Source organism: Capricornis sumatraensis, chromosome 19 (genome assembly GCF_032405125.1).
Source record: "Capricornis sumatraensis isolate serow.1 chromosome 19, serow.2, whole genome shotgun sequence".
NCBI classification, from domain to species: Eukaryota; Metazoa; Chordata; class Mammalia; order Artiodactyla; family Bovidae; genus Capricornis; species Capricornis sumatraensis.
In genome coordinates, this window is record NC_091087.1 from 33601859 (window position 1) to 33884024 (window position 282166).

At 46.3% G+C, this 282166-nt stretch overlaps 1 protein-coding gene across 1 annotated transcript; it reads left to right on the top strand.

The window, feature by feature from the left end:
- The first annotated feature begins 39076 nt into the window (after positions 1-39076).
- Positions 39077-187204, top strand: ARNT2 (aryl hydrocarbon receptor nuclear translocator 2). The gene is made up of 18 exons (XM_068990871.1): positions 39077-39189; positions 46679-46726; positions 57227-57440; positions 62570-62783; positions 98655-98757; positions 101372-101437; positions 101961-102046; positions 137227-137303; positions 146781-146915; positions 150628-150702; positions 157264-157415; positions 166883-166955; positions 168178-168301; positions 173035-173134; positions 175740-175878; positions 176587-176752; positions 184639-184775; positions 187106-187204. The coding sequence occupies exons 1-18, from the start codon at positions 39077-39079 to the stop codon at positions 187202-187204; spliced, it is 2121 nt and encodes a 706-aa protein (XP_068846972.1).
- The last annotated feature ends 94962 nt before the right edge of the window (positions 187205-282166 follow it).

Below are 282166 nucleotides of genomic sequence, written 5' to 3' on the forward strand. Positions count from 1 at the left end.
CTTAACTTTGAGAATGAGGACTATGTGGTCTTTTATGTCTTATTTGGGCAGGGCCCAGGGTCCTCCTTGGGCTTCCCAGGTGGTGCTAGTGGTAAAGAATCTGCCTGCCATTGCAGGAGACATAAAAGACTCAGGTTTGATCCCTGGGTTGGGAAGATTCTCTAGAGAAGGGCAAGGCAACCCACTCCAGTATTCTTGCCTGGAGAATCCCATAGACAGAAGAGCCTGGAGGGCTACAGTCCATGGGGTCACAAAGAGTTGGACATGACAGAAGTGATTTAGCAAGCACAGCCTTCTCTGTCATCCTGTTTTTGTGGAATTTCTGCTATTTTTTAAAAAAATAACTTTTATTTGTTTATTTTTGGCTGGGCTGGGTCTTCCTTGCAGTACGTAGGCTTTCTCTAGTTGCAGTGAGCAGGGGCTACTCTCTAGCTGCAGTGCTTGAGCTTCTCATTGTGGTAGCTTCTCTTGTTGGGGAGCATGGGCTCTAGGGCATGCAAACCTCGGTGGCTAGGGCACGTAGGTTCAGTAGTTGTGGCTTCTCAGTTCTGGAGCACAGACACAATAGTTGAGGCGCTAGGGCTTAGTTGCCCCATGGTATGTGGGATCTTCCTGGATCAGGGGTGGAACCCTGGGTCCCCTACATTGGCAGATGATTCTTTACCACTGAGCCACCAGGTAAGCCCCGGGATTTCTGCTATTACGGAGTTTCTGTCTATAGGGGAGAAACTGTTCAGTGTGGGGCCCCTCTATCTCCTGCCTCATGACCAAGGATGGAACCCAGGGGCACCCTGCATTGGGAGGTCAGAGTCTTAGCTACTGGACCACCAGGGAAGTCCCACCAGCCTGGCCCACCTTGGTGCTGGTTGCATTCATGCCCTAGTTTTCCCTTGAAGAGTCTTTCTTTCCACCTCTCCATATTCTGCTCATTTTTTCAGAATAGTGTGTGTGTTCTTGATCACTTTGGCCTCTCTCTGCCCCCATTCATTCATTCACCAGTGACCACACTGAGCCCCAAGCAGCTGTGTGCTTCTGGAGTACAAACACCTTATTCTGCTGCCCTCATGGCCACCCAGACTAGAAGTCCAGGGAGGGCAGAGCCCCTGTGGCTCTCTTTCCATGGTCCACCCAATACATCGCCTTGTCCAGGCACACAGCAGACATTCAATTTCATGGAATCGATAAACAAATGAATATCATTAAGCGCCTATTAGTCAAATTAATAGTGACAAATACTCCCCTGGAAGACAATGCTGATTTGAAAATAACATCCCAAGCATTTCTTCTCTACTCGCCCCCTCCCTCTCCACCAAGTGCTTCTTTGTAAGGATTTAAGATAGTCTGATGTTTTTGCAAACGTGTTCACATTAAGAGGCCGTCTTGCCCTTTGTGGGTCTCACCTGGGAGGGGTTCATTCTCCAGTGGAGCCTTCTCAGTGGGTGCCATCTCCTTCCTATGAGCAACCGTGCTGTCTGGCGAAGAAACAGCCCCTCCCAGCTCCCTATGGCTAACTTCACCAGGATATGCAAATAAAAGCTCTCAGAGACTCCTAAATTCTCAGGTGGTTGTGTAAAAGCTCCTGCAACAACTTTGGGTGATAGCCAGTCACCGTGCAGAAAGAAAAGTCGAGCTGACAGCCTTTCTAAGGGCCGAATCCTGCACAATTTCCCGGGTCTGGTGCTCGCTGGGTGCCCTCGGCAGCTGTCCTTCCGTGCCCGTGGCCTTGGAGGTGCCGGGGACCTGAGGAGTCTCGGCCCTGGGAGCCGAGCGGCGCGGCGCCGGCATGCTAAGTGGGCAGCACTGGGGCGCCTTTGTTTCTCTCCATCTTCCCTCTGAATCTTAATGGGCGGCCCTCCACCCTCTCGGGCCCGGCCCCCTGGCCCAGGGACAGCGCCCCTTCGAGCTGTGTCCGGGACCCCCGGAATGGGGGTGGGCAGGGGGAGACTCGGACCCGGAGAGCGGGGAGGGGGCGCGCCTCCAGCCCGAGCCTGGGCACCTGCGCGGCCCCGAGGGGGCGGCCCCCGACTCGGGGGTCCGGCCGCCCGCCGCCCCAAGTCTCGCGGTGCTGCGGCCCTGCCCGGGGAGCGGCGGCCGAGCGCCCCCCGCGTGTGACAAAGGCTGAGGCCGGAGAAGGAGGCCGGGGAGGGGGCGGAGGCGACAGAGGCGGGGGCGCGGGCGGCCGGGCGGCGGGAGAGCGCGGAGCAGCGCCCGCCCGCGCCGTCCTTTGTGTGGAGGCGGAGGGGCGGCGGACGGGAGGCGGCGGTGGCGCCTGGGCCTGCGCCGGCCGCGCTTGCCCCGGGGGGCGCCCGGCTCCGCGCCGCCCCCGCTCCGCGCCCCCGCCCGGCGCGCGCCCAGCCTCCCGAGCAAGATGGCAACCCCGGCGGCCGTCAACCCTCCGGGTGAGTAGCGGCTGCGGGCCCCGCCGCAACCCGCGGGCCCTGCCGGGGGACGGAGCGGGCCGGAGGGGCTGGGCGCGCCGAGCGCCCCCGGGGACGCGGAGCAAGGGAGCTCGACACCCCCATCCCCGGGTGGGGTGAGGGGGGGCGCTGTCATTCTGCGCGGCAGCCTCAGCCTCAGCACCAGCTCCAGGATCTCCATCCCAGTCTCTGCCCATCCCGGTCTCGGGGACGCGTCCCCTCCGATCCGCGGGCGGCGCACGCCGGCCTCGCATCCCTGGGAACCAGCAGCGCCTGTCCGGGATCCCCTGAAGTTCCGAAAATACCCACCTTAGCCTTCCCTATCCAGCGCCTTTTTCTCTTCCGGCCCCGGCCCATGTAGCATCAGGCGTCAGCCGGTCCGGACGGGTAGGAGGGTACAGCGCTGACGAAGGGAAAAGTTCGGAACCAGGATTCAACAGGGTGGAACTCCGGGATGGTCCCCTCAAGCTCTGGTCCTTTGATCCCCTGGCGACTAGCTACTGTGTGTCCCCATATTTAATGGACACAAATGCACACAGCCTGTAGAAACAGCGTGGAGAAGCCCAGGCCAATTCAACGTCCTCTGCTTTATAAGGCTGACCAGCTCCCAGGGTGCGGTCTATGATAACTCTGCTTACTGGGCAGATTTCAAAAAAATGAGACGAGGTCCTGATCAAGTGGGAATAACGACATGGCTTGGAATAGTAGCAGAGAAATTCTATTGTGTTAGGAGAAATGCTCTACCTTGTGAATAGGACGGCTGGAAAGGTGTGCGAGAATGGAAAGGCGGACAGCTGGGCTTACTGCTACAAAGTTTTGGGTGCTGTGCAGTGACTGCTATGGCGGTGGCGTGGTGTTCGGCCGCTGTGGAGGTTGCCGGGGAGTCAGACAGAGGCCAGCCCTCGGGGAATTCCTGGTAGCCGGAGGTCGTAGGGTGGAGGCGGGGGGGGGGGGGGGCGGCGAACACACGCAGTGTCTAGCAAAGAAAAAAAAAGGTTAGAAAGGAAGGATCCCTTCCATCTGAAGTGGTAAGGAAAAGCTTTTGGAGACTGGGCACTTTAGAACTGGACTTCGAAGAGTTGGAACACAGACCCAGGTGCGAAAGCCACTTGCAGGTAGAAGGCATGGTGTGAGTCACGGCAGACTTACTCTGAGCATGCGCAGATGCAGTGAGTGTTGGGGCTCTAAGCCCGAGAATTTCACACCGAGCGGTTTGGCAGTGACCAGACTTTAGAGTAAGAGGAGAAGGGGACAACAGAGGATGAGATGGTTGGATGACATTACCGACTCAATGGACATCAGTCTGAGCAAACTCCAGGAGATAGTGAAGGACAGGAAAGCCGGGCCTGGTGCAATTCATGGGGTCACAAAGAGTTGGACAGGACTGAACAACAACAACAAGGCTTTAGAGTGGATGGACTGAGGAGTACGGACTCCCTCATTCCACATTAAGAGTATTCTCTATGGTATTGCACAAGGAAGTTACATGATCACAGTGCTTCTGGAAGATTAATTTGTTAGCTCAGGTTTGAGGTAACATAGGAATGAGGGAGCAAGACTGGAAACAGAGAGGCCGGGTTGAGATGAGGCAGGTGCTGGGGAGGAGAGACTTAGTGGTCCTGGCTTTGGACACAGAGAGGAAGGACAGTATTGTTGGGCAGGTGGAGGAGCTCAGACTTGGCACCTCTTAGATTAGGGGTAAGCCTAAAGGAGACACAGACACAGAGGTGAGGAGCCTGAGTAGCTCCAAGGACGGAGGTTCCGTTTGCAGAAATAGGGAGTCTAGGAAGAACAGATGAGTCTCCTGTCCAGATGCTGAGTCTGAAAACAGCTTTGCCAGTTTGCTTGTGATTGAAGCCTGCAAGTTCAACCTGTTCAGCTACTTAAAGATCAATGTTAAGTGGATGGATTTAAATGTTATATTAGGAAAAGCAAAGGATGTTAAATGAGGATATTTTAGTCCAATATAGGTTTATAATGGAAATAGGAATAAAATCAGAGGCAATGTACATTAATATATGTAGGCTATGGGGTTTCCCCACTCAACCCACTCAAGTATTCTTGCCTGGAGAATCCTGTGGACAGAGGAGCCTGGTGGGCCATGGTCCGTGGGATCCCAAAGTGTCGGACATGACTGAGCGGCTGAGCATGCACGCATATACACACGCACATACACACACACACATGCATGCATACATATGTACACAGCATAACATTGCTGTTTAATACATTTTGTGTATCACATTGTTCCGTGAGCCAAATGCAATAAGTACAGGGCAACTGCCAGCCTTGGCCGTGCTGAGCACATGACTGCCTGTGCCTTAGACTTTGGAACACTTGAACTGTGCAAGTGCAGGGAGTTGTTTTTATTATTTCTAAACAATAGATGGGGAAACAATGGAAACAGTGTCAGACTTTATTTTGGGGGGCTCCAAAATCACTGCAGATGGTGACTGCGGCCATGAAATTAAAAGACGCTTACTCCTTGGAAGAAAAGTTATGACCAACCTAGATAGCATATTGAAAAGCAGAGACATTACTTTGCCAACAAAGGTCTGTCTAGTCAAGGCTATGGTTTTTCCTGTGGTCGTGTATGGATGTGAGAGTTGGACTGTGAAGAAAGCTGAGCGCCGAAGAATTGATGCTTTTGAACTGTGGTGTTGGAGAACACTCTTGAGAGTCCCTTGGACTGCAAGGAGATCCAACCAGTCCATCCTGAAGGAGATCAGCCCTGGGATTTCTTTGGAAGGAATGATGCCAAAGCTGAAACTCCAGTACTTTGGCCACCTCATGCGAAGAGTTGACTCCTTGGAAAAGACTCTGATGCTGGGAGGGATTGGGGGCAGGAGGAGAAGGGGACGACCGAGGATGAGATGGCTGGATGGCATCACTGACTCAATGGCTGTGAATCTGAGTGAACTCTGGGAGTTGGTGATGGACAGAGAGGCCTGGCGTGCTGCAATTCATGGGGTCGCAAAGAGTCGGACACGACTGAGCGACTGAACTGAACTGAACTGAGCTGAACTTGCTTGCTAGAGACAGTGGGTGTCTGTCTTTTCTCTGTTGGCAGTGATACCAGAGATACTGAGCATGATGAGATCTTCCCAAGGGAAAATTTCTTTAGGTGGCTAACTTTTCTCTTACTCACCCATCTTTTCTTTAAAAAAAGAAATTATTTGTTTGGCTGCGCCAGGTCTCAGTTGGGCACTGAGGATCTTAAGTCTTTGTTGCAGCATGCGGGATCTTTAGTGGTGGCATGTGGGATCTAGTTCCCTAACCAGGGATCGAACCCTGGCCCCCTGCATGGGGAGCACAGAGTCTTAGCCACTGGACCACCAGGAAAGTCCCTCACCTGCCTTTTCTCTGAATGACCCTCCGCGATAACCCTCAGGTCTGTGGAACAAGTTGTTTTTGCAACCCTGTGAATCTTGAACTTCTCTGGGGAAAGGGTGTATTTCCTAAGGGAGACAACTAAAGGTTAGAGCCCAGAGACAGGTTTCAGATTTCTCTGGCAATTTACAACCGAGAGAGGCAAGGTGCCTGAGCTGGGTACCCAGAGTGCACCTCTCCTAGGCACCAGTCACATGATGCTGCTTTGAATGCCCCCTCCTCCTTCCAGCTCACCTCTCTCTCCAGATGTTGTTGTTTTGCCAAGAATAAGAGCTTAGTAAACACAGACAAGTGGACTGGGAGGCACCCGGTTTTTTTTCTGATGCTTATCTCTGTTCAGGGTACCAAGGTGACAGGCCATCACTTCCCCACCCCACCCACTTGCTCCTTTTTTTCCAGTTGAGCCCTGCAGACCAGCAGACCCATTTGCAGTCACGCTTGTCTGTGCTGTATGGTAGGGGCACTCTGGGGACCAGGTAATATGAAGTTGGAATCTTCCTAGTTTTGTGTATTCAGGAGATCTGAGCCAGGTTCACCCTCTAACCATCTGCCCCTTCTAGGTGCCCTGTTTGGGTTTTGGATTCTACCAATTACTCAGAGAGGAGGAGTGGTCTTTGGAGCAGGATGGGTTTGGCCTCCCGCTCTTCTCATGGTATCTGCCACCGTAGTCCATGGGTTTAGCTCCCATCTCCTGGGGCCCCTGACCCCTCCCTGCTGCTGCTGCTTAGTTACTTGTTTGTCTCTGACTGTTTTTGACCCCATGGACTGTAGCCCACCAGGCTCCTCTGTCCATGGGATTCTCCAGGCAAGAATAATGGAGTGGGTTGCCATGCCCTCATCCAGGGGATCTTCCCAACCCAGGAATCAAGCTGTGTCTCCTGCTTTGGCAGGCAAGTGAGCCACTGGGGACCCCTCCCTACTTCTAGGGCATTTGCAGTCCCTGTCTTGGTTGCTGATACTATGGCAGTGGCTGATTTTTAAAAAATGTATTATTATTATTTTATGTTTGCTGCACTAGGTCTTCATTGCCGGGTGGGGTCTTTCTCTAGTTGTGGCACCTGGGCTTAGTTGCTGCATGGCATGTGGGATCTTAGTTCCCCACCCAGAGATAAAACTCACATTCCCTGCACTGAAATTCTTAGATTCTTAACCACTGGACCTCCAGGGAAGTCCCATGTCTAGTGTCTTTACACACTGCATTTCATGGTATCTAGAAGACTGTTGATGGCAAGATCAGTTCAGTTCAATTCAGTCACTCAGTCATGTCTGACTCTTCATGACCCCATGGACTGCAGCACACCAGGCCTCCATGTCCATCACCAACTCCCAGAGCTTACTCAAACTCATGTCCATTGAGCCTGTGATGCAATCCAACCATCTCATCCTCTGACATCCCCCTTTCTTCCTGCCTTCAGTCCTTTTCAGCATCAGGGTCTTTTCAAATGAGTCAGTTCTTCACATCAGGTGGCCAAAGTATTGGAGTTTCGGCTTCAACATCAGTCTTTCCAATGAACACCCAGGACTGATCTACTTTAGGATGGACTGGTTGGATCTCCTTGCAGTCCAAGGGACTCTCAAGAGTCTTCTCCAATACCACAGTTCAAAGGCATCAATTCTTCTGTGCTAAATTTTCTTTGTAGTCCAACTCTCACATCCATAGATGACCACTGGAAAAACCATAGCTTTGACTAGACGGATCTTTTGTTGGCAGAGTAATGTTTCTGCTTTTTAATATGCTGCCTAGGTTGGTCATAACTTTTCTTCCAAGGAGTAAGTGTCTTTTAATTTCGTGGCTGCAATCACCATCTGCAGTGATTTTGGAGCCCCCAAAGATAAAGTCAGCCACTGTTTCCATTGTTTCCCCATCTATTTGCCATGAAGTGATGGGACCAGATACCATGATCTTAGTGTTCTGAATATTGAGCTTTAAGCCAACTTTTTCACTCTCCTCTTTCACTTTCATCAAGAGGCTCTTTAGTTTTTCTTCACTTTCTGTCATAAGTGTGGTGTCATCTGCATATCTGAGGTTATTGATATTTCTCCCAGCAATCTTGATTTCAGCTTGTGTTTCATCCAGCCCAGCGTTTCTCATGATATACTCTGCATATAAGTTACATAAGCAGGGTGACAGTATACAGCCCTCATGTACTCCTTTCCCAATTCGGAACCAATCTGTTGTTCCATGTCCAGTTCTAACTGTTGCTTCTTGACCTGCATACAGATTTCTCAGGAGGCAGGTGAGGTGGTCTGGTATTCCCATCTCTTTAAGAACTTTCCACAGTTCGTTGTGATCCACATAGTCAGAGGCTTTGGCATAGTCAATAAAGTAGAAGTAAATGTTTTTTTGGAACTCTCACTTTTTCAATGATTCAACGGATGTTAGCAATTTGATCTCTCATTCCTGTGCCTTTTCTAAATCTACCTTGAACATCTGGAATTTCACGGTTCATGTACTGTTGAAGCCTGGCTTCGAGAATTTTGAGCACTACTTTGCTAGCGTGTGAGATGAGTGCAATTGTGTGGTAGTTTGAGCTTTCTTTGGCATTGCATTTCTTTGGGATGATGGCAAGATACATCATTATTTTATGAGCTTCCAAGAAAGAAAACTAGCTAATTCAGCTCTGACATACTATCAATTGTTAAATGCTCCTCCATTTCAGTGATGTTTTAGACAATTGCATTTAGAACCAGTGAAATACCATGCCTTAATAAAAAGTCAGTTTTGCTTCCTGACCACTTGTAGGCAAAACAAACGGTCTTTTTTTTTTTCAATAAAAAATCTATATAAACTGTACCCTTTCAGCATCTGTCAGGGAGCCTAGTGATGAACCAATACCCTTTTAGCTTCTGTGAAAAAACAGGAGTGATATCTGAAAAAGAGATATATTTATTTCTCTGTCATGATTTATTGAGCAACTAGTATGTGTCAGTTGCTAGGTGCTGTGCTAGCTTGAAGTTGGGAAGAGCTGGGCTGGTTTGAGGATCCAGAAAAGCCCAGGGTGGCCAGAGGACAGTGGGTGAGTAGGGGTGACGGCGATGTGGGAGGTTGGAGAAGGGGGTAGAAGCCACTCATGGGAGGCATGGATCGGGATAAGGGGTTGAGATTAGATGCTAAGAGCAGTAGAGAGCTTGGAGCGTCTTGAGCAGGAGAGGTGCGTGGTACCACCTGCAGTGACTGCTGTATGGAGAGCGGACTGGATGGAGGCAAGAGGAGAGGCCAGCATCCTGTTAGAGCTTGTTGACATGGACAAGGGCGGCAGTGAGCATGGAGGGAGGTGGATGGAGTTGAGATCTATCTGGAGGCCAGACTGCTATGCTGAGCAGCTGCAGAGACACCAGTTATATCCTTGGCCACATTGCCTGCAGCAGCCCTTCTTTTGGGTTAGCACCATATATGGTGTGGGGTTGGGAGAAAGAACAGTTGAGGTTGACTCCTAACACTTGGGTGGTAGGAGATGATGGGGATATAGTGAGGTGCACGTGGCCGTGGGGTGTCCATGAGGCTCCTGCACTTAGCACTGGGGTGGAGGTGCCTTGGAGACACTGTGGGGGAGCTGCTGGGAAGGCCATGGATTTGAGCAACCAGGACTGGAGATGTAAGTGAAAAGTGGTGTTTGCCAGCCTCTCAGCAGCTTCTCTAAGCCCTTTCCTTGAGGGATGTGAGCTCCCCGAGAGTGGAACACCTGGGCCACATCCCCTGAGCCCCCTAGTGTCACCTCCATAACTGCCTCATCCTCGGGCTGTGCTGAGATCTGTGGGGAAGTCAGTTCTGTATCTTTTCCAGAGCTACGACTCCAGTGCGAGTGTCAGCTGAGTGCTGGGCTGCCCTTAGGAAAGGAGCGTGCAGTAGGCTTGCCCGGGGTGGCATCCACTGCGTGGGGAGCCGAGGACGTCCTCAGACAGAAGCAGGAAGAGCCGCTGCACACACAGAACTGGTTCAGCGAAGAAAAGCAGGGTCTCCCACTTCTTGTCAAGCCCTTTCCCACTTGAGGGCTTTAGCCTGTGCTGCTGTGTTCTCTTCTGAGGATGAAGAACTGCTCACCTGTCCTTCCTGCTGTCTCCTGCCCACTCCCCACACCTAACCGTTTTCCCCCATGCCACTCCTTTTGTTTCCTTCTGGTCTCAGCTTGAATTCTTACTCCATTGGAAGAGGTTCTCTGGATCCCTTTATCAGTGGCTCAGTGATAAAGAATCCGCCTGCCAATGCAGGAGACCGGGGTTCAATCCCTGGGTTGGCAAGATTCCTTGGAGAAGGAAATGGAAAGAAATCCCACTCCAGTATTCTCGCCTAGGAGATCCCTTGGACAGAGGAGCCTGGTGCGCTCCAGTCCATGGGGTCACAAAGAGTCAAACATGACTTAGCGACTAAACAACCACCACCACCACCGCCGCAGAAGGAGAACAGGTCAGACTGGTAGCAGCCTGGGGACCAACTGGTGGTCTCGGAAGACCCCTATCCCCACCAGATTCCCTGTGGAAATCCCACAAGGTGCTCCCCTTCCCAGCCTTCTGCTCTGGGTATGAAACTGCTGCTGTGTCTTGTGTGACCACCAGCAGTCACGGATAAGGCCCCCTGGGCTGGTTCTCATTCACCTGCCTCCCCCACCCTGCCAACCCAGGGGTCAACACGGGTCTCAGGAAGGCGGCACTGAGGACTACTGGCTCTGCAGTGGGAAGCGAGGCCCTTTGCAGATAAGCAGAGCCTGCATGGTTTTCCAGACTGTGACAGTTGGGCCATTTTCCGGACAAATTCATAGAAAAGCAAAAATGTTCACCAGTAAGGAGTTCTTGATTTTGGACATCGTGTGGGGCATTTTTTACTCCTCTGGTTATGTTGTGAGGGCAGCTGAGCAGAGCTTGGAGGGGGTCTTCTCCCTGCACCCTTCTGAGGAATTGGCTTCTTTCTTCCCCATAATCACTTTTTCCCTGAATACAACAAGAAAGATAATGCGTGGATTATAAGAAATTTGGAAAATACACGAAAGTGTTAAGATAGTTCTCCTACCCACTATTAATATTTTTGCATATGTTGTTACAGACTTTAAAAAACATTAGAAATTAATACAAAATAGAATTTTAGTGTATATTACATATTGTACATTGTAAATTAATTCTATGTTGGAATAAAATACACAGTTTGCCATTTCCTTCTCCAGGGGATCTTCCCGACCCAGGGATGGAACCCATGTCTCCTGCAGTGGCAGGTGGATTCTTTACTGCTGAGCCACCAGGGAAGCATTTTATTCCTAGTTATTACCAGATGCTATTCTCTTTCTTATTTGAAGAGACTCTGACTAAGCCAAGTGGCAGAGCATCTAAGAACCCAGACATGGGGGCCCAGAGATGTGTCCATATAGTGCTTATGAGCTGCGGGGGGGCATTCCTGGTTGTCACAATACCAGGGTGGGTGGCAAGGTGGGGGGGAGGTGGCATCTTGGGAGTGGTGGCCAGGGATGCTGGCAAACATCCTCCAGAGCACAGGGCAGCTCCCACCACAAAGAATGATCCAGCCCTAAGGGTCACCAGTGGGCGGCTGGGAAACCCCGGTCCAGAGCACAGGGCAGCTCCCACCACGAAGAATGATCCAGCCCTAAGGGTCACCAGTGGGAGGCTGGGAAACCCTCGTCTACAGGGACAGGACTTCTCCTGGGTCTCTGGGCAGTGGCCACTGGGAAAGGAACCTGAGAGTTACAAAGAGGCTGGCCCCCAAGGCCGCCACTTCAGAATAAGAAACCACGGTGGCTTTAGAAACAAGACGGTGCTTTTCGGAAAATTATGATATCTGCAGTGAAAGTTAATTTAAATGTGAAATAACAGAACTGCAGGATTTTTTTATTATTATTTTTAGAACAGCATTGCTCTTTCTATCACATCAGCAAGTTCGAAATGAGGCCTCGTCTGGGTTCATTTGCTATAATTTGATATGCTTGATGGATTCCAAGCCCCCCAAAGAATGAAATGAATGAATGTGATCAAGGATCACAGCTGTGTTCTTTCTCTTTGAAAGCATTTCAGACCAGAAAACTTCTAATTCGGTTCAGCCAGCCTTCCCTGGGCACCCCTCTGCCCCCCTGTACCGGGTTCTGGGCGGGTAGAGAGATTCTGAGTGAAATAGGTTGGCTGCACTGTGTGTACAGCTGGTCTTCTCAACAGGCAGTATTGGGACAGTCTCATGGCAATGACTGGTGGACTCTTACGGACAGCCAAGAATGGACCCCCACCAGCTCCTCCTGAAGGGCAGAGAGAGAGAGAGTTACAGGAATGGCTTAGAACAAGGGCCCCCAACCTCTGGGATCTAATGCCTAATGATCTGAGGTGGAGCTGATGTAATAATCATAGAAATAAGTGAGTGAAGTGAAAGTCGCTCATCATGTCCTACTCTTTGCGACCCCGTGGACTGTAGCCCACCAGGCTCCTCTGTCCATGGGATTTCCCAGGCAAGAATACTGGAGTGGGTTTGCATTCCCTTCTCCAGGGCATCTTTCTGACCCAGGGATTGAACCCAGGTCTCCTGCATTGCAGACGAATTATTTATTATCTGAGCCACCAAATGTAAGGCACTTGAATCATCCCCAAACCATTCCCTCTACCCCTCTCCCTGTCTGTAGAAAAATTGTCTTCCATGAATCCAGTTCCCGGTGCCAAAAAGTTTGGGGACCACTGGCTTGAGGGTGCACAGCTCATTTTAGCACCAGAGTGTATGCCTTTTCCTAACGTCAGCCTCACAAACCACAGGTCTCTTATTTCCTGCTGCCCGCCCAGCATCTCCGTCCACGTGTCCCCCTCATTTTGCAAAGCCAGTACCCCCTCCCCAGGTCCCCTGCAGCAGTGAATGGCATCACTCTCCATTTACTGGTCCAAGCCTGACATTAATTATTTTAATTGCTTATCCACCTAATTAAGCAAATATTAATTGAATCCAACTGTGCATGCACAGCAGTGTGCAAAGCCAGGCGTGGTCCCCACGCCCACAGAGATCCCTGCGGGGAGAACTGGTTGTTTATTAAAGAGTCATTGAGCAGGAGGGTGTTATTAAAGTAAGTATTAGGGGAAAAAGGTGTCTTTGTATCCAGATGCAATAGGAAGCCATTGAAGTGTTGTGAGCAGGAGGCAAATTTTGAAAAGACCTCTCTGGCTGTTGAATCAGGCCTACAGGCTGAGGGCGTCCTTCCCCATGGTCCAGGGAGGGGACTGCAGAGGCCCTCTCTAGGTGGCAGTGGACATGGAGAGAAGCAGGTGAACCCCTGAGATGAAGCCAGCAGAACCAGATCAGAACCAGATGATGCATCAGATGGAGCTGATGACCGCGACAGTGGCCAGGTTCCTGATTCAGTCCCTGGAAAGTCAGGGTGCCATTTCCCAAGACAGAGGTTGTTGATGAAGTCCCAGTGTTTGCGGGTATTTTGGTGGAAGGGGCAGGGAGGTGATGGATTCAGTCCTGGACCTGTTGAGTCTAAGGCATCAAGAGTTCAAGGCATGTAGGTGGGGCTTTGCCAGAAACCCCAAGTTGCTTCATTTCGCTTAGAGCTGAGATTTTCTTTTCCACTGTAGGAGCCTCGATATTAGGGGCTTCCCACGAGGTTCAGTGGTAAGGAATCTGCCTGCTAAAGCAGGAGACATGGGTCAGGAAGATCCCTTGGAGAAGGAAATGACAACCCACTCCAGTATTCTTGCCTGGGAAATCCCATGGACAGAGTAGCCTGGTGGGCTATAGTCCATGGGGTAGCAGAAGAGTCGGAAACAACTTAGCAATTAAACTACAACAACATCTCTAATATTATTGAATGAATGGATGGATGGATGGTTTGGTCACCCAGTCTCCCACATTTAAAACCAGTGCAAAGCAGCGGGACCGTGACAAGGTTCGTTTTTTTGTTTTTAGTAACTTTTATGCTGCAATAATTACAGGCTTACAGTAAAGTCTTGAGAAGACGACAGAACTCCTGTATTCCCATCATCTAGATTCCTTAAGTGTTAACATTCACGTTTATTTCATCAGTTTCTTTAGGTTTTTTTCCTCTATTTTCTGAACAATTTAATACCTGGTAGAAAAAAAGGAAAATGAAAGTGTTAATCGCTCAGTCGAGTCTGACTCTCTTGTCACCCCGTGGACTGTAGCCCACCAGGCTTGTCTGTCCATGGAATTCTCCAGGCAAGAATACTAAAGGGGGTTGCCATTTCCTTCTCCAGGGGATCTTTCCAACCCAGGGATCGAACCTGGGCCTCATTTTAATTCTAAACACTTGAATGTGTGTAAACTGAAAATAAGTACATCCTTCTACAGAACTGCGATTTATGAGCAAGATCAGGAAGTTGGCATTCATATAACAGTATATTCTAAGCTGCAGACCTTATTCATATTTTACCAGTTGTTCTTCATAGCCCAAACCATTTTCTTGGCTCTAGGTTTAATCTAGGATGACAACTTATGATGCCTCTTTAGTCTCCTTTATTTAACTGCTCCTTTAATAACTGCTCTGGTTCCCCACCCCCGCCCCCTCCACCCCCGCCACCCATAACATTTTTACCGAGTACAGGCCAGTCACTTGGTAAAATATCCCACAATCTGGTTTTGTTTGATGTTGCTGCATGATGACCTTGGGGTTGTGCTTTTAAACTTGTCTGTTATCAAGGACACAACAAAAGTGATGTTATATCACAAGGCTGTTTTTAGCAGGCATTACTTAAAAACCAAGTCTCTGGGTTGATAAGTCAAGGTCTTGTGCAGACAAGGCTAAGCAAAGGTGATCAGTGGTTCCAGATGCCCTTTCCTGTGTAGAGGCAGAGAGTGTGTTAGCTGCTCAGTCGTGTCTGACTCTTTGTGACCCCGTGGGGGGCCAGGCTCCTCTGTCCGTGGAATTCTCCAGGCAAGAATACTGGAGTGGGTAACCATTACCTTCTCCAGGGGGTCTTCCTGACCCAGGGACCAAATCTGGATCTCCTGCATTGCAGGCAGATTCTTTACCATCTGAGCCACCTGGGAAACTCTTCCCTGTGTGCTCGGCAAACTTCTGTGGGTTCTATACACCATATATAGGCAGCTTCAGGTGTTCCTTGTCAAGTACAAGTCCCAGGTTTTTTTCTATTTTTTAAAGACTGTAAGGGTAACATTTTCCTAATAAGTATCGACTTCATTTGACAAATAATTATAATCTAACTGTGTAAGGATTATCATATCTCTAATAAAGTCAATAGGGAGTTGAAGGGTTTAATTACCAACTTTCCTGACATACAAATTGGAAAGCTTTTCAGGTAAGTTGCTCATGTGGAATTCCTGAAACACGTTGCAATTAACAGATCTCCATTCAAACAGTAATTAGTGTATGATTTGACCTGTTCTTTGTGGCTGATGCGTATCTAGGGTTAGATAGGTATTTGTGTTTATTTTAGGAAGTGAATTTGCTGCCTTTTTTTTTTTTGGCTGCACTATGTATGGAATCCTCCACATCCTGCACTGAAAGTATGGAGTCTTAACCACTGGACCATGAAGGAAGTCTGCTGCTGCTTCTACGGTTCATTTAAAAACACATTTGCATTTACTGTAACTTCCTAAAGAAAGACCCAGTAAATCAGATTTGGGGGGTGAGTAATTTGCCTGCAGAAACTTGCTGAGTTTTTCCCAAGGTCCGAGAATTCCCCCTCCTCGCTCTCTCCTCTCTGCTCCCTTCCCTCTCCTGTCTGCTTCCTTCTTTCTTCCTCCCTCTGTCTCTTTCTCCTCCACCTCTTTCTTTCTTCCATTTGTCCTCCCTCCCTTGTCCTTCTCTCCGTCCCCACTCCCACTTCTCTTTCATCAAAGACCCCAAAGAACCAGACAGGGTGGAAATGTTCAGATCACCCCAGTAGTTCATGCTGGGTCCTCTTGCTGCAGGTATGTAAAAACCCAGACTCTGACTGTGTGAGTGGTGACGACGTAAACACCATCTGCTGGGAGATGGTACAGGTGAGGGCCTCCGTCTTCCCATCTGTAAAAGACGCTGAATTCTTGATCATGCACTGACTGTGCTGTGTGCTCAGAATTCAGAGATGAGGAGGACACTGCCCCCCGGGGTTGAGACAGGCCACGGCCGACCTGGTGTCCATGGCTTGTGGGCTGGCTGGTTACCCCCTCATTTCCACTGCTTCCTTACCTGTATAGTGGGGCTCCTCACTGGGTTTTGATGAGGATTAGATGGTTCTACTTAAGAACTTTGGGGATGAGGCTTGGCACATGGTAAACACTGGCTCAGAAGGGCCTTTGCTCCTTGTCGGGACATGGAACACAGCACAGGGTTCTGGAGTGAAGGACAGCGTTCCACCTGGGCGGGGAAAACTTGGGGAGCACATAACCAAATGTGCTTATGAAAGAGATGGGGCTCTTGTGCAGTAGGCAGTCTGGGTTGCTGGGGCTCTTCTATGCATGTGGGGGCCATTAGCTGTCCGTGCTCCAGTGTTTCTCCTCCCAGGCTCAGGGCTGAGAAAGCCCTGGGAAGAAGGCCATCAGCCGTGGCGGCAGTCCCCGCCGCCACCCTGCTGGACTCCAGCTTTCCCCTCCTGTTGTGCTGTGACTGTCCTTCCTGCCATCTCTCCCTGTTTGCTAGACTTCCTGCCTCGGTCCTGCCCCTGAGTGCAGACCAGTTCATAATGCCCTGTCACCCTCCTTTCTCCTCCCTCACTGGCATAGTAGGGTGGGGGGAGGGTCCCACTACCCTAAGACAAGTCTCCCTCCTGCCCCCTCCATCCTCTAGACAGACTGTGATGGGCTCCCCACCCAGGAGGGTCCCCCGTTGAATGCCCAGGGCTGCTGCAATTGCAAACATTATACCTGGATGCCTGGAAGTTGCCGCTGCAGGCAGTGGCTTGGCACTCTCTCCCACCCTGTCTCCTTACACCTCTTAAACCTGGCTTCACTGGGCCTCAGGCTGCATCCTAAGACGTTTCAATTTCACAAACACTTTGTGGACAGAATAGGCATTAAAACGTGTGTCTTTTTAAATTTATTCGTTCATCTTCGTGCATTCAACCGCTATTCATTAACTGTCTGCCTTTTATTAATCATGGTGCTTAAGTGCTGGGATTATCCTGGTTGGAAAGCACAGCACAGTCTGTGCCGTTGAGCATCCACAGTCTGCTCTGTTGAGCATCCGCAGTCTCCATCCATAGTCTGCTAGCAGCCGTTCCTTCCCTTGGTCATTCAGGCTGGGTATTCTGGTCCTTTCCCAGAGCATAGGCGCTGTTGTGCCTATTGACCACTAGGTGGCGCAGTCACACAGGTAGCTCAGTCACTGGAATTAGACCTGCTTGTTAATACCCAGTGCTGGCTAGAACTAGCCTCTAGCCCAGTTCTAGAGGCTCTGCCCATAGGCGGTAGTCAAGTCGGAGGGAGGTTGGCCTGGCATTTGTATTTCTTTATTTTTAAAGAAAATTTAAAATTTATTTATTTATTTATTTGGCTCTGCCAGGTCTTAGTTGCAGCGCTCAGGATCTTTAGTTGCGGTGTGCAAGTTTTCAGTTGCAGTATGTGGGATCTAGTTCCCTGACCAGGGATGGAACCTGGGCTCCTTGTTCCAGTGGCTAAGACATCTGTTAGTAAGATGCATGGAGTCTTAACCACTGGACCACTAGGGAAGTCCCAGAAAACAATGGCTTTTAAAAGAAGCATCTAGGTTCACTTTTTCTTTTAAAAGATTTTCTAATTGGGTAAAACAACAGAAGCCAAACTATACCATTATGTACTACTATTTACAACTTGGAAAAAGTGATTTAAAGGTTTGAAAATAGAAGGACCAGCCTTGGTGTGTCAGGCCAGTGCAGACAGAAAGAAAGCTGTGGTCACAATGTTAAAATCAGTCAAAATGAAATTATTGTCAAAACATCTAATGGTAAGAAGAAATTATTACCCTGTGATTTGTTGGTTTTGATCTTAATGCACCAAACAACATTTTATAATTGATATGAATTTCTTATCACTTGCAGTGAACACCCATCTTATTGCTTTATTTTTAGCCATCAAATTAAACCTGCCTTATCCCTTCCAGCTGGCTGTTGGAACATCCAGTTTCATGTTTCCTGGGGAATATGAGCCCCATCCTTGGTCATTTGTGACACCTTTGGCCCTTACAGCACTCAGGAGATTTGGAAACAGGCTGCCTATTGTTTAGTTCATGTGGGCCATCAGGAACTTACAGTGCCGAAAAATAAGCAAAATTAGGAAACTGGTGGATGAATTACTTATTTATTGTTAACGTGTAGTTTGACAGTCTTTGTTTCCTAATCCAGAAAACTGAGTCCCTTTATTGGGACCATTTATATGTACAGACTTATTTCTTCCACTTTTTTTCCTTTTTGTCCCACTTTTTCTTTTTCTTCCTCCCTCCTTTATTTTATTGGAGATGAGGGTCATATTTACCCTTCTGTTCTTTCTTGCTCTGCTAGTTTGGAGGTCATATATAGTATGTGTGTTAATTACCACTTTGGAAGCATGATTGCGCACACTCAGCAGACTTTAGTAATACTGAATGGCCTAGCATCACTTCAGATCACCCCATGAAGCGCATGCTAGTATTATTTACTTACAGTCAATACATATTTATATTTATTCTGTGTTCATCACTCTCTTTGCTCAGTAAAGCAAAGAGAGTCCTCCTTGTGCCTGAGACCTTCCATTTGGGGTTGCTTTGGTTTCCTTATCTGTAAAATGGAATAATAACAAAAACCTACCTTCAGGAGCAGGTGAGGTGAGCTGTTGAAATGAGACGATGGATGTGTTTAGCGGTGTGCTGGACGGTGTCTGTGCTCAGTATGTGTTAGCTCTGTCTATCATTGGAGTCATTCTGGCTCCGAGGACCATTTCCACAGGGATCTGAGAAATGATTCGTAATGGATCTGAGCAATGGCAGCCTTGAGCAGTAAGCGTGGAAGCACACAGCAACTCCTAACACTAGGAACACAAACCTGTCAAAGCAACGAGTCCCATGATCAGTTATGTCACATGTCCTTTTCAGTGTCTATTGAGATAAACTCAGGGTTTGTTTTTTTTTTTTTAAACTTATTTAAGCTATTAATAGATCTCCTAATGGTGAATTATCTGCATCTTCCTGGAATAAAAGGAACATGGTAACACTGCACGGTTCTTTTAATATTATTATTGTAAGATAATGCTGGATTTGATTTACTAAGATTTTATTTAGGGATTTTCCATCCATATTAACGAGTGAGGTGTTTTTGCAAATACAGAATTTGCAGTGTAGTCGGTGAAGTGTGCTTGTCAAATAATTCATATATACAGATTACAAATATTCATTGTGTCTGTGAGAGAAGAAGGAGAAAGAGGGGAGGGGAAAGGAGAGAAGAAGGAGGAGGGGAAAAAAGAAAGACGGGAAGATGAAGCAGGGGAGGAGGGGGGCAGGGGAAAGAGGAGAGTAGGAAGAAGAGGAAGGAGAGGAGACGCAGAGAAAAGGAAGTCACGATATATTTGTCAGGATTATTTCACTCTCAGAAGACATCCCAGAGACTTCCCCGGTGGTCCAGTGGTTAAGACTTCACCTTTTAGTTCAGGGGCTATGGGTTCCATCTCTGGTCAGGGACCTACGATCCCACATGCCTGGCAGCCAAAGAACCAAAACTATAAAACAGAAGCAATATTGTAACAGATTCAATAAAGACATCAGAAATGATCCACATCAAAAAAAAATCTAAAAAAAAAAAAGGCAGCCCAATTCAAACCAAACAGTAATTGTTCCTAAAGTTAAGATAGCCAGGTGGGCATTTGGCTTCAGGTAAAGACCCAGAGGTGCTAGCACTGTACCTTTCACGCTGCGTATCTTCACTAGGTCCTCTCACCCTCCCTCCTGGTACTGGTTTTAACCTCAGGCAGAATCCCCCTAGTGCTGGTGATGTTACATCTCATCAGCAAAGCTCCAGCAGAAGTCAGATGACTTTGCTGAGCCAGGACCTCTTGCCAGGGCACACAGTGCTCTGAACAGACCTGGGCATGTGCCCACCTTTGGGAAGGAGAGAGAAAGACTCTCTGTCCAAAGGGAGTCTTCATCACAGCTTTAGATGTTTTACCTGGCCTCACCTTGTCTTGACTTTAACATATCTGGCTCTGTGTTTACAGGTCTTTGCTGTTTTTCCTTTTTGGCTGTGCTCCATCTGTATTGCAGTGCGTGGGCTTCGCAGTTGTGGCACTTGGGCTCTCTAGTTGAGGTGTACGCATTTGGGTCCCACTTGAGCCACACAGACTATGAATGGAAGGGGGGACATACCTGAGATGTGGTTCTCAGCACTGTCACTGAAATGAAGAAGGGGACGTCGGGACAGGCAGTACCAGACATTCTGGATTATCCCTAATTGATCAGGTGCTTTTGTGTGTCCCAGATTTCAGTTACTTCATTTGGCTTGCACAAAACTCCCATGAAGTTTGTATAAAATACTCTCTAAAATATTTATTTATTTATTTTAGGCTGTGCTGGGTCTTCTTGCTATGTGCAGGCTTTCTCTAGCTGCGGTAAGCAGGGGCTACACTTCTTGGCGGTGTGCGGGCTTCTCATTGCAGTGGCTTCTCTTGTTGCGAAGCACGGGCTCTAGGGTGATTGGGCTTCAGTAATTGCCCCACGGCATGTGGGATCTTCCCGGACCAGGGATCGAACCCATATCCCCTCCATTGGCAGGCAGATTCTTACCCTCTGGACCAGCAGGGAAGCTCCCATGGAGTTTTATTTGATACCATCTTCCTCCCTGTATTTATGGAGGAGATGCTCAGAAGTGTTCCCACTTCGGCAGGACGATTGAGTGGGACAGTCAGTCCTGAACGAGGACTCCTCTCCCTCAGTGGGGCTGCATCTCCAGTCAGTATGGCCCGTGCCTCCTCTTCCAGAGTATCCTCTCGGGCAAGCCACCGCCTGTGTCCCTCGTGGCTTTACCACAGCATCATCTCGTCTGTAACAGTCAGGTGAAATCTACCTGCAGGCGGAAGACAAAATGCCGGTACCCTTACTGCTTCACTGTCACCCAGAACCTTTCCCGTTCAGTTGTCTGAGTCATAATTTTCCTTTGGTCGATTGATAAAGCAACTTTTACTTTTTTCCTCCCAAACAGCCCTAAAAAAACCAAACAGGCCAACAAAGAATGGATTTGTAGAAGCTCACAAACTCAGGCTTCCAGGCACTGAAACCCAGAATCTCTGCCTCAGAGATGTGAGTGTGCAGCTCTCTGCCTATGGTTGCTTCCAGGAACCTGACACGCACTTTGTCAAATTCCTTGTGAAAAGCAAATCTTATTTTGCAGCACAAAGTGCTCAAGTTGGAGAATCACATGAGACATATAGCAAATGAGTTGTTAAAGTAAAAATGTATCACAAAGGTATTTTCACAAAGTACCTGGGATTATTAATCCATATCTAGTTGCTCTTAACCAAAATTTGACACATTGGGTTTTTTTGCTTACTAGTATATTCTCTAGGGGACCCAGGGATTGAACCTGGATCTCCTGCATTGCAGGCAGATTCTTTACTGTCTGAGCCACCAGAGATGTCCATTCAAGGTCTGCTTAGAGTAGCCTTGCTTCTGTCAAGATGAACATAAATGAGATAATCAAGATGAAGATGAACAGGTACTCAGAACAGGGACTCGAGCCTTTAAATAGCTCAAGACAGACAAGAATGTCCTTCCTGGGAGCCTGAAATGCTGCGTAGTCGTTGGCTTTTTAAATGGATAGACTTCATGCTTCTGCGCATGTGGCTCTCTGAATGGCTGTTTTAAACTCTGAAGTTTAAATGGGCACGTTTCTTTTCCACTCTTTCCCGTGAAGATGGCTAAATCAGTAGCATCTCTACAGGCTGACCCCTGAGGGTCCTGATCCTTGTTATTTAGTTGCTCAGTCGTGTCTGACTCTTTGTGACCCCGTGGACTGTAGCCCGCCAGGCCCCTCTGTCCATGGAATTCTCCAGCCAAGAATACTGGAGTGGGTTGCCATTCTCTTCTCCAGGAAATCTTCCTGACCCAGGGATTGAACCAGGTCAAAGGTCTCCTGCATTGATTGTTCGTTACCATCTGAGCCACCAGGTAAGTCCATGATCTCTATTTCAGGTTCCCTAGTCCATCCATGAGGCTCAGTTGAATTAAGTACTTTAGAACTGGAGGTTTATCGTTTTATTGGTATATGTATAAAAGATAAAAGGTGAAAATGTGATTGATTGCCTCGCCCCTTCTGTGGCCGGGAAGGTAGATTCTTGAGGTCTGTGCTCCTTCTCAAGATAAATGTTGGTTTTTTACTGGTAGCTTCTAACAGCTTCTGGGTCATGCTGGTCTCTGTATTTCCTTTTTTTAAAAAAAAATTATTTTTCTTGTAGACCATTTTTTAAAAGGATTCCCAGGTGGCTCATTGGTAAAGAATATGCCTGCAATGTAGGCAGTACAGGAGACTCGGGTTCAATCCTTGGGTCTCAAAGATCCCCTGGAGAAATACATGGCAACTCACTCCAGTATTCTTGCGGGGAAAATCCCATGGACAGAGGAGCCTGGCAGGCTACAGTCCATGGGATCACAAAGAGTAGAGCCTGACTGAGTGACTGAGCAACTGAGCACATTTTTTTTTGAGTGTTTATTGAATTTGTTACGATATTGTTTCTGTTTTCTGTTTGGGGGGGTTTTGGCTTTGAGGCATGTGGGATCTCAGCTCTCGGATCAGGGGTCAAACCTGCACCTCCTGCATTGCAAGATGAAGTCTTAACCACTGGACTGCCAGGAAAGTCCTCTTGTCCCCATATTTTCTACTTTGAGCATAGCTGGACAAGTAGAGTTGGGTTTTAGGATATCATCTTAGAGAAGACGTAAAACAGCGATCATAGGAGCACCAGGCTGCCACCAGAATTTAGTTCCTCTCAATTTTCTTTCAATCAGAGCAAAACCCAACTTCTTAATGGTGCCTTTCTCCCAAGGCTACTACATAGAAGGGGCAGGGCCAAGGAAAGAAAAGATTTGGTGAACACAGGGTGTGGTCATCAGTCATTGGGTGATTTTCTCTCCATCTTCATGAAGAGGAACAAAGTTTTCACTTCTCCTAACCTGGTTAAATTATCTTCTTTATTTTTTAAAAGAATATTTGTTTGGCTGTGCTGGGTCTTAGTTGTGGTTTGTGAGATCTTTAGTTGTGGCATGTGGGATCTAGTTCCCCGACCAGGGATTGAACCTGGACCCCCTGCATTGTGAGTGTTAGCCCCTGGAGCACCAGGGAAATCCCTAAATTATCTTGTTTAGAACACATTTCACAAATGAAAGGCATGCTTTTTGACACAGTACTGTTGAACAGCTATCTTCGCTTGGGCTGTGATAATGAAATACTGCAGACTGGGTGGCTTCAACAGCAGAAATTCATTTTCTCACTATTTGGAGGCTGGGAAGCCCAAGGTCAAGACGACAGCCTGTTTGGTTCCTGACAACAGCTCACTTCCTGGCTTGCAGATGGCCACCTTCTTTCTGAGTCCTCACAGGGCTGGGAGCAGAGAGACAGGGAGAGGAAGCCAGCTCTCTCCTATCTCTACTTGAAAAGAAACTAATTCCACCATGAGGGCTTCATCCTTACGACCTTATGACCTCCCAAAGACCCCACCTCCAAGTACTGTTCCATTAGGGGATCTTCCCGACCCAGGGATCCAACCCACGTCTCCTGTGTCTCCTGCATTGGCAGGTGGATTCTTTACCTACTGAGTCATTGAGAAGCTTATTGTAGTGATCCGTGTTTGGGGTGATAAGATCCTAGACTCCGGTGGAAAAAGTGAGAAGAGGACACCTGACCTGCAAGGTGGGGCTCTGTGGCTGTGGTTGTTCTGCTGAGACCTGAGCGTGTGTGCTTTGTGTCCCTGTCCGCCTCTCTTCTGAGACATTTAAGAGTGACTTATTGGTTCACTGCTCAAATTGATTCTGCATTGAACCGCCCCACTCCATTCTCGTTTGTGGCAATGACTGATGGTACCTGATAGAAGACGGGTGCTCAGAAAACCCTAGTGGAAGGTAAACAGGGAGTTTTGAGCCTCAAGACTGAAAACAAGTGAGGTTCTGCTGATGGAAAGACTGGAAATCAGCTTACCAGATGGTCTGGGAAGGAAAAACGGAGTTCCATTTTAGATTATGGAAGTGTGAATTGAAAGTTGCTCAGTCGTGTCCTACTCTTTCCGATCCCATGGACTGTAGCCCGCCAGACTCCTCTGTCTATGGAATTCTCTAGGCAAGAATACTGGGTTGGGTTGCCATGCTCTTCTGCAGGGGAACTTCCTGACCCAGGGATCGGACCTGGGCTTCCTGCATTGCAGGCGGACTCTTTGTCATCTGAGGCACTGGGGAAGCCCTTGAAGCACGGAGGCTGAGGTTAGCTGTGATGCTGCTGTGGTGGTGGTGGTCTAGTTGCTAAGCTGTATCCAACTCTGTGAGATCCCGTGGACTGTAACCCGCCAGGCTCCTCTGTCCATAGGATTCCCCAGGCAAGAATACTGGAGTGGGTTGTCATTTCCTCGTCCAGGGGATTTTCCCGACCCAGGGTTTGAACCCTCATCTCCTGCATTGCAGGCAGATTCTTTACCACTGAGCCACCTCTATACATTATTGCCAAGTAGGTGAAGATCACATAGTCATACATCTTAGGAAGATAAAAGTCCTTTGTTTTAACCCTGTAGTCATGGCAGGGATCCCCAGGATAAAAGTGTGGCCCCATAGCACCCCGAGCCCTGCTTGGCACTCTCTTGGTGACTTGATCATTTATAAGGCATTTAGACAGTCCCATCCTGTCTCACGGAACGTTCTCTGCTGCTCTTCAATTCTACTACAATTCCCCCTTACTCGTGAACCTGTCTTCTGAGGGATTGCAGTCTGCATCTATTAATAGCTTGGGTCTTCGCTGTTGCTTGCGGGCGGGAGCTACTCTCTAGTTATGGTGCATTGGCTTCTCGTTGTGGTGGCTTCTCTTGAGCACAGACTCAAGAGCACGGGCTCAGTAGTTGTGGGGCTTAGTTGCCACTTGGCATGTAGGGTCTTCCCGCAGCAGGGATCTAACATGTATTCCTTGCATTGGCAAATGGATTCTTAACCACTGGACCACCAAGGAAGCCCCATATATCTTATATATTGGGAGATTTTTAACCTTAGCTCATCTAGAATGCCTGTGTACGTTTGAAACTGAATATTTGGAGAACAATAAGTTCGTGTGGCATGCCTTGTCTTGGGATTGCTGTTACTATAGTATCAATGTAGATATGATGATGACCCATGTGTTCGTAGGGTCATTGATCACCCACAAGTTCAACGATGCCAGAAATGATCCTGAAATAGGTATTTCACTGCTTCACTATTCAAAGGTTGAGCCATTCATTCAGAAGCCAGGGCCAGATGCTAGGGCAAATATTGCAAAGCTGAATTTCATCGGATCCCTGACATCTATGTCTGCCTCTAAGCTTTTGTATCCTGCCCTACCTACTAATGTACCCTGAGCATTTTCCTGTGGCATTATTCTTTAAAATTGTGATATTTAATGGCTGAGTGATTTTTATCTGTGTGGGTGTTTCATAATTTATTAGCTTTTAACTTTATGTCAGATGTTTTAGTTCATTTGGTTTCTGTTCGACTTCAAACTGTATTTGGACAGTCAGCATGCATCTGAGTCATTCATTTCCCCCTTATCCTTCATATCCTTGGCCACCATGTCAAGGCCTTGGCAATAATCAAGAAGTGGCCTCTTTTGCTTTATACAGGAAGGTGTCTTGCATATTTGAAGACAGTTTCATGTCTCCTTCTGCCTCAAGGACTCTTCTTCAACCTGGGTTTTAAGCGAGGCTCCCTCTAAGACCCTCTCAGTGCAACCTGTCCATTGATTGACCCCGAGCCTGCAACCCAGGTGACCTGCCCTGTATTCTGCCCGACCCATGAGACCCACTTTCCTCTGATGGTCTCCAGCTGTTGATTTGACTCAAGCATGAGATGATCCATGGTGGAGGCCCCCCTGGGGTTAAAGACATGGGCCTTTGTTTGTCGTCTCCCAGAGGGGGCAGATTTGAGTGCTGAGTTCACACTCAACTGTCTTCCTCTGGAGTTGTTACCTTACCAGTGACCTCCTGACCTTTCTTCTGCCGTTATTGGTTACCTGTCTTCTCCCTGGGGCTCTGGGTTTTGCCCTTTTTATAAAGTTCAAGGTGAGCTTGGACAGAGCAGCAATACAAGTGCTGACACCCTAGTAGACTCTGGTCAATGTCCGCATTCCAAAGGGCACAGCACGGCCCAGGCGGGCCAGGGAGCAGGGCTCTGCATAAACAAGCATCATTAGCTGAGATGGGAGGCCATCTCCCAAGGCTGCCTTGGGAATGGTTCCAGTTCCGTAACACCAAACCTGCCTGCCAGCGAGAAGTGACTCAGGCCTGCAGCCAGGGCTCTGTGTCCAGGTGGGAGGCATCAGCTGATGGAGGCAGGACTGGCCTCTTCTTCTTCTCCTGGGTCCGTTGGCCGTCTCTTACCCTGTGCAGCACCTCCTGCCCTGCTGCAGAGAGCACCTTCCCCACTCCCTCCCACCCCCCGCACTATTGCCTGTTTGTGGATGAAGGCTGCCTTACAGAGGATGTACAACAGGTTAAAGTCTAGAAAGGGCCTGGAGTTAGAGTTCCTTGCCTCTCAGTCTGATGGCTTTTCTGTACATTGTTTTTGTTTTGTTTTGTTTTGTGGCCACACCTTGAGGCCTGCAGAATCGTCCCGGACCAGGGATTGAACCCATGCCCCCTCCATTGGAAGTACAGTGTCTTTTAACCACTGAACTGCTAGGGAAGTAAGTCCCTTTTCTATGTTGCGCTGTGCTTAGTCACTCAGTCGTGTCTGACTCTTTGTGATCCCATGGACTGTAGCCTGCCAGGCTCTTCTGTCCATGGGGATTCTCCAGGCAAGAATACTGGAGTGGGTTGCCACACCCTCCTCTAGGGGAGCTCCCCATCTCAGGGATCAAACACAGGTCTCCCACATTGTAGGGAAGTTCTTTACTATCTGAGCCACCAGGGAAGCCCAAGAATACTGGAGTAGATAGCCTACAGTAGATAGCCCTGCAGATAGCCTTCTGCAGGGGATCTTCCCAATCCAGGAATTGAACCTGGGTCTCCTGCATTGCAGGTGGATTCTTTACCAGCTGAGACACCAGGGAAGCACCCCTTTTCTTTACATTGTGCTATAAAAATCCCACCCTCCAGAGGATCTTTGGGAGTTCTGTGCCTTGCCTTCCTTCCAGAAGTGGAAAGGACCCTTTCTCCCTTGCTTGCTAGGAGGACTCCTTTTTGATCTCTCACTGAAATATTTTGATAACAATCTAGAGATTTCAGTATAGACTGTGGTTGCACAAGAAATCCAAGTCACCAATTTTTCAGAACCTAAGCAGTTAACATTAGAAATTTTGCTGCAAATAAATTGATCAGTATGCAAGACAGTTGTCACGGCTGAATCATGGTCCACAGTTAAGGTAAACAGATCTGTGATGACATTTTCTGAGCAGAATACAAATGTAACTCATTTCCTCCCAGAGCTTTCTGACATTTCTTCTACACGGATAACAGATTCTCCCAAGAAGGTGTTGGTCACAAGGAAGAAAGATCTTTGTTTAATCCCTCTGTAAAGGTATGGCTGTGCTATTTGATATGCTTTCTTTGAAAAAAAAAAATTGTTCTAAGAGAGATGAATAGTGGGGAGAGCATTTTTCTTTGGTTAACTGCCCCTCACTCCCTCCCAATCATGGGGGGAGTTTTTGGGTTTTTGCTTATTTGAATGGTTATTAAAATATTACATTGTCGTATTGTAAAAGTTTGCATGTCATTAATCTTTTTTTTGCAGTGTGACAGTCAAGGGATATTTTTCCTTATTTAGATTCATATGAAATAGTAGTGAGGGGAGACGAAACAGAATGTTTTTCCATTTTCTCACGTTCTTTTCATCTGTAATGCTCTCAAGTTTCACATTTTCCCCCAGGTTTTCGCTGCCTATACTGTGTTTTAGAAATTCTGTACACCGCCTCTGCATTTGAAATGTGAAATAGTCCTTAGCTAGATGCTGCATCGTAAGCCAGCTCTGTGTTCTGTGTTATGATGAAGCTTTCAAAAGCCTCAGCTTGTGCTGATGTTGAAATGAGCTGAAAACCTGCAGCTCTGGGTAAGGGCGGGCAGAGAGTCATTCCACTCCTGTATGTAACAGGAATCAGAGTTTCCTGGGGTGGGGGGATGGATATTGGCGTTTGGGGTGAGGTTGCTCTGGATAGAGCTGTGCATGTCTGTCTGTGCATTCGTCGTCGGCTACGACCAGAGATCCTGAGCGAGGAGCTATGCCGGAGGGTTGCATTTGAGCTGGGGGTTTCATTCTAGATCCTGTTGGGAGTTGCATTTGGGAGAAAATACCTGAAAATATGTGAACAAGAGGGCATGCCCCTCAAAGCAGGGGCATGAGTGAGTCTGCTTAGAAATTATGGGGCAATAGAAGGAATCCATTTGGGAAAAGGTCATCTTTCACACCATGCTTCATTCCTTCCCAAAACATTTACAGTCCTTGGCCAGGATAGCGCAGGTGCAACCTCCTCCAGGAAGCCTTCTTGGATCTCCCTGGCCATTCCCACCACCCAGGGTCCAGTCTTTTGCACAACTCACAGCTCTCAGTGTGAAATTACCCGGCTATGTGTTGTCACACTCAGGACTGAACTTGTCAGTGGCAGGATGGGGTCTTTTCATCTCCAGCTCTCCCACCTGAAGCACAGTTCCTGGCTCAAAATCAGAGCTTTGCAAATGCTGTTTGTAGTGGGTACAGGCCCTGTTTTCTTACAGCAGCTTCTGCATAAAGAAGGGATGTCCTGATTAACCCCATTTCTTAGTTGAAGAATAGATGGGGAAACTGAGTCTCATGGCAATGAAGCCAGAACTGGAAGCAGATGCCTCTTGAGTGCGGAGGAAGGTGTAGACGCTCATGTCTCCAATTTTCTCCAGAGTCCCCACATATCAAGTGCATGGAGTGGTTGATGTAAATATGCGGCTGAACCAACCACATTTTTCTTCCTCCTCCAGAAATTTTTTGCCCTGTGCAGTCTCAGTGTAGGAGGATCAGGTGACCAAGGCTTTTTAGAATCTTCCTTTCTGGGCTCTGACGATGACACATCATGTATTCTGAGGCATTGACATCATCTCCTTCCTCCTGAACGCCCTCTTGGTGGCTCCATCATTCAAGCTCTGTCATCTTTCACCTGGACCATAGTGACCTTCATTCTTCACAGGAGAAGTGCAGGTACAAGAAGAATGAATCACCAGGGACCAGACCTAGAATGGGAGGGGCAGGGACTGGCCAAGGACAAGCTTCCTTGGAAAAGTGACGTTTGAGCCGAATCTGAATGAGTGTTCTGAGTTAGCTTGGTGAAGAGAGAACTTTCTGGCCACAGGACACAGCGCATGCAAAGGCCCTGAGGTGGGAGGGAATGTGGTGTGTTCATAAAACCGATGGGGCAGTGCGGCCAGAGCCCACGAGGCAGGCAGGAGAGGTGGACGGCAGTCTGACCACCCAGGGACTGGCTGGGAGCTCCACATTTGTGCTGAGAGCAGAGAGAAACTGCTGGGGGACAGAAAGAAGCAAAGGCTGGACCGGTCAGCTCCAGCTCCCCTGTGAATGATGCGGGGGAAGAACAGAAGCAGAAAGGCCAAGGGAGGAGGCCCTGCGACGGGCCAGCAGCAGAACCCAGGGACAGAGGGGCTGCGGGGACGTGACAGCACGCCTTGATGGCTGGGTTTGGGAATTGCCGTTGAAGAGACGGTATTGATGCCACTGCCTGCGTGAGCTCACCTAGAGAGAGAGCAGAGCAGAGGGGGCTGTGGAAGCGCCTGGAGGCCTAGAGGAGGGGCAACTGGCTGAGAGGAGGAGGGGCCTGCGAGGCTGCAGGGAGAGGATGCGGCCCCTGGCAACCAGGAGAGTCTGGTGATGGAGTGGGCAGCCGCGCCCCGCAGAGAAGGGCAGGGCTGGAGATGAGACCCCCATGATGATGGCAGCTCCCTAGCAGCGTGACAGAGACACAGGCCTGATGGAGGGGGATTGAAAGGAGCCTGGGGGGTGAGGAGATCCTGAGGGGCACGCGACGGGGAGCAGTGACTTTGCCCCGTGTGACAACTCTTACTCTGACGAGTTCTTCATCTGCTTTTAGGGTCGATTTGCATTTTGATATGTGGTGTTTTGGTCAGTAGGACGCATTCATGTTTCTGTGGCACTCAAGCCTCTCAGTTAAAAAGTTTATTTATATATTTGACTGCTCCGGGTCTTTGTTGCGGCGTGCAGGATCTTTAGTTTTTCTCCGTGTCCACGAGGAGGAAAGAAGTTTTCACTACTCCTAACCTGGTTACATTGTCTGTTTATTTGGCTGCACCGGGTTTTAGTTGCGGCACTTGGATCTTTAGTTGTGGCCTGGGCACTCTTAGTTGCAGCCCATGGGATCTAGTTCCTCAACAAGGGATGGAACCTGGGCCCCTGCACTGGGAGCCTGGAATCTTAGCCACTACCCTGGACGTTCAGCAGGGGAGTCCCAAGCCTCTGGTTTTTCTTTTTTCAAGGTGCTGACCATGACCTCCATACACTTCTCAGTGGAGTTCCTTTGCCGGTGCCCGCTTGGGACACCCAAAGAAAACGAGAGTGGAAAGGATGTAGATGGTTCACCCAGGATTTCTGGGCTCCCCTGCTGGGCTGTGTGAACCCTTTGAAGGCCGAGTAGAGCTGTGTAGGGCCGTGGGGTCCCAGGGCTGTGATAGGGGCAACGTGCACCTCTTCAGGTGAGGCTCTCATGGTTGAGAGCATGGCGTCGCCAGGAGGGAGTCATGTCCACATTGGTTCAGGGTGGAGGGTGTGTGGGTGAAGTCCTGCAGGGACCTTGGGAGAGTGGAAGTTGGGGGCAACCAGTGGATGTACTCTCGGGGCCTGTCTGCTGACCCTCCTCTGGGGTATGGGGCAGGCCAGCCAGGTTAAAGGCAGAACTCTGGGTAGGAAGCTGGTGTAAGGTCAGTGAAGGACAAGAATCCCAGCTCAGGCTCCCGGGGCTGTGGCAGGCCCTCTTGGCCTCCCTTTGCACAGGCATCACCCTGGAGACACTTTGTGTGGGGGCTGCAGAGGAGTCAGTCGTATGGCCAACTCCCTTCTGTGGCCACTGTCCCCTTTCCTGTACTCCTGTGAGACATAGCCATAAAAACCAGATTGCAGAAGTGATCTAATTCCTTACAGAAAGAAGTTATACTAAGTTTTGTTAGTGTCTATGTATATGTTACCTGGCTTCCCAAGTGGCACTAGTGATACGGAATCCGCCTGCCAGCAGAGGAGATGTGGGTTCGATCCCTGGTCTGGGAAGATCCCCTGGAGAAGAAGGAAGTGGCAGCCCACTCCAGTGTTCTTGCCTGGGAAATCCCATGGACAGAGGAGCCTGGTGGGCTACAGTCCATGAGGTCGCAAAGAGTCAGACACAACTGAGTAACTGAGCATGTGCACGTGTGTGTTACTCAGCAAACGCTTAGACGTCCTTTTGTGCTCCAGACATTATGCTAAGTGCTTTACAGATGTTAGCTTTTTTAATCGTCATAGCAGTGTCAGTGTCATGAGGAATTTACTGCTTATTATTATGGCCATTTTCTAGACAGAAGACTGAGGTATAGAGAAGCTAAGTTTTGCTCAAGGGATCTGGAAAAGTACAGACACGCACACACAATATCTGCTTTAAAAAGCATTCTTGTCTTGGGGGGAAGTAAAAGGAGAAGAGGGACCATACGTTCTGCCAGGTATCTGACATAAGGGATCTTCCTTAAGCGCCACAGTAACTGTGGATAATGTGGGCCTTTTCGTTGTTTATAGATGAGGAGTCTGTTGCTTAGGGGATGATGGCCGCAGGGCCATCTGCAGGGCCGCAGGGCACTCTTGCCTGTGGCCGCAGAGTGACCCCAAAGCATGGACACTTTCTGCACGTCACACCATGTCCACCTGGCTCTGTGATTTAGAGGCTGGATGTTACGATGCCTCCTGTTGCCCCCCCTCCCCTGCCTGGGAAAGGGTCTGCTGGCTGCCCAGCCTCTGCCTGGGCCCCTTGAGGAGGCGAGGGCCCTGCAGGGGTGGGACTGACCCATGAGAGATCACTATCCCCCTTCACAGCCCTGTAGCTGGGGCATGGCACTGACTTCTCTCTGCCCCAACTCCCTCGCGTAAAATGGGCTGATTTGTGCCTCTCTTGTAGGCTGGATGTAAAGCTCATGTGAAGAGATTAGAACAGAGGAAGCACCTAATGTAAATCTTTTAGGGAGATCTATACCTGTTAGCTATAGGTATACATTTAGCCCCTCCTTTTGGGATTTCCTTCCCATTTTGGTCACCATAGAGCGCTGAGAAGCTTCCTGCGCTGTACAGTAGGTTCTCATTAGCTATTGATTTCATACACAGTGAAAGTAAAAGGGAAGTCGCTCAGTCGTGTCCAGTTCTTTGCGACCCCACGGACTGTAGCCTACCAGGGTCCTCCGTCCATGGGATTTTCCAGGCAAGAGTACTGGAGTGGGTTGCCATTTCCTCCTCCAGGGGATCTCCCTGACCCAGGGATTGAAGCCAGCTCTCCTGCATTGCAGGCAGACGCTTTACTGTCTGAGCCACCAGGGAAGCCCTAGTAAGTGTATATATGTTGATGTTTATCGTCATCATTAAGCCAACTCATTCCATTGTTGGACTCTCTTTCTATTAAAAAGTCATCCTCTTCCTTTGACTCGTTTGTGCACTGCTTCCAGCTCTCCAGCTGTATATGCTTTCCAATGTGTCTTACAGTGAAACCCTTTAAAAATATTTATTTCTCTATTTGTGGTCATTAAATTAACACATCATTTGATTATTGTTAAATTAGCACAAGTTATTTGGGAAAAAAATCCTAGTATATTCAAAAATAAAAAGAGCTTTTAGGAGAAAATTAAACCCACCTATAATTCCCACAACAAAAATAGCCAAGTTTAACACATTGGTGTACTTGTATCTGCCTTCCAGTCTTTTTCTGTACATATAGCAGGTACACACACACACACACACACACACGCACACACACACTGCCCTCGCATCCTCTTGTGTATGCATGCTCAGTTGCTTCAGTCATGTCTGACTCTTGAGATCCCGTGGACTGTAGCCCACCAGGCTCCTCTGCCCATGGGATTCTCCAGGCAAGCATACAGGAGTGAGTTGCCAAGCCCGTGTGCAGGGGATCTTCCGGACCCAGAGATGGAGTCCTCATACTCCTGTGGTTCCTGCATTGCAGGCAGGTTCTTTACCGCTGAGCCACCAGGTCAGCCCTTTTGAGGCATGGGTAATTTGATGTCTCTTGATACATACTGCCAAGTCCTCCTACACAGAGGCTGTGTTCATGCACACCTCAGGGTATGACTGTGGCCAGGTCATCACCTGTTAGGTATCTGATGCTATTGCCTGTCTGCCCAGTGCTATAGTCAAGGTTCCACTTTACTTCCTTTTGAAATGAAATTCAGAAACCCTGCACATCAATAGTGTACTCACAGGACTGCTTTCCATCTAATTGAATAGCATTTTCTATTCCACTTAAAACCTTGCTCTGCCTTGGAGACCCTCACCTCTGACACCAGGTGAGTGAACTTTCTCTGCCCCCTTTTCCTGGATAGATGTCCTAGGAGCTTTGCTAACTTATATTCAAATCATATGGAGAAGTTGCCAGGTTTAGGGAGCAGGTAGTGGCTTATCCAAAGAAGGCTAACAGCGGAACAGTTGGTAGATATGGATGTAGGTTATAGATGAGAGAGATGTATTTTTTATATTTTTATTTGAATGTATTAAGAGTGGTTTTAAAAGATGTTAGAGAAAAGTTTAACCTTTCAAGTGAATTTTGGTCTCATTGATTGCATATTTCACTTGGTTTGTTTGGTATCTAAAACACTATGTTAGTTACCACAATGATATTTGGTAAAATGAGACATCCATTCCATGAATCAGTTAAGAAATAGGAACAGCAGCAGATTTCCTTGACGTCATAAAGTGTGTTTGTCTTAAACCCGCAATTATATTCAAAGACCAAGCAAGTTTACTTACCATCACCATAATCATGATCATTTTAATCATTGCTGCTTGAGAGTTTTTTCCCTTCCCAGACACTGTTTGAGGCTCTTTATAAACATTATCCTTAATTTTTCAAATGATCCTTTAAAGTAGATTATTATTAAGAAGTTTTTGGGTTGTAATTTTAAAGCAGATATGTTTCACTGCAGAACCCCATGGCCTTTCTGTTCCCACTTACTGGTCATTATTATCAAATATCTTGGAAACTCTGGCCAATGAAACAAGACTTGAAAAGAAATCAAACATTTAACTATTTAAAGTGAGAAAATAGTATTATTTGTAGCCCAAAGGCTTGGTAAAATTAGAAAATTCATAAGATTTAATGACAAATTATTAGAGCAAATGTGAAAATTTGGTGAAATGGCAGGACACATGGCAATGGCCCTAGAAACTCTTTATCCAGGAATTCAGATTTTGAAAGGATAATACATACACAGAACAGCAAGGGAGGGGAGGGCAGCACCTCTCTTAGCTGCTGGTCAAATCGGTTGACATCACTTGCGAAGAGTTGCCGCAGCACAGTTGTCGTCATAGCTACTAAGCAATCAGAAAGTATCTGGGAAAGGTGATCTCATTCACACTGGTAGCAGTGACCACAATACACAATACCGTGTCACATCATAGTAACATTGTAAAGTAGAAATAAACCGGATGCTGGGACTTCTCTGGTGGGCCAGGGGCAAAGACTTTGAGCTCCCAAGGCAGGGGTCCCAGGTTTGATTCCTGGTCGGAGCTAGACCCCACGTTGCCACAGGTAAGAGTTGGCATGCTGCAGCTCTAGATCCCATATGCTGCAGCTAAGACCTGAAGCAGCCAAATCAGTACGTGAATAGAATGGAAGTGTTAAAGAAGTTAGTCTTTATTTAAAAAGAAAAAAAACCTTATGGGGAAAAGGAGGGACTAGAATAAATGAGGTTAGGACAATTGACCTTTTCTTCTGCTGTGGACTGAATTGTATCTTCCCAAAATTCGTTGACTGTTTTGAAGATAGAGCTTATGGCAGGTAGTTAAGGTTAAATGAGGTTATGAGGTCATGGGTCTAGTGCCCTAGGATTGGTGGTCTTATAAGAAGAGAAAATGTGGCAACATGGAGGGAAGGTGGCAGTCTGCAATCCAGCAAGAGGGTCCTTACTGCAACCAGTTTGGCTGGCACCTTCATCTTGGACTTCCCATTCTCCAGACTGTGTGGAAATACATTTCTTTTGTTCAGGCTGCTCAGTGTATGGTATTTTGTTATGGCAACTGGAGCTGACCAATACATTTTAAACTCTACCTCTTAAGGCTTTATCTAGTGTTTAAAAATCTTTCAACCTAAAAGAGCAAGCAACAAATAGGAGAAAGATTGTTAAGTATTTTCAGAAAATTTGGCAAAGCTTCAGTATCTGTCATAAAAAGCATCTTACAACTAGATGAGAAAGAACACCTGAAATGGATATAAGATATACGAATGCAGAGGGGTGGGGGGGTCCAAGAGGGAGGGGATATATGTATACCTGTGGCTGATTCATTTCATTGTACAGAAAAACTAATGCAACATTGTGAAGCAGTTATCCTTCCATCTAAAAAAATAAAGATAAAATAAAAAAATATACAAATGCAATTTACAAGAGAAAAGTAGAACTAGAATGAGCCACATTTTCTTAGAAATGCTTCTTGAAAATGAGAAAGAAATCTAAAACAGAGGGGATATGTGTATACATGTAAGTGATTCAGTTTGCTCTACAGCAGAAATTTAACAATATTGTAAAGCAACTACATTCCAATAAAAACTAATTAAAAAAGAAATGCTTCTCGAGTTGGGGAGGGGGTAGTTTTGGCCATTGTGGCGGGTGAGCCGACATCCATTTGTATTGTTTGGGTAGCCTTCTTTGCTGGGGATGCGTTTGTGCCTCTCAGTCTTTAAATTCTGTTAATGTATTTGCTCCCTTGCTCCTCTCCCCCTAAAGCCACCATGCTCTGGCTTTATGACACACTCATGTCACATGTAAAGATTGCAGCCGGCTCAGCGTGTCTGTCAGGTGACCTTCATGAAGCATACGCTTTCTCCCTTGGTAGAAACTACTTGTGTCTACCTGCCAACTTACATTTGGCATCTTGCACCACACTGGGAGGGCACAAGAATATACCCATTGGGCGTTGATGGAGGCAAGCTGGTTGTGGACCTGTCCTCACTGGCCCTTCTTCTGGGCCAATGAAACTTAATCATGGGAAATGGTCACTCAGAATAAGATGACAGCAAGTCTGGGCCCTCCCCGTGACCGGGCCCCTGGTCCAGGGGACGCACCTCGGCAAGTCACTGAATCTCTCTTTCCTTGCATCCCTCATCTCTCTGAGGAAAGGACTGGACTTTCCAAACTCCTCTGCCCTTGCTCCATAGACAGGGTTTCTGTGGAGCATTACAGTCCACAACTTTGTTTTCCCCACACAGAATGGGACAAATATCATCTTCTTTCCTAACTGCACATTGTCTTCCGTTTTCCACTTCTTCCTCCTCCTTGCCAACCTCTGAGCCAGAAGGTGACTGCAGGGGGGCCTTTCCAAGTCTGCAGACATGGGTGAAGATCTCTCACAGCTTGACATGTCCTTAGCTCAAAGGCAGGAACGAGGTAGTTGACTTTAAAAAACTAGTCACATGAAACATTATTTGTTAAGAAAGTGCATTTTAGGAGTCTCCACATGGACTTCCCTAGTGGTCCAGTGGTTAAGAATCTGCCTGCCAATGCAGGGAATACTGCGTGGGTTCGATCCCTGATTTAGGAAGATCCCACACGCAGCAGACAGAGCAACTGAGCCCGTGCGCCAGAACTCCTGAGCCCACCCGCAACAAGAGAAGCCTCTGCAGTGAGAGGCCCGCACACCACAACAGAGTAGCCCCTACTCGCTACAGCTGGAGGAAGCCTGTGAGCAGCAATGAAGGCCCGGTGCAGCCCCCCAAATTAATTAATTAATTGATAAACATTAATTAGAGACCTTTATGGTATCCTGGGATAGTCACAGTTAAATAAATGTCCTCCTATTAGGACTTCTCAGTCTATTTTGGGGGAACTTTGGAATCTTGGAGAAGGGAATAAGGGTGTGGCTTTTTCCTCGCCTGTTTGACCACGGAACCCTTTTCTTGGAAAATCTTAAGGGCCTGATGTTCTGTGGGACTTACTTTGGGAAGTGGTGACTTTTGTTTTTGCCCGTGTTTGCACGGGCAGTGACTCAGCCTTCAGTTTGAGGCCTTAATGGACTTAACCTGGTTTAGCCTCCATTTCAGGAAAAAACACAAATTTCTTATCAGAAGCAGGCAGATGTCAGATTATGAGGTCGTTGCTGGTTGTACTGCCTAGCTGCCACAAATACAGTACAGTCACTGTCTACAGTGGAGAGGATTGCATTAGTTGAAAGAAAAACCTGATAGCTCTCAAATTTGTGTGAATCTAGTGGAGTAGCTAAATTAAGATTATGCCTGTTAGTACTGTGAGATTCTTCTTCAGAAGTTTCGAGGGGACTAGTTCAAGTTGACCTTAGAATATCTTTATTAAACACAATGTCTTTGGGCATAACAGGATCAGATGCCTCTGTGGTTTCTGGGAGGAGGCAGAGCTGTAACTTCAGAGCATCACCAGCATTCCTTCACTGACAAGGGTCCAGATTTTCATGTTTATCCGAGACTGTCTTTCTGAAATAAGTTTTGTAGACTCTTGCTTCCCTTCTGCCCTGGATAAGAGTCGGGCTGAGAAAATCGAGCCCTGTGCAAGTCATTCACAAGAGCAATAAACAGGATCAGAGAGGCCACTGGAGGATTGCTCTTGCCATTTAATGGTCTGAGGACAGGGCGTCTGAGTTCACAAGCTTGCCACAAAGTGGGAAGGAGAAATTTTTTTAACTGTGGTTTCTTTGAAATGTAGAATGCTGATCATTGCCTTAACAAGCTTCCAAAAGTTTCTAGCTTGTAAGAAATAATATATCATGGTAACGAAGCACAGGGAAGGCACTCTCATCTAATGACAGACCTACTTATGCTTTAAATTAAGATTTCTGCCTCGGAAGGCATGGCTGTGGAGAGCCGCCATCACTGACTTACCGTGCAGCCTGTTGTTGTTCAGTCTCTAAGCTGTGTCTGACTCTTTGCGACCCCAGGGACTGCAGCACACCAGGGTTCCCTATCCTTCACTATCTCCCGGAGCTTGCTCAAACTCATGTCCATTGAGTCGATGATGCCATCCATCTTCTGTTGCCCACTTCTCCTCCTGCCCTCAATCTTTCTCCGCATCAGGGTCTTTCTAATGAGTTCTCATCAGGTGGCCAAAGTATTGGAGCTTCAGTTTCAGCATCAGTCCTCCCAATGAATATTCAGGGTTGATTTCCTTTAGGACTAATTGGCTTGATCTCCTTGCAGTCCAAGGGACTCTCAAGAGTCTTCTCTGGCACCACAACTCAAAAGCATCAGTTCTTCAGTGCTCAGCCTCCTTTATGGTCCAGTTCTCACATCCATACATCCCTACTGGAAAAACCATAGCTTTGATGATATGGACCTTTGTCAGCAAAGAGATGTCTCTGCTTGTTAATACACTCTCTAGGTTTGTCATAGTTTTCCTTTCTTGTGGCCTGAGGGGGTGTTTTTAAGGCCCTGGGACCTCACGGTCCTCATCATGAATGGAGGGCCAGGAAGGACTCTATAGTCAGGGATTCTGAGTCAAGATTTAAGCGGGGAGCAGAGTTTCTGCTTGAACACAGATGCCCAGCATGAGGTCGGAGCATCTGTGATGCTGCTGCAGGAGACTGGCTCTCTAGGTTTGCCCCAGTGGGTTACCAGTATTTGGGACCAGCAGTGGTTGTTTCCCTGTAAGCTTTTGCCATGTGCCTGAACTTCTGAACATCTTACCTGCCTCCAGGTGACAGGAAACAAGAGTTCTTTATCAATGCTGTTAGCTGTGAGAACTTTTTTTCTTTTAACCACCGAAACTAAATACAGGCATGCTGCCTGGCATGTTGTTTTCCAGAGGAGAAAGGCAGAGCCCGGACTAGGGAAGGGCTCAGTCGGGTCACATGACTAAGGAAGGGCCAGTACCCAGGTCCCCTGGTTCTCCTCCCAGGTGGTGCTTTTGGTCAGCCGGACAATTTTTCTGCTCATTCCTGGACTTCTCTGTCATTAACAGAACTTCTCTTTGCCGAATTACAGAAATGGCTTCAGACATCCCCGGCTCAGTGACGTTGCCCGTCGCCCCCATGGCAGCCACTGGACAGGTGAGGATGGCAGGGGCCATGCCCGCCCGAGGAGGAAAGCGGAGATCCGGGTAAGCCCCCTCGGCATTTCTGGGAACCGCGTTGGATATGCGTTGCACAACATTCTTGACCTGTTAGGAAAATATTGTCTCTCCCTGTCCCGGAGAGTAAGAGCTCAGCAGTTTGCATCCTGTTTATTAGATTCCGCGGGATTCCTAACCAGGCATGTGATCGCCTCTAAGTGTTTTTGGGCCTCGGCACCCAGCTGGGGACTTCTGTTTGCTTGTCCTTGCTGTGAGAACGGCTCTGTAGTCCTGCTGGGCCTTGCTCCAGCCATCGCTCTCAGGGAGGGGGCTCACCCATCCGTCCACCTGAGCCCACCAGCCAGAGGCAGCCCTGAGGGTCGAGCTTCAGCTCCTGTGGGCAGCAAGGATCCCTCTGGTGCTTTCTGTTCTTTGCTCTGGCTACCAGTCTTTGCCAGATGCTGTGCAGGAATTCCTCTCACAAAAAAAGAAAAGAAAAAACCTGGCTCTAGTCCAGCATCTAAAGGCTGGGCAGCTTCCACTGTAACCTACTCTGCCCGTAACGTTGGTAAGAGTGATGGTGGGACCAGAAAGACCATCACTCTTGAGCCGATGGAACCCAAAACAGCGTCTACTCATTATGTACCACATCTGTAACTGAGTTACAGCCATCACAGATCCTGCAAGAAGAGCACAGTCTACATTGTCAGACTCTTGTTTATCAACCAGCTCCTTTTCTTCATTGAATCAACTTCATTTTCAATGAAATATTCGAGATACAGAGTTTCTCACGTAGAGTCAGTTTGTCCTATGAATGCATTTTCCCACAACACAGGTTCTCCCCAGGAAGACAAGGCTCCTAATTTGTAAAATGGTCCAGCATTTTAAACCCTAGAGTTTCCTCTTAACCACTGTAATTCTTAAAGGCGCCTGGGCTGGCCCCAGCAGGGGTGGAGTTGGGGGGCAGGTGTGTTTTGAGGATCTAGAATGGAATAGGGTAGGATGAAAAAGCGCCTTCAGTGTTATCATTTCAGATGGTGAAAAGACTGCTGCCTGTGTGCTGGTCTTCAAAAGAGGGGCTAAAATTTTGGTGATTATGGAGGGGGTTACGGAGCCTGGTTCCCCACTTTCCCTTGGTTCAGCTCCCTCCCACCCCTAAATGCAGCCAGAGTTCCATATTTATGGTGGGACCCACTGAGCTGTTGTGATCATTGGGGTGCTTGGGGCCACACTCCTCAGATCAGCCTGCCTCCAGGGCTTACTGCAAACCCAGATATCCTCCTTTAACCAGCTCTTCTTTCTAACTAGGTGCTAAGCTCAGTGGAGTCTGGGTTGTTAAAAGAATGCACTTGCTGTCAACATATCAGCTTACTGCATGTTTTTTTTTTTTTTAAAGAATCCAGATCTTTAAAAAATTATTTTAAATGCCTTTGCTCTCTCACATCCATTCCCTGGGGACAGAGCCTCAGTGCAGGCCCAGTCCTTTTTAAGAAGCCGGCACAGGACTCTCTGATGCAGGAAGGTAGGGCTGGGCCAGGCACCAGGCAGAGGTTGGAGCCCAGTATTGCGGGGAGGGAAGTGGTCTCTGAGAGACTCTGCCAGGAGTCTGTGCCACTCCCGCCCCCACCCCTGCAGGGCGTGTGCTAGGCTTCAGGGAACTGAAGCTACTCCCCTCCTCTGCCCCCCAGTTCCTGGCCCCAGCCTGACGTCTGGACCCTGACTTCTGCTGGCTCCCTGAGGTGATGATCGGACAGTGGACTCAGGCTTCTTTGTGAAGGAGTCCTCCCAGCTGCCCCTTTCCCTCCCGGATCACGTATACTCAGTGTGACTCTGGAGGTGGAGGAGGACCTTGGTGGGGTGAGACTGAGACACAGCCTAGAGCAGGGGTCCCCAGCCTGCTGGGTCCCCCACGGTACTGGTCCGTGACCCATTAGGAACTGGGCTGCAGAGCAGGAGGTGAGCAGCAGTGAGCAATGGAGTGAAACTTCATCTATACTTGTAGCCACTCCGCATCACTCACGTCACCACCTCAACTCCACCTCCTGTTGGATTGGCGGCGGCATTAGATTCTCATAGGAGCTCAAACTCTACAGTGAACTGCACATGCAAGGGTTCTGGGTTGCCTCACTCCTTATGAGAATCATCCTGAAACCTTCCCCTGGCCCCATCGGCGGAAAAATTGTCTTCCATGAAGCCGATCCCCAAAAAGGTGCCAGAAAGGTTGGGGACTGCTGGCCTAGAGTTCTACTCCACTTAGAACCAAGGAAGCCCAACGCCAAGCAAAAATACCAGAGGTTCAAGGGGATGAGCAGCAATTGCTGGCACACCCTCCCAAGCAGGAGGAGGAGGACGCACACCCCCGGAGGCAGATCAGGGAGCCAGCCGCCTCCCGGAGGCCTGTCCTTCATTTTCTTCATTCTTGGAGCCCTACACCTGCCTCCATTTCCCGCTTCAGAGGGAGCAGCCAGAAAACTGTGCTTCCTTCTGCTAAGCCCCTGGGACTCACGGGGGCAGCTCTGTGTCTCAGCCAAGAAACCTTCCTTTTCACAGGGAGGTTTCCAGAGTAATTCTTACCTCTAATATTGTTACACGTTTTGCTGAAATTCTGTGATGGAGGCCATCGCTGTTGTAGAGTAGCCACAGCAGTGATAAGGCTCCTCTGCTCTCAGCCCCCGTGCTTGTACCAAGGAGACTCCGATGGAAGTCACGTTCCTCAAATAGCGGGTCACCCCACTCGGGGTCCCCACCCGCGAACTGTGGCACATTTACACATGCTTCCCCATCCCTGCCATCTTGCCCCCATCCTCCTTCTCTCCTAGAGTGTTTGGCACAGTTGGAGACACAGGGAGGGGGAGAAAAAGAGAGGAGAGGTGGGCTGTGTTGTTGTTCAGTCGCTCAGTCGTGTCCAACTCCTTGTGACCCCAGGGACCGCGGCATGCCTGGCTTCTCTGTCCTTCACTCTCTCCTGGAGTTGCCCAAACATGTCCAGTATTCTTGCCTGAAAAATCCCATGGACAGAGGAGCCAGGTGGGCTACCGTCCATGGGGTTGCAGAAAGTTGAACATGACTGATGTGACAGCATGTTAGCACACATGTCCATTGAGTCGGTGATGCCATCCAACCATCTCATCCTCTGTTGCCCCCTTCTCCTTCTGCCTTCAATCTTTCCCAGAATCAGGGTCTTTTCCAATAAGTTGGCTCTTTGCATCAGGTGGGCAAAGTCTTGGAGCTTCAGCTTCAGCATCAGTCCTTCCAGTGAATATTTAGGGTTGATTTCCTTTAGGACTGACTGGTTTGATCTCCTTGATGTCCAAGAGGTGGAAAGGTCCTTCCTCCTGCTCCTCTTCCCTACCCAGGTCTTCCCACTCTGACTTGGTTATTCTGGTGGAGGAACTTGTCCCGATTCCCAGGATAACTACCCAGCCCTGGGGTTTCAGAGCCAAGTAGAACTGACCCCTAGCGGGTTTGGCTCCCCTGGCCACATGCCTGGCTGGGTGCCGAGGATCCTCTGGCCCGAATGTTCCCTCTACTCCCCTGACAGCCTCCCCAGTACACGTCTTAGCAAGCTCCGTGCTCTGCGGGCAGTGGGGACACGAGGTGAAGGTTCAGAAGTTTCAGATTCTTTGCAAAGTGATTCCACATGTGTGGGAGAAGGAAGCAGAAGCCAATCACCTGGGCTGCATTTTTGTAGAGAACTCCCTGATCCCGGTGAGGGGGTGGGATGGGGCTGGGGGGCACCCACAGGGCACACGGGGTTCTTTTCAAAAGACAGGGGAGTGGGCTGTCATCAGGTTGTGCCCGCTCCGGAGTCAGCCCCTGTTGGGAAGGGGAGGTAAGGGTGGTGGGGACCAGGAGTCCTAGCCCCTTCCTGCTGCCTTGGAGTCAGATGCTGGGCTTCTAAAGCATCATCCTTGAGGAGAATGATTTCCAAATCGAGTGCAGCCAGTACACCGGCATCTCCCTGCAGCGTAAGCCCATGGCTCCTGGGATGTGGTGAAATAAAAGGCATATTACATAAGTACGTGTTTCCCTTGGTTCGAATTTATGCAGTAGTGATGCTGTCATCTGGCCTTTGCTGGCACCCATGTCCCCTCTTCACCTTTTGTCAATAGCAGCTTCGAGCTGGCCCAGGGTTGCTCCTTTGCTGAGCTCTACAACCAGCCTAGTGGGCGCGGCCTGTCATCTTTTCTCATAAGAGCAAAAGTGGATTCTTTGATGACTCATAGTGGATGATGCATGATTATTATTACACAACCGCTGTGAGGCCGATTCACACTGCTCACTCTGAACCAGATGCAAGCTCAAAAGTGGCTTTCACGACTTTTTATTGAGGGTAGAAATCATGCTCAGAACAGGAAAGTGAGGCAAAAGGCATTTTCAGCCCACCTTTGGAGGACTCTTACCTCATCCACTGATGGTACCAAATTCTTCAAAGTGAACACAATAGGACTTAAAAGTCATGTTTTGATTTCTCTCCTTTATTATCCAGATGCTGTGGTATAATAGAGATACATAAAAGATATAAAACAAGGATGATTTACTTGGCGTTTTTATAGCAGGAGAAATAAACAGAGCTATGGGAGTCATATTTAAAGTGGAGCGTTTGAGTTGGTGGCAGAAGACCCAGAGGCAGGGTCTTGGCAAGGAGTCCTCCAAAAGATCCTTCTGTCCTCAGAAGTTGCAAGTTTTCTGTGTGGCTGATGAGCAGTTAGTCGTTTTGGGGTCACGTGAGTTACCCTGAGGGTCTGAACAGTCGTTTGTGTCCTGTTTTTTCTCCTGAGTTCACCCCTACACAATACGTTTCACAATTCCTACATGTGATTGCAGCTTATATGTGATCACACACCTGCATGGGTAGAAAGGTACAGATTTGTGGTCCCTGAATTTTCATAGAGAAGTCCTGCTTCCTCAGTTTTTAGCAGGCTTCAGAAAACTGCCTCCAGAGCGTGGCACTCCGTCTCTTATACTCTGCTTGATTGGGTTGACGTGGTCCAGACTGGGACCATTTACCGTAAGGCTCTCCTCTCTACCCGTCTACCGCTTGAGGATGGGGTAAGGAACTGAGCTGTCCTTATGAAAACGAGGGTGACGAATAGTTCTGGTTGGCCCGGGGCTTCTCCAGTTTCAGCACTGAAGTCCTGTACCCCCACAGATCCCCTCCTTCTGGGAAAATCAGGACGATGGGTCACCCTCAATACCCCAAAGATCCTGCAGGCTGAGGAGGGCCGGCTGACTAAAAAATGGCATCTTGCAGGAGCCAGATGATCACACTCTTATCAACTGGAGCTGAAAGGCATTTTAAAGATAACTGATCATCTCACACCCACTTGAGGTTTTTCTAAATGCTTGCATAAATCCATTGGAATTCTGAAAATGCAATTTCTTTTTCTTAACCACTGAGCTGTTTTTGACAGCCCAGGGGTGTTAAGTAACCTTTCTGTCTGCAGCAAGTTGCTCTTACCCATGATGAACACTAGGTGACAGTGTGGTTCTGCAGCGCTGCAGAAGCCCAGAGACAGGCTTTTTGGTGCTTTCTTCTCCCAGATGTCGGAGAAGGCAGTGGCACCTCACTCCAGTACTCTTGCCTGGAAAATCCCATGGACGGAGGAGCCTGGAAGGCTGCAGTCCATGGGATCGCTGACGGTCGGACACAACTGAGTGACTTCACTTTCACTTTTCACTTTCATGCATTGGAAAAGGAAATGGCAACCCACTCCACTGTTCTTGCCTGGGGAATCCCAGGGACGATGGAGTCTGGTGGGCTGCCGTCTATGGGGTCTCCCAGATGTAATTTTCAGGAAAGGTGAGACGAAGCCTTAGTAACTAAGCAGCATATAGGTGACTTTCCTTCATTTAGAAAGTTGTGCATTCAGCCTTCATTTTCCCACAATGTAGACAGCTCTGCTGCTGCTGTCTGGTACCCTGTTACACACTCTGCATTGTGGGGGGGTCCTTGTCTCTCTCTCCCAGGGATGTTTTAATTCTATTTTTCCTTTCTTATAATTTTGCTTCCCTGCCTCCCCTCCTCTAATTGTGCACAAGTATTTTTGGTATCGTTACCATCATCTCTTCAGTTATATAACTCCTTTTGTTCCTTTAGTCTGAATGCAAGCCCTCATGTCTGGAAATTGGGGGCTCTAAATGGGCATAAAACCCATCAGGTCATCTCAGATCAGAACTCTGGTCACACTGCTCATAAAACAAGATAAAAATAAACAAGTGATTGTAAAAAAAAGACAGTGTTCCTTTGCCCTGTGTCATCCTAGTCCTTTGGTTCCCCAAGTAAACCCAAAGCCTCGAGAGTTTACCTCTTTAGGGGCCTCTCCCACGTGCTTGTGGAGTGACAGCTCTTCCCCTGAAAGTTGGCCTGGGAGCCCCGAGCCCTCCCTATATCACCACTACCCCCTGCGCCCCAGCCTGAGAGCTGCGGGTGGGGTCATATCCTCCATGAGGCCAGCAGCCGTGGCACCTGTAGTGTGGTTCTGGAGCACACCTGCCATTCTTGTGGCAAGCTCCTGGCCACCAGGCAGGCTGGACTCCCTTCTTCCTGGAGTACATGGGAACTGTGTCCCACTCAATCCATCAGGCCCCCTAAGAACAAGATGGGGAGTGCAGAATGCCTGAGACGTTCTTCCCCAAGGAAGCCCACTCCCCGTGAATGTCCAGGAGAGTCAAAACATCTGTACTGTTTCTATTTTGTTCCCGAAGACTGGGTACACCTCGTACTAATTAACTGTTCTGCCCTAACATCTTCAAGGAGTAAAATTAATTGACGTTAGAGAGGGCTGCTTTGTTGTTTTTCTTTTTTTTTGAGAAGGAGAGTTTGGGATATCAGCTAAACAAATATCAGTCATAACTTTTCTATGTTTGTTTGGAGAGACCCAGTAAAGTGGGAATCCGAGTATGTCTTGGGTGAGTTTCCATAAGCAGACGGCCATTCTGACTAGCTCAGGCACTAAACAACTGTATCTCCTCCCACGTCCATTTACTTGGACCCAGAGTTTATAGGGTAATGGCCTTAAATGCCTTTTCACTTAGACTCATCGAGGCCAGCCAAGTCGTCACATGGCACCAGCAGTGTGTCTTCTTTGCCTCTAAAGCTTCTTGTTTCCAAGCTCCCTGGAGCTCTCTCCATCTGTTAATATACCACTAGATAGTCAAAGGAGGAAGTCCAGTGTTGATACACGACGTGGAAGGGTGCAGGTGTCCCCAGAGATGGTGGGGGATAAGGGGTGCTGACTTCTCCAGCGCGGCAGCCTTAAAGGGTTCTTGAAGGGTCGAGTCAGTATTTCAGCACTGTGCAGAAGCCCTCAACCATGTGATTAATGACGCTGGTACCATAGACCTTTCATTTTGCCTTTTCTTGTCCCAAACCTATTTGAGGACTGTGTAGAGATACTGTTTATTGCACTGTCAAGGGCTGGGATTGTTGGAGAGCAGTCTGACCAAATCAACCCCACTCTGAGGCAACAGCTCATATGTCCAGTTAAATGTTCTACTTCTAATGAATGCTCACTTGTGAACTTGACTTTTCCAGAATGGACTTTGATGATGAAGATGGCGAAGGTCCCAGCAAGTTTTCAAGGTGAGTTTCCTTTATGTTCCCTAGATTTTAAGAAGCCCAAACAACCAGTTATCACCTTATTGAAATGTACAGGGGTTTGAATGTCTTTTGTCATTGGAAAAAACCATTGCCTGTTACATGGCATGGGAGGGGAGTTTGGGGGGAGAAGGGATATGTGTATATGTATGGCTGAGTCCCTTCTCTGTGCACCTAAAACTCACATTGTTAAATGGCTGTACTCCAATACAAAATAATTTTAAAAACTTTACAAAAATTAGAAAAAAGCCATTGCCTGTAGCTTGACGGCCTTGTCCTTCATTCTGTGCTTGGCTCAGGGACAGGTAACTCTTAGCAAAACCTGCCATATCCCAGCCTAGATTTTCAAAAGTTAAGTATTAACAAGTGATTGACTCTGATGGATCCCTTTTTAAAAGACAGGCCTAGAGTTCAAGTTTAGAAAAACAATCAAGGTAAAGCCTCTTTTTCTACCATGGGAAATAAAGAGAAATATGAGAAACCTGGGTGGCCTTGTTCTAGATGCAGAAAACTGGACCTTAAGTTCCTAGGAGCTACGTCACTCGCTGGCCACGTGACAGCATCTCCATCTAGGCTCTGCAGGGCTGTCTGGAGTGCAGACTGCCTTCCAGAAGGATGCTAGCCCATGGGTGCTGTGATGGTAGGTGCATCACTTACATGAAGGGTGAGGCGTGCCCTGTCCCGTGGCTCTTTATTATTATTATTATTATCTTGTTTTAAGTTACGGGAGAAAGTTTGGCTATGTTGAGAAAAAGAGCAAAGATCATTCCATCAATCTTAGCAAACTTCCCATCTACATCTGTTTACTTATGAAAGGACCTGCCTTGACATTCCTCTCCCCTCCACCCCCCCCCCCCCCGCCGCCCCCAACAATGCCCAAGAATTCCTAATTCTTGGTTGCTGATGAAATTGAAAACCTACCCCAGGTAATGGGTACCTTTCTCTGGTATGCACAGCCCACAGTTTGGACTGATAGCCTCAGTTATTTTATAAAAGTTTTTGAGGACTTCCCTGGTGGTCCAGAGGCTAAAACTTCACCTGTGGGGTGTGGGTTCGATCCCTGTTCAGGGAGCTAAGATCCCGCATGCCTCGTGGTCAAAAAACCAAAACATAAAACAGAAGCAGGATTAGCAGTATTGTAACAAATTCAATAAAGGCTTTAAAAATGGCCCACATTAAAAAAAAAACCACAACCTTAAAAAAATTGTTTAGAAGAATGATGTCTGTATTGAACCTTGTACCCATGGCCTCCCCGTTTGCTCATTCTCATGGAAGTCACTTTCGGTCGGGTTCCTTTTACCCGTATTATAGGTGTGAATTGAGCATCCTTTCCCCAAACCCAAGAGGAACAGGCACCTAGTTCCTATTCCTGGGCTTCCCCGGACTCTTCAGGTCCATTGAAAGTCTCGACCTTGATTCACTTTCCTCCCTGTAAACTGAGTTCCATCCTCCACTCAGTTCCAGTGAGACAGGAGCGAGGAAGTGGAACCCTCTTTGATGTCTGATGAGCCTTCTAATCAAATCAAGACACAGGTTTCAACAACAAGAGTATGTATTATTTTCCCCTGGGTGCAGACAGAACCCAAGCTTGGATGCCAACCTCTTTCGTAGGATTCATATGAATAGCAGGGAGCACTGTGTTGCTGAAAGGAAGCTGGCCTGGGAAATAAGGGCACATGTCACCCCAGCTTGGTTTGTGCCAGCCTTACACAGCCTCCCTTTGTGAGGAAACAAAGCCTTGTGATTCCTCTGGATCAGTATTCCCCTGGAGATAACGTTCCATAGCATGTTGACCTCAGGAAGCAACGGTTCCTGGGTCTCAGAACAGAAGGAGGAAGAGAGAGATGAGGAGTGACATTTGCTTGACATGGAAGATCAGTGTCAGTGATGAAATAACAGTGTAGGGACACAGAGAACTCATTGTCCGGGGTCCCACCAGGAAGAAACAGAAATCCTAGACTCTGCTGTAAGCCTGCCCTTGAGTCAGGTTGTACATAAGTCAGGGTTCAAACCTGGACTTTTGTGAACCACATCCTTCCCCCTCCCCACTCATGAAAAATAAGAGGGAAAGATGAGGTGAGCTTACAACATATGTTGGTGCCGGTGGGAGCCTGGGGCCACTTCAGTCTGACAGCAGAAGGGTTGATGGACCCGTCGGCTGCTGGGGACATCTGAGCTGCTCCCAGCTGGGGAGGCCACTGAGTCCACCCCTGCCTTCACTTTGCCAGCTGCACTGGCCACCATCCAGAGGCAGGCCAGAGAGACTGCTGGAGGCTGTCTCCCTAGGCGGCAGGCATGGCATGCCTTGGGGCGGCTTCTGTTTCCTCCTCCTGTGTTCACAGTCAGCCGAGGGAGCCCTCAGGCCAGGTGTCGGAAGAGAGAGGGGCTGAGAGGCAGGCGTCTCGCCAGCAGAGTTTGCTGTCTCAGAACCCAGGCAGCACGCTAGGTCATGGTTTGCGTCACCCTGAGCTACCCTGGTGGCTCAGACGGTAAAGATAGCCCCTGCAGTGCACGAGACATAGGAGACATGAGTTTGATCCCTGGGTCCAGAAGATCCCCTATAGGAGGGCATAGTAACCCACTCTAGTATTCTTGCCTGGAGAATCCCATGGACAGAGGAGCTTGGTAGGCTACAGTCCGCGGGGTCACAAACAGTCGGACACGACTGAGTGAACCAGTAGTAGTAGATGTGTGTGCAGCCACCTTTCCCAGCTTCTCTTGAGGGTGGTCCCAAATTCAAATGTCCCACCTGCTATTAGAGGTCGTGTCTCAGTTTTGGATTTGGGGAATATGGTCACATTCACATAGGAGGTACATTGTAGCCAATTAGATTTGCTTCCTATGTTCTCACAGCAGGTCTCAGATGTTAAGCTGCTTGCAGATCACACAGATGTGCACATATGCATTTTTAAATAGATAAAAGAGGATTTATTTATATATGTGTGTGTGTGCTAAGTCTCTTCAGTCATGTCTGACTTTTTGACCCCACGGCTATAGCCCTTAAGGAATGGGATCCTCCAGGCAAGAATACTGGAGTGGGTTGCCATTTCCTCCCCCAGGGGATCTTCGCAACCCGGGGACTGAACCCATGTCTCTTGTCTCTTGTGTTGGCAGGTAGGTTCTTTACCACTATCGCCACCTGAGAAGCATATATATATATATGTATATATCCCCTGCCTTGATCCAAAAAATCCTGATGGTGGCTTAAAAAGGGATTGCAAAAAGTTTTTTAAAAGCTTATTTATTTTATTTGACTGTGATGGGTTTCACTGCTGTGGGCAGGCTTTTCTAGTTGCAGCCAGCAGGGACTACTCTGTTGTGATGAGTGGGCTTCTCATTGTGGTGGTTTCTTTTGTTGCCACCACCATGAGAGAAGGGCTTATGGGCTCTAGGCATGCAGGCTTCAGTAGTTGTGGTGCATGGGTTTAGCTGCTCCAAGGCACGTGGGATCTCCCCAGACCAGGGGTTGAACGGGTGTCCCCTGTGTTGGCAGGCAGATTCTTAACCACCAGGGCAACCCCAAGTAACTTTTTGAAAAATGTTCAAAGTCTTAAAAAAATTACTCTTCCCCTAGAGCTAGCTGCTTCCAAACTTAATATTTTGCATGTTTTCTCTCTCTTGCTTGGTGACTATATTTGCTTCTTCTTTCTGCAGTTGTCGTCTTATAGCTGATCTTTGCTGATTTGTCAACAGATGTTTTACTTTCAGTTTCACCAGTTCTGGAGGAACTGTGTAGGGGTACTCAGCTGCTGGGCACATGTACACACCTATGCACATGCAATGGTGCACACACAATGCCAGGGCCAGAAATGCCCCGAGACTCACTTCATCATCCCTGTCTCAGACTTCCCTCCCACATGCAGTTGATGCTGCTCTGGGAGCTGTGACATGCAGGACAGGGCTCTGCTGACCAACGTGCTCCCCTCCCCACACACAAAGTCAAGGGCAACCTGAGGGGCAGAAGCCGGTCTGCAGGGGCCAAGGAGTAGACTGGGGATGAGGAACCGAAGACCAGAGGGGACAGTTTATTGAGCACTTTGTGTCCAGTTCAGTCACTGAGTGGCGTCCGATTCTTTATGACCCCATGCACTATAGCCTGCCAGGCTCCTCTGTCCATAGGATTTCCCAGGCAAGTATACTAGAGTGGGTTGGCATTTCCTCCTCCAGAGGATCTTCCCGACCCAGGGACTGAACCTGGGTTTCCTGTGGCTCCTGCATCGGCAGGCAGATTCTTCACTGCTGAGCCACATGTATTATGTAGTGGTCATTAGAACAGAAGAGTGGACACATGAAATAGAGACATTCTTCAATGTTGGGCTTACTTTTTCTTTAATCTTTGGCCGTGCTGGGTCTTCCTTGTGGTGCCCAGGCTTTTCTAGTCATGTGGGCTTTAGTTGCCCCCATGGCATGAGGGATCTTAGTTCCCCGACCAGGGCTCAAACCCCGGTCCCCTGCATTGGAAGGCGGATTCTCAACCACCGGACCACCAGGGAAGTCTCTAAATTTGGAGTTTATATCTTAGGAACACGCAAGTGCTCACTCCCAAACCTTTCATTTTTGTTGCTATGTGCTATCACCCTGATTTTTTGCTGAGTTCCCACTCATTCTGCATCCTTTCTCAGAAGACTCAGAAGGTCTGGGAAGGAGTTCTCATACCTGTTGCTCTGAGTAGTGCATGGGGCCATCTACAAACCTGGAATCAAAAGACCTGGATGGGTTTTATTAGCCTCTCTTCCACCCCTTCCTTCACCCTTCACCTTTTGAGGACTGTCTCTGACCTTCCCAGGGTTCCACCTTTAATCTGTATGACTTTCAACTGTTCCCTTGGACATGGTCGAACCCAGTGGCATTAGTCCATAAGGGGTCGTGATATTTTGCAGGGTTTCGCCAGTGAACTGCTAACATTATCTAAAAGTAAAGCTATCCACGATAGGAAGGTTTCCGCAGGATTTTTTCCTTTTTTATCACACCCATTTTGACATTTTCCTCTTGGTTTTATGCAGTATTTATGCTTGTGGACATTTTTTTTTTCCTGTCTCTCTGGGTTATGATGGTATTCTCATCTTTCCCCCTGAATTTATCACCTGTTTTATTTAGAGCTTTGACCATCAAAACCCCATTGCTAAGGGGGAAACATGCAATGTGGGTGTGTCCTTCATTTCCTTCCCGGCAGAAAAAAGAACAAGATTGTCATTTCACAGAATTCTCAGTATGTGTCTTAGCTTAGAGAGCCAGGCATTTTGTTTCAAGGTGGAGGATGTTCAGAGTACTTCTGATGCAGAGAGGATAGCCAGGAGGGAGCAAGGATTACCCTCATCTCATCAGTCACCTTGTGGGGGACACCCTGACTTAGCCATGTGGATTCTGTTTAGAGTAAGGAGAATTTCAGCTGAGCCTTCTGACACTGCCGAATAAACACCCAAATGAGCACTCTCAGCCTTTCCAGACACTCTCCCTGCCTCGACAGCCTTCGTTCCCTTTTTTTTTTCACTGTGATTTTTTTCTTTCCTTTTTTTAATTGGAATATAGTTGCTGCACAATGTGTTAGTTTCTGCTGTACAGCAAAGTGAGTCACTATACATCTATCCCTTCTTTTTTGGGTTTCTTTCCCATTTCAGTCACCACAGAGCACTGAGTAGAGGTCCCTGAGCTATGCAGTAGGTTCTCATTGCTGCTGCTGCTGCTGCTGCTGCTGCTGCTGCTGCTGCTGCTGCTGCTGCTGCTAAGTCCCTTCAGTCGTGTCCGACTCGATCTGTTTTATACACAGTATCAATAGTGTATATGTCAATCCCAGTTTCCCAGTTCATCCCACTCCCCTCCTGCCTTGGTAATTAACAAACTTGGTAAGTTTGTTCTCTGCATCTGTGACTTGAATTCTGCTTTGCAAGTAAGTTCCTCTCTACCATTTTTCTAGATTTCACTTGTAAGCAGCATTAGAGAACCTGCCTGTCAATGCAGGAGATGTAGGAGATGTGGGTTTGATCTCCGGGTTGGGACAATCCCCTGGAGGAGGGCACAGCAACCCACTCCAGCATTCTTGCCTGGAGAATCCCCATGGACAGAGGAGCCTGGCTGGCTGCAGTCCGTAGGGTCACAAAGAACTGAACATGACTGAGCGACTTTGCAAGCACATACAGCATTTGTTTTTCTCTTTCTGACTGTCTTCACTCTGTATGACAATCTCTAGGCCCATCCATGTCTCTGCAAATAGTACAGTTCTGCTCCTTTTTATGGCTGAGTAGTATTCCACTGTATGTATGTACCACAGCTTTATCCATTCCTCTGTGATGGACATTTAGATTGCTTCCATGTCCTGGCTGTTGTGAATAGTGTTGCAATGAACATCAGGGTGCATATGTCCTTTAGAATTATGGTTTTCTCCAGGTATATGTCCAGGAGTGGTACTGCTGGGTCATATATAGCTCTGTGGTTAGTTTTTTAAGGAACCTCCACAGTGTTCTCCATAGTGGCTTTGTCAGCCTTAGTTCTTATGAACCAGAGAAGTCTGGCAGAGAACCTGGGTGTAGTTCTCTGACGAACAGTGTAGCCTGTGAGGAACCAAATTACCAGGGGAGATAGCTTGAGACAGTCTTGTCATTTCGGTGGGCTAGAGCTGAGATTAGGGCTGGAAGCTGTGGGATTAATGCTGCGTCGAATGGAGACAGTCCTCTGCCATCAGGCCTGTCTGAGTCAGTGACGTCTTCACAGCTGTTTGACTCTCATGTCGTCAGCTTCAATTCTGATGTCCTTCTCTCCTTGTTCAGCGACCCCAGTTCCTTCTGTTCTCCTGCAGAGGTTAACCTTGATGTGAAGTGACCCACATCTCCTGCACTAAAGGAGGATTCTTTGCCCGCTGAGCCACTGGGGAAGCCAACAGTCCTGCATAACCCCAGGCTTTGTGGGGAAGAGGGGATCGTTTCTGGAGGCATAAGTGGCCCCAAGCTGTGTCTGTAGAAGCTACCAGGCTTCTCTTCCCCGTCGAGCCTTAGGTGTCTCTGCCTGTCTGTCTCCCCAGTGTTCCAGCTCTGACTCTGGGACCAGACAACGCTCTGCTGGGGAGCTGAGTTCTAGTCCTGGTAAATTAGTCCCTCTCTGAGCCCCAGGGTCGTCCTCCACAAAGGACATTCCTGAAGACAGTGTGGGATGGACTTGGATCCCACTCTCTGGCTTCCCTTTGCAGACCTCCGGACACTGAGTTGGCAGAGAAGCCCGAGGCGGCGTGCAGCTGCAGCTCCTCCTCCTTGCCCTTGGCTTCCGCAGCTGTGTTCCCGGGCCAGGCGGTGGGCCCTCTGGTCCCAGCGGAGGGGGCACGGCTGATGCTGTGCTGTGTCCCCAGCGGTCACTGCTGCAGGGCCCCCGCCCTGGCGCCCATGTGCAGAGGGGCTCATTGCTTTATTGATGCTGCATGTGGGGCCCACGGAACTCAAATGCTAAGTTCACAGGCTGCCCCTGCAACTGCTCCAAGCAGGTCCCCATTGCTCCGCACCCTGTGGAGGAGGTGGCTTTGGTCCTGGAGACACTTCCTTCTGTTTTCACAAGATGGCATTGTTCCTGTTTCTTGCCTCCATTACCCTTCAAAGGAACTATATATATATATATATATATATATATATATATATATATATATACACACATACATATTTCATTCAAAATGAAACCATATATATACATATTTTACATATATTTTAATATAGTCAATAGCTATACTCTCTTGTTTATCAGATCCTGTTGCTAGGTAATTTGCAGCTCTTCTTCATTTTGACCTTCTGTTGGTAACTCTTTCAGTCTCATTTCATGAAGTAGAGCGTTTTTTGCACTAGCCAGTCAATACTGTTTTAAACAGTTGTCCTCGTGTCTCCCTCAAGCCCCTGTTCTCGTGAGTTGGGTTGAATCAGCATGGTGATGAAATTGCTTTAGATCCATTTTAAGAACGTCACAAAGACCCTTCTCAGATGTTTTACAAAACAAGATGGTCTGTGGGTCTTTTGCAGATGGGATCAGAAGTAGGCATGCCCTCGTCCTGCCTTGGGGTGGTCGCCGTGGTAACTAGCAGGAAGTGGGGAGGGAGGGGGCTTGGACTCCACCCTGTATATTTGGGGCATGCCTGAAGGAATGGAGAGGAAGGTCTGGGTCTGCGTTTTTAGGAATATCCACAGGATCACAGCACACAGACTGAACTGAGGGCCTGTCTGCTCCTGCCCAAAGGCTTCACCCCAATCCCAGCCCTTTCTTTGATCCCACTGATGCTCTTCCCATAGTGCACCCCCTTTACCTACTGCCAGGTCAGGGCCAACTGCCTCTCCGCTCCTCCTCCACCCTCTCAGCCCCTGTCACCCCCAGGACCACCTCCTCCTCTCCTCCCTTACTCTCTCCTGTGGGCTTTACTTTCCATGTGCCTCTCAGAGCATTTGATCACTTCTGCCTTCATTTCCCCTCTTCATGTTTTAATGTCCTGACCAAACACTTCGCTCCTGTAGAACAGGAGTGAGACATTCCTTGGTTCCTTTGGCCTGTCCTCTCTGGGCACCTGGCTCAGTGCTTTCCGTACAAAGGTGCTCACCAGGCCTACCCAGGTCCACTCACTTCAGGCTTTTATTTTTTTAACATTTATTTACTTATACTTATTTGGCTGCACAGAGTTTTGGTTGTGGCACACAGGATTTTTAGTTGAGGCATGTGGGCTCTAGTTCCCGGACCAGGGATGGAACCTGGGCCCCCAACATTGGGAGTGCCGAGTCTTAGTCACTGGACCACCGGGGAAATTCCCTCACCACAGTCTCACTCCCGCCGTTTTGTTAGTGTGTTCATGTGAGACCTGCCCGCAATCAGGCCCACTTGGCATCTGCTCCTGGCCTGGAGGGCAGGGTGTGCAAAGTCCCGTGAATGCCGGTGGCGTGTGAGGCAGCCTTGCCCAGGGCTCTTCCTTCCTTGCTCTCACTGTCACCCTCATGCTATAGGCACCGTTGAAGCCCTAAATCCCGCCGCAGGCATGTGCTGTGTTTTTAGACAAGTCTTTTACCCCACGTGACAGCCTTGTCTCCGTGTCGTGGAACTGGGTTGGCTGTTACTCTCTGTCAAGCCTAGAGGTGATCATTTCGAGACAGAAACACTTTCCTGTCCCTTCTGTTCATTTTTCGTCTTAAACACGCCCCTGAGTGTCGCTTTCAGAATTCCTGGCAGTGCTGGGATTTTTTACTTGACTCCGCTGTTGGAGAGCAGGTACACATACTCTGTTACTAGGCCTTAGAAAATGCGCTGTCGAGCAGGGGCTTGTTCACAACGTGATGGGATGTGGGTGTGGCATGGCTGTCTGCTTAGGGATGCCAGGAATGGCAAGGAGGCTAGACGTGTTTCTCATTGTGGGTCAAAGTAAACCATTTGTTCAAGTCGGTGGTAACTATTACGTTCAATGTGTGTGTGGATATTTGTGCAAGCCTAGCATTCGTGGGTGCACTTGGAAAGTGTGTTTGGTTCGGTTTGGACACCTGAAGGGTCATGTCTTCATTCTTTATACTTATTAAAAAGTATTAATACCTAGGTACATGGGAACAGTGAAAGCTTTGAGAACATATTTAGAGATGAGACTGAGGTATCTGTGGAAGTCTGTTCCCACCCCATGCCCTGAGACAGAAGCTTGCTAAGGTGTCCAGAAGCTGCTCTAAGATGTCTTCAAAGCATGAAGATTCCTTAAAAAAAGTAAAAATAGAACTGCCATATGACCCAGCAATATGACTGGGCATGTACCCAGAGAAAACCATAATTCAGAAATACATACACTCCCCAGTGCTCATTGCAGCACGATTTGCAATAGCCAGGACGTGGAAACAAGCCGGATGTGCATTCACAGAGGAGTGGATAAAGAAGACTGGTACATATGTACAGTGCAATATTACTTGGTTATAAAAAGGAATGAGATTGGGTCACTTATAGAGATGTGGATGGATCTAGCCTGTATACAGAGTGAAGTCAGAGAAACAAATATGTATGCATGGAATATATATGAACACATATATGTGGAATCTAGAAAAATGGTACAGATGAGCCTATTTGCAGGGAAGGAATAGAGATGCAGACACAGAGAAATGGGCATGTGGGGAGGTGGGACGAACTGAGAGAGCAGGACTGACATACATCCACTTCCCGTGTGAAACAGATGGCTGGTGGGAAGCTGCTGTATAGCACAGGGAACTCAGCTTGGGGCTCTGTGATGACCTAGAGGGGTGGGATGGGGGGTGGGTTGGGAGGGAGGCCCAAGAAGGAGGGGACATATGTATACATATGGCTGATTCACATGGTTGTACAGCAGAAACGAACACCACATTGTAAAGCAACTATATACCCCACCGACACACACACGTGAGGCATTGAGTGAGCCATCTCGAGTTCGTCTCTTGGCAACTTCGTGTGCCGTTTTACCCCGTCTGATAGTAAGCCCTGGTCTGATCCGTCTCTCTTCCCCCACCCTGATGTCGTGCTTTCGGGAAGAGAGAACCACAGTGAGATCGAGAGGCGGCGGCGGAACAAGATGACTCAGTACATCACCGAGCTCTCGGACATGGTCCCCACGTGCAGCGCGCTGGCCCGGAAGCCCGACAAGCTCACCATCCTGCGCATGGCCGTCTCTCACATGAAGTCCATGCGGGGCACCGGGAACAAGTCCACGGATGGCGCCTACAAGCCTTCGTTCCTGACGGAACAGGTACCCGTCACTCCTCGTCTGTGGTCCTTGCTCCCCTGGTAACCACATTCCCGGGAGGGCAGAGAGTGGCGGGAATGACGGTGTCACCAAGGTGAGATAAACTGCGTGGGGTGAAAGGCTGAGGTGGGGACGAAAGCAGGAACTCTCATCCCTATGCTTCGCTAGGAAACTCTCTTCTGGGGACTGTCTTTCTGAGTTTGCATCGTCTCCTTTTTTCCCCCCACCATGTACCTTAATAAGACAGGCTTCCCTGATGGCTCAGTGGTGAAGAACCTGCCTGCCAGTGCAGGAGATGCAGGTTTGATCCCTCAGTTGGGAAGATCCCCTGGAGGAGAAAATGGCCACCCACTCCAGTATCCTTACCTGAAGAATCCCATGGTCAGCGGAGCCTGGCTGGCTACAGTCCATGGGATCGCAAAAGAGTCCGACACAACTGAGTGACTGAACAACAGCCACCTTAGTAAGACATCACTCAAAGCAAAAAGAGATATTGTGCTTAGCACACGCTCACCCAGGAAAAAGGCAGCAAACCCAGTTCTTCTGTGCTAGACTAGCAGTGACGGTCGTCATCATGATGAAAGTTTTGGTAGCTGTCACAGCAGTCATAGTGACAAGGACTTAACAGGCAGCACGTAGCCGGCCTCTGCCCTGAGCCCAGTTGAAGTCATGTCCTTTTTGTGCAGGATTTCATTGAGTCCTTATTCTGGCTCAAGGAGGAAGCTGCTGTTATTCATCCCTGCTTTAGAGATGAAGAAGTGGAGGCTTCGAAAGTGTCTGCTGCTCAGTGCAGACCAGGAGTTGACACAGGGTGGTCAGACCCCAGAACCATGTATTTTAACAGCTATCCTGGTCTTTGCAGAGTTGGAAATAGTGAACCCGAGAGGTGGCCTGTGGGAAGTATTGATATATTATAATTTGACCATTCCACGCCCTGGAAGGCCTATATTCTGGGTCCTTGTTCTTCCCCATGCTGGTCAGACATTGTCAGCTTGTGTTCACTCATCTGTAGACAAACAGGAGCTTTCTGCCCTCCTGACCCTGAGGGCTTCTGCAGGATAAAGGGGACAATGGACTTGGTGCTGGCAGGGGGACGGGGAAGTGATGTGTCGTCAGGGACACAGGCAGGAAGAAGTGTTCAGGCTCGTCAGCGGCTGCCCGGGACAGAGTCAGCGCTGGCCTGCTGGGAGGGAGCCCCACATATGCACAGAAAGAGAGCAGAGGAAGGGGTTCCACATGGGGAGACTTGGGAAACCGGTGAGAACAGAGCCTTGGAGGAAGGGGTGAGAAGGTGTGTCCAGAGACAGAATCGTGTGTTTTGCTGGAGTGAGGAATCTAAGCATTAGGTTTAGAAAAAGAGCAAGGAAAGAGGAGCTCACATGAATTCCTGTGTGGCAGTCTTTTTAGCAAGGGACCTTTGTCATCCCATTGCCCATGTGCTCTTCACCTCAAGGTGTGAAGAGGTGTGGCAGTGGGGTGATCCTCTCTGGGAGCCGTGGAACACGGTAGTCCAGGGCAGAATGCCGAACCCATTTCCACCTCTGTGAAAGGGTTAAGGTTAACAGCGATGGCTCCCACCTGGCAGGGTTGTGGAGACAGGTAAGGGAGGAAGCAGAGTAGAGTGTTTAACACAGGGCTGAAGTGGAATGAAGGATGACTAGCTGGTGGATAGTGTGAAAGTAGTGTTAATCGTTTGGTCGTGTCGGACTCTGTGACCCCATGGACTATAGCCTACGAGACTCCTCTGTCCATGGAATTCTCCAGGAAAGAATGCTGGAGTGGGTTGCCATGCTCTCCTCTAGGGGATCTTCTCGACCCAGGGATTGAACCCACGGTCTCCTGCATTGGCAGGCGGGTTCTTTACCATCTGAACCACCAGGGAAGCCTAGCTGGCAGGTAAGCAGACAGAAATGCATTACGCACGTCCTGACCACTAGGGTTAGTAAAAGGCTTTTCCTCTACATTTCTTTAATCCTTATAACAAACCCTGTCGGGGTCCATATTTGACATTAATCTCTTTAAGTGACTAGGGATTAAAAACGCGGAGGGACTTTCCTGGTGGTCCAGTGGCTACAGACTCTGTGCTCCCAATGCAGGGGGCCCAGATTTGATCCCTGGTCAGGGAACTAGATCCTGCATGCCCTAACTAAGAGTTTGCAGGCTACAACTGAAGATCCCACATGCCACAACTAAGACCTGGTGCAGCCAAATTAATAAATATATTTTAAAAATGCTTTTTCAAAAAGAAAGAAAATGGAGAGAAGAGAGAAGGCAGTTATGCAGGCCACATGCATCCTCTCCCCCCATTCATCTCTCGGTTCCTTGGTAGGCTGTTGATAATGACAACAGCCACATATGTTAAGTACCTACTGTTCCCCAAGCCCTTACTGAGTCCTTCACATTCAACATCTCATTTAACCTCACAAAATCTTCCCCCCGACCCCAAGAAAAAGGCATGAAAACAAAACAAAACAAAAAAAACAGAAGCCAAAGATATTACGTCTGGAGCCCAGACTTGCACAGTGAAGTGGAGGAGCTGGAGCTGGTGGTCTCCTTTGACTCCACCATCTGTGCTTCCTGTTGGCTTAACTGGAGGATAGGGGCAAGGCGGCTTCTGGGTTCAGGGCACAAGACCTTGGTCATGAGTGGGGTGCTCCCAGAAGATGAAAACCAGAGGGGAGGGTGTAGAAAGAGGGGCTCGTGAGGAGGGTGAGCTCTGGCCCATAAGCCCTTCCCACAGTCCCTAAAAAGGGCTGAAACTGTGAAAACATAAATGGAGTCAACTTGTCCACTTCCTCTCCTTCGGAGACACAGAATTCTCTACTTTCCCAGACAACCTGTTTTGTGTGTTACAGTCTTTCCTGTTGGGAAGACCATCTCAACACTGAAAATAAAACTGCTGACCCAGTCTTCTGAACTAAGTCACCATCAAGAGGGATGGCACAGCGGAAGTGCGAAGCAAGACAAAGGGGGAAAAGAAACGTTTCTTTAAAAAATGATTGTATAGACTGCTTCCGCACCCAATTCCCAGGCAAAGGATGTTAGAGTTCTGACTCAGCCGAGGGCTCGGAGACCTCCCTGGGCTCTGCTCATCAGCTGACTCACGTTTCCTAGTCTTTGAGCTTTTGGGCGCCCTCAGGTCGGGCACCAAGGGTGGGGCCGGATGCTCCAGGCTCCACACAGGTGGCCCTTGCTCTGTTACAGCAGGGCTCCCACCTACAATTTTTGTTGTTGTTTAGTCGCCCATTCGTTTCCAACTCTTTGTGACCCTATGGACTCCTCTGTGTCTGCCAGGCTCCTCTGTCCTTGGGGATTCTCCAGGCAAGAATACTAGAGCGCGTTGCCACTTCCTACTCCAGGGGATCTTCCCAACTCAGGGATCGAACCTGAGTCTCCTGCTTTGGCAGATGGATTCTTTACCACTTGAGCCACCAGGGAAGCCCACCTGCAGTTACACAGAAGCAAGGAATTTGGGGCTTCCCAGGTGGCTCAGTGGCGAAGAATCCTGCCAGTGCAGGAGGTGCAAGAGCTGTGGGTTCAGTCTGTGGACAGTCCATGGACAGAGGAGGCTGGCGGGCTACAATCCGTGGGGTCACAAAAGAGTCGGACACAGTTTAGCAACTAAACAACAAAACAGCAAAGAGTTCCCAGCAAGAATTGTTTGCCAACTGCTGACCGGAAGAATCCCATTTTCCTTTGGGGCCTGAGTAGTGTGTGAGGTGGATGAAAGCTGGCTGTGGACTCTGGCACACGTGGAAGAGTTGGTCCCCAAGTCCTGCAAGGACGGAGCCCCTTGCGTTCAGCAGGAAAGGGGCCCTGAGCCTGACGGGGGAGACAGCTGCGCCTGGGCTGCCTGAAGGCACTGCAAAGAAAAGGCATCTCATTTGGACAGAGTTGATCCTGCCCACTCTGCATCCCTCTTGGGACGTTGAGGGCTTCCTGCCGCCCATTCATCCTTCCTGCCGGCACCAGCAGTCATGAGCTCTGTGAGTCAGCGTGACCCCAGGGCTGGCACAGCTAAACACTCTTCTCACCGCCAAGGGACACGGACAATGTTGGTATCCCTGCCACCTCCTGGGATTACCCTGGGACTCTCTTGAGATGTCGGCTGTCACAGAGTTCTGGGAGTTTGGCAGACAGTATAAAGTGGTGCCCTTATATCCACTGCCAGCACTCAGCTCAGACAGAAAGAGAAAGAGGAGTGAGAGCACTGGCAGCATGGCAGGCGGTGGCTGGGGAGATGCCTGGAGCCTTTCCTTCTCTCTCCCCACGTTCCCGTGGGCCTCCCCTCCCTTCCTGGACCATCTTGTGCTCCAGTGACATGACTGCAGTTTGAAAATGTAGGAGAGGCCATTCGCACCTCTGGGACCCAATACCTTCTGATTCCACTGGGCCGGGAATTTCCTCTTTCCTTAAGAGAGAGCAAGTTAAGGGACTTCCTTGGTGGTCCAGTGATAGAGACTTCGCCTTCTAATGCAGGGGCTGCGAGTTTGATCCCTGGGCAGGGAGCTAAGATGCCACATGCCTCATGGCCAAATAAAAGCATATTTTAAGAAATCAGTGAAGCCTTTTAAAAATGATCCACATTTTTTAAAAGATCATAAAAAAGAGGACTAGTTAAAGACAGTTAACTGTGTCTGGAGCAGCTGTATCTTAGAGCTTAGTATGAGCTTTCTGAACTTCTTTTAAAAAAATAACTTGCTCATTTATTTTTGGCTACACTGGGTCTTCGTTGCTGAGTGGACTTTCTCTAGTTGTGAACAGCAGGGAGTACTCTTCGTGTGGTGTGGGGGCTTCTCACTGCAGTGGCTTCTGTTGTTAACGGAGCATGGGCGCTAGGCGCATGGGCTTCAGAGTTATGGCGCACAAGCTTAGTTGCTCCTTGGCATGTGGAACCTTCCTGGGCCAGGGATTGAACCCATGTCCCCTGCATTGGCAGGCAGATTCTTATCCTCCGTACCACCAGGGAAGTCTGCTTTGTGCACTTTTAAAGCTCATTTTCCGGAAAAAAAAGAGTTCCCCAAAGCATTTGTGTATCAGAATGAGCTTCTGAATGAAAGTTGAAGGTTGCTAATAAGACTGTTTACCTGGTTTGTCCATGTCGGGTCCTCATCATGATCTTCTCTTCCCAGGAACTGAAGCATCTCATCCTTGAAGCGGCTGATGGGTTTCTGTTTGTAGTGGCAGCAGAGACGGGCAGAGTGATCTACGTGTCCGACTCTGTCACCCCTGTGCTGAATCAACCCCAGTCAGAGTGGTTCGGGAGCACCCTCTATGAGCAGGTGCATCCTGACGACGTGGAGAAGCTGAGAGAGCAGCTGTGCACCTCAGAAAACTCAATGACAGGTCAGTGTTGCTCTCTCCATGGAGCTTTCTCCCTAGAGAAAATCTTCTTTCCTTAAACATACCAAGGAATAACACTGGAACAAATATATTACCATATGTAAAATAGATAGCCTGTGGGAGTTTGATGATGATGAAGGGCACCCAAAGCTGGTGCTCTGTGACAGCCTGGAGGAATGGGGTGGGGAGGGAGGTTGGGGGAGGTGTACACAATAGAGGGGACGCAGGTATGCCTACGACAGATTCACCCTGATGTATGGCAGAAACTATCACAATATTGTAAAGTAATTATCCTCCAGTTAAAATAAGTAAATTTTAAAAGTACTGGGAAGTTTGAGGTCAGAAAATGTTGCCTACAGGTGAAGGATATATTTGACTTAGCTTGTTTAATAGCTTCATTTATCCTGTAACATGTTAAAATTTAATTTTTAATGCATGATTTTTTTCCTATATTTTACCTCCAATTATGGGATGTTGCCACTAGGAGGCATTGTTGACACGTTAGCCACAACCCACTCAAGTGTGTGATTATTTGTGAACCTAATCATAGGTGTTGATTTTCCAGACCTTACTTATGGGAAGTGAAATTTCTTATTGAGACATTTAAATACAGTTAGCTCTGCTATACCACAAAATAATGTGTTATAAAAATCACTGCAAGAAACAAAATCATGAAATAAAAACCACAGGGCTTGGGAGGGGAAAGTGGGCTAGCCATAACACTAAAAATTTGTCAGGGACAAAATGTTTAGATAAGAACAAAACTAGGAACCTAATAAAAATGAGAGCATTGCTTGACACATTAAGTGGTTAAGAAATTTATGGCACTTGACCTTGAAACCCGACTTGAAGTTGACTTGTATAGTAAGTGAGCATCAGAACTTGGGTGTTGGTGTGAAAATGGTCCAAGGACCATCGTATGAAATCAGGCAGAAATCAAGAACTGTAACATAATACGTGGATAGTGGTGGCTCATAACACACGTGGTAAATCAAGGCAGCCTCTGTGTGCCACAGTGTGTACATTTTGTGAATTCCTGTGTGGCTCTATTCAGCTGGGTGCAGTTTCTGTGTTCATGTAGTACTTCTTACAGATAAAATCAAGCGTAAGCAAACACAAAATTTGCATTCTGATCAAACTGTCACCCAATGTATCTGTGGCACTGGAGCAGAATTGCATTTTTAAGTATTTTGTTTATTTATTGGGCTGTGCTGTGTCTTAGTTGCAGCGTGTAGGTTCTTCGTTGTGTCATGCGGAATCTTCTGTTGCAGTGCACAGACTCTCTAGTTGTGGCTTGAAGGCTCAATAGTTGCAGCCCGTGGGCTTAGTTGCTCTTTGGCCTGTGGGGTTTCAATTCCCCAACTAGGGAATGAACTGCCTGTGGGGTTTCAATTCCCCGACTAGGGAATGAACTCGTGTCCCCCTGCATTGCAAGGCGGACTCTTCACTGCTGGACCACCTGGGAAGTCCCAAGATTTGCTTTTTCAAAAAAGCATTATAGTAGAGCCGAGTATACCATGATAGGGCTTCCCTGGTGGCTCAGACAGTAAAGAATCTGCCTGCAATGCAGAAGACCCAGGTTTGATCCCTGGGTCTGGAAGATACTCTGGAGAAGAGAATGGCTACCCACTCCAGTATTCTTGCCTGGAGAATTCCATGGACAGCGGAGCCTGCGGGGCTCTAGTCCATGAGGTTGCAAAGAGTTGGACGTGATTGAGCAACTAACACTTCATACCATGAGCCCTCCATTCCGCGTTATGACAGATCTGTTTGTGCAGCATGTTCTTCCTGCCACACTGAGAGCCACTGGAGTCTCATTTTCTTCTGTGTCTGCCTAAAGTACCTCCTTCAATGCTCGGCACACAGTAGGTGTTCAGCAGAAGCCTGGTGAACAGTGAGGCAGTGCTTTTGTACTGTAGTAATCTGCTAGGGTTGACATAATGAAACACCACAGACTGGGTGGCTTAAACCACTGTCATTTATTTTCTCACGGTTTTGGAGGCTGGAAGTCCAAGATCAAGGTGTTGACAGGTTTGGTTTCTGGTAAGAGCTCTCTCCTGGGCTGCAGACAGCCACCTTCTCACTCTGTGTTAGGGTTAGTTTCTCAGTTGCGTCTGACTCTCTGCAGCCCCATGGCCTAGAGCCCCCCAGGCTCCTCTGTCTATGAGATTCTCCAATGAGAATACTGAAGTGGGTTGCCATTCCCTTCTCCAAGGGATCTTCCCGACCCAAGGATCAAACCTGGGTCTCCTACGTTGCAGGTGGGTTTTTTACTGTTAGAGCCACTGGAGAAGCCCCTCCCTCCAAAGGGCCCAAATCTCTGGATAAGAGTCCCATGTCCAATCTTCTCACCACTCAGGATGATCTGGGTCTACACTATACTCCAATAAACCAAACTATACCCCAATAAAATTAATTTTTAAAATGTTTTTAAAAAGTGACAGGAGTACCACTGTTTCTGAACAATAATAGTAATTTTCTCAGTGTTGGTTATCAGTGACACACACAAAGGAGGAAGATAATGAAGGATTAAGGTATGTGGACAGTCTACGATGTACGGGGATGAGCTCTCCGTATGCGTAAAACAACGGTGCTGAAACAGACTCAGAGAAAGACATGGTCTGCCATCGCACAGCTGGGACTGAATGAGAGAACTCCCTACAGACATCGTAGGGGACACGCCTTGGGAAGTTAACGATCTTGGAAGGGATGTGAAAGGGGGAATACATCAGCCAGGAAGTGTTGGTTTGACAGCTGAAATCACCTTCCCTGAGAAGAGCTGTCTTTTTTTTCCCGGACTCCAGTATGTGAACACAGGATGTGGCTTTATGAAAGCAGTCAGGAGACCCAGCTGGGGCAGTCAGTGGGTGGGGGAAGTGATGGTCAAAGGCAGGTCAGTTTCCGGATCAAGGGTTTAACAAACCAGCTTGCCAGAGTTGGGTGGACACTTCTCTCTGTGGGAAGTCTTAATGTGTGTGGCAGTGTTGAAAGGGGCAGCGTGAACCACATTTGGAAAGAAAGGTCCCTGGAGTGGACGCTGGATGGTGGCCTTGGCAGCCAGAGCTGGTGTAGTGGAGTGAGTCCTCCAAGACGCCAGAGAAGAGCCAGTGAACCCTGAGTGGCTGGGCTCCATGAGGTCGGGTGGAGAAGGGTGGTAAAGAGGACTGGGTCTCTTCTGGAACCAGAGAGCGTGCAATGCCAATCTCCCAGGACACACAACGTAAAAGCGTATTGATCCAGTGCAGGAAGCTTGGGATAGCTCACTACAGCCAGACTGCCGCTGGCCTCAGGGTTTTGCTGGACCAAAGACTGGGAGGGAGCTGGGCTTCGTAGCCAACCAAAGTGCAAATGTAATGAAAACTAGTAATAAAAAGCCACAGGGATGATATGATGCCTTCAGTGATTGGACTAGGGTTTCTCAACCCTCCTGTCCTTAGGCATGGTGGGTTTCAGGCCCGGAGAGAGATGACATGGCCCATTGGATGGGGCATCAGGGTGGAAGGCAGGGTGTGGGGGCAAGGAGCCAGGCAAGGACTGCTGGGGGGGAGCTGGTTTAATCAGGGCAGCCTGGAACACTTGACCCAATGAAGTTCCCCTTCTCTGAGCCTCCCAGTCAGTAAAGAGTCCCTGTTCCATGCATAGGTTTTGCAGGGCGGCCTGGACTGAGCATGTGGGGCCTTGCATGTGCGTGGTGACCGGGGGACAAGACACCGAATGACAGTGGGGCCTGCAGACGCCCATGCTGATTTGAGGATCCCAGAAAAACAATGCTTGCACAGAATTGCAGTCCTGGGGGTGGTGGAGATGAGGGAGTTCTTCTTTGTGGAATTAAAATTTTCCCCCTGGCTGGAGGAGTGGTGACAAAGAGTGGGAGGAAGATTCACAGAGTCTCCTTAGAATGGAAACCAGGCGTCATGGAATTGTTCAGTTGCTAAGTGGTGTCGGACTCTTTCTGACCCCACGGACTGCAGCACGCCAGCCTTCCCTGTCCTCCAGTATCTTGGAGTTTGCTCAGATTCATGTCCATTGAATTGGTGATGCCATCCAACCATCTCATGGAGTGGTATGGACCAATGCAATGATGTGACTTGTCTGTGAATAAAATCTGGGGTTTATCCATGTGAGGAGGGACTAGGGGAACCCTCACCTAGCAGCAGCAACACTGCTCATAGAGAAAGTGCTGGGAGGGCCTTGGGAGCCCCTTGGCTGGTTTGCACTCTGCGATCTTGGCTGGTTCCTTTCTTCTCTGCCTCTTGTTCTCCTTATCTCAGCCTAGGACATTGCTAGGCCCCTTCTAGCTCTATTCTACCCTCTTGCCCAAGGCCCCGGTATAGAATCTAATCCACTGATTGGAGAAATGGTAGGAGATTGGAGAAGAGGAACTAAAAGCTGCCACCAGGTTCCTGGCTCAGGGCCACACCCACAGGCCCCTCTGGGCCCCATTCCCATGAATGCTTCCTTGTAGGCTGTCACAGCCTGGTGGGCAGGATGGCAACATTGGCCCTGGAAACCCAAGAGCTATGCAGAACACAGGACATCAAAAGTAAGTGGGGAAATGTTTTCAGATATCTAAGAAAAAGTTAATTGAATCTTAGCTTTCCATGAAAATTAAAATTATACTTTAAGTATTATTTTTAAATACTGTTTTAAAAATGCTACACAGAGACATGCATCGTGTAATAAGGGTGGAGTTTTCTGTCTCTGAACAGTTAAATAAGTGGATTTTGAGTAGAAGGAAAAGAGGTCGAGAAATGACTGAAACTGTGTGCATGCCGAGTCTCTCAGTCGTGTCTGACTCTTTCTGACCGTATGGACTGCAGCCTGCCAGGTTCCTCTTTCCATGGGATGCTCCAGGAGAGGGTTGCCATGACTTCCTCCAAGGGATCTTCCCGAGTCAGGGATTGAACCCACGTCTGTTATGTCTCCTGCATTGGAGAGTGGGTTCTTTACCACTAGCGCCACCTGGGAAGCCTGGCTGAAACTATAAAGGAATTCTCAATGGCTAGTATCCAATCAATTGAAATTGGATAGCCAGTAACCAGGAGATTTTGCACATCCCCTTCTTAGGTTCGAATCAATAAAGTTCCCAAAGGGAAAAAGAAGAGCCATAGAGAAAGCATATTCATTCTCCAGGACTCGGATTGGCCGTAGCTTGAGGGGGATCCTGCTGAGGAGTGTTTACTCACAAGAAGAACCCAGCTCCTTGTGAGAGCTTGTCTTGGTAGGAGGGTCAAAGGGATCTGTCATCTCATGCTGAGTGACTCTGGATGTAAACCTGGAAAATCTCTTCGCAAACAATGCCTGGGGGCTGGGGGCGGGCGGTGCTGAACTTTCCCTTTGCAGGGGTCATGGGGATGTTGAGGGTTCTAAGGCTAATGAGAGGGAACCAGTGCCTTTCTCCCAGAGACCTGAGTGCCAATAGCAAAGAGCAGCCATGGAACCGGCCTGGTCCAAGTGACAGAAGATCAGCTCCAGGGAATTGAGCGAAGAAGGAAATTCATTGGCTCGTGGAACTGAAAGGGATGTGTTGGCTTCAGGCTCAGAAGGATCCAGGTGATTTGAACCCTGCTAGCGAAAGCACAGTCAGTCTCTGTTATTCGCACATTCAGTGTGGATGAATTTGAGAGTAGCAAAATTTGCTTGTAACCCCAACATCAATACCCACGAAGTGTTAGAGGTCATTGGAGGACTGGCACAGAGGCCAGGGTCACACGGGATGACACCTTGCCTTCTGGTCTCAGCCCTCATAACTAGAAACACGTGCTCTTATGTTTTGTGCTGTGATGTTTGGTCTCTTTGTGCTTTCTGTCGGTAATTTTGCTGTTTAACGTGACCCTCTAGAGCAGTGCTGAAGTCTCTCTAGTGTCCTTAAGCACAGGGCTGTAATGTGCCCTCCGGAGAGAAGACATGTGTTGGATAAACCTCGTTCAGGCATGAGTCATAAGTGCTGTTGACTGTGAGTTCAGTGTTATGAATCAAAATATGTTAAAGAAAGTGTCTTTAAATAGCAACACAGAAAATAAGACTGTGTGTCCATTGATTAATAAGAGTGCTGTGACCAGAGGCTGGCGGGAACATAGCCCTCAATCTCCCTTAGGAGCAATGGTTCAGTGTTTGCTCATTCACTATTTGCAGTGACTTCACAGAACAGAACTACTGCGAATGGTGAGAATCAGCTGTGTGTCTTTTCTCCCGGCTTTTATTGTTTTTAAAGCTTTATTGAGGTGCAATTGATATACCAAAGATTGCACATATTAAATGTATACAATTTGATGAGTTTAGACTCAGGCCCACACCCATGATACCATTACCAGCTTCAAGGTATTAAACATAACCTTCACCTCCAAAACTGGAGAAGAGAATGGCTACCCACTCCAGTATTCTTGCCTGAAAAATCCCATGGACAGAGTAGCCTAAAAGGCTACAGTCCACAGGGTCGCAAAGTCAGTCAGACACAACTTAGTAACTGAACAACAAAGCTTTATAACACCAGCAGAAATAGGTTGCCTTTTCAATACTTCCAGCAGAAATCCTAGGACTGGCTCTCCTGGATCAGCTTGGGCCACCTGCCTTGCCCAATTTCAGTGGCCAGGGAGGCTGAGCTGGCCTATGAGGCCAGCATCTCCACCCAAGAGTAGGGGACCCAAGAGTAGGGGAGATGTGATTTCCTGGAGGAAGTTAGTGCAGTCACTCAAAGGAAGAGGGGAATGCTGAGCAGGCAGACCACAAGTTGGCGCTGGCTGGGAGAGCCAGGCTCACGGTGATGCTTCTGGGGAGGGGTGGGTGTTCTCCCAGAGAATGGGGAGCACCTCCTCTTACTGGGAATGCTGGGGACACTGTGGTGACAGGATTCTGAGCTGAAGGTGGAGCGAGTGTCAGGTATGAAGGAGGGCATACTTGGTCAGGTAGAAGTCTGATGGAGGGAGGGGCCCTCCATCAGAAATAATTATTATGGATCTCAGAGTGACCTGAGCCCCAGATCTCATTAGCAACCAAGGAGAGGTCCCAGTGGTACCAGAGTCTGTGACTAACAGGATGCGCCCGAGGGGTGGGGCTCAGAGGGCCAGCAGTGCAGCCAGCTGCCCAGGAGAGCACAGAGCGGGCAAGCCCTTCTCTGTGTCTTACACCATGTAGCCCAAGACCCCTCCCATCCCCCAACCCTATCCCCCGACCCTGTCCCTGTGGGTACTGAAATCTGGACAGCCCTGGTCTTGGCTAGCAGACACTGGAGACTCCTGCTCAGTGACCTCGAGCACTGTGCTGTGAAGGAAGTGCCTGGATCCATGGACTTGTCAGACTAGGTTTATCGGTCCCTTTCCCCACTTTGATTTTCTGTGGCTCTGTTTCTGCTTGGCTCTTCCTTCATTCAGAGAATTGGGTCAGCCTTTTGGTTCAATATAAGAAAAAACTTTGCAGTTGTTAAAAGTGTCCAAAGTCAGAGAGTATAAGCAAGGCTGGATTATCTTTCTTCTTCCCTCCTTCGTTCTTTCTTTTCCTGTCTTCCCTTCTTTCCTTCCTCCTCTCCCTCCCTGCTTCCCTTTCTCTCTCTCTTCCTCCTCCTTCCCTTCCTTTCCTTCCCTTGTCTTCCTTCCTTCTTTCCTCTCTCCCTCTCTTTCTTTATCCAGTCATTACTTTTTAAAAGTCATGTATGTGGGACTTCCCTGGTGGTCCAGTGGTTAAGACTTGGTCTTCCAATGCAGGGAGTGCAGGTTCGATCCCTCGTCAGGGAGCCAAGATCCCACATGCCTTGTCAAAAAATCAAAACATAGAACAGAAACAGTATTGTAACAAATTCAGTAAAAGCTTTAAAATTTAAACCATGTATTCATTCATTCATTCATTCATTCATTCAACAAATACTTGTTCTGCACGGTTGTAGAAAGCTCATCTTGGACACAGCCTCTCCTCTCATCACCGACAGGTGTTTCCAGCTGTTGTTGGATGAATGGACCCCCATTTCCTAACTGTTCCGAATGATTTGTGATAATCTGGGGTGAGCTCCAGCAGGGTTGCTCCCCAAAGGCGTTAGCCGGAAAGCTCCCGTGCGTGATTCACATGTCCCAGTCAGCTGTGGTTAAGCTTCCCTATCCTCCCGAGAGCTTTGCCGAAGTCCAGAGATGCTTTCAGTCTTGGATCACCGGGTTTGGCCGGGCCGCGGTCGGGCCACAGGGAGCAGCTCCCCGGGAAGCCTGCTTAGCCAGCTTGGCTTGAGGACCTGTCATCACACCGCTCCTGGGAGGGGTTAGGATGCTACACAGGCTCTGCAGTCTCCCTGCTTGTCTGCGGGAGGGGACGACGCCTGCGGGACTCAGTGCTCATTTCACTTTTCTTTTCTCACCCAACCCCAACAGTGAACTGTTCATGCTGCTGCTGCTGCTAAGTCGCTTTAGTCGTGGCCGACTCTGTGCGACTCCATAGACGGCAGCCCACCAGGCTCTGCCGTCCCTGGGATTCTCCAGGCAAGAACACTGGAGTGGGTTGCCATTTCCTTCTCCAATGCATGAAAGTGAAAGTGAAGTTGCTATAGCAAACTCTTTTACCTTTTTAAATTAACTAATTAGCTAATTGATGTATTGTTTTTGGTCGTGCTGGGTCTTCCTTTCTGAGCACGGGGTTTTCTCTAGTTGAGACGACTGGGGGATACTTCCTAGTTGTGGTGGCTTCTCTTTGTGGAGCACGGGCTCTAGAGCATGCAGTCTCTAGAATGTTGTGGCACACAGGCTTAGTTGCTTTGGGGTGTGCGGAATCTTCCCGGACCAGAAGTCAAATGTGTCCCTGCATTGGCAGGCGGATTCTTAACCACTGGACCACCGGAAAAGCCCCTGTCTTACATTCGTATAGCACGTTTCTACCCTATGTTAGTAGAAACATGCTGCAGATTAGACCCAATCATGTGAGGAGAGGTGACCAATACACCTGCCCAGGACTGGGGGAAGGTGTTGGCACTGGTACTTTATAAAAGCTTTCTGGTGACTCTGATGCACAGGTGGGCTTCAGAACCCTCACTCCTCTGGGCCTGAGTGCAGTTCTGTTCAAGGAGCGAGGGCAGGGGGTGGTGGTGTTGAACTTATTTCACAGGTGAGGAGCATGGTGCTTGACGTCAGTGGGAGCTTCCCAGGACCACACAGCTGAGGCCCAGCAGCTCCTACAGACGGAGCTCGTCCTCAGTGCAGACAAAGCGTCTGTTTCTTCGGAGGCATTGAGATACAGAGAAGCCTGGAAAGCCTTGGCCTGGCCTGATGCAGCACACGCAGAGCAGTCCAAGCCTGGGCTCTGGCCCCTGCTCAGAGGGAAGACAGGGCAGCAGTCCAGTTCAGGGCCACATGAGTTGGAGATGGTGTCAGAGCTTTGTGACCACACTCAGATTCCCCAGGGGTCTCCAGGGTCCCCCGGTCTAGCACGGTGGTTCTCAAAGTGTGGTCCCTGGTCCAACTGTGTGAGCATCACTTGTGAACTTGTTAGAGATGTCAATTGTGGGCTGAACCCCAGACCTACTGAATCAGAGGCTCCGGGGGCCCAATTATCTGTGTTTTTTCCCACCCTCCACATCATTCTGATGCATGCTGAAATCTGAGAATCACTGGTTTCCAGAAACCATCCTGGAACTTGAGTTCAAGTCACCCGGATTGAGTCCACCTCTATTTTGACCTTGTCAAGCTCTTTGATGTCTTGAGTTTAGCATTCCTCCTCAGAAAGATGGGGATACATGGTTTTATAAAGTGTCTTATGAACAATGAACCTGAAGGCACATGCGTATTTGACCTTGGAAGGTAGACTCTAGTAAGATGTAGTAAGTGTGCTCTGTGAACCAGCAGCACCTTTGTCTCCTGGGAGCTTCTTAGAAATGCAGTCCTAGGCCCCATCCTGAGCCTGCCGACTCAGAGTCTATTGGGTTGGTCAAAAAGTTTATCTGGGTTTTTCTGTATGATGTTATGGAAAAACACGAACAAACCTTTTGGCCAACCTAATACATTTTAATGAAATGTCCAGGGGATTTATGTGCATAGTCTAGACTGAGAAGCCCAGAACTAAAGAATTCAGCAAGTTGTGGTTGGGGGCTTGCAGCAGCTGGGGTCAGGGGCATCCTCTGACTGCTAGGCATGGCTGGGTGCTGGCAGGAAGTGGTGGAATTGGCCCCAGCAACTATTTTTTTTAAAGGCTTTTTTGATGTGGACCATTTTTAAAGTCTTTATTGAATTTGTTACAGCATTGTTTCTGTTTTATGTTCTGGTTTTTTGGTCCTGAGGCATGTGGGATCTTAGCTCCCTGAGCAGGTATTGAACTCACACCCCCTGCATTGGAATGCAGAGTCTTAACCAATGAACCACCAGGGAAGTCCTGGCCCCAGCAATTTCTGCTGACCAGCTTGGATTTGCCCAGCTCTTGGATCCAAGGCCAGGCCTTCAGGGAGAGCAGTTGGAGGAGCAGCCTTTGGAGGTTTGCAGCCCTGGGGCCTCACTCAGTAATCCACACATGGCAGACTCTCCATCAGTGTGAGGAGGTTTGCAGGGTCGGTGGTTAGCATCCTCCACTGGGGAAGAGGAGGGGAGCAAGGAGATGAGGATGGCCTGTGAGGACCCGGGCTAGAGCAGAAGCAAACCCAGTTATGAATGACGCCACAGATGACAGCAGGCACGCCTGGGAAAAGAGCCAATGGTTGTCAGCATTGAGCCTCACCCACCGAGCCAGCTGGGCCTCCTTCATGACACTTTGCACGGGAGGGCGAGGACAAAATTGTGTCAGACTCAGCTACACAGTTGGGTCCTTCAGGGAAGAATGTCAGGCCGATAATTGGTCCCACAGGGGTCCCTGAACTAGGAAGTCCACCCTGGTGGTATCAGTTCTGGAGAAAGATGGTCTGTTTCCAAATGCCAATCATAAAGGTAACTTCATGAAAACCAGACTTGAAAATCTATAGCTTATTTTCCTTGGAATACCCAAACTTCATCTTTGGACTGATGCCAGACCCTGAAATCCTAAACATCTTCAGCAGTCTATCTGTTTGTTGCCATATTAGGTAATGTCAATACATGTGCCCCCTGCCAAGAAGAAAAAATCCCCACTTTATCCAAGTCAACTATGAGCACTGTTATAGCATTTCTGTTGTTTGAAATCCAAATAAAGTGTGTTAGTGGCAAGGAAACCATGTTTATTTGATTCCAGCTCCTTAGAAATTGCCCAATTGTGTAATAAACACTTAGGCCACTGGAAAAAGCGTTTAGAGTTGGGTCGCCAGAGGTGCTTGGTGCATGTACGTGAGAGTGAAATCTGAACCTCGAGGGCTGGCTGTTTTCAGGGCTTCCTAGTGCCTTTCCCACTGGAAACCACAGCCTGCTTAGATGTGTTACCCCAGATGTCTCTCTGGCGCCTGTTCAGTTCTTTCTAATTGTTAATATTTATACAACCTGCCTTGTTTTGCTTTCCTGTGTCCATATCTTGCTGATGCTCCTCAAACATTGGTGTTTTTCTCTCCTGTTTATGGTGAAAGTTATTTCATGAATCTGGACAGGTTTCCAACTGGGGCTGCTGGGTTCATTATCACTGTGGTGTCACAGCAGATAAAGGGCTCGGGCAGTGTTTGCACATACATCCATATATTGTGGCTGGAGAGTCAACTTCTCCGCCAGCAGGGAGAGCAGAGAGAGCTCCCCCAGCCCGCATGTGTGCTCAGCAGGGTGGCTGGAGGATGACGGGGGTGGGCATGGGGGTGAGGCGAGGCCCCTGGGGCTCATGGAAGGCTCCCTGCATGTGGGGTCGGATGCATCTGGCGACAGTCATGGTTCGTGAGCCTTTATTTTGGTGAGTGACTTAACCCTCCTGGGCTCAGTTCCTCACCTGTACATACAGACCTACAGGACTGTGGTGAGGTTTGCACGACATGACACACGCATGCGTGCTAAGTCACTTCAGTCATGTCTGACTGTGATGCTATGGACTGTAGCCCGCCAGGCTCCTCTGTCTGTGGGATTCTCCAGGCAAGAATATTGGAGTGGGCTGTCATTCCGTTCTCCAGGGGATCTTCCTGACCCAGGGACCGAACCCGCATCTCTTGTATTGCCTGCATGAGCAGGTCGGTTCTTGACTACTGGAGCCACCTGGGAAGCCTGACATGGCACGTGATTGCATTTGAGAATTGGGGAGATTTCGCTCACTTGTAAAAAATCACTTATTTACTCATTTTTGGCTGTGCTGGGTCTTTGCTGCTGCACGTGGGCTTTTTCTGGTTGTGGCATGCAGGGGCTACTTTCTAGTTGTGGTGCTCAGGCTTCTCATTACAGTGGCTCCTCTTGCTGCAGAGCAGCAACTCCAGAGCACAGGCTCAGTAGTCGTGGCACAGGGATTTAATTGCCCTGAGCCATGTGGAATCTTCCCGGACCAGGGATTGAACCCACATCCCCTGCATTGGCAGGTGGGTTCTTAACCATTGGACCACCGTGGAAGTCCTCATTCACTTTTAAATAATTGAAAATTAGATTCAAACATCTATCTGAATCAGTGGTTTTCCAGACTGTCTTGCTTGCTTTATTCCTCTTCTTGCCCCAGGAAAGGGTCACTTAGGATTTTGGCACTGTTGACAAGGGAAGGCAGGTAGACTGTGATCTTTCTGAGTTTTGTCCAGTTGTGAAAGGATGGCTTCCTCCTCCCACCCTGTGCGCGAGATCATCTATCGCGCATTCAGGAGGAGGGGGTGTGAAGATGTGCATGCTCTCTTTCTCTCTTGGTTCTGCTGATTAATTCGTTCATCCAGCACATATTTATTGAGTACCTACTCACTTTGTGCAAGATGCTGTGCTGAGTGTTGGGGATACATGTGTGATCTGTTGCTTCAGTCGTGTCCCACTCTTTGCGACCCCAAGGTCTGTAGCCCACCAGGCTCCTCTGTCCATGGGATTCTTTGGGCAAGAATACTGGAATGGGTTGCCATGCCTTCCTCCAGGGAATCTTCCCAACCCAGGATCGAGCTCGTGTCTCTTACATCTCCTTCAGTGGCAGGCGGGTTCTTTACCAGTAGCACCACCTGGGAAGCCCCACGAAACTGATGCAGTCTATACCAGACTGATGCTCTCATGGGGGTTACAGTTCAGTGCAGAAGAGAAACAGCAAAGAAATGATCACTCGCAACACGCTATGACAAGTGTTAAGAAGGCAGAAGCCGGGGGTCAGGGAGAATGAATAATATAGGATCTGGGTCATCGGGGCAGGCTGGAGTGGGCTCCTGTGAGTGTGTGAGGCTTTGGGAGGCCTGGCAAGGAAGCTGAAGGCTACCCACGGAGAGGGTGGTGGAGGGTGAGGAGCGTGGATACCTATTCCCAGAGCAGTACATACCCAGGTCACTGTAGGTCTTTCACCAGAAGAGTCCTGGCTTCCATATTACTTCTGAGAAGCTCATTGCAGCTACAGAGTGGAGAACATGTAGGGAAGCCAGCCTGGGGTGTGGGAGGAGTCACGGTAATGAGGATGTTGGAATTGTCCAGGGGAGGTGATGGAGGCAGGGGTTAGGATGGTGTCCTTGAGTTGCAGTCACAAATCACCGCAAACTGAGCAGCTTAAAACAACAGAAATTGCCTGTCTCCCAGTTCTGGAGGTCAGGAGTCCAGAATCAGGATGTCAGCAGGGCTGAGTCCTTCTGTAAGCTATGAGGAGACTGTACCAGGCCTCTCTCCTGCTTCTGGTGGTGGCGGCCAGCAATCCTGACATTCCTTGACTTGCAGACACGTCACTCCCATCTCTGCCTCCATCATCAAATGCTTGTATGTCTCCACGTCCACGTTTCTTCTTCCTATAAGGATGCCGATTGTATTGAATTAGGAGTCTCCATGATAAGAGGATGACCTCATTTTAACTTGGTTATAGCTTGATTGGGCTTCTCCAGTGGCTCCGACAGTAAAGAATCTGCCTGCGATGCAGGAGACCTGGGTTCGATCCCTGGGTCTGGAAGATCCCCTGGAGAAGGAACTGGCAACCTACTCCAGTCTTCTTGCCTGGAGAATTCCATGGCAGAGGAGCCTGGTGGGCTACAGTCCATGGGGTCACAAAAAGTTGGGCACGACTGAGCAACTAAACAACAGCAACACAACAGTACGTTTTCCATCCCATTAGAAAAGCATGTGAATTAGACTTGAGAACTCTGAATCTTGCTTCAAATTCACTCTGAGATTTCACCACATAAAAGCACCACTGGTGCATTTCTTTGAAACTCAGATCACCTCCTAAAGATCTGTTTTCTACAGGCCCATTTTTGTATCCTGGCTTTTCTTGAACCGAGGAACAAAAAGTGCTTGAAACACAACCACTTTGTAAATACATTTTTAAAATTCCCAGCTCCTGAAACAGTGGTTCTCAAATCTCCATGCACATCAGAATTTCACTGGATATTTCAGCAATTGTGATATCAGGTCTTCACCCCATTTCTCTGGATTCCACTGTGTCAAGCCCCGCATCTGTTTGTAAAAGCAGTCCTGGTGATTTCAGCATGAACTAGATGCTGCACCCTGGGGCATCTCCTGCCGGATAAAACCCCATCTAATCAAATAATACAGCCTCATCTGCTTTAGACCAGGAGAGAGAGTTCAGCAAGATCAAACCCACAAGGAAACAAAATATTAAAAATGTAAGCAGTTAGCAACACCATTGAAAAATGAGCAACTCCAGCATTTTTGAACCTCTTTGCAAGAGTCTTGATTTCCTTTTATTTTTTAATGATTTTCTTTTTTTTTGGCTGCGCCAGGTCTTCATTGCTGAGCTCGGGCTGTATCTCGCTGTGGCAAGCGGGGTCTGCTCTGTATTTGTGGTATGTGGGCTTCTCAGTGCAGTGGCGTCTCTTCTCGCGGAGCACAGACTCTAGGTGAGCGGGCTTCAGTAGTTGCAGACATAGGCTCAGTAGTTGTGGCCCTGGACTTAGTTGCTCCAAGGCATGTGGAATCTTCCCAGACCAGGGATGGAACCCGGGTCCCCTGCATTGGCAGGTGGATTCATATCCACTGGATCACCACAGAAGTATTTCTTAATGAAGTATCTTTTGTCCTAACTTTGTGTCTTTTTTCTTAAATGTATTTATTTGGCTGCAGGAGGTGTTAGTTGCCTCATGCAGGATCTTTAGCTTTGGCATGTGAACTCTTAGTTGCCGCATATGGGATCTAGTTCCCTGACCAGGGATTGAAACCAGGCCCCCAGCACTGGGAGAATGGAGTCCTAACCACTAGACCATCTGGGGAGTCCCTTTTGTCCTAAATTTGATGCTCAAGAAATACAGACAAGGACCCTTTTCCCCCTCCATTGTATCAATATAAGAGGTAAATATAAAAAAAAAAAAAATAACCCAGAGTAGCATTGTTTTTGGACAGATGAAATTATCTGGACTCATCGCTTCCTGCTGGTATGATTTCAGTTTCAGTAATATTCTCACGTGATGGTCATATTTTGTAATGCTTTGGTTAAAAATAACTCAGTTGCAAAAACCCCAGTGTGATCAAGAAAATTAAAATAGTTTCCTTTCACTTCACTAAAAAAAAGAGACACATTCCCCTCTGAAAGGTTGTGACTCACGCCTAACGGTTAAAGAAAAATGCACATTTAGCACTGATCTTTCCTGTTTATTGCTTGCTCAGGAGACGTTAATTGAGGAAAACATCTGCATACGGTTTTCCCGTTATTTTTGTAGATTCTTTTCTTATCCTCCAGTTTTCTCAGGCAGCCATCCGGGTTTCAGTTCTCTGCTCTCTGGTGATGACGTGAATTACTCTCCAGTGAGTAGCTGACAGTGTCATTCTTTAACCTTGAGTTGAAGGCTTGTATGCTGGGGACCTAGAGTCACCAGAGCAGTGTGTTGTGTGGACCCCAGAAGTCACAAGGCCGACATTTCTCTGGGTCACACTGCGCCTTCCAGAACACACCTGACTCTTTGAGGAGTGTCCACAGGGGCAGAGCTGACGGCCTCAGCAGTCAGTCCCATCTGCTTTGGAATAATATTCTTGTGCTCAGCCAGTTTGGTCACCCCTGTGGTGGTGGTTTAGTTGCTACGTCATGTCTGACTCTTTGTGACCCCACGGACAATAGCCTGCCAGGTTCCTCTATCCGTGGGATTCTCCAGGCAAGAATACTGGAATGAGTAGCCATTTCCTTCTCCAGGGGATTTTCCCAACCCAGGGATTGAACCTGCGTCTACTGCATTGACAGGTGGGTTCTTTGCCACTGAGTCATCTGGGAAGCCCTAGGGCCTGGAGTGGCAAGCATTCCCTAGCCATGGGACTGACATGTGCAAAGGCCCTGTGGCACGGAAGCTGCTGTAGGGTTTGGGGAGGTGAATAAGGCCATGCAGTGTGATGAGGGGAAAGACCAGGCCACGGTAGCCCCCTGGAGGACAGTTATGCACTAGAATTCAAACCATGTGCAAGAAATGGTCCCTGAAAGCACATTCACATAATCTGTTCTTCATTTTTATGCCTTTTTTTGCTCCAGGGAAGGAAATGGTTTCATTTGGAATCCAAGAATGAAGGGAACTAATATATAGAGAGATGCTCTGTGAAGTAACTTCACAAATATTTCTCATTTAATCCTCATGACAAGATGTGGGTTTTGGAGTTTGGTTTTCTTTTTTTTTGCATATGGATATCCAGTTGTACTTTGGTCACCCAATGTGAAGAGCTGACTCATTGGAAAAGACCTTGGTGCTGGGAAAGATTAAAGGCATGAGAAGAGGGTAACAGAGGATGAGATGGTTGGATGGCATCACCAGCTCAGTGGATATGAGTTTGAGCAAACTCCAAAAGACAGAGAAGGACAGGGAAGCCTGGCGTGCTATATAGTCCACAGGGTCGCAGAATTGGACTTGGCAGAGTGACTGAACAACAGCAATCCATCTGCTCTAGCACCTTTGTTGAAAAGACTGTCCCTTTTCTACTGAATTTTCATATAGTTTTTTTTTTTTTATGTGGGCCATTTTTAGGCTTTATTTAACTTGTCACTGTATTGTTTCTATTCTGTGTTGGTCTTCTCTGTCAACTCTGTTTTGTAGTTCCTGTGATGATCTCCTGATGATTCCCGCAGAATGTTAGATGTTTGCTTGTCACACTCACCTCCTTTTTCTGTTTTTCCTATAACTTCTGGGAAAATTTCTCAGTGGGTCCTTCTAATTCATCGATTGAGCTTTCAGCAAGGTCACTTTGTACTGCCTCCACTTGAGTTTTCAATGCCGAAATCGTGTTTTTCATCTAAAACTAATCTTTTCTGGTCTTAGGTTGTTCCCTTTTTTATTTATAGAAGATCTCCTCAAATATCACTGAGATTTGGTATTCTGAAATATTGTTTTCTTTCTCAGAATGTGTTTCTTGGAGTGACGTGGTATCCTTCTAACTTTTCAGATCAACTTCCCTCCTTTTGGAGTATCATTTTTTCATCTTTTAACGATTTTCATCTATTAAGCTAACCTTGCCCACTCCCTCACCTTTTTAATCCTGGATTCCTAACATTTATTAAGACTTGAAATGATTCAAGTCACTGTATATTTCTTTGAAACTTTATTTGTTGAGGTTGAGGGCCTGGCTGTCTCGGAAGGGCTGAGGTTTTGCAGGCAGCAGCAGCTATGTGCACTGGGCAGCCATAAGCTGGCAAGAGCGTCGCCCACTGCTCTAAACAAAATGCTGCCCCTTGGAAGCAGCCTCTCCTCTTTATGGGGTAGGTGGCTGCTGCAAGTCAAGGTAGTGTGAGAGCTCTGCCCTTGGCCTTTCTGGTCCAGACCCTGGGCGACCTCTCCTCTGCTTTCTGACCCCCTGTCCCTTTCCTGCTTGCAGAATTTGTTGTTGGTCAGTCACTAAGTCGTGTCTGACTCTTTGCAACTCCATGGACTGCAGCACGCCAGGCTTCCCTGTCCTTCACTATCTCCCACAGTATGCTCAAACTCATGTCCATTGAATCGGTGATGTCATCCAACCATCTCATCCTGTCACCCCCTTCTCTTTCTGCCCTCAATCTTTCCAAGCATCAGGGTCTTTTCCATAGAGGCTTCTATTAGGGAACTCTTTCACATCCTTCTCAAGCAGCCCATTCCTTTGCAATTGTTGGGCTACAAGACTGCTCATATCCATTCCCATCACATCCTTAGATGTACAGTTTCTTGCAGAAATCCCTCCATGTTTCGGATCCCTCCATGTTTCAAGGCCCCTTCCACTGTTTTTCTACATAGGTGCAATTTTCCCCTGCTACTTTTTTTTTTTTTCCCTTAGGTTTTTTTTTTAAATTTTTGTTGGTGTATAATTGCTTTACAATGTTATTTTGGTTTCTGCTGTAAGCAGAGTGAATCAGTTATATGTATACATATACATTCATGCATGCATGCTCAGTTGCCTCAGTTGTGTCCGACTCTTTTGAGACCCCATAGACGGTAGCCCACCAGGCTTCTTTGTTTTGGGGATTCTCCAGGCAAGAATACTGGAGTGGCTTGCCATTTCCTCCTCCAGGGGATTTTTCGGACCCAGGAATCGAACCCAGCATATGCTGTATTGCAGGCAGATTCTTTATTACTGAAGCCCATACGTATACACATATGCCCTCTCTTTAGATTTCCTTCTTATTTAAGTCACCACAGATCGCTGAGTAGACTTCCCTGTGCTGTACAGCAAGTTCTCTTGTTATCTATTTTATACATACTGATGCATATATGTCAATCCCAATCTCCCAGTTCCTCCCACTACCACCACCTTACCCCTTGGTGTCCATACCTTTGCACCCTGCATCTGTGTCTCTATTTCTGCTTTGCAAATAAGATCATCTGTACCAATTTTCTAGATTCCACATAAAAGTGACAGTTGTTTTTTTCTGACTTACTTCAATCTGTATGACAGCCTCTGGGTCCGTCCATGCTCCTTTTGTACTTCTCTCATCATTTCAGGAGCAAGTTTCAGGGCAGGTGATGCATGACCTGCATTTGCCTTCTTGAACTGCGTGTCAGCCTGGGCTCTGTTCACACCCCAGGCAGAACCTTCTCCAGCCGAGGACAGAGAGTAGGGTTAATCATTCCCCCTTGGGCTTGCATTTCTGGCATTTTTGTAGCATGATACCCTGAGAGGAATGTATTTCTTTAAATCACACTCCAGCATATTCCAAACAGGATGAGGAATTTGTACTTTGTCTGCAGATTAAATAGCAGAAGAGGTTCTGGCTGCAGGGGGGCTGAGGGGTGACGATTTTATAATGAATAGCAGAGCCTGGGCTGAGCACGAGGCACTCATGTGATTCATGTGTGGAATGCAAGCACTGGAGAAAGTGGTCAGGCTCTTCGTCTTTTCAGGGACTTCTGAGAACTGTTATTCGGGTGACTGAGGTTGATGTGGCTAGTCACTGGTGTGGAGCTCTGTGCTTTGGATTTACCCCAGATGTTCTGGTCTTGGGCTTGTTGTTGTTGTTGTTCAGTAGCTAAGTCGTGTCCAACTCTTTGAGACCCCATGGACTGCAGCATGCCAGGCTTCCCTGTCCTTCACTATCTCCTGGAGCTTGCTCAAACTCTTGTCCATTGAGTCAATGATGCCATCCAACCATCTTACCTGCTGTTGCTTCCTTTTCTTCCTGCCTTCGTTTTTTCCCAGCATCAGGGTCTTTTCCAATGAGTCAGCTCTTCACATCAGGTAGCCAAAATATTGGAGCTTCAGCTTCAGCATCAGTCCTTCCAATGAATATTCAGGGTTGATTTCCTTTAAGATTGACTGGTTTGATCTCCTTGTTGTCCAGAGGATTCTCAAGAGTCATCTCCAGCACCATAGTTCAAAGGCATCAATTCTTCAAGCACTCAGCCTTCTTTATGATCCAACTCTCACATCTGTACATGACTACGAGAAAAACCATAGCTTTGACTATATGGACCTTTGTTGGAAAAATGATGTCTCTGCTTTTTAATATGCTATCTAGGTTTTTCATAGCTTTTCTTCCAAGGAGTCTTAATTTCATGGCTGCAGTCACCATCTGCAGTGATTTTGGAGCCCAAGAAAATAAAGTCTGTCACTGTTTCCACTGTTTCCCCATCTATTTGCCATGAAGTGATGGGACCAGATGCCATGATCTTAGTTTTTTGAATGTTGAATTTTAAGCCAGCTTTTTTACTTTCCTCATTGCACACAGTGATTATCCCTTTGATGCCCTCCTTTTGCAGAGATGTCACCTACTCCCGCCTAGTTAGTGGCTCATTAGCACCTTCCCCAGATGGTGGGGTGGGGGGAAACAGAAAGACTGACATGAAAACCAGACTGCCTGGCAGGGAGGCTCCTTCTCGGTGTCTGCTCGGAGCCTCTTAGTTACTGCGCTCAGTCCTTTTTGCCAGCTCTAGTCAAGGGTTCCCATGAGCCCTTTTTTTAATCTCCCTGTTTCACAGCTACAGGCTAGAGTTATAACCCAAACTCAGTCACTAGTTCCCTCAGTCCAGAAAAGCTAGAGGGCTCAGAGGATCGATGTTACCCCTCAAAACTATCTCTGCTCCTGAAAGCAGTCCACTCTGGGGCTGCCCAGGAGATGGTTCTGCTCAGTGGACATTGTTCCTGTTGCCAGTTACTTCTCAATGTTGATTTAGGAAAAAAAACACAACTTAAAGGTGAGAGTTATGTTTTATCCAAGTACCTTACTGAAGACTATGGCCTGGGAATCAGCCACTCAGATTGCTCTGAGGAACTCCTCCAAAGACATAAGGGGCGAGGCAAGATAATCAGGTGCTCCTGTGTTCAGGCACTAACTTGTGTCTGACTCTCTGTAACCTCATGGGCTGTAGCCCGCCAGGCTCCTCTGTCCATGGGATTCTCCAAGCAAGAATACTGGAGTGGGTAGCCATTTCCTTCTCCAGGGGATCTCCTCAACCCAGGGATAGAACTTGCATCTCCTGCGTTGGTAGATGGATTCTTTACCACTGGGCCACCAGGGAAGCCCTGGATATATAGGAGTTTTTGCTAAAAACAAAAACAAATGCAGCCAGATAGTTGAACACGCAAACATTTTCATTAATCACAAGAAACAGACATCTCAAAGATGTTAGTCCTTTCTTTGTATGGGAAGATGCAAGAGTCTTGGCTTAATGAAATCATTACCTCTGATCACATCTCCACTATCTGGGGCCAGTATCCTGTTTCTCTCCATCCTGAATCCCCTCAGGGCACACCATCAGGCGGCTGCAGATGCTGATGGCTTGATGGCAGGCAACATTTGTTGTTTACCTGAAAGACAGGCGACAATTTTCTGTCTACACCAGCCAGCTTTTTCACTGCAGACTGAATGCTGTCTGTGGAGAGCTGGGGCCATGAATCCCCAAGTCTGGCATCTCTCTTTCCCTGAGTGGCAGAGGTGGGCAACATTAGAGAGTCATGCTCGCCTTAGAAGTTTTTTGCTTCTGAAATCGAAATGATTGTTATTCTTGCACTTAAAGTACAAATCATATAAGTTTCCCCAGGCAGTTCTGGGGCAGTTAGAAGGTTTGCTTTTTCAGTATGATGTGGCCTTTGCAAAGCATGTTCAGTATCTGTTGCCAGCAACATCAGAGCATGGGTGGGTCTGTACGAAGCACATTTCCTAAAATCTGGCAACTCTGGCTCCTCTGCCTCTGTGTGAGAGATGGTGGAACAGCCCCGAAGGCTGGGCTTCTCTGTTCGCTCCTGTTCATGCCTTCCTGGCCCCTATGGCTGGGCCTCAGCCTCTCACATTGAGGTCCATCTGGACAGGACTGCAGCCCCTCAGTCCACTATCCCTGGGCTTGGGGCATCCTGCCTCTCCAGCTCCACCTCTCTGGACCTCCAGGGCTCCTCTTCACACCGCCTCTTCCAGGAAGCTTCCCTTGATACCCCTTGGTGCTCTCTAACATGAAGCACTCTCTGCTCTGTGCTGCCCTTGCATTGTCTGTCTGCCTTGTCTGGACTGTTCCTCCTTAGTTGAGTTGGTTGAGTAGCTGGATGAGAATGGTGTCTTGTCTCCCCCTAACTGTGAGCCTGCTGAAACCTGCACTTGGAAGTTTCCATCAAGTGGAGCCCATTTGTAGATTTCTGCTCTCTGTGAGCTACTAGGTGTTCATGCGCTTTCATGCACCTTCTGTTGACAATATTATTTTGACAAAAAACTACTGTGTGGTTTATTTCCATTTTTGGGTAATTGGGCTGCCTTTTGTAGTCCATTCCTGTCCCAAACTCATTGGATGGCTACCGCCCTCCTCTCCTCTCCTTCTGTGAGTTGTGAACACTGGATGTGATGTGGGAGAGCCTGCCCAGCACATGGTCTCGATGGGCAGCGTGTAACTCTAGCTGGGTAGAATGGCCTCCCTTGGTTGCTGCCATTAAACCACATGTCCTTTCTCATAAAACACCTTCCAGAGTCAAGTGGCAGTGTTCCCAGCAGATAAATAGCTCTGAATGGGCTAGTGTGACACTCATAGCCTGCCATTTACTAGAGAAGCGGGTTTGAAGGAGATACAGCTTTGATCCCTGGGTCAGGAAGATTCCCTGTGGGAGGAAATGGCAACCTGTCCCAGTATTCTTGCGTGGGAAATGCGGACTTCCCTGGTGGTTCAAAAGGTAAAGAATCCACCTGCAGTGCAGGAGATACAAGAGACAGGGTTCTATCCCTGGGTTGGGAAAAGCCCCTGGAGAAGGAAATGGCAACCCACTCCAGTATTCTTACCTGGAGAATGCTACAGACAGAGGAGCCTGGTGGGCTACAGTCCATGGGGTCACAAAGAGTCAGATACGGCTGAGCACCCGCACATCCAAAGCTTTGTTCTCAACCATTCCCTGAGCTGTAGGGGATTCCTGGAGGAATAAGACAGTGTCCCTTGTGACTTCCCTGGTGGTCCAGTGGTTAGGACTTCTCCTCCCAAAGCAGGGGGTGCAGGTTTGATCCCTGTTCTGGGAGCTGAGTCGGACATGACTGAGCGCACATACACATGGAAGCTAAGATTCCCCACATGCCTTGCAGTCAAAACACCAAAACATTAAACAGAAGCTATGTTGGAGCAAATTCAATAAAGACTTTCAAAATGATCCACATTAAAAAAACAAAAAGTCCCTGTCCTGAGAAGCCTGAGGGCTGTCATCACTAGTAAATGATTGCATGTGGATTTGAAAGAGTAGAGCAGTGTTACAGATGAGATAATTATGAATGTATTCTTGATGAGAAAAAAAAATGTGGAAAAGAAAAGTCTTCTTTCCAGAGCAAGAATTTTAGAGATGAGGGGAAAGGGAAGCACTCTCTGATACATTTCCTCTCGTAGCTTCAGCTTTGTGTTCATCTCCAAGCATCTGCAACATCAGACCCCTGAGTGTGTCGGGCAGTGCTTCTGGGTGGCATTAACCTGGTATCGTTCGGAGCAGAGCAGCAGGAACCCAGTCAGCCACTCCTCCCGGGCCCCCAGAGGCTTCTCTAGAGAGAGCTTTCTCACTCTCCTTTCCCAAACCCGAATGAGCTTTTACTCTTTGTGAACCTGTCCCACTGAACCGTGAACTGCATGCTAGCCCACCCTATTCTCTGAGAGGCTCTTGGAGAACTGCCCTCTGTTCCTAAAGACAAATGGAAACCTAGTTTTTAAAGGAATCTCCACGCTGTTCTCCATAGTGGCCGTTTACATTCTCATCAACAGTGCAGGAGGGTTCCCTTTTCTCCACATCCTCTCCAGCATTTATTGTTTGTAGACTTTTTGACGATGGCTATTCTAGCTGGTGTGAGGTGATACCTCATTGTAGTTTTGATTTGCATTTCTCTAATAATGGGCAAGTTGAGCATCTTTTCATGTGTTTATTGACCATCTCTACCATATGACCCAGCAATCCCACTGTTGGGCATATACTCTGAGATCACAATTCTAAAAGACACGTGTACCCCAATGTTCACTGCAGCACTGTTTATAATAGCCAGGACATGGAAGCAACTAGATGTCCATCGGCAGATGAATGGATAAAGAAGCTGTAGGGCACATATACAGTGGATTATTACTCAGCCATAAAAAGAAACAAATTTGAGTGAGTTGTAGTGAGGTAGATGAACCTAGAGCCTTATAAGAGGCAAAGTAGTCAGAAAGAAAAAAACAAATATATTAAGGCATGTATATGGACTCTAGAAAAATGGTACTGATAAACCTAGTAGAGAAGAGACTTGTGGATACAGTGGGGAAGGTAAGGGCAGGACAAACTGAGAGAGTAGCATTGATATATATACACTATCATGTGTAAAACAGATAGCTAGCGGGAAGTTTCTAAATAATAGAGGGAGCCCAGCCCAGTGCTCTGCGATGACCTAGAGGGGTATGGTGAGGGGAGGAGAGGGGTGCTCAGGAGGGAAGGCATATATGGAGATATATATAATGTGACTGATTCATGTTGCTGTCAGGCAGAAACCAACACAAAATGGTAAAGCAGTTTTCCACCAATTAAAAAAAAAGGGAAACCTGTCCAGGAGCAGAGGAGCCAGAGCGTGGGACCGGAGGGCCAGGTAGCCTCAAATGTAGCCAAGTTTCTCTGTCTTCCCAGGTAGGGTAGGATCCGTCTCTCACCCTGATTTCTTCTGAGGTCACCTGTAAAGAGAGACCATATGTATAGAGTCTGTCATCCAAACATGGACACTTTGAGAGTGAAAAGAGACCCCACTAATAACCATGCTGGGTCATTAGGCAAAAGCTGGTATGTGCAGGTGTGGTCATTCTAACCACACCTGCCCTGTGGGGTACTGCCCCTTCCAGAACTCCATCCAAATACAGATGTAAATCCCTTCCAGTGGTGTCCTTGGGATGACTGAGATGGGCTAGCATGATCTACAGGTCTCTAAAACCAGAAGGAAGAGCTGAAAAGCAGTAAACACATGATAAGAATTACAAGGGGGAAAAAAACTGGCATTTTCCCAGCCTACGTTTCTGATCCTGAAACAGCTACTGGCTAGCTACCATCCCCTGCAGGTGGCTGACCTCCTGTCCCCTCACTGCCCATCTGCTTCTGCTTGGTGGGTGCTATCTTGTTTTCTGCTGAGGGAAGTATGCTGTGAAGAGCACAGACTTTAGATCAGATCCTGACTCCCTACTCCCCTGTGATGAGGCCCACCTTGGCTGGGTTTTTCAGTATCTTTGGGCTTCAGTTTCCCCATGGGAACAATGCAGTCCTCCCAGGGGCTAGCAAGAAGAGGATGTTGTTGTGGGTCTCTGCCCAGGGTGCCAGGAATAAAGGGCTGCATTGTTTATAGAGAATTACAAAACACATGTAGAGAATGGACTTGTGGACTCAAGGCAGGAAGGAGAGGGTGGGATGAAGTGAGAGAGTAGCATTGACATATATACACTGCCAGGTATGAAATAGCTAGCTAGTGGGAAGCTGCGCTGTCACACAGGGAGCTCAGCTCGGTGCTCTGTGATGACCTGGAGGAATGGGATGGCGTGGCTCAAGAGGAAGGGGATACATGTATGCATATAGCTGATTCATGTTGTTTTATAGCAGAAACTATAGCAACATTGTAAAGAAATTTTATTGGAGGGGGATGGAATAAAGCCTAGTAAAAGTTAATGGCTGTTTGTGATCACCCTGTATCAGCAGTTCTTGACAGTATCAGTGGTAAAATATTTCTCTACTCTGAGGCTGATGGCTCCCAACACTCTTCTCCCCAGTCTAACTTGGTACACCACTATGACCTAATTCTTCAGGTTGTGATGTAGATCAAACAAATAATGCACAGAAAATGCTTAATAATATTTTATGATGATAACCGGCCCTTAGTAAAATCCTCAAAAAGTTAATCCTTTGTCCTTCCTTTTCTGTCCGAAGTCAGAGATCATTGTATTGATCTGGACTATTTGGTTGCACGCTTTAGTTGTGTCCGACTTTTTGCGACTCTATGGACTGTAGCCCTCCAGGCTACTCTGTCCATGGGATTCTCCAGGCCAGTGACAGAAATTAAAATTGAACTAGTTTAAGCATTAAAAGAGGGAACTTTCTGGCACCAATGATTTGAACACTGAGAGGGTACTCTTTCACTGGTTTATGTTCTCATTGCTTTCTTAGAATCAGCTTCATTGTTTTAGATCCAATTCTCCATGAAGTTGGACTCATTACTACTGAAAAAATCATATTCAGATTCCTAAAGAAAAAGAGGAGTGGTAGAAGTGGTAATATTTTTGCCTTTGGAGGATTCTGATTGACGTGGCTGGATCATGTCCTAGTCTTCCGGCCAATCACTAAGGAAGGAGAAGTGAGGTATGGTGATTGGTCCAGCTTGTGTCAGGTTGCCCTGCCCTCACCCAATCACTATGGGCATAAGGTGGATGAGGTGCTAGGATTGGCCTAGCTTGTGTCATTTGCTCAGTCCTCAGCCAGTCACCATGGACATAGGGTGGATGAGGTACTATGATTGGTTCAACTTGTGTTAGGTACCCAACGCTCAACCCAATCATTGTAGCCTGGGAGATGGGATCTTACAAGATGACCGCTTCTTGTTTGACTTTCATAATAATGGAATATAATACTTGTTAGTTGCTCAATCATGTCCAACTCTTTGTAATCCCATAGACAGTAGCCTGCCAGGCTCCTCTGTCCATGGAATTCTCCAGGCAAGAATACTGGAGTGGGTTGTCATTCCCTTCTCCAGGAGATCTTTCCAACCCAGGGACTGAACCCAGGTCTCTCGCACTGTAGGCAGATTCTTACCCATCTGAGCTACCAGGGAAGCCAATAATGGAATAGCACAAGGTAACCAACAAGGACCTACTGTATAGCATAGGGAACTCGACCCAATATTCTGTGGTAAAACCTATATGAGGCAAGAGTGTTAAAAAGAATGAATATATGTATATGTGTATGTATAACGGATGGACTTCCCAGGTGGTGCTAGTGGTAAAGAACACACCTGCCAGTACAGGAGATGTAAGAGACCTGGGTTTGTCCCTGAGACAGGAAGATCCCCTGGAGAAGGAAATGGCAACCCACTCCAGTGTTCTTGCCTGGAAAATCCCATGGACAGAGGAGCCTGGCGGGCTATATATAGTCCATAGGGTCACAAAGAATTGGATACAACTGAGGAGATCGCGCATGTATAACTGAATCACTTTGCTGTACATCTGAAACGAACGCAACGTTGTAAATCAACTACAATAAAATAAAACTTTTTTTTTTAAGAGAATAGTACAAAAGCATTGTGGTGGAGGAAGTTCTGGGTAGGCGGAGAAACAGATGTCCTTAGTAACTCTACTGCCCAGACACCCTCCTCTTCTAGTTTGAGAGGAAAATAGTTTGGCTACAACTTGAGTACTGAAGAAGAATCTTGAGGGTTCCTTGGAAAACAAGGAGATCAAGCCAGTCAATCCTAAAGGAAATCAATCTTGACTATTCATTGGAAGGACCTGAAGCTGAAGTACCAATACCTTGGCCACCTAATGTGAAGAGCTGACTCATTGGAAAAGATCCTGATGCTGGGAAAGATTGAAGGCAGGTGGAGAAGGGGGTGGCAGAGGATGAGATGGTTGGATGGCATCACCGATTCAGTGGACATAAGTTTGAGCAAACTCCAGGAGATGGTAAAGGACAGCGAAGTCTGGTGTGCTGCAGTCCAAGGGGCCGCAAAGAGTCGGACGTGATACGACCGAATGACTGAACAACAATAGCAACAACTTGAGAATTGGTATATCTGTACCCGTTAGCTGTGTCAACACCTGGTAGAGATAGTGAACTGTGAAGAAGATGCATCCGCCTCAGTGGCAGAAGGGCGCCTCTCCCAGGCTCCAGAGATGCAGATCATGGTCTGGAGCAGGCCTTGGTGCACACTGCTTAGATTCCTGTGTTGCGGAGGTGGGGTGGGGGGTGGTGTGTGTTCCTGTGTGCACAGCTGCTCTCGTGGCTGAGCTCAGCCTCTTGAGAATGAGGACACATTGTCACTGGAACAGCAACAGAAGTCTCTTCCAGGGGCCACACATTTTTGGAACAACATCAAATGTTGTCCATCATGGAGCCATCACTGTGCTTTGGTTGCTAATCATTTTCTCTTGTTTTCCTCCCTTTTAAACCAAGATAAGATGTTTCCAGTTTTCTTAAGGATTCTTTTGATGAAATAATTCTAATTTATATTTGTATTTCTGTGGTAGCCTGGGGAGCTGTTTTATGAGCACAAAGCTTTCTTTTGTGATCTTATCCAAGACAAACTTAGGATCCTTCTTTGTTTCAAAAAGTTACTACCGACCAAAATAGTACTTAAAAAATCAGCTTACTGAAAACAATTATAGAAGGGCCCTCTGCCCATAGAAAAGGCTACTCTCTTGTTGGAATTGTTATAATCATTGCTCTTCTAATGTAGGAGTCAGCAAATGTTTTTTTGTAAAGGATCAGATAGGAAATATTTTTGGCTTTGTGAGCCATGTATTTATTCTCTTTCACAATTAATTACTCAATTCTGCCTTCATAACCTGGAAGCAACCATAGGCAGTAAATAAGTGAATGGCCAGGGCTGTGTTCCAATAAATATTTAAAAACCAGAGACTGAGCCAGCTGTGGGTCATAGGTCAGAGTTTGCCAACTCTTGTTCTAAAGCATCTTTTCTTTTTAACTGTCTTTGAAAAATTGTAGTTAAAATCTGAGATGCGTCATAATTCTTTCCATTCCATGGAATGGAAACACTGAATATTGGTCAATGTGTTGACCACAGGGTTCACTAGGAGCTGGTATTAAGAGCCTTAAAATTTTTTTTCATTTGATGCAGTAATTCCATTTTCAGGAACCTGTCCTAAGATGATATGGCTATTTTTTCCTATATAGTTATTTACCACTGCATATTTGCTGTGGAAAACCTAGGAATGACTTAATGTCCAATAATAAATTCTCTACTCAAAATAATACCACAGAGCCTTTCAAATAACATTGATGATTAAATCCTTATGAGTTTATATTGTAATATAAAGTGGAAAAATATACACCATGAAACCTCATTTAGTCAAAAGAAATGAGCAGACATGCATAGAAAAAAGATTGACAGAAAATATGCCTAAGTGTTGATATTGGATTGGTCAAAAACGTGCTTCGGGTTTTCCTGTACAGTGTGATGGAAAAATCTGAACGAACTTTCTGGTAACTCAATAGTTTATAGAGAGGAAGATTATCTGGGCTTTTACTGTATGTATGGTTGCTTGATTTTTTTTTTTTTAAAGATCACTTTAGTTTTAGAGGCTTTCCTGGTGGCTCAGACAGTAAAGAATATGCCTGCAATGCAGGAGACTCAGGTTCAATCCCTGGGTCGGGAAGACACCCTGGAGAAGGGAAAGGCAACCCACTCCAGTATTCTTGCCTGAAGAATTCCATGGACAGAGGAGCCTGGTGGGCTACAGTTCATGGGGTCGCAAAGAGTGACTAACACTTTAGTTTTATAATTTAAAACAATTTAATTTTAAGGAAAAAAGTAAGGAGTTCTTCAGCCTTTTAGCCTGAGACAGTGTTGTGTGCATTATTCTAGAACCTTCCTTAGCGAAGCCAAGAGGCAGGGGCTGGGCCAACTCTAAGAGAGCTTCTCAGACCTTTGCTCTGTATTTCAACACAGTTATCTTAAAGCTCACAAAGTGGCTGCCTGGAGCCTGCCAGTCACTTATATTCTAATTCTCAAAGGAGGTTATTGAGCTCCTCTGTTTAAGTCTTTGAATCCCCACAGAACTGTCAAAGCAGGCAAATCTGATGCTGTTTCCAGTGAAGGAGACCAAACACAGAGAAAGGAGGTGACCTGCTCCTCTCCCACACTTGCACACACAGGAGCTGTGACTCCTATTGTTGCTGCCCTGTTCACTTTGAAGTACCAAACCCAGACAGTATGTTAAAAAGCAAAGCCATCACTTTGCTGACAAAGGTTCATATAGTCAAGTCTATAGTCTTTCCAGTAGTCATGCATGGTTGTGATAACTGGGCCATAAAGAAGGCTGAGTGCTGAAGAACTGGTGCTTTTGAACTGTGGGGCTGGAGAAGACTCTTGAGAGTCCCTTGGACAGCAAGGAGATCAAACTAGTCAATCTTAAGTGAAATAAAACCTGAATACTCATTGGATGGACTGATGCTAAAGCTGAAACTCCAGTATTTTGGCCACCTGATGTGAAGAGCTGACTCATAGGAAAAGATCCTGATGCTGGGAAAGATTGAAGGCAGAAAGAGAAGAGGGCAACAGAGGACGAGATGGTTGGATGGTATCATCAACTCAACTGACATGAGTTTGAGCAAGTTCCAGGAGATGGTGAGGGACATGGAAGCCTGGTGTGCTGCAGTCCATGGAATCACAAAGAATTGGACATGACTGAGTGACTGAACAACAACTTCAGATTTGGGCTATGTCATCAAATCTCTCCCAGATTTGGGCTGTGTCATGAACAGTTCTCTTCCGTACATTGAATTCAGACAAAATACCTGCTTCCATAGCTGCCTGTTATGTGGAACATTTCTGGGCTTCTTTGGCAAAGGGGCCATTGTGTAATGTGAGCCCTCTACCCTGGTAACCAGTTTAGAGAAAAGCTTGTGGCTTTTGCCCTAAAAGAAGGAAGCTGATCGGGTGGGAGGCTTTGGGCACTGGACTGACTGCGTTCACAGAACGATGAAGCCAGAGAGCCAGAGTGAAGGGACTAGTGGATGTGGGAGTTGTGGTCCAGAAGGGGATATCTGAATGTAAAGCCTCAGAGGGAGCAGTTGTGGATGCCTGTGAGTTCCACAAAGTGGTGGTGGGTGTACTGTGCCATGGAGTGGGGGAGCATGCTCAGAGTTGAGGAGGGCAAGGACAGAGGCAGGGAGGTTGGTGGATCCTTCACATGAATGCTGAGCCCATCCATGGTGGTAGCAGGTCTTGGGGGCAAACAGAAAGAGTATGAGTGGTGTGCTGATGTCTAAAATGAAAGAAGAGAGTGACCCTGAGGTTGGAAGACTACAGAGACCATGAGGGCTTGTGGGTGGATGAGGCTGACCTGGTGCGTCTGGGAGGAGCCAGGGTTATGTGAGAGGAGTGCTGACTTGGAAGGGCTCTGGATGCCCAGGAAGATGGCAGACCTGCCTCTGAGCCCGTAAGCACAGGATATGGGGGAACAGGTTGCTTCTGAGTAGTGATGCCACCAAGGAAGGAGAAGGTCAGGCTTTCTGAAAGGAGTTGAGGGTGTAACAGTTGTTTATTTCAGAGTGGACATTCCAGAGGGCACCCTGGAGGAGATTAGGGAGGAGAGGAGCAGGGGCTGGGGTGGCGGGAATGAGGAGAGAGAGGAGAAGTGACCGGAGTGGCCAGGAGCTTAGGCACTGGCTGCAGGAAGGCGGTATGGGATTCATGGTGGGATCAGAAAGTGATGGCATTGACAAGGAGGGAGTCCTCCTGACCCAGTGGATGAGGTTGGGGGTGGGAAGAGATTCTGGAAAGGGTGGCCTGGTTGATGGTGCTTCTTAGGGACCCACTGGGGACCTGCTCTAGAAATCCAGACCCCTGGTTCAAGACAGAACCGAGGTTCCTGTGGGTCAGGAAAGAAGTAAAAGAAGTGTGTGTGTGTGTGCACGCGCACACACGTGTGCACGTGTGTGTGCTCAGTCATATCTAACTCTTTGTGATCTCATGGACAGTAGCCCACCAGGCTTCTCTCTCCATGGGATTCTCCAGGCAAAAATACTGGAGTGGGTTGCCATTTCCCACTCCAGGGGATCTTTCCAACCCAGGGATCAAACCTGTGTCTCTTGTGTCTCCTGCCTTGGCAGCTGGGTTCTTTACCACTTGTGCCACCTGGGAAGAGCAGTATAAATAGTAGCTATGTCTCCATATTCTGGGGAACCCTATCATAAGTAAACCCAGTTCCCAGGTGTCCATGGGATAGGGAGTGATTCTCAGTCTATCATGCTGGGACTCACTGCCCAGGGCCAGGGGTTGGTCTCATACCTCCATACATCTTCCCTGCTATTAAATCTGTCAAAAATCTAGTTTCCATAAGCCCTTCAGGAACACACCTACTGCAGAAAGTAGGCATGCTTTCCATTCCTAAGGAGCCTGGAAAGGGGGTTCATTGTGCCAGAGGAAATTGTAGAAGCTCACAGAGAAATAAACTCTGAAGGAGTCATCCCTTAGGGTCATGACAGCAGACCGTGGAAGTGTGTGTTCTCATTTCCTCATGTTCCAGGGCTCATATGCTTCGCAGCTGTGATTTATTTTCAGAGCACACTTTGGAATTTGACAGACTCTTAAGCTGGCCTTCTTCTCAGCTGAAGCCGTTTGCCATTTGGTAGATGACAAGGCCAGTGACAATTTCCACTAAAACAGCCATGAAAAGAAGACTTCTGATAGACAGGTGTCAAACCTGGGATGCAGATAGCACTGAATCGCTGACAGACACCGAGGGTCTCTACTGCATGGGAAGTGCCAGAGTCTCTCCCACCCCCGACCAGCAGACTGAGAGCTGGGCCCCTGATGGGCTTGAATTCTGGGGTACATGTCCTGCTTAAAGATGTGTGGCTTTGTAGTGGGCATGATGTGATTGCTGGTGTTTAGAGAGCTGAGTGCCCCACACCCTACAGAGCCCTGGTCCACATGGAGTTTGAAGGCTGCAGGGTCCCAGCTGCTGCAGCAGAAGGTAATGGGGATAGAGAGCTGATCCCGCCATTCAAAGCCCCTGCTGCCTCTTCTCTGCTTGGGGCAGTGCAAGCCATTTTGGCTAGGGGGTGCCTTCTTCAAGGACCTTTTGATTTCAAGTGATAGAAACCCATTCAGGGACTTCCCTGGTGGTCCAACGGCTGGGACTTTGACTTCCACTGAGGTAGAGGGTGGTGTGGGGTGATATGGGTTTGATCCCTGGTTGGGGAGCTGGGATTTCACATGTCTCACGGTCAAAGGACCAAAAAGCTTGGAGCAGAAGGGTTATCATGGTAGATTCAATGAAAGAAAACCGTGTTAGTTGCTTGGTCATGTGCAACTCTTTGTGACCCCATGTTCTGTAGCCCACCAGGCTCCTCTGTCCATGGGATTCTCTAGGCAAAAATACTGGAGCGGATAGCCATTTCCTCCCCCAGGGGTTCTTCCCGACCCAGGGGTTGAACCCTTCTCTCCTGCAGTTCCTGCATTGGCAGGTGGATTCTTTACCACTGAACTGTCTGGGAAGCCCCATACTAGCATGTTACTTAATGCCAATTGTGTTAAAGAGTCCTTTTGTGGATTGGTAAAAATGACTCAGTCCAACTAGCATATATAGTCCTGCCTCAGAGCCCATGCAGGACCTGACACAAAGCAAAATCCACAGAGGCTCAAATCTATGAAATGGGGTACTATCTCTTACATAAAATCATATAGCATTTGTACATATCCTTGGCTGTGCCTCACATCACATAGGGTCTTAGCTCCCCAATCAGAGATCAAACCTTTGCGCCCTGCAGTGGAAGCTTAGAGTCTTACCCACTGGCCTGCTTAGAGAAGTCCCCCTCCTGTACACTTGAATTCATTTCTTGATTACTTGTAACGGCTATATGTAATAACAGTATAAATGTATGTGCGTGTGTACTGGGTCACTTCAGTCATGTCCAACTCCTTGGGAGGAAGGAAGGAAGAAAGGGAGTGAGGAAAGAAGGGAAGAAGGAAGAAACAGATATGAAGCTCTACATGAAGAACCTAGAAAAGATTTCCCAGAGGCTGCGCTGTATGAGGTGGTCCTGAAGGATAAGTTCACCAGGACAACAGCTTGTGTGGAACAGGGAGAGAATTTCTGGCAGGAATGACCACATCTGCAAATGTGAGAGGGCACAGGGCACTTATAGAAACACCTGCCTGCTAAGGGCCCTGATGAGGCCATGGCCCACAGAGCTGCTCCCTGTACCGTGTGGAAGTCTCTAACCACATCTGGTTACTGAGCACCCAAAACGGGGCTAGTCGGAATTGAAATGTGCTGCTCTTGTAAAATACACACCTGTTTCAAAGTTATAGTATGAGAAAAACCGACATAGCCCATTAATAATTTTTGCATGAATTACATGTTGAAAGGATAATATTTGGGGTATATTTTTAGAAGTAATTTTACCCGTTTCTTTTAACTTTTTAAAAACTGCTTCTGCTAGAACATTTAAAATTACATAGGTGGCTCTTAGTATGTTTCTCTTGGACAGGAGACTCGGAAGTGTAGGGGAAATGAGGTTGAGTGGCAGACAGGGACCAAAGACTCTCTAAGGAGCTCCTGTAAGCAGTGCAGTCTTTAAATTTTTTATTTTATATTGGAGTACAGTTGTTTTTTAATGTTGTATTAGTTTCAGATGTACAGCAACATGATTTAGTTACGCATGTATCTGGGCTGCTCTGGTGGTGCAACAGTAAAGAATCACCTGTCAGTGTAGGAGACATAGCAGATACAAGTTCTGTTCCTGGGTCGGGAAGACCCTGTAGAGTAGGAAATGGCAACCCACTCCAGTATTCTTGCCTGGAAAACTCCATGGACAGAAGAGCCTGGCGGGCTACAGTCCATGGAGTTGCAGAGTTGGTTATGAGTGAGCAGCTGAACAACAAATACATATATCTATTCTTTTTCAGATTCTTTTCTCTGTAGGCTGTTACAGAGTATTGAGTAGAGCTCCCTGTGCTTTACGGTAGGGATACATGAAGAGGTCGGGATGTATACACCACTATATGGAGCTTCTCTGATGGCTCAGATGGTAAAGAATCACGTACAGTGCAAGAGACCCAGGCTCGATCCTTGGGTTGGGAAGATCCCCTGGAGAAGGGAGTGACAGCTCACCCCAGTATTCTTGCCTGGAAAACCCCATGGACGGAGGAGCCTGGTGGGCTACAGTCCATGGGGTCTCAAAGAGTTGGACATGATGGAGTGGCTAATACACACACACACCATATAAAATAAATAATCAACAGGGACCTTCATCTAGCAATGCAGTTTTAAGCCAAGTGATGCACAGTCAGATATGTATTGTCTAAACAGCCATCAGCCATGTGAAAGGTGAATCAAGGAGATAGGATGCTGAGGGCTGGAAGTGAGACTCCCTTGAGGAATAAATGATGAGCCAAACAAGATGGCGAGACTGAGTGTGCAGGAGGTGAGGTGAAATGACATTTAGAATTCTGACTTCGATTGTTGTTGGCTGGAGATGCTTTAGCTGGTGTCTGGGTGGGGTTGATGCTGCCTTTGAGGTGTGCAATCATCCACTGGTGGTTTAGATCTTGGTGCTGGAGGTGTAGATGTAGGTTCGTTAGGGTAGAGGAGATCCTCAAAACCTTGGAGTGGCTAAAATCACATAGGACAGTCTCCAACCTTTTTGGCAACAGGGACCAATTTCATGGAAGACAGTTTTTCCGCAGACTGGGGAGGGGTGGAAGGATGGTTTCAGGATGATTTAAATACATTACATTTCTTGTACACTTTATTTCTGACCTGATGCTGCTGCTGATCTGACTGGAGGGACCAGCCCATGGCCCAAAGGTTGGGGAGTCCTGGCAGAAGGGAAACAGAACAAGAAGAGAAGATGGCTGAGGTTGGAGCCTCTGGGAGAGGGAGGAGCCTCTGGGGGAGGCAGGTGGAGAGTGTTGTCAGAAGCCAAGGGGAGGGAGGATTTTCAAGAATCATTGTGCCTCAGCAGAAGCAGTCAGATAAGTCAAAGGGAAAGCATGTTTTGGATTTAGCAATAAGAATGTCGTTAGTGTCCTTGGTGAACGCCGTTCCCATGAAGACAAAGCTGAACTGGGGGGACTTGTGATGGAATTGGACAAAGCAGAGACGGCGGGTGTGGACCACTCTTTGAGAAAACAAAGCGTTAGGATTGTGTGGATTTCATTGCTTTAAGAATGTTGGGAATTCCAAGAAACAATTTGCATGGCCCCATGTGTTTTCACTTGGAGAGCTCTCCCCTCACCTGCACCCCACAATCAAAGACAGAGGTTCATGCAAATGTCTTTCCTCTCTCTCTGTCTCTGTCTCAGGCCGGATCTTGGACCTGAAGACCGGGACAGTCAAGAAAGAAGGGCAGCAGTCATCCATGAGGATGTGCATGGGTTCCCGGAGGTCCTTCATCTGCAGGATGAGGTCTGTTTGGGGCAGCAGTGGGCTGGGGCTCTGGTGGGGCTACTCCCTTCCCCCTGCTGCTGAGCATCCTGAGGGGCTCTCAGATCACACCTTCACCCTGGTGACGTCACCTCCTGACTGCAGCCCCACATCACCTCCTTCTTGGTCTGTCTCACCTGTAAATGGAGAAGAGGAGTCAGCAGTTGGACATAGAATTCTGGAATTCATGGGAGAGCTTGGGGCTGAAGATACAGAGTTGAGGGTTGACATCAGTGAGATTGGAAAAGACCCTGATGCTGAGGGCAGGAGGAGAAGGGGGCAACAAAGGATGAGATGGTTGGATGGCATCACAGACTCCTTGGATGTGAGTTTGAGCAAACTCCAGGAGATGGTGAAGGACAGGGAAGCCTGGCGTGCTGCAGTCCAGGGGGTTACAAAGAATCAGACACAACTGGGCAACCTAACAGCTGCACAGACTGTCTTCCCTCTGTTCAGCCGGCAGGGAGAAGCTGAGTGGCTCAGACTCACATGCATTAGTGTCCACCCAGGGACAAAATGCCTCAGTTAGTGCAGTCCATCACAGCAAGGGCTTTCCTCAGTGCTTTGGCCAGTAGAGTAAATGCCCGTCCTAGCTAGATGGACATTCAGTGTAGCACAGCAAGGTGGATTCTTCATTGTGCCATCTAAGAAGTTGCCTTGTGCATAAATTTATTGGAAGCATCAAGTATTCCATTCCTAAGTAGCCTCCAATGCCCTTATTTAATTATTTTTCTGTGCTGGGTCTTAGTTATAGCACGCAGGATATTTGATCGTCATTGTAGCATGCGGAATCTTTAGTTGCAGCATGCAAACTATTAATTGAGGCATGTGGGATTTAGTTCCCTGACTAGGGATTGACCCCAGGCCCCCTGCATTGGGAACACAGAGTCTTAGCCACTGGACCACCAGGGAAGTCTCTCTAGTACCATTACTGTGCTGTGCTTTGTTGCTTAGTCATCTCCAACTCTTTACAACCCCATGGACTAGAGCCTGAATTTTCCAGGCAGGAATACTGGAGTGGGTTGCCATTTCCTCCTCCATGAGATCTTCCCGACCCAGGGATCGAACCCCAGTCTCCTGCATTGGCAGGCAGATTCTTTACCACTGTGCCACCTGGGAAGCCCTCCAATACCGTTATCACTGACCTATTGACCAGAACCAGGTGGTCCCCTCCCTGCCTTGGTACCTCTGGGTTGCTTTTCCCAGTGCCACACCCACACTACCTGGATTTACCTGTGAGGCAAGGAGCACTGCCATCTGCTGAGAGCATGGCCTTCCCCTCCAAACAAAGCAGCTCAATTTCAGGAAGACACTGGGCACAGCCTGCCAGAGGGCAGAGGGCTGTGCCAGCATCCCAAGGCGGCTACCTCTTGGATGGATCCTGCTATGAAAATATGCCCATTCTGGCAGCTGCCCCAGGCCTCAGAGTGTAATTGGACTCTTGTCTTTGCTGCACTGAGTACTGAGGCATTGAGGACATCATCTACTGTGAAGCTGGGAAATGGAAGTGCGAACTGAGAACACAGGTCAGAGGTTGGCCACAGTGCAGGCTGTGAATGCTTGGAGCCTGGGATGCAGAGACAGTTATGGAGCAGGGAGGCAGAAAAGATGCTGCTTGAAAGGGCAATGGGACACCTCACACCCCCCGCCTCCCAGAGAAGGACCCATAGACAGATCTGATTCCAGACTCGTCCTCCTCCTGTCCCCAGTTTGTCCGTTGCCATCTGCAGGCTCACAGTGGTCTGCTCATTCCTAGTGCCAGAACATTGCCGGGGAGGAGGGACTTTCTACACTGTGAATCTGAAGCCTGAGAAGATGATTCTGTTTGTCAACTGGTAACATCTGTTTTGAGTTGATGCCTCTGCTCAGGCCTGAAGAGACACTGTAGCTGTCATCACCACCCTTCCCTTGTTCCCTGAAAGCCCCCAAATTACACTGAAATGATCTGCAGGGTGGAGCATGGCCAAGGTCCTCCAAGTGTCTGTCCATAGTTCTCTGGCTTCTGGGCTGGACTGGAGACCGTCTACCTGTGCACTGAAGAATGGGTCCCCTCCCTTGCCTTCGGTGATGATAGGAATTCATCGACATGCAGCCCTGCTTCTGCACTTTGGAAAGAAATTAGCTATATGGCTCACCTGAGTAAGTGTGGTCACATTAGATAAGGTCCATATACTTGCCTTGAGAGTTGCTTGGATTGCAAGGAGGTCAAACCAGTCAGTCCTAAAGGAAATCAACCCTGAATATTTGTTGGAAGGACTGATGCTAAAACTGAAGCTTTAGTACTTTGGTCACCTGTTGCGGAGAGACAACTCATTGGGAAAGACCCTGATGCTGGGAAAGACTGAGGGCAGGAGGAGAAGGGGCCGGCAGAGGATGAGGTGGTTGGATGACATCACTGACTCAATGGACATGAGTTTGATCAAACTTCAGGAGATAGTGAAGGACAGGAAGGCCTGGTGTGCTGCAGTCCGAAGAGGGTCGCAAAGAGTCAGACATGACTGAGTGACCGAACAACAAATATACTTGCCTGCAGCGCTGTGGGGTTTATATGCTTGGCTGGCTCTTCACTCGTTCTAATGTGTTTCTCACATCTTAGGTGTGGAAATGCTCCTTTGGACCATCTTCCTCTAAACAGACTAACCACCATGAGGAAGAGGTTCAGGTCAGTAGGCCTTTCAGTTTTTATCTTTATTTTTAAAAATATTTATTTATTCGGCTGTGCTGGGTCTTAGATGTGGCACATGGGATCTTTAGTTGCAGCACGTGGGATCTAGTTTCCTGACCAAGGATTGAATCTGGGCCCCCTGCACTGGGAGCACAGAGTACTAGTCACTGGACCACCAGGAAAGCCCGAGTAGGCATGATGGATGTTTTGGGGCTATGCCAGTAGATAGCTTCAATGCACTAAGCTAAGGAATAGCTGAACTTAAAGGCAAGCTTAGCTGTAGAAAGCACCAAGAGACTCACACATCAGAGTTACTGTGGCTCAGCTGAGAAAGATGTTGGGTGGATTTATTTTGGACATGCATACTATGAGGGAGGAGGGAAAGGGGGATGGTGGGAAGTGAAGATGCAGAAACACAAGGTCAACAGGTGAACCCAGAAGCTTAGGTACTAAAGGAGTCATGGGCATCCTTGCCTCACCCCCAGGTGCTGAAAACCAGCTCATGATGTTCTTTCTCTAGGAATGGCCTTGGCCCTGTGAAGGAAGGAGAAGCCCAGTATGCTGTGGTCCACTGCACAGGCTATATCAAGGCTTGGCCACCAGCAGGTAAGGAGAACCTACATCTTCATTCCCAGGGGATTGAATGCTGGTTCATGTCACCATGGTATCCTGTTAGAAATGCATTCTTATAGAAAGAGACTGGAAAATACCCTTATTTTCCATTGCAGTTAGAATGTAATGGTCTTTGTAATGGAAAAAAGTCTTGCTACTTGAAACAAAGGTTTGTAAAAGAGCAGTCCTGCACAGGTGATCGGCGCCTCACAAATCCTTTCTGTGATCTGTCACTGAGAGCACTCTGGAAAGTCAGAGGGACATTTGAAATGATAATTGTATTCAAGTCACTAGAGAAATGCAAATCAAAACACAATGATGAGATACCTGTCACACTCACTAGTATGGTTAAAATAGACAATAATGCGTGTTGGTGAGGGTTTGGAGCAACTGGAACCCTCATCCTTTGCTTGTAGGGGTGTAAAATGAAGCAGCTGCTTTGGAAGACAGTCTGGAAGCTCCTCAAAATGTTGAGCCTAGAGTTGCCGTATGACTCAGCAGTTTCACTCCAAGGTATATACTCAAGAGAACTGAAAGCATATGTTCACAAAGAAAATTGTACCTGAATGTTCATAGCAACATTATTCATGGTGGCCAAAATGTGGAATCAAATTACACATGTACATTTATGGATAAATAAAAAGTAGTATACCCATATGATAGCTTCAATGCACTAAGCTAAGCTAATAATAATTCAGCAATAAAAAGCAGTGAAGGAGAAGGACAGGGTGGGACAAATTGAGGGAGTAGCATTGATATATACATTAATACAATACCATGTGTAAAATAGCTAGCTAGTAGAAAGCTGCTATATAGCACAAGGAGCTCAATTCAGTGTTCTGTGGTGACCTAGAAGGGTGTGATGGCGGGAGTGGGAGGCAGGCTCAAGAGGGAGGGGGGTTATATGTATACTTGGAGCTGATTCACATTGTTTACAGAAGAAACTTACACAACACTGTAAAGAAATTGACTGGCAGATGCCAGGGCTGGAGGGGGGGGTGGGGAAGCAATGAAGTACAGATTGATGCTATAATATGGGTGAACCTTGAAAACATCATGCTAAGTAAAAGAAAGTTAGACACAAAAGGCCACATTACAGTTCCATGTATGTGAAACATCCAGAATAGGCAAATCCATTGAAACAAAAAGTAGATTTGTGGTCTCCAGGTTCTGGGGGGAGAGGAAAATTGGGAGTGACTGCTAATGGTTTGTTGTTGTTGTTGTTGTTCAGTTGCTAAGTCGTGTCCTGCTCTGTAACCCCATGAATTGCAGTATGCCAAGCCCCTCTGTCCTCCACTATCTCCCGGAGTTTGCTCAAATTCCTGTCCATTGAGTCGGTGATGCCATCCAGTCATCTCATCTTCTGCCTCCCCCTTCTCTTTTTGCCTTCAATCTTTCCCAGCACAGGGTCTTTCTCAATGAGTAGAGTCTTCTCGTCAGGTGGCCAAAGAATTGGATCTTCAGCTTCAGCATCAGTTCTTTCAATGAATATTCAGGGTTGTGTTTCCTTCTGAGGTGACAAAAATGTTCTAAATTTAGATAGTAGCAATAGCTGTACAACTGTGCAAATCTACTAAAACGCACTAAATTGTATTCTTTAAGATGGCAAATTTTATAGTATGTGAATATTTTATTTTGCCTTAATTATATTCCTTCTCTGATGCTCTTCCTTCCTTTTTGGAGATCTGAGTTTCTGATCTGTATCATTTCCTTCTTCATGAAGACCTTGTTTTTAACATTCCTTGCAGGACAACTCTGCTGGTGATAAATTCTCACCGTTTTTGTTTTTCATAGAAAGTTATTATTTCTCCTTCACACTTGGAGGACAGTTTCACTGGCTATAGAATTTTAGGTTGGTGGTTATGTTCTTTCCACACTTTAAATATTCACTTCACTTTCTTGTTTGCATGGTTTCTGATGAGAAGTCTATCTGATTCTTATCCTCATTTTTCTGTATGTAGTGTGGGACTTTTTTTCTGGCTTCTTTCAAGATTTTTCTTTGTTTTTGCATTTTTGAAGTTTGAATATGATAGTATAATTTGTTTAGTTTTTGTGGGATTTTTTGGTTATTATTGTTGTTGTTTTTTTAGTCCCTGAATTGTGTCCAACTCTTTGCAACCCCATGGATGTAGCCCACTAGGCTCCCCTGTCCATGGGATTCTCTAGGCAAGACTACTAGAGTGGGTTGCCATCTCCTTCTCCAGGGGATCGCTCCAACTCGGGGGCTGAACCCACATCTCCTTCTTGGCAGATGGATTCTTTACCACTGAGCCACCAGGAAAGCCCCATTGATTATTTGTACTGGTTGGTATTTTTTCTGAGCTTCTTGGGTCTGTGGTTTGGGGTCCGTCATTAATTTTGGAAAATTCTTGGACATTATTTCTTCAAATATTTCTTTTGTTTCATTCTCTTCTCCTTTTGGTATTCCAGTTACATGTGTATCTTTTGAAACTGGACTACAGTTTGGGGGTATTCTGTTCTGGGCTTTTTATTCTTTTTGTCTTTGCATTTCAGTTTTGGAAATGCCAGTTGCTATATCTGCAAGCTCACTGATTCTTTTCTTGACTATGTCCAGTCTACTGATGAGACTGTCAAAGGCACTGTTTTCTGTTACAGTGTTTTTTTGTTTTTCTACCATTTCCTTTTTATTCTTTCTTAGAGTTTCCATCTCTCTGTTTACATTACCCATATGTTCTTTATTTTATCTACTTCTTCCACTAGTGCTTTGAACATATTAATCATAGTTATTTTAAATTCCCAGCCTAGTCATTTCAAAATCCATGTCGTATCTGAGTCTGGTTCTGATATTTAATTGTCTCTTTGAGCTATGTTTGTTCCTGCCTTTTAGCATATCTTGTAAATCTTTGTTGAAATCCAAGTGTGATATATCAGGTAATAAGAACTGAGGTAAATAGGTCTGTACTGTGAGGTTTTATATTAATCTTGCAATAAGTTGGCAATGTTTAATGTTTGAGATATAGATAGACAGGTATCAATATATCAGTTTCATGGTATATCTTATTTGTATATGTTTTTCTACTTAGACCATGCTCATGCCTGTGCTCAGTTGCTCAGTCCTGTCCTACTCTTTTCGACCCTGTGGATGGTAGCCCACCAGGCTCCTCTGTCCATGGAGTTTTCCAGGCAAGAGTACTAGAATGGGTTGCCATTCCCTTCTCCAAGAGATATTCCTAGCCCAGTGATAGAATCTGCATCTCTTGTGTATCCTGTATTGGCAGGCAGATTCTTTACTACTGCACCACCTAGGAAGCCCATACTTAGATCATAATGCATAAAATCAGGTGTTGCTTGTCTTAAGGTTGGGCTCAAGGACAGAAACTCAGAAGGCAGTGATTCATTTACAGCGTCCAGAGCCTGGACCTTAGCTTTGTGGATCCATAGTCTTGACCATGCTGCACAACTATTCAGACCCAGGGTTCTTAGAGAGAGTCCTCCAAAGCTGACGTGTTAATTAGATACAACTCTGTGATGCCCTGGGGCTTCCTCGTCACTGGCGTGGATGCCCATGGCTATTGTCCAGGAAATCTATGAGGTTTGAAAGTACTTGACACAACAGATTTGTGCTGGAAGGTTGTTTGATGAGAAGCAAAGAAGAGCAAAGGGCTGTGGGCAGCCTAGTGAAAGACTTCTAGCCGTGGCTCACTGGGACACGTGATGGCCTCATCCATGCCATCTGCTGAGCAAGGCTCTGGGGCACTAGACAGAGGCCCAGCCCTTGGGGAATGCAAAGATGTGTTGGTGGGGGACAAGCAGGTACACAGATGACTCCAGGAGCGTGTGGGCAGGAAGTCAGCCCTGTGGATGGAGGCGGGGTCCTTCACCTGCCCCAGGGTCAGGAGAGGCTCCCCAGATGAGACTCTGTAGAAAGCTACCCCAGTCCTGCCAAATTCAGCCTCTGGACCAGCAGATCATCTCCTTCTTGATGCTTTCCTCATTTGAATTCATCGTCCTTATTATACCAGGCAAACTTCTCTTCCCATTTCTGGCCTCAAAGTGCTCTTTTTCTACCATTTTATTTGACTGCCATGCCTGCCTATCACAGGAAAGGAGGCTGAGGACCAAGGTGCAGGCAGGTGACTGCATCCAGAGAGTCTGCTAGGAGGATTCAGGGCAAGACTTCCCTGGTGGTCCAGTGGTTAAGATTCCACTCTTCCAATGCAGGGGACGTGGGTTCGACCCTTGATTGGGGAGCTAAGATTCCACTTGTCATGTAGCCAAAAAGAAAAATTCTAAAAAAGTGATTCAGAGCCGGCTTTTCTGGAGTCCTATGGAGCTCTATACATGAGAGAGCTGAAGGGTACAGGCTAACAGGGCGGAAGGAGTTGTGAGGCATTAAATCTCCAACAACCGCCCTTGAAACTTTGCCACATAAGAAACAGTTGAAGGAGCCGGGAGTGTTTATCTTGGAGAAAGCAAGACATGATTTTTGTCTTCAAGTATTTGAGGGGGTGTCATATGAAGGAGGAATTAAACTTACTTAGGATAGTTCCAGAGGGCACAATTTGGACCAAAAGGTGGATTTTCACTGAATAGGAAGAAATGAGCAAAAGCCCTGAACAGGGTGTTACATACATTTACAAATATGAATACACACACATGGTAAGCATCTGGAAGGAATTCAGCCTCCTGTTCATCAGAACTGCAAGTTAAAATAATTTTATACCATCTTCTCTTACCTATCAAGTAGCAAAAAATTTATAAGACAAAATACATAGTATTGGGAAGGTTCAGGAAAATGGACACTTTTGTGTTCTGCTGTGCCTGTGTGCTCAGTCGATTCAGTCATGTCCGACTGTTTGCAACCCTATGGGCTGTAGCCCGCCAGGCTTCTCTGTCCATGGAATTCCCAGGCAGGAATACTGGAGTGGGTTGCCATGCCCTCCCCAGGGGATCTTCCTGACCCAGGGATCGAACCTGTGTCTCATTAAGTTTCCTGCATGGCAGGCGAATTCTGTACCCACCTGGGAAAGTCAGTGTTCTGCTGATGGGAATTTAAATAAGTACAAACCTTCTGTAAAATAACTTGAGAGTATATATTAAATGCCTTAAAATGTGCAATCAATATATAGGAATTAATCGGAGATGTGTGTATTGTATGGTTAAACATTGTTGTGAAAACCTTGAATTGTTTTAAATTTCGAAGTCTAAATATTGTAAATATCTAAATTTCAACGATAAAGAATTGGCTAAAACTAGCATGTAATGTCTATATGATAGGATACTGTGCTGTGTGCTATGCTTAGTTGCTTTAGTTGTGACTAACATCCAAGTCTATGCCCCAACCAGTAACGCTGAAGAAGCTGAAGTTGAACGGTTTTATGAAGACCTACAAGACCTTTTAGAACTAACACCCAAAAAAGATGTCCTTTTCATTATAGGGGACTGCAATGCAAAAGTAGGAAGTCAGGAAACACCTGGAGACAGGCAAATTTGGCCTTGGAATGCGGAATGAAGCAGGGCAAAGACTAATAGAGTTTTGCCAAGAAAATGCACTGGTCATAGCAAACACCCTCTTCCAACAACACAAGAGAAGACTCTACACATGGACATCACCAGATGGTCAACACCGAAATCAGATTGATTATATTCTTTGCAGCCAAAGATGGAGAAGCTCTATACAGTCAACAAAAACAAGACCAGGAGCTGACTGGCTCAGATCATGAACTCCTTGTTACCGCATTCAGACTCAAATTGAAAAAGGTAGGGAAAACCACTAGACCATTCAGGTATGACCTAAATCAAATCCCTTATGATTATACAGTGGAAGTGAGAAATAGATTTAAGGGCCTAGATCTGATAGATAGAGTGCCTGATGAACTATGGAATGAGGTTTGTGACATTGTACAGGAGACAGGAATCAAGACCATCCCCATGGAAAAGAAATGCAAAAAAAACAAAATGGCTGTCTGGGGAGGCCTTGCAAATAGCTGTGAAAAGAAGAGAAGCAAAAAGCAAAGGAGAAAAGGAAAGATATACACATCTGAATACAGAGTTCCAGAGAATAGCAAGAAGAGATAAGAAAGCCTTTTTCAGTGATCAATGCAAAGAAATAGAGGAAAACAACAGAATGAGAAAGACTAGAGATCTCTTCAAGAAAAGTAGAGCTACCAAGGGAACATTTCATGCAAAGATGGGCTCAATAAAGGACAGAAATGGTCTGGACCTAACAGAAGCAGAAGATATTAAGAAGAGGTGGCAAGAATACACAGAACTGTACAAAAAAGATCTTCAGGACCCAGATAATCATGATGGTGTGATCACTCATCTAGAGCCAGACATCCTGAAATGTGAAGTCAAGTGGGCCTTGGAAAGCATCGCTAGGAACAAAGCTAGTGGAGGTGATGGAATTCCAGTTGAGCTGTTTCAAATCCTGAAAGATGATGCTGTGAAAGTGCTGCATTCAATATGCCAGCAAATTTGGAAAACTCAGCAGTGGCCACAGGACTGGAAAAGGTCAGCTTTCATTCCAATCCCAAAGAAAGGCAATGCCAAAGAATGCTCAAACTACCGCACAATTGCACTCATCTCACATGCTAGTAAAGTAATGCTCGAAATTCTCCAAGCCAGGCTTCAGCAATACGTGAACCATGAACTTCCTGATGTTCAAGCTGGTTTTAGAAAAGGCAGAGGAACCAGAGATCAAATTGCCAACATCTGCTGGATCATGGGAAAAGCAAGAGAGTTCCAGAAAAACATCTATTTCTGCTTTCTTGACTATGCCAAAGCCTTTGACTGTGTGGATCACAATAAACTGTGGAAAATTCTGAAAGAGATGGGAATACCAGACAACCTGATCTGCCTCTTGAGAAATCTGTATGCAGGTCAGGAAGCAAGAGTTAGAACTGGACATGGAACAACAGACTGGTTCCAAGTAGGAAAAGGAGTATGTCAAGGCTGTATATTGTCACCCTGCTTTTATTTAACTTCTATGCAGAGTACATCATGAGAAACGCTGGGCTGGAAGAAACACAAACTGGAATCAAGATTGCCGGGAGAAATATAAATAACCTCAGATATGCAGATGACACCACCCTTATGGCAGAAAGTGAAGAGGAATTAAAAAGCCTCTTGATGAAAGTGAAAGAGGAGAGTGAAAAACTTGGCTTAAAGCTCAACATTCAGAAAACGAAGATCATGGCATCTGGTCCCATCACTTCATGGGAAATAGATGGGGAAACAGTGGAAAAAATGTCAGACTTTATTTTTGGGGGCTCCAAAATCACTGCAGATGTTGATTGCAGCCATGAAATTAAAAGACGCTTACTCCTTGGAAGAAAAGTTATGACCAACCTGGATAGTATATTCAAAAGCAGAGACATTACTTTGCTGACTAAGGTCCGTTAGTCAAGGCTATGGTCATGTATGGATGTGAGAGTTGGACTGTGAAGAAAGCTGAGTGCTGAAGAATTGATGCTTTTGAACTGTGGTGTTGGAGAAGACTCTTGAGAGTCCCTTGGACTGCAAGGAGATCCAACCAGTCCATTCTGAAGGAGATCAGCCCTGGGATTTCTTTGGAAGGAATGATGCTAAAGCTGAAACTCCAGTATTTTGGCCACCTCACGCGAAGAGTTGACTCATTGGAAAAGACTCTGATGCTGGGAGGGATTGGGGGCAGGAGGAGAAGGGGACGACAGAGGATGAGATGGCTGGATGGCATCACTGACTCCATGGACGTGAGTCTGAGTGAACTCCAGGAGATGGTGATGGACAGGGAGGCCTGGTGTGCTGCGATTCATGGGGTCACAAAGAGTCGGACATGACTGAGAGACTGAACTGAACTGAACTGAACTGAACTCTTTGTGACTCTATGAACCGTAGTCCACCAGGCTCCTCTGTCTTGGGGATTCTTCAGGCAAGAATACTGGAGTGGGTTGCCATGACTTTCTCCATCGGATCTTCCAAACCCAGGGATGGAACCCTGGTCTTCTGCATCTCAGGCGGAGTCTTTCCCATCTGAGCCTCCAGGGAAGCCATGATGGGATACTAGACCACCATTGAGCAGGCATGCTTTCAGAAGGCACTTGAGAATGGAGCATGAGACTCCCCTCGTGGTCTAGAGACTAAGATCCTGCTCCCAGTGCAGGGGGCCTGGGTTCAATCTCTGGTCAGGGAACTAGGTTCCACATGCTACAGCTAGGAATTCACGTGCTGCAGTTAAAAGATTTTGTATGCCAAAATGATAAAGATCAAAGATCCCACATGCCATAGCCAAAAAAACAAATAAATCTTAAAAAGAAAAAGAGTGAAGCAAAGTGCTAAGAAGTATTAAAAAGAATGACTGACAGATTATGCAATCATGATCCCAGTTTTATTTTTAGATTGAGTGAATGGTGTATCTACATGTTGAAAATTTGTACATAGAATAGTAATCATATTTCTGTGTAGTTGATTGTTGGTTACTTTTTTCTTCTGTCTTCGGTCTTGCATTTTCCAAATTTTTACGTGACTTTCATCATCAGAGAAAATGGCATTTTTAGACAATCAAGCAGAATTTTCTAAAGAGCATTTCATACCACTGGATTGAGTGGTTTGCTATGAATTCAGAAATTGTGTCTTTTTTTTTTTTGGTTTGGTTGTTGTACTTAGTGGCTGTGTTTCTATAAAGATGGAAGTTCTGGAAATTAAGCTTGTATGCACACATGGCGATTCAGTCATACCTCCAGCATCCTGAATTGATATGTATCTTGTTCCATGGCTGTTAATACTGTTTCTTGATTAATAACTCCATTCTTTTTTCTATTTAAACTTTTTTTTAATATATTGGAGTATAGTCAACTAACAATGTTGTGATGGTTTCAGGTGCACAGCAGAGTAACTCAACTATTTTTATACTTGTACCCATTCTTCCCCAAACTCCTCTCCCATCCAGGCTGCCCCATAACATTTTACAGAATTGTCTGTGCTATACTACTCTAGGTCCTTGCTGGTTATCCATTTTAGACATAGTGTGGATTATATTTACTTGATTCATAACTCCATTCATTACACATATCTCACACTATTTTGCACTTACATTTCGAGCTCTCAAGACCAAATGCATGCTTCATTTTCTCAACCCAGTGGTGAGCTCAGACCTGGCACGTAAAATGTATTACACTACACACAGTCTCCAAGAGATTGTGATGGACAGGGAAGCCTGGTGTGGTGCAGTCCATGGGGTCACAAAGAGTTGGACATGACTGTGTAACTGAACAACAGACCAGATGGGTGGGTGGATGTGTGAAAGGAAAGAAGAAAAGAGTCTGCCTCAATTTAAAAAAAAAAAAGTTGTTAACCTAAGGGGAATGGGTTTTGAAAGAATTCTTTGCCAGAATTTCCAAAGATGTTTATAGAATCCACTTTCCCAGAAATCTTCTGAGATGGCACAGACAGTCATCTGACCCAGATGAGGTGGCTGCAATGAGGTCATTGGCACACTTACTCTATAATAAGGTCATGGTACCGGAGCACTGGAACAGCCACTCATTTGATGCTTGAATGATGCCTTGTAAATGTCCATGAGGAATGCTGTCCCTACTTGCTCATGGGCTCAAACTCCTTAATTATAAACAGTGACTTGGTCAGGAGGTATGAAGGTGCCTCAGCACCGAAGTTGCTCAGAATACCTACAGGCGACCTGAGCAGTCTCTAAAGGTGAGTAGAAGCAGTAGAGTTTGTGAGGCAAGCAAGGACCTTATGAAGAATTCTTTGATAGCCCGCTGGCAACACTTGTGCTTATTTCTGCACCAACAAGTTGTGCAGGCAAACTTTTACCTGGTACCTGTTGACTCCATCGAAAACACAGACGTCCCCCAAAATTCTGCTGTATTCCAGAAACCCTTTCTATTACACAGTGACTTTCCCAGTTAGCTTCATAGCATTGCATACTCTGTGCAAGTGAAATGTTTGTTGCTCAGTCGTATCCGACTCTTTTCAACCCCATGGACTGTAGCCCACCAGGCTCCTCTCTCCATGGAATTCTCCAGGCAAGAATTCTGGAGTGGGTTGTCATTGCCTTCTCCAGGGGATCTTCTGACTCAGGGATTGAACCCGGGTGTCCCGCACTGCAGGCAGATTCCTTTACCATCTGAACCACCAAGTATACTGTATAAGCTTCATTTAAAATATTTGAGCTAGGGACTTCCCTGGTGGTCCAGTGGTTAAGAATCTGTGCTTCCACTTCAGGGGGCACAGGTTCCATCCCTGGTTGGGGAACTAAGATTCTGGCATGCTACATGGTGCTGCTAAAAAAAAAAAAATCTGGTGTATGACTAAAGAAAAAACAGAGTTCTACAGCTGCTCTGTCTAATCCCTCCTTCTAAAGAAGTCGGTATTCTGTGTTCAGCATAGCAAAGGAGACATCACCCTTGGTGCAGAAGAGGTCACCCACGGCAGGTTGCATTTTCCAGTTTGTGAGGTATGCTCAGAGTCCAGGGGTAGCTTTGAAATTCTGAAGATGGGAATTGCCTCCACCCTATGGTCACTGCCCCAGCGCCTTGCATTTTTCAGATTGGCATCCTGCTTTGAGCCAAACTCCATGTCTATTACAGGGACCTCTCTACTCATCATCATCTGATGTGCTTGTTCATCACCACAGAGTAATCCGTGGAAAATGTCTGATTAACTGGCTGTGTGTCTGCACAGGAGAGCCATGATCTGCCCTGGTGGAGGGGGTGTGCTTGACTAAGATCAGGTTACCTCCCTCTGGGACCATCCTGATCAGGAAGAGGCTTGGTTCTTGGCAGGCTCTGGTGCTTTCTCATTGGCGAGGCTGATGCTTTCCTTCACGATGCTGCTGAACTTTCAGTAAGCCTCAGCCACAGCATGCCAGAGGCCTGAGGTTATTTCGGGGTTTTGGCTAGAATCTGCAGTGGTCAGACCAGTGTTGCCGCTTCGCCAGACAGCTCAGCCCCACCATGAGCTCATCCACAACAGCCCCACGCTTTTCACAGTTTGCTGGTTGAACACAGTGTATGTGTTTTTTCCCCTTCATTTGAAAGTCTCCAAAGGCTGCTCTTCTGTGTGGAAGCCATGCACCCACAAGGCTGGATTCCTTCCTCTCACCAACGCTCAGTCATTCTGTCCTGCCCAAGCTGGACATATTGATGTTTGATATTCTGGTTGGACATCAGAGCCATGACCTTAACTTGTGAGATGGATCATTGGCCACCTCTTCCGTCCTCCTCATTCTCAGGCAGGGCAAAGCCACTCTTCCATTTCTTTTAGTGGATACTTTCTGAGCACCAGCCATGGGCCAGTTACTTTCCTAGTTCCTGCGGGCCCTAGGGGGAGTCTGATATAGCACCTGCCCTTTAGGAGCTCACAGTGTGGACTTCCCTTGTGATCCATTGCTTAAGAATCCGCCTGCCAATGCAAGGGACACTGGTTCGATCCCTGGTCTGGGAAGGTCCCACATGTCTTGGGGTAATTAAGCCTGTGCACCACAACTACTGAAGCCTGTGCTCTACAACAAGAGAAACCACTGCAATGAGAAGCCTATGCTCCACAAGAGCGTGACCCCACCTCACAGCTGCTGTAGAAAGCCTGCACACAGCAATGAAGACCCAGCACAGCCAAAATAAGTAAACAAGTTAATAGTTAGTTAAACTGAAAGAAGTCACAGCACAGTGGAGGAGACAGTTAGGCATGTAGGTCATTGCAAAGCCCTAGATCAAGGGTCACACAGAGGACTCATGAGAGAAGCACATGGACAAGAGATCCCATCTGCTGGGAGTGTCAAGGTTGTTTGCTCTCTCCTATGCTCTGTGGCCAAGCCTCGCTGAAAGCCTAATAGGTGGAGAGTAACGTTTGAGCTGAAACATGAACATAAAGGAGTTTTCTAGGTGGAAAAAGTTGCTTTCTAGGCATACAGAGTTGAGTTGGTGAGTGTAGAGGAAGTATGTAATGATCACAGTCTTCAGAGTGCTCACAATGTGCGAATCACTGTGCCAAGGACTCTGTGCATTGTGCTTCAGTGTTTGTGAAAGTGTTTGGTCGCTCAGTTGTGTCTGACTCTTTGCAACCTGATGGACTATAACCTTCTTCTGTAGGCTCCTCTGTTTGTGGGATTTTCCAGGAAAGAATACTGAAGTGGGTTGCCTTGCCCTTCTCCAGGGCATCTTGCCAAACTGAGGATTGAACCCAGGTCTCCTACATTGCAGGCAGATTCTTTAACATCTGAGCCACCAGGGAAGCCCACTTCAGTGTTCACAACAACTCTCATAAGGTCCAGGCATTGTAATTACCTCCATCCTGCAGGTGACATGCTGGAGGGTCAGCATAGCAACTTAATCAGCCCAGTTTTCACACCGTTAGTAAGCAGCCAAGTCTGGGAATGAATCTAGGCCTTACTGATGCTCTGATGTCGGGGAGAAGAGAGGTTGCTGCCTTGGGAATCGTGTGTGATTGACTGTGGCCGGAGGGAGTGTGGCCGGACAGGTGGGTAGAATCAGATCCAGGAGGCGAGGCCTTGTATGCTAAGCCTGGGGGTTTGGACCCTCTTCTGCTCTCTGTGGAGTGTTACTAAAAGCCACTGAAAGTTCTTAAAGATCATTCTAGAAGTTGGATTGAAGTGAGAGGAGGGGCAAAGATAGGCTTGACGGTGGGGGGCCCATAGAGGGCTGACTCAGGAGAAACTGAGGCCTGAACGAAGGCAGTGGCCGTGCAGGTGGAGAGGTACATGTTGAGTGTACGGACAGCGGGGAGATGTGAGCTGAGGGGAGAAAACGGGTGAGGGCTGGGCCATGCTGGGTACACAGCTGGTGGGTGAGGAGGCCGGAGTTCAGCCCCTTGGAGGCCATACCGCGGAGTCCATGTGTTTTAAGAACTATGAGAGATGGCCTACCCCACCCCCGCCAATTAATGTGTAAATAACATAGGACTTTGGATCTGCAATTTAGATTTTAGATACATTGTTGTTGTTGTTCAGTCGCTCAGTCATGTCTGACTCTTTGTGACCCCATGAACTGCAGCATGTCATTATTTTATATTATTCATCTGTCTTTCAAGAAACAGGTTTGCCATTTGCAGTCAAATCCAGGACTCTGTTACTGACAATTCTTCCATCTTCCTGGTTTACTTGCTCACCTCTGCTGGCTTCTGGACTTTGTTTCCTCCATATCTGATATCACGTCACAGTGCCAGGTAGGCCCTTTCAGTTTGCAGACTTAAGCCCATCCTGTGTGCATGCTCAGTTGCTGAGTGTATATGATTCTTTGCAAACCCTTGGACGATAGCCTGCCAGGTTCCTCTGTCCATGGGATTCTCCAGGCAAGAATACTCGAGTGGGTGGCCATTTCTTCCTCCAGGGGATTTTCCTGACTCAGGGATCAAACCCACATCTTCTGCATTGGCAGGCAGATTCTTTACCACCTGGAAGGGTCGTTCCCTCAAGACTTGCCCCCATTCTTGCCACTGTCAAGCCAAAGCAGTTCTGAGCTTATAGTTTGGTCTTACTGGGGTCCCTTCCACAGCCTCCCTTATCCTTCATGTGTAGGTTCCTCAGCACTTCCCTTCACCCCATCTTGCCCAAACAATCCTCCCTGGTTTCTGGTATTGAGATGTTCATCTCTCATCTCAGACTCTGGGAGTTTCCACAGTAACTTGGGAGGGACAGGTAGTTACTCATGTGGTCTCAGGTTGCTCTTTTGACCTCAAAGCACCTGTTGTACTTCTAAGCTCTCCTTTGTAAAGTGGGAGAGCCAGGTCTTTAAGGTCACCAGCAGGAACCCTGAAATGCAAAACACCTATAAGTCAGCATTTCCTAAAGTGTGTCCTGAGATCTCAGTCTCAGAGATACTTCATAAAGAAAGGAGTCCCTGGTCAATAATTAGGGTACCTTTCTCTCTTAGAGACTCATACTCCGAAGTTCTATGTTTCCTGAGCATGCCTACAATGATGACACTTTTTTGTCTTTGTTTAAATGATGTTTCCCAAATGTATTTGGCCAGAGAATCGTTTTTTTCCCCTAAAACCTTTTACTGTCTCCCAGAGAATACTTTGGAAACATGCTATGAACAAGTGGCTGTTTTTTCCCTGTGTTTGGTGGAATGCAAAAAAAAAAAGGGTCTTAATTCTCATGTGAAGATGTGAGTCCCAGAATAGACTCCACCCAGCATTATTGAAAAACAACCCAACTTTCCGTGAATCTTTGCACAGGGTTAATGCAACCCTTTAGTTAAACATGAAGAAGCCTTTCTGGCCAACAACTGTAAGCTTCATCTGAGACAGCAGTCTCCAGTTACATTTCACTTGTGTGTTGTTTGTATGACTTATGGGTTTATTTAGACCTGGCGTTAGTAGAGCATGTTTCCAAAGAAAAGGTAATTGAATGTGGGGCAATACGGGCTTGTGAAACCAATTAGGAAATCATTGAGATCTGTTTAAATGGCTGGAATTATTCCGTTCCTATTAAAAACCACTTTGAGAAATGCTGAGGTTCCTGCCAGGAAGCATTCCCTCCTGACACCATCCCTGCCAGCTCTGGCATCCAGCCTTGGCCACCCGCCCTTCCTCAAAGCAGCCTGTTCTTTTCTCTGTTGTAACACTAACCACCTGGCATTGTAATGCTCTGGTTCTCTGCTTCCCCCACCTGCTGGCAACTCCTTGAGAGCAGGAGCTGGTGGCATGCACGCTGAATCCCTTACTGTCAGGCACTTAACAGGTGATCAACAGGTATGTCAAACTGATCCCATGGCCACACTCTGAGCTGATGTCTGGCCAAGAAAGTTAGAGTCAAAAATAACCTTCAGCATTACCCCAAGCCCGCCCCTCCTCTCCATAGAGGGGGAATCTAAAATCCTGTAAGACTACGCATCGCAGCTGACCCCAGCACTTCTCCCCTCCCCTTGACTACAGCCTAGACCCTACAGGGGAAACCTGCAGCCAGGCAGAGTTCAGATGCCAAGAGGCCAGCTCAGGAATGGGATGATTCTGTGCCTATTGACTAGTGCCGGGGAAGCCTTCACCAGCATCATAGCAAAAACTAGAGCTGGACATATTGAGCCCCATCTGCTAGTTGTTGTTATTGTTCAGTTGCTAAGTCATGTCTGACTCTGCGACCCCACCGGCCCTGAAATTGGTGACCATTGGGGAGCCTTTGAGGTGTTTTGGAAAAGGAGCTTGAAATATGGTCGAGGCTGTGCTTTGGCGAAATGGAAAGTAGCAATAGCACAGGGAGAGGTGGGGCCAAGGAAGGAAGATGGTTGGAGTGCATGCTAGAAGAGGGGATGTTTGAGCACCTATAACAGGGAAGATGGTTGGAGTGCGTGCTAGAAGAGGAGATGTTTGAGCACCTGTAACAGGGAAGATGGTTGGAGTGCGTGCTAGAAGAGGAGATGTTTGAGCACCTGTAACAGGGAAGATGGTTGGAGTGCGTGCTAGAAGAGGAGATGTTTGAGCACCTGTAACAGGAGGGTCAGGCTCACCCGGTGGTTCAGGAAGAATACGCCTGTGCAGGAGTGTAGGAGATGCTGGTTCGATCCCTGGGTTGGAAAGACCCCCTGAAGGCAGGCATGGCAACTCATTCCAGTATTCTTGCCTAGAGAATGCCATGGACAGAGGAGCCTGGCAGGCTACAGTCCATAGCGTCGCAAAGAGTCGGACACGACTAAAGCAACTGAGCATGCACGCAACAGTAGGGTTGTGTGAAGACAGTGTCTGGAAGGGTCCAGTGTCCGTGACCGGGGGCTGTTGGAGAAAGGAACATCCTCTCCTGGGGAGGGGGTCACAGTCAGGGAGATGGAAGCACCCAGATCGCAGAGCCCATGAGATGCAGACAGCCAAGGATGCCAGTCTTCAACTACAAAGGATGAAGTTCCCAAGGATCACGTAGAAGGAGGTTATTTGGGAGCTGGTTACTTTGAGACAAGTTACTTTGAGCAAGGCCAGGTGGAGGCTGGTCTTCATTGGAAAGGAATGTGAAGCAGAAAGCAGCAAGACACTGATGGTGGTGAGAAATGACAGCAGAATCAGGATGTGAGTGTTACTGGGGGACTGACTGCAATGCGTGGTGAGTTGTCGTCATGGCAGAACTCTTGGTGCTAGCCAGTACCCAGCCTGCCCAAGACAGAGGTATTGCGACCAGAAGCTGGAGAGACAGTGTAGCCCCAGAGCAGGGATGGGTGATAGGTGGGCTGTTAGACACAGCCCTACCTTTTAGATGCAAGTTCTGCACCAGTGAGGATTTATAGCTTCTAGGAGCTAGAAATGAGGGAGAAGTCAATCAGTGAAGCATGTTATTTATTTCTGAACTTTGTATGTGCCTGCATGCTAAGTCCCTTCAGGCATGTCTGACTCTGTGTCACACCATGGACTGTAGCCCACCAGGCAACTCTGTTTGTGGGGATTCTCCAGGCAAGAATACTGCAGTGGGTTGCCATGCCCTTCTCCAGGGCATCTTCCCGACCCAGGGATTGAACCTGAGTCTCCTACTTTGCCAGGCAGATTCTTTACCGTCTGAGCCTAAACTTTCTATAACTGAAAGCTAAAGATAGCAGGGAAGAGCCACAGCTAAGACACCAAGAGAATGAGAGGGTCAGTCTTCTGACCTTCCTTTGGAAAACAGTCCACTGCTTTCCAATGACATCCCTCTTCTGTCAGGGGGAGATAACAGGGACTCAAGAGTCTCGAGGTGGGCAGGAAAACTAGGGGAGCCTTGTGGCCCATTCCTCTCTATACCCCTGGTGAGACTCAGGCTTGGAAAGGGCAGTCCTTGTGCCCCCTAATTTCTTTTTTCCTGACATCCTGCTGGACCCCAGTGTGGCTTTATTGTTACAGGCCCTTAGCCCTTTGTTTATAGATGATGCCTTTCTGGAAATGAAGGTCTATCTTCTGAGTCCAAGTTTATACAAGAAATACTCATTTACAGCCTTCCCTTTAGGCGCAAGAAGATGGCGTGTTAATTTTCATGATTCAGTGGCAGTTAATTTGGAAATAAATGTTGCATCTCTGCCAAATATTTGACAGTTAAACATCCAGCATCATCATGTGCATTTTCCCTCAATTTGGTAATCAGGAGCAGGATTCTAAAGGCTGGATTTAAGTACAACATGTTCATGTTTCTGACATGGTTGTAGAATGAGGTGTGAACTGGGAAAATTCCCCAGGTGTATGAAGCCCACCTTTTTAAATACAAACATCACAGGCCAGCCTTTTTCCTTAATCATTTTTTATTATTATTACTATGAAACAGCCCATCTTATTAAATTTAGAAGTCTATAAAACATTAAAAAATAAAATTCACCTAAAACCCTTTTTTTAATTTATTTATTTTTATTTTTACTTTATTTTACTTTACAATACTGTATTGGTTTTGTCATACATTGACATGAATCCACCACGGGTGTATACAAGCTCCCAATCCTGAATCCCCCTCCCACCTCCCACCCCATATCATCCCCATGCACCAGCCCCAAGCATCCTGTATCCTACATCAAATATAGACTGGCACTTTGTTTCTTACATGATAGTATACATGTTTCAATGCCATTCTCCCAAATCATCCCACCCTCTCCCTCTCCCTGAGAGTCCAAAAGTCCGTTCTATACAGATGTATAAAACCCATTTTTTAACAGAATTTTTTGTTGCAGACCTTTCTTAAAGTCTTTATTGAATTTGTTACAATATTGCTCCTGTTTTTATGTTTTGGATTTTTGGCCATGAGGCATGTGGGATCTTAGTTTTCCAACCAGGGAATCGAATCCACACTCCCTTGAATTGGAAATCAAAGTCTTAACCACTGGACTGCTGGGGAAGTCCACTGAAAACCCATTTGAAAAAAATTTTAATGTATTCTGAAGTAAAAAAGAAGTTTCCCTTTCCACCCTGGTTCTATTCTGCTGCTGCTGCTGCTGCTAAGTCGCTTCAGTCGTGTCCTACTCTGTGCGACCCCATAGACAGGGGCCCACTGTCTCTGGGATTCTCCAGGCAAGAACACTGGAGTGGGTTCTATTCTAGACATTTTAAACTTTTCATGGGCATCATAAATGTTTCCAAGTTAGTACTTAAACGGCGCAATCCCTGGTAGCTCAGACGGTAAAGCGTCTGCCTACAATGCCAAAGACCCAGGTTTGATCCCTGGATCAGTAAGATCCCCTGGAGAAGGAAATGGCAACCCACTCCAGTGTTCTTGCCTAGAAAATCCCATAGACTGAGGAGCCTGGTAGGCTACAATCTATGGGGTCGCAAAGAGTCGGACACGACTGAGTGACTTCATTTTCACCTACTTAATTCTTTTAAATGACTGCAGAGTATTCCATCAGCTGCTCCCCAAATTGGAATGTTAAAATGGTTTTCAGGGACTTCTCTGACAGTCCAGTTGTTGAGACCACCTTCTAATGCAAGGGGCACAGCTTCAATCCTTAGTCAGGGAACTAAGATCCTACATACTGAAAGGTATGGCCAAAAATTAAAAATAAATCAAAAAAATTTTTTGAAGATTGTTTTCAGTTTGGGGCTCTTGCAAAGAGTACCACAGTGGATGTCCTTGCACATGATTCTTTTCCCATGAGCACTTCCGTTTCTGCAGGATGGTCTCAGAAGTGGAATGAGATGATGCAAGTACATTTTAATAGATGTTATCAAATTACCTTACAAGGCAGATTGCAAGTGGGTCCATTTTTCCCCTCTCCTCCCAACTCTGAATGTTTTCATTCTTTTGTAAGTTTTGCCAATCTGAAAAGTATTCTGGGGGGGTGAGGGGAGATGATGTATTTTAAATTGGATTGTCTTCATTAGTGAAATCGAGCATCTTTCTGGATATATCGACTATCTGTACTTTACTGTGAGTTGCTTGTCCATGGTATATATGCACATTTTCCTGTGGAGTGATTTGTGCTTTCCTTATTTACTTGTCCAGATGTTAGTTGCTCAGTCATAGCCGACTCTCTGTGACCCCATGGGCTGTAGTCCTCCAGACTCCCCTGTCCTTGGGATTCTGCAGGCAAGAGTACTGCAGTGGGTTACCATTACTTGTAGGGTGTCTTGATAATATTATGAATAATACACCTTTGTCTACTGTATGTTGCAAATCTTTTCTTCCAGGCTATTGTTTCTCTTCTCGTTTTGTTTGTATTATCTTTCATCGCACAGAATTTCTCATCTGCTTACATAAGGGGCCCAGAACATGCTCTTGTCTTTTCCCCTAATAATTCAGAGTTGGCTTGACAAAAGTCTAGAGCTGGATGAGAATTGAAAAGATAATTCAAAGGTGTCCTCAAGGTTTTTCAGCTCACTGCTGTCTCCCTGTGGCTATTGTTTTTTTGTGTGTGGGTTGTTGTTTGTTCTTTTTTATGCTCCGTAAGGATTCCCTGTCTTCAAATTCACCTGCTGGTAAATAACTTCATTCTTTCCAGGTGTCTCTTTTTATACTGTGCTGTCCAATCACAGATTTCTGGTTCTCATCCTTTCTGATCTAAACCAGGGGTCTCCAGCCTCTGGGATATAAAGCCTGATCATCTGAGGTGGAGCTGATTGATGTCCCAGGTGGCGTAGTGGTGAAGAATCTGCCTGCAAACACAGGAGATGCAGGTTCAATCCCCGGGTTGGGAAGATCCTTGGAGGAAGAAATGACAACCCACTCCAGTATTCTTGCCTGGGAAATCCCATGGACAGAGGAGCCTGGCGGGCCACAGTCCATGGGATCACAAACAGTTGGACATAACTGAGCACGCATGCCATGCCATCCTTCATGGTATAGACCAGGGGTCCCCAACCTCTGGAATCTAATGCTTGATGATCTGGGGTGTAGCTGATGTAATACTAATAGATATAAAGTGCACAATAAATGCAGTGGGCTTGAATCGTCCTGAAACCATCCCCACTGCCTTGCATGAAAAAATTGTCTTCCACAAAACTGATCCCCATTGCCAAAAAGATTGAGGACTACTGGTCTAGACCAGTAGTAACTTGTTGGTACCATGGGCAGAAGGAATGAAATAGACTGTGAGTGGGGCTGACAGCCTTTCCTGAGAGTGAAGTGCCCAGACTGTAGTGAATGACCTTTGAGATCTCTGTTAGGGCTAGTAGAGACCTTGTTCTGGTTTGCTGAGACTGATAAACATAAATTTGTTCACGGAGGAGGTGGCTTTTGTAGGCTTTTTTCTTACTTATTTGGTGCCTTGGCCTTGACTGCATGGGACTCAGAACTGTGATGCTGTAAAGGAACTGTGCTAGACTTGTTAAGACACCTCCTTCCCCTGACACATCCCCAGAGACATCTTTCTCTGGCCAACGCTGGTCCCACCAGACACAGAGACACACCCGACTCTGATGAACCCTGTCTATAAAGCCTTCAGGAGTATTCTGCCAACAACTTCCCAGCCAAGAGGTGTGTCACATGGTACTTCTTGTTATAGATATTTTGCATCTGTTTGTCTCTGCTGCTTATGACAGGACCAGATCATATGCATTGCTGTATTATTTAAGCTCCTGAGCACAGGGCTTAGATCATAGAGGGCCCCCAGTGAGTGTTTGGTGACTGAGTTTCTCTTCCATCTCCTGCTTATGCACCCTGCAGAACCTACCTAGAAGGAACCCAGGTTTACTAATACCACTGTTTAACACTGTTATTTAGTCATTGCTATGGAAAGAATTTGTGAACGTTTATAATAAAACACTAAGCTAAGAAAACAGAAGCAGCAAACAGGTTTTATTTTATGGCCTGCTTTGATGAACTGTTTTGTGTCTGCTTCAGTAACTGGTCTGGTGGTCCAGTGGTTAAAACTCCAGGTTAGAGTAGGACTTCCCTGGTGGCTCAGAGGTTAAAGCATCTGCCTGTGATGCGGGAGACCCTGGTTCGATCCCTGGGTTGGGAAGATCCGCTGGAGAAGGAAATGGTAACCCACTCCAGTATTCTTGCCTAGAGAATCCCATGGACAGAGAGGCCTGGTAGGCTACATAGGTCCACGGGGTCGCAAAGAGTCGGACACGACTGAGCAACTTCACTTTCACTTTCACTTTCAGTAACTGGTGGGAGGGATATCCCTGGTGGTCCAGTGGTACAAGATCCACCTTGCCAGTCAGAGGACAAGGGTTTGACCCCTGGTCAGGGAACTAAGATCCCACATGTCTCAGAGCAACTAAGCCCACACACAGCAAGTATTGAGCTACCTGCTCTGGAGCCCACTTGCCACAACTAGAGAGGCTGTGCATCACATCAAAAGATCCCACATGTGACTAAGACCTGATGCAGCCAAATGAATGAATGAATAGATGGATAAAATAACTTGGAGGGGGGAAATATGGCCTTATATATTAGTGATTAGTGATGCTTGTCTTGGGTACAGAAAGGGGGTGTCTCAGTTCACAAGTTAGATCTGTGTCATGGCTAACCTATATGTTAAAAAATGAACACGTAGAACATTCACAGAGGTGTTATGGGTTGGAATGAGTTCCCTACAGAATTCATGGGTTGAAGTCCAGTATTTCAGAATGTGACCTTATTTGGCAGTAGAGCCCTTGCAGATGTAATTAAGTTAAGATGAGATCATACTGGTGTTGTGTGGGTCCCTAATCCAGTACGACTTATGTCCTTATGAAAGGGTAAACCAGCTACTACCTTTGTGCAAAGAAACCTATCTTTGAAGGGTGGAAATCAAGATTAAACTCTCATTACAGGCTATTTTGTAATTAAAAACTATGGCCCCATTCCATATCAAGACTTCATGGATGTGACCAAAACACTGCTTATAGGAAAGCTGTGGTTTGAAGTGCTTTTCTTATTAAATGTGGGAAAACTAGCATTTGCCTTATGAATTAGGAATTTAACTTATGAAAATAGAATTTATTTAACTTACAAAAATAGAATAACAAAATAACATGAGCAAACTAAAAGGATAGAATTAATGAACAAATATAAATGAAAAAGATTAAATTAGAAAACAAAATTATTATCCTGTTGATAATAGTTATTCATCAAGATTGGTAAAAGAAAACCTATAGGGGTGGGATGGGATGGAGAAGATGGGAAGGAGGCTCAGGAGGGAGGGGATATATATGTACCTATATGGCTGATGCATGCTGTTGTACAGCAGAAACTAACACAACATTGTAAAGTAATTATACTTCAACTGTAAATAAATCAGTTCAGTTCAGTTCAGTTGTTCACTCAACTCTGACTTTGCACCCCATGGACTGGAGCACGCCAGGCCTCCCTGTCCATCACCAACTCCCAGAGCTTACTCAAACTCATCTGCACTGAGTCGGTGATGCCATCCAACCATCTCATCCTCTGTCATCCCCTTCTCCTCTTGCCCTCAATCTTTCCCAGCATCAGGGTCTTTTCAAATGAGTCAGCTCTTTGCATCAGGTGGCCAAAATATTGGAGTTTCAGCATCAGTCCTTCCAATGAACACCCAGGACTGATCTCCTTTAGGATGGACTGGTTGGATCTCCTTGCAGTCCAAGGGACTCTCAAGAGTCTTCTCCAACACCACAGTTCAAAAGCATCAATTCTTTGGCACTCAGCTTTCTTTATAGTCCAACTCATATCCATACATGACTACTGGAAAAACCATAGCTTTGACTAGACGGATCTTTGTTGGCAAAGTAATGTCTCTGCTTTTGAATATGCTCTCTAGGTTGATCATAACTTTGCTTCCAAGGAGCAAGCGTCTTTTAAATTTCATGGCTGCAGTCACCATCTGCAGTGATTTTCGAGCCCCCAAAAATAAAGTCTTTCACTGTTTCCACTGTTTCCCCATCTATTTGCCATGAAGTGATGGGACCAGATTCCATGATCTTAGTTTTCTGAATGTTGAGTTTTAAGCCAACTTTTTCACTCTCCTCTTTCACTTTCATCAAAAGGCTCTTTGGTTCTTCTTTGCTTTCTGCCATAAGGGTGGTGTCATCTGCATATCTGAGGTTATTGATATTTCTCCCGGCAATCTTGATTCTAGCTTATGCTTCATCCAGTTCAGCATTTCTCATGATGTACTCTGCATGTAAGTTAAATAAGCAAGGTTACCATATACAGCCTTGATGTACTCCTTTCTCGATTCCGAACTAGTCTGCTGTTCCTTGTCTAGCTATAACTGTTGCTTCTTGACCTGTATACAGATTTCCCAGGAAGCAGGTCAGGTGGTCTTGTGTTCCCACTTCTTTAAGAATTTTCCATAGTTTGTTATGGTCCACACAGTCAAAGACTTTGGCATAGTCATTAAAGCAGAAGTGGATGTTTTTATTGAACTCTCTTGCTTTTTCCATGATCCAGCGGATGTTGGCAATTTGTTCTCTGGTTCCTCTGCCTTTTCTAAATCCAGCTTGAACATCTGGAAGTTCACGGTTCACCTACTGTTGAAGCCTGTCTTGGAGAATTTTGAGCATTACTTTGCTAGTGTGTGAGATGAGTAAATAAATAAAGACTGGTAAAAGAGAAAACTTCTAATAAGTCTAATCCTTATTTTTTTAAAAAGAAAATAAATGCATGTTAATGGTAAAGAGATCTATCAAAGAAAGTTTAAAACCTTATAAACATAGTGTGCATAATTTAAATTTATACATGTTAAAATCTTTGGGAAGAAAGTTAATTTCTGGGAAAATTGAATCAAAGAAAGGTCTTTTTTTTTTAATGAGAGGAAATCAAAACTAGGCAATAACTTGAAAAAGCTATTTTTTCAAGAACAAAGTACAGCTCTCCCAATGGTGCCAGGCCTCAAGATTTTATGAGCAAATTATTTAAACACTTACAAAGCATAGGAAGACAGCAAGTGTTTGGCTTTGTTTCTTAAAGTTCCCAAAACTTTAATACAAAACCTGACAAGGGCACTTCAAAAAGGAAAGCAATGAACCCAACTTCATTTATGAACATACAGGTGCTAAATACAACATTAGCATATCAAATTATATATTTATTAATTATAAGACTACTTGATTGGTTTAATATTGAGATCTTTTAATATAATTAATTAATGGAGGGGAGTGAATTAATTTTATCTATTAATGTTTTTAAATAAGTGTTTATAAACCAATAATAGAAATATGTTTTCTTAGTGCAGACAATACAAATATCTGAAACAATAATCAATATCTTACAGACTGGTGAAATATTAGAAGGGTTTTTATCAAAATGAAGAATATAAGAGGAATGTTCACTACTGCCTCTATTAATCAGCATTTGTGTTGGAATTTTTACTCCAGGCACTAAAATAAGAAAAAGAAATAAAGCATAATTACTTGAAAGGGAGAAAAGAAAGAAAAGTATAGAATTAACATTACTTGCAGATAATATGATTACCTAAAATATAAATCAAATCTAAAAATATTTTAGAGAATTGGGTACAAAGCCATTTATAAAACACTAATAAAATCAGTAACACATTGGAAAATAAAATGTGAAAAGAATACTCATCTATAAAAATAGCAACACTTTATATATAAAAACCTATAAAACACTGATGTAAGAAATCAAAAATGACATGATAGAAGGAGAAATATATCATGTTCATGGATCGGAAGAATCAGTATAGTGAAAATGAGTATACTACCCAAAGCAATCTGTAGATTCAATGCAATCCCTATCAAGCTACCAACGGTATTTTTCACAGAACTAGAACAAATTATTTCACAATTTGTATGGAAATACAAAACACCTCCAATAACCAAAGCAATCTTGAGAAAGAAGAATGGATCTGGAGGAATCAACCTGCCTAACTTCAGACTATACTACAAAGAAACAGTCATCAAGACAGTATGGTGCTGGCACAGACAGAACTATAGATCAGTGGATCAAAATAAAAAGCCCAGATATAAATCCACACCCCTGTGGACACCTTATCTTTGACAAAGGAGGCGAGAATATACAGTGGAGAAAAGAGAATCTCTTTAAGAAGATGACACCACTCTTCTGGCAGAACGTGAAGAAGAACTAAAGAGCCTTTTGATGAAAGTGAAAGAGGAGAGTGAAAAAGTTGGCTTAAAGCTCAACTATTCAGAAAACTAAGATCATGGTATCCAGTCCCATCACTTCATGGCAAATAAATGGGGAAACAGTGGAAACAATGGCTGACTTTATTTTGGGGGGCTCCAAAATCACTGCAGATGGTGATTGCAGCCGTGAAATTAAAAGACTCTTACTCCTTGGAAGGAAAGTTATGACCAACCTAGAGAGCATATTCAAAAGCAGAGACATTACTTTGCCAACAAAGATCCGTCTAGTCAAAGCTATGGTTTTTCCAGTAGTCATGTATGGATATGAGTTGGACTATAAAGAAAGCTGAGCGCCAAAGAATTGATGCTTTTGAACTGTGGTGTTGGAGAAGACTCTTGAGAGTCCCTTGGACTGCAAGGAGATCCAACCAGTCCATCCTAAAGGAGATCAGTCCTGGGTGTTCATTGGAAGGACTGATGCTGAAGCTGAAACTCCAATATTTTGGCCACCTGATGCAAAGAGCTGACTCATTTGAAAAGACCCTGATGCTGGGAAAGATTGAGGGCAAGAGGAGAAGGGGATGACAGAGGATGAGATGGTTGGATGGCATCACCGACTTGATAGACGTGAGTTTGAGTAAGCTCTGGGAGTTGGTGATGGACAGGGAGGCCTGTTGTGCTGCAGTTCATGGGGTCATAGTCAGACACGACTGAGTGACTGAGCTGAACTGAACTGAATTTAACAGGTGGTGCTGAGAAAACTCGTCAAACACTTGTCAAAGAATGAAACTAGAACACTTTTTAACACCATACACAAAAAATAAACTCAAATGGATTAAAAATATAAATGTAAGACCAGAAAATATAAAACTCCTAGAGGAAAACAGGCAAAACACTCTCTGATATAAATCACAGCAGGATCCTCTATGACCCACCTCCCAGAGTAATGGAAATAAAAGCAAAATTAAACAAATGAGACCTAATTAAATTTAAAAGCTTCTGCACAACAAAGAAAACTGTAAGCAAGGTGAAAAGACAGCCTTCAGAATGGGAGAAGATGAAGGCAAACAAAGCAACTGACAGAATTAATCTCAAAATTACACAAGCAGCTCAGGCAGCTCAATTCCAGAAAAATAAGCAACCGAATTAAAAAATGAGCCAAAGAACTAAACAAACATTTCTCCAAAGAAGACATACAGGTGGCTAACACATCAAAAGATGCTCAACACCACTCATTATCAGAGAAATGCAAATCAAAACCACAAAGAGGTACCATCTCACGCTGGTCAGAATGGCTGCTAACCAAAAGTCTACACACAATAAATGCTGGAAAGGATGTGGAGAAAAGGGAACCCTGTTACACTGTTGGTGGGAATGCAAACTAGTACAGCCACTATGGAGAACAGTGTGGAGATTCCTTAAAAAACTGGAAATAGAACTACCGTATGACCCAGCCATCCCACTGCTGGGCATACACACCGAGGAAACCAGAATTGAAAGAGACATGTGTACCCCAATGTTCATCACAGCACTGTTTACAATAGCCAGGATGTAGAAGCAACCTAGATGTCCATTGGCAGATGAATGAATAAGAAAGCTGTGGTATATACACACAATGGAATATTACTCAGCTATTAAAAAGAATGCACTTGAGTCAGTCCTAATGAGATGGATGAAACTGGCCTATTATACAGAGTGAAGTAAGTCAGGAAGGAAAACACCAATACAGTATATTAACGCATATATATGGAATTTAGAAAGATGGTAATGATGACCCTATATGTGAGACAGCAGAAGAGACACAGAGATAAAGCATAGTCTTTTGGACTCTGTGGGAGAAGGGGAGGGTGGGATGATTTGAGAGAACAGCACTGAAACACATATATTGCCATATGTGAAATAGATCACCAGTCCAGGCTCAATGCATGAGAGGGCTCTCAGGGCCGGGGCACTGGGACGACCCTGAGGGATGGGATTGGGAGGGAGGTGGGTGGGGGGTTCAGGATGGGGGACACATGTACACCCATGGCTGATTCATGTCAATGTATGGCAAAAACCACTACAGTATAGTAATTAGCCTCCAATTAATATAAATTAATTTTAAAAATAGCAACACTTTAAACTGCATGTTAGTAACCTTAACATGAAATGCAAAATGTTTCTTAAACTACAAAATAATATTGAGGGATATGAATGTAACTAATATGTGAATTATGTATGAATATAGCTAAGTGGAGAGTTGTGTATTCTTTGATATAAAGGCTTAGTATTACAAAGATTTCAGTTTTTTCTAAACCAATCTATATGTTTAATACAATTTTAATAACTGTCCCAGTGGAATTTCTGTTAAAAGAAAGTTAATTCTGAAATTTGTGTAGTTCACTAAATATAAAAGTAGCTAATAAAATTTTCATTGACAGTACTTGGGAGTAATTGCCTTATGATATGTGAAAATATCTTTTAAAGCCTAACTAATTAAGATGTGATCAATGAACTTTCTAAATCCAATTACTGAACAAACATAAAAGACCTAAAACAGACCCAAGTAGAAATGTGGTGTTTGCCAGTCAGAATGGCTGCAATCCAAAAGTCTTCAAGCAATAAATGCTGGAGAGGGTGTGGAGAAAAGGGAACCCTCTTACACTGTTGGTAGGAATGCAAACTAGTACAGCCACTATGGAGAACAGTGTGGAGATTCCTTAAAAAATTGCAAATAGAACTGCCTATGACCCAGCAATCCCACTGCTGGGCATACACACTGAGGAAACCAGAAGTGAAAGAGACACGTGTACCCCAATGTTCATCGCAACACTGTTTATAATAGCCAGGACATGGAAACAACCTAGGTGTCCATCAGCAGATGAATGGATAAGAAAGCTGTGGTACATATACACAATGGAGTATTACTCAGCCATTGAAAAGAATGCATTTGAATCATTTCTAATGAGGTGGATGAAACTGGAGCCGATTATACAGAGTGAAGTAAGCCAGAAAGAAAAACACCAATACAGTATACTAACACATATGTATGGAATTTAGAAAGATGGTAATGATAACCCTATATGCGAGAGAGCAAAAGAGACACAGATGTATAGAATGGACTTTTGGACTCTGTGGGAGAGGGAGAGGGTGGGATGATTTGGGAGAATGGCATTGAAACATGTATACTATCATGTAAGAAACGAATCACCAGTCTAGGTTCGATACAGGATACAGGATGCTTGGGGCTGGTGCACGGGGAAGATCCAGAGAGATGATATGGGGTGGGAGGTGGGAGGGGGGTTCAGGATTGGGAACTCATGTACACCCGTGGTGGATTCATGTCAATGTATGGCAAAACCAATACAGTATTGTAAAGCAAAATAAAGTAAAAATAAAAAAAAAAGAAAAAGAAAAAGAAATGTGGTATTTGATGAGGGAAGCATTTTCAAAAGGAAAAAGTAGCGCGCAGTTTGAGGACAACTGATCATTTGTAAAACTATGAGATACAGCATATCAAAAATTTCAGATTTATTAAAGGTAAATGTGAAACTATAAAGTGCTATATGAAGATATGAGTGAATATTTTATGTGATCTTGGGGTAGAGATTGTACTTTTCAAAGAATGACCCCCAAAGGCAAAAACCAGAGTTAAAACTGACAGTTTTGATGATCTATACTTTAATAATGCTGTAGAAATAAATGAAGAAAACACTTTAAAGGAAAGAAAAACATAAAAAATAACTTAAATGAGACCCACATATATTCTTTAAAAAAAAAAACTATTTTGTATTGAGTATAGCCAGTTAACAGTGTATTGATAGTTTCAGGTGGACTGCAGAGGGCCTCAGCCATACGTATACATGTATCCACTCTCCCCCAAACCTCCCTCCCATCCAGGCTGCCATATAACACTGAGCAGAGTTCCCTGTGCTGTACGCAGTTCCCTGTGCTGTACACAGTAGTTCTGGTTGGTTGTCCGTTTTAAATACGGCAGTGTTCACATGCCCATTCCAAACTCCCTATCTCTTCCCCATCCTTCCCCCTGCCCCAGCCACCATAAGCTCATTCTTTAAGTCTGTGAGAGACCCACCTATATTCTTAATACATCACAAAACTTTTTAAATAAATGAGGAAAAAACCCACAAACAGAACTTTTGTATTGCAAAATTGTGTGCAGGCTGTCCATAAAAGACCAAATGGAAAACAAATATATGTTCAAAGAAAAGCAAGTATAACTAATAATAAAATACCATGTATACTCTCTGAGATGGCAGTTTCATTCCAAGGATTTATATGCTAAAGAAATCATTGATATGCTCTAAGATGCTATGTAGAAGGATGCATGGGATTGCATTTCTTGTGCGTGTGAAAAACTGGGGGAAAATAAAATGCACTAGTATCAGAGAGATGGGGTTACAGAAATCACAGCACAGCCATACAGAGGAGAGACGAAAACACATAAATGTTTCTCAGGAAGCCGAAAAGTTTCCAAAGCAGGTTATAAAACAATTTAAGAAAAAAAAGATATTTTATTACACACATATACACACAGTAAAGGACATAAGGATTGTACTGTAATCAAGGTTAATTTTAATGTTTATCTTTTTATTTATCTATGGTTTTCTAGGGTCCTTCCTGAGATCCAGTGGTTTACTCTGTGTGTCCACTGCAGGGGACATGGGTTCTGTCCCCATATCTATCACCATGGTGTGGCCAAAATAAAAAATGGTATCATATAGTCTTCTAAATTTGCTTCAAAAAGCCTGGCCAGAAATATACCAAGACATCATTTTTTTATATTCTTTTGGTAGGTAGCTTTTTACTCCCCTTATTTATACCCCCCTTTTTTTCAAAATATTGTTTATATACCAGCTGCATTGAAATATAATTCATGTATCACAAAGTGTACAAATTAAAATGTACCATTCAGTGGTTTGGAGTGTATTCACATAGTTTTACAACTATATCATTGCATTTAGTTTTAAAATACATTCGCTATCCCAGAAAGAAATTGCACACCTATTAGCAGTTAGCAGTTACTCCTGTTTCCCCCAAATCCTAGACAACCACTAATCTACTTGTTTGATTTTACGGAATCGCCTGTTCTGGACATTTCACATAAATAGACTCATGTAATATGTGACTTTCTGTGATGGACTTCTTTCACTTAGCATGATATTGTCAAGATTTATCCATATTGTAACAGGTGTCAGTATTTTCTTTTTTATTGCCCAATAATATACTAGTATCTGGATCTGCCACATTTTGTTTATTCATTCATCTCTTAACAGATATCATGGTTGTTTCCACTTTGGGGCTGTTGTTGCTGTGAACATCTATGTCCACATGGACATATGTTAGTGGACATATGTTTTCATTTCTCTCGGGTGCACACCTAGGAGTGGAATTTCTGGGGTATATGGTAGCTCAATGTTTAGCCCTTTGAGGAACTGCCAGATTGTTTTCCAAGCCGACTGCACCATTTTACATTCCCACCAGCAGCATATGATGGTTCGTTTCTCTGCATCTTCACCAGCGCTTGTTATTGCATTTTTAAAAAATTGTAGCCCATCCTAATGGATATGAAGTACTCTCATTATGGTAGTGACTTGCATTTCCCTGATGACTAACGATGCTGAGTATCTTTCCATATGCTTACTAACCATTTGTATACTTCCTTTGGAGTAATGTTCACATCCTTTGCCCTTTTGTTAATTGGGGCTATATTTGTCTTTTTATTGATGAGTACTAACCGTCAGAACCATTTTGAAAGATCATCTGTTACTTGAGAATATTACCCAAATGTTTGGAAAATAGAGAACATCCAGATATCTGGATGATAATCTGGAGATTACACATCACTTCCCTGTCAGAGGCTTTTGGTCAGAAAAGCATGTGAGAGCTTGATCCTGAATCCTTTCCGCCAGCTGGTGCCAGAGCCCACCCCTGCCTTCCTGTGGTCACCCACAGCCTCCTCCGGACCCTGGTAGTCTGAGCAGTGATGATCACAGCTTCCTTGGCCCTGGGGTCCCTACAGCTGCTCGTGGGCTTGTGTCAGAGCCACCTATGCAAATATTCAGCCCCAGTGTTTCAGGCCCAGCCCTTCCATGGGAAAACTGAGCCCAGCATCCTGAGGAGAACCTTGAGACAGGCACATAAATAAATTTCTTTAAGGAAGTTTGGGTTTACTGAAGAATTTTCTGGATATTTCACAAACACTTAATTGGCTCTCATTCACAACTAAAGATTACCTGCCCACATTAAGACCAAAACTATTTATTTAATAAGTTACAACTTTCCACTTCATTTCTGCAAAGCCAAATTCAGTTTAGTTCAGTTCAATCACTCAGTCCTGTCTGACTCTTTGCAACCCCATGAATCGCAGCACGCCAGGCCTCCCTGTCCATCACCAACTCCCGGAGTTCACTCAGACTCATGTCCATCGAGTCAGTGATGCCATCCAGCCATCTCATCCTCTGTCATCCCCTTCTCCTCCTGCCCTCAGTCCCTCTCGTAACATAATTTTAGCTGGTGTATTAACATGCATTCTTACAAAGGAGCCAATTTATACACTTCAGTTCAGTTCAGTCATTCAGTCATGTCCAACTCTTTGTGACCCCATGGACTGTAGCACTCCAGGCTTCCCTGTCCATCACCAACTCCCGGAGTTCACTCAGACTCACGTCCATCGAGTCAGTGATGCCATCCAGCCGTCTCATCCTCTGTCATCCCCTTCTCCTCCTGCCCTCAGTCCCTCTCGTAACATAATTTTAGCTGGTGTATTAACATGCATTCTTACAAAGGAACCAATTTATACACTTCAGTTCAGTTCAGTCACTCAGTCATGTCCAACTCTTTGTGACCCCATGGACTGTAGCACTCCAGGCTTCCCTGTCCATCACCAACTCCCGGAGCTTGCTCAAACTCACGTCCATCAAATTGGTGATGCCATCCAACCATCTCATCCTTTGTCATCCCCTTCTCCTCCTGCCTTCAATCTTTCCCAGCATCAGAGTCTTTTCCAGTGAGTCAGTTCTTCCCATCAGGTGGCCCAAGTATTGGAGCTTCAGCTTCAGAATCAGTTCTTCCAATGAATATTCAGGACTGATTTCCTTTAGGATTGACTGGTTTGATCTTGCAGTCCAAGGGATTTAGAGTTGTCTCCAACACCACAGTTCAAAAGCATGAATTCTTCTGCACTCAGACTTCTTTATAGTCCAACTATCACGTCCATACATGACCACTGGAAAAACCATAGCTTTGACTAGATAGACCTTTGTCAGCAAAGTAATGTCTCTACTTTCTAGGTTGCTCTAGATGCTGTCTAGGTCTGTCATGGTTTTTCTTCCAAGGAGCATCTTCTCATTTCAAGGCTCTGGTCACCAACTGCAGTGATTTTGGAGCCCAAGAAAATAAAGTCTGTCACTGTTTTTACTGTTTCCCCATCTATTTGCCACGAAGAGATGGGACCGGATGCCATGATCTTTGATTTTTGAATGTTAAGTTTTAAGTCAGCTTTTTCACTTTCCTCTTTCACTTTTATCAAGAGGCTATTTAGTTCCTCTTTGCTTTCTGCCATAAGGGTGGTGTCATCTGCATATCTGAGGTTATTGATATTTCTCCCAGCAATCTTGATTTCAGCTTGTCCAGCCAGCATTTAGCATAATGTACTCTTTATACACTTTCTAATATATATTATACATACATATATGTATATATGATGTACTTTTTATACACTTAAAGGACTTGTATCTTTGGCTCCCGTTAAGTCTTCTTCTCTGCACGTCTAGGCTGATGCACCTTCTTTTTTTTTAATTTTTAAAATAATAACATTTATTTCTTTATCAACTGCACCACGTAGCCTGTGGGATCTTGGTTCCTCGGCCAGAGACTGAACACAAGCTCCCTGCACTGGAAGGCAGAGTCTTAACTGGACCACTGGAGAATTCCTGATGCAGCTTCTAATTGAGACATTTTATTTTGATGATAAAACAGGGCGTCCCAGGTGGCACTAGTGGTAAAGACCCTGCCTGCCAATGCAGGAGATGTAAGAGATGCAGGTTCGATCTCTGGACTGGGGAGATGCTCTGGAGGAGGGCATGGCAACCCACTCCAGTATTCTTGCCTGAAGAATCCCATGGACAGAGGAGTCTGGTGGCCTACGGTTCATGGGGTCACAAAGAGTCGGACATGACTGAAGCGACTTAGCATACACGCTTGCATTTTGTTGATAAAACCACCACCATTTTATTAGACTCAGATTCTGTGGGCTAGGGGTGGAGAGAGGATGCAACATGGATGACCTGCCTCTGCTCCACAATGTCTGGGGCTCATTGTCTAGAAGCCAAAGAGCATCGCTTCCACTTATTTCATTGATCAAAGTAGTCTCAAGGAAATCGAACTTCAAGTCTTGATAGATGGTACATAAAGAGCATGTGTGACTACTTTTTAAAATATACAAAAGCTCTCACTCAACACTGGTGGGGTGAAGAATGAATCAGCAAATGAACTGTTGAATTTTTTCAACTCCTCCGTCCATGGTATTTTCTAGGCAAGAGTACTGGAGTGGGTTGCCATTTCCTTCTCCAGGAAATGAGCAAAGGACTGGTTAATTCATTGACTGATCCCACAGGCTACGTGGTGCAGTTGATAAAGAAAAAAATGTAATTATTTTAAAAATTAAAAAAAAAGAAGGTGCATCAGCCTAGACGTGCAGAGAAGAAGACTTAACAGGAGCCAAAGATACAAGTCCTTTAAGTGTATAAAAAGTACGTCATATATATATGTATGTATAATATATATTAGAAAGTGTATAAAGAGTACATTATGCTAAATGCATTATGCTAAAGGCAGATGGTCTCAGGGATCAGCCAGTGACAGCCTCGCCCTGCAGAATCCCTCCTTCCACAGGGTAGAACAGAAAAACATGATTTTTTCATCCTGACTGGATTCAAGGATTCTTCCCAACACTCACTGTCTCCTCTGCTTCCTGTTCTGGACTGTAGCATAGCACCTTCATCCTTAGTGTGGCAAAAGTGTATCTGAACCCACTGTTCTCTTTGTCCACAAATACACTGTGCATGCGTGCTCAGTCGCCTAATTCATGTCCAGATCTTTGCGACCCCATGGACTGTGGCCCACCAGGCTCCTCTGTCCATGGGATTTCCCAAGCAAGAATACTGGAGTAGGTTGCTGTGTTCTCCTCCAGGGCATCTTCCCAACCCAGGGGATCGAACCTGTGTCTCCTGCATCTCCTGAATTGGCAGGTGGATTCTTTACCACTGAGCCACTGGGGAACCCCACAAATATACCTGCTACCAGCAGTTGGGGAGTAAAGTCAGAGAAGTGAAAAAGAAGCTGATATTTGGGTCTTGGGCTGAGGGAGGTTCCCCACCGTCCTCTCATTCAAGCCTCACAGCATGCGATGGACTATATCATACCCTTTTGGACCTCAGTTTTAATGCAGGCTGAGATGGAGCTTGGCTCAGTGGTGAAGAATCTGCCTGCCAATGCAGGAGATCCAAGAGACGCAGGTTTGATCACTAGGTCAGGAAGATCCCCTGAAGAAAAAAATGGCAACCCACTCCATAATTTGAAGTGTCCGTATATACTTCTTACCAAACTTTCCTTTAAAACCAAGTGTTTTTAGCCAAGTTTTGCAAATTTATACATGAATAATTTGTTTCATCTTCCTTCAGTTTTCAGCATCTTCCATAGATGCTGATGATAATGTGCCATGAAATTATCAAAAGGGGGACTTCTCTGGTGGTTCAGTGGTTAAGACTTCACCTTCCAGTGCAGGAGGTGCAGGTTCGATCCCTGGTCAGGGAGCTAAGATCGGACAGGCTGCAATGAGCAGTTCAAATTCTTCAACTAAAAAAGATCCCATGTGAAAGATCCTGCGTGCCTCAGGGCCAAAACATAAAATAGAAGCAATAGTGCGACAGATTCAATAAAGACTTTAAAATGGTCCACACCAAAAAAAAAAAAAATCTTAGAAAAACAAATTATCAAAAGACATCAAGCAGAGAGCTGAGCAGGAAATGAGCAAGTGAAAGTGAAGTCGCTCAGTCGTGTCCAACTCTTTGTGACCCCATGGACACCAGGCTCCTCCGTCCATGGTATTTTCTAGGCAAGAGTACTGGAGTGGGTTGCCATTTCCTTCTCCAGGAAATGAGCACAGGACTGGTTAATTCATTGACTGACTTCCTAGACCCTGCAGGGTCCACAGTGGATCTACATTTTTGATCATGTAAGTAAAATGGACACCTGTACATCTTTTCAAGTCACCCTGGACATGTTGCTGACTCTGGCATCTTTCATTTCAGGAATGACTATACCTGAAGAAGATGCCGATGTGGGACAAGGCAGTAAATATTGCCTGGTGGCAATTGGACGACTCCAGGTAAGAAGGAGGTCACTGCCTTTTTAATCTCCAAGGAGGGCTTGCTATTGCAGCGAGCAAGAGTCTGTGGTCTGGATGACTTTTTCCATCTCCCGTGTGCTCAGCATTGTTGAGTTCTGTGTCTTACCTTACGGAAAAGATGAGGCTGAATCTGGGAGAAGAACGGGGAGACTGTGACCTGTGAGCGGCAGAGTTCTCACTTCAATGAGAGTCTGTGTCAGCCCATCCTGATATGCACCAGTTATTGCAAAATTGAGCTCTGCTCACATCACACCCATTTTTTTTTAATTGAAGTATAGTGAATTAACAATTTCATGTTTGTTTCTGCTGTACAGCAAAGTGAATCAGCTCTATGTATAGAAATATCCCCTCTTCTTTAGGTTTCCTTCCTGTCACCACAGAGCATTGAGTAGACTTCCTTTTGCTGGACAGTAGGTTCTCATTAGTGATCTATTTTATACATAGTACTGGGCTTCCTAGGTGGTGCTAGTGGTCAAGAACCCGCCTGCCAATGAGGGAGACACAAGAGATGTGGGTTTGAACCCTGGGTGGAGAAGATCTCCTGGAGGAAGGCATGGCAACCCACTCCAATATTCTTGCCTGGAGAATCTCATGGTCAGAGGAGCCTGGTGGGCTATAGTCCATAGGGTCGTAAAGAGTCAGACATGACTGAAGCAATTTAGCACATCAATAATATATATATGTCAATCCCAGTTTCCCAATGCATTCCACCCCACTTGGTGTCCATAAGTTTGTTGTCTACTTCTGTCTCTATTTCTGTTTTGCAAATAAGTTCATCTGTACCACTTTTCTGGATTCTACGTATTTGTTTTTGTTTAGTCGCTAAGTCGTGTCCAACTCTTTGTGACTCCATGGACTGCAGCACACCAGGCTCCTCTGCCCTTCATTATCTCTCAGAGTTTGTTCAAATTCATATCCATTGAGTTGGTGATGCTATCCAGCCATCTCAACCTCTGTTGTCCCCTTCTCCTCCTGCCCCCAATCCCTCCCAGCATCAGGGTCTTTCCAATGAGTTGACTCTTTGCATCAGGTGGCCAAAATATTGGAGCTTCAGCTTCAGCATCAGTCCTTCCAATTGATATTCAGGGTTGATTTCCTTTAGGATTGACTGCTTGGATCTCCTTGCTGTCCTAGAGATTCTCAAGAGTCTTTTTCCAGCACCACAGTTCGAAAGCATCCACATATGTGATATTGTATATATTTTTTTCTAATTATTTTCCATTGTAGGTTATTACAGATACTGAATATAGTTCCCTGTACTATATATTGGGGCTTCCCTTGTACTATATATACCATCAGTACTTGTTGTTTCACACCCATGTCTAGTCACTGTGAGTGTTTCCCTGTGGTCTGCAGGATAAAGCACCCACTCACCTTACAACCCTGTCTCCTCCTTCCCATCTCTCATGCCTTATTCCCAAACCATATCTTCCCCTTTCCACAAGCCTGCCGTGCACATGCCCACCATTGTGGACATCCACAGGCTGTTACTTCTGCTTGTTGTTAAAGGAGGCTCCTTAAACAGGAGAACTCCTTCTCCTCTTGTTTACTTCTGTTTCCTCATCTTTCAAGATCCATTGAAACGACTCCCTTATCTGCTTAGTCAAAGTGAATCACTCGCCTCCCTACTCACCCAGCATCGAGTTTACATGCCAGTTAAGTTTCTTCCTTATCTGTCTTCATATAGTTAGTTGAGAGTAAGGCCCTTCCTTGCAGACTCCTCGAGGGCAGGAAATGTGTCTTTTTCATCTTTTGAGAATTAGATATTCTGAATAATGTATTAATGCATAAATCCCACTGGCTTGATGTCTGGCGCACCCAGTAGCCACTAAGTCTTTCTTCCTATGGCATTGAGGGCCTTCCAGGTTCTGATGGTGAGGCCGTAGTAGATGTAGTTCAGAGAACACTGATATTGCATGTCTGTGGCTTCCTGGATCTCACCGTTTTCAGACAGATGAATAAGCTGTTTCATTAACACATGATAAGCATTATTTATTCATTGCAAACAGGGAAAGAAAGAATACTTGAGTGAATTCAGTTCACAAATGTAGAATTTCCAAACAGTGAAATCAGTTCCTTAGACTTCTTTGGACTTCCTTGGTGGCTCAATGGTAAAGAATCCGCCTGCCCATGCAGGAGAAGTGGATTCAATCCCTGGTCCCTAAAGATCCCATGGAGAAGGAAATGGCTACCCGCTCCAGTATTCTTGCCTGGGAAAGCCCATGGACAGAGGAGCATGGTGGACTCCAGTCCATGGGGTCGCAAAAGAAGCTCAGAAGTGTAGAGAAAGTGGTCCACTGTTCCAGTTAGTCCAAAGTATGACCAGGGCAGTTTCAAACATTTTATTTATTTTTAAAATTAATTTTAAGTCCCTTGGACTGCAAGGAGATCCAACCAGTCCATCCTAAAGGAGATCAGTCCTGGGTGTTCACTGGAAGGATTGATGCTAAAGCTGAAACTCCAATACTTTGGCCACCTCATGTGAAGAGTTGGCTCCTTGGAAAAGACCCTGATGCTGGGAGGGATTGGGGGCAGGAGGAGAAGGGGACGACAGAGGATGAGATGGCTGGATGGCATCACCAACTCAATGGACATGAGTTTGAGTGAACTCTGGGAGTTGACGATGGCCAGGGAGGCCTGGCATGCTACAGTTCATGGGGTCCCAAAGAGTCGGACACGACTGAGCAACTGAACTGAACTGAACTGAACTGATGGTTGCTTTCAGGTAACGTTGTGTTAGTTTTGCTGTACAGCAAAGTGAATCAGCTACACATATACATATATCTCCTCCTTTTTAGATTTCCTTACTGTTTAGGTCATCACAGAGCAGTGAGTATCATTTCCTGTGCTATACAATTCTCATTAGTTATCTATTGTATACATAGTATGAATAGTGTATAAGTGTCAGTCCCAATCTCCCAGTCCATCCCACTCTCCCTTCCCTGCCTTGATCTCCGTATGTTTGTTCTTTACATCTGTGTTGCTATTTCCGTTTTGCTAGAAAGCGTATCTGTACCATTTTTCTAGATTCCACAGATAAGCGATATTATATAGTATTTGTTCTTCTCTTTCTGACTTACTTCACTCTGTGTAACAGTCTCTAGGTCCATCCACCTCCCTAAATGGCACAATTTCATTCCTTTTTATGGCTGAGTAATATTTTGTTGTATACATGTACCATATCTTCTTTATTCATTCCTCTGTTAATGGACATTTAGCTTCCATGTCCCCGCTATCATAAATAGTGCTGCAGTGGACAGTGGGATGCATGTATCTTTTAAAAAAATTTATTTTAATTGAAGGCTAAGTGCTTTACAATACTGTGGTGGTTTTTGCCATACATTCACATGAATCAGCCATGGGTGTACATGTGTTCCCCATCCTGACCCTCCCTCCCCATACCATCCCTCAGGGTCATCCTAGTGCACCAGCCCTGAGCACCCTGTCTCATGCATCAAACCTGGACTGGTGATCTATTTCACATATGATAATATACATGTTTCAATGCTATTCTCTCAGATCATCCCACCCTTGCCTTCTCCCACAGAGTCCAAAAGTCTGTTCTTTACATCTGTGTCTCTTTTGCTCTCTCACATATAGAGTCATCGTTACACCATCTTTCTAAATTCCATATATGTGTGTCAATATACTGTATTGGTGTTTTTCTTTCTGACTTACTTCACTCTGTATAATAGGCTCCAGTTTCATCCACCTCATTAGAAATGATTCAAATGCATTCTTTTTAATGGCTGAGTAATACTCCATTGTGTATATGTACCACAGCTTTCTTATCCATTCATCTGCCGATGGATATCTAGGTTGCTTCCATGTCCTGGCTATTGTAAACAGTGCTGTGATGAACATTGGGGTACACATGTCTCTTTCAATTCTGGTTTCCTCAGTGTGTATGCCCAGCAGTAGGATTGCTGGGTCATATGGCAGTTCTATTTACAGTTTTTTAAGGAATCTCCACACTGTTCTCCATAGTGGCTGTACTAGTTTGCATTCCCACCAACAGTGTAAGAGGGTTCCCTTTTCTCCATACCCTCTCTAGCATTTATTGTATGTAGACTTTTGGATAGCAGCCATTCTGACTGGCGTGAGATGGTACCTCATTGTGGTTTTGATTTGCATTTCTCTGATAATGAGTGATGTTGAGCATCTTTTCATGTGTTTGTTAGCCATCTGTATGTCTTCTTTGGAGAAATGTTTGTTTAGTTCTTTGGCTTATTTTTTGATTGGGTCATTTATTTTTCTGGAATTGAGCTGCAGGTGTTGCTTATATGTTTTTGATAATAATTCTTTGTCAGTTGCTTCATTGGCTATTATTTTCTCCCATTCTGAAGGCTGTCTTTTCACCTTGCTTACAGTTTCCTTCATTGTGCAGAAGCTTTTAAGCTTAATTATGTCCCATTTGTTTAATTTTGCTTTTATTTCCATTACTCCGGGAGTTGGGTCATTGAGGATCCTGCTATGATTTATGTCAGAGAGTGTTTTGCCTATGTTTTCCTCTAGGAGTTTTATAGTTTCTGATCTTACATTTAGTTCTTAATCCATTTTGAGTTTATTTTTGTGTATGGTGTTAGAAAGTGTTCTAGTTTCATTCTTTGACAAGCGGTTGACCAGTTTTCCCAGCACCACTTGTTAAAGAGATTGTCTTTTCTCCATTGTATATTCTTGCCTCCTTTGTCAAAGATAAAGTTTCCATAGGTGTGTGGATTTATCTCTGGGCTTTCTATTTTGTTCCACTGATCTATGTTTCTGTCTTTGTGCCAGCACCATACTGTCTTAATGACTGTTTCTTTGTAGTATAGTCTGAAGTCAGGCAGGTTGATTCCTCCAGTTCCATTCTTCTTTTTCAAGATTGCTTTGGCTATTTGAGGTATTTTGTATTTCCATACAAATTGTGGAATTATTTGTTCTAGTTCTCTGAAAAATACTTTTTAATATGTTGTTGGATTCTGTTTGCTAGAATTTTGTTAAGGATTTTTGCATCTGTGTTCATCAGTGATATTGGCCTGTAGTTTTCTTTTTTTGTGGCATCTTTGTCTGGTTTTGATATTAGGTGATTGTGGCCTCATAGAATGAGTTTGGAAGTTTACCTTCCTCTGAAATTTTCTGCAAGAGTTTGAGTAGGATAGGTGTTAGCTCTTCTCTAAATTTTTGGTAGAATTCATCTGTTAAGCCATCAGGTCCTGGGCTTTTGTTTGTTGGAAGATTTCTGATTACAGTTTTGATTTCTGTGCTTGTGATGAGTCTGTTAAGATTTTCTATTTCTTCCTGGTTTAGTTTTGGAAAGTTATACTTTTCTAAGAATTTGTCCATTTCTTCCAAGTTGTCCATTTTATTGGCATATCATTGCTGATCGTAGTCTCTTATAATCCTTTGTATTTCTGTGTTGTCTGTTGTGATTTCTCCGTTTTCATTTCTAATTCTGTTGATTTGATTCTTCTCCCTTTTTTTCTTGATGAGTCTAGCTAATGGTTTGTCTATTTTATTTATCTTCTCAAAGAACCAGCTTTTAGCTTCGTTGATTTTGGCTATGATCTCCTTTGTTTCTTTTGCATTTATTTCTGCCCTAATTTTTATGATTTCTTTCCTTCTACTGACCCTGGGGTGCTTCATTTCTTCCTTTTCTAGTTGCTTTACATATAGAGTTAGGTTATTTATTTGATTTCTCTCCTGTTTCTTGAGGTAGGCTTGTATTGCTGTGAACCTTCCCCTTAGCACTGCTTTTACTGAGTGCCATAGATTTGGGGTTGTTGTGTTTTCATTTTCATTCATTTCTATGCATATTTTGATTTCTCTTTTGATTTCTTCTGTGATTTGTTGGCTGTTCAGAAGTGTGTTGTTTAACCTCCTTATATTTGTATTTTTAATAGTTTTTTTCCTTTTCAGATCAGTTCAGTTGCTCAGTTGTGTCCGACTCTTTGTGACCCCATGAATTGCAGCACGCCAGGCCTCCCTGGCCATCACCAACTCCCAGAGTTCACTCAAACTCATGTCCATCGAGTTGGTGATGCCATCCAGCCATCTCATCCTCTGTCTTCCCCTTCTCCTCCTGCCCCCAATCCCTCCCAGCATCAGGGTCTTTTCCAAGGAGTCAACTCTTCGCATGAGGTGGCCAAAGTACTAGAGTTTCAGCTTTAGCATCAGTCCTTCCGATGAACACCCACCCAGGACTGATCTCTTTTAGGATGGACAGGTTGGATCTCCTTGCAGTCCAAGGGACTCTCAAGAGTCTTCTCCAACACCACAGTTCAAAAGCATCAATTCTTCGGTGCTCAGCTTTCTTCACAGTCCAACTCTCACATCCATACATGACCACTGGAAAAACCGTAGCCTTGACTAGACAGACCTTTGTTGGCAAAGTAATGTCTCTGCTTTTGAATATGCTCTCTAGGTTGGTCATAACTTTCCTTCCAAGGAGTAAGCATCTTTTAATTTCATGGCTGCAATCACCATCTGCAGTGATTTTGGAGCCCAAAAAAATAAAGTCTGACACTGTTTCCACTGTTTCCCCATCTATTTGCCATGAAGTGATGGGACCAGATGCCATGATCTTAGTTTTCTGAATGTTGAGCTTTAAGCCAACTTTTTCACTTTCCTCTTTCACTTTCAACAAGAGGTTTTTTAGTTCCTCTTCACTTTCTGCCATAAGAGTGGTGTCGTCTGCATACCTAAGGTTATTGATATTTCTCCCGGCAATCTTGATTCCAGCTTGTTCTTCTTCCGCCTCAGTGTTTCCTGTAGTTGACATCTAATCTTACTGCATTGTGATCAGAAAAGATTCTTGAGATGATTTCAATTTTTCTGAATTTACCAAGGCTAGATTTATGGCCCAGGATGTGATCTATCCTGGAGAAGGTTCCGTGTGCACTTGAGAAAAAGGTGAAATTCATTGTTTTAGGGTGAAATGTCCTATAGATATCAATTAGGTCCAACTGGTCCATTGTATCATTTAAAGTTTGTGTTTCCTTGCTAATTTTCTGTTTAGTTGATCTATCCATAGGTGTGAATGGGGTATTAAAGTCTCCCACTATTATTGTGTTACTGTTAATTTCCCCTTTCATACTTGTTAGCATTTGCCTTACATATTGCAGTGCTCCTATGTTGGGTGCATATATATTTATAATTGTTATGTCTTCTTCTTGGATTTATCCTTTGATCATTATGTAGTGTCCTTCTTTGTCTCTTTTCACAGCCTTTGTTTCAAAGTCTATTTTATCTGATATGAGTATTGCTACTCCTGCTTTCTTTTGGTCTCCATTTGTGTGAAATATCTTTTTCCAGCCCTTCACTTTCAGTCTATATGTGTCCCTTGGTTTGAAGTGGGTCTCTTGTAGACAGCATATATAGGGGTCTTGCTTTTGTATCCATTCAGCCAGTCTTTGTCTTTTGGTTGGGGCATTCAACCCATTTACATTAAAGGTAATTATTGATAAATATGATCCTGTTGCCATTTGCTTTGTTGTTTTGGGTTCGAGTTTATAAACCTTTCCTGGGTTTGCTGTCTAGAGAAGATCCTTTAGTATTTGTTGACGAGCTGGTTTGGTGGTGCTGAATTCTCTCAGCTTTTGCTTGTCTGTAAAGCTTTTGATTTCTCCTTCATATTTGAATGAGATCCTTGCTGGGTACAGTAATCAGGGTTGTAGGTTTTCCTCTTTCATCACTTTAAGTATGTCTTGCCATTCCCTCCTGGCCTGAAGAGTTTCTATAGAAAGATCAGCTGTTATCCTTATGGGGATCCCCTTGTGAGTTATTTGTTGTTTTCCCCTTGCTGCTTTTAATATTTTTTCTTTGTGTTTGATCTTTGTTAATTTGATTAATATGTGTCTTGGGTTGTTTCGTCTTAGGTTTATCCTGTTTGGGACTCTCTGGGTTTCTTGGACTTGGGTGGCTATTTCCTTTCCCATTTTAGGGAAGTTTTCAACTATTATCTCCTCAAGTATTTTCTCATGGACTTTCTTTTGGTCTTCTTCTGGGTCTCCTAAGATTCGAATGTTGGGGTGTTTAACATTGTCCCAGAGGTTTCTGAGGTTGTCCTCATTTCTTTTAATTCTTTTTTCTTTTATCCTCTCTGCTTCATTTATTTCCACCATTCTATCTTCCACCTCACTTATCCTATCTTCTGCCTCTGTTATTCTACTGTTGATTCCCTCCAGAGTGCTTTTGATCTCAGTTATTGTATTATTCATTATTGATTGACTTTTGTATTTCTTCTAGGTCCTTGTTAAACTTTTTTTGCATCTTCCCAATCCTTATCTCCAGACTATGTATCTATAACTCCATTTTGTTTTCAAGATTTGGATCATTTTTACTATCATTATTCTCAATTCTTTTTCAGGTAGACTCCCTATCTCCTCCTCTTCTGTTTGGTTTGGTGGGCTTTTATCATGTCCCTTTACCTGCTGAATATTTCTCTGCCTTTTCATCTTGTTTAGGTTGCTGTGTTTGGGGTGGCCTTTCTGTATGCTGGAAGTTTGTGGTTCCTCTTTATTGTGGAGTTTCCTCCCTGTGGATGGGGTTGGAGGAGTGGCTTGTCAAGGCTTTCTGGTTAGGGAAGCTTGCGTTGGTGTTCTGGTGGGTGGAGCTGGATCTCTTCTCTCTGGAGTGCAGTGAAGTGTCCAGTAGTGAGTTTTGAGGTATCTATGGGTTTTGTGTGACTTTTGGCCGTCTGTATTTTTGTGCTCAGGGTTATGTACCTGCATTGTTGGAGAGTTAGCTTGATATGTCTTGCTCTGAAACTTGTTGGCTCTTGGGTGGAACTTGGTTTCAGTATAGGTATGGAGGCTTTTGGATGAGCTCTTGTCAATTAATGTTCCCTGGAGTCAGGAGTTTTCTGGTGTTCTCAAGTTTTGGATTTAAGCCTCCTGTCTCTGGCTTTCAGTCTTATTCTTACAGTAGCCTCAAGACTTCTCCATCCATATAGCACCAATGATAAAACATCTAGGTTAATGGTGAAAAGATTCTCCACAGTGAGGGACACCCAGAGAGGTTCACAGAGTTACATAGAGAAGAGAAGAGGGAGGAGGGAGATAGAGGTGACCAGGAGGAGAACAGGGGGAATCAAAAGGGGAGAGAGCAATCTAGCCAGTAATCAATTCCCTATTTGCTCTCCACTGCATGTATCTTTTGAATTATGGTTTTCTCAGGGTATATGCCCAGGAGTGGGATTCCTGGGTCATACGGTAGTTTTAGTTTTAGTTTTTTTAAGGAACCTCCCTACTGTTCTCTGTAGTGTTTGCACCAATTTACATTCCCACCAATAATGTAGGAGGGTTCCCTTTTATCCACACCGTCTCCTGCATTTATTGTCAAACATTTTGAACTCATTGTACTCATGACCTGGAAGGATCTGTGAAACTAAATCCACGTGGATTGTTCTCTAACTCAGTCTCCATCACTGTCTCTGTCTGTGTTGAAACTGCCTCCCTGTGGATTTCTCCATTCCAGGTGACCAGCTCTCCTGTGTGCATGGACATGAGTGGGATGTCAGTGCCCACGGAATTCTTATCACGGCATAACTCTGATGGGATCATCACGTTTGTGGACCCAAGGTGCATCAGTGTGATTGGCTACCAGCCTCAGGTAGGTGGTTTTGAGCTCATGGAGTCGGCTGGAGATTTAGTTTAATTTAAAATGTACCTGGGCTTCCCTGGTGGCTCAGATGGTAAAGAATATGCTTGCACTGCAGGACACCTGGGTTCAATCCCTGGGTTAAGAAGATCCCCTGGAGAAGGGCATGGCAACCCAGTCCAGTATTCTTCCCCGAAGAATCCCATGGAGAAGACCCTGGCAGGCTACAGACAATGGGGTCACAAAGAGTTGGACATGACTGATCGATTAACACTTTCACTTTCAAAATTCACCTACCTCATTTGTTAAAGATATAATACAGGGACGATACAGGGACAAACAGCATAAAAATCCATCTCCTTGCCTGGGTAATGGCCTTCCAAAGCAAAAAAGGTTATTGTATGCAACTGCACTGCTTAAAATTAACTCAATTTTCTGTGCTAACCATTTTGTTTAATCTAGCTCTAGATTTTTCTCAAACTAGAATTAAGATGTTCTATGAAAAAGAGACTCTCTTATCAATTAATTTTGATGAATACCAAATAGGAAATCTCCTTAGAAACTTTAAAAGTATATTCATGTGAAAGACCCTGAAATGTCTTAAAGATGTTCCCTGAATTTTGTCTCACCATTGTTTCTCAAATGTATATGGATCCTCTTTTTACAGGAGACACATTTTCAAGGTCTTTTTTTTTTTTAAGTGAAAAACACAAAAATCACAGAAAATATCAAAAGTCAGGAGTACAGTTCAGTTCAATTCAGTCACTCAGTTGTGTCCGACTCTTTGTGACCCCATGAATCGCAGCACACCAGGCCTCCCTGTCCATCACCAACTCCTGGAGTTCACTCAGACTCACATCCATGGAGTCAGTGATGCCATCCAGCCATCTCATCCCCTGTCGTCCCCTTCTCCGCCTGCCCCCAATCCCTCCCAGCATCAGAGTCTTTTCCAATGAGTCAACTCTTCACATGAGGTGGCCAAAGTACTGGAGTTTCAGCTTTAGCATCAGTCCTTCCAAAGAAATCCCAGGGCTGATCTCCTTCAGAATGGACTGGTTGGATCTCCTTGCAGTCCAAGGGACTCTCAAGAGTCTTCTTCAACACCACAGTTCAAACGCATCAATTCTTTGGCACTCAGCCTTCCTCACAGTCCAACTCTCACATCCATACATGACTACTGGAAAAACCATAGCTTTGACTAGACGGACCTTAGTCGGCAACGTAATATCTCTGCTTTTGAATATGCTGTCTAGGTTGGTCATAACTTTTCTTCCAAGGAGTAAGCGTCTTTTAATTTCATGGTTGCAGTCACCATCTGCAGTGATTTTGGAGCCCCCCAAAATAAAGTCTTTCACTGTTTCCACTGTTTCCCCATCTATTTCCCATGAAGTGATGGGACCGGATGCCATGATCTTCATTTTCTGAATGTTGAGCTTTAAGCCAACTTTTTCACTCTCCACTTTCACTTTCATCAAGAGGCTTTTTAGTTCCTCTTCACTTTCTGCCATAAGGATGGTGTCATCTGCATAGCTGAGGTTATTGATATTTCTCCCGGCAATCTTGATTTCAGCTTGTGCTTCTTCCAGTCCAGCGTTTCTCATGATGCACTCTGCATATAAGTTAAATAAGCAGGGTGACAATATACCGCCTTGATGTACTCCTTTTCCTATTTGGAACCAGTCTGTTGTTCCATGTCCCATTCTAACTGTTGCTTCCTGACCTGCATACAGATTTCTCAAGAGGCAGGTCAGGTGGTCTGGTATTCCCATCTCTTTCAGAATTTTCCACAGTTTCTTGTGATCCACACAGTCAAAGGCTTTGGCATAGTCAAGAAATCAGAAATAGATGTTTTTCTGGAACTCTCTCGCTTTTTCCATGATCCAGCGCATGTTGGCAATTTGATCTCTGGTTTCTCTGCCTTTTCTAAAACCAGCTTGAACATTAGGAAGTTCACGGTTCATGTATTGCTGAAGCCTGGCTTGGAGAGATTGTTCCAAATTAAGATAAACCAAAGAGATAAAATAACAGTATGCAGTGTAAAAGCCTTCCTTGGGTCCTCAGCCTGAAGATGTATAGCTATAAAGGACAACTGGGAGACAAGTGAGGAAATGTTGATGTTAGGTGATTTTATCAAATAATTATTTATTTTTAAGGTATAATATGGTACATTATGGATTTGTAAGAAAATGTCATTTATATGGGGCTTCCCTGGTAGCACAGATGCTAAAAATTCTGCCTGCAATGCAGGAGACCCTGGTTCAATTCCCTGGGTCAGGAAGATCCCCTGGAGAAGGGAACAGCAATCTACTCCACTGTTCTTGCCTAGAAAATTCCATGGATAGACCATGGGGTCGCAAAAAGACACATATTTCATATATGAGGAGCATCGTGATTCCTGCTAATTGTTTTCAAATGATTCAACAAAAAATTAAATATATAAACATATTTTAAATATAATTTAAAATAAGATATATAAATATATTTTAGATATATTTGTGCATAGGTATGATATTTCATTTGTATTTACTTTTATGTTTCTTATATATTTATAGTTGCATATATATGAAAGAAAGAGAAAAATGCAAATGTGGCAAAATACTGACAGTTGATGAATCCAGTTAAAACGACCCACAGGTGTGAATTACACTACCCTTTCAACTTTTCTGTAGATTTAAATTTCTTCCAATATAAAAAGCATTTGAACAAACAAGAAAGAAGAAAAAGAATCTTTGTTCTGAGAAACAGAGTTTGGGTGACATTGATGGGGGGTTTTTTAATTACATGTCTATTTTATAACTAAAAACAGACTAAATTGAAATATGGGAAACATTCATTGAATTCTTCATCTCTAGACTGATGTAAACCTCAGAATTCTGGGATGGAATGAAGGGGAAAATTAATCTCTTTCCAAATTCACTGTGACCTCTGATGACTTCTCTTTCCAGCCTGATTCATTTATCGGCCGGCCACCTTCCATGGGCATCTGGATCTAGGTGTTTCTTGGCACAGATAAGAGTCCTTTCCCCTGACAGCGTCAGCACCCACTGAGGCCATTTGCTGATTTGGGTTCTGATCGATGACTTTGTTGAAACTCTTTGCTGCTGAAGATACTTCCAACTGGACCAGTTTCCTATAACCCATTTGCTTTTGGACGGTTTCTCTCATTCCAGTTGGTTTCATTGCAAAACACTTTTGTTTGGGGTTAATGCTGGGTCCTTTGAATAAAACATAGATGAACGAAGGTAGGTAGTCAACAGACTTAACAAGTTTAGTTATTTTATGATAACTGCTTTTCTCCAGGCACAAGAGAGCTGCAGTTCCCCCCATTTAAACAATTCCAGGTTTCATAGGCTACACATCCATCTTCATGCTACCACTTGTGTTCTTTTTATGTTTATTAAAATGTTTATTAGAGCTCGACTGTACAGTCTGCCTTTCCAAGGCAAACAGAAATAAAATTGCATTCTGAAGCTGCTGCTCTAGTTCCTTAGCAAAATTAGAAGTCCGTACTGAACATGCCAGAGGCACTGAGGATGGGGCACCAGATGCCAGCTCCTTAATCACGCAAGGAAAACATTTCCATCCACTTTTTTCCCCCTTATGATGGTGTGCGCTAAAGGAGATGAGTTGAAGGGGATGTATGGGAACACTCTTGTCTAACAGTGATATATAAACAATGAAACGTGGGGTTGGGGAGTATTAAAGCTTGTCTCTCTCTCTTTAGGATCTTCTAGGAAAGGACATTTTGGAGTTCTGCCATTCCGAGGATCAGAGCCATCTTCGGGAGAGTTTCCAGCAGGTACCATGAATGTTCATTTCCAGCTGATGTAGAAACTGGGTATACATGGATGTGGTCCTTCCATGTGCCAGGCAAGCAGCAGGGACCCCCTCTCCAAGGCATCAGAGGCCCCTGGAATGAAGGAGCTCGCAGTCCAGTGGGGAGGGCAGACCATCAGTAAGGAATTTCTGTGTCTTGAGAGAAGAGCAGAGGAGGACAAGGTTGACAGGGTGAGGAACAGTCTCTGAGGGGAGGCAACAATCAGGATGGGTCTTAACAGATGAGCAGAGAAGAAATGACAGAACATTCTAGACAAGGGGCCAGCACCAGAGATGCAAAGAAGAGCACAGCCTGTTGGGAGAGTTTTAAGTAGTTCCTCATGGCTACAGCGACACTGGCCAGATTCTGAAGGGCCTCATATGCCATCACCGGGAACTTAAATTCTCTCCTGAGTCGTTTAAGTGAGGATTCCCTTGAGGATTTGAAGTGGAGCGATGTTTTGAAAAACCCAGGTATGGCAGCCCAGGTATGTGGAAGAGACAAGGATGCGAAATAAATGGAACAAAAGACAAATCAGAAGGCTGCTTCGGTTGCCCTGGTGATGAGACAGAACTGGGGCAGGAGCAGCAGAGGAGGTGGTTGCTGGGTAGCGATGCTGACAATGTGAACAGAGACAGTGAAGGAGAGAGAAGGACCGAGGGTGACCGTGGAGGTCTGAGAGAAAGGCCACTATGCTCACTGCATCCAGAGCGTCGTTAGAATTAGATGCTGTTTACTGAGCACCTACTATGTGCCAGGCAGTGTGGAAACCCCTTTTGCACACACTGCTTTCCTGAAACTTCACAACAGTCACAGGAGTGGGTGTTATTATCCTCACGCTACAGGCGAGTCAAGTGAAGCTTCGTGAAGGAATTCCATAAGGTCACGTGGGTAGGGAGTGAGAGAAGCAGGACTGTCACTGCGGACCTGCCCACTCTTGAGTATGGGTCCACCTGGGAGCAGAGAGAGAGCCAGTTCCTCGAAGGGTTCCAAGGACTCGCTTCAGCCCCTGCAGGGAAAAGGATGGGTAATGTTACAGAAGGGCCTTTGAATTGCTTTTTAAGAGGGAATCATGGTTTGTCATTCATCTGAGAGAATAAGTCCTTGACATTCTGCTTTGCAAGTGGATCAGAATGAGCGCCTCTACACTGAGCTCTCCTGTGAAAGGCATGGAGCTGTCTGCACGCACAGACCTAGGGCTCCAGTTATACCACACCTGTGCATGCAGATCACATGACCCGACTTGTGCCCTGCTGCTCTGTTCTTCCCAAATAGCACCAGCTCCTGGTTACCTTTCCACCTGTTACACTGCTTTGTTGTCCATCCTTCATCTCTGCCTGCATCTCCAAGCCGTGATACTCTGAGGCTCTGTTCCTGGCACCTTCTCTCCTTCTCTCTAGTATTCGGGTGATTTTACCTACTGGATGAGTTCAGTCCATATCATCACCTGTGGATGTGCAGATACCTAGCCCACACCTGCACTTGAGTGCCCACGAACCTTCCAACATGGTGCTCCACTCTCATCTCACAGCCCCCAGTCTCCTTTGTACCACTGGTCTTCTGGATACAAAGGTCAGAAACCAAGAAAAAGTCTTCATTCTTCCCTTGATCTCCCACATCTTGCCCAATCGGTCCTCCTGACTCCAGCCCCCCTCAAAGGACACCAGTAACCTGCCCTCTTCTCCCTCTCTTGTTCTTACTGACCTTGCCCAGGCCACGCGTCCATGTATTTTGAGTGTTGCAACAGCTTCCTTGGGCTTCCCAGGTGGCTCAGTGGCAAAGAATCTGCCTGCCAATGCAGGAGACATGAGTTTGATCCCTGGGTTGGAAAGATCCCCTGGAGGAGGAAATGGAAATGCACTCCAGTTGTCTTGCCTGGGAAATCCCGTAGACAGAGGAGCCTTACAGGCTGTAGTCCGTGGAATCGCACTCAGACACGACTTAGCAACTGAACAACAATGGACCCTTTGTCACACATATTTTATCCTGTATAATCCTCGACCCTTCACAATAGCTTATCATTCCTACTTTTCGCAGTGAAAACCAGGACTTAGAGAGGTTCAGTCACTTGCTCCAAGTCACACAGCAAGGTGATAACAGAACTGGAATCAGAGCCTGCCTCCTTCCGAAGGGTCCACCTCCATCCCCAAACTCCCCACACAGACCTCTCCATCTGACAGCACCTCAGAGATTTTTGTTGTTGTTGTTGGAGAAGACTTTTTTTAATTTAATTTAATTTTAAAATCTTTAATTCTTACATGTGTTCCCAAACATGAACCCCCCTCCCACCTCCCTCCCCATAACATCTCTGTGGGTCATCCCCATGTTAGTTTGGAAAAGAAAGAGGAGTAAAACATCGATTCCACCCCAGGATTCTGCTTAAGTAACCCTCGCTCTGAGAGCAGCCACCTCATTCCTGGGGCAGGAGGTGAAACCAAAGCAGCCCCACCCGATAGCCGGCAGCCAGGGTGGGTCACCTGGCTCAGCAGGCAGCAACCAGCAGCCACCGGACACGCTGAAGAGCCAGGCCAGGGCTCCTTGCCTGTGTTCATTGGGTTCCAGCCACCAGCGGTCAGGGTGGGGGACAAATGTTGATAAAAGGAAGTGACTTATTTTTGCAGAAAGCGCAGAGGAGGCTGTGTGAGTTCAGAGCAAGTCCTTGAACTCTGGATTTAAACAGACATTTTGAATGACCCAGATATGAGACTTTAGTGTGGGATCGTGAGTTTGTGAAGAATTTGTGGTTGGTGGGATGACAGCATGCCAGACGGGGCCCCAATGGGGTGGGAATCCCGAGTCTGCTCTGCACTCTGATGCCCTCTCTGGATCCCAGGTGACCTGGATGTCAGATGGAAGAGTGGGGCCCAGGGAGATTAAGGCAGGCTCCTCCTTCTCTCTGCTCAGATGTCTTCCACAGTGATGGTGGTGGTGGTGGTGGTGGTGGTGGTGGTGAGTAAAGGTGTTTGCAGGAACAGCTGGGCTGGGCTGGCTTTATACCTGGCCTTGGTCGTCTCGAGTACTAGCATCATACCTGAAGAAAGCACAGGTGAATGCACCAGCCTTGTCTCCAGGCCTGGACTGGGACACCTCCACTGCCTTACATGCGTGGTCCTACCCACATAGCACCTTAGGTCTCCCCACCCCCAGACATGTGCTCATCTGCGCCCTCTGCCCCAGGGAAACCCTCTCCAAAGCTTTGTCATTGTTCAGTCACTCAGTCATGTCCAACTCTTTGCAATCCCATGGACTGCAGCATGCCAGGGTTCCCTGTCCTTTACTATCTCCCAGTTTGCTCAAACTCATGTCCATGGCGTTGGTGATGCCATCCAACCATCTCATCCTCTGTCACCTACTTCTGCCCTCAATCTTTCCCAGCATCAAGAGGCTTTAACAGTGAGTCAGTTCTTCGCATCATGGGGCCAGAGTACTGGAGTTTCAGTTTCAGCCAGAGCTTTACCAGCCAGCATGTCACCCAAACCCACCTCCCTCCAGGAACCCTTTCTGGATCCTGAGAAAGCCTGTCCTTGACTTCCTGGTAACCCATGGCACCTGATCCTATGTTTCTGTCGTGTTTGCTCTCCGAGTTACAGTTACCCACGCACCCGCCCCTCCTGTGCTGGTGAGAGGCTCTCTGGGGACGACACAACGGTTCTGTCTCAGCTCTAGTGCGTCAGGGAAAGACAGAGGTCAGGTAGACGTGGGGTCCCATCCTGCCTCTGCTCCTCCTCAGTCATGAGGCTTTGGCAGGAGAGTTCCCTATTTTCGTTGTTGTTCAGTCGCTCAGTCAGGTCCAACTCCTTGCGACCCCATGAACTACCTATAGCACACCAGGCTTCCCCATGCTTCACTATCTCCCTTAGTTTGCTCAGACTCATGTCCGTTGAGTCGACGATGCCATTCAAGTGCCCTATGTTATATCTTTTTTAGTTCTCTAATACTTCAGAGATCCTTGGCCAGATGCAATGGAAGCTAATGGCTTCTTGGGACTTTCCTGGTGGTCCAGTGGTTAAGACTCTGAGCTTCCAATGCGTGGGACCCGGGTTTCATCCCTGGTCAGGGAACTAGATCCCACATGCCACAACTAAGACCCAGCACAGTCAAGTAAATAAATAAAAAGAAACTAACCTTTCCTTTCATTGTGCCCAATGGGCAGAATCAGATTTCTATCCCATGAGAATGGGATGAATGGGGCTCTTTTCATTTCCAAGCTGAAGACAGGGGACCTTTAATTTTGAGATTAACCTCCTCTGTCACAAGGCTTTGGCAGGAGAGTTCCTCCTTTGTGGTTCAGCTTCCAGATACACCAGGCACTGTTGTGAGGACCACGGGAGGTGACACGCACAAGATATTTGTAAGTCAGCCTCCAGCAGGTGCAAGGCTGGGCTCCCTCCCGCCCTTGCTCCTTACCCATGGCTCCAGGGGCCAAGGGGCTTCCTTGGTGGCTTAGATGGTATAAAGAATCTGCCTGCAATGCAGAAGACGCAGGTTCAATCCCTGAGTCAGGAAGATCCCCTAGAGAAGGAAATGGCAACCCACTCCAGTATTCTTGTCTGGAGAATCTCATGGACCGAGGAACCTGGCGGGCAACAGTCCATGGGGTCACAAAAAGTCGGACACGACTGAGCGACTAACAGGGGCTGAGCTCTCACACAGGCGGTGCCTGAGAGTGTGTGTTCCATGGAGTCAAAAAATTTCACACCATCTCAGGCATCCTGGTTAGAGGAAGCAGGAAAAGGCACCACCCTCAAGCTTCAGAACACAGTAGACATGGTCTCACCACGGGGGCGCTGCCTGCATCCCAGGTGCTTTGTGCAGATTCAGAGAACCCCCTGGAAAATGGCCCTGAAGAGCACATGGCCTTGACCTCTGGTCAGCTTCCTGTTGAGGCTGCAGTTTTGCTAGCGGGCACCCCTGGGCGTCCTGGCCTGGCCTCCCCCCACCACACTGAAGTGTTGAGTCAGCTCAGGAAATGTGCTTGAGGCACTTAACAAACTCTGCCGGGTCCTGGGCTGAGGGTGCAGGCTCTCGGCGACCATGGGGTCCCTGACCCCGGCTGCTGCTGACGTTCAACCAGAATAAAGTACAAGTGCCAAGGGTTAGGGGCAAGGACCTAGGTCCCAGTTCTTATCTCTGGTCACATTGTGATCCTCAGTCAGGAGGCTGGTTGCCTCCCAGCCCCAGGATCTGGGATGCGCAGACCAGGAGGGGGCGCTCCTGTTCCCCTTGCTTTGTCCTGGAGGCATCATCACACCCAGTCCTGAACCCACCAGCCTTCTGTATCCTTTCTCCTTCTTTCCTGATTCAGCTGAGAACTGCCCCTGGTGTCACCTTCTGCACCTGCACCCTGCCATCCAGTCTCAGCATCTTGGGGTTTCTGCATGTGATAGACTGTGTGTGTGCATAAAGCTGGAAAGCCAGCTATGTATCCCCTGAAACATACTCATGGTTTGGAAATAAGATTTTGGTTCCTGTCCCAGGTTTTCTACCTAAGTTGTCTGATCTCGGACAACTTATTTTATTTCTGTGATGGTGAGCATTATCTTTGTAAATAGTAAAAGCCTACCTCTTCAAGTTCCTGTGAGGGATTACATTGAGAAGTATCTTGGAAACTGTACTGCAACATAAAAATCATAATAGAGGAGCTTCCCTAGCAGTCCAGTGGTTAAGATTCCCACTGCAGGGGGCATCCCTGGTCAGGGGACTACAATCTCGGATGCCTCATTGAGGGGGCCACAAAAAAGTAGTAATAGATAATGCATAGAAATTTGTTATTTTATTATATCTCCTCCCAGAGAGTATATTTAATCCAATCTGCAATGTTAAATGGAGTTTAAGAATTTCTTAATGTGAAGCATGAAGGAATAAACCCACAAGTACAACGTCACTACGTACCTGAGTTAACTGCATCAGGGCATGAGCACCAAGCTCAGAGTGCCCTGGTAGCCAAGGCAAAAAGGGAAACCCTCCAGCTTTAGAGTTTTCGTGGTCTGATTTCTAAAAGCTAAAATGTTCTGATATAAAATGGGCTTTGAAGGGGTAGGTGGAACAAATTGGGAGAGTAGCATTGACATATATCCACTATCATGTGTGAAACAGCTAATGAATGGGAGGTGCTGTATAGCACACGGAGCTCAGCTTGGTGCTCTGTGATGACCTAGATGGGCGGGATGGGGAGTGAGACGGAGGGAGGCTCAAGAGGGGACGGGATATATGTTTATGTACAGCTGGTTCATGTTGCTGTACAGCAGAAACTAACACAACATTGAAAAGCAGTTATACGCCAGTATTTTAAAAAGGGCATTGACTAATTGGTTTCTCACAGGGTGGTGGCAGAACGACCCAAGTGCAGGGTCCCATCTCAAGGGGGAGTGGACCGAGCTTCCCCTGAGGGTGACCGCCCTCCCTCCGTGCCTGTCTGTGGCCACGATGCTCCTGTTCTGGGCTCTCGCTGGCCCCCGCCAAGCCTGCACTGCTTGCTGCCTCCCTGCTCTGTCTGGCACCTTCATTCCTCCCGCTGACTTCCTTCTCCAAATGTTTGCTCAGGTGGTGAAGCTGAAAGGCCAAGTGCTGTCGGTCATGTATCGGTTCCGCACCAAGAACCGCGAGTGGGTGTTGATCCGCACCAGCAGCTTCACCTTCCAGAACCCTTATTCCGATGAGATAGAGTACATCATCTGCACCAACACCAACGTCAAGTATGTACCCGCCCGCCCCTCCCCAGGTCCCAGCCGGCGCTAGTGTTCCGTGACGCTCTCCTCCCTGCAGGCTCTGGCTCTCCCGGCAGCTGCAGATCCCTGCAGGAGACTAAGGAGCAGGAGGAGGCAACACTGGCCCCTCTTCACTATCTCCTCCCAGGTCCCCCTTCTCAAGGCCCTCCTGATAGGGAGCCCTCAGTGCTGCCTGGTGACCCTGGTGGTACTCCCTCTCCATCACACGGTTGGTTGGTTCAAGATGCTCTGGTTTCCATGATCTCCTCCCCGAGTGCAGAGCCCAGCAGAGTGGAGCTGGGGGCTTCCTTGGGGCTCCCTGCTGTGCCAGCTGAAGCCGGGAGGTGGAGGAGTGAGGCTGAGCCTCTTGGCAGTTCTGGGGCATGGGGGCCAGGCAGCACAGGGGTGAGCACCTTAGGGTCACAGGGCTTCTTGGCTGTCCAGTCACTGACGCAGTCCTCTGAGATCCCTGCTGGCTTTGCTGCTGTACCCTACGTGTGTTAACACACAGACCTGAGCTCCAGTCGTGGCCCCCGATTCCCTGCTGTGTGACCTTGACTGTGTCCCTTCATCTCTCAGCCTTCATTCCCCATTGGTGGAAGGGGTGATAACAACTCTCTCTCAGGTTTCCCGGAGGGTATGATGAGGTCGGGCTTCTAGATACAGGCAGGTCATGCCTCCTCTCTGGACTTACTCTTGAGGAAATATCAGCAGTCCAAAGAACCAACATGGACAAAGGCAAAATGATGTCCACAGGCACGGGAGCATGTGGAAGCCGTGCCCAGTTTTTGGGGTGGGGGGCGCGCAGTCTGCAGGGTGTGAGACGAGCATACATGGTGGGAACTGTGCCCGTGCATCCCCGTGTCTCCGGTCAGCGGCACTGCTGCCCTCCACTTTCCCAGGTTCCACACTAAGCTGTGGAGTCTGTCCCCACCCTGGCCACCTCCCCGTCCTCATCTATGACCACCCTCCTCCCCAGACACCAGCACCTCCAGGCCGTAACTGTGAGTGACCTTCTGGCTTGCCCAGAGCTCTCCATTGCCATTGCAGGCTCCCTGAGTTTGGCGGTTCCCTTCTGGGTCCCCGGAAGCAGCCTCCTTTCTAACACCCCCCTGAGTGTCTCGGCTTTGGCCCTGCTGCTGGACCACAAGGCACAGAGCTGGACAGATGGGTCCACACAAGGCCCTCAGAGGACCGGTGACCTGGGCTTCAGTCCCAGCTCCCACCTGGGCAAGTCACCTGCTCTTTCGAAGCCTCAGTTGCTCATCTGTAAAATGGGGAGAATGACAGGCCCCACCCACCCACCCACCCTTGGATCCTCAGTGTAGATGGTGCTTTTGCATCTCTCTGTGGAGCAGCAGCCCTGGGCGGTGGGATGAGGGGTCTCCAGTGGTCATTACTGACTTAATGGAGGCAGCTACATCCCCCCTGCCATGGGGCACAGCTGCATGGCAGTTTCTTGGCTTGTTCTCTACCAGTTCCATCAGATTGGCTAAGCACGTGCTTGCTTCTAACTCTGGGCACATTGTATTGTCTTCCAGCGAACAGGGAAGCCAGGGCCGTCTGCGTGAACCCCTCCTTGTTCATGTGGGTCTGTCTAGTCCCCTCCTCTCCTGCTCTGCTGGCGGCCAGCCAGGGCGAGGCCACCCCTCCAGGACCGAGCCCTCCACTTTCCTTCTAGCTCCTGGTACATCCTGTCTCCCATAGGCGGTACTCACCCAGTCACGCTGCAGGTTTCCTCCAGAGGCCCTCACCTGGGGACATGCCTCCTGATCTTAGAAAACCCCTCTGTTGCCACCTGCTTGCTTCCCTTCCTGCCCTGCCACGTGTTTGTATTGGACGCCCTCGCTGTTCATCTCTCCTTGACCCCCGAGAACCTGGTGTGGTACCAGCTCCGCTAACTTGCTCTCCCAGAAGCCACCAGGGACCCCCATCAATAACCCGTTCTCACTGGTTATTTTTCCCTGTCAGGCCATCTCCTCTCTCTTTACATCTTATCCCTTGACTGACCTGATGCTCTGATTCTTCTTACACCTCCTTCTCCTAGTCAAGACTTTCAGTGGTAAGAATAGCAGGAGGAAGTCTAGTTAAGCTGTAGATCCACTAATGCAAAAAGGTAACTTTTTTTTTTTGCTGGGCCTGTGCCATGTGGGATCTTATTTCCCTGACCAGGGATTGAACCTGCACCCCCTTGACCACAGTGGAAGCATAGAGTCTTAACCACTGGACCACCAGGCAAGTCCCATATCTTTATTATTTTTTAATATCTGACTGTCTAGTCACTGCTTGGTAAACTCAGTCCAGTGAAGGCGCTTTTGCCTCTCCCACTCTTCCCGACTTGGGCAGGAGAGGGAGCAGAGTGGTGCCTGTTAGTGCTGGGCCTGTGTCCTGCCCTGGCCTTGGAGAAAATGACGAAGCTCGAGAAACAGGAGGAAGAGTGAGATACGCAGGGTGTAGAACCTCGAAGCTCCTTCTTTGTTCAGCAGTGGGGGGTGTAGAGGTGAGACACAGGCCAGACCTGCAGGGCCTTCTAGGAGGAAGTAACAGGTGGGCTCATTGATGTGGAGCTGGGTTTGGGCAGTGGGAGCCCCAGGGGATAAGGCTGAACCGAACAAGAGAGTAGGTCTGCTCAGCATCTGTTCAAACTGCAGCTCATCTGCAGGCTCACCTCACCTGTCCCAGCCCCACCAGCTACCTGTGCCCAAAGCTATGGAGTTGGGCCAGCCTACCACCATGCCAGGCCCCGGGCGGCATCCTAGAACATCCACCGTTTTGGTGCCAGTGTATTAACCAGCTCTTAGTGATGGCTACCTCCTCCTATGATCCTGCCCCTCCTCTCTTCTGTTCACCTGTCTGCCTTCCTCCCCACACCTGGGCTCTCTCCTGGTCCTCGCTCTGCGTGTGTGATGCCTGGTGTCCATGGCCTGATCCAGGGAACCTCGGAGGGTGTGGTGGAAACAGCCCGCCTGTCACTGAAGCCACTTACATGCAGGCCGCACTCAGCAGTAGAGAGCAGGGTCCCAGGCTGGGGATCGGCAGAGTCCTCTGGATTTGGGGCAGAAGAACAGACTGAAGCTCCCCTTTGGGGGGTTTTTGGTTGTCTTATATTTACGACTGTTCTTTTGTTTGTTTGGTTCTCTGCATCTTCATTGCTCTGCACGGGCTTTCTTTAGTTGTGGTGTGCAGGCTTCTTATTGCAGTGGCTTCTCTTGTTGCAGAGCACGAGCTCCAGAACTCAAGCTTCAGTAGTTGTGGTGCACAGGCTTAGGTGCTCCGAGGCATGTGAGATCTTCCCAGACCCCTGTCCGGGGATTGAAACCGTGTCCTCTGCATTGGCAGGTGGATTCTTAATCACTGGACCACCGGGGAAGTCCTCACCATGCTTCATTCACTTCCAACATGAATACAAGCTTCAGCACTCACAGTTGCATGCTTTGTTGTGACGCAACACAATGGATGGTCACTGAGCACCTGTGCCAGGCGTCCAGTACTCTCAGGATGCCTCTGCTCTGGTCCCTGCCACCCCAGGTGTCTCCCATCACATGGAGAGCGTGAGAAGTGAGTGGCAGGAGGGAGGAAACACAGGAGGGAGTAAAAGGCCACAAGGAGGGCACAGGGGAGGCAAAGAATCAACAACTTACACCCAGGGCCTTTGAGAACGCATCCCTAGTCGGTAGTGTCACAGAGGGGCCTGGAAGGAAAGGAAAGCTCCCTCCTAAAAGCAGCCACAGGCAGAGGCTCTGACCTATTTTCCTGGAAGTCAGGCATCACGGACAAAACAGAACACTCTGTCCCGGGGGTGTCCTTACATCTCTTCTCAGAACGATCACTACCCGCAGCTCACTGAGACTGGACAGAGTGAGGAGCGCCCCCCCCCCCCCACACACACACACACACGGACTCACAGCAGAGGCTGATTTAAGGGCCTGTCGGTGAGGATGTAGCAAATGTTGCCTGTGGACAGCAGAGGGCAGTGACAGCCATCGTGTGAACAGTCTGGCTTCCAGTTTGTACCCGACTGTCCTCGCCAGCAATAGGCAGACTTGTTGTGGAAAGGTTCTTTGATGCTCTCTGCCTGAGGGGGAAAGCGGGAATTGCAAACCCAGTTGCATTCTGTCCAGAGCATCCAAAAGAAACATCCCAGGGAAACAGAGTGTGAATGGTTAGCATTGGAAGCTGCTGAAAGGGAGGCCTCTTTGTCCCCTGCTTGCCTGTTTTCCTATCACATCGAGGCAGGAAAAGGGAAAGTCCAGAAAACACAGGCTCCCATTTTACATGCTGGAGGCCCAGCTTTGAAAAGTGCCCGTGTCGATGTCGGGGATGGACACCGTCAGGGAGACACACTGTGGGCTGCCGCTGAGCAGGAGTCGTTTGCACGACCCAGGCACTGTGCCTTCCTATGCCTCCCCCCTCCTTAATGGGGGATGGAAAGCATTCCTGTGCATCTGCTGGGGCTGAGCACGCACCCTCCTGTGCGACCACCCCTTACAGAGTCACTGTGTGTCTACATGACCACAGCTACATGTTGTGCTGGTGTGTATGTGTGTCCCTGAAACTCCACGGTCCCCATGTCTTCCGGGATGGCTTCCTGGTGGGCCCAGCCCACCTGGCCACTGGTTGGCAGGATGTGCGAACAGAGAGTAAAAGGAAGCAAAGAAAACCTACAGGGAAGGTGTCGTTCCTGGTCTGTGCAGAGTTTAGAGTCAGGAAGGAGCCGAAACACCTTGTCAAATCACCAAGCCCCATCTTATCTTGGGTCCACCTCTCGTCCACCTGCAGCAGACAGCTGGCAGAGAGCTGGGGCCCACAGATTCTGTCTGGGGTCCTCTCTGGCCCACTTCCTCCTCCTCTGCCTCTGCCTCCATCAAGGCTTCGCCATCTCCTGGGTGACCATCCATCATCCCCGCTGGCCAGTGCTCCCTGCCTTCCATCTGGCCCTGGAAGCATCTCTCTAAAACCGCACTCAGGCTGCTCCCTGTCCTGGATCATATCAGTTCCGAACCCTTTCACAGGCACCCAGAGCCCTTCGCAGGGGGCATGCAGATGGTGCTCGATCCATGGGGGTGAGGGGACAGGATATTATCCTTGCTCTGGTCAGCTGAGCTTGCCCGCCCCCTCGCCCCCGCCACCCTGATGGCTGTGAGTTGGATTCCTGTTACTCCCAGGGGTACGATAGCAGGCTGCCCCCGACTGCCCCCTTAATGGCTGGTTGCTCACTTACTCTGGCTGAGTAAAAACCTCTGTCCTGGGAGCATCAGAGATAATTGACAGCATCTGCCAGCATGCTGCACCTCCTGATGCAGAGAGGCCACTCTGACAGGAAGCCCGTGCTTGATGTGTCTGTTTGCTGATCATTAGCTCTGGGCCCCAGCTAATGGGTGGTGGGCGGGGGCAGCAGTCTGTGGAACGGGATCCGGTTCCCTCCCGTGTGCTATCGGTCAGCTTTCAGCCCAGCCACCGTGTTTCTCCCTCTCTGGAATTTGCAAGCACACCAAGGTTTATTTTCATTCCATTGCCATGAAATGTCCGAGAAAGCTCCTCGGACCGCTTCTCAGGATGGGGCAGCCCGCGGATCAGCACTTCTTCCCCACACGCTCAGCTGCGGAAGCGGAAACCAAAGGCCCAGACTGAGCATCCTCAGGGGCGGTGAGGTTGGCATCCTGGATCTTTGCCAGCCAGGCCTGAGACTTTGTTTTCTTTCTACATCCCAGAGAAAGTCACTGTCTGTGGTCTCAGAGCCCCCAGAGCTCAACAGAGCAGAGGGCAGACACCCGTTGTAACACCTCTGGCTCTGATCACGTCTGGTCATGCTTCTGTGCTAACTAAAGCCCTCGCCCTCCTCCATGCATCACAGACACACCCGAAGTTGCAGAGCTGGGCAAGTGGAAAGGGCTGGGTTTCTGCCCTGTTCACCCCACGCACCAGGCCCCCCGCACAGCATCGCAGCTGCTCACTCATCAAGATTCTGTGCTTGGACTGGACACCAGGGCTGCACCACGAGTTAGTAGTGGTCCTTATTTCCTGGAAAACCTCTTCTGTGTTCAAGGTTGAGCGTCTGAAAGCTTATGAAAGGAAGGAGGGGGTGGTCCATGGATTCCTGCCCTGGAGGGGAGCTCACTGCTACAAAAATTCCACAAAAATCCCAAAGCACAGAGTTTTGTTTTCTCCTGCCTGGTGGCTCAGGATGGTGTCTTGGGCTCACAGCTCTTGGGATGGGACATGTAGAAAGGTGGTTCCTGTACACCTTTCAGATGGAGTTCAGGGGCTGATGCCAGACACACTTGGTTTTGAATCCTGGGTTTGCCGTACTGACCAGTGTCACCCTGGGCACGTCACTGAACTCTCTGAGCCTCAGTTTCTTTATCTGTAAAATGGGTCATTTTTCAGAGATGTGAAAACGTTGATGAGGTTCTGGCTCTGAGTACCACACTTGGATTTTAGAGGGCACGCCAATGAGAGATGAGGGTGCCCACAGGATGTAAATCAAAGTAAAACAGCAAAGCTGTCAAGTCAGAATCAGAAAATACAGAAAGTTGTCATTTTTCAATAGACAATTTTATCAATTCTTTAAAATGTTTTTGAAATGTCCTTTTTTTTTGAAAATTATTTTTAGTGCTCCTGTTTCCTGGTGTTGCTGGGCTTAGGCTGCCTGGTGGGCAGTCACATGGTGCTGGTTTTATTGTTAAGCTTTTCTCCAGGCTCTGATGCCAAGGTTGGGAGATATACTGTGGGCTTCCATGATGGCTCAGTGGTAAAGATTCCATCTGTCAGTGCAGGAGACACTGGTTCCATCCCTGGGTAGGGAAGATCCCCTGGAGAAGGAAATGGGAACCCACTCCAGTATTCTTGCCTGGAGAATCCCATGGACAGAGGAGCCTGGCGGGCTACAGTCCACGGGGTCACAAAGACTCAGACACGACTGAGAGACTCATACTTTCACACTTTTCACTTTCAGATAGAAAGTCCTCCCTTATTCCTGTGTTGTGATCCCTAACTCAGCATACTGCCATTGTTTTTACCAATTTATCTGTCTGCCCCTGGAGGCTGTCAACTCCCCAAGGCCAGAGACCACATAGGTTCTGGGTTATCTTGTCTCTCCAGTGCCTGGCAGACACTTGGCATAGATAGCTCAGCACACTTCACTGAAGACATGGCTCACCTGGGCTTAGTACTTTTTCTTTCTTTTTCTTTTTTCTGGCTGCACTTGGAGGCATGTGGGATCTTACTTCTGACTCTATGCGACCCCGTAGACGGCAGCCCACCAGGCTCCCCTGTCCCTGCATTGAAAGCTCGGTGTCTTAACCACTAAGCCACCAGGGAAGTCCTGCCGGGCTTAGTTTTAAATAAACTATTCAGTGGGTCTTCCAACTGGGTGGGGTCCTCTTTTAAGATGTCTTCCCTTGTGGGGGACATATACGCTAGGGGCCCTGATTAAAAGGCGTGGCTGGAGGAGTGAACAGTGTTCAGACTGTACACCTCTGAATGCTGAGGAAAAAAGTTGAGAACCACAATTCAAGTTATTTTGTATTTCTCCAAAGCAGAATTGGAACTCAAACTGGGAGGCGTAGGGAGGTGCGTGCATGCTAAGTCGCTTCAGTTGTCTCCAACTCTTGCAAACCCATGGATTATATCCTGCCAGGCTCCTCGGTCCGTGAGATTTCCCAGGCAAGAATACTGGAGTGGGTAGCCAGTCCCTCCTCCAGGGGATTTTCCCAATCTAGCGATTGAACCCGGGTCTCCTGCATTGGCAGGCAGATTCTTCACTGTCTAAGCCACCTGGGAGTTTTAAACATAAAGGGCGTTTTAAATATCTCTACCCCAAGGGCTGTGTGCTTACAGTGTGAGGCTAACGTGGTCCATATGAATGCAGACTCTGAGCAGAAAGGGCAGGGTGAATACCAGCATCTTTGCCCTCCCCCTGACCCAATCACACCACTCTCTGCGGAGCCCTCCAGGTCCTCAGATGCTGATTCAGGTTGCGACTGTTCAGCAGCGGCCCCTCTGCAGGGATCTGCTCCCTGACTGAGCTGGTCCACAGCTGCGCATCCTCTCCAGGGAGGGCCTCACAGGCTGTCCTCCATACATCTCAGGCCGCAAGTGAAGAGGGCAAGGGATCTGTGAGCCGTTGTGCTGCCTGCCACCTTCCTGTCCAGGGATGACAAAGGGACACCCTAGCATCATTCATACTTTCATAGTGAAAATGAACACAGAAAGTCTTTCCAGTTAATGCAAACACTTAAGATATTTTTTTTACCATGTTCCAAATCTCACTCACCCACACAGGACATAACATTTGTAGTTGTAGTCACAGCATCCGTAACATTTGGTGCTGAACTTTTCCGCACACTCTTGTCACACCTTGTGGTGGTTCCAGTCTTCACTGTGGCCACCGCTGTTGACCGTGTTTACTCAGCAAATGAATAGATGTGGTTTACAAAGCCGCTCCCCTGTCACAGTCAGCTGTGCGGGGACAGCTCTTGTTTCCTGCCCTTGATTCATTTCCTTAGCACAGCCCCTGCTGCAGGGCGACCACCTGCAAGGCTGTGACCGCAGCCGCCCCTTCTGATGTGGCCACCATCCTGTTTTCCGAGAAGACTGCATCCACACAGGCTTCTCGCAGGGTGTGAGCGGGATAGTTTCAGTACCATGCCAGCACGCTGAGCACGCTTTACCAACTTAGTAGGTGAAAAATTGTACTTTGGGATTATTTTAATTTGTGCTTATTTTGCTTATTTTAATGGTGAAAATATTTCCCTAACTACTTGCTCATTATATGTGTGTGTATATATATATATATATACATATATATTTTATGTATTTTTGTTGTTTAGTCGTGAAGCCATATCTGACTCTTTTGCCACCCCATGGACTGTAGCCCTCTAGGCTCCTCTGTCCATGGGCTTTCCCAGCAAGAAAACCCATTTCCTTCTCTAGGAGATCTTCCTAACCCAGGGATCAAACCTGTGTCTCTTGCGTGTCATGTGTTAGCAGACAGATTCTTTACCAGCTGAGCCACCAGGGAAACAAAAGCAACTATACTCAATAAAACTGACTTTTTGAAAAAACCCACTTATTTCCTAAATATTGTCAACCTAAGCTGGGTTTGATCCCTGGGTCAGGAAGACCTACCCCACCCCAGAGGAGGAAATGGCAACACTCCAGTATTCTTGCCTGGAGAATCCCATGGACAGAGGTACCTGGCAGGCTACAGTCCACGGGGTCGCAAAGAGTCAGACACCACTGATCGACTAACACTTTCACTTTCCAACATAAAATATAAGACTTGGAGCCTTGATTTGGAACATGAAGAAATAAAAGCAATCAAAACTGAAAACGATTTAGAGATCCAACTGGTGTTACCCGCTGTGCCACTGGGGAGCAAGGGACATTCAGGCTCCACCCTGTCACCCCCACGTCTATTTTTCCTGACTCTCTGCTGACCCCTTGTTTCACAGGCAGCTCCAGCAGCAGCAGGCAGAGCTGGAAGTGCACCAGAGAGACGGGCTGTCATCGTACGACTTGTCCCAGGTGAATTTCTGGAAAACTCTTTCCCAGTTAGAACTGTCTCCAACCAAAGGACTGCAGACTAAATCCCCTCAGCCCAGCAGGTGCTGTCGCTCCCTCCACCCACAGTGCAGAAAGCATTTTGGCCCCCATAGAGTGTGTGTGTGCAGTGGAGGTCTACTGTGACTCCCATGCAGAGCTGAGCCATGCCAAGTGTAGAACAGAAGCCTTGCGAGCTGTGGGCAGCCAGTACAGTAAGTCCCCTCCATGCGAAGTTCAGGCTGTGAGCTTTCAAAGATGCAAATGTGGCTTTGCATATCCAATCCCAGGAGTGAGTTCTCGTGTCTGGCGTACACTGTCACGTGCGTACAGCCTGTATAAATGGTTGTGCTCGTGTGCATTTTACTGTACAGTACTATATAGAGGGCAGCAGTGCAGTGTGTTTTTCAAGCCCAGGGTGTCGGGAAGCAGGCATGAGAGCAGTGATGATGTAGCTGGTGCTCCTGTACTTTTTAAGGTACTGTACTGTAAGATTAAAAATGTTCTCTTAATCTTTTTGTGTTCATTTTTTGGTGCAGATATGTATGAAAAGTATTATAAACCTATGAGAGTAAAGTACTATATAGCCAAGTGTGTTAGTTGGGCACCTAGGCTAACTTTGTCAGACTTACTAACAAATTGGTCTTGGGAACATGCTCTCGAAATGGAACTGGTTCGTATGTAAGGGACTTACTGGTACTGAGATCCAGAGGCTATGTGGGAACTTGGAGACCACCCAGCTCTGAACCTTGTCAGCTCTGCAGCCTCCATACTGCCCCTCCCACCTTTAATCTGCACCCCGATGTTCTCAGGGGACCTCTTCCTGGCCATCTCCTCAGGCCCCCCTCCTTCCCTTCTCCTTTCTTCTCTTCTCACTGCTTCTGGCCTTAGAGAAACTGAAGCTTGTGTTGGTACTTGGCGTCTCTCTCCAATTAAACTTTATGTTCACTTTCCCTGATACTTAGACTAAGTTGATCATTTTTATTTCTCTCTCTCCAAGTGATCGGTGGAACTCCAGTCAGCCTTCTGTGACCCCTTGTTCACACCCACACCTGTGTGTTCTATCCAGGCTTTCACATATACAAAAGCTCCCTGCCCTACCCAGCACCCCAGCCTGAGATGCCAGCGATTCTGAGGGAGAGGGATCTGGTGTGTCTGTTCTGCCCCTCACACCCAGGGATGCTGTTGTGTTTTCATGTGCAAACAGGTGCCTGTCCCCAACCTACCAGCCGGAGTTCATGATGCAGGGAAGTCCGTGGAGAAGGCAGATGCAATCTTTTCCCAGGAAAGAGATCCGCGGTTTGCCGAAATGTTTGCAGGAATCAGTGCATGTAAGTTCCCAAAGAGTGCTGACGTGGTGAGATGGTGGGGTTTATAGTTGCCACCAGCCAGCTGGAGGCAGCCACCCTTGAGGGTGAATTTACAGCGACTACTGCAATGTGTAAAAGGAACACCAAATTCAGGGGTCCTAATGAGTCCTCTATATTTTCAAACTCGCCTCTCATTTACCTGTTACCTGGGGCAACCACCTGACATCTCATGGGCCTCTGACATCTCATCTTCAACATTTGAGGACTTGGAGTAAATGAGCTCTGTTCATCATGGTACAGTTTAGTATTATCAAGCCAAGGACATGTCCCTATTTAAAAAAAATCTTAACCTCTAATGTAGAGAGGACCATATTTGAAAATAAAAATATTCATAAAAAGGAAAATAAAAATGATCCAGTATCCTACCACCTAGATTTAATCTTTTTTAACTTTTTAAAAGCTTGTCCTTTTTGTCTTTCTGCACGTTGTTGTTCAGTTGCTAAGTTGTGTCTGACTCTGCAATCTCATGGGCTGCAGCACACCAGGCTTCCCTGTCCTTCACTATCTCCCAGAGTTTGCTCAAACTCATGTCCATTGAGTCAGTGATGCCATCCAACCATCCCATCCTCCATCTCCTGCTTCTCCTCCTGGCCTCAACCTTTCCCGGCATCAGGGACTTTTCCAGTGTGTCGGCTCTTCATATCAGGTGGCCAAAGTATTGGAGCTTCAGTTTCGACATCAGTCCTTCCAATGGATATTCAGGGTTGCTTTTCTTTAGAGTTGACTGGCTTGATCTTCTTGATGTTCAAGGTCAAACAACTAACATGGAGGGAGCACAGCGCCCCCCCACCCCCGACCCCGCAGGAGGAGACAGTTGGGTTAAAGATTTACTGAGCATGACCCTGCCCACTAGAGCAAGACCATTTTCTACACATATGGATTCTTTTTATATACAGAATTGAGCTCATACTGTTTGGTAGCTTACTTTTTCACGTGTCTATTACAAACATCTTTCTAGGTTATTAAATAATCTGCATTGTTATTGCCTGCATAGCGTTCCATTGTATGAGTGTTCATAAGTCACCCTTTGCATCCACCTGTGTTAGTGTCGCTATTAGAGAAGGTGGTACCATTCATGGGACTTCCCTGATGTCCAGTGGTTAGGGCTCTGTGCTTGCACGACAAGGGTTGCAGGTTCAATCCCTGGTCAGGGAACTAATCCCTACTTGCCGCATGGCGCAGCCAAAAAAGTAAATAAATAATAAAACAATATAAGAAATTTTATAAAGAAATAAAATGGTGCTGTCCAAAGTTCAGGTGTCACATGGAACCCACCCACTCAGACTGCCACAGAGATCAACAACACATAAAACTTGGAAATGTTGTTGTCAATTCCAAAATTCAGGAAAACAGATTCCATTTTCCTGTGATCAGCGAAATACAGCACAACTGGGATGAGTTTAGGGAGATACTAACTGACTCATGCCACAGAATCGCGGGGAATGCAGTAAAGGACCGGGACCCCCAGGACCATCCTCCCAGGGCCAAGGAACGGGGGCAGCATGACCTCGGGGAGGACAGAGAGGCCCTAAGCAGCATGGCCTCAGGGAGGACAGAGAGGCCCTAAGCAGATCCCAGTCCTCCTGCTGTCAGCTCGTGGGGTGGAAGACCCAGCCCTGTTCCCACGCTGCCGGGAACCGGATGCTAGGAAAGCAGGAAGCTGCCTGAACTGGTGGCTCAGACGGTAGAGATTCCACCTGCAATGCAGGAGACCTGGGTTCGATCCCTGCGTTGAAAAGATCCCCTGGAGGAGGGCATGGCAACCCACTCCAGCATTCTTGCCTGGAGAACCCCTTGGACAGAGGCGCCTTGGCGGTCTATAGTCCATGGGGTCACAAAGAGTCGGACACAACTGACCGACTAAGCACAGCACAGCCTGAGCTGAGGGCAGCAGGTGCCAGCGCAGTCCAGCGTCTGGCTCAGAGCAGAGGACAGACCTGTTGGCACGACTCGAGGGCTCCCTGCTGGTGCTCCCCTTCCTCCCCGTCGCCAGTCACCCACATGTGCCAGCTGCCCACAACAGTATTTCTTCCACTTTCATGGAGAGATGTGGTTTCATCCAGCAAGAGGAAACAATCCCGCATCTCACTGGTTCCTCTTCCTCTCAGATAATCCTGAAATATTTGGCCACACCCACAGCATTTCTGGGAAATCCATTTGAAATTTTAATATTATACAGATACAGACATCTTCCCATAGAGATGACAAAATAGAAAAAAAAAGTTAACAGAAAAGGAAAAAAAAGAGGAAAGAAAATAAGTAATCTCAAATTTTTTCCACCAACCAAGCTGGTTTCCTATATGAAAAAGCAACAGAGAGTTGGTTCAGTGGTTAAGAATCTGCCTTTCCATGCAGGGGACATGGGTTTGATCCCTGGTCAGGGAACTAAGATCCCACACACAACGGAGCAGCTAAGCCCACGTACTAGAAATACTGAGCCCTCACACTCCAGAGTTTGTGCTCCACAATAAGAGAAGCCCTAGTCTCTCAACTAGAGAAAAAACCCACACATCACAAGGAAGACCCAGTGCAGCCAAAAAAAGAAAAAAAGGAACAGAAGGACCTTCTCAGATATATGCCATCTACTTACACTTCCTGGAAAAAATCGCTTGCAGAAGTCACTGTGAAATGAATTAAAATACAGTACCCAAGATTGGAAACGATAGGTTGGAAAAGTAGGAGCATTGAAAAAGTGAAACTAGTGACATGTAGAATTAATATAAAAATTGTTAGAAGATACAAAAGATATTTAAAAAATAAAAACCCAAGTCAAATCAGTTCAGCAAAAGTACATACTTTGGGTGAGGGTACTAGGAACAGAAATTTCTCATCAGTCTATGCTATTTTTATCTCTGACATTTACAAAGATATATAACTTCAAGTATTAAAAACATAACTACTAATGAATGATTTTTGAAAAAAAGAAAGGAAAGGAAAGAGATCTCACTTCCAAATCATTTCCAAGAAAAGACAAGGACATTTTTAGCAACTTGCAAAATACTCAGAAGAAAAATAAAGTGAAATAGAAACTATGAATAGCACGAGTAGTGCAATAAGTTGATGTCCAAGGGCTCCTAATTTGTAATTCTGGAATGGTATGCCCCCAAAATACAAAGTGAAACTATTTAACCTGAGAGAGTAGATGGTGATGATGCTCCAAAACCAAGGAGGAAAGCAGAGGTGTTGATCTTGCTGCACAAACAAAAGTTAGAGCATTCAGTGGGGAAAGAAGCTTGTTTTATATAGATAAAAGGTGGAACCTAAAAATGAAGATACATCATGAACATTGAAATGTGAAATCCAAAAATAGTTTGAAACACAAGAGATCCTGATAAAGCCAAATTGCAGTGGAAGATTTCAATATGCCTTTCTTCATCTCTAACAACTCATGTAGCTCAAAGTAGTAAGAAAGATATAGAAGATTTAAAATTACACACACACACATATATATATATAATTTTATGTGCATGCGTGCTCAGTTGTGTCTGACTCTTTGCGACCCCATGGACGATAGCCCACTAGACTCCTCTGTCCATGGGATTTCCCAGACAAAAATACTGGAGTGGATTGTCATTTCCTCCTCCAGGGGATCTTCCCCACCCAGGGATCGAACCTACGTCTTCTTATTGGCAGGCAGATTTTTTACCACTGAGCCACCAGAGAAGCCCCTGTGATTTTATAGACATATGTAATTTTGTACCCCACAAACATCCTGGAGCATTGAGAAAAATTAATGTTTCTTATTTAACCAACAACCAAAAATCTTAAATACATGAGGAAAAAAATGGCTTGTTTATAGTCAAGAAAAATTCAGAAGTCTCTCTTACTCCTGCAACTTTTAATTTTATTTATTTTTTGGCAACCCCATGTGGCTTGCAGGATCTTAGTTCCCTGACCAGGGATCAAACCTGTGCCCCCAGCAGTGGGAGCGTAGAATTTAACCACTGGACCCCCAGGGAAGTCCCCCTCCTGCAACTTTTAGCCTCGTCTCTTTCTCTCCAAGATCCAAGGCCTTGTGATTAGGTTAGAAATACACACCCAAAAGTCCGATCTCTTTCCATCCTGTAGGGATTTCCCATTGAGCAACATCATCATCACAGCAAAAAGACAATGGAGCAGTAAAACTGTGCAGTGCCTCCGTGTTTTTAAAAACATCATGGAGGTTTGTTGACACGTGTGGGAGATTTAGCCATGGTCCCTTTAGCCCAATCCCTGGGCCCCAAGTCCAGGATCCTGAGTGTCCATCACTGCTCATGGTCACCCAGGGAAGGATCTGCCTGCTCTGCCCACCACCCCACCAGCAAGCCAGAGACAGGTGCAGATGTGGGGTCTGTCCAGGCACAGAATAGCTGCCATGTAACTCATCTGCATCTCCTTTATTCTGGTATCTCACTGCAAGTGGAGATGTTAGAGATTATAGGAATAAGATGCAAATGGAGTCTTTGAGCTTCTGGGGAAATGGGAGGGTGCTTTGGGGGAGCCCTGGGCCCCTCAATTACAAGAGAGAGTGAGAGAGCTCCCATCCTCACTGCTATTTCTCAAACTACCACACTCTTGCTCATGTCAGATCTAAAGTCCCAGCTGGGGTTTGAGCCCATTTCTTTAGCCTCTCTGTGTGGGTGCTCAGGGCTCCCTGCCCTGGAGTCTGTAGGGCGGGAACTCCTCCAGGGTGACCCTTGCTCTACTTTTCCCAGCGGAGAAGAAGATGATGAGCTCAGCTTCTGCGGCAGGAACACAGCAGATCTACTCCCAAGGAAGCCCGTTCCCTGCTGGACACTCGGGAAAGGCCTTCAGGTACAAGCTGGGAGTGCAGGGCATGGGGCAGGGGTGGGCAATAGGGCAGGAAGAGGCCCCTACTCAGTGAAGCCCTGGGTCTCAGAGTCTAACTCTGTGTACAGCAAATACTGCCAAGCTCACTTAGTGCTTACCCATTCGAATGCCCGGGCTTCCCAGATGGCTCAGTGGTAAAGAACCTACCTGCCAGTGCAGGAGATGTGGGTTCAATCCCTGGGTCAGGAAGATCCCCTGGAGAAGGACGTGGCACCCCACTCCAGTATTCTTGCCTGGAGAATCCCATGGACAGAGGAGCCTGACGGGCTGTAGTCCATGGGGTCGCAGAGAGTCAGAGATGACTGAGCACACACACACACATTGGTATGCCAGGGCCAGGCTGAGGGGTCCAGGAGCTCCAGTTCTGACCTGCAAGCCCTTGATGAGCCACCATAAGTACAAAGTGTCGGTTACTCTTTCTTGGATGTGAAAGGTGCCAGCCACTGTGTTTGCAGAGGTGCCTGCCATGGAGAAGGGAGTGAGGGGGCTCTAGCCAGGACAGACCTAGGGACACCTGGCAAGGCAGCAGAAAGTACCCTGTCCCTGGGTTTCTAGAGGCCACAGCGAACTCCAAGGGGGAGAGGACCACTCCATCACGCCTGTGGTCTCAGCCTAAAGGGCTGCTCATGGGAGGCATAAGTCAGATGTTGTGCTTCCGGGGGTTGGTTCTTAGCATCAGGGGTCTCTTGTAAGTCACTGAGGAAGCCAGCAACACCACCAGGGATGGGGCCTGGCTCCAGGGAATCCCAGGGCAGCAGGAGCAGGGGTTGAGGAGCTCGGCTAGGGCACAGACACCTTCAGGGAGGGTGGTGGGCACTTGTGGGAGCCATCGGGTACCCCCAGACCCACTAGGAGAAGCATCTCAGACCCGTGCCTGGTGGGATGGGGCTCCCCAGGCAGCCCAGCCTCTGGCTGACTCGGCCAGAGCTGAAAGTCCAGTTGAGAATCAGGCAGGGACCAAGACTGGGCAGGTGGACCAGCCACCCCAGGGAGAGGTCCCAGCCTGGATGGCCCTCACCAAGGGTCAGTGGACCGACCTCAGGGGAGGCAGCAGGTGGTCAGCAGGTGAGACATCAACCCCTGAGGTCACGGAGTAGCTCTGCCAGCCCCGCAGCTGGGCTGTAGTAGATGGTGACTTGTTCTCAGTCTCTGGGGAGCTCTGTCCTGGAGCAGCTACTCTCTAGTCTGGGGATGGGAGGACAAGATGGTGGCCCCCTGTGAGCTGCCCCTGAGACATAATCCCTGCTGCTTGCCTGGCTCTGCGGAGCACTGGCCACGGCTCCAGGCTCTTCCCCTGCTGCTGGTTACTCACCCACTCAGCACATGGCGAGCTGCTGTAGTTCCATGCCAGGCCCACCTAGGCCTGTGTTCATCGAGTCCTTGTAACACTTGCTGCTTCCCCCTCTCCCTCCCCGCCCCCTGCCATCTGGACAGAGGGCAGCCAGGATGGAGCAGAGGCCAGAGGTGAGGAGGGCTAGCCAGGCACAGCATGGTGAGGGCAGCAGTAGGGGGAGGCTCAGAAGCAAAAAATCAGATGGCCACCTGCTGCAAGGGTAGGTGCACAGGCATCAGGATTGTGCTGATGTCCAGGGACAGGAGACACGGGGACTCCTGGAGCCTGGGAGGAAAAGAATGAAATGAATACATGAGTCTTTTCTACTGTGCTCGACTTGGGAGTTTGGACTCATCACTGGGACGACTCAAGCCCCAGAAGAGGGGCTTGAGGAAACGAGGTCCTGGAGAAAGTTTGTGATGACAGGGGTGTCAGGGGTGGAGAGGAGGAGTGAGGCTGCAGGCAGGTGCTTAGAACAGATGGTCCAGCCGGAGATGCTGAGTCTGCACCAGCTGTTGTCACTGAAACAGAAGAGGGGGGGCCAGTCCCCTTGTGGAGCCTGGCATTGGGGAGGCTCTCACTAAATCACTGGTCTATAGAACGAATGGGTTAATTAGTTAAAAGAGTGCCACGAAGCTGTAAGCTTACAGGATGGCCAGTTTCCTGTACATCTGCAGGGCCTGAGCTGGATTGAGTGGGAAGGGACATGGGATGAGTGGCACTGAGCCCTTGGCAGGATGGCACAGCTGTGGCTGCACATCCCTAAGTTTGTCCCCCACCCGAGTCCTGCTGTGGTCCCACGGGCCCTGTGCACCTATCCTGGGGTCCACAGCATTCCTGCCAACTCTCCAGTCAGTGCTGTGAGGGCAGCCAGGGCCAAGGGATGGAGGAGATCCCCGCCACCCCAATAGAGAACAGTGATCAGAAAAGGCCCCGAGGTCACTTACACACATCAAGAGGGAGATGGGAAAGGAGCCCTGTGTTAAGTGAGGAAGGGATCTCGGGAGTGAAGTTCCTCTCGATCACGGTTAGTGCAGGAATTTTTGTGTGGCTGTGCTGTGTCTTCACTGTGGCGCTCTGGCATCTCTAGCTGTGGCACACAGGCTTAGTTGCCCCTGGGCACGTGGGATCTTAGTTCCCCGGCCAGGGATGGGCCCTGAGCCCCCTGTGTTGGAAGGTGGAGTCTCACTGCTGGATCACCAGGAAAGTCCCATGGTGCTCTTTCTTCCTTTGCAGCTCTGCCGTGGTGCACGTGCCTGGAGTGAACGACATCCAGTCCTCATCCTCAACAAGTCAGAACATGTCCCAGATCTCCAGGCAGCTCAACCAGAGTCAGGTGGCCTGGACAGGAAGCCGGCCGCCCTTTCCAGGACAGGTATGGGCGTCAGCAAGGGCGTTGCCCCAGGTCCCCAGAGGGCGCAGAGCACCTGAGCTGTGCTCTCTGGGGATCGCGGCTCTGAGAACAGGTCAGCGCATGGAGCTGGAGCTGACCGCCTCAACCACGGCCGGGCTCCTAGGAGCACGGGGCAAAGGGTATTTTGAGAACCAGGTGCCCATCAATGGTACCAGGTCTGGTTTCACAGCCTTTTCTCCCAGCTGGAGGCAGCTCTGGGGAACCCAGGGGAGGGGACAGGCACTCAGAGACCCTCCATCAGGAGCAAGCCCCTCACCACTCAGGACCTCGGTTCCCTTGGCCCAGGAGTACATGAGGACATCAACCTGGGGACGCGCCTGGCTCCCTGTCTTCACTGTGGGAACATCTGTATCCTGGCTGGTAGAGTCCTTGCCAAGGTCCCCTAAGCGGAAGGCAGAGGACTTAGATCACTGAATCCCTGGAGGGCAATTTCAACCAGACCCTGAAGATCCAGGACCTGAGTCCTGTTTCTTGGGCCAGCACATGTTGGCCTGATCCTGGGCATGGCACCCAGCAGGCCAGGAGGCCACTGGAGTCACTATCAGCCCAGAGCAGGGCTGCCAGTGCAGACTGGACCTGCGCGTGACAGTGACCAACCGGGGCCATGGAGGGTGGGGGAGGGGGCCTGCTGGTGATGCTGGCCCTCTCTTCGCTCTGTCCTGATTGTAGCAAATCCCCTCGCAGTCCAGCAAGACTCAGTCTTCTCCCTTTGGGATCGGAACGAGCCACACATATCCCGCAGACCCCTCGTCCTACAGCCCTCTCTCCAGTCCGGCTACCTCCTCACCCAGCGGGAACGCCTACTCCAGCCTGGCCAACAGGACTCCAGGCTTCGGTAGGTGGGGACGGAGGGGAAGAATTCCTGGGAGAGCCAGTTAAGATAATTTCTGAACATTCTGGGTTTGGGGGTCTGAGCCCTAGGCTCTCAAAACCCTGGTACCAGGTCTGGAGATTTCCAAATTCTCTTCTCTCTGGCCATCAGGAGGCCAGTGGTGTCCCTAAGAGACTTGCTGCCTAGACCTTGGCTTTGTAGATTGACTTTATCATTGTCAAGGCTCTGGGTCTCCTATGCAGTGATGTCATCTGAGTTCTATTTTAACCATTTATGGCCCTTGGCAAGGACTTTTAGATGAACCAAAAAACCCTATACAGTAAGTTCCCTACTTATGAATGAATTCTGTTCCAAGAGTGCATTAGTAAGTCCAACAAAGTTAGCCTAGATATCCAACTAACACAACTGGCTATATAGTACTATACTGCCATAGATTTATAATACTTTCCACACAAATAATACATTAAAAAAAAGCAAGCATTTTTAATCTTACAGTTCCATACCTTGAAAAGTGCAGTAGTGCAGTACAATAGCTGGGCATATTCGCATCTTTGAAAGTGTTTATATAGGGAACTTACTGTGATCTTGTTTCAAAAAGCTGAGGAAGTATGGGTCATAGGGATGATGCATTGCGTCAATAAATTGTGTAAATGATAAACATCATAAAGTTCTCTCTCTCTTTAATATTACAAGAAGGATCCTATCCCATGGAAGAACACCTTGCTTAGCTTTGTTTGCACAACTTCAGGCCCTAGAGGGTTAACCGTCTGCTCCCTCTGGTGGACTTCCCAGGAGCCTCTGCCACTGCTCACCTTGCGGGTGTTTAAATGACCCACTCCGCGTGTCTGCCAGGGTCTGAGTCCCATGTCACAGAGCAGGAACTTAAAAAGGATCCTGGTGCTGGCAAGAAGCCTGAGCTGGTGTTCAGCTGCAAGAAGCTGAACCTTCTTGCAGGGCTGTCTGTGGAGACAGTCATGCTCAGGGAGCATTTCCTTTGCAGAATGGATCATTCTCAGGCAAGCGTGAAGCAGAGTCCAAACACCTGAGTTTCCATTTGAGCTGCAAGTGTCCTTTTAGGACTATGTCAGCTTTAGGAAGCATGCGGTGCCTTGCCCCTGGCCCACACCTGAGTTGTCAGCTGCCCCCACCCCCTGTCCAACCCCACCGCTAATAGCAGCATTTCTGGCCCTGCAGCCCCAGGTCTGGGGGTTGGGCCAGCATTTCTCAACCCTTTATCTGTCCCTCCCCCTCAGATTCAGGTGTCTTTCTGCGTGAATCCCATAGACTTGTAGCAGGCTCTCACACTCAGCCTTTAAATATCCTTGCCAGATGATTCAGTGAGTTTAGAAGCACAGCCCCCTGTTTCAGGAAGGAGAGGCCCTTCCTGAAAGGCAGCTGCTTTCAAGCCAGCCAGGAGTTCAGCTTAGACCCACCCTGAGGTTAGAGGTCCCTGGTTCCCAGGAGGGCTCCCTGCTTGCTGCGTGTGGAGAGACACCACCCCCACCACCGATCTCAGCACACTCGGCCTGCAGGCACCTAGTCCTTCCTGGGAGCACAGGGCCCACTGGGCACTGACCTACTTGCTGGCCCTCCTGATGCCAGGCCCTGTGCTGAGCCCTTGGAGGAGACTCGGCTCTGACCGGGTAGAAAGTCACAGTGCAGACACCGAGGCAGGGGAGACAGACAGGTACAGGGAGGCGGGCAAGCCAATGCTGGAGGTGCAGCAGCCAAGTCTGTTGGAAGCAAGTGCGGGAGTCAGGAGAGGCTCCCAGGAGAGTCAGCATTCCCCCTGGTATGGCCTAGAAGCATCTCAAGGCGGCCTTAACAAGAAATGAGGGGACGCCACCCCTTGCCCCAGCGACTAGAGCCTTTAGCTCTGTGCCTCTGTCTGGTCTCCACTTACCAAATGCTGGGCTCTGAAGTGCAAATGGAGGTGGAACAGGAAGGACAGAGCCAGGGGCTGAGGCTGCCGCACAACTCGCTGACCAAGAGCAGAACTGCACAAACGGGGCTCCAGGCTGAGCAGCCACTGTTACAGCTGCCATGTAGCTAGCTTACTTCGGATGATGATAATATTGTAATAATTATGATAGCAGCTCACTCATACCGCATACTTACTTTGTGCTCAACGCTTTACACACTTGAATTTATTTAAAGTTCGTGGAGGGCTTCCCAGGTGGTGCTAGTGGTAAAGAACCCACCCACCTGCCATTGCAGGAGACATAAGAGAAACAAGTTCGATCCCTGAGTTGGGAAGATCCCCTGGAGAAGGAAATGACTACCCACTCCAGTTTTCTTGCCTGGGAAGTCCCGTGGACAGGGGAGCCTGGCAGGCTACAGTCCACAGGGTCACAAAGAGTAAGGCACGACTTAGTGACTGAGCACGCATACACATATGCCTTCTGAGATGGCCCACGCCCTGTCTGTGAAGTATGTCTCTCTAAAAAGGTCTACTTCTTACCTATCAGAAAAGAAAGAAATGTCTCTAGACGTTGCCAAATGTCCCTTCAGGATGGGGGGTAAGGGCAAAATCACCCATGCCTGAGAACCACTGAGCTAAACCCAACCACTTAGGACTTCTGAATGGGACTTCAGGTAAACCTTGAGTCTTAGGGCACTTTCCAAATCAAATGAATCTCACCAAAATTATTAGCTAGCAAAAGCTGAAAAGAGAACATTGAGTGCCAACAATTTTTTTAAGGAGGTTGTCATCCCCTTTGTCTACAGTCTAGAAATTGACAAGCCCCCCAAGATTCCGACTCTTGTTGTGAAAGCCCACCCAGTCGGCCCAGATGGTAGCAACCTCCTCATATATTCTGTTTGGAATCCCTGGGCTGGCAGGTGGCCCAGGCATCCAGCCAGGGGATATAGCAGCCTCGGTCTTACGCAGGCGGCCCGCAGAGCACGAGAAGCACGGCATGGCTGGAACCCACGGTTAAGGTTTGCAGTCACACACGTGGCTTTTGGATCGATGAGGCAACATGAGGATTTTGATTACCACTGGGGCTTTTTCCAGAAAGAGGGTTGTAGGTACATATCCTGGGAGCAGGCCACAAACATGCCCTGTTTATGGTCTGTGGTACTGGTCAGTCGGGGCCAGGGTTTAGTCTAAGACCCCACAGGGCTGTATCATCCTGGGGAGGTTATGTTGTAGTTATTACTCATTCTTTAATGGGAGAGGTCACTGATGCAACCTCAGAAAAAAAGGTCAGGAGCAGAGACTGCATGGAGGGCTTTCCCCTTTAACTGTCCCACCATATGACGGGTGAGGTCATCTTCTAGATCGTCGATGGGTATAACTTCCTCCAGGAAGATGCAGATTGAGTTAAGTCTCACAGCCCTGTCCTTCCAATTGCCTGTGCTTCCCTTATAAGCAGTCTTAACAGTTTCAATTGGGCTTCACTGCTGGCTCAGCAATGCAGAATCTACCTGCCATGCAGGAGACCTGGATTCAATCCCTGAGTTGGGAAGATCCCCTGGAGAAGGAAATGGCAGCCCACTCCAGTATTCTTGCCTGGGAAATCCCATGGACAGAGGAGACTGGCATGGCGTTGCAGACTCGGACACGACTGAGCGACTAAACAAACAACAATTCCAGTTGCCTAGTTACTCATCTGTCTTTCTCAATGAATTGGGCCATTGCAACCCCCTGTATCCCCAGCCACTGCTCAGGGTCGGGTACATAGCATTCACTATGAAAACTATTTATCAAATGAATGCACATGGGCTTCAGCATCAGATGCTATGCTATGCTAAGTCACTTCAGTCGTGTCCAACTCTGTGCGATCCCGTATATGGCAGCCCACCAGGCTCCCCTGTCCCTGGGATTCTCCAGGCAAGAACACTGGAGTGGTTGCCATTTCCTTCTCCAATGCCTGAAAGTGAAAAGTGAAAGTGAAGTCACTCAGTCATGTCCAACCCTCAGCGACCCCATGGACTGCAGCCTACCAGGGTCCTCCATCAGATAGATCTCGGTTCAAACCCTGGCTCTGGTATTTATAAGCTAAATGAGTTGGGCATGTTTCCTGACATCTTTGAGCCCCAGTCCCTTCACCTGAAAAACGTGGAAGATGGGCTCATCTCTTAGAGTGAAGAAGAAATTAAAGAATGTCTAAAAAGTATCATGAAGGATGCCTAGCACCTAGTCAGTACTCCAAAAATAGCAAGCCTTCTCCCTGCTTCCTTAGCTATAGCTTATGCTGTTTCTAAAGCAAACCAGTTCTTCCCTGGTGGTCCAGTGGTTAAGACTCCACGTGCCCCGTGCAGGGAGCATGGGCTTGATCCCTGATTGAGGAGCTAAGATCTCCCGTGCCACGCAGCAGGGTCATAAATAAATAGGCATACCCTATCGCAGTGTTAACTGTTTAGTCATCATGTTGTACTTTACATCCCTATAAAAATAAAAAAATGAATAAAGCAATCCAGTTCATTAATTTTTTTTCTATTGCACGCAGTTAAGAAAAGCACTTCCCTTCCCAGAAGTTTAAGAATTTTTTTCTGAAATCTTGTCTTGTTCATGAATACAACCACCCCCAGACACAAGTTGGGGAAGCTAGTCTTCCTCTAATCCTTCCCCTCCACCCCTCTCCCCTGGCTCTGGCTGTCACCAAGGAAGACTGATGAGAAGATGGCTATTAGCTTCATTATAAGTTGGTGATATCCAGGAAGCCTCCAATGGGAATAGAAGTGATGTATAGAGTGTTCTTATTTCTTCCTCCTTTGCTCCTCTTTCCTTCCTTCATTCTTGCCTTCAGCAGATACTTTTTTTTTTATTTGGCTGTGTAGGATCTTAGTTGTGGCATGTGGGATCTAGTTCCCTGACCAGGGATTGAACCTGGACCCCCTGCATTGGGAATGCAGACTCTCAGCCACTACCAGGGAAGTCCCAGCAGATACTTCTGCTTTATTCCAGGCACTGTACTCAGTGAGGCCTGGAACAGACATTTTAATAGATAAGGTCCCTGGCCTTAAGTTATTCACATCTGGGGATAAGTTATCTTAGTGTGATGGGCGCCATCCTGAGAGACAAGGCAAGTGCCACAGGCCAGCTGAGGAGAGAGCATGGAGTCCGTCATTCAAGGTCACATTCGATCAGGCCTCGGAGTACGAGTAGAATCCTGCAGGCACAGAGCATGGGGAGGACACACACGCCAGAGAGAACACAGGTACGGTGGCACCAAGCCAGTCATCCCTGAACACATGAGGACAGCCCTCATGGTCTGCACCAGCCCCACCTTCAGCAGAGGTGCCTGTGTCCATCCGTCCTCTGTCCCAGCAGCAGATGGCCCAGCTCGTGCTCAACCTCAGGGCCTCCAGGATGGGGTGGGTATCTGACCAGTGGGGCTCCCATCACTGCTGCAGCTGGGGCTGCTGCACATTTCATCTTTTTTTAAGCATTTTATTTATTTATTTATTTATTGCTATGCTGTGTCTGTTGCCACATGTGGGCTTTCTCTAGTTGGAGCAAGCAGGGGCTACTCTTTAGTTGCAATGCACAGGCTTCTCATTTCAGTGGCTTCTCTCATTTTGGAGCAGAGTCTCTAATGTGCATGGGCTTCAGTGGTTGTGGGCCTGTGGAATGGGGGATCTTCCCGGACCAGGGATCAAAGCCGGTTCCCCTGTACTAGCAGGCAGATTCTTAACCACTGGACACCCAGGGAAGTCCTACGCATTTAATATTGCTACAGTTTTGAACCAGGACTGTTCTAGATTGTTCTATTCACAAATCACGGCAACCCACTCCAGTGTTCTTGCCTGGGAGATCCTATGGACAGAGGAGCCTGGCAGGCTACAGTTCATGGGGTCGCCAGAGTCGGACACGACTTAGCAACTAAACCACCACCATTCCCAAATCGGGCCAGGGACATGATTCTATGAAAAAGTTGTCCCTGGCCCATGGAATATCATGAGAGAGTGTTCGGGAAAGGCATTTCAGCAAAGCCAGATGCATTTGTTTAAACAACAGAATCCTGCATGCACAGTAGATTTAACTCCTTCTTGTGTGTAATAGGGAACTGTATCCTTACCTGAGTTCCTGGATCCCTTTACCAACTGTGGTTATGCGTAGCTTGAAAGGTACCATGCTGAACCACTCAAGGGAGTATATGTTTTATTAAAGCCCTTCATGTCTCAGGCAGTAGGTGAGATGTGAGAGAGAAAGGGATTGACTCTTCCCTTTGAACACCATCTAACCTTCCACCCGAGATGAACCCAGTGCCCACTCATCAGGCAGGGAGTGGGGTCGCCCATGGTCAGAACAACTGTTGAAGAACAAGTAGGGCCAAGATGGGACCTGTTCTGCTATCCAGAGCTGGACAGTGAGCCCGTCGCCTCCAAAATGTCATTGAATGGTTTGGAACAAGGAAAAGTGCCTGCAGGTTTAAATATGCCTTAGGATAAACGAACCCTGGTAGACTTAAAAAATATTCACAACCTGAAAGTTGAGAGTTATGTTTTATTTGTTGGGACTGGGCTTCCCTGGTGGTTCAATGATAAAGAATCCTCCTGGCAATGCAGGAGACCAGGGTTGGATCCCTGGGTTGAGAAGATCCCCTAGAGTAGGAAATGGCAACTCCAGTATTCTTGCCTGGAAAATTCCATGGACAGAGGAGCCTAGCAGGCTACAGTCCATGGGGTCGCAAAGAGTCAGACATGACTGAGCATGCACAGGATTTAGGACTTCAAGCCTGTGAGGCAGCATCTCAAGTAACCCTTAGAGAATTGCTCAGAGGAGGCGAGGGGAGAAGCCAAGTGATATAGAAGTTTTGCAACAAAGGGCAGGTAGTCTGAACATCGAAAGGTTATTGTTAAAGAAGACCAGGTTAAGGAATTGAGCACTTTTCCATGTATGGGAAGATACAAGAGTCTGGGCTCACTGAAATCATTCCTTTGATATACACCTCACCTGTCTGGGGCCAGCATCCTATGTTTTCACATCCTGAGTTTCCTCAAGGCTCCCAGTAGGGAGTGGCTGCAGACCGATGGCTGCTGGGTGGCAGGTATTCTTTTCTTCCTTGGTTCCCTCGGGGCTCACCAGCTCCCCATCCGTGGTGTCTGCAATTGCTGATGACTGTGACATCCTTGTTTATTGATACGGCAGGAAATATTCCCTTTCTTGCCCCTTGGGTTAATCTTTAAAATGTTTTAGGCAAAATTCTGCTCTTTTTTCTAAGTTTTGTTTTTCCACCAGGTATTTTTTGTAAATTGTGGACAGAAGCAAGGTCGCTCTTGTTCACAAATTAATCTGGCATTTCCCACAAAGAGACCTATCTCCTTGTCTAAGCTGTACCCAAATGCCTTTCCTCTCAAACTAGTGGTGCTGAGAAACACTCTGCTAAAGAGACGGGCAGAAAGAGCCATGGCTCTTGGCCCCCATGGAAGGACCCTCATGGAATGCCATGTGTGGCTTCAGCTGAGTTACCCACAAGGCAGTGAGGCTGGTGGAGGTCAAGTTTTGCTGAGAGAGGCTCTTCTACTGGCAGGACAGGGTTCCTTTAAAGAGCAGCCTGTGAGCTGGGGTATCTGGAGTGGCAGAGACTGCACATTTAGGAGATGGCTTCTCTCGGCCACAGACATGCCTCCAGCAGTGATCATGAAGCACTGAGGGCTGTAAGACTTTACCCTGGCAGGTGCGCCCAGGGAGAACCACCCTCACTGCCCAGTACCCGCACCATCTGGCAGAGAGCTCCTGTTTCTGTTTCACCCACCCAGCTCTCGGGTGCCAAACCAGCTTCTTATCTGTCAGCCAGCATGAGGCAGAGGGAGACAGTGAGCACTGTCAGCCCGCTCTGGATGGAGTGCGGGGGTCCTCTGGGCTGTAGTGGTTCTTGGGTCTCCCGAAGTCATGGGCTGGCTTTTAAAGGAAGTGTCCTCTACGTCGGATCTTTCAGCTGAGAGCGGACAGAGTAGCGGGCAGTTCCAAGGGCGGCCCTCGGAAGTTTGGTCGCAGTGGCAAAGCCAGCACCACGGACAGCAGAGCGGTGAGCCGCACTCCCACCAGCAGCCCGGTCAGACTGAAGTGTTCCAGGTAAATCAGCGAGCACCGCCTTCTCGTAGGTACCCGCGCCTTCTCTCTGCTTCCTTTCCCCCTCGGTCTCTGCCTCCCTGCTGTAGCACCGACTGCTGATAGAGATTGTGAGTTCTGGCCCCTCCCGGGAAGGTCGTAGCCCCGACTCCTGGGGCTCCAGGAGGAGAAAGAGGCGAGGCTCCCTTCTCGAGCCCCACTCACGTATTGCTGATTGAAGCTGCCTGGGCGCCTTGCAAGTCCTCCGTTGTTTGATCCAGCTGTCCTCAACTATTTTGGCACCAGGAACCAGTTTTGTGGAAGACGGTTTTTCCACGGATAGTAGGAGGGGATGGTTTCGGAATGATTTAAGTGCATTACATTTATCATGCATTTTATTTCTATTGTTATTATTACATCAGCTCCACCTCAGATCATCAGGCTTTAGATCCCGGAGATTGGGGACCCCCGGTTTGAGCCATTCCCTAAGTGTGCAGCAGTAACAGATATCACTGGCATACCACAGGGCAGGACTCAGCCCCCTTGGGTGTCAGAGCCCCACTTTCAGCCAGGAAAGTTCTCACTGGGAAGAGGCTCCAAATGGGAGTGTGTCCCATCCACCCCACCAGGTCTTCATGAAGGAGAAACACCCGATAACAAGAGCCCCAAATGCCTTCTGTCACATTCCAGAGCCTGCCCCGCAAGGCATAGCTGGAGTAAGGCGCACCTGGGACCCACAGGACTATAAAGCTCTCATGGGAGAGCTCTCCATTTACCCCACCCTCACCCCAAGCTGGGGCTTCCCTAGTGGCTCAGTGGAAAAGAATTCGCCTGCCAATGCAAGTGACGCGAGTTTGATCCCTGGGTCGGGAAGATCTCTTGGAGGAGGAAATGGCAACCCACTCCAATATTCTTGCCTGGGAAATGCCGTGGACAGAGAGCCTGGCGGGCCACAGTCCATGGGGTCACAAAGAGCCGGACATGACTTAGTGGCTAAACAGCAGCAACGCCTCAAGCTCCTTTCCCACCAGTTCAAGCAGCACCTTCACTGGCAAAGTTGTAGAACCGAGGTCCCCAAAGAGACAGAATCCTTTTATACTTGCAGAGAGGTGCCTCCCCCAGGCCCTCACCTGGCCACCCGTGACCCGTGATGACTATCCCCCCTTCCTCCATCCGTCATTCTGAGAGCCCTTGCCCATCCTTGTGCCTCACAGTCAACATGTAAAGCAGATTTCCCTAACCTGGCTCTTCATGGTCATGATGCTGAAAGGAATTTTTGGTCAAATACATTTGTGAGACATGAGTAAACAGTTATTCAGTTTCTTTTTAAAAAAATTATGATATAATTGCTTTACAGTGTTGTGTTCATTTCTGCTGTACCACAAAGTGAATCCGCCATGTGTTCACGTGTATCTCCTTCCTCTTGAGCCTCCCTCCCAGCCTGCCGTCCCACTGCTTTAGGTCATCACAGAGCACTGAGCTGAGCTTCCGGTGCTATGTGGCAGCTTCCCACTAGCTCTGTTGTACACGTGGTGGTGTATATAGGTCAGCGCTGTCTGAGTTTGTCCCATCTTCTCCTTCCCCTGCTCCGCCTGAGCATCTGTTCCCTGCATCTGCATCTCTATTCCTGGCCTGCGGATAGGCTCGTCTGTATGACTACGGGACTTAACAGAGCTTTTATGTACTAATGATGACTGAGGGTTTACAGAAGGGCAACAAAGTACACCTCGTTTCCCAAACTTATCTGTCTGCAGAATTCTTTTCTCCCACAGTGTCTCGTGGGCCAAGAATTGGACACAGCACACTTTGGGGAAATTGCCATAAAGGATTGAAATATAGCTCTGCCCATTTTCTGGATGGGTAGTCTGAGTCCCAGAGAACTTGAAGGACTCGTGAAAGGTGAAGTCTCACCCCACAGGTGAGACTTGTCCTTGATGTACACAGTGAAGACGGACCACTCAGCTCTCCTTACACGCAGCCCTCCTGCCCTTCCCTGCATTGCAGTGCTGTTGTGTCTTGATTGTCGGTTGGGTGTATAACTTGCTTGGTACCAAACTGGTATCAGTGGGCCTCTTGTCCACCCTGTGTCCTGGCTAGGCTTTAAATAGACAGAGCTTCCTGCTGCAATGACATCTCCCAGGACAGCAAAGCTACCCAGGGTCTCTGACATTGGAGGAACCCAGCAGAGCATCTGTCAGATGGTGGGGGCGGAGAGGGAGGGTACGTGTTCCCAGGCTGCCCTGTTGGAGAGATGCCGTGAGGGTGGCGGGCAGGCTGGGCTCCTGGGACGTGCCACTGCCCGGGAGAATGAGGGATGAGCCGACTCCCCTGCGCTCTTTTCCTCTCTCCTGCAGGACATGCTGCCCATGCCCGGAGATCCAACCCAGGGGACCGGCAACTATAACATTGAAGATTTTGCCGACCTGGGCATGTTCCCGCCGTTTTCGGAGTAGCTGCGGGCAAAGCCAGGCTTCACAGAGCAGTGTCCCCCCTGCTGTGATGTCGACGCCATCGTGAACGGGGGGGCCCCCATTGCCCTGCTTGTCCTGTGGCAGGACCCCCCCCCAGCAGAAGACACCTCATTCCCCCCTGCCTCCACCGTGTTCCCCCTGCCACCGTCCCATTGCTCAGCTTCTAACCCTCAGCAGTGGCTGCTCTGCCACCAAACAGGAGCCTGGTAGACGTTGGGGGTGGGTTTATTTATTGTATTTTACTTGTGTGTGCTTGGGAGGCTGACCCACTGGGTTCCTAAAATCTGGTTGTGAATAATCTCCTGTCGGACAGTTTGTGTCTATGAAAAGTTCACTTACAGCCCAGAGAGCCCAAGCAGCATGCCCAGGCCTGCCCTGGAAGCTGGAATCTGGTTTCTCCTGGCTTTTAACTTCTGTGTCCATGTGGGGCTCAGGGAGTAGTGGGGAGAGAGGGCACACGGCCTGTGTTCTCAGAGCTGGAGGTGAGCAGCCGGGGACCCCCAGGTGGACGCCGGCTCCTCTGTCTCCTGGCTCAGCCACATCCGTCTGTCCATGTTGCCATGAGACGTGTACTTTGAATCCTTGTCCTGATGGATGTGTTGTGCCTGTGTCTGTCGTGTGTGGCAAGAGCGAGTGTCTAGAATCCAGGGTGAGTGGCGGAGGTGGAGCCCGGCCAAGCTGAGGAGGACACCCTGACCAGAGGGAGCCAGGCCCGGGGCCTGGGCGCCAGGCAGGCAGGCTGAACTGAGCAGGTGGGCCCTCGACAGCGACGCCAGGAGTGCCGGCCCAGAGCTGCTTCCTCTGCTAGGTCAGTTCTTCGGTCCAGGCGGGGGACAGCGGCTTCTCAGGAGGGGCAGAGGGCGGGTCTTCGAGGGAGAGGACTTGGGCTCCAGTTCTGGTTTTGCCACACACCCCCCACCCCAGGGCCTTGAATTCCTCAGTTTGTCTCAAGACAGAGTGAGAGATGACTTCTAGAAGCTTGCCTGGCTAACTTCTGAGCCCCTGGTCCCTGGCTTGCTGTCTCAGATCTGAGATGATTCCCCACTTTTACTTACCACCACTCCATCCCGTGCCCTTTACAGTAAGGAAAGAAACTCCTGTGTCCTCTTCTTTTCCCTACCGTCTCCCTCCTGTCTTGCCTCCCCATCCCATCAGCTCACCAACACCCATAGGGAATCACGCTACCTACCCGTGGCCACCTCGCGGCAGACAGAGGAGCCCATGCCCCCTGCAGGCGCCTGGCTCAGAGCAATCCTTGTACCCCTCCTCCCGGGGTTCTGAGGGGCCTGGCGGAGTGGAGTCACTTCTAGGCTACCTGAGCCGGGAGTGAGCCCCATCTGCAGGAAGGAGCCACGTGGAGAGTGTTTGCTCTCATCCTCTGAAAACTCTGCATCAACCCCAGCACTGGCCAGCATCCAGAGCGGATGGGCGTTCATTCTGGCCTGGGAAGCTCCAGCTGTTAAAGTCCAGCATTGTTCACGAGCTTACCCTTGGCTGGTAGCCAGCTTTGTGTGATCCCAGGTCATGGGCTCTAAATTAAAACTGACCTGACAGTTTCTAGAGTGGCTTTTAATCTTCGTGTATATAGTGGCGATTGGATTTGGGGTTTAGATGCACAGGATGTCATTTTTAACCTTTAGAAGCCTTTTGGTTCCTGGGAAAATGGCAGGTGGCTGAACGTCCCCCAACCCTGACAGAACCAAGAGCCAGAATGGGCCTCTCGTGGGTGTTCCCCGCCCCTGGGGTCACCTCTGCACCCCCTGCAGCCTTGAACTTGTCCCAGATGGTAGACTTAATTATTTCCCAAGAAGAGGCACCAAAATAGCTTTTGGATCAAAGAATGGGTTCTCGGTGAAATGAAGACAGACTTCTTGTGACTTTGAGCCTATAAGTTTGAAAGTTTGAAGGGGGAGGTGTGTTTGTCTCTTCTGGTTTTGGAGGGAGTTTGGGGGTTTTCTGAGGTCCACACACTGATTGGCATGCTGACTGGGAGCCTGCCACCCACCCAGGCTTTACTGGGTGCTGAGGGGATGCAGAAGGACAGAGGAAAACAATCTTGCCCCTGGGACCTTTCATCTACTTACACAATGTCTAGGATGAGGACCTCTCAGTTCTTAGTCCTAGTAGGCAAGGATTCGTGAGCGAATGAAAGCCAGACGTAATGGGAGAGCATCATAACTAAACAGCCCCAACCTGACTTCCCTGGTGGTCCAGTGGTTAAGACTCTGAGCTTTCACTTCTGGGGCCTGAATTCGATCCCTGGTCGGGGAACTAAGATCCTACACACAGCACAGTGTGGCCAAAGTAAATAAATAAGCAAGCCCACCTGCCCCTCCAGCTGTGTCCCAGGAGCCCTGGAGGGGCGTGTGGCTGCAGTGTGACTGGCAGTTTGAGTTTTCTGTTTCCTGTATTCCCCATTCCATTTGATTGTGAGTGTTAGAAGCCACCATGTGGCCACTCAGAAAACAGGGAGCACCCAGAGGACCACATGTCTGAGGGATTCTTCCCCCCACCCCACCCCCCACACAGAAGGAATTTTGAGACGAATGAGCATTAAAGTCCTAGACAGCCTAGTAATGCCAGTTTGTAGAAGCCCCTCCCTCTGGTCCTGCCCAGCCAGGAAGCCAGGATGCCCACGGACCCTGCGTCGGCATGGCCTTCAGCTCAACTTCCTTTCCTACTGGAGATGGACGAAAAGCTGGATTGGGAAGGGGAACGGCACTGGGACTTTGGCTCCAGGACTCTCTTCCTCGTTCACACCTCATCTTGCATCTCCCAGGCCTTCCAGTGGCTTCCTTTGGCTGAGCAAGCAGAAGGCTCTTCCCCAAAAAGAGCCATGTGGTGGCTGCCTGAACCATTGGTGAGCAGACAGACACAGCCACGCTGAGGCTTGGCCAAGGCTGGGTTAGTGACTGCGACGGTGGCTACAGGGGTTCTAGAACATTCTGCCTCTATATCCCTCCCACTGGCTTCATCTTTAGTTTTGGTTTCAGGGAGCAACAGAGCCATCACAGACACCCGCATTCTTCTCTGCATCCCAGTTGATCAAATTCACCCTTTTGTTGTTTCATGAATGCCTGTTGCAGTGAGAATACTGATAGTTGATGGGACTGACGTTGAAGGGCATGACTCTCCTGAGTCCATAGGAGACTGTCCCCCAGACCAGCCACTGTCAGTGCTGTGACCAGGCTCAGTCTAGAGATGAGTCAGGCCCGAGTAAAGTGACCGTGTTCCCTTCCCTCTACGTCAGCACCTGGACTAGCAGATGAGCCCTGAATCTCTACCCCCGGTGCCCCCCACCGACGTACCTGCTCCCTAACATTTATGACATAAGCAGGACCGTGCTGGTCACTTAACAGCCATAGCCAGTCATGAGTCAGGGTGGAAATGCTCCTTCTTTTACTGGGAAGTACGGGTTTGATCGTTAAGTCGCTGTGTCCCGACTTGCCAGGGACAACCCAACTTGTCCATTCAGCCCTCTCTCCTGGCCAGGTCCTCATCTTGGGTATGAAGGGATCTGACTGTCCTTTTCCTTGCTGCCTGGGGGCTGGAGCAGCTTGAGAGGCATCTTGCTGGAATACCGGCACCTCTTCACGCTTAGGTAGATGTGCCTGGGTCTTGGGGCCAAAGACCGTGGAGCCGTGACCATGAGGGTGGAAAGAGGGAGGTTTTATGGGAACAAGGCAGCCTGCTTCCGGTTAACAATCTCGTTTTCCTCCAAAAACAAGATAATTCCCAGATGAGCTTCAGAGGACAGTTTCAGCACTTAATCGTTTCTCTTTTAACCTTGCTTCTTATGAATGTGAACCGTGCTGTGGATAAATCATTTGTATTTCTTGAATGTTCTCTATGACTAACAGTTATTAAGTCAGTTGTGTATATGTGTAACTAATGGAACTGCCTTTTAAAATTTCATTACAATAAAAATGACTTTGCTCTGAACACTGAATAGCCTGGGCCAGCTTTGTCACTGAGCGATTCATAGAACCTGCTCTTGAAGTTGGGTAGATGCTCTCATATTACTCTTCCTAAGGGCTGTGTTTTGTTGTCCCCAGGAAAGGGTGTAGAAAGCATGTATGCTTAAGAGCGACTCTGTCAGGGGATCTGCATCATAAAATTTTAAAAGAAGCTAATAATTCTCAGCTTTGTGTGTTAGGCAAGGCTCTCTGGAAAGCTCTTTGCAAATGCTATTTTTGTGACCATTATTAAACTCTGCGATGTGGATATTACTCCTGGTTTATAGATTCAGAAACTGGGACTCAGAGAAGTTAAGTGACTTATCTAAGAACACAAAAGGTTGATCTTAGGTCTCATTACAAAACCTTGTACCTGTTGTACTCTTCAGACACTCTATTTCTTTCTTAAATTCTCCCAGGGACTTTCCTGGAAGTCCAATGGTGGTCCCATGTTTAAGACTTCACCTTACAATGCAAGGGGTGCAGGTTTCATCCCTGGTTGGGGAACTAAGATCCCACATGCCTTGTGGCCAAAAATCAAAATATAAAATAGCAAGTATTGTAGCAAATTCAATAAAAACTTTTTTAAATGGCCTATATTTTTCTTTTAAAAGAAGATATGGGATTGGCATAAAGAAAACTAGATCAGTAGAACACCATAAAGAATCTGAACGTACGCACATGTTCAGAAAGGAGAATATTTGGTACGTGCACCGCTGAAGCAAGCCAAAGCTGTTATTTACAAGAGTCAGCATTACAAATCACAGGACCAGACAGACTTCCAATAAATGGTGCCAGGGAAAAGCACATGGGAAAAGAAGCAACTGTACCCTTATCTTACACAATGTGCAAAAGATAAATTCCCCACAGATGAAAACATCCGAGTGTTGAAAAGCAATATATGTAAAATCTTTAGAAAAAAATCTGGGAAAGTATATTGATGAAATCAGTTAGGAAGGAGATTTTAAACCAGGCACAAAGACCACAAACCATATAGAAATTTTTAAAAAGTTTTGTTTGAGGTCACTAAAAAATAATCAGCTAAAAGAAATGGACAAGACAGCCAATAAACTGATAGAAATATTTGCAGTGTATGTACCTAACAGAGTGGTATTCACATCATTGAGAGAGACTATTCTGAATATAAGGATTCATAAAAATGAATGAAAAATACAGCTCAATAGATAAGTGACCAGAGGCTTCCCTGGTGGTCCAGTTGTTAGGACGTTGCCTTCCCTTGCAGGGGGTGCAGGCTCAATCCTTGGTCCAGGAGCTCACTTCCCTAGAAACCGAAACATAAAGCAGAAACACGATTGTAACAAATTCAATAAATACTTTAAAAATGGTCCACATCAAAAAAACAAAAAGAATTGTTTTTAGAGTTTGAATTGCCAGTTCATAGAAACTCAGTGGCATTAGATGTGTGAGAAAAGACTGAACCCCCTTAGTAATGAAAGGAAATGCAAAATTAAAGCAAGATAAGGTCTATCACTCAGATGTACCAGGTCTGATAACTCAATTGTTATGACCATATGGGGAAACAGGACAGACACTCTGGGAAGGGTTACACAATATCCCGACACGTCAAAGATGTACAGACCCTATGACTCAGTGAATCCAAGTGTCTGTCCTAGGAAACCTCCCACATGTGTGGGACAAGGCAGGTGAAAGGACACCTACTGCACTGCCTGTTGTAGTGAAAAACTGGGAACCTGTCTAAGCATCCTTTAGTAAAGAAATGACTCAACTGATTGATGTAGGCCCACAAAATGTGTGTGCCGCACTTAAAATGATTTTGTAGAAGTGTGCGCACCTTCTAAAAACATACTATTACATTTAAAAGATTGTACATATTTTATAACTCAAGGCAATTACGTATCGTGTTTCTGCATAAGTAGATATGCAGCAAACATTTTTTAAAACGAATCTCCTGGACGGATAGGTACAACTGTGAATAGAGAGAGGAAGAGTGGACAGAGTGACTTGTGTGGTTGAATTCCTTAAAGCAGATTAAGGCCGAGGAAAGAAAGAGGTGTTGATTGAAATAAAGAGAAATACATGGTATTTGTTTTCCTCTTTTTGTGTTTTTACTGTTTTCTCTTACTTCCCTCTGCGTGAGAGTCTGTAAGTCCATGCATGTCTCTACAAATGATCCAGTTTTGTTCCTTTTAATGGCCGAGTGATACTCCATTGGGCATATGTACCATATCTTCTTTATACATTCATCTGGAGAAAAAGTATCTGAAGCAGTTACGGCAAAATGTTAAACAGCTACTTCATCTTGGTGATGAGCATATGGTATGCTTTTCTCAAATTCGCTGTATAGTAAAAAAAGTGTTAGTCACTCAGTCATGTCCAACTCTGTGTCCCCATAGACTGTAGCCTACCAGGCTCCTCTGTTCATTGGATTTCCCAGGCAAGAATACTGGAGTGGGTTGCCATTTCCTTCTCCACAGATCTTCCTGACCCAGGAATGTTCCGTTGCGTTGATATAAAATCCTGTGTGCATTTATATTCATGAAAGATGAAACTCTAGTAACCTATCTCCACATGATAGAACCTCAAGTGAATTTACATTTTATGTAATTTTTTTAAAAAAAAATATTTTTTTGCTTACTTGAGTGCACCTCATCTTAGTTGCAACATCTAGTTCCCTGAAAAGGGAATTGAACCTGGGTCCCCTGCATTGGGAGCTCAGAGTCTAAGCCACTGGACCACCAGGGAAGTCCCTCTCCTTGTAATTTTTAATGTTATTTGTTTTATGAAGAACGTATATTACTTACAAAGTCCTGAAAAATCATGAAAAGCAAATCACTTGTCAGAATAAGAAAATAAATGACTTAGCCACACTACCTTGAAATCATTGGATCTGTCATCGAGGAATTAAGATCCTGCATGCTACCTAGCGAGGCCAGATAATTTGTTTGAACCTTGAAACTTTGAACTTAAAAAGGAAAAAAAGAAAGAGCCATAGCTGGACACAGCTCTGTCAGACCAGGCAGAGCAGGAATTGCCAGGTAAGTTCAGAGAAGAAATAGTGAAAAAGGCCCAAACAGTTGCCAGGACATGGCTTCACCTGCATCCTCCCTTTCATTTCTCCCCCAGCGATAGACAACTAGATAAAAATACACTGTCATAGATAGAGCAATAGTAACTCTTTGCCTGATGTTACTAATGATGTACACTCGTTATTTTTAAGAGTATAGCATATAGAAAAGCGTAAAGAATAAAAGATTGCATTCTGGTTTAGGCTACTGGTGAGGGGCCCAGTGAACAGTGAAAGGCGATGGGGATGAAGCACAGGGGTGTGGAAGCGTGAGGCTGCTCAGGTTGGGAGGGGGAATAAAGCAAGAAGAGCATCGGCCGGCTTCTCACGATGCTCCCTCCACTTCCAAGACCCACCTCCCAGCCTCCGCTCCCAACAGCTCCTTATCTTCCTCTGGGAGGAAAACAAGGGCATCTCCCTGTTAACCATGTTGAAGCCCAACAGTTATGAAGTTAATTCTCCCGCAAACCCTCTCAAGCGTGCCCTTTCCATAAACACGTGCTGCACACGGCTGGAGCTACACAGTGAAGACGCAACCCCACCCCTAGAATATGAGGTTCCTAACTTATGGCTCCTGGGGGAAGGATGGAGGAAGGGATAGTTAGGGAGTTTGGGATGCTATATTTAAACTGGATAACCAACAAGGACCTACCGTACAGCACAGGGAACTCTGCTTAGTGTTATGCAGCAGCCTGGATGGGAAAGGGGTTTAGGGGAGAATGGATACATGTATATGTATGGCTGAGTCCCTTTGCTGTGCGCCTGAAACTATCACAACTTTGATAATCAGCTATACCCTAGTACAAAATAAAAAGTTCTAAAAAACGCATTAGAAATTTTTTTAAAACCTTGATATGAAATATCTGAAATTATTGTCGTATTTGTGATGGGATGTTTTATAATTACTGCTCTAACTTTATCTTCGTCTCATCCAATGTCGACATGACCGACGCGACTTAGCAGCAGCAGGAGCAGCAGGCACTTGACACGGCTTCCCAGGTGGCTCAGTGGTAAAGAATCCACCTGCAAATGCAGGAGACATGGGTTTGATCCCTGGGTTGTGACAATCCCTTGGTGAAGGAAATGGCTACCCACTCCAGAATTCTTGCCTGGAAAATCCCATGGACAGAGGAGCCTGGTGTACTACAGTCCATGGGGTCGCAAAGAGTCAGACACCACTTAGCGACTAGACAACAACAGCAATAAGGCGCTTAATGTGTTTGAATTAACAAATGATATTATTTAGTTGTTATGATTGAATGACATTATTGAATGTCATTAATGCATGACAAATGTCATTTTAAAATGCCCATTTTGATTGCTAATATGAAGTAAAAAATTCTATTGTGGTTATATTAATAAAAGGAAATCTTTACATGAAGAAATAAAGCAAAATGGGTAACCAACAAGGTCCTACTGTAGAGCCCAGGGAATTCTGCTTAATGTTATGTGGCAGCCTGGATACGAAAGGAGTTTGGGAGAGAACGGATACATGTATATGTATGGCTGAGTCCCTTTGCTGTGTACCTGAAACTGTCACAACATTGTCAATTGGTTATACTCCGATATAAAATATAAGTGCTAAGGGTTTAGGTGGAGAGCACCCACCCTGCAGATGGACAAGGGGAGGTTGGTTGGGGGAAGAACTCAGAAGGCTGTGATTCACATGACTTTGCCAACAGGTCCCAACAGATGGGGCCCATCAGAAGCAGAGCCTCCCCACCAGGCGCCCAGCTTGTTGGCTCAGCTTTTGCAGAAAGTGCTTAATGGGTTCCCGTCTCCAAGCCCAAGACCCTTATAAATCATGAAATAGGTACACCGCCCCTCAGCAGGACACCGGATTAAAATGCCTGGAATGCAGCTAGCCTCTGGTTCTACAGCCCAGCTCCTAATTCTTCCCACACATTTCAGTTAAGACTCAAATAAAAATGCCAAAAACAAAGAAACGTGACCTGGCGCTGACAGGGAAAAGAAAAAACACTTCATCACAGCGGTTTATCAGTGTGTGAGCCCTGCCATTCCACCAGGGCCCTTGACAGCAAAAGCCGTGCTGGCTCATGTTTCTCATGGCGTCTCCACATCCCTAGAGGGCTGCCATGTCTTCATCATGGCCGCACTGGGGCACAAGCTGGACCCACAGGACTGAGTCCCATCGTGATGGCATCACACATGGGTTACTGGGAACCTTGGTGATCCATCAGACTCCCAGCCAGTCTTCTGAGACCTGCCTTTGGAAGCCATGGAAGGTCACCTTGTCACATCAACTCAGTGAGCAGCCAGGACCCCGAACACTAATAAGATGCTAGAAACCTTGGAGTTATGTTTTCTTAGGTTCACTTCCCACTGGCAGAATGAGGTGTTAATGCGTTTCCAAGTCACCACGTAAGGGGGTGGGGAGGAGACTTTTGTCTTAGGCATGGGTGCTCACACACTTCCTGTGTGGCCTCTTCCAGGGGCCGGCTCCCTGGAAGGTGGGACAGAAGAGAGAAATGATCCAGGGTGTGGTCCTGAGGAGGCTTTCAGTGGGGGCTTCTTCAGGCTTTCTGTTCACCAGTCTCCATGCAATACATTGGACAGTGCATGAAACTCAGCGAATGGTCTTTAAATGATAAGCAATTCCTTTGCTGGACAGCTGAAACTAACACAACATTGTAAATCAACTCAACTCCAATATAAAATAAAAATTAATTTTCTCTGGAAAAACTATAAGAAATTCATTTTGCTCTAAGTCACAAGCATTGGACAGAGGAGGCAGAGGCAGGTTCCTCGATTGTCCAGGTCCACAGTGAGTTCATCACAACTGCTGGCAGCTTGAGAGGTTTCTGGATAGGTCTCAGACCCTGTGTCCGAGCCAGGGATGGGTGTACACACTTGTATTGTCATTCCTGTCTGCCTCAGGGAGATGGAACGCATGGAGAGCAGAGAGCTGGGATGAGACGCAGTTAGCACTGGGTCATGATGAAAACGGGCTGAGCTCAAGTGAGAGGGATGGGCTGGGGTTGCGGGCAAAGGGAAAGAGGACCAAGATCAGGAGGACTGGGGAAGTAAGAGCTTCAACTCTGGAATCTTCGAGCTTTGCCCCTGACTTTGAGTGGGTCTCCTAAAATTTTGTGGGTATGTGGTCAGGGAGAAAGTGTGAGGAGGTGCGAAGAGTAGTAAGTGAGGGGTGGCATTTAGCCTAATCTGAACCAGGATCAGCAAGGATTTCTAAAAAACAACATACAGGAAACATTTGAGAACCCAAGGGTGAAGGCACTTCCTGTTGCCTGAGAAGACAGCTTCATGATGCTGGAGCTAGGTGATAGAGAAATGGCATGTTCCAAACAGACAGCCTGAAGATAAAGAAGAAAGGGCAGAGGTGGTGGTCCAGTGGCTAAGAATCCACCCTCCAGTGCAGAGGGTATGGGTTCGATCCCTGGTCTGGGAGCTAAGATCCCACATGCCTTGTGGCCAAAAAACCAAAACATTAAAAAAAAAAAAAAAACAGAAGCAGTATTGTAACATGTTCAATAAAGACTTTGAAAATGGTCCCCATTAAAAAAAGATGAAGAAGAAGAAAAAGTTAAAGTAATGGGAGAGAGACAGAAAGTCAAGCTGTGTGGCAAGGGCCAAGATGGGAATGTTGGTCCTCAGTGTGCCCAGGATCTTCCGATCCTGGAGATGGCCTGATGTCCAAAGGAACTGAACCCCAGCATGACTTCAGACCTTCTGAGAAGACTACAGAGATCCCTGGGACTCTGTTATTCTGCTGGGGAGAAAAAAGTGGCTGCCCAGGGACCTTCATCCAGGTTCACACACCCCAGCTCTCAGCTTTCACTTTAAGGCACCAGAATCTGGGTCCCCTTATTGAAGGGCTGTCCTCAGCCTGCTGGATTCTACTTTGCAGAAGCATACAGAGCCCAAGTGCCTCAGATTTTTACATCTGCCAAGGTCAGCCCTTTACCAGTGATCAGTGACAGTCCTATAACAAATACTACACTGCAGCAAAGAATGGGGACAGCCACACTTCATGTTCCTGTCAGAAAAACAAGCAATTCAAAAATATTGTTAAAGCTATGCCTGCAAAGAATTTCACCTTTCCTTTTCAATAAAAATAAATCTTAACTTATGCAGCTCAATTCCAGAAAAATAAATGACCCAATCAAAAAATGGGCCAAAGAACTAAATAGACATTTCTCCAAAGAAGACATACGGATGGCTAACAAACACATGAAAAGATGCTCAGCATCACTCATCATCAGAGAAATGCAAATCAAGACCACAATGAGGTACCACTTCACACCAGTCAGAATGGCTGCGATCCAAAAATCTACAAGCAGTAAATGCTAGAGAGGGTGTGGAGAAAAGGGAACCCTCTTACACTGTTGGTGGGAATGCAAACTAGTACAGCCACTGTGGAGAACAGTGTGGAGATTCCTTAAAAAAACTGCACATAGAACTGCCTTATGACCCAGCAATCCCACTGCTGGGCATACACACCGAGGAAACCAGAATTGAAAGAGACACATGTACCCCAGTGTTCATTGCAGCACTGTTTATAATAGCCAGGACATGGAAACAACCTAGATGTCCATCAGCAGATGAATGGATAAGAAAGCTGTGGTACATATACACAATGGAGTATTACTCAGCCATTAAAAAGAATACATTTGAATCAGTTCTAATAAGGTGGATGAAACTGGAGCCTATTATACAGAGTGAAGTAAGCCAGAAAGAAAAACACCAATACAGTATACTAACACATATGTATGGAATTTAGAAAGATGGTAATTATAACCCTATATGCGACAGAGCAAAAGAGACACAGATGTATAGAACGGACTTTTGGACTCTGTGGGAGAGGGAGAGGGTGGGATGATTTGGGAGAATGGCATTGAAACATGTATACTATCATGTAAGAAATAAATCGCCAGTCTAGGTTCGATACAGGATACAGGATGCTTGGGGCTGGTGCACTGGGATGACCCAGAGAGATGATATGGGGAGGGTGATGGGAGGGGGGGTTCAGGATTGAGAACTCATGTACACCCGTGGCAGACTCAAGTCAATGTATGGCAAAACCAATAGAGTATTGTAAAGTAAAAAAAAAAAAAATTAATAAGTAAGAAATAAAGAGCAAAAAAATAAATAAATCTTAAATTTTAGAAATATTTGATAGTGTAAATGTGGAAAGGACTTGGTCTACAAAGGAACCTGTTTTTCAGAACTTCCCTTTTGGTCTAGTGGTTGAGAATCTGCCTGCCAGTGCAGGGGACACTGGTTTGATCCCTGGTCTGGGAGCTAAGATCCACATGCCGTGGCCCAGGTGCCACAACTACTGAAACCCACACACCCCAGAGCCTGTGCTCTGCAACAAGAAGCCATCGCAATGAGAAGCCGGCACACTGCAACCAGAGAGGAGCCCCTGCTCACTGCACACAGCAACCAAGACCCGACCCAGTGCAGCCAAAACTAAATTGACTGATTAATTAAAAAACAAGAATGAGGAAGAAAGTGGTCATCTTAAAAAAAAAAATAATGTCTATTTTCCCCAGGACTAGGGAAATCTACTCATCCTGGTTGATCTGAGACTTTCCCCTTTTTAGCAGTGAAAGTCCTATGTCCCAGAAATGAAGAAAACCAAGACATCTGGTCACCTACCCAGGACCTCAACATTTCCTGACAAAGACAGAACCCCTGAAGAGGAAGGAAGATGCTGACTGGGTTTTATGGAGCCACAGAAGTTTAATGCTGGAGGGAATTTCAGTAATAGATGAGGAAAAGGGAATTCCAAAGTTTATTCTGTTTCCCAGAAGCGTGGGCAATAGAGGAAACTTATCTCAGCCTGACTCTTCTAGATGAACGAGTCCAAAAATCACACCCACAAGGAGCCCGTGAGAAGCTGGTGACTAGGTGGCGCAGTGGTAAAGAACCCACCTGCCAATGCTGGAGACACAAGAGATGAGGGTTCGATCCCTGGGTGGGGAAGATCCCCTGGAGGAGGGCACAGCAACCCATCCCAGTATTCTTGCCTGGAGAATCCCATGGACAGAGGAGCCTGGCAGGCTACAGTCCATGGGGTCACAAAGAGTGAGGCACGACTGAAGCAAAACATTGTTCTTCTCTCCGTCACATTCAACGTGACAGGTGAATGGAGAATGACCCTTCCACTTTGACCTGAAAAAGGCTGACCAGGTCATATGTGCGCATTCTACCCGAGTCCGCCTCACAAAAGGAGTAGCAGCTGAACACAAATCTGGCTGGGCAGTTTGGCTCACAGACGAAAACCCTGAGTTTTTTAGTTTTTTTTTTTTTAATTTTAATGTCTTTTATAACTTTTGTTTAAGGTTCTCATCAGTTATCTATTTTACAATAGTGTATATATGCACAGTATCAACAGTGTATATATGTCAATCCCAATCTCCCAATTCATTGCACCCAACCCTAAGTTTTTGAGGTTGAATTTCTGAGAAGGGGCTTCCCTGGTGGCTCAGAGGGTAAAGAATCTGCCTGCAATGTAGAAGGCCTGGGTTCCATCCCTGGGTCAGGGGCATCCCCTGGAGAAGGCAATGGCAACCCACTCCTGTATTCTTGCCTGGAGAATCCTCTGGGCAGGGGAGCCTGGCTGGCTATAGTCTATGGGGTCGCAAAGGGTCAGACACGACTAAGAAACAGCAGGTAGGCAGGACGATCAACCCATGACATAAGGCAAAGGGTGGGCGGAGAGTTCCACTTGCCTGGTCTTCCACCAGAACACGCAGGAATGCAGACTTGCTGTCTCAGACATGTGATGGTTTAAACGGAATATCCAGAAGTGCCTGAAGCAACACGGAACGTCCCTGCTACCAACATGGCAGCCAAGGAAAGCACGTCGGGTCCTGAAGAAGCACTTGGACAAGCAGAGACAACAGCTGCGTGAGCTGGAATGACTGGTGAATCTGATGCGGAAACAGCAGGCCCAGGAGTGATGTCAAACAGCTGGGCATCCTCAGTGCCAGATGGTGGTCATCCTGGACTCCCACTGCCAGACAGCACTGACCAAGCACGAGGGTTCTGCCTCTTCCCTGAGACCCTCCTTTCAAGCACATCCATCTGCCACCACTGCCACACCACTGTTGCACAGATCTAGAAGACGTGTGCTGAAGCTGAAGCTCCAATACTTTGATCAGAAGAGCCAACTCATTGTGAAAGACCCTGATGCTGGGAAACATTGAAGGCAGGAGGAGAAGGGGACAACAGAGGATGAGATGGTTGGATGGCATCACCGACTCAATAGGCATGAGTTTGAGCACACTCCGGGAGATGGTGAAGGACAGGAAAGCCTGGCGTGCTGCAGTCCATGAAGTTGGAAAAGAGTCGGACATGACTGAGCAATTGAACAACAACAGCGAAGAAGATGTAGCGCTTACAGAAGCCTCGGGACAGCTGACCCCAATCCCCAGGGCACAGACTCCTCACCCCAGCAGGAGGGAGGAAAGGGAAGGTCTCCAGCAGAGAGGGGGTTCTCAGGATGCTGAGAATTAACTGCACTCTCTCTAAGAATAGAGTGGACTCACTGAGAAATGAAAGATGGAAGAGGAGACCATTTCTGGAGAGGCAGCTCCCAGCTCTCTAATTTTTTTGTTTTTTTGTAATTTATAAAATAATTTCTTATTTATTATTTTTGAAAGTTACTACTTATTTATTATTTTTCTTCTGGTTGCGCTGGATCTTTGTCAAGCCTGTGTACAGCCTTTCTCTAGTTGTGGCACGCAGGCTTCCATTGTTGCAGAGCACAGGCTTAGTTGCCTCGTAGTACGTGGGATCTTGCCTCCCTGATCAGAATTGGAACCTGCATCCCCTGCACTGGAAGGTGGATTCCCAACCACTGGACCACAAGGGAAGTCCCCCAGCTCTGTAATTTGTTGGGACAAAAGGAAGGCAGAAATTATGGCGAGGTTAAAGAAACAGGGCAGTGGAGACCCCTGACAGGACAGGAGCAAATGTCACAAGCCCCTAAAACCGGGACTGTCTCTTCTTGCCCAGCCATCTCCATCAGAGAAGGTAGTGTGGGAGAAAAAAAATCATGTACCACAGAGATGAAGACCAACTGTTCTCAAAAATGTGAATCCACATGTTTTGATTTTCTTTAAAAATGGCATCTCTTTATTTTATTTATTTGTTTTGGCCACTCCACGGAGTATTCAGGATCTTAGTTCCCCAACCAAGAATTGAACCTGGGCCCCCTGCACTGGGGGCTCAGAGTCTTAACCATCGGATCACCAGAGAAGTCCCTGAATCCACATGGTCTGAGACTAACAAATAGGTTCACTGACAAAGGTTAGGGATTTGGGTTTTTTTTTCTTCTTTGTTTTATTTTGCATTAGAAACATTGCATTCTTATCTTTCTGAAATCTTTTTTCCTAGGAGGCCAAGATTATGCTCCAGAAATACCCTAGAATATAGAGGCCTAGGATGCAGTATGGGTATATTCATTCATCTCTGTATCTCTACCTTCCAACACAATGTCTGGAAAAGTGATCAAGCATGTTTTTAGATGGATTGAATATGAGGAAATACATCCAAGGGCCATGATAAATTTGCCCACTGAGGTACCATACCCTCCATCTGTATTCACCTCCTTGGCCTGGAAATAATGGTGACATACTCACAAAAACAGAGACTACAGGGGGTTGACCTAAACTTGCAATTACAGCTCTGACTTTTAGGGGGTTATCATTCATGCAAAAGGGTGGAACGTATCCCAGAGAAATTCCCAGTGGAGCCTGGAGATTCCTAGATGATTATGGATCAATGGCAAATGTTGAGTAGGAAGAAGTTCAAAGGCAGGGCTGCATGTCCGCATGTTGATCTCTGGACGGTGGCTCATCTCCAGCGCCTTTAGTGCCTGCTGCCTGACCCAGCCTCTTTGAGTCTGATGAGATGCTCAGTCCTGGGATCTTCCAAGAGGGACCCCACACAGGAGCGCCTGGGATAGGCAGGGCCTGGACCTGGAAGTGTTGTTCAGAGACTCAGTCTGTGTGTGGGTCTGTAAAGCACAGACTGTTGCTCCTATTTATTTACATTATGTGTACTTTTTGCTTCCATATGGGCCTATCTGATTTGCGTTGGGATCTGAAGAGTACAAGAAGAGAGGAGCACAGTTTTGGGAGGAACAGTCAGATGGTTTGTCTAATTGAGCTTAGAAAGAGGGGAATCCACTCAGATTTCAGAGATAAGGTCCTTTGTCCTTCAGCTGGGTTTTCCTGGTGGCTCAGACAGTAAAGAATCTGCTGCATTGCAGGAGGCCACGCTCTGATCCCTGGGTGGGAAAGATCCCCTGGAGAAGGGAATGGCTACCCACTCTAGTATTCCTGTCTGGAGAACCCCATGGACAGAGTAGCCTGGTAAGCTACAGTCCTTGGTGTCAATGGTCCTTTATCAATAGTAGAGGGTATTTGGGGAAAGCTAGGTCACAGCTACCATGCTGAGTCTGAGGCTCAGAGCATCTGTGGAGATGAGATCAGCGTGGTGGGGTAGAGTGTGATGTATGTGTGGACAGGGTTCAGCTCCAGTTCAGATACACACAATCTCCTGCTGCCATGTTTGCATTTCTCAGCATCAGTGATGTCTGTGAAGGTGCTTCTATCATGGGGTGAACGAAGGGTGGAAAATGGTATTTCCAACTCAAACAAGATGAAGATGGAGGTATTCTGGAGCAACATAGGAGATGTCCATGCTGACATAAGATACCAAGAGGACCCAAGATAGCAAGACTCATACCCATTCCAGGCATGGGTCAAAGGCAAAAGCAACTGTGCAAGAAGCATGGAGCTAGAGAACACTGCCTTTTCTGAATGGGTACACCAGCCAATGCTATCTTACCTCTTTTTCTGTTCATAAAGAAATACAAAAATACAGGAGAGAGTGTGTTTTAGGAGGAGGATTATTCTGGAAAAGGATGGTGATTACATTTGTTGAAATTCTTCCAGTGACACGTGTTGCATTTTTCAAGTGGAGATAAAATTCACATAGCATGTTCCATTGTCCAATGTGGTAGTTTCAGCCTATAAACAAGGTTGTGCAACCATCGTGACTAAGTCCAGAACATTTCATCACCCCATAAGGAAACCCCATACCCCTCCTCTTCCCCTCCTCCCTTCAACCCCTGCAGCCACTAATCTCCTTTCTGTCTGGATGGATTTGCTTGTTCTGTACATTTCATATAAATGGAATCCTACTGAATGCGGCCTTTCGTGTCTGGCTTCTGTCATTTAGCCATAAGGGTTTCAAAGTTCATCCATGTTGTGGCGTGTATCAGTACTTTAATCCCTTTTATTGCCAAATAACATTCCTTTGTATTAACATGCCACTTCATTCTCTTAACAGCCTTTCGAAAAGCAAACTTCTTTAATTTTACCCAAGTCCCAGTGATTAATCTTTGTTTTTGTGGACGTGCTTTTGGTGTTCCTAAGCTAAGAAATCTCTAACTCAGGATCACCATGGCTACCTCTATGTTTTTCTACTAGATATTTTATCATTTTTTAAAGACACTTTAAACCAAGATTTAATTTTTAATTTTTAAAATTTATTTATTTCCAGCTGAGCTGGGTCCTCGTTACTGTGTCCTCGTCTCTATCTTCTGCATGGGCTTCTCACTGGGGCAGCTTCCCTTGTCGCAGTGCACAGGCTCCAGGGCATGTGGGCCAGTAGCTGTGGCTTCTGGGCTCTAGAGCATAGGCTCAGGAGTTGTTGGTCCGCAGCGCGTGGGATCTTCCCAGATCAGGGATGGAACACGTCTCCTGCACTGGCAGGTGAATTCTTTACCACTGAGCCACCTGGGAAGCCCTGATCATTTTAAGTTTTATCTGAAGTTTTATCTTAAGTTTTATCTTATTCTTGGGTACTCTCTCTTCATATGTGTTGCTTCAAGGGGTTTATTTCATCTTTGTTTTTTGTTTCATCTTTCTAATTTTGGAGGAGGGCAACGTTCCCAGCTCCGTGAGATTGGGGATCTCTGTTAGTTCACTGATCCCCCGTACAGCTGGGAACGTTACCTGTCACACAGTGGATACATGATGTTTGATAAATGAATTAATTATTCCTAAATGTCCCTCTCCCGTTTGCCAGAAGCACCTCTGCTTCCTCGTCCTACTGGGTGAGAACTTCTGCTTCACATTCTTCTTCCTACACAATGGACTGCATTGTCCTCGGTGTGAGCCACCCTCCCGTTCCTCGAGTTTGTAATGACAGAAAGGCCTACAGAAGGAACATATCCAGGGACCTCCCTGGTGGTCCAGTGATTAAGAACCCGCCTTCCAGTGCAGAAGATATGAGTTCAGTCCCTGGTCAGGGAATTAAGATCTCACATGCCACCAGGCTACTGATTCCTTGCCCTGCAGAGCCTGTGCTCTGCAACAAGAGAGGCCCACATGCCACAGCAAGGGCCCGGTGTGGCCAAAATTTAAAAAGAAGAAAGAACCTATCCAAATTACTAAGAGAGAAAAGACATTAGAATGCATATCAAAAATGCTTTCCACACTACTTTAGGCATTGTGGTTGTTGCAACAGAAGATTTATTTGATTTAGATTATTTTAGTTATAAGGGAAGCCTTTCCTATCAACAGTATGAAGCCTTTACATATCGGGGAATTAGGTAAAGTAAAACTACAGTGAGACATCATTCCCATACATCAGAATGGCTGAAATGAAAAACAGTGACAACACCAGACACTGGCAAGGATGTGGAGAAGACAGATGGCTCAAACATTGCTGGTGAGGATGCAGAAGAGTACAGCCACTCTGAGAAGTAGTTTCGCAACTCCTTTCAAACCTAAAGAAGTGGACTTACCATACAACTCGGTAATGGCCCTCTTGGGGATTTATCTTAGGAAAAGGGAGACTTATTTTTCACTCAAGAAATTGTAAACATTTTAAAAAATTGTCAGTGAATGCTCATAACAGCTTGTAGCACAGGGGGAAAAAGAAGCTAAAGTTAACTTAAAGTTTAACCTTTAAAATGCATTTCAATATGCAGTACATGCTAAGTTGCTTTAGTCGTGTCTGATTTTTGTGACCCTATATGCAGTACATACAGACAAATACTACTTGATTCTGCTTATACGAGGTACCTAGAACAGTCAAATTCATAGTCAGAAAATACATTGGTAGATGCCAGGGACCAGGGGAAGGAGGGGAGGAGGAAAAGGGAGTTAGGGTTTAATGGGGACAGAGTTTCAGTTCAGGAAGGTGGAAAATTCAGGAGATGGATGATGGTGAGAGCTGCACAACAGTGGAATGTACGTAGTGTTACTGAACTGTGCAGTTAAATATGGTTAAAATAGTATGTTTTACATTATGTGACTTTTACCACAATAAAAAGATATTTTAAAAAAATAACAGACTATTGATTCATGTAATAGCTTGGGTGAGCTTTGAGAAAAGCCATTCTCAAAAGGATACATGCTACTTGATTCCATTAATGTGAAAGTCATCATGAAATAACATCATTACAGAGACAGAGAGGGGATTAGTGGTTGCCAGGGGTTAAGGAGGGACAGATGGGTGTGGGTAGAGAAGGTAACATGAGAGGGCCTTGTGGAGACGTTACAATATCTGCACTGTGGTGGTGGTTCTGCAAGGCTACACACACACACACACACACATACACACACACACGTCTTGCATAAAGCTATACACACATGCACACACATACAAGTGAATATAGAACTGGTAACATCTGAATAATTTGTGTGGATGGCACCAATGTCAATTTCATGGGTTTGCAGTCGTCTAAGCTGTGAAAGGGGCTTCCCTGGTGGCTCAACAGTAAAGAATCCACTTGCCAATGCAGGAGACACAGGAGACCTGGGTCCGATCCCTGGGTCAGGAAGATCCCCTGGAAGAGGGCGTGGCAACCCACTTCAGTGTTCTTGCCTGGAGAATTCCATGGACAGAGGAGGCTGATGGGCTACAGTCCATGAAGTCACAAAGAGCTGGATACGACTGAAGTGACTGAACTGCACATGCAAGCTATGAAAGAGGGAAACAAGGGGGCAGAGAAGACAGGAAAAGGATGCCTGGGACTTCCCTGTACATTTCTCCACAGCCTCCTATGAAGCTATCATTATTTCAAAATAATTTTTTTTAATGAGTCTTTCATTTCAGCTCAGTTCAGTTCAGTTCAGTCGCTCAGTCATGTCCGACTCTTTGCGACCCCATGAATTGCAGCACACCAGGCCTCCCTGTCCATCACCAACTCCCGGAGCTCACCCAAACTCATGTGCACTGAGTCAATGATGCCATCCAGCCATCTCATCCTCTGTCGTCCCCTTCTCCTCCTGCCCCCAATCCCTCCCAGCATCAGAGTCTTTTCCAATGAATCAACTCTTTACATGAGGTGGCCAAAGTGCTGGAGTTTCAGCTTTAGCATCATTCCTTCCAAAGAACACCCAGGCCTGATCTCCTTTAGAATGGACTGGTTGGATCTCCTTGCAGTCCAAGGGACTCTCAAGAGTCTTCTCCAACACCACAGTTCAAAAGCATCAATTCTTTGGTGCTCAGCTTTCTTCACAGTCCAACTCTCACATCCATACATGACCATAGCCTTGACTAGATGGACCTTTGTTGGCAAAGTAATGTCTCTGCTTTTCAATATGCTATCTAACTTTCCTTCCAAGGAGTAAGCATCTTTTAATTTCATGGCTGCAATCACCATCTGCAGTGATTTTGGAGCCCCCAAAAAATAAAGTCTGACACCGTTTCCACTGTTTCCCCATCTATTTCCCATGAAGTGATGGGACCAGATGCCATGATCTTCGTTTTCTGAATGTTGAGCTTTAAGCCAAGTTTTTCACTCTCCTCTTTCACTTTCATCAAGAGGCTTTTTAGTTCCTCTTCACTTTCTGCCATAAGGGTGGTGTCATCTGCATATCTGAGGTTATTGATATTTCTCCCAGCAATCTTGATTCCAGCTTGTGCTTCTTCCAGCCCAGTGTTTCTCAGGATGTACTCTGCATATTTAAGTACAGTATATTTCTAATGTTTTTCTAGTTATGCCGATATGAACTTGTGTCCAACCTTCAAGAAAGCCAAAAGGGAACCTTTTTTTTTTTTTTCTAACAGACATGTATTAAGGAAGTACCGTCAGCAGTGTCAAATGACACGGCTGTCAAGTAATATCCGGCCTGGAAAGTGTTCATTGACCTTGGAGCTTAGGAGTCACTGGGGACCCAGCCAGAGCAAGGCCAGTGGTGTAGCCAAGGCAGGATCCAGGTGCCCTTTCTGTGAAGACTAGCCCCCAAGGGCACAGGCTCCAGGAAAAGAGAGGTCCCCAGACCTCAATCACAAGGCAACACCCAGCTTTCAGAAAAACTCAGTGAATGAAACAAGCATCTAGTTGACCTGATAGTTTTGGGCAGAGCCAGCAGGTAAAGTCGTGAGGTCCAGAGGTCCCGGGAGCACGCAGAGAGCCAGGGGGCAGGGAGATGGGAGGCCCTGATGGACACTTTTTATTGTACAGGCACATGTTCAAGGTCATTTAAGGATTGTAACTGGAGTACTCACCCAGGCTGCGCCCGTGCCAGCTGTACATGCCGGCCTTAGATGAGTCTTAAGAATAAAAGATGGGACCTATGTGCGCTGTCCTTCCTCCACTAAGTGGTCATTATTGATCTTGGGGATACAGCGTTGGTCTCATGAGGCTGGAAAAGACAGTTGCGAGTTTCTGTCATTCAGTCATAGACCCTCAGCCACACAGAGCCATGTGCAGACCTTCTGATCCATTCTCTCAGAAGCTGGGAATTTATTACATCAAATTTACTCAACATAAGGAAGTTAAACCCACAGAATTCTTTATTTCAGTTATATTTCTGTATTAAGTAATGATTTAATATTAAACTATGAATATTTCATTCCCTTTGTCCTCTCCTGCCCTTCCCAGCCTCCACTCAGGGAGCAGGAAGAGCCCCTATCTTGGGAACAGAAAGCACCTCTTTAAAAAGTATTTATTTATTTGGCTGTGTTATGTCTTAGCTGCATCATGCAGAGTCTTCCAATTGCAGTGTGTGGGCCCAGTAGTTTCAGTGGGTCGGCTTAGATGCTCTGTGGCACATGGGGTCTTTGATCTACAACCCGGGATCTCCTGCTTTGCAAGGTGGATTCTTAATCATTGGAACAACAGGAAACTCCCAGAAAGCACCTTTAAAAAGAGAGATTATATATAGATGCAGAGAAAATGCTGAAGAGACTTTGCAAGATTCAGCCTGTACTAAAAGTTTGAAAGCATTTTCTAGGCATCCTAGGATCTAGACACAAAAAACGCAAAGCCAAGATTGGAGAGCTGAGGGGAGTTTTTACTTCCCTTTAGGTACAGAAGACTCATGATGGCCTAATAATGATCTTTTTGCCTGTAAGGGTTCAGAATATGTCACCTCCAAATATGCCATTTTGGCATAGTGATTATTTTTAATTAAAGATATTTGAGAAACAGCCAGTGCAGGATGCACAGTCTGACCCTCTTTTGCCCCCTGAAAGCAGAAGATAAATCTCCCATGAAATTGCCCTCCAATTCCTGTCTGGGAAATCCCCTGGGCAGAGGAGCCTGACGGGCTACAGTCTATGAGGTCTCGAAAGAGTCGGACATGACTTACCCACTAAACAATAACCAGGAGGGTAGAAGGCAAGCTTATCACCAGAGACAGGGAGTTAAGGGCTGAAAAGGCAGTAGAAAAATATCTTGTTACTTTTTTATCATCTTACTAAACTGAGCCCCGGTTATTTTTCTGTCAATTCTTCACAAATGTTTCTTTTTTAAGACTTCATTTTATTTTTAATTGGAGAATAATTACTTTACAATGTTGTGATGGTTTCTGCAATATATCAACATGAATCAGCCATAGGTATACATGTTTTTTTAATCTGAAAGGGATAAACCTGTTCTGGTCACTTCTTTGAGTTTCATATTTAGTGGGACTCCTGTTTATACAGCCTTAATCCAATTTGTTTGTCTTTTTTTTTTTTAATCTCCTATATTTTATTTCTTTTATTTTATTTTTTTCAATTATTTTTATTTATTTTTTTTGGCTTAGGTATGATTTTTTTTTATTTTTATTTTTATTTTACTTTACAATACTGTATTGGTTTTGCCATACATTGATATGAATCCACCATGGGTGTACATGTGTTCCCAAAGATGAACCCCCCTCCCACCTCCCTCCCCATAACATCTCTCTGGGTCATCACCGTGCACCAGCCCCAAGCATGCTGTATCCTGCATAGGACATAGACTGGCGATTCGATTCTTACATGATAGTATACATGTTACAATGCCATTCTCCCAAATCATCCCACCCTCTCCCTCTCCCTCTGAGTCCAAAAGTCCGTTATACACATCTGTGTCTTTTTTGCTGTCTTGCATACAGGGTCGTCATTGCCATCTTTCTAAATTCCATATATATGTGTTAGTATACTGTATTGCTGTTTTTCTTTCTGGCTTACTTCACTCTGTATAATCAGCTCCAGTTTCATCCATCTCATCAGAACTGATTCAAATGTATTTGTTTTAATGGCTGAGTAATACTCCATTGTGTATATGTGCCACAGCTTTCTTATCCATTCATCTGCTGATGGACATCTAGGTTGTTTCCATGTCCTGGCTATTATAAACAGTGCTGTGATGAACATTGGGGTACATGTGTCTCTTATATTACATGTTTGTAATATACATGTTTGTATGTATACATGTAATGTACATGTTTGTTTTATATTAATCTGTCTTTTTACTACAAGTTTGGGAGCCACGTGCTCATTTAAAACAGGAAAGTGAAAGTGCTATTCACTTCTGTTGTGTCCAACTCTTTGCAACCCCGTGGACTGTAGCCCACCAGGCTCCTCTGCCTATGGGATTTCCCAGGCAACAATACTGGAGTGGGTTGCCTTTTCCTCCTCCAGGGGATTTTCCAGACCCAGGGATTGAATCTACATCTCCTAAGGCTCCTGCATTGCAGATGGATTCTTTACCACTGAGCAACCAGAGAAGTCCATCCTGGTCAATATCAGCACCCAGTGTCTGATCCTGAATCAATACAACACACAGTATCTGATCCTGGGTCAATACTAACCCCCAGTGTCCAATCCTGGGTTTTCCCACAACAGAAAGTGGCAAGGTCAGAGGATGTCACCAACAAGAGAAGCAGCCCCTGCTAATGTCTAGGGATCAAGACTTCTCTTAATCCCCTAGAAATTAGACCACCTTCAGGGAGCTGAAAAGTGGAGCAAAAGTGAAAGGAGAGTCCCAGATTTAATTCCAAAGGGACTAACTTTTAAAGCAGAGTTGAGTGAAAGAAAAAGTTTCCTACCATCTACAGAACTAACCTGAGTCCAGTCACAGAAAAATAAAGTCGTATTGACACACAAGAGAGGTATGGCTATACCTTGTTCCCATGCCTCCAGGACAGCAGGGGAAACTTGAACAGGAGGGACTGTTTGGCAGCCACAGAAATCATCTCCGTGAAGAGGCTGGAGCAGCCTGACTGAATGTGGGCATAGCCTTGACAGACGCAAAGAACTTAAAATGTGTCTGTTTGTTTCGGATGCAGTGCTGTGTGGCTTTGTGTGGATGGGGAATTAAAGAATTTGGTGGTAAAGAATCCACCTGCTAACTCAGGAGATCTGGGTTCAGGCCCTGGTCCGGGAAGATCCCACATGCATTAGAGCAACTAAGCCTGTGTGCCACAGCTACTGAGCCTGTGCTCTGAAGACCAGAAGCTGCAACCACTCGGTCTACATGCTGCACCTACTTAAACCCAGAGGCCTAGAGCCCATGCTCCACAGCAAGAGAAGCCACTGCAAAGAGAAACTCGAGCACGGCAACTAGGGAATAGCTCCCGCTCACTGCGACTAGAGAAAAGCCCGCAGAGCAACGAAGATCCAGCACAGCCAAAAATAATGGAATCAGAAAAGAAAAAGGAACACCAGCTTTCTGGGATTTCCTAGAAGGGAGATGCTAAGCTCAAAGTGTGTCTTTAGGGAAAAGAGATGTGCTGTGCTGGTCACTCTGTCATGTCCCACTATTCGCAACCCCATAGCTCGACAGGCTCTTCTGTCCATGGGGTTCTCCAAGCAAGAGTACTGGAGTGGGTTGCCATTCCCTTCTCCAGGGGATCTTCCTGACCCAGGGATCGAACCCAGGTCTCTCGCATTGCAGGCAGACCCTTTACTGTGCGAGCCACCAGCGGAGCGCAGGGAAAAGAGGCAGGGGTCCTAAACCGACGGTGGGAGTGTCTCTCTCTTTCAAGCAGCCCCATTACTGAACAGACTGCTGGATACCCCCTCAGATGTACAGCCTTTGAGGAAATCTGTCTCAGTGTTTGACCACCAAGCTAGAGCGATGCCGGTGTCCCCCGGGAGCCCCCACAGACCTGTCCAAGAGGTGTGAGGTCCCATCTGGGAAGTAGGGAAAGCAAGGCTGGACTTAGACACCTGCTTCTCCCTCTGTGTCTCACAACCAGATGAACAGCACAGCATCCTCAGCCAGGTGGTTGATAGAAAGGCGTATCCTCCTCCAAGGACGTGTGTGTGTGTCTGTGTGTGTGTGTGTGTGCATACGGCAGGGGGCTGGAGCTTGTGAAGCAGAGAACCACCGCCTTCCACCCCCCCACCCCGTTTTGTAGACTGCTGCCCTTCTTCTAAAGCCAACCCAGCTATGAGCGGGAGCTTGCTGACCCCTATGGCTCCATTGCTGGAAAGAGAAAAGAGGAGCGTTCTTGTTACCGTATTCAGCAAGACTAGAATTGCCTCTCAGCCCATGTTGACTAGAGAAATCATACCATCAGAATGGTCACCCCTCTGGGCCGACCTGAGATCCTCTCACCCAACCCCTAACTTGTATTCATCACTAGATCAACCTCTGAAAGACTCTGGATTTTCTCTGAAGTCCCGGGTACATATTGTAGCTGCTATGCAGTGTGGCCCTACTTCTTTGGTTTATTATTCTTTAAGAGTCCTGGAGGTCAAAAATCCAAACCTAGTCTCACTGTGCTCTAAAACTAAGGTGTCTGCAACTGGCTCTCTTCAGGTGGTTCCGGGAGAAATTCCTTTCCTTTCCATTTCCAGCTTCCTCGGGCTGCCTGCACTCCTTCACTCAAGGCCCCTCCCTCCAATAACTCCAACCTTTTCTTTTCACAGTCAAGCATCTTCAACTACCAATTCCAATCCTCCCGCCTCCCTTATATAGGGTTCGTGATTCCCTTGGTCCACCCAGATAATCCAGGGTCATCTCCCATCTCAAGATTCTTAATTTCATCAAATCCGTAAGGTCTGTTTTACCATATAAAGTTCCAGGATGCAGGCATAAGCACGTGGACCTCTTTGGGAGGCATTGTTCAGCCTACCACACCTCCCAAGGGTACTAGAGTCTCATTCAATCAGAAGTGTCGTGGTTCTCAAAAAGCAGCCGTGTTGGGACTTCCCTGGTGGTCCAGTGGTTAGGACTTCTCCTTCCAATGCAGGAGGTGCGGATTTGATCCCTGGTCAGGGAGCTAAGATGCCACATGCCTCCTGGCCAAAAAAACAGAAACAATATATAGTGAATTCAATAAAGACTATAAAAATGGTCCACACCAAAAAAACTTTTAAAAAAAGCAGTCATGTTACAATATGGTCTGTTCTCAAGAGTTGCCTCGCAACACACCAAGAGCCCTGGACTGTCAGGAGCCCTGCATTTGAGCCTTTAGGGTGTTTTCTACTCCACATTCTCATCCTTTGGTGTTCCTGGGTATTAATATAAAAGGCAGTAACATGGGACTTCCCTAATGGTTCCACGGTAAAGAACCCGTCTGCCAATGCAGGAGACGCAAGAGACACGGATTCCATCCTGGAATCAGGAAGATCCCCTGGAGGAGGAAATAGCAACCCACTCCAGTATCTTGCCTGGAGAATTCTATGGACAGAGGAGCCCGGTAGGCTACAGTTCATGAGGTCACAAAGGGTTGGACATGACTTATTGACTCAACAACAACAACCATCCAAGGCTGCTGTGCAGATGCCTGGAGATGACGCATGCAGGCAACGTTCCCCGTGCACCTGGGAAATCTGCCTCCTGTCCTTCATGTGCCCCTCCCGACCTAACACGTCCTGCTCTCTCGTGCCTGTGACGCCTACAAGTGCTGAATTTGACCATGATGAAGTCGGCTCCGTGACAGGAACCATTTTTCCTCTGCTGGCAGAATTCAGTGAGGGCCTCTGCGATTCAAAATGCAAATGACTCACATCTGATGGATGTGCAGCATAATTCAAGCATGTCTGGGTTCCCTGTCACTGTCAAGGTTGGTGGAAACTCCCTTTTAACAGATATACACACACACTCACGTACATTCACCACCCAGGATACTAGGGTCTACTGATACAACTTCCTGCTAAGTCAACAAACATTGAGTGACCCTGGTCCCTACCATGAGGACATGACCCGGGCAGATAGATGGTGGGGACCCCGAAGGAAAGGAGAAGTGGTCACCGCTGTCCCGGTGCCTCTGCAGCCTCTCAGCACCTCCCAGCCCAGGCTCCCGCCCTCTAGCTGGTCTTCCACACTGTGGCTCACAAAGTATCTGTTTAAAAGTGCGAATCTGGGGCTTCCCTGGTAGTCCAGTGGTTAAGAATCCTCCTGCCAACACAGGGGACGCAGGTTCACTGCCTGGTCTGGGAAGATCCCACATGCCACCGAGCAGCTAAGCCCATGTGCCACAGCTCCTGAGCCTGTGCTCTAGGGCCCTAAGACTGCAACTACTGAAGCCCGCACGCCCTGGAGCCCATGCTCCGCAACAAGAGAAGCCGCCGCTCATCATAACTTGAGAAAGCCCATGCTCAGCAATGGGGAACCAGCACAGCAAAACAAATAATAAAAATTAATTAATTTAGAAAAGATTAACATCCAAATCTGATTGACGCTTCTCTTCCTAAAACCCTGTATGGTTCCCCCCTGGCAGAATCCATGCTTTGGCACATGGCCTTCAAGCTCTGCCTTAAGGCCCAGCCTACCCGTCACTCCAGCTTCATTGTCCGCTGTTGCTTCCCTCATCCACTGGCCTCCACTTGGCTGCTCCTGCAGCCTGTCTCTGGCCCCCTTGCCTTTGACTTTGCAGCAACTTTGTTTTTGATGCCCAAGTCCTTAACTAATGTTCCTTCCAAATTTAGCTCAGGCCTGACCCCTCCAGGAAGCCTTCTCTGGGCCCCTGGCCTGATGAGGCGTTCCTACCCCCAGGCTCATATCTGCGGCAGGGGCCACTTTGCCTGGAACAGCTGTGGGTATTTCTCAACAGATGGTCCTCTTAAGGACAGTGGCTGCCCTGCTCACTTCCGTATCTCCAAAGCCTCATACAGTGCCCAGCACCCAGTAGGAGAAGAGGATTAGAATGAATTCAACTGGGACTTCTATGGTGGTCCCACAAGACTCCCAGTGCAGGGGGCCAGGGTCAACCCCTGGCCAGGAAACTAGATCCCACATGCGACAACTAACCGAAACCAAAAAGATCCTTCATGCCACAATTAAAAATGCATCATGCATGCCACAAGGAAGATGGAAGATCCTGAGTGCTGCAACTAACACCCGGCACAGCTGAATAAATAAGGGACTTCCCAGGTGGCTCAGTGGATAAGGAAGCCACCTGTAATGCAGGAGACACAGGAGACCCAGGGTTGATCCCTGGGTCAGGAAGATCCCCTGGAAGAGGACATGGCAACCCACTCCAACATTCTTGCCTGGGAAATCCCATGGACAGAGGAGCCTAGTGGGCTACAGTCTATGGGGTCACAGTCAGACACAACTGAGCGACTGAGCAAGCACACACTGGTGGTCCAGTGGTTAAGACTTCCCCTTCCAACGAAGAGGGTTTGGATTCGATCCCCAGTCAGGGAGCAAAAATCCCATACCCTTGTGGCCAAAAAACCAAACCATAAAGTAGAGGCAATATTGTAACAAATTCAATAAAGACTTTAAAAATGGTCCACATTAAAAAAAACTTTAAAATAAACTAATAATTTATGAATAAGCAAACAAATAAAATGAATTCAAGAAATGTTCATCCCAGCCGAAGATGTTAAGCTACCCTATTTTGTGCTCTTTTCAAAGTGGCTCAGCTCCCAGTGTCGGTAAAGCTGCCCGTTGATGCTGCAGTTTATAAAAATCTCCCTTGGTGGCAGTAAACCATTAAACCAGCAAGTCCAGGACTTTAGAAACTCCCAGGAAAGGACAAATGTGACGGAAGCTGGCATTCATTACTCACCACCAACATTTGTTTTTCCACCAGATGTGATTCTTGATTAATGCTTTTGTAAAACATTTAGGAAAAATAGTAGAAAACAATTAATGTAATGTTCTCTGATTCCCATATCCCTGTCTACCATCATCAGCAATATATTACCCTCAGGCATCTGGTGAGCATCTCTCCTCCTGCTCAACCCTTTGCAGTCGCGGGGAGAGATTCAACAACCCCAGTTGAAGCAACCATGTCGATGAGTGACATATTGATGTCACTGACCCCAGGAAGATGGTGACACATAACAGTCACCATCTCCTGCCTGAACGCTGACGTGTGATCCAAGAGAGCTATTTTATTTATTTCTTCATTTCCTCCATTCCCTGCCCTCACATGATTTTGGGGAAAAAAATTTTTTTTCCAACCAAGATTTGGACTCCACTGATATAGAAGGCAATCAGCAACTGACGAAGATTTCTTGTAATAATTGTTCAACAACAGTTACCTCTGGTTGCCACTAAATGTGCTGTCGTTTTCCCCTAACAGGATCTCGGTTTTCATAATGACCAGCCTCACACTTTACAGACGTGGGAGCTGAGTGACACTCATCTTAACTTCTTATTTATTTATTTTTGGTTGCGCTGGGTCTCTGTTGCTATTCAGAGGCTTTTCTCTAGTTGTGGTGCAAGGCCTTCTCATTGCAGTGGTTTCTCTTGTTGTGGAGCACAGGCTCTAGGGTGTGCCAGCTCAGTAATTGTTGCCACTGGCTTAGCTGCCCCACGGCTTGTGGGATCTTCCCACCTGTGCCCCTTTCTTAGGCAGGCGAATTCTTAACCACTGGACCACCAGGAAAGTCCCTCATCTTTATCATTGACCAGAGACGTATTACTATGTGTTTTGTTATTCGAACATTTCTGGCCAGAGACTTATCAATCTGCCAGAGAGACACTACTAATATCACTACAGGAAGTTATTAGAGCTTCAGATTGATCTAGTGTTCATTATGCAACATGTGATTGTCGTAATCACTCACATTTTGTTACATTAGGTTTTTTGTTCCAACCTTGTGTATATCATCAATGTAAAATTTCAAAAATGATGCATCCTGAAATTTTGAGTGAAGTTTTTCATGATTTTATACTTTCTCTGATTGTCCAAATGATATATACACTAGCATCTCAGAAGATGATAATTCTTCAGAACATAGTTCTAATTCAGATGATGTGAATATTAGACCAACAAAAAGACAAAAAACCTTAGTGATTGATTCTGATACAGAAAGTAAACATTTAACTCACTGTACCGGAGAAGGCTCCTTTGCGTCAATCCTTTGCTTTGGGTTGAAGACAACATTTCATGAAAATTAGTAAGGCTTTACAGGTGTGTCAGGTATAACTATTGAATGTAATAACCTGCAAATTGCTAGTGAAATAACAGAATTAATTTGGGGGCCAGCCAAAATAAAAACCACCATAGGCGTTAATTTCTGCAAAAATCCCCCAGTCAACAGTGAGTTTAACTTTACCAAATGACTGAATCAGTAAGTGACTGAGCCTGAGGCTTGACCTTAGGACAGCTCTGACACCAAAGCCCATGCTCTGAGCTCCTGCCTTCAGTGTGTGTGTGTGTGTGTGTGTGTGTATGTGTGCAGTCACTAAGTGGAGTCTGACTCTTTTCGACCCCATGGACTGTAGCCCACCAGGCTCCTCTGTCCTTGGAATTCTCCAGACAAGAATGTTGAAATGGGTTGCCATTTCCTACTCCAGGAGATCTTTCTGACCCAGGGATCTAATCCACGTCTCATACATTGGCAGGCAGATTCTTTACCGCTGTGTCACCTGGGAGACATTCAGTGTCTGAGGGGTCAAACTCTGCCCCCAAATCCATGAGTTCTGATTCCGACAATCCTAGCAGCCAGAGGTCATCAGACCCACCACTCTCTTATCACTCACATAATTTCTGCTAAAGCAGTGAACTCATTGCCTCCCAAGATGGTTGGTTAGGTTCTGCTCAGCAAACATTGTGAGGTGAGCCTTCCCCATGCAAGTTCAAAGCTATTATCCCTCCACCCATTCACAGTAGTTTGACTCTGGGACCTCATAGAACCATCTTTTGCAGGATGGCCCGTGGGATATCTGGAGACATTAATCCCTTTCTTAGGGTCTATCAGGACACAGAATGGAGCCCAGGGACTGTCCAAGGGGCCAGCACAGAAGTTGAATTGAGAGAGGGGACTGATCTTGAAGAGGTTATTGGCACTCAGAATTGCTGGAATGACACGTAAGGTCTTCCCAAATTCTCCATCTGCCAAATGGAGCCGAACTTAGACTTCCTCTGCCCTGGAGACGAGGACAGCAATGGCTGCTGCCGTAAGAGTGGTCCAGAGGCACACCGAGTGACGAGGAAGGGCCGTAGCAGGGTGGGATGATGCAGCGGCAGGGCAGCCAGCAGGCCCGGCCCATCCCACGGCATCCAAGGGCCCCCTTGTGGACACACAGTGGCCAGATCTGAGTGGTGATTCCCAAGCTCTAATCCTGTCTGACCAGCTGGACTCCCCATCTTAGAGGGGATGGTTGTGACTTGCCTCTCCTCTGTTCCTTTCTCTTCTTTTGCTACTGCAGTCTCTGAAAAAGAGTTGAATACTGGGGCTTCCCTGGTGGCTCAGTGGTAAAGAATCCACCTGCCAATGCAGGAGACACCATTTCAATCCCGGATCCAGGAAGATCCCACATGCTGTGGGGCAACTAAGCCTGTGCACCACAATGGCTAAGCCTGTGCTCTAGAGGCTAGGAGCCCCAACTCCTGAGCCACGAGCCATAGCTACTGAAGCCTGCCCACCCTCAAGAGAAGCCACCAAAATGAGAAAAGTACCCCGAACACCACAGTGAACAGTAGGCCCCAATTACCACAACTAGAGAAAGCGCCCAAAGTCGGTGATGAATGGCATCAACAGCTCAATGGACATGAGTCTGAGCAAACTCCAGGAGGTGGTGAAGGACAGGGAAGCCTGGCGTGCTGCAGTCCATGGCATTGCAAAGAGTTGGACAAGACTGAGGGACTGAACAGCAACAACAGAGAAACCCCTTTCAGCAACAAAGACCAAGCAGAGCCATAATATATAAATAAATAAAATCATTTTAAAAAGCAACTGAATATGAGGAGAGCAGACTTTCTCTGCAGAGGGCCAGAGAGTAAATATTTCAGGCTCCCGCGGGCCATGCAGTCTCTGATACTACTCAGCTCTTGTAACACAATAAGGAAGCAGCCACAGACACAGGCACAGGTCAGTGGCTGTGGTGGTATGCAGCAAAACTTTAATTTTAGACACTGAAACTTGAATTGTACACCATTTTAATGTCAAGCATATTACTTAATTTTTTTTCAAATATTTAAAAATCACTTGAAGCTTGCTAGTCATACAAAAATAGGCAGGGGTCCTATTTGGCCCAGAGCCCATAGTTTTCTGACCCTTGGTCTAGAATGTTTACTGATGCCAGGTGTCAACTGGGGTGAGAGACTCTGGACCATAGGATTTCCCAAGGGCTTTGACCCAGGACTCTGAACTTGAGCCATGTGCAGTTATATCCCGATGACTCGTCTGGAAATAATGTGGATCCTGGCTCCGCGTGGACCCTCCCCTGCAGCTTCTCTGCCCAGGGCTGTGCCAAGTCCAACATCAAGTGCCTCGTCACATCCGTTTGCGTCTTCACTTTGTGGTGTCACTCCTTGGAAGGCTTGGCCTGCACAAGAGGAATACTTGACAACTGCCTGGAGCTTTGGCTCATTGCTGAAAAGGGGCCTGAGGGAAGAAATATGATCAAGAGGAAACGTGAAGGCTTTGGGACAATAGTAGTTTGACAGGAAAGCAGGTACTTGGGGAAGCAGGAATGAACAAAGATTTGGGGTAGGCTACTGAGTGGATCAGCTGAGTTGCTTCATTCATGTCCAGTTCTTTGCTACCACATGAAGTGTCACCCTAAAGGCTCCTCTGTCCATGGGATTCTCCAGGCAAGAATACTGGAGTGGGTTGCCATACCCTCCTCCCGCGGGATCTTTTTAACCCAGAGATCGAACCCGGGTCTCATTATGTCTCCTTCACTGGCAGGCAGGTTCTTTACCACTAGCGACACTTGGGAAGCTCCAGTCAGTGGAGGATTCAGTACTTATTCTTCCTGGAGCTGAAAATTTCTATTTTCCCATCATAAAAACATTTCTTAAACTTGATGTACCTTTTTTTGGGTGCTGTGATGAGAGAGTTTCTAGTAAAAAAAAAATATATACAGCTAATTTTAGTATCTTCCGTTGTTTGTAGCAAGTTGTTTTCTTAATCTGAACTTGGGGCTTTTGAGTTCTGTTAAATATTGTTATTTCTTTTAAATCCTTTGTTTGTGTTAGGAAAGTCCCAGGGCTCTTATTCCCGTTTGCGTGTTGACTTGCTCGCCAAAACCACTGTGTTCAATTCTGTTCTGTCCTGTTTTCTGTGCCACCTGGGGAAATGAAGACCACATGGTTAGAATGGAAGTAGCAGGACCAGATTCAGAAGACAGAGGCTATCACTAACCAACACGTCAAAGGACTCACCTTCTATGTTCATTGCTCCTTGCCCCAGGAACGAGCATAAAACTCCCCAGGCACTGTGTCGTGAAGGTGGGTGAGAGGTACAGAGTAGACACAAGAGTCAGGTCTTACTGCTCACAGGAAAAGTCCAAGGTAGAATAAGTCTGCTACATACAAACCTTCAAGCTGCAAATTTTCAAAGATGCTAATATGCATCACTGGATCATTTTTTCAAGAGGGTAGAGAGAATTGAATCCAGCAAGGAATCAGAACCTGTGCCATCAATATCAGGCATGAGTGACATCTTAGCTTGCCCTCCATCTCCTGTTGCTGACGACCCTTCTGCTCCACCATCTCCCACCTCCTCTCCCCCCTCCAGTTAGTAACTCTTCTTGCCTGTTCACTCGATGCCAGCCCCTGTGCCAGCTGTTGTACTGTACTCCTGTACTTCTCAAGGTTCTGTACTGTAAGATTAAAAATATTTCCTTTATTTGTTGTGTTTGATTTTATATGTATTATTTGTGTGAAAAGGATTATAAACTTATTACAGTACAGTACTATATAGCAGATTGTGTTATTGGGTAACTAGGCTGACCTTGTTGGACTTAGAAACAAATTGGACTTATGAACATGCTCCCAGAATGGAACTTGTTTCTATGTAGGGAACTTACTGTACTTTTGCCAGTCAAGTTCTGACCCACTCCCCAAGGAAGGAAATGAGACATTTCCAAGTGGTCAGCAGAGTGATTACGCGAACCACATGTTGAAGCCATTGTAAATATCTATTCGTTCACAGATTATGGGACATGTTGATGGGTTCTGAGAACATATGATTTCACTTATGTGACGTATCAAGTGTAATCAAATTAATAAAGACAGAAAGTAGGGTAGAGGTGACTAGGGCCTGGAGGAAGAGGGGACCATGCAGTCAGTGTTTATTGGAGACATAGTTTCACTTTGGGAAGATGAAGTTCTGAGTATGGATGCTGAGGAAAGCAAAGAGAGTGTACTTAATGCCACTTAAAAATGAATAAAATGGCAAATTTTATGTCTATTTTACCACAATGAAAAAGTTACCCATTCACAAAAGAAATACAGGGCTTCCCTGGTGGCTCAGTGGTAAAGAATCTGCCTACCAATGCAGGAGACACAGGTTCAATCCCCTGTCTGGGAAGATCCCACAGGCCAAGGAACAACTACACCCATGCACCAAAACTACTGAGTCTGTGCTCTAGAGCCCAGTAGCCACAACTACTGAAGCCAGCATGCCCTAGAGCCCATGCTCCACAACAAGAGAAGCCACTGCAATGAGAAGCCCGCACGCAGAAATAAAGAGTAGCTCCCGCTCACTGCAAGTAGAGAAAACCCACACAGCAATGAAGACCTAGCACAGCCAAAAATAAATAAAATTATTTTTAATGCAAAACATACACTCCAAAACCTATAAAACATTGTTCAAAGAAATTCTAGAAGACCTAATAAGTGGAAAGACATCTCATGTTCTCAGATTGTAGGACCCAGTTCTGCTAAGCTGCTGCTAAGTCGTGTCTGACTCTTTGTGACCCCATAGACAGCAGCCCACCAGGCTCCTCAGTCCATGGGCTTCTCCAGGCAAGAATACTGGAGTGGCTTGCCATTTCCTTCTCCCAGTTCTGTTTAGATGGCAATACAAATAGAGCTACAGATTCAATGCAATCCCTCTCAAAATTCCTCTTAGTTTCTTTGTGGACATTGACAAGCTGATTCTGAAATATATACGGAAGGCAGTTCCCTGGTGTTCTAGTGGTTAGGATTCTGGGCTTTCACTGCTAGAGCCCAGGTTCAATCCCTGCTCAGGGAACCGAGATCTTGCAAGTCTTGCTGCATGGCTATATATACATATATATGGAAATTCAAGGGACTCAAATTAGTTAAGCTTTCTTTAAAAGAAAACATAAAATTGGAGGACTCATACTTCCTAATTTCAAACTTACTGCAAAAATGTAATTACGGAGACTTTCCTGAGGGTCCAGTGGCTAAGGCTCTGCACTATCAATGCAGGGGGCGTGGGTGCTATGCCTGATCTAGGAACTAGATCCTGCACACCACAACTAAGACCCAGACACAGTCAAAGAAGTAGAGATATATATAGTTTTATATATATATATAAAGCTGCAATTATAGAGAAGCCAATGTGATCGCAGTATAAGGTTAGACGTATAGATCAATAGGATTGAGCTGAAAGCTCAGAAATAAACCTCACATTTAAAGTCAATTGATTTTCCACAAGAGTGCCAAGACCATTCAATGGAGAATGAATAGTCTTTTCAACAAAATGGTTTTGGACAACTGTATATCCACATGCAAAAGAAAAACGTTGGACGCACTACCTCATATGGGGTATGAGTTAGGGGGTCCAACTTCAAGTGCAAAATTTAACTTCAGTTCAGTTCAGTCGCTCAGTTGTGTCCGACTCCTTGCAACCTCATGAACTGCAGCACGCCAGGCCTCCCTGTCCATCACCAACTCCCGGAGTTCACTCAGACTCACATCCATCGAGTCAGTGATGCCATCCAGCCATCTCATCCTCTGTCGTCCCCTTCTCCTCCTGCCCCCAATCCCTCCCAGCATCAGAGTCTTTTCCAATGAGTCAACTCTTCACATGAGGTGGCCAAAGTACTGGAGTTTCAGCTTTAGCATCATTACTTCCAAAGAAATCCCACGGCTGATCTCCTTCAGAATGGACTGGTTGGATCTCCTTGCAGTCCAAGGGACTCTCAAGAGTCTTCTCCAACACCACAGTTCAAAAGCATCAATTCTTCAGTGCTCAGCTTTCTTCACAGTCCAACTCTCACATCCATACTTGACCACTGGAAAAACCATAGCCTTGACTAGATGGACTTTTGTTGGCAAACTAATGTCTCTGCTTTTGAATATGCTATCTACGTTGGTCATAACTTTCCTTCCAAGGAGCAAGCGTCTTTTAATTTCATGGCTGCAATCACCATCTGCAGTGATTTTGGAGTCCAAAAAAATAAAGTCTGACACTGTTTCCACTGTTCCCCCATCTATTTCCCATGAAGTGATGGGACCAGATGCCATGATCTTCGTTTTCTGAATGCTGAGCTTTAAGCCAAGTTTTTCACTCTCCTCTTTCACTTTCATCAAGAGGCTTTTTAGTTCCTCTTCACTTTCTGCCATAAGGGTGGTGTCATCTGCATATCTTAGGTTACTGATATTTCTCCCAACAATCTTGATTCCAGCTTGTGTTTCTTCTAGCCCAGTGTTTCTCATGATGTACTCTGCATAAAAGTTAAATAAGCAGGGTGACAATATACAGCCTTGATGTACTCCTTTTCCTATTTAGAACCATAACTTAACATGGATCAAAAGATTAAATGTAAGAACTAAAATAAAACCCCAGACACTGCTGGTGGGATTATAAAATGGTGCAAACACTTAGGAAAACTGCTGGGCAGCTCCTCAAAAGACAGACAGCAATTCCACTCTTATGAATATACTCAAGAGAAACACGAAGATGTATTCACACAGAAACTTGTACAATAATATTCATAGCTGTGCTATTCTTAGTCACTCAGTCGTGTCCGTCTCTTTGCGACCCCATGGACTATAGCCCGCCAGGCTCCTCTGTCCATGGGGATTCTTGAGGCAAGAATACTAGAATGGGTAGCCTACCCCTTCTCCAGGGGATTTTCCCAACCCAGGAATCGAACCAGGGTTTCCTGTATTGCAGGTGGATTCTTTACCAGCTGAGCTACCAGGGGAGCCTAATGTTCATAGCAGCATTATAACCAAAAGTGGAAACAACTCAACTATCAAGCAACTGATGAATGAATAAGGAAAATCATGTGATATATCTATATGATAGAATATTGAAAGTGAAAGTTGCTTAATCGTGTCCAACTCTTTGTGACCCCGTGGACTATACAGTCCATGGAATTCTCCAGGCCAGAATACAGGAATGGGTAGCCTTTCCCTTCTCCAGGGGATCTTCCCAACCCAGGGATCAAACCCAGGTCTCCCACATTGCAAACAGGTTCTTTGCCAGCTGAGCCACAAGGGAAGCCCAAGAATACTGGAGTGGGTAGCCTATCCATTCTTCAGCAGATCTTCCCAACCCAGGAATCACACCGGGATCTCCTGCCTTACAGGCAGATTCTTTACCAACTAAGCTATAAGGGAAGCCTGATAGAATATTATTCAATCATAAATAAAAGAGGAAGGACTACAAGGAGATCAAATCGGTCAGTTCTAAAGGAAATCAGTCTTGAATATTCATTGGAAGGACTGAAGCTGCAACTCCAATAGTTTGGTCACCCAATGTGAAGAACTGACTCATTGGAAAAGACCCTGATGCTGGGAAACATTGAAGGCAGGAAGAAAAGAACACGACAGAGGATGAGACGGTTGGATGGCTTCACCAACTCAATGGAAATGAATTTGAGCAAGCTCCAGGAGTTGGTGATGGACAGGGAGACCTGGTGTGTTGCAGTCCATGGGGTTGCAAACAGTCGGACACAACTGAGCGACTAAACTGAACTGAACCTATTCAAGTTACAGCATGGATAAAACTAAAAAAAATTATTTTAACTCTATTGTATTCTAAATAGAAAGGACCACATATGTTTTATTTCAGTTGCATAAAATACATTAAATAGACAAGTTTAGAGAGACAAAGATGACCTGTGGTTGGCTAAGGCTGAGGGGCAGTGCCTGCTAATTGCTACCATTTCTTTTTAGGGGGATAAAAAAGTTGCAAAATTGATTGTGGTGATAACTGCACAACTTTATGAATATACTAAAACCATTGAATTGTGTATTCTAAATGGATGACTTTTATAGTATATGAATGGTATCTCAAAAAAGCCATTACAAAAAAAATAATCCATAATCATTGTTAGTCTTTATGGCCTTTCCCCCACATATTTTATTAAACACATTTATTTATTGATTTTTGGCCACACTCTGTGTATTATGTGGAATCCTAGCTCATACCATAAGGTATAAAGGGTGTAGTGCCCATCACAGGGGTCCTTGGGAGGCTGGGGTTCTCTGTTCCTCCCACACAGCTCCCTAGATGCTCTACTGGTCTCCCCAGACTACTGGTTTTTCCAGTAAGTCACATACAGATATGAGAGGTGGACCATAAAAAAGGCTGAGCACCAAAGAATTGATGCTTTTGAATTGTGGTGCTAGAGAAGACTCTTGAAAGTCCACTTGGATGGCAAGGAGATCAAATCAGTCCATCCTAAAGGAAATCAACCCTGAATATTCACTGAAAGGACTGATGTTGAAGCTGAAGCTCCAATTCTCTGTCTACCTGATGCAAAGAGCCAACTCATTGGAAAAGACCTTGATGCTGGTAGATTGAAGACAAAGGAGAAGGGCATGGCAGAGAATGAGATGGCTGGATGGCATCACTGACTCAGTGGACATGAGTTTGGGCAAACTCTGGGAGATAGTGAAGGACAGGGAAGCCTAGTGTGCTGCAGTCCATGGGGTCCCAAAAACGGAACATGACTGAGCAACTGAACAACAAGATGCTCCACAGATGCCTCAGAAGCAATGGGGATAGGGTAGCAGGTGCCAGCTTTAGTCCATTTTTGCTTCTCTGAGTCACACAACAGTGAATGTTTGTTACTCACTGTCACTGAGCTCAGTACTTTATGGTGAACCTGGTCACTTATATCTTCATCAGTCCCACATGATAGACATGGTCTTTGCTTTACAGATGAGAAAATGGAGGAAGTTTACGTCGTTGTCTGAGGGTACAGAGAAATCTGTCACCAACCCCTGCCTTCTCAGATCACACTGTGAAATGTGGGAAACCCAGAGATAAGACTCCATCTGATTTTGAGATTCTGTGGTGTACATCCTGCATCTTGTGGGCAAACATCTATTGAAACCCTGCTTTGCTCACAGCAGGTCCTGTGTATGGCTGTTGTAGGCAGATGGGTAATATTGAATACAAGATCCCTGTCTTTAGGAAGGTCACTGCTCGCTTAGTCCCTTAGAGAATAAATGCAGCTTCATTTTGCCTATTTCTATTTTTTTTTTGATTGCACAGCATATGGGATCCTAGTTGCCTGACCAGAGATCAAACTCATGCCTTTGCTTTAGAAGCACAGAGTCTTTAACCACTGGACCTCCAAAGAAGTCTCTTGCCTATCTCTCACCTGATGAAACTTTGTCCTTTTTTAATCTATTGTAGCAGAAACCTTGATAAGCTTTTCTTACACCTCTTCACAGGCCAACAGTAAAATGCCTCTGACTTCCCCTAGTCTTTGGACGAGGGCTAAGGGAGCCATCTACCTATGTCTAGGCTCAGTCTTCATTCCTTTGGATGCCAGCCCCTCCCCACCAGTGGTCAGTCTCCATGGTGACGGGGTAGGCACTTGAAACTGCCCCCAGGGAGCTGGTAATGGCTTTGGTTCTTGCTCCCCGCCCCCTATCCACTTACCCTTGGCCCTGGGAGCAGGAGGGTGAGTGGTGATGGGGGAGGGCTGTAAGGATTCACAGTCTGCTCCTGGGGCTGCAGAACTCCCAGGGCATATTCAAGGTAGAAGCACTGTACTGAAGCATCAGACATTCACTGTGCTTGCTGTCCTCTGGGTGGGAACTGCTATCTGTAAGAAATTAAGACAGACTGGCTTCAACCAAACCCAGCCCATTCTGAGGAAGGAAGTTAACCAGGAACTGACGCTGGTGTATTTTTAATCAAAGTGTGGTTCTCTGACCAGCAACAGTAGTGTCTTCCAGGAACTTGTAAGAGGGGCAAGTTCTTTCCCCCCAACACCCTCCTCCCAAGGTAGACCTACTAAGTCAGAAGCTGAGGGTGGGGCAGACACAGTGAAATCATTTGGTGTCATTTCAGGGGGCCTCCAGAGAGCTCTGGTACCATCGTCATCATTTATGTCTCAGCACAGAAAAGAATTCAGTAAGAGACAAAATGATAGATAAAAAGTGGTTTATTAGAATAGGAAACTTGTGAGGTTTATAGGCAGACAAACGAGAAATGCCACACCCTGGGAACATACTGGACTGGGCTAGTTTTATAATGAAAGGAAAAGTGGAGCAAATGAAGAGAACTCCTTTGTCTTTCTTGAGTAGATGCCATGCTTCCATTATCACTCCTCCTCCAGGTTGGGCAGGCAAGTTTTCTTGTCCCTACAGATCAAGCTAGGTCCACAAATTACTGTTTTTCATGTGTGCAAAGAGCGTGTCCTAGGGATCATTAACTTGCTGAGCTCACTGGGCAGGATGTGGGGCTCACACCACCACTGTTTTACTGTTTGGGGGCGTGTCTCCTGCTTCTGCTGCATGGTTTTGTTGCTAAGCAAGCCTGCTTGGTTCCGTGGTTAAGCAAACCTGCTTTCTTGAGTAATCATTAACTTACAGGTATCCCATATTTATTCTACTTATAATCCCCTGTGCTAAGTCCATTCTGAAGGAGATCAACCCTGGGATTTCTTTGGAAGGAATGATGCTAAAGTTGAAACTCCAGTACTTTGGCCACCTCATGCAAAGAGTTGACGCATTGGAAAAGACTTTGATGCTGGGAGGGATTGGGGGCAGGAGAAGAAGGGGACAACAGAGGATGAGATGGCTGGATGGCATCACTGACTCGATGAATGCAAGTCTGAGTGAACTCCAGGAGTTGGTGATGGACAGGGAGGCTTGGCGTGCTGCGATTCATGGGGTCGCAAAGAGTCGGACACGACTGAGCTACTGAACTGAACTGAATTGAACTGAAGTCACTTCAGTCATGTCTGACTCTGCGACTTGATGGACTGTAGCCCGCCAGGCTCCTCTGTCCATGGGTTTCTCCAGGCAAGAATACTGGAGTGAGTTGCCATTCCCTTCTCTACTGATCTAGGGATCCAGCCCAAGTCTACCTGCATTGCAGGCAGATTCTTTACCCCTGACAGGGGAAGTCCCCATAAACCCCTGGTGGGGTTAACTATTTAATCCCTACTTTGTCCCTTTATTCTGTCCCTATCACAGTAGTCTGTGTTTCATCAAGCCCCCCACATGATCCCAGAGTATGTTAAAATTTGAGAGCTGTTGTTCTAAAGCAGTGGAATTCAAATTTATCTGCACTTTGGACTCAACTGGAAGCTTCGAAGGGGACTTCCCAGGCTGCCTGTAGTGCAAGAGATGAAGTAGACAAGGGTTCGATCCTGGAGAAGAAAATGGCAACCCACTCCAGGATTCTTGCCTGCAGAATCCCATGGGCCAAAGAACCTGGTGGGCTACAGTCCATGGGGTCACAAGAGTCAGACACGACTGAGCATGCAGCATGCAGACATGCCCGTCCCCATAGAGGGCTGCAGCCAGCTTGTGCCAGCTTGCAGGATCTGGATACAGGGAGTTGATTACAAAAGCACTGAAAAGGCCAGAGAAGCAGAAAAATAAATGGAATGAGCTCTACAGGAGAGAGCTGACAGGGAGCAGGTGCTGGAGTCTGGGATCTAGACAGTCCTGAGTGGCAGCTTGCACCCCTACCACTGCCAACACTTTGGTGTTCCAGGAAGTCAACGCCTACATTCCTGCCACATCACGGCAACCTGAACTGGAATGCAGGAGTCCAGCCTCCCCACTGCTGCTGCAGGAACAACAGCTAGGAAAGCCTCCTAGTGTCCCCCAGGCCAGCACCTAAATGCATTGTGTAGGGCCCAGCCTTCCTTCACAGAAGGGAGTGCATGGAGAGATGGAAAGGGGGCTGAGTGCCAAAATGACCAGCACAGAATGAATGGGGGAGACTCTCATGACCTAAGGTACTTAAACAGGAAAATACAGTAAGTTCCTTATACACAAACCTTCAAGCTGCAAACTCTCAAAGATTCGAATGTGAGTTCACATGTCCAATCATGTAAGTTAGTTCACGTGTCTGGCATACATTGCCATGTGCTTGCATCCTCTACAAGTGGTTGTGATGTAGGAGATAGGTGGACTCCAGGTTAGACAGTTACGACTAGCCTCCTGTTTGCATTTTTTGGGGCACGAAGAAGTGGGCTTCAGGCTGGACACTTAGAACTGTTAGCATTTCTTGAGACAAGAGATAGGTGGGCTCCAGTTAAGGCATTTACTATCAGCCTCCTGTTTGCCCTCTGAAATGAAAGTAGCAGAAACAAGGTAAATAGCCGATGTTTGTCTCTTGTAAACACCTTAAGAAAATAGTCATGGTAAGAGTCAAGGTAATAGTCATGGTAAGAGTCAAGGTAATACTCACGGTAATAGTCATGGTAATAGTCATGGTAAGGACAAAGAGGCAAATCCTGTTTGAGTAAAGGATTAAGGGATCTCCGTTCCTCCATTCTGGGGACAAGGAAGACATTATACATGCGCAGAAAATGGCTCCTTGTGGATCAAAAGTCAGGGGACAATGCCAGGCTATAATGAGTCTTTTTCCTCCCAGAAACCTTCACTTCAAATCCATCTTGGCTGAGGGGTGCATATGTGCCCAGGGGAGGATCCCAGGGTAGGTCAGGTGTAGAAAAGAAACCGGACAATTGGTCTGCAGGAAGACAATGACCCAAAGAACGGACATATTAGATGACTTGACCACCTCTTTACTGTGCTCCTCTTGACTAGGGGGACACCCCATACCCTTCTCTCCACGTGTGCCAGCTGCCTTGCTTCTGTCTTAACTAAACAAACCATTTCTCTGTGTATTCTCCTACTTGTTCTTGTGCTATGTCTGTAATAATAAACTTTGTACCTGCATTTATAGTTTCTGCCTCTGTGATAAGTGCATTATTCACTGGAGGCAAAATCTAGGGGAAAATAGCTTCTAGCCTCTAATCATTGCAGGCCTGGTAGCTAGGATTTCTGGCTCTTCGGGTTATCCAGGTTCAACTCCCAGACAGGGAATTAACATCTCACTTCATACCACCTCTCACTACTGCCTCGCTGAGATCAGTTGTGTTTGTGTGTACTTTACTGTACAGTCGTGCATAGTACACAACAGCATAGCATTTTTATTTCAAGCCCAGAATGTCTGGAAGCAAATATAAAAGCAGCACTGGTGTAACCAGTCCTGCTGTACTTTTCAAGGTGCTGTACTGTAAGATTAAAAATGTTTTCTTGGGACTTCCCTGGCAATTCAGTGGTTCAGTTCAGTTCAGTTCAGTCACTCAGTCGTGTCTGACTCTGCGACCCCATGAATTGCAACAGGCCAGGCATCCCTGTCCATCATCAACTCCTCGAGTTCACCCAAAGTCATGTCTATCGAGTCGATGATACCATCCAGTCATCTCATTCTCTGTTGACAATTTCTCCTCCTGCCCCCAATCCCTCCCAGCATCAGAATCTTTTCCAATGAGTCAACTCTTCGCATGAGGTGGCCAAAGTATTGGAGTTTCACCTCCAACATCAGTCCTCCCAATGAACACCCAGGACTGATCTCCTTTAGGATGGACTTGGTTCTTCTTGCAGTCCAAGGGACTCTCAAGAGTCTTCTCCAACACCACAGTTCAAAAGCATCAATTCTTCAGTGCTCAGCTTTCTTCACAGTCCAACTCTCACATCCACACATGACTACTGGAAAAACTATAGCCTTGACTAGATGGACCTTTGTTGGCAAAGTAATGTCTCTGCTTCTTAATACGCTATCTAGGTTGGTCATAACTTTCCTTCCAAAGAGTAAGCATCTTTTAATTTCATGGCTGCAATCACCATCTGCAGTGATTTTGGAGCCCCCCCAAAATAAAGTCTGACACTGTTTCCAATGTTTCCCCATCTATTTCCCATGAAGTGATGGGACCAGATGCCATGATCTTCGTTTTCTGAATGTTGAGCCTCAAGCCAACTTTTTCACTCTCCTCTTTCACTTTCATCAAGAGGCTTTTTAGTTCCTCTTCACTTTCTGCCATAAGAATGGTGTCATCTGCATATCTGAGGTTATTGATATTTCTCCCAGCAATCTTGATTCCAGCTTATGTTTCTTCCAGCCCAGCGTTTCTCATAATGTACTCTGCATAGACGTTAAATAAGCAGGGTGACAATATACAGCCTTGATGCACTCCTTTTCCTATTTGGAACCAGTCTGTTGTTCCATGTCCAGTTCTAACTGTTGCTTCCTGACCTGCATACAGGTTTCTCAAGAGACAGGTCAGATGGTCTGGTATTCCCATCTCTTTCAGAATTTTCCACAGATTATTGTGATCCACACAGTCAAAGGCTATGGCATAGTCAATAAAGCAGAAATAGATGTATTTCTGGGACTCTCTTGCTTTTTCAATAACCCAGCGGGTGTTGGCAATTTGATCTCTGGTTCCTCTGCCTTTTCTAAAACCAGCTTGAACATTTGGAAGTTCACAGTTCACGTATTCCTGAAGCCTGGCTTGGAGAATTTTGAGCATTACTTTACTAGTGTGTGAGATGAGTGTAATTGTGCAGTAGTTTGAGCATTCTTTAGCATTGCCTTTCTTTGAGATTGGAATGAAAACTGACCTTTTCCAGTCCTGTGGGCACTGTTGAGTTTTCCAAATTTGCTGGCATATTGAGTGCAGCACTTTCACAGCATCATCTTTCAGGATTTGAAATAGCTCAACTGGAATTCTGGAGAAGGCAATGGCAACCCACTCCAGTACTCTTGCCTGGAAAATCTGATGGATAGAGGAGCCTGGAAGGCTGCAGCCCATGGGGTCACACAGAGTTGGACACGACTGAAGTGACTTAGCAGCAGCAGCAACTGGAATTCCATCACCTCCACTAGCTTTGTTCAGAGTGATGCTTTCTAAGGCCTACTTGACTTTACATTCCAGGATGTCTGGCTCTAGGTGAATAATCACACCATCATGATTATCTGGGTCATGAAAATCTTTTTTGTACAGTTATTCTGTGTATTCTTGCCACCTCTTCTTAATATCTTCTGCTTCTGTTAGATCCATACCATTTCTGTCCTTATCGAGCCCATCTTTGCATGAAATGTTCCCTTGGTATCTCTAATTTTCTTGAAGAGATCTCTAGTCTTTCCCATTCTGTTGTTTTCCTCTATTTCTTTGCACTGATCACTGAAGTAGCGGCTGCACTGAGTAGCGGCTGCATGGCACAGAAGCTACTCCAAATTCAAGGTCAGGAGGGGCGGCAGTGAAGAGATATCCCTCATCCAAGGTAAGGAGCAGAGGCTGCGCTTTGCTGGAGCAGCTGTGAAGAGATACCCCATGTCCAAGGTAAGAGAAACCCAAGTAAGATGGTAGGTGTTGTGAGAGGGCGTCAGAGGGCAGACACACTGAAACCATAATCACAGAAAACTAGCCAATCTGATCACATAGACCACAGCCTTGTCTAACTCAATGAAACTAAGCCATGTTGTGTGGGACCACCCAAGACATACAGGTCATGGTGGAGAGGTCTGACAGAATGTGGTCCACTGGAGAAGGGAATGGCAAACCACTTCAGTATTCTTGCCTTGAGAACCCCATGAACAGTATGAAAAGGCAAAATGGTAGGATACTGAAAGAGGAACTCCCCAGGTTGGTAGGTGCCCAATATGCTACTGGAGATCAGTGGAGAAATAACTCCAGAAAGAATGAAGGGATGGAGCCAAAGCAAAAACAATACTCAGCTGTGGATGTGACTGGTGATAGAAGCAAGGTCCAATGCTGTAAAGAGCAATATTGCATAGGAACCTGGAATGTCAGGTCCATGAATCAGGGCAAATTGGAAGTGGTCAAACAGGAGATGGCAAGAATGAACATCAACATTCCAGGAATCAGCGAACTAAAATGGATTGGAATGGATTGGAATTTAACTCAGATGACCATTATATCTACTACTGTGGGCAGGAATAACTTAGAAGAAATGGAGTAACCATCATGGTCAAGAAAAGAGTCTGAAATGCAGTACTTGGATGCAATCTCAAAAATGACAGAATGATCTCTGTTCATTTCCAAGGCAAACCATTCAATATCACAGTAATCCAAGTCTATGCCCCAACCAGTAATGCTGAAGAAGATGAACAGTTCTATGAAGACCTACAAGACCTTTTAGAACTAACACCCAAAAAAGATGTCCTTTTCATTATAGGGGACTGCAATGCAAAAGTAGGAAGTCAGGAAACACCTGGAGTAACAGGCAAATTTGGCCTTGGAGTACAGAATGAAGCAGGACAAAGGCTAATAGAGTTTTGCCAAGAGAACACACTGGTCATAGCAAACACCCTCTTCCAACAACACAAGAGAAGACTCTACACATGGACATCACCAGATGGTCAACATCGAAATCAGATTGACTATATTCCTTGCAGCCAAAGATGGAAAAGCTCTATACAGTCAGCAGAAACAAGACTGGGAGCTGACTGTGGCTCAGATCATGAACTCCTTATTGCCAAATTCAGACTGAAATTGAAGAAAGTGGGGAAAACCACTAGACCATTCAGGTATGACCTAAATCAAACCCCTTATGATTATACAGTGGAAGTGAGAAATAGATTTTAAGGGCCTAGATCTGATAGACAGAGTGCCTGATGAACTATAGACAGAGGTTCATGACATTGTACAGGAGACAGGGATCAAGACCATCCCCATGGAAAAGAAATGCAAAAAAGCAAAATGGCTATCTGAGAAGGCCTTGGAAATAGTTGTAAAAAGAAGAGAAGCAAAAAGCAAAGGAGAAAAGGAAAGATATTCCCATCTGAATGCAGAGTTCCAAAGAATTCAGTGGTTAGGACTCTTCATTCCCAATGTAGGGTTCATGGGTTCAATCCCTGGTCAGGGAACTAAGATCCCGAATCCCACATGGTGTGACCAAATAAAAATTTAATTTTAAAAAAAGTTTTCCTTAGTTTTTGTGTTTGTTTTTCATGTGTTATTTGTGTGAAAAGTATTATATGGCAGTACAGTACTATTAATATATAGCTGACTGTGTTAGTTGGGTACCGAGGCTAAGTTTGTTGGACTTAACAAACAAATTGGACTTATGATCTCTCTCTCTCAGAGTGAGACTTGTTTATATGTAGGGGACTGACTGTGTCTCAATGGCACCCCAGGCAGAGTATCAGCTCGCAGTGAATTTGTCTCACAAAAACAGATTTGTTTGTCCATTCTCTTATTCACTCATGCATTCACAAGCATGTTCATTTAGTTATTCGTTAATCCAGAAAAATCCAGCCAACAGTGAGTGACGGAAGCGTCCCTCCTTCCCTCTTTTACACTCTACTGACTCCAAGTTTCTGTGTGGGCTTTGAGGATTCCCTGTAACCATTTGTCCTGCACAGAAAGTGGAGCCAAGAGCAACAGGGGAACGGGTGAGGACACGCTGCCAGGCACCTCTCACAGGCTCACAAAGCTGGCGCTGTGATTCCTCCTGTTTTGCCGCTGCTCTTGGTTCAGTGTGTTAGCGCAAGTATGTGCCTGACACACAGTGATGCCAAGCACACCAAAACATCAGAGTTTGGGGCAGGGAAAGGTTTATTGCAGGGCCATGCAAGGAGATGGATGCTTGCAAGCTCAGTCCTTCATGCCCTAAAAAGCCCCAAGCTCTCTGAAGGGTTTCAACAAAGCCCTTTTAAAATCCACTGAGGCAGGGGGTCGAAGGGTCTGTGATCAGGTTATGCACAATTCTCTGATTGATGGTGAGCTAACATGGGGGTCACAGGAGTGAATTTAGGCTCCAAGAGGCCTGGGGCGCTGTGCTCAGGGTCTTCAAGTAGTTAGCATCTTCCATTTGGTTGGGGGGTTTCACATCTGCAGAACATCTCAGGAAGTTTGCATCAAATACTATTTGTATCCCTGGAGAAGGGCAAGGCAACCTACTGCAGTATCCTTGCCTGGAGAGTACCCACAGACAGAGGAACCTAGTGGGCTACAGTCCTTGGGGTCGCAGAGTCAGATATAACTGAGTGACTGAGGGACTAAACACTGTATGTGTCAAATACTATTCAGAGAGGAGCTAAAGCAGAGGATATGGGGAAAGGCCTGTCCTGGGAAGGCCCCAGAGGGTCCCACTTGGTTACAAGTTTACCCCCAGGAGAGCAAAGAGAGCTTTCACATCAGTCTTTCTATTAAAGAGGCAGAAGCATACCTTCTCCTTGAGGGAGCGGGCCTTTCTCTGGCACTGAATTCTAAATAAAATCTGTTGAGTGGAGCTGTCTAAGACAAATTGGCCAGGCAAAGTCCATTTGACCACTTCCAGTGGGGGCATCAGAGAGAAGCCCAGGGACCAACTGGAGTCCTCTGTGTCGAGAGTACCGGCTCCCACAGGCACTTGGGAGTTTGGGGGAAGAGCATGTATTCTGGGGGGTGGGTATCTGTGATGAGATGAGGCCCCCTGGTGCCCTCCAACCTCAGCTTCTGCTGATCACAACCACCTAGCAGAGCCACCCTTGGGTTGGTATAAGCAGAGGGTGCATCCACCGGGGAGGGTCACTGTCCTGCTGAGTTGTCTCCTGCTTCCCATCGAAGCCTGCTAGGGGAGGGGAGGCTGATGATGGTGGGAAATGGCCCTCACCCTCACCCAAGCCAATCCCCCCTTTTAAAAATCACCCTTCCAACTCCTCTGGCAAGAGCCTTACAGAGAATCAGGGAAGCCTCTGTGTGAGTTGATCAGGGACAGTCTGAGGGGAGGAACGAAAGTACCTGAGGACAAGGATGCCCTGCAGGCTAGAGTGTTGCTGTTGTTCAGTTGCTCAGTTGTGTCTGACCCTTTGTGACCCCATGGACTGCAGCATGCCAGGCTTCCCTGTCCTTCACTATCTATCTCCTGGAGTTTGCTCAAACTTACATCCATCGAGTCAGTGATGTCATCCAACTATCTCATCCTCTGTCATCCCCTTTTCCTCCTGTCCTCAATCTCTCCCAGCATCTGGGTCTTTTCCACCGACTCTTTGCATCAGGTGGCCAAAGGATTAAAGCTTCATCTTCAGCATCAGTCCTTCCAGTGAATATTCAGGCTTGATTTCCTTTAGGATTTATCTCCTTGCATTTGAAAAGACTCTCAAGAATCTTCTCCAGCACAGTTTGAAAAAATCAGTTCTTTGGTGCTCAGTTTTCTTTACAGTCCAACTCTCACATCCATCCGTGACTACTGGAAAAGCCATAGCTTTGACTATACAGACCTTTGTTGGCAAAGTGATGTCTCTGCTTCTTAATACACTGTCTGAGCTTGTCATAGCTTTTCTTCCAAGGAGCAGGCCACGGTGGCCCCAGTGAATAGATGTGGCAGTTCCAGAGAGGAGATTCTGGTGCAGCTGAACAGGTCTTGGTGAGCCACCCTGGGTGGGGTGGGCATGGAAACAAGAGGAAATGTGAGGTTGAGTCTCAAGGAGAAAGCAAAAGACAGAAAAAGGAATTTGACATGAAGGATAAATAAAGTGAATAAGCAATACATAGAGTAAGAGGTGACAGATAAAAATTGGCACTTGTCACGGGCACGTGCCATCTACTTCTACAAGGGTTAAATCATGTGATGGCTTCTGACTTTTAACACCCCCTGGAAGGAGTTCTGGGTGGAGAGCAGGAAGAGGAACTCTGTGTTTTGGGAAAAATGGGCAGAACAGGCCTTTGAATAGTTGAATATTTTCAGAAGCTGATTTTTATGAGCCTTAGGAGTTAGAAGGGCTTCAGTTTAGGTGTTTACAAGAGACAAACACTGGCTATTTACCCTGTTTTTGCTGTTATTTCCATTTTGGAGGGCAAAGAGGAGGCTGATTGTAAATTCCTCAGCTGGAGCCCACCTATCTCTCGTTTCAGGAAATGCAAACCGGAAACAAGTTATAAGTGTCCAGCCTGAAGCCCACTTCTTCGTGTCCCATGACATGCAAACAGAAGGGCAGTTGTAAATGTCTAAACTAGAGCCCATCTAACTCCTACCTCAAGCCCAATTTATGTATCTTCTCAGATCTAAAATCCTTCATGGTGATGACTGCTCCTCAGGACTAGCAGAAACCTTCTATAAACATATGTGCTTGATTGCATGTATTCCCCCTTCACCAAAGGGCTTCCCAGGTGGCGCACTGGTAAAGAATCCACCTGCTAATGCAGAAGGTACAAGAGATGCAGGCTCGATCCCTGGCTCGGGAAGTTCCCCCGGAGAAGGAAATGGCTACCCACTCCAGCATTCTTGCCTGGGAAATCCCATGGGCAGAGGAGCCTGGTGGGCTACAGTCTATGGTGTTGCAAACAGTCAGACATGATTTAGCAACTAAACAGCAGCAGCCTATAGGAGAAACCATGGTGTCTCCACCCAGAGGGACGAAAGGCTGATCGGCACATTTCTACTGTTCTTGGCTATGACGTTCTATGGCCAGAGTGACCCGGATGCAGAGGCTCAGCAGGAAGAGGAAAGCCATCATCACATGCAACTTGACGTTCTCATGGCAGGAAGTTAGTAAGTTATATGAGAATTCTCTAGAGGTCAAGTTGACAGTCTCATTGTGTTTTGTAGAGATAGCAAGGGAAATATTTCATTTCCTGTTTGGTATGTGTCATTTTGCCATCTGGAGCTGACATTGACTTAGTGGAATCAACCTTGATGGAGTCGTCTTCCAAACCCAAGAGGCCAATAGCCTATCAGAAGGCACCTGGTGATCAGCCCGTGAAAGGAAGAGCATCTCAGTGACCATGAAGCCAATCACATATGGAGGCACCTGTCAGCACTAGAAATGAACTGAACCGTTCTCATGGTGGGAACTACCAGAGGGCCGTAAACATGTAGAGATAGATGGGTGATGAAATCCAGGTGAGCTGTGTCTCAAGGACACTGGGCCCTTGGGTCTTACCCTTCTGTATGCTCTTATTAATATTTTTTTTTTGGCCAAGTAGCATGTGGGATCTTAGCTTCTCAACCAGGGACTGAACCCCTGTCCCCTGCTTTGGAAGCTGGGAGTTTTAACTTTTGGACTATCAGGTAAGGCCCTGTGTGCTGCTTATTGATCCAGCCTTCTATTTGCTGCTTAACAGAGCTGGAGCAGAGACTCTGCCAACTCCATTTATCGGATGCACTTGCCAGAGGGAGTCCTTTTAGAATTTGCCAAAAAAGAAGCATTAGAGAGAAACTGAAGAGAGGGAATGGGACGAGGGACCCCACCCCCCGTTTTTCCCTGTTCTTGGCCAAATTGCTCCAGCACAGCATCTCTGGGTGTCCCCCAGGACCAGACACCTGTGGAATGCCAGGTCTGGAGTGAATATAAAGGTATTTCTTTAAGAAGGTCTAGAATGTCATCCAAAATATGTTCAGCAGCTTCTGAAAGAAGACGAGGGCAAATACTATCATAGTGGGCAAGAACAAGTCCAGAAAGCCAGGTTCCTCCCTGGTTATGGAGGAGGAAGCATTCAGAGACAATTCAAGGAGAAAAAGCTACAAGCTGTTAAAATAAAACATAATACAACCATGCACATACACAAATGTTCAACTCCACCAGTAGTTTTTTCTTAAAAATGGAACAAAGAATCAACAGTGAAATGCCGTCTTCTACTTGTGTAGACAGTTTAATGTAGATGATAAACATTGATTCTCAGGAAATAATTATTGTTAGGCACAAAATAAATTATGTAGTGGCTTCTCTACTGATATGTTATTTATGACAGTGAAAAAGTTAAGACTATATACCTAATAAAATGGTGTTAGTCAATTATTGTAACTTGACAATATGAAATACTATTTTGACATTTAAAGGTCTAAATCATACATTTAGAGTATATGAAATGTACTATGTAAGCTAAGTCTACTATATAGAATAGTATCTTTAAAATGTCTAAGTTAAAATAATCCTGTAAATAAGAATCTATTGACATATAAAAATGCTTGCAGAATAACATTACTTAACAAAATAGAAAAAGCAAAGTTAGTAACAAGTAGTATAGGGATTTTTCTGTCAGTCCAGTTGTTAAGACTTCACCTTCCAATGCAGGGGGTTTAGGTTCAATCCCTGGTCAGAGAGCTATGATCCCACATGCCTTATGGCCAAAGAACCAGAATATAAACAACAGAACCAACATTGTAAAAATTAAATAAAGGCTTTAAAAATGGTCCACATCAAAAAAGCAAACATTCACTATGATCCAATTGAGCTAAATACATGCATGTATGTGTATGCATGTAAAAGAAATTTCTTTAGAGGGAAATTTTTCAAAGTCCTCTTGCCCAAGTCCCACCCCAAACCAATTAAATCATGATAATAATTTATTGGGGGACTTCCCTGGTGGCCAATGCAGGGGACATGGATTCGATCCCTGGTCTTGGAACTAGATCCCATAAGCCATGGTCCAACTAAGCCCATGCACCACAACTACTGAGCCTGAGCTCTGGAGCCCACAAGCTGCAATTACTGGAGCCCACTTGCCTAAAGCCCGTGCTCTGCAACTACAGAGTAGCCCTGCCCACCACAACTAGAAAAAGCCCTAGTGCAGCAACGAAGACCCAGTGCAGCCAAAAAAAAACAGCAAATTTTTTTTTAAGTACTTAGTGGTACTCAGGCCTCAGTAACACCTCAGGAGATTACCACGTACAGTCAGGATTGCAAAACAGTGCTGTAAACACACCTTGTCTTAATCTACGCACTCTTCTCTATACCTCTAAAATTAAAAGTGCTATTTCAATTTTTTTTATTAAATTGGTTTGATTTAATTAATTTCATCAAAATTTGGTTCCTTCTGATTGAATTTATTCTTTTCTAATTTAATTTTTGATGAATTCCATTGGATCCCAATTGATTTTTTTTCTGTGTGTGAATATTTGGTCTTTAGGAAAACAGACAGTTCTCATGGGACAGGCTTGTGGCAGAGAAGTTTGGAGCACTTTGCTGGGTCGAGGTGTCTGGAATGTCTCCGTAGCCATCCTGACCTCACCTGGGTAAGCCATCTTCCCCGCTCCCCATCTGAAGAACAAACTGTCTATCTCTGTTTATTCCACCATGCTTTTTTTATTATTTTTATTTTATGTTTTGGCAGTGCCACACAGCACCCAGGATCTTAGTTTCCCAACTAGGGATCGAATCTGTGCCCCCTGCATTAAAAGTGTAGAGTCTTAACTTTTGGACCAGCAGGGAAATTCCCACCACCAAGCTTTTTTTAAAGGAGTAAGGGGTCAGGTGGATTGCAGCATAGCCAAGGGGACTGAGCTGTCTAGTGGACTCTCACCTTTGCAAGGAGGTGTATCCAAATGTTTTCAAACATAAAAAATGGCATTGAACACCTCAGCAAATTCAACATGTAGGGCCAACAGTAGGGTGGAAGCCTCCTGAAGAGCCCCATCCGGCCCCACCCAGCTTGGTCCAACTTCCGGGACCCCTCCCATCACTCAGGGTCTGTCTGGACTTACCACCTGCTTCCTGTCTGTGTTTCCATGGAGACTCTGTTGCTAAAGGGGAGGAAAATGAATTTTCTCTCTACTCTTCTAGGTTCTGTGGCTGACATCCTGTATGCAGTAAAATATTAACAAGGGAAAAGAAATTTAATAACGTAAATATACACCTTGTGTATGGGTTTCCCTGGTGGCTCAGCGGTAAAGAATCCTCTTGCCAGTGAGGGTTCCCTCTCTAGGTCAGAAAGATCCCGAGAAGGAAATGGCAACCCACTCTAGTATTCTTGCCTGGAGAATTCCATGGACAGAGGAGCCTCGTGGGCTGCAGTCTATGGGGTCAAAAAAAGTCGGACATGACTGAACAACTAAACAACAACAACAATATGAGCCCCACATTCTGTCCAATGAGCTCAGTAAGTTAATGATCCCCGGGACATGCTTTCTGCACACATAAAAACAATAATTTGTGGACTCAGCTTGAGCATGTAGGGACAAGAAAACTCTCCTGCCCATCCTGGAGGAGGAGCTGATGACGAAAACGTGATGTCTACTCAAGAAAGACAAAGAAGTTCTTTTCCCCCTCTCCATTTTTTCTCTGATTATAAAACTGTAGCCCAATAAATTCTCAGGGCATGGCATTTCTCACCTAACTGCCTGTAAACTTCACAAGCGTCCTATTCTAATAAATCACTTCTTATCCATCACCTTTCTCTTGCTGAATTCTTTTCTGTGCTTAGTCATAAAGGACTAGGGTACCAGAGCTCTTTGGAACCCCCAAAAGGACACCTAATGGTTTCTGAGTTTGAGAAATACTTGTCCTTCCTGGGAACTTGTTAGAAGTATCAACTACTGAATCTCACTTCAGGCTTAGGAATTAGTGACTCAAGTATTTTTTAACATGCTCTCCAGATGATTCTTGGAGTGAAAAAATGGGAGAACTGCTGTTTCTTTTTTTTTTTAATCAAGCACATAGCAGTTCTTTTTTATTGGAGTGTACTTATTTTACAATGTGATGCTACTGTCTTCTGTACAGCAATGTGAATCAGCTATATGCATCTGTATATCCCATCCTTTTTGGATTTCCTTCCCCTGCTGTTTGAAAACAATGGTTTTAAAACCTTACTGTTCAGTAGAACTGGTAAGGGAGACTTAGTTTGAAAGCAGTACTGAAGCTTAGGCCTCAGAAGGTGATCCCCAGTCAGTCGCTCGAAGTGAAGGCCAGTCATTGGTTATTTTTGTTTTGTTGTTTTGTTTTTTTAAGTTTTCCTGATGCCACCAGGCCAGAAAATCTTGGTTTTTAAATTTTTTAATTGAAGGATAATTACAATATTGTGTTGGTTCCTGCCATACATCATCATGGATCAGCCATGGGTATATATACGTATGTCCCGTCCCTCTAGAGCCTCCCTCCCACCACTCACCCCATCCCACCCCTCTAGATTGCCGCAGGGCCCTAGTTTGAGTTCCCTGAGACATATGAAAACCTTAGTTTTAAAAAGAAAGGTGGTCTTGAGCAGAATCCTCTAGAAGGAGCATGCACACACACACACACACACACAGATACATACACACACACACACACACAGCAGGAGCTCCAGCTGGCCCAGCAGAGTTGCAGCATCTTTAATGTTTATAACGCAATTAAAGTCATGTCTTTCGTTAGTGACCTTTGGTTAGGTTGAATCACTTCCTTTGGAAATAAGAGAAAATGCCTCCATTGTTTTTAACAAGGTCTCTTCATCTTTGAAAACATTTTACGAAACGACTTTTGTCCGATTTGGAAGCCTCCAACTTTCTCTAGATTTTGTCTCTACTGACCTAAGCAGACAACCACATGATGTCGTTGGGAAAATGCTTGCTTTAATGGGGATATTTTTTACATCAGAGTTGCAAGTGCTCTTCAACTTCAGCCACTGTGATCCACCCACCCTGCCCCCACCCCATTTTATGGCGGGGATGCTGAGACCCAGAGAGCCTCCAGATATCTCGTTGGGAGTGAACAGAACATTCACAGCTGAGCTGGGAGCAGGGCCAAGCCCTTGCCACCCACCCCAGGTTTATTTTTTCCAAATGACACTATATGGACAGTAAACATTTCACTGGAACTTTCCCTAGTGCAATCGGAAAGTGCAGGGCCTCTGGGCATCAGCATGCCCAGGTTCAAATCCTAGCTCAACTAGATGCCAGCTGTGAGAATTTTAACAAGTGACTTCCTCCCTCTGTGCCTCAGTTTCCTCATCTGTAAAATGGGGATTGGGACTTCCCTGGTGGTCCAGTGGTTGAGAATCTGCCTGCCAATGCAGGGGGACATGAGTTTGATCCCCCATCCGGGAAGATCCCACATGCTGTGGAGCAACTAAGCCTGTGAGCCACAACTATTGAGCATGTGTTTAGAGCCTGGGAGCTGCAGCTACTGCCCCTGCCCTAGAGCCCATCTCAGCAACAAGAGAAGCCACTGCAATGAGAAGCCTCTACACTGCAGCTAGAGAGTAGCCCCCACTTGCTGCAACTAGAGAAAGCCCTTGCAGCAACAAAGACCCAGGGCAACCAAAAAGAATAAATAAATAAATTTAATGGGGATGCACAGAGTTCTTGTGGGAATTAAAGGTAAGGCACACAGAATGAGCTTGCGTGTAAGTAAGTGACAGTCCTTCCTATGGTCCATGAGGTGCTTTGCCCCATTGTTTCTGCACCAGCTTCCAGCCCTTCTCTCACTTTGGCCTTACGTCCCCCTCCCGGCGCTCTGTTTCTCTGTCCTGGGGGTCTGTGTGCTAAGCCAAAAAGCCTGGACCCTCACACCCCAATAGTGGGAAATACTGCTTAGTTAAGTGAGTAGATAGAAGTTTGGGATCCGGGAGTAGAGGAGGGCGCCTGAAATGAGGATTTTTGAGTACTCTTGTTCGGAGCACAGACATATTGGTATACCCAGGCCATCAGCAAACCTTGCCAACTGGGCTGCTTGGGATGATGATCTTGGTCCAGGAGAAGCTTGAGCCCTTTCAACAGCGATCCAAGAATTCTCCAACATCAGAGATTTGGCCTGGAGCATGGAGACTGCTGTGGCCATGGTTTGGCCCCTGATGGGCCATACGACATCTGGCTGGATACCGGGCTTCTCTGACCCATTCTTCCCCTTGGCCCAGCAGGTACAGACGGCTTCCACCGGTTATACAGTGCTATGACCTTGTTGCAATTGATCCTCACAATGACTGGCAGTGGGGGCAGATATTGTTACCCCATGTGGTGAAAGGAGAAGCCGACTCTCAGGAAAACTTGCCCAAGGTTGTGGTGTAATACAAGGAAGAGGTGCAGAAGAAGCAGCCCCAGCCACCCAGTGCCACCCTGTTTTCTTATGTCCACCTCCATGGGCTGACCTCATGCCCCATCTCTCCCCCCACCATCCTGGCCAACCAGCCTGGGCTTCTTTCCTCAGTCCTTCCTTTTCCATGGAAGTTTACCTTTTTTCTCCACCAGGGCCTAGTTTAAGGCTAGACATGAAAAAAAAAAGTTTGTTGAATATAGATAGTTGATTTAAAATGTTGTGTTGGTATAAGGCAATATATATTGTTCCAATACTTTGGCCACCTAATGCAAAGAGTTGACTCATTGGAAAAGACCCTGATGCTGGGAAATATGACAGGAGGAAAAGGGGGCAACAGAGGATGAGATGATTGGATGACATCACCAACTCAATGGATATGAGTTTGAGCAAACGCTGGGAGATAGTGAAAGACAAGGAAGCCTGGAGTGCTGCAGTCCATGGAATTGCAAAGAGCTGGACATGACTTAGCCACTTAACAACAATTATATATATATATTCTTTTTTAGATTTTTTGCTATTATAGGTTATTACAAGATATTAACCCTATGATAGTAGGCCCTGTTGGTTCTCTAGCTTATAAATAGTAGTGTGTATATTTTTAATCCCAGACTCTGATTTATCCCCCAACCCGATTTCCCTTTCAGAAACCACAAGTTTATTTTCTATGTCTGTGAGTCTGTTTCTGTTTTACAAATAAGTTCATTTGTATCTAAGGTTTAGATTCCACAAATGTGAATATTTGTCTGTCAGACTTACTTCACTTGGTATCTTGATCTCTAGTTGCATATATATTACTGAAAATGGCATTATTTCATTCTTTTTTATGGCTGAGTAGTATTCCATTGTCAGAGAAGGCAATGGCACCCCACTCCAGTACTCTTGTCTGGCAAATCCCATGAATGGAGGAGCCTTGTGGGCTGCCGTCCATGGGGTTGCACAGAGTCGGACATGACTGAAGTGACTTAGCAGCAGCGGTATTCCATTGTATCTATGTCCTACATCTCATTTATACATTCATCTGCCAATGGACATTTAGGTTGCTTCCGTGTCTTGGCTGTTGTAAATAGTGCTGCTATGGACATGCGGGTGCGAGTATCTTTTCAATTTATAGTTTTCTCTGGATATACGCCCAGGAGTGGGATTACTGGATCACATGGTAGCGCTACTTTTAGTTTTTTAAATGAGGCTAGACTTTAGACAAAGTGATCCAGTCTGGCCCACAATGGGTTCATGCTTTACCACTGTCAGGAAACTAAACAAATATTTAGCAAGACTTCCTCAGACGAAATGTCAGTCCGGAAGAGAATGACTGACTCATGCATGACAGAGACTTCCGGTACCTTGGCAGGTCAGAGAGACAGCTGCTGCTGTTGATGGAGCTGGCCCCTGAAGGGTGGAAGGGACCCGGAACTAAGGAAGAACTGAGAGGCTAACCATCGGGCGTACTGCACTCCACTTTCTGACCTCAGCTTCTCCGTCTGTACCGAAGGTGAATCTAGGTGCTGGCTGACGCAACATGTGGCTCCGGTGTTCCCATCCTCCTTAACATCTCAGCACACATTGCTGTGGGTCTGTGTATTCATCGGATATGCTGGTGTTTCCCCCTCCACTTCCCTACCTCCCTTATGAGGAATTACAAGTTCCCTAAAAAGTCTCCAGCCCCACTGTCTCTCTTCCAATAGCTTTGACACACTTCAGGCCTTTCCAACTTCACCCGGGCTTTCACCATCCTGTTTGCATCTTGCAGACAGAGAAACTAGAAACAGGAAAGCAAAATGTTGGATTCAGAATCTTTCCTGGTGGTCCAATGGTTGAGAATCCAACTTGCAATATAGGAGACATCGGTTCAATCCCTAGTCAGGGAACTAAGATCCCACATGCTGTGGGGCAACTGAGCCTGAACTCTCTGGAGCAAAGATCCTGTTTGCTACAACTAAGAAATGAAGCAGCTAAAAATAAATAAATACTTTTTAAAATAATTGTTGGCTTCATCAAATAAAACTTTAGTAGCATTTGGCTGTCAGACTTGTGGAGTGAGTACAAAGTGGGTGGGATCTTGTTCTCTCCTTCAAGGCCCCAGATTAAGAGACAGTCGGCAGTGGAGCCAGATGAGGGCCACTGGAGGGGAGGAACCAAGAACCGGAGGGGTTTGGAGGAAGGAACTTTGCTCAGTGTGGAGACACCCAGCCAGTCAGGAGCTGGCAGAGTCTATCCTGAGTGGCAGGTCCAGGAAGCAAGGAAAAGTGGGTCACTGTGGAGTGCTGGTCTTCCTTTTCATTTATTGTACAAACAAATAAAACAGCAACAATAGAAATCAGGGGAAAAAAAATAAAACAACCACAATTTTTTCCCCTTAACACATCAGATGTTTCTATTTTTCCAAGTCCTTTTCCAGGCCCTGGTGACATTTATACAAAAATGCTTTGTTGCACTAAACACAGCAGGGCCTGACTCTGAACTCAGCTGTTCCCACTCAGCCTCACATACGAGCATGCTTCTATGTTGCTACACAAACTTCACCAGTTTAATAGCTGCACCGTGCATCACTGGATGCTTTCGTCAATGCCTCCAACAATAGATGAGTTGTACGGTTTCCTGAAGCTAGTGCAATTATTAATGGGATTCAAAAGGTTTACTCACTTATTCAACACTGAACTTCATGTTATATTTTTCTCATTTCCTTGATAATTTGGAAGGTGAAATATGTATCAATTCTCTTATTGGCAAATTGTATCTCCTTGTGAACCAACTAATGCAAGAAGGTTAAATTATCTCACTTCTTCATACAGAGAAGGAGAAATGTGGTATGACATCCCTTATTTGTAGAGTCTTAAAAGAAATGATACAAATGTAAGACAAAAAGAGACTCACAGACTTAGAGAAAGAACTTATGGTTGCATGTGTCCAACTCTTTGCAGCCCCATGGACTGTAGCCCGCCAGGCTCCTCTATCCATAGAATTCTCCAGGCAAGAATACTGGAGCTGGTTTGCCAGTCCATTCTCTCCAGGGAATCTTTGCCTGTACACACTGCTATATTTAAAATGGGTAGCCAATAAGGACATCAAGGAACTTGCTCAATGTCATGTGGCAGCCTGGATGGAAGGGGAGTTTGGAGGAGAATGGATACATGTATATGTATGGCTGAATCCCTTCACTGTCCACCTGAGACTATCAAACATTGTTAATTGGCGATACTCCAATACAAAATAAAGTTTAAAAAAATATTATCTCACTTCTGTGAATGAAAAATGTTGCTGCCAAATCAGTAAAGAAATACTGTTGTAGCCATCCATTCATCACATTATAATGGCCCCAACAGGGGGCCCTGAGGGGACTCAGGAGGAGAAAATACAGGATGCTGGCCCCAGACAGTTAGGATGCATATAAAAGGAATGATTTTCAGTGAGCCTACTCTCATCTTCCCATACATGCTCCTGCTAAGTTGCTTCAGTGATACCCAACTCTTTGCCACCCTATGGACGTAGCCCTCCACGCTCCTCTGTCCATAGGATTCTCCAGGCCAGGATACCAGAGTGGGTTGCCATTTCTTTCTCCATCCCATAAGTAGAAAAGTGCTAAATTCGTTAGCTTGAGAGGTCTGGTTTCTTTAATTAGCGGTAATCTCTCTCTCTCTCTTTTTTTTTTTTTAACCCATAATGGGAACATGATTAACCTAACAATATAAAATAATTACATACAATTTGGTGGGTCAAGCAGAATGATGGGGTAAGTGGAAGTGCATGCATGCACATGTTTTCATCTGCTCAGCCAGTCTATGTCTTTTGGTTGGAGTATTTAATTTATTTACATTCAAAGCGAAAGTGAAAGTGAAGTTGCTTAGTAGTGTCCAACTCTTTTCAACCCCATGGACTGTAACCCACCAGATTCCTCCATCCATGGAATTTTCCAGGCAAGAGTACTGGAGGGTTGTCATTTCCTTCTCCAATTTACATTTAAGTTAATTATCAATATGTATGATCCTATTACCGTTTTCTTAATTTGGGGGGTTTATTTTCTGTGGGTAGGGCTTTTCCTTCTCTTCTTTTCTGCCTAGAGAAGTTCCTTCAGCATTTGTTGTGAAGCTGGTTTGGTGGAATTCTCTTAATTTTTGCTTGTCTGGAAATCTTTTGATATTCCGACTACCTGGTCTTTGTTGCAAAAACTCCTATGTATCCTGGCTCCTCCCTTGCCTCTTTGGAGCAGAACCTCAGATTGTTCTCAGAGTCCTGCATCTCCTTGGCTTTCAGTTCAGTTCAGTCGCTCAGTTGTGTCTGACTCTTTGCGACCCCATGAATCGCAGCACGCCAGACCTCCCTGTCCATCACCAACTCTTGGAATTTACCCAAACTCATGTGCATTGAGTCAGTGATGCCATCTAGCCATCTCATCCTCTGTCATTCCCTTCTCCTCCTGCCCCCAATCCCTCCCAGCATTAGGGTCTTTTCCAATGAGTCAACTCTTTGCATGAGGTGGCCAAAGTATTGGAATTTCAGCTTCAGCATCAGTCCTTCCAATGAATACTCAGGACTGATCTCCTTTAGGATGGACTGGGTGGATCTCCTTGCAGTCCAAGGGACTCTCAAGAGTCTTCTCCAACACCACAGTTCAAAAGCATCAATTCTTCGGTGCTCAGCTTTATTCACAGTCCAATTCTCACATCCATACATGACTACTGGAGAAACCACAGAGCTGACTAGATGGACCTTTGTTGGCAAAGTAATGTCTCTGCTTTTTAATACCCTTGGCTTTAAGTCCTTAAAATTTCCACCAAATAAAACATAACACTCAACATTTAGGTTGTGCTTTTTTTTTTTCAGTTGACAATTTGTCATCCCAACACCCTCTGTTTTATACGTAGAGAAACAGGGCCTCTGAGCACTTAAGTAAGTTGCCCAGGGACTTTCCTTGTGGTCCGGTGGTTAAGACTCCGCCTTCCAATGCAGGGGGTGCAGTTTGATCCCTGGTTGGGGAACTAAGATCCCACATGTCTCATGGCCAAAGAACCAAAACATATAACAGAATGATATTGCAACACATTCAATAAAGACTTAAAGGAAAAGAAAATTGCCCAAATGACACAGGGCATGAGGGGCTGAGACAGCTGGCCACAGAACCTGGAATTGCCTTGCTCTATGAGGAGCTGGATGCTGATGGGAAGTTGAACCATGGACCCTGGAGATCAGCTTTTCTTAATTTTCAAATTCTGTCATGTGCTGACTCTTCGTACACTGACATCATCCTCACAACGTCTGTGGCTTCTGGAGCTGGAGAGAGAATTTTGCTCCTTGGGAGGCCCCTGAGAGCCTCTGTCACCCTGAGTGTAGGTGACACCATCGGCTGGTGACCACACAGGTGCCAGTAATGAGCGAGTGGCTGTGCCCACATACAGGTGCGCTGTCTTGCCGCTTCCTCAAGCTTATCAGCCAAGGTGCTGCAGACCCTAGCAAGCACAGGTCAGGCTGGGAGGGACTGGCGTTGTGTTCTAGACAGGGCTTGACCGAGAGGAGTGTGTGCGCCCGTGCCTGTCTGGGTGTGTATGCTGGGGCAGGTGGTGCCTCCAGGCCTGGTGCTGGGCAGCCAACCCTCTCATCCCGCTGAATCTGGACCGAACACTGAGCGCCAGTTCAGATGGAGGCTCCTGCAGACACGGCCTGTCAGCCCCCACACAGTGTCTCCCTGGGCTGGTAGGCAGCCTCCAGCTTCCTGCCTGGGTACAGCACCCTGGTTGACAAGCTTGAGTACATAGGGTATCCAGTTATAAAAACTGAATCTGGACCAAACACTGAGCGTCAGTTCAGATGGAGGCTCCTGCAGACACGGCCTGTCAGTCCCCACACAGTGTCTCCCTCGGCTGGTAGGCAGCCTCCAGCTTCCTGCCTGGGTACAGCACCCTGGTTGACAAGCTTGAGTACATAGGGTATCCAGTCATAAAAACTGAATTTATCATCTCTCTGCATGCGTGCTAAGTCATTTCAGTCATGTCCAATTCTTTTGCACCCTATGGACTGTAGCCCACCAGGCTCCTCTGTCCTTGGGGATTCTCCGGGCAAGAATCATCTCTCTAGATTTAACTAATTATAGCAATTTTAAGGTTGACTTCTGAATTTTTAATTTTATATTGCTCATTTATTATAGAGGCACAATAAATATAGTTTCTCTTTTTTCTTGTGTTGTTTCTTCTTAGTTCCCTACAGTGGTTTTTTTTTTTAATTTTTGGCCTCGCTGGGTCTTTGTTGTTGCATACAGGCTCTCTCTAGTTGCAGTGCTTGGGCTTCTTATAGCAGTGGCTTCTCTTGTTGAGGAGCCCAGGCTCTAGAGTGCAGGCTTAATAGCTGTGATGCACGGGCTTAGTTTCTCTGGGGCTTGTGGGATCTTCCCGGACCACGTATTGAACCTGTGTCCCCGACATTGCAAGGCAGATTCTTAACCACTGGGCCACCAGGGAAACCCCCAATATATTTTCTATTTTAAAAAGTGTAACAAAGCATTCTACAGGTAACCCTCACAAGGTCCCTGGTGGCAGGTGAGTGTGGCTACTCAGAGCTGGTTTATCCTCTGTCTCCTTTGGGTTCTGTGCTCCTGGTAATGAAAATTAAAGCCACATTGCCTTTTAAATATTTATTTATTTATGATCTCACCTGCAGGGCTTGTGGGATCTCAGTTCCCCAAGCAGGGATCGAACTCAAGGCTCCTGCATAGGAAGCATAGAATCTTAACCACTGGACCTCCAGGGAAGTCCCACATCACCTTTTTTTAAGCCACTGAAAGCCTAGAGTGAGTTCCATTGTTGTTCAGCCGCTCAGTTGTGTCCGACTCTTTGCGACCCCATGGACAGCAGCAGCACGTCAGGCTTCCCTGTCTTTCATCATCTCCCAGAGTTTGCTCAAACTCATGTCCAATGAGTTGGTGATGCCATCCAACCATTTCATCCTCTGTTGTCGCCTTCTCCTCTTGCCTTCAATCTCTCCCAGGATCAGGGTCTTTTCCAAAGAGTGAGTTCAGAGGGGAATGATAAGGAGGGCGAGGGGCCTCAAAAGAGTCTCCTCTCTGAGCTCACAGGAGACACAGACCACGGAGGACCTACCGGGGCAGTGAGAACCACCCTGCAGGGCTCTGCCAGGCCAGACAGATGTTTGGATGTCCTCAGGGGCCAGTGCAGGGCATCCAGGGGCCCCTTGTGAAGCAGTAGCACTGGCCAGGGGGTTGGAATTGGGGACAGGACTCAAAACGCTTGAACTGAATGAGAAATGCATGCTGGGGAGTTTGCACCCTCAGGATAAGGCAGAGGGTGGCTGAGCCAGCTCCCCTTAGATGCTGTTCTGCTAGAGATTCTGTGCCTGGATGAGAATGTTGTCAAAAGGATGTCACCCTGGGTCAAGAAGATCCCCTGGAGAAGGTCATGGCAACCCAATCCAGTATTCTTGCCTGGAAAATCCCCTGGATGGAAGAGCCTGGCAGGCTACAGCGCATGGGGTTGCAGAGTCGGACACAACTAAATAGCAAAACAACATAAGCAAAAGTGCCTGGTGTGGCGGCCCTGCCTGGGATAATTTGCGATCCACACGGTTTTCACGACCTTCTCCAGGTTTTCTCCCTTCATCCTCCAGGGGACAGAATGGGAATGAGTAATTGCATCTGACTCCACTATGACCTCAACTGGCACATCTTCTCAAGAAGACTTTTGTCTGCTGACTGCCCTTCAGGGGAGTGTGTTTATATTTATGTCTCGTTTATTCTCCTCCTCAGTGGGTTGCGGTTTTCCGGGAGAGAAGTACATTTCGCTTTAGGATAAAATGGAAAATCCGATTGTTCAATACTCGATAAATCCCATTTCCTCTCCTTTTTTTGTTTTCTTTTGAAAGATGAGCTGTTCAGGCACGTGAGGGATGATGACTGCTTGAGAAATACAAGGCTTCCGGTATTGGTGCCTGGTCAGTTTCTGTGGTATCTTGGCCTTTTCATTTTCGTGACATGAATCTTCTCTGCCCTTAGGTTCATCTCACCAGAGCATCCGTCTGTGTTCATTGAGCACTCGGATTTTTACTGACAGGCCCCAGCATGCACTTTGTCACTTTCCACTCACATGCCTTCTGCTTTGGAAATATTGGATTATGGTAGCAGCTTCCAGAGATGCTGTGCTCCTCCCAGGTCTTCACACGTGCTTCTGGCATTGCAAAGAATGCTTTATTTTCATTACCTACCTGGACCACTCCTCTGCATCCTTTAAGCACGAGGTTAGGATATTCCTGCTGGCACAGTGGATAAGAATATGCCGGCCAATGAAAGGGACGTGGGTCCTCAATCCCTAGTCCAGGAAGATGCCACCTGTGCGCCACAACTATTGGAGTCCAAGAGCCCTAACACTCGAGTGCCACACTAACACTCGAGAAGCCCGGGCAGCTAGACCTGTGCTCTGCAACAAGAGAAGCCGCCGACAGCACAGAATCTGCCCCCAATTCCCGAGACCTGAGTTCGATCCTTAGGTGGGGAGTACTCCCTGGAGAAGGCAATGGCAACCCACTGCAGTATTATTGCCTGAGAAATCCCATGGACAGAGGAGCCTGGCGGGCTACAGTCCATGCGATCCCAAAGAGTTGGACACAACTGAGTGATTTTCCCTTTTTCGCTTCCACAAAGGTCAAATATACACCAGCTTTCAAAGACTTAGTAGATAAAGAAGATTGTGAAATATTTCAGTCATGATTTCAATGTCGATTGTCTGTTTATGGTTGAGACGCCTTACTCTCACTGCCGTAGACATGGGTTCAATCCCAGGTCAGAGAAGCTCCACATACCATGCAGTGTGGCCAAAAAAAGTGGATAGATGTACGTGTATAACTGATTCACTTTGCTGTACACCTGAAACTAACAAAACATTATAAATCAACCATACTTCAATAAAAATTTTTCTAAAAAGATTTCTTATTTGATCCCCATTGTCTCTTAACAAGGCGTTTCTCCTTCCTCCCTCACTCCCTCCCTCCCAACACCAGCTCCTTGTATCTCATTCCATCTGAGAATCTGACCTGCCCACTGTCTTCCCTGTCACTCCTCCCATATTCATGAAGTCCCCTTGGCTCTCTGCCTTCCTCTCCACCCTCACTCCTGCCTTCGTCCTTGGTAACTCCAGTATCTAAGCTTCTTACCTCCAACCCAGCGCAGCCCTTCTCTCCTCATTATCACCCTCCTGCCTAGGACTGCTGATACCATTTCAAGCATCTTGCTCTCCTTTCAACTTACTTTCTACCCCCCAATCTAATAATTCTTTGACCGGAATCCCTCAATTCCTCTCCCTCTTTTCCCCATTAAAATTCCAAAATCCCTTTACTTCCCTCGTATTTTTGTGGGTCATTATCACAATCTATTCTTTAAAATATCTTCACTTCCCTTGTTCTTCCTTCCTCTGTCATCATTCCCTGGCAAAACTCCCATTCCGGTGGATTCCACCCCGTGGTTTTCCTTGTCCTTGCTCCCGATGTCCTGAATGTCACTGGAGGAAAGCTCACAATCTAGATGTCTGCTCCACTTTGCTTATTTGTTTATCTGGTTGCACTAGGTCTTTGTTGCTGCGCTCAGGCTTTCTCTAGCTGAGGTGTTCGCGGGCTACTCTAGTTGCTGTACCCAGGCTTTTCACTGTGGTGGCTTCTTTTGTGGCTGAACCTGGGTGGGGGCTTCAGTAGTTATGGTGCACGAGCTTAGTTGCCCTGCAGTATGTGGGATCTTCCCGGACCAGGGATCAAACCTGTGCCCCCAAGAATTGGCAGGCAGATTCTTATCCTTTGGACCACCAAGGAAGCCTGACTAGTTCACTTTAAAAGTCATAACCGCAAGCTGGAACAGGCAGGCAACACCCTGTGGCAAGTCCTTTTTTTTTTTTTTTTTTTTTTAAGTAAATCTGCTTTTCTCTTCCTCAAGATGACAATTTTATTAAGTCAGGCTATTTCCCCCTCCATGTGCATCTGAGGACCAGATGTCCACTGAGAGGCTGTGTCTTCCCTTAGTACTGTTTTCAGGACCACCCGTGAGTGTCCCTGTGGGGACAGCAGTCTGTTTTGGGCTAGAACCAACATGCGGAGCTGATTGATTCATGCATGACCCAAGCATCGGTTTTTCCTTCCTCCCTCAGCTAGGAGTAGAGAACCTCCTTCAGGACGCTGTGGGTGAGAGCTAATGCCTTGATGCATCATCTCAGGACTTCCCTGGTGCTTCAGTGGCTGGTACTCTGTGCTGCCACTGCAGGTAGCAGAGGTTCAATTCCTGGACAGGGAACTAAGATCCCACATGCCGTGTGGTGTGGCCAAAAAATAACAATAATAAATAAAATGCAATAATTTTAAAAAAATCTTAAAGAAAGAAATGTATCATCTCAGTACAGCACAGAGATTATTGCCAATATCTTACAATAAATTTAAATGGAGTATAATCAATAAAAGAGCTTCTCTGGTGGCTCAGACAGTAAAGAATCTACCTGCAATGCAGGAAACCCAGGTTCAGTCCCTGGGTTGGGAAGAAAGGAATGGCTGGAGAAGGGAACAGCTACTCACTCCAGTATTCTTGCCTGGAGAATTCCATGGACAGAGGAGCCTGGTGAGCTACAGCCCATGGGGTTGTGAACAGCATTGAATCAGTATGTTGTACACCCGAAATAATAAATACTGTAATTCAACTGTACTTCAATAGAAAGAAAGGAATAAAAGAAGACAGTAAGAAAGAAAGGAATGAAGGAAGAAAAAGGAAGGAAGGAAGACAGCGTTTCAGATCGTGGCTAGACCTACTGAAACAATGTACGTGCTAAGTTGTATTTGACTCTTTGAGACCCTGTGGACTGTAACCCACCAGACTTCTTTGTCCATGGGATTCTCCAGGCAAGAATACTGGAGTGTGTAGCCATTTCCTCCTCCAGGGGATCTTCCCAACCCAGGGATTGAACCCGAGTCTCCTGCATTGCAGGCTGATTCTTTGCCACAGAGCCACTTGGGAATTTGAAACAGAAACCACCTTATAGTAGGATCCCCCAGGTGAGTCCAGTACACACTAAAGTTTGAGAAGCAGTTATATAAAACATGCTATTCTGCTTTTAGATTAAAAGAAAGCAATCCATTTTTATTATGGAGGGCTGTTGATAATGGCAGAAATTGTGACTTCAAGTTGGTAGCCTTTATGTTTTCATTAAATTACTATTATATATCTGTAATGCTATTTTCTCAATTTTATTGTGACTGTATTTCTGAATGGTTATGAACTCTCTATTTATACACTTGATTGAAAAGTCTCTGGAGAAACAGTTCTAAATCTCTTTCCATTCCTTTCTCTCCAGCTTTAAATGGTAGTGTCCCTCTGTTTGGGCTTCCCAGGTGGTGCTGCTAGTGGTAAAGAATCTGGCTGCTAATGCAAGAGACATAAGAGGGCTGGTTCCATCCCTGGGTTGGGAAAACCCCTGGGGGAGGGCATGGCCACTCACTCCAGTATTCTTTCCAAATTTTTTTTGTTTTTTTTAACTTTTTAATTGAAGGATAATTGCTTTACAAAATTTTGTTTTCTGTCAAAACTTACTCCAGTGTTCTTGCATGGAGTAAGGTTTCTCCCATGAACAGAGGAGACTGGCAAGCTACAGTCCTTGGAACCACAGTCAGACACGGCTGAAGCAACTTAGCACACACACATGAGCCTTTGTAACAAAATGAAGCTTTCTTTTTCACATTCAATCAGCAGACTTCCTGAGGATTTACACTGTGAGTGATGTGGGAGGGTGAGATGGGGAATAAAAAACTACTGACATAGTTCCTGTTTTCAGGGGGCTTACAGTTTGTAGCAGAAAGCTAATACACCCATCCAAGCAGCCACAGAACAAAGGAGAATGTGGGTCATGGAATGAGAATGCTTAGACAAAGTGTCCTGTGATTCAGAGATGGGAGTGGTCACTTCCTGCTCCTGGGGTGGAGGGAAGCTGTTTTTATAGGAGAGGATACCGACACAGTAGCTGATGGGGCTTTAATCATTAGGGTGATGCTGATGTGTCTTAATTAAGAGATTTGGTTGTCAGGGGCAGAAACTCAACCCACTTCCTCATTAAGGCAGAAAAGGAGATTTTTGGCTCATGGAATTCATAGATTTTTAAAATTTCATTTTTATTTATTTATCTGTTTTTGGCTGTGCTGGGTTGTCGTAGCTGCGTGCAGGCAGAAAGCAGGGTTTCCTCTTTGCTGTGGAGTTCTGGCTTTGTCACCGTGGTGACTTCCCTTGTTGTGGAGCACGAGCTCTAGCTGCAGGACAACCTTAAGGCATGAGGGCCATTCAAAATCTGTTGTTTTACATACTTTTTTAAAAAAAGTATTTATTAAATTTGTTACAATACTGCTTCTGTTTTACGCCTTTGTTTCTTTGGTCACAAGTTCTCTGCATCAGAGACTGAACGGGCACCTCCTGCACTGGAAGGTGAAGTCTTAACCACTGGACTGCCAGGAAAGTCCCTCAAAATCTGGTCTTAAATCAATTTTCTGGGGGAGGGCCGAGCCACACAGCTTGTGGGATCTTAGTTCCTCAACTAGGGATTGAAAGCAGGTGCCCTGCAGTGGAAGCTCAGTCTTAACCACTGAAACACCAAGGAAGTCCCCAGTTAAAAAAAAAAAATTAAAGCTTCTTTCCATTTGTACCCACTTGGGTCTATACATCAGATATTTATTCTTCTATACTTCTGCTTATGCTGCTTCTACCATATGAACATATTGGCCGAATTCTACAATTTTGAACTTAAAACCAACCTCCTTCCTAAAGTATTCCCTCCCTTCCCCAGCAGCGCTCATTCTTCTAGGTGCTATCTTACACACCCTTGGAGTTCAACACTTGTAACACCACTCAGTGATGACCTTTTCACATTTGCATCCTCTGATCCCCACACAGAAACTCAGTTGCAATCACAATGAGTGTTTCCCCTGTACCTAAAATAATGATTAAATGTCTCAGTGAATTTGAAAGCTATGACACAAAGTAGGCTGTTTTGATTACAAGGGATCCCCAAACTCCCATTCTGCCAACTATTGAAGATAAAGTTTGATATAATCAGATGCTGTGAGAGGACACTCTGTTCTAACACCACCCATCCAGCTTTTCCAGAGCCCTGATGTGGTTCTCCCTTTGACTGACCCCTGAATCCTGCTCTCTGCCATCCATGCCTGCGGAGTCCAAATTCTAGCCCTTGGAACTTCTGAAAAGTACAATCAGACTTCCCAAGTTGGCCCTCGTGATTTGTTCTTCAGACTCAATATTGAGCATTCTTTCAAGAGCTCTTCAGAAGGCAGGGTGTGAGGCTGTGAGCGTGCTTTGGCCTGTCTGGAGCAATCTGGGTATGTGGCTCCAAAATGGCACGTAGCACCCAGGTGTGGTCGGCCTGGGACAAGGACATCGACAAGGAATGAGCAAGAATAATCACCAGTGGTATTGAGGGCACAGTTGAGATTTCATTCACGTGCTGTAGTTAGTCATAGCAGTGTTCAGCAGCCCATGACCAAGGATGGGACAGGTGTTTGTGTTTATCCAGGGCTGGAGACTGGCAAGACGGAGTCCTTGGACAGAAGAGGACTCCCTGGTGGTCCAGTGATTAGGTCTCTGAGGGGCACAGGTTTAGTCCCTGGTTGGGGAGCTAAGATTCCACAAGCCATATGGCATGGCTAAAAAAAAGGTGAATTTGTTCAGGCTTTCCTCTCTACATTCTCAGGACAGTTCAGTTCAGTTCAGTCGCTCAGTCATGTCCGACTCTGCGACCCCATGAATCGCAGCACGCCAGGGCTCCCTGTCCATCAGCATCTCCCGCAGTTCACTCAGACTCACGTCCATCGAGTCCATGATGCCATCCAACCATCTCGTCCTGGGTCGTCCCCTTCTCCTCCTGCCCCCAATCTCTCCCAGCATCTATTTCTCCTCCTTATTTGGCACAGCAAGTGATAAGACACCTTCCACATTATTTTCCTTATAATATGTCACTTAAAATTGGATACATTCATGATCCCTTTAACAGAGACTGCACAAGAGGACATAATAAACTTTGTCTCCTCAGACTTTCAGAACTGAAGTGGAGTTTCTAAGTCATCTATGACTAGGGCTCTTCTGCAAGTGTGTGAGAATCAGGCTCCCAGGTTGGGTGCCATGAAGGATAGGAATGGGCCTTCTAGATCTCTACTCTCAGGTGGAAGAATATGGGGGATGGGGACTGGCATGCATATGTAAAACCCTCCATTACTAGATTGACCATTTCAAAGAAAAAGAATGGTGAAAATTAAAGAATGGTGAAAAATTTGTTCATCATAAAGGAAAAATGTCTGACTATCAGCATCTTTAAACAACATCACAACAAAGCCAAACATTGACCTTCTTTGAAAAAGCAAACTGCACCTGACTAGGAAATAATGCCCCTCAAGAGGGTGAGACCACTACATATGTCACAGGGACAGTATGACCAGATCAGAGGGCTTTTGACTGAATTTAGAAGAAGAGGGAGATGGAGTTTCTGGCGGTCTAGTGGTTAGGAATCCACACTTTCACTACAGAGGGCTCAAGGAAATAAAATCCTACAAGCTCTGCGGTGCGGCCAAAAAAATAAATCAATGATAATTTTAAAAAAAGAAGAAGAGGGAGACAAAAACAGAAAACCCGTGAAAGCAGTTACTGTGGAAGACAGGTTCACGTATACAGAAAGAGCCATGTGATTTACATGAGACTATTATTTGAAAGATTTTATGTGGTATTGGAGAAGACTCTTGAGAGTCCCTTGGACAGAAAGAAAATCAAACCAGTCATTCCTAAAGGAAATCAATTCTGAATATTCATTGGAAGGACTGTTGTTGAAGCTGAAGCTCCAATACTTTGGCCACCTGATGCAAAGAGCTGACTCATTGGAAAAGACCCTGATGCTGGGCAAGATTGAGGGCAGAAGGAGAAGGGGGCAACAGAGGGTGAGATGATTGTGTGGAATCACTGACTCGATGGACATGAATCTGAGAAAACTCCAGGAGATGGTGAAGGACAGGGAAGCCTGGCGTGCTGCAGTTCATAGGGTTACAAAGAGTTGGAAATGAGCTAGCAACAGAACAACAATCGCTAAGTTATGTCCAGCTCTTGTGACCCCACGGACTGTTACCTGCCAGGTTCCTTTGTCCATGGAATTTCCCAGGCAAAAACACTGGAATGGGTTAATATTTCCTTCCCCAGGGGATCTTCCCAGCCCAGGGATTGAACCTGAATCTCCAACGTCCAATGCATTAATAGGCAGACTCTTTACCACAGAGCCACCTGGGAAGACTCAATATGGATCACAGTGGAGTGTAATGAATGCAACCCTGCAAGAATAGGGTGATTTGGTGTGATAGAAACTCAAGATAGGAATATGAAGATTCAAAAGCATATACACTTTTTAATTGACCGTTTATATGGGAAATTTGACTAGTGCTACAAACTCACAGAGCATGACCATAGACTGAGGGCCAGGAACTGCACCGGGCCCTGAAGATATGATGATATTTGAGACAAACAGGGTTCCCACCCTCTTGGAGGTTCCAGGCTAGTGGGGCTGAAGGTAGAGAGGGTAGCGTATTTAAGGAATTGAGAGAAGATTCTCATGAGGTAGGGCATGATAAGAGACAACATTAGAGAAGATAAAGAACTCAGAGGCCATATGAAGGAGTTTAGACCTCGCTCTCAAGCTGGAAGGCAAGGAGCTGCTACAGTCTCAGCCCCAGAGATGGCATCTTCCACCAAACTGTGAGCAGGCTCCCAGCTACTAACCTCGTCTTCCTGAGATCCTGGATGGTTGACATCTGCCAGGAGGGTCACAGCCTGAGATCAGCTCTCCAGAGGAAACCTACAGCGGTGATCTCGCAGCTCACATGGGAAACCGAGTGGTTGGGACTGGGGATGTGATTAAGATGCTCAGCCCACCTGGGACAGTGCACTCACCAAGCACTTGGTTGCCTGAGCTGCTCTGACCTGTGAAGGGCAAAAAACACACACCCAACCCACAGAGACTGAACCAGACTGTATCTGAGTGTCTCCTGTGGAGGTACGGGCCAGCAGTGGCTTACTGCAAGGGCTCTGGGTACAGCAGACCTGGGTATGGCATAAGCCCTCTCGGACGAGGTCAACATTAACCCCACCATCAAACCACCGAACTAACACAGGACTGACTCTTGGAGGGCATACACAAAACCTTGTGCACACCAGGACCCAGGAGAAAGGAGCAGTGATGCCACAAGAGGCTGACCCAGACATGCCCATGAGTGTCCAGGAGTCTCCAGCGGAGGTGTCTGTCGGCAGTGGCCTGCTTCAGGGTCGGGGGCACTGAGTGTTGCAGTTGTGCCTGGGACCTTTTGAAGGAGGTTGCCATTATCTTCATTACCTCCATCATAGTTTGGCCTCAGGTCAAGCAACAGGGAGGGAACACAGCCCTGCCCATCAACAGAAAATTGGATTAAAGATTTGCTGAGCATGGCCCGTAATTCAAGTCTATGCCCCAACCAATAATGCTGAAGAAGCTGTAGTTGAACAGTTCTATGAAGACCTACAAGACCTTTTAGAACTAACACCCAAAAAAGATGTCCTTTTCATTATAGGGGACTGCAATGCAAAAGTAGGAAGTCAGGAAACACCTGGAGTAACAGGCAAATTTGGCCTTGGAATGCGGAATGAAGCAGGGCAAAGACTAATAGAGTTTTGCCAAGAAAATGCACTGGTCATAGCAAACACCCTCTTCCAACAACACAAGAGAAGACTCTACACATAGACATCACTAGATGGTCAACATCAAAATCAGATTGATTATATTCTTTGCAGCCAAAGATGGAGAAGCTCTATACAGTCAGCAAAAACAAGACCAGGAGCTGACTGTGGCTCAGATCATGAACTCCTTATTGCCAAATTCAGACTGAAATTGAAGAAAGTAGGGAAAACCACTAGACCATTCAGGTATGACCTAAATCAAATCCCTTATGATCATACAGTGGAAGTGAGAAATAGATTTAAGGGACTAGATCTGATAGACAGAGTGCCTGATGAACTATGAACGGAGGTTCGTGACATTGTACAGGAGACAGGGATCAAGACCATCGCCATGGAAAAGAAATGCTAAAAAGCAAAATGGCTGTCTGAGGAGGGCTTACAAATGGCTGTGCAAATAAGAGAAGCGAAAAGCAAAGGAGAAAAGGAAAGATATAAGCATCTGAATGCAGAGTTCCAAAGAATAGCAAGAAGAGATAAGAAAGCCTTCTTCAGTGATCAACGCAAAGAAATAGAGGGAAAGAACAGAATGGGAAAGACTAGAGATCTCTTCAAGAAAATTAGAGATACCAAGGGAACATTTCATGCAAAGATGGGCTCAATAAAGGACAGAAATGGTCTGGACCTAACAGAAGCAGAAGATATTAAGAAGAGGTGGCAAGAATACACAGAAGAACTGTACAAAAAAGATCTTCACGACCCGGATAATCACGATGGTGTGATCACTCATCTAGAGCCAGACATCCTGGAATGTGAAGTCAAGTGGGCCTTAGAAAGCATCACTACAAACAAAGCTAATGGAGGTGATGGAATTCCAGTTGAGCTATTTCAAATCCTGAAAGATGATGCTGTGAAAGTGCTGCACTCAATATGCTAGCAAATTTGGAAAACTCAGCAGTGGCCACAGGACTGGAAAAGGTCAGTTTCCATTTCAATCCCAAAGAAAGGCAATGCCAAAGAATGCTCAAACTACCACACAATTGCACTCATCTCACATGCTAGTAAAGTAATGCTCTAAATTCTCCAAGCCAGGCTTCAACAATATGTGAACCGTGAACTTCCAAATGTTCAAGCTGGTTTTAGAAAAGGCAAAGGCACCAGAGACCAAATTGCCAACATCTGCTGGATCATGGAAAAAGCAAGAGAGTTCCAGAAAAACATCTATTTCTGCTTTATTGACTATGCCAAAGCCTTTGACTGTGTGGATCACAAGAAACTGTGGAAAATTCTGAAAGAGATGGGAATACCAGACCACCTGACCTGCCTCTTGAGAAATCTGTATGCAGGTCAGGAAGCAACAGTTAGAACTGGACATGGAAGAACAGACAGGTTCCAAATAAGAAAAGGAGTGTGTCAAGGCTGTCTATTGTCACCCTGCTTATTTAACTTATATGCAGAGTACATCATGAGAAATGCTGGGCTGGAAGAAACACAAGCTGGAATCAAGATTGCTGGGAGAAATATCAATAACCTCAGATATGCAGATGACACCATTCTTATGGCAGAAAGTGAAGAGGAACTAAAAAGCCTTTTGATGAAAGTGAAAGAGGAGAGTGAAAAACTTGGCTTAAAGCTCAACATTCGGAAAACGAAGATCATGGCATCTGGTCCCATCACTTCATGGGAAATAGATGGGTAAACATTGGAAACAGTGTCAGACTTTATTTTGGGGGGCTCCAAAATCACTGCAGATGGTGATTGAAGCCATGAAATTAAAAGATGCTTACTGCTTGGAAGAAAAGTTATGACCAACGTAGATAGCATATTCAAAAGCAGACACATTACTTTGCCAACTAAGGTCTGCCTAGTCAAGGCTATGGTTTTTCCAGTAGTCATGTATGGATGTGAGAGTTGGACTGTGAAGAAGGCTGAGCGATGAAGAATTGATGCTTTTGAACTGTGGTGTTGGAGAAGACTCTTGAGAGTCCCTTGGACTGCAAGGAGATCCAACCAGTCCATTCTGAAGGAGATCAGCCCTGGGATTTCTTTGGAAGGAATGATGCTAAAGCTGAAACTCCAGTACTTTGGCCACCTCATGTGAAAAGTTGACTCACTGGAAAATACTCTGATTCTGGGAGGGATTGGGGGCAGGAGAAGGGGACAACAGAGGATGAGATGGCTGGATGGTATCACTGACTCGATGGACATGAGTCTGAGTGAACTCTGGGAGTTGGTGCTGGACAGGGAGGCCTGGCGTGCTGTGATTCATGGGGTCGCAAGGAGTCAGACACGACTGAGCGACTGAACTGAACTGAGCATGGCCCCGTCCATCAGAACAAGATCCAGTTTCCCCCTCAGTCATCTCTCCCATCAGGAAGATTTCATAAGCCTCTTATCCTTATTTATAGGAGGGCAGACAGAATGAAAATCACAACCACAGAACACTTTCCAAACTGATCACACTGACCACAGCCTTGTCTAGCTCAGTGAAACTATGAGCCATGCCATGGAGGGCCACCCAAGACAGACAGGTCATGGTGGAGAGTTCTGACAAAACGTGGTCTAATGGAGAAGGGAATGGCAAACCATTTCACTATCTTGCCTTGACAACCGCATGAGCAGTATGAAAAGGCAAAAAGGTGCTTGGCCTTAGCACCATCTTTTGAGAAACCTCTGCACCATGAGAGCGAAGTGGAGGAAGAAGCCAATGCGCAGGCTGAAGCGCAAAAGAAGAAAGATGAGGCAGAGGTCCAAGTAAACTTGTCCTCCCGTGGAAGCCACAGAAGCAGAGTCAAGGGAAGCCAGAGGCCAGGGACGCTGGTACAAATTGTGGACTGCATGCCTACTATCTAGAACTTCTCAATGGATCTGGAACATCTATGGCCATTCTGATTGCCTTGACCACCTTTGAGAGACCTACCTTGCTCATATCAAAGCCATTCCTTTTGGTCCTTTGCCCTGGACCTGTGATAACTATGGACTAGTTCTCTTCTCAGTTGTGGCTGAATGTAAAGTGTACAATAAATCATCTCTTTTGCTGTCTTAGCTGAAGAAAAAAAAAGAAAAGGCAAAAAGGTGTGACACTGAAAGATGAATTCCTCAGGTCAGTAGCAGCCCAATATGCTGCTGGAGAAGAGTGGAGAAATAACTTCAGGAAGAATGAAGAGACAGAGCCAAAGCAAAAACAACACCCAGTTGTAGATGTGACGGGTGATGGAAACCAAGTCCTATGCTATAAAGAGCAATAGGAACCTGGAATGTTAGATCCATGACTCAGGGCAAATTGAAAGAGGTCAAACAGGAGATGGCAAGAGTGAACGTCGACATTTTAGGAATCAGTGAACTAAAATGGACTGGAATGGGTGAATTTAACTCAGATGACCGTTATATCTACCACTACGGGCAAGAATCCCTTAGAAGAAACGGAGTAGCCATCACAGTCAACAAAAGAGTCTGAAATGCAGTACTTGGATGCAATCTCAAAAAGACAGAATGATCTCTGTTCACTTTCAAGGCAAACCATTCAATATCACAGTAATCCAAGTCTATGCTCCGACCAGTAGTGTTGAAGAAGCTGAAGCTGAATTGTTTTCGAAGACCTACAAGACCTCCTAGAACTAACACTCCAAAAAGATATCCTTTTCATTATAGAGGACTGGAATACAAAAGTAGGAAGTCAAGAGCTACCTGGAGTAAAAGGCAAATTTGGCTCTGGAGTACAAAATGAAGCAGGTCAAAGGCTAACAAAGTTTTGCCAAGAGAATGCACTGGTCATAGCAAACACCCTCTTCCTACAACACAAGAGAAGACTCTACACATGGACATCACCAGATGGTCAATACTGAAATCAGATTGATTATATTCTTTGCAGCCAAAGATGGAGAAGCTCTAAAACAGTCAGCAAAAACAAGACCGGGAGCTGACTGTGACTCAGATCATGAACTCCTTATTGCCAAATTCTGACTTAAATTGAAGAAAGTAAGGAAAACCACTAGACCATTCAGGTATGACCTAAATCAAATCCCTTACGATTATACAGTGGAAATGACAAATAGATACAAGGGATTAGATCTGATAGACGAGTACCCGAAGAACTATAGACAGAAGTTCGTGACATTGTACAGGAGGCAGTGATCAAGACCATCCCCAAGAAAAAGAAATGCAAAAAGGCAAAATGGTTGTTTGAGGAGGCCCTACAAATAGCTGACAAAAGAAGAGAAGCTAAAGGCAAAGGAGAAAAGGAAAGAAATACCCATCTGAATGCAGAGTTCCAAAGAATAGCAAGGAGAGATAAGAAAGCCTTCCTCAGTGATCAAGGTAAAGAAATAGAGGAAAACAATAAAATGGAAAAGACTAGAGATCTCTTCAAGAAAATCAGAGATACCAAGGGAACATATCATGCAAAGATGGGCACAATAAAGGACAGAAATGGTATGGACCTAATAGAAGCAGAAGATATTAAGAAGAGGTGACAATATGTAGAAGAACTGTACAAAAAAGATCTTCATGACCCAGATAACCACGATGGTGTGATCACTCACCTAGAGCCAGACATCCTGGAATGTGAAGTCAAGTGGGCCTTAGGAAGCATCACTATGAACAAAGCTAGTGGAGATGATGGAATTCCAGTTAAGCTATTTCAAATCCTAAAAGATGATGCTGTGAAAGTGCTGCACTCAATATGACAGCACATTTGGAAAACACAGCAGTGGCCACAGGACTGGAAAAGGTCAGTTTTCATTCCAATCCCAAGGAAAGGCAATGCCAAAGAATGCTCAAACTACCGCATAATTGCACTCTTCACACACGCTAGCAAAGTAATGCCCCAAATTCTCCAAGCCAGGCTTCAATAGTACATGACCATGAACTTCCAGATGTTCAAGCCGGATTTAGAAAAGGCAGAGGAACCAGAGATAAAATTGCCAACATCCATTAGATCATCGCAAAAGCAAGAGAGTTCCAGAAAAATATGTATTTCTGCTTCATTGACTGCACCAAAGCCTTTGACTGTGTGGATCACAACAAGCTGTGGAAAATTCTTCAAGAGATGGGAATATCAGACCACCTGACCTGCTTCCTGAGAAATCTGTATGCAGGCCAAGAAGCAACAGTTAGAACTGGACTTGGAACAACAGACTGGTTCCAAATAGGGAAAGGAGTACATCAAGCCTATATATTGTCACCTTTCTTATTTAACTTACATGCAAAGTACATCATGTGAAATGCCAGGCTGCATAAAGCACAAGCTGGAATCAAGATTGCCAGGAGAAATATCAATAACCTCAGAGATACAGATGTCACCATCCTTATGGTAGAAAGTGAAGAACAGCTAAAAAGCCTTTGGATGAAAGTGAAAGAGGAGAGTGAAAAAGTTGGCTTAAAACTCAACATTCAGAAAACTAAGATCACAGCATCCAGTGCCATCACTTCATGGCAAATAGATGGAGAAACAATGGAAACAGTGAGAGACTTTCCTTTTGGGGCTCGAAAATGACTGCAGATGGTGACTGCAGCCATGAAATTAAAAGATGATTGCTCCTTGGAAGAAAAGCTATGACCAAGCTAGATAGCATGCTAAAAAGCAGAGACATTACTTTAAAAACAAAGGTCTGTGTAGTCAAAGCTATGTTTTTTCCAGTAGTCATGTATGGATGTGAGAGTTGGACTATAAAGAAAGCTGAGTGCTGAAGAATTGATACTTTTGAACTGTGGTGTTGGAGAAGACTCTTAGAACCTTAAACACCAAGGAGATCCACCCAGTCAATCCTAAAAGAAATCAGTCCTGAATATTCATTGGAAGGATTGATGCTGAAGCTGAAACTCCAATACTTTGGCCACCTGATGTGAAGAACCGACTCACTGGAAAAAACTGATGCTGGGAAAGATTGAAGGTGAGAGGAGAAGGGGGCAAGAGAGGATGTGATGGTTGGATGGCATCACTGATGCAATGGACATTAGTTTGAGTAGGCTGCCGGAGTTGGTGATGGACAGGGAAACCTGGCATGCTGCAGTCCTTTGGGTTGCAAAGCATTAGACACGACTGACCGCCTGAACTAAACTGAACTCATGTCAAGGGGATATCACCAAAAGATTCAAAGCAGGGATATGACATGACCAAATTTTATATGGGACAAGAAATGAAGCAGAGGCTAGAAGCTGAGATGGCAGCTAGGCAAGAAAGGATTATAGCCTGGGTTCACAAGCTGGAATCAAGATTGCCGGGAGAAATATCAATAACCTCAGATATGCAGATGACACCATCCTTATGGCAGAAAATGAAGAGGAACTAAAAAGCCTCTTGATGAAAGTGAAAGAGGAGGGTGAAAAAGTTGGCTTAAAACTCAACATTCAGAAAACCAAGATCATGGCATCTGGTCCCATCACTTCATGGCAAATAGATGGGAAAACAGTGTCAGGCTTTATTTTTTTGGTCTCCAAAATCACTGCAGATGGTGATTGAAGCCATGAAATTAAAAGATGCTTACTTCTTGGAAGGAAAGTTATGACCAAACTAGATAGCATATTCAAAAGCAGAGACATTACTTTGCCAACAAAGGTCTGTCTAGCCAAGGGTATGGTTTTTCCAGTAGTCATGTATGGATGTGAGAGTTGGACTGTGAAGAAAGCTGAGCACCAAAGAATTGATGCTTTTGAACTGTGGTGTTGGAGAAGACTCTTGAGAGTCCCTTGGACTGCAAGGAGATCCAACCAGTCCATTCTGAAGGAGATCAGCCGTGGGATTTCTTTGGAAGGAATGACGCTAAAGCTGAAACTCTAGTACTTTGGCCACCTCATGTGAAGAGTTGACTCATTGGAAAAGACTCTGATGCTGGGAGGGATTGGGGGCAGGAGGAGAAGGGGACAACCGAGGATGAGGTGCCTGGATGGCATCACTGACTCGATGGACGTGAATCTGAGTGAACTCCGGGACTTGGTGATGGACAGGGAGGCCTGGTGTGCTGCGATTCATGGGGTTGCAAAGAGTCGGACACGACTGAGCAACTGAACTGAACTGAACTAAGGTGGGGCTAATGAGAAATTAGATTTGACAATACCCAGGTCAGTTACTAATAGAAAGTGAAAAAGAAGAAGGAATCAAAGAAAATATCAAAATTTCTGGCTCTGGCTTCTTGCCTGTGCCATTCACAGTGTTGAGAATATAAGAGGAGTACTGGCTCAGTGGAATGGGGGCCTGGGGAAAAACTGAGCTCAGTTGTGGACACGTTGACTGGAAAGGCTCTATGGATCAATCAGATGGAGACGTTTGGAAGGCAAGGGAAAGAGCAGTTTAAAGATGTGAGGTGAGCAGTGGACTAGTGTTCAAGACTATCCAGAGAGAAAGAAGCTGCCAGAATGATAGTAGGCATTTGCCTATGTCTGTGAAAGAGAATTGGAAGCAGATTGCACAGTAGGTACCTTTTTAAAAAAAATTCTGTTTTGGCCGTGTTGTCTTAGTTGCAGCATGAAGGAACTTTAGTTGCAATGCACCTCTCTAACTGTGGCACACAGGCTTCAGAGCACTCAAGTTCAGTTCCCCACCCCCCACCATCTGGGATCTTAGTTTCCTGACCAGGAACTAAACCTGGGACCTTTGCACTGCAGGGCAGATTCTTAACCTCTGGACCACCACGGAAGTCTCAAGTAGGTACCTATTTTAATATTAATTCTATTCATACTCATTCCACAACATTTTTTGCTTTAATTTTTTAAAATGTTATTAATTTATTTCTTTATTTTTGCACCATGCCAGCATGTGAGAACTCTCCCAGGGATCAAACCTGTGCCCTTGCAGTAAGAGCACAGATTGTTAACCACTGGACCACCAGGGAAGCCCCAAACTTTTATTTATTTATTTTTTTTAAATAAATAAATCTATAAGGGTTCAGTGTTCTGGAGGTTTTAGTCTGCCAAATTAAGAACATAATTGCCTTCTTGGGGGACATTGCCAGCATCAAGAGCTAAACGGAGAATGGGGATGTCTATCAGTATTTCAACGAAAGTTGATATCATTATTATAAATATTGGTGTCCCAGTTATTGATGGAGAAATGATGGACCTTAAAAGTGTATATCCCTGGCTCTTTATTTTTCTTTCTCTTCTATTCAGGTTGGGGAAAATCTTTTCCTAGCATTTTCACTCACATAGATTTTCAGAGACCCAAGGAACTGCAGACGATCTAGCCTCTCTCTCTCTCTCTCTTTTTTTTTTCAGTTGCAGCATCCTAACCACTGGACCATCAGGGAAGTCCCTCCAGTCTCTCTGAGAACTGCCAATTGGCAATAAGTTCACATGCTGTAAAGACAAGACACAGCGCTCGGGTCAAGAAATTCTCTTGACGTATCAAGACTCTTAAGAATGCATCTCATGGTCTCCTGGGTTTAAGCTGTATCTCAGAAATTAGTGGCATGCAAATTATTTGACTTGGCTGTTTGCACGAAATGTCCTTGCCATACTTCAGGGCATACCAGATACAATCATACCATAATTACAGGGGAGCTCTGGGGACTGGCTTCAATTAACCAAGCTGCTTCTCAGTTATCATTATATTATCCATATTTATAGCATTTGACATTTCCACAGTGCTCTTTAATCATATTGCATGTGGGTTGCCTTAATCTAAATCTTTCCGCATACTTGGGATGCTGGCTGTTCCTGTTCTCTGTATCTTCCAGATGGAGAAAGTAGGCAAGGACCAGTATCCAGTGATAGAACCAGAGAGCTGCAGCCTCAGGTCTTCTGGGCAGGCCAGTGGTGGTTATGCATTTATTCTGAACTTCAGAGGCCTGCTGGATAAGGTTGGGTAGGTCAGTGGGATGATAAGACACTGAACTAAAGGCAAAGACACTGTCTTTATTTATTTTTAAAATACTGATTTCTATGTATGTATTTGATCGTGGTGGGTCTCTGTTGCTGCAGACTGGCTTTCTCTAGTTGGGGCGAGCAGGGGCTCTGCTCTAGTTTCAGTGCACAGACTCCTCATCGTTGTGGCCTTTCTAGTAGCAGAGCGTGGGCTCTAGGTGAGTAGGCTTCAGGAGTTGTAGTACATGGGCTCAGTATGTGGTTCAGAGGCTCTAGAATACAGGCCCAGTGGTTGTGGCACACGGGCTTCCTTTCTCCATGGCACGCAGGATTTTCCCAGACCAGGGGTGGAACTGGTGTCTCTTGCATTCCAAGGCAGATTCTTAACCACCGGACCACCAGGGAAGCCCAAAGACATGGTCTTTAGTCCAAAGGTCTGAGGACTGGACTTGCCTAGAGCAATGCGATCTTTAAAGCTGAGTGTCCTAGCAACCACTGTTCTATCAAGACAAGAGTCATAGGGTTTCTGCTACTGCCAAGTTGAGTTAACTCCAACTTCTGTGGGTCTAAAGGTTCTCTAGTCTCTCTTGGTTGGACAGTTTAGCTTGGGCAGGGCAGAGAGGGTTGTCTGAAGTGGAGATACCAAATATAGGACCCCACCCTCTTCTGCCTGCTGCTTCCTCCCACAGCTTGAGCCTGGACTCTAACTGCAGAGATTCTGAACGTCTTCTATCTGTTCATGAACGGATCATGTCACCACTCTGATCTGCTTGCAGCAGCCCCATAGAAAACACTGACGCTACTCACAGCACACAGTTGTCATGTGGCGTTTGACGTGCATACTTTTGCATGTAGATCTATGATTGTCTTTGGCCAGTTTCCTCCAGATCCATCTAGAAATGACTTCCCTCTGTCATTCCACATCAGATTCACAAAGAAGACAACCACTCCTCTCAGCTCTCCAGCATTTCTCTGTTTTCACTGTAAATCACAAATCTCTCATCTAAGTTTATAGATATAGAAATCATTTGATTACAGGGATGAATTTGTTAGAAAGATTTCTTTGCACTGAATGTGAAACCAAATGAATGTTAAAGTGTGTGATTTCCCCACCCTCCCCCCGCCCCGATTTATTTAACATTATGCTTAAGTTTTGTTTTCTCTCACTAGATGAGTAATTTTAAAGAAGAATAACCTGTCTGAGATTCCTTCCTAAAGCTCAGTGTTTGATCAGGCACTACAGGCTCATTTTATAAAGGCATTACTCAGTCAAGTGTTTTTTTTTTTTTCAGTGAATGGCTTTCCCAGAACCTAACCAGGTCCTCACTTGACCTATAGTCATACACTGTCACACACTCCAAGGCCATGTTCCAAACCTCAGCATTCGTTATTTTCTTTATTTTTAATTGGAGGATAAATGCTTTACAATGTTGTTTTGGTTTCTGCTGTACAACAAGGTGAATCAGCTATATGTATACATATATCCCCTCCCTCGAGTCTCTATCCCACCCCCAGCTTTCCTTATTAACCCATTGAATCCTTTGGAGGAAGATAACCACCAGCAAAACTTACTGACCGCTGAAGAACTCCTTCAACCCATCTATTCATGACCTCACACTCTTCACGTAAATACATTTCCTCTCTCATTTACAGCTGATCTTGCAGGTGAAATATCCTTGGTCAAGCCTGGTCCTCTCTTTGTGTTCTTGATCCTCCTCTGCACTCAACCTCCTTTTCTAGTAGTCATGGATGGATGTGAGAGTTGGACCACTAAGAAGGCTGAGCGCCGAAGAATTGATGCTTTTGAAATGTGGTGTTGGAGAAGACTCTTGAGAGTCCCCTGGACTGCAAGGAAATCAAACCAAGCACTCCTAAAGGAAATCGGAGCTGAATATTCATTGGAAGGACTGTTGTTGAAGCTGAAGCTCCAATACTTTGGCCACCTGATGTGAAGAGCTAATTCATTGGAAAAGACCCTGCTGCTGGAAAAGATTGAAGGTAGGAGAAGAAGGGGACAACAGAGGATGAGATGGTTGGATGGCATCACCGACTTGATGGACGTAAGTTTGAGCAAGCTCCGGGAAATAGTGGAGGACAGGGAAGCCTAGGGTGCTGCAGTTCATGGGGTCACAAAGAGTTGGGACACAACTGAGCAGCTGAACAACAAAGACTGCGTCACAGACCAACTTCTCCTTCTGTCCAATTTGATGTCCTTCACAGTTCTTGATTCCAAGCGCTCTCCCTGACAAACTTCCCACATGTGAACCTCAACTCACAATCAGCTTCCCAGGCAACACAACCTGCGGCAAGTCCTTATTTACTGGCTAGCGTGGAGGCAGGGCTTTATAAATGGGAATTCTCTCCCTCCAGATGCTGATTGACTTCCTGGGTTGCAACTACAATTGCCTGTCCCTATATATTCAGGATATTTTCTCTTGCTCAAAAGTCACCTTCCTGGGTACTTCCTTAGCAGCCTGGTGACTAAGACTCTGTGTTTTCACTGCTGAGGGCCTGGGTTCAATTCTTGGTTGGGAAACTAAGATTCCACAAGCAGTGTGGTAAGACGAAAAAAAAAAAGCCACCTCCTCCCTGAAGTCTTTCCTGATTGCCTGCTTCATGGGGGTGGAGTTTGCTTGCTTCCCTGTTGATTCACAGCATTTTCTATTTGCCTCTATTAGCACTTGCCTGACCTGGCTGGCACAGAACAGGAACTGAATGGATGCTGAGTGACTAAGCGAGTTCTGCCTGTCCAGCAGGACATTCCCCTGTTGTCAGAAACCAGGGCCACCCACTTGGAGCCCATCCCAGATTGGAGAATGTGTATCATTTATGGTTTCCAGGCCCTGTCTCCACTTTATTATGTCTCTCTAAACCCATTTATCTAATGAATACAAAGTTCCAGTTTTGTTAGACGCCATGGTGTGGAAGGAGTACAGGTATCTGGTAAGATGGTTCTTTGGGACACTATTCCACCACGCTCTTGGTCTGCTGGCTTTCAAAATAAAGTTGTTCCTTGCCCCTACAACTCATCTCTCGATTTATTAGCCTTTCAGGTGGCAAGCTGCATGAGCTTGGGCTCGGTAACAAAAACAGTTTTTAAAGTGGTTAGATCCTGACATCCCAGCTCTTTACTGATCTACATGGCAGAGTCGAGGCTCAATAATATTTTGCTAAACATTTGTTCTAACCAGGAAAGGGAAAGTGAAAGTGTTAGTCATTCAGTAAGTAGTGTCTGACTCTTTGCAACCCCATGGACTGTATAGCCTTCCAGGATCCTCTGTCCATGGAATTCTCCAGGCAAGGTTACTGGAGTGGGTAGCCATTCCCTTCTCTAGGGGATCTTGCTGACCCAGGGATCAAACCCAGGGTCTTTTGCATTGCAGGAAGATTCTTTACTGTTTAACCAGGAAAGAGGGTTAGCAAGTGGGCACAGCAGAGAGACAATACATATGATGGAGGTTGCATATTAAGGTTTCAATGAGAAGATTATTGACATGACTCACTGTCCATAAGACCAAGGTCAGGGAAATTCTCAGTGGTTAGGATTCTGCACTTCCACTGCCAGGGGCCTAGGTTCAATCCCTGATTGGGGAACTAATATCCCTCATGCTGCAAAGCCAAAAGAAAGAAAAAAAAAAAAAAGAAGAAAGTACCAAGGTCAGGACAAGCATTCTCAGTTCAGTTCAGTTCAGTCACTCAGTCGTGTCCAACTCTTTGTGACTCCATGAATCACAGCACGCCAGGCCTTCCTGTCCATCACCAACTCCCAGAGTTCACTCAAACTCATGTCCATAGAGTCAGTGATGCCATCCAGCTATCTCATCCTCTGTCGTCCCCTTCTTCTCCTGCCCACAATCCCTCCCAGCATCAAGGTCTTTTCCAATGAGTCAACTCTTTGCATGAGGTGGCCAAAGTATTGGAGTTTCAGCTTCAACATCAGTCATTCCAGTGAACACACAGGACTGATCTTTAGGATGGACTGGTTGGATCTCCTTGCAGTCCAAGGGACTCTCAAGAGTCTTCTCCAACACCACAGTTCAAAAGCATCAATTCTTCGGTGCTCAGCTTTCTTCACAGTCCAACTCTCACATCCATACATGACCACTGGAAAAACCATAGCCTTGACTAGACAGATCTTTGTTGGCAAAGTAATATCTCTGCTTTTCAATATGCTATCTAGGTTGGTCATAACTTCCCTTCCAAGGAGTAAGTGTGTTTTAATTTCATGGCTGCAATGACCATCTGCAGTGATTTTGGAACCCATAGGCTGCCCAATCAAAGGAGTGGGTAACAAGAGAATTTACAAGAGTTTCAATGAGAGGAAAGAAGAGAGGTGACAGAATAGAAAATTGTAATCAGAAAAGGAAATTATAACTTCCAGGGAATGACACAGTCCATATGATAACAAGGTCCAGGTAGTGACAAAGTTTGCGTATAGTTCAGAGGAGAAGAAATGAAAACATCAAGAGGTGTGAGGCAACAGAGAATTGTAAAGTCAGGCTCTTTACCTGGCGGGGCCTCACTGAGAGAAATGACTGTCTCATTTTTAAGGAAAGGAAGGTAGAGAAGGGAGGAGAAGGAGAAGGTAAGCACACTGTAAAAAAACAAAAAAACAAAACAAAACACTCCCAGCAGAAAAGCACATTCCTGCGCTAGGAAAGTAGCAACATTGTGAAAGCCCAGGCAGCCAGATACTATAGACTCCAAGAGAGAAGAGGATGGTCCTTGAGGGTGGGGTGTGAGCTATTTTGTTAATCTTTGCATTTCCTGCAGAAACCACCACACTTCTGGCACATAGTAAGTCTTGGTAGAGCTTTGCTCAACTCAATTATGGTAAAATTACTTCATCCTCATGTGAATGAGAAATTATCTTTGGGAAGTTAATTTTTGAAGAATCTCCAAGTATACAGAAGAACATCTTCATTATTCTAAAATACTTTCCTCTTTTTTTTTTTTTTTTTTTGGTTTGGTTGATAATAACTTATTCATTTTAAATTATAAAATAATATACACCTAGAACTTAAAGAATATGCTCAGAAACAACCAACGAAACCCAAACCCTAAAAATCTCTTTCATCAGTGATTTTTTTTTTCTGGGTTTAAACTTTTAAAGTATATTTATTGATACATGTTGTACATATTTTGTGTTGTTTTCACTAGACATACTGAATATTTTCCTATGATAACAAATATGGCTCTTTCATCTCGGTTTTAATGGCACATATTGGTCTACTGTCTGGATGTGCTATCATTTTCTTTCTTAGACTCTGATGTTTTCAATTTTTTGTTTTGCTTTGTTTGCCATTACAAACTGTACTGTTACAAACATCCTAGTATTTAAAATCTATGTGCAAAATGGATGATTTCCTTAGGCTAAATTTCAACTTGAATTACTTGATTACAAGTTTGACATATTTTAAGTCTTCTGATATATAGTGGTTTCTTTCCAGAAGGTTTTCCCAATTAGTATTTCCACCAGAAAGTTCTATCTGAGAGTGCTTACTTTTCTAAATCATGTCCAACAGAGCCCTAGTGGTTTTTATTCCATTAAAAAAAAAAATTGGGGTCAGTGCAAGAAAGTTAAAAATAAATTTTTAAAATTTGCTTTTAAAACTGAATCTAAACTTTTTCTCACAAACTTTTGGGTTATTTGTACTCCTTTTTTATAAGATGCTTGTTCATATATTTTATCCATTTTCCCCATTGGGGTGTTTTTCTTTTTAAATGAATTGATGGTAAATTTTCTCAAAATCCTAAAAATTAAAAAAAATGTACATTTTTTATTATGGAAAAGTTTTAATATATACAAGAGTAGAGAGAATTTCATATGAAACTCCCATGAAACCCCCCATCAACTCAAGGCCCAGATTCAACAATTATCAAGTCCTTCTTAATCAATCTTGTTCCCTTTTTTTGGCAGCAAGTCCTCAGCATCATCTCATTTCATCTATAAATTAATTTCAGTATATAGAAGATTGAAAATTATGTGGTCAAATCACTAACTTTTTCCTATGTGGTTTCTGCCTTTGGTATTTTGCTCAAAGATATATACATCTTTATCTATATTTTCCAGCTGTTTTTTGGTTTCCTTTAAAAAAAAATCTTTGATTTTTTTAATCTATCAGAATTGAACTTTATCTTTTTGCAAATACTTAGCTAATTGCTGAAATAAGTTAGTATAATCCTACCAATTTGAAACATCAAATTTATTACATGTGAAATATTCACAGACAGCTAGATCTGTCTGATCTTATGCCAATATTACTGTTTTTTGAGTATGTCCTTAACATTCATTATTGTAAATTCCCTGGAATAACACTACAGATCAATCATTCATGCACAGTTTTCATGTGCAGCTATCTGAACTTCAAAAAGAAAAAAACCTTAAAATTGAAGCTGTATTGTTGATTATCACCACAAAACTAAATTTGCAAGCTCAGCATATAAAAGGCTGTGACTTCTCACTTCCCATTAAAAAAAAAATCACTTCTATAACCTATTACATGTTTGCACATGAAACAAGCATTTAGAGATTATTAGAAATTGAATTCCAATAACCAGTTAAGTCTGTTTAGAGTTCCTATTATGCACTAGGACATAAGGTTTTATGCTGATTGTGCAGGGGAAACAAGTTCTTATCTTCAAGCAGCTCATCAAGTCCAAATTCTGAGATAGATTTTGGGGACTCTGGCCCTCCCATTAAGAATCTGTGAATAGGAGAAGACTAGTAAGAAATGCAGGTCTGAGGACATAATCATCCATGCGAAGAATGGAACTGTGAAAGCACCTATCTGTGGGTGGTTGGTGTTTGATTTCTCTCAATCCTTATTTCTCTGGTGCTTTCTCAGCATTTCATGGGTCTCTGAGCTCTCCCCAGCTGGGGCTCCAGTGACCTCATTTACAACACTCTTGATAAGAGCCCTCAGGCTGAAAGGTTCTGGGAAAAAGATACTTCACCTCCAAAAGCTTTCAGTTGAATGGCAGGCCCTTACCCTAATGAGCACTGGCTCAGATTTCCCAGAATGGCCGCAAATGTCAACTACGCTATCTTCAAAATTATCGGCTTGATTTTCTTCACTTTTCCAAAGGATTTGTTTAATAGATAACTTCTCAAAAATCTACCCCATCTTTAGTCATACTTTAATAATTTTTTTAAATGGAGGAAAAAGCAGCCATAGCTATTCCACTGTTATCAACAAAATATTCTTTGACTTTATTGAGAAAGCAGTTAAGAACAATGTTTGGATCTTTCATTTCTGTTTCCTGAATCAGATTTCTAACTATTGCATTAGGCTACAGGTAACAAAATACTCAACTATAATAGAGTTACATAAAGTGACTTATTATTCTCATTTAACAAAAAGCTCAGGGACTTCCCTGGTGGTCCAGTGGTTAAGACTTCAGCCTTCCAATGCAGGAGGTGCAGGTTTAGCCCCTGGTTGGGGAACTAAGATCCCACATGCCTTGTGGACAAAAACCCAAAATACAAAAGAGAAGCAATATTGTAACACATTCAGTAAAGACTTAAAGTAAAAAGCCCAGGTGAAGGCAAAGCTGGGCAGTTGTTCAGCAATGTCCTGAAGGGCCTAGACTTTTCTCTTTCTACTCCACCATCTTCAACTATGAAATTCACCCTCACTGTGGCAAGGTGGCTCTCATAGCTCTAGTAATAATAATGCCGGCAACCCAAGTGGGAATTAAGGGACAGGAAACGAGAAACATGCCAGATGAGTTCGGTTCTGTTAAGTCTTTCTAGAAGCTCCGAAAAACACGTCACTTAAAGACTATTGGCCAGAACTGTGTCCTGTGGCCATCTTCACAGCAGGGGAGGCCAGGTGACTATGTGTCTTAATTGGGAGCATTGTTGCCCAGAACAAACCCGATCACTGTTATCAACAGTAAGAAATATTAATGGGGAGAATGCCACAACTCCTTAGCCAGCGGACATGTGTAGTCTATTCCTAGGGGGATGCTGGCATGGACTTGGGCTTGTGTCTTTCTCAAAGCCTGTACTCTGACAATACTGTCTGAAAGAGAAGGAATAACCTTGGTCTTGATGCATTCACTAAATCACTCACTCATTCTTTAATTGATGATTTAATTAATATTTGATGAGCATCTTCTTTAAACGAGGCATGGAGGAAACGATCAAAACAGACATCATCCTAGCCTTCACAGAGCATTCAGTCCTAAATTTAAAGAAAGAAAAATAAAACAGGGCACTCTTTCCCCCCCCCCCTCTAATTTGGTCATGTTGCTCAGCTTGTGGATTGAACCTGGGCCCTGCAGTGAAAGTGCCAAGTCCTAACTACTGGACCACCAGGCAATTCCCAGGGGTCGATGTATCTTCGATCTCTCTTTACCTTCCACTGAAACAACCATGTGCTTCAGTTTTGAAGCATAAATATCCTCTGATGGTCAGTGAAAAATGCTGACACAAGTGGGGTGATCTTGAGCAACTCAGAATCAGGCAGACTAATCTGGAAGAAAAATTCAATGTGCAAAAAGCCAATATTAATAATAGAGACCAGTGCATTTAACTACTTGGAATACTGCTCAGTTTACCTACCCAGAATGGCTTAGGAGGATGCAGAGTTATTCCGTGTAGCAAATCGTTCAGTGAGCTTGTTGAGGGCAAGAGGAGCTGTCTTAGCCACTTCTGCATTCCGCAGATCGACTCAGTGACCAACTCATGGTAAGTACTTAGTAACTATGTCTGCTGACCCAGACTCGAAGTTTTACCTTTCTCTACTAAAATGCAGGAAGAGCCAAACAGACATTCTTTAAGATCAAAGTGATCAGTTAGTAATCCCTGACCTTTGAAAATATATTTGCAAATATATAGGGCAAATTTATTCTTCCTGGGCTGCATGTTGAAGTTCTGCAACCAGTAAGCCAAGGCAGGCTGCCACCTTTGTCGTGGGTGTGAGAGGTGTGGCAGAGATTATTAAACTCTCCCTCCTGGGGAGGGGCATTGTGTTGAGAGCCTACATAAATTTGACTATGACTAGAAGAGGCATGAGGTGAGAAAGTTTTGGGGGCTCTATTCTACAGCATACACAAAAACTTTGGCTTGGGGTAAAACTTCACCAAGTGTGAATAACTTAAAAATAGACTTCAAATACATAGTCTGAACTGTCTTGTCAACCAGATTTTCTTTAGCTAACTTTTGGATAGCTCAAAAACATCTAAAAACCACTTTTGTGAAGACAGTCTTTTGAAGCCAGGTCCAAAAGGTTACTGGAATCAGTATGGGCAAATTCATTTAAAAGAGGGTCTCAATTTAATATTCCCACAAACCTAAACCAACATACCGTCCAGGGAAATAAATACTCTTTGAATCCACCTCTGTGTAATCTTCTAAGAGGATGAAAATAAAAACCAGGCTTTTATTTACTTATGTGGAGAAGGAAATGGCAGCCCACTCCAGTAGTCTTGCCTGGAGAATTCCATGGATGGAGGAGCCTGGTAGGCTACAGTCCATGTGGTCACAGTGGAGTGACTTCACTTTCTCTCTTTCTATAGTTTCTTTTGGGGAGGGAAATGGCAACCCACTTCGGTGTTCTTGCCTGGAGAGTCCCATGGACGGAGGGGCCTGGTGGGCTGCGGTCTATGGGGTTGCAAAGAGTCGGACACGACTAAGCAACTAACACATGTATTTATTGATATTACACTGCATGACGCTCCACAAATCCTTTAGGAATATAAATAAACAAATATTTTTCTTTTTGCCTGGGAGCAAGTAGGATCTTAGCTCCCCAACCAGTGATTGAACCTGTACCCCATCCCACCCCTCACCCTGCCTTAACCACTGGACCACCAGGAAAGTCCTCCAAATTCTATTCTAATCTTGAGAAGATTAGGGAGTGACACACTTGGCTAATCATCTTAACTTCCCACAGAAATATCACCACTGAATCAGGATTCAAAACCATTTCCTTGGCTTTTGGTTTGTTCTCTCTCTCTTTTTTTTTAAAATTCACAGGGAAAGTGTTCTGAATCTTCTGCTAATACTCTAATTAAATTATAAGGTGTTTGAAAGCCTGGACTGTATTCTCTTTATAGCTTCAGCCCAAAAGTTCTAACATCTCAGGTACTGTGAGCATAAGAAACATTACATCAATAGAAGCTGAATACAAACAGTATTTTTGTATCCAGTAGCAAGTTATACACCTTTTAAAAAAGGGAAACCTAACCTTCAGAAGATAAAAATTTGGTTTTGGGGCCTTCCCTGGGGTCGCAGAGTCCAACACAACTGAGTGACAACAATTGGTGGTTCAGTGGTTAAGATTCCTCAATTACAATGCAGGAAGTCTCATCCCTGATTGAGGAAGTAAATACCACATGCTTCAGCTAGCCAAATAAATTAAAAGAAAGAAAGAAAAGAATTGGTTTTGGGTGAAAGGTCACCAAGTGTGAATAACTTTAAAATAGACTTCAAATATTTAATCTGAACAAACTTTGCTAACCAAGTTTTCTTTAGCCAATTTCTTGGATAGTTTCAACAACATTTAAAATTTATTTTAGTGAACAAATAATCTTTTCAAACCTGGTCCTGAAGGTTACTGAAATCAGGATGGGCAAATTCATTTAGATGAGGGTGCTCAAAAATAACACCTTCCACAAAAGCCAGGAGGAAAGTTTAAATTCTCCTGGACATCTGTGAGTTAACAAAAGAGACCCAGAGTGGTGATGCTGCCAATTTCCTTGTCTCTAGCTGCCCTGCTGGCAATCAGGAAGGGTATCTCCTGTCAATTCCTGAAAGGGAATTCAGCTGCCAAATCAGGAGGAAAAAGGAAGTTGTGGAAGGCTCTGTGAAATTGGCACCAGAGCCTACTCAGTTTCAAGGCACCGAGAGTAATATTTGAAAAAAAAAAAAAAATCACTTAAAGGTGAATGCCAAGATTACAAAGGATTTAAATCATTGTAAAATCTTTCCTGGTTAAGACCATTAAAATGGATTCCAGAAACAAGTCTAGAGGAACTAGGGCTGTAAAGGACACCCAGTTACCACTAGAAAATCTACTGCCCTTGAGATGAGAAACGACAGTGGCAACGTAGCATAACACTAAATATACAGAGTGGCCCTGTCATAATAGCTGACTTTTATGGACACAGGGATTTACTGAAGGCCCAGTCATGCCCCTAGGAGAGTAATACTGTGGCTGTAGTTTAGTTGGTAAGTTGTGTCTGACTCTTTGTGACCCTATGGACTGGGGCCCGCCAGGCTCCTCTGATTCTCCAGGCACGAATACTGGAGTGGGCTGCCATTTCCTACTCCAGGGTATCTTCCCCTCCCAGGGATCAAACCTGAGTCTCTGCACTGGCAGGCGAATCCTTTACCACTGAGCCACCAGGGAAGCTCAATGCTGTAGCTACATAGGCAGAAAAAATTCCTGTAACAGGGAGATGCAGCGATCCATCGGCGCTCTATCCTACACCACCAGTTCGCCTGATGGTCCTGAGACTTCGGGAAGAGCCAGCTCAGAAAGCACCAATGGCTCACAAAGAGCCAAGAATTTCAGGTTCAAGTCTCTTTCATTCGTTAATTCTTCAACAAATCCCGAAGAATCTCCACGCATGAGAAAACTTGGATTTAGGGAAGGGAATTCCTGGGAGTGGGGAGAGAGAGGGGAAGAGTCCGATTCGGGAGTATACCTGCTCCCCTTCCATTGTCCCCACCCTCCACCGTCCCCGGATCGGCCCACGTGCCCCCATGCCAAACCCGGAGCGCTCCGCTGCTCCGGGCCTCTGCGCTCCCGGAAAGGCCCTGTCGGCCTCGGGTCTTGCTTCCCAGGGCGGGCAAAGGTGCCCGCGTCCCCTCGCGAAACCCCTCTGGGGATCTACCCACCTGCCCCTGCATACAGGCCCTAAGCCGGGGCGCCCCCCTGCTCCGGGCGCCTGGGCGTCCCGGGGAGGAGGACGCGCTTCCCAGGCCAGAGCAGGTGCCCGCGCCCCCGCGCGCGGAGTCGGGGCAGGCGGCCGGGCAGCCCCGCCCAGACGCCGGCCCGGCCCGGCCCGGGTCCCGGCGGGGGCGCGGGCCCGCGGTAACCCGGAAGAGGCGGCGGCGGCGGCGGGCGTGCGGGAGCCAGGGGGCGGGGGAGGGG

Coding starts and splice junctions, on each gene's coding strand:
- ARNT2 (XM_068990871.1), top strand. CDS start 39,077: ATGGCTTCAGACATCCCCGGCTCAGTGACGTTGCCCGTCGCCCCCATG. Junction 137,304..146,780: donor TGGCAATTGGACGACTCCAG/GTAAGAAGGAGG, acceptor TCTCCATTCCAG/GTGACCAGCTCTCCTGTGTG. Junction 173,135..175,739: donor CACTCGGGAAAGGCCTTCAG/GTACAAGCTGGG, acceptor CTTCCTTTGCAG/CTCTGCCGTGGTGCACGTGC.